The sequence below is a fragment of the Passer montanus genome, unplaced genomic scaffold (assembly GCF_014805655.1).
Source record: "Passer montanus isolate IOZ18808 unplaced genomic scaffold, ASM1480565v1 scaffold36, whole genome shotgun sequence".
In the NCBI taxonomy this organism is placed as follows: Eukaryota; Metazoa; Chordata; class Aves; order Passeriformes; family Passeridae; genus Passer; species Passer montanus.
Genome location: NW_024368374.1, coordinates 6,286,388 through 6,574,745, shown reverse-complemented (window position 1 = coordinate 6,574,745; position 288,358 = coordinate 6,286,388). Strand labels below are relative to the sequence as shown.

General features: G+C 38.7%; 3 protein-coding genes and 1 long non-coding RNA gene across 15 annotated transcripts; 2 read left to right on the top strand and 2 right to left on the bottom strand.

Moving 5' to 3' along the window:
* Positions 1–43,090: 43,090 nt before the first annotated feature.
* On the bottom strand, positions 43,091–102,633 carry LOC120505839. The gene is made up of 3 exons (XR_005628355.1): positions 102,529–102,633; positions 98,713–98,903; positions 43,091–43,182 (listed from the first exon to the last, which is right to left on the bottom strand). It is a non-coding gene; the product is annotated as an uncharacterized LOC120505839 (long non-coding RNA).
* Positions 102,615–129,553, top strand: HTR2A (5-hydroxytryptamine receptor 2A). Of its 3 annotated transcripts, none has more exons than XM_039716764.1 (4): positions 102,615–104,153; positions 108,063–108,263; positions 124,393–125,192; positions 125,786–129,553. In XM_039716764.1, the coding sequence occupies exons 1-4, from the start codon at positions 103,754–103,756 to the stop codon at positions 125,786–125,788; spliced, it is 1,404 nt and encodes a 467-aa protein (XP_039572698.1). In that variant the 5' UTR covers positions 102,615–103,753; the 3' UTR covers positions 125,789–129,553. The 3 variants fall into 3 exon arrangements, with proteins under 3 accessions (XP_039572698.1, XP_039572697.1, XP_039572696.1); XM_039716763.1 differs by having other exon boundaries at positions 102,620–103,027; positions 103,515–104,153; positions 124,393–129,553; XM_039716762.1 differs by having other exon boundaries at positions 102,620–104,153; positions 124,393–129,553.
* Positions 129,554–138,698: 9,145 nt separating this feature from the next.
* On the top strand, positions 138,699–149,601 carry ESD (esterase D). 3 transcript variants are annotated; one of them, XM_039716576.1, is made up of 9 exons: positions 138,699–138,742; positions 140,290–140,365; positions 141,300–141,388; positions 142,883–142,981; positions 145,529–145,653; positions 145,980–146,099; positions 146,275–146,373; positions 148,142–148,309; positions 149,372–149,601. In XM_039716576.1, the coding sequence occupies exons 2-9, from the start codon at positions 140,298–140,300 to the stop codon at positions 149,450–149,452; spliced, it is 849 nt and encodes a 282-aa protein (XP_039572510.1). In that variant the 5' UTR covers positions 138,699–138,742; positions 140,290–140,297; the 3' UTR covers positions 149,453–149,601. The 3 variants fall into 3 exon arrangements, with proteins under 3 accessions (XP_039572510.1, XP_039572511.1, XP_039572512.1); XM_039716577.1 differs by lacking the exon at positions 138,699–138,742 and adding an exon at positions 138,756–138,814; XM_039716578.1 differs by lacking the exon at positions 138,699–138,742 and adding an exon at positions 138,778–138,798.
* Positions 149,602–153,300: 3,699 nt separating this feature from the next.
* Positions 153,301–268,410, bottom strand: LRCH1 (leucine rich repeats and calponin homology domain containing 1). 8 transcript variants are annotated; one of them, XR_005628290.1, is made up of 21 exons: positions 268,050–268,410; positions 214,222–214,366; positions 211,162–211,288; positions 205,766–205,871; positions 205,148–205,284; positions 203,795–203,922; positions 201,788–201,872; positions 197,279–197,384; positions 196,040–196,152; positions 194,505–194,572; positions 193,370–193,456; positions 190,448–190,484; positions 189,613–189,726; positions 188,188–188,235; positions 186,904–186,976; positions 180,994–181,101; positions 176,721–176,830; positions 173,114–173,251; positions 171,542–171,619; positions 163,705–163,962; positions 153,301–154,300 (listed from the first exon to the last, which is right to left on the bottom strand). XR_005628290.1 is itself a non-coding variant. In XM_039716573.1 (20 exons), exons 1-20 carry the CDS (start codon positions 268,300–268,302, stop codon positions 154,187–154,189), a joined length of 2,175 nt encoding a protein of 724 aa, XP_039572507.1. In that variant the 5' UTR covers positions 268,303–268,410; the 3' UTR covers positions 153,301–154,186. The 8 variants fall into 8 exon arrangements, 3 of the variants coding, with proteins under 3 accessions (XP_039572507.1, XP_039572508.1, XP_039572509.1); XR_005628291.1 differs by having other exon boundaries at positions 180,994–181,098; XR_005628293.1 differs by lacking the exon at positions 180,994–181,101.
* Positions 268,411–288,358: the final 19,948 nt, after the last annotated feature.

Below are 288,358 nucleotides of genomic sequence, written 5' to 3'. Positions count from 1 at the left end.
CAAAACAAATATTTCCTTAAAAAAAAAGGAAAAATAGGTTAAAATCAACAATATAAGATATCCTTGACAAAGTATATTGTACAGCTAAACATAATGCAGAAAGTGTAATAAAGTAGATTAAAAAAATAATTTTGACCAAGTAAAAGTTTTTTGAGATTCTTCTAAAGTGTTCTGCTCTTCTTTACACTTTGCTCTATTATCTTCAACAGGGTAGAACATAGCTGTCATGCAACTCAAAGGAAGTGGGTTAATAACAGCAATTATACAGAATGTTTGAAATAGCAGCATGGGGAACGTTCATCTCTTTGTTTCCAAAGTGCCTGACTTGTGATAGAGCTCAGATCTATCCTCTGAAATAGGCAGGAAGTGGGACAAAGCTTTGTGAGGAATCAGCCAAAGTGTGTGAAGGAAGTAGGACTTACAACTATCTTCAAAACAATACATTCCTACAAGTCCTTTTTGTTTGCTTACACAGCAAAGATGCTGAAAGAACAGGATCTTATTCATCCAGTTCCTGGAAAGTAGGAAGAGCAGTAGAACAGAGTAGAGCAGTGGGAAGCATTACTGTATGTTCTTAGAAGTGTTGCTGAGATCAGAGTACAGTCTGATTCAGAGCAGAAAATAAATTTTCTGTTATTTAACTGAACAAACCGCCTTCACAAGCTCTTCTCATTAGATTTTTCTTTGCTGGCATACAGAAAAGTAGTTTCTGCATTTTTTTGTCTTTTCTCTTTCCTTCTGATTGTTTTATTTAATTCATTGTCGAACACAGACACTCTAAATCTCTTTCCTCTGACATGTAAAGCAGCAAAATCACTTGGTGCCCTATACATTCTGATGCCATTATGGATCTGCTGTGTCCAATAACAGTAACATGTTTCCTCAGAGTTCAAGCTGTATTCCAACTGGTTGGCAAACTCTGTGTCCAAAATTATTTAGGCACATAAATAGCAATAATTATATTAATATTACTGTACTGGGATCCAATTCTTGAGTGTTGTAGATCAGTAAAGCTCTAGTGATGACAAATCAGAGAAATTATGCTGATTTATTCCTTAAGCATCAGGTTGTATTTAAAATGATGAAAAACTCTAACACACATTAGCCATTTCCCTGTGGTATATACCATGGAGCACTCTCTTGATGCAATGATGATGTCTGAGCTGTATCATTGCTCATCCTTCAGTGGATTTTACCCATAAGAGAATTAATTTTAATCAGAATAGTCCCTACATTAGCAGTTCTACCATGTTCATCATGAAATACTGCCTATGCAGGAACCCTACAGGAAAATGGCATTATCATTGATACTTTTGCCAAGCCTACAACAATATTTGAGAAACTCACACAGGCTAATGAAATCTATTTGGCCAAAACACCAGCAATGAGTCAACACCTGTCCTTAAAGAATTCCACTGGGAAAACATTATGGATTAATTTGTCTCCATATGTCTCTGCATTGCTTGTGCATATAATACAGTTTCATTTTTTTGGGAAGGTTGTTTTATTAGACACCTGACCCATGCAATCTACAGGTATTGAAACCCATCATCTGTCCTCTTTGGTAAAGAAACAAATGTTTCTTATATTTAGACATGATCGAACATTCTCTCTGAAAACAGGGACACAACAGTGCAGCTGGATCCTCTCAGGCTGTATGTTTGAGTGTCCCTTGTCCCTTGGCTTGCATTGCCATTTGCCAACATGAGCTACCTTTAGGAATGAGTTTCCTAGCACCTGGCATGCAGATCTGGAAATACCATACAAGGGCCACTTGGGAGCATCCAGGCATCTAGAGATGGGACCCAGAGGGATTGCAGGGACAGTTGCACCACACTACAGCTTCTGCCTAGGGTGTACCCAAGTTCCTTTTCCAGGGAAACGAGGGTGCAGGAAGGTAGGGCTGGCTGTCACTCAGACCTCTGCCATTCAGCTGGGGCTGACATTTGCACTGATGAGGCTGCACCAAAGGCAGCACAGACCCCGAGACTGGAGGGACCACCTTTAGAAGGCTAATTTGCAGACAGGGATGTGAAATTCCTGTCTTTGACAGAATAGCCTGCTCTTACACTCAGTGGAAGAGAAGACATCTCCAGAGAGTGAAACATCTGACCTTTTCCTTATGCACCCTCTTGGCATCCAGTTAAAGGATGGTTCTGTCAGTCAGTGAGCAAAAAAAGGCTGAACATTTGAGACCCAATTGAAGATTTCTCAGGGGACTTGTCTTATTGAGAAGCTGACAAGGAGGTCTTTGTCTGAAGCACCCACTTTGGCTTCAGCCTAAGGACTACTGTGGGTGGCCAAACCTTTTTGGGTGGAAGCAGTAATGTGGAGACCTAGGCCATCCTTGCTGAGGGCAAGTTCCTTTTCTTTACTCCCAGCCTGTTTCCTCCAAACCAAGATCAATGTACAAAAGGGAAAAAATTGGGACAATTTTTTGTTGGAGCAGTATCTCCACCTCAAACTACCGTGTTTTTTAAAGAATTCAGGTGATAACAAAAGGCACTCTTGTCAGATTATATTATTGAACTAGACTGGTTCATGGTTTGATTTTTTTTTTTGTAGGGCTGTTTGGTTGTTTTTTAATAGGATTCAATTTTATTAGCATTGAGCACCTTAAACGTAATCTACAAGGCACAAAATAAATAGTAAAACTGACTGGTTGTAAAATTAAGTTAGTTTGAGTGTTGTTCAGCAGCATGTAAAATTTTTATTACTAGAGAACTCAACATCAATACAGAGGCAAATAATCATTTAATAGGCATTTAAGCATTTAAGAATCCATAGGCCAGTTCCATCTTTGGTAGGATCAGTAAAATCACTTGTACTGCATATGGCTTCCTCCATGCAGCAATTCACATGAAGTACTCAGCAGTGGGGCAGTTCTCCAGTGTGTCTGGTTTTAAATGCTCCTATTCCTCTTGCCTGCCCAGGCAAAGAAATTGGAAAATAAAGGAAGGTAATTGAACAGTAAGAGTTATGACTCTGTAATTTAGAGTAGTTAACAGGTAGTGGAAAGGATGGCAATAAACACAAATATTGAATGAATACACATCTGTAGAGTTGTAGGGCAAAACAGTGCTGTGGTAGGACATGAAATGATGCTGCTGTTATCCTGGGCTCTCCAATGAGGCACGGGATGAAATCCTACCTGGAGCTGAGTGAGGTTCCTCTGCCTTAATTAGTATTCTTCTTTGGTACAGAAAAGTACTATGCAAAGAAAACGTAATTATATTATCCTATGGTCTTCCCCTGATTTCTCTAAACCTCACTCAATCTTATGCTATTTTCATTATCAATTATCTGATAGCTGGTAGGGAAATGTAATCTGCCCCTTACAATAAAAGGGAAGTAAAAACTAGTTACCAGTAAAAGCTGTCTCTTTAAAAGACATTGAGCATTACAGCTCTGAGATTTCCCTTGGCAACTGTTGAGGCAGGCTGCCTAGTGTTATCCACACTCCTGGATGAGGGTTATGGGATGCCTGTGTGGTGCACAGGGGCCATGCAGAGAGGACATCTAAGCTGGTAAGAGATTCTATGGCATTAACGTCACTGATGCCTCTCAAGATCAGATGTGCTAATGTTCTTACTGGAAAATGGTGCATGTCTCTTTTTCTTTAAGCTGAATTCACAGCTTCACAAAGCACAAGAATGAGTTTCTAAATATAATTATTTAAAGTGCTGAAATTCCCAAACCAGCTGTCTTACATGGTGGCCCTAAATGACTTTCTTTCCTTTGCTCCTCCTCCTCCTGAGCCCAGAAACAAGGGATGATCATTCTGAGCACACACAGGAGAGCCAAGCAGCACCCACAAAATACAGCCTCATATTTGAAGCAGATTCAGATAATTTCAGATGGAGAGGGGAGGTGAACCCAAGATCAGCACAGCCTCATCAGGTGTATTGACCAAGAGATGATCAGATACATTAGCAGGAAGTGAGAAAGAGAAGTCTGGCTTCTGCTAGAGCAAAGAAGCTGTACACTCTTCATAGTTGCACTCTGAAGACACCAACTGATTTAAGTCCAGGTGGAAGGGTGGAATATGTGTAGGAGTATGTGTGTGTCCTCATCAGAGACACAATTGTGTAGCTTCTTAGCACTGTACTGAGGAGTATTCTGCTCATGCCTAAAAGGAGTTGTCTAAATGTCACATGACCTTTAAAATTGAGAAAGAATTGAGAAAGACTAGGCAATAACTAAGAAAATGGGAGTTTAATTAGCACTCAGATTAGACATATTTTCTTATATCATCTTGTGCCTCCGGTGTACTAAATTTAATGACAGTTGGCATTTCTCCATTTTAAAGTTATTTTCTGAAATATGTATGTATGCACATATATATATATATATATACACACACACATTTCTTGGTACACTGAAAGTTTCATCCTCCCATTTCACATTTTCTCTCAAGTCTCCTTGCTTCTGGGTAGCCAAAATCTAGCAACTGTGACCCATGAAATCTTATCCCTTTCTCTACATCTTCTGTTGCTCTGTTTAAGATGTACACATGCAGATGCAAAGACAGCTGTTATTTTGTTCCTCCAACATTGGAGACTGTTGTGGAAAAACACTTCACAGATTTCTCTCGTTGCTACTTTCATGCTGTATTTTCTGCTTAATTTTTTTGTGCCTCAATGTTCCCTGTCCAAACAGCTTAAAATTAGAAGTACTGGTTTTTTTCTCATAAGAAAATTTAAAATTCCCACTACTGCTTAAGAGATTCCTTTTTATACATACATTTTTAGCACAGTGTAACATACTGATGCCATGAATTATTTAGTTAAAATATTGAATGTAGGGAAAACAATGTAGGCTCAGTTCTATTGCATCAAACTCTAGCATCTGAGGCACATTTCTCCTAATCTCTCTGTAGACAGAGAATACGGAAGATATGTTTACAGAGTGATGGATTTCCTCCTAAAGCCCAAATTACTCTTGGAGACGCCTACAATTCATCATGGACAGCCTCAAAGTGTGGGATGCAGTACCCTCACCTAGGTGTCTTGCATTAGAGGGAGGAATTTGGATTTCAGGTGCCCCTGCTACTCTGATACCTCAGACAGCATCGCATGTGCCTGGGGTATCTCACTGAAACAGATCGGTGGCTTGCTTGCAGACCTAGAGCCTTTGCCCATTTTTTTCTGGTAGTTATGCTACTGTAAACATAGCAATAAATGGAAATAAACAAATAAATGCAGGAACACAGCAGACTTTCTCTCTGTTGGACAGCTAGCCAAATTTTGTTCTCACTGGTGTTAATACAAATAACTCGTTTCTATTGACAGAAATTGCCCTCGATTCAGCTTGATATAATTATAAAAGGATCTGTACTGTTCTCTAGGGTCTCTTCAGACTCAGAGATTTCTAAGAAATCAAGAGCTGCCATTATAATTTTTTATATAATTTTCAACTTGATATGCTATGTCAATCTAATGAAACACTGCACCAGTGTAGTAGTCAGTAACAACACGACAAAATTATTTCTTATATAATGCTACAAATGACTGATTACTCTTATTTTTGGCATTTAAAATTATAAAAAAGACAAGTGTCTAAATTTTACAAGGAAATTAAATAGAAACTAGACAGGTATAATTATTTTATATTCCTGAAAGGAATACAAAATCTCTATAGTGGAGAGCTCAATATACAGAAGAATGGACTTAAAATAATAAACAAATCTCTTTTTTAACCTAGTATCAGCTGATGTCCTGCAATTATCCTCTACTCATTGGAGTCTGTGAATGTTGCAGCCTGCTTATAGATAGTTCTGTTGTTGTAGAATTTGCATTCTTATTTTAGCATACTTTTTTTAATATAGCAGAAGCAAGGTGTGAGCTCAGACTCCAAAGCCAAGTGTTGATGCTGGTGTGTGCAGGAACATGAGCATCACAAAAAAAACACTGCTGGTTTTTCCAACAAACATTCAGCCTATTCAGACTGTTTGAAGACACAGGGCTCAGATCCAGAAAAGCTGGATACAATCCTTCAGATTCTTACATATTGTTGGGAAACTTTGCCCAAAATAGAGGTAGGGCAGTTTTAGGGCATAATTGTAAGGACCACTTCCAAATTTAGGCACTTAATATGTCTATAAAATTCATCCATGCGGTGGAGTACATTTACAGCAAGAGCCAGTGTTGTTTGCACAGACAAAAGTCAGGTATAGTGTTTTTGTGACCCTCCAAATATGTGTCTAAAATGGATACATAAGCCCTCCCTCCTGAGGCGTCTGGGTCTCCTGCTATGGAGGAAATTGATAATGTAGGTATTTACTTAAAGAAAAAACCTCCTGGTATTTTGGGTACACACCAAGGTCCTAAGCTAGGAGCAAACAGCATCCCCCCAGGTGTGCTCAGTGTCCGGGGCAGCAGTCACAGGCAGCTTGTGCCAGAATCTCTTCCTAGAGATGGTTGCCTCCATTCTGTTTTTGACAGCTAAATTCAGCACACATCTGAGATTTGAGCCCCCCTGAAGTTTGGGTTTCCCAATGTACAGCAATGCCAACACAAAATAATTGTTCATTTCAGTTTTGCTCTTCAGTAGGGAGAGTTAAAAATGAGCATAGGAAGGCTTTTGATAACTTTAAAATACTTATTTTATTCATAGCAACAGAGGCCAATGAAGAGTGTGGTGTCAGCCTGGAACACCATGTGGTGTTCCTTGTTTTTTTGGTAGACTAGGGGAAGACAAAGATTAGTCTGGGCTGTGACACTCTCTCGTGAGTGCTGCAGTAGTAGTTCCTATGCTCAAACCCTATTTGTTTATTTTAGCACCTAAAAGAAGACCAGAACAGACTTTAAGGGTATTTCTTCTACAACAAGAAAGGGAAGATGTGGCAAAACTGCAACCTTCTACTTTATGTTTATCTAATCATGTACTGTATTTCATACACAAGAAGAGGGAAAAAGACCTCTTTGAAGGTAAACTTTTGTTTAGCAATTTCAACACAAAAGAAGAGCTACTTCAGAGTGTCCAGGACACTCATAGGTATCTGGCACATATTACAAATGCCACTGGAGAGCTGTGCCATTTGCAGGAACAGCTGTAGAGGATGCAAAGGAATGTATCAAAAAACACCAGTAAGATAACCTGTCCTTTCCTGGTCACCATCATCCAGCAATTCCTCCTTCAGTGAAAATCAAAACTAGATTGTTCTGTTTGAGTTCTGTGACCTGCAAGAGAGCTTTCTGAGAAAAGAGTCCAAAATGTGGCACTACTGAGGGCTGGGGAGCAGCCATTCAAGGGTATACTTAGGAAGATTTGCTGCAATTCACCTCTTCAGAAATAGTATAAATGCTATGTCAGTGACACTTAGGTGTCATTCAGACCTTTTCATACCTTGCTTAGTATGTTGCAGGGCTGGAGGATGGTTCAGTAATACAGTACTCTGTCAGATACCTGCTTGCATAGTAATGTTGAATTCACTGAGGTCCTGAATTTGCATTTCCCGTTGTGTTTATACTAGCCACCCATCAAGAGCACTAATTAGAGGGAAAATATAACTTATACCAATCATTCATTTTTCTATAACACCTCTAGGCACAAAACTACTAATGCCCTTTTCTCTCATTAAAATCCAATCAACTAAACGTATTTTTTATTAAGTGGCCCAGGAAATAACTTTTAAAATTTTAGAACAAAAGGATTTGAAGGCTATGGCCTGTTTGAAATATTTGCCAGCAGTGTACCTGGAGAAAGAAGAGGTATGTGTATCTTCAGCTCACAGGAGAGATATTGGGAAAATAGCCTCCAGAAAGGAAGTTTCAGAGCCTCGGTACCTGCTGTTCAATCCCACCACGCATCCTTCACATTGATGTTTGCCGCTTTGGAAGAAGAAAGTGAAAACAAAAGACCAAAGCAATGACAAGGAGGAGAAGCACATTAAAAAAGTGAGAACAAGAAAACAAGCTAAAATGAGTCTTTGCTGATGCCGTGTGCAGGGGCAAAGTAATTGTTTCAGAAAATGCTCCTGTCATAAAAACTCTTTGCCACATAGGCAAGGAGAGTGGGGAGACAACTCCAGCACTGGCTGGAATATTTGCATTCTTAGTTGTGAAATAGTCTCATATGAATAGTCTTCATTTAAATTGAAATCCTGCTTGGAAATGTGCAATACATCATCAGCTGGAAGCTGTCATAGGACTTGGCTTGTCATTGCTGACACATATCTCAGTGCTTCAAAGAGGTTTATTGTCACTTGTGTGGTCACAGAGTGAAGAGGACAGACACACTGAGACATTTCCTATGCCTTCCCCCAAACCTATCCCCATAAATGCCAGCCTGTTTCCTTAAATCCCATTTGAAGCACTGACTGAAATCTAAAAAGAGTCTTAATTTTTTTTTTAAGAGATTGAAAGAATTTTTCTGTGCAAATGAGGATTTTCATGTGCCTGCTTGTGGGATCAAAGCCACCCTTGTTCTGGACTGGGTGAGTTTGCTTTTCCTTCATGCAGGTTACTTTTCAGAACATTATGGGCTTCTGACTGGTTTAGCTGTCACGTGGTGGTGTTGATGGAGAAGAGAAGTCACTTGGAACTCCAGTTCTTGGGTTGTCTTTCAGCAAACAGCAGATAAGGTTGGTGCTGGCTGGCTCAGGAAGGAGAATACAGCTGGGACAAAATGCCTGTCTGTGAAGCCACACCTGCCAGGCAGCATGACAAACAAGGTCCATTATTAAAACAAGAAAAATACATGGAGACAAAGCCTGTCCTGCTCACTGGGCATCATGTCTAACTAGCTGTACTTGCAGAGAAACCCCTCTAAGGATGAACAACTTCCCAGAGATAGGCACCCCTCTCTCAGATATGTTGCTGGACATCTGGCACATCAGTAGGAGCAGATGGTTAAATGACACTCAGAACCTGCTTTCACTCCAGATTATGAGCATGGAGAAAAAGAAAGGAGGAGAGTTTAATTTTGCTTTTATTAGATGCTTGCCTTTTTTTTCTTTTCTTTTTTTTGCCAGGTTTTTAAAGGCAAGAGCCTTAGAGCAAAAGAGGGAAAGAGTCACAGCAATAGCTTCCCATTAAACTAATGACAAGACATATAAACAGAGGGACCTCACTTGGCCAATGTTCCTGCTGTCCACAACACTAAGGCATAAGAAATTAAACCCCAAAAAAGTCATGTAGTGTGCCTCAGACTGGGTGTTCAATTAAGCTTAAACTGGAAATGCTAACATTTGATTTGAAAACAAGTTATGCATTTGCAGCAGGTGCCCTGTAGGTGGATAGGGTAAAAAAGCAGTAAAATCAAGTCTCAAGCTCTGCAGTTTGCACCTTTGCATGTATATGCACTGGGCAGCAGCACCTCATTTGAACTACATTTCCAAAGGCAAGGAGTTTGTCACTGTTCTCATTCCTCTGTTTTTAATACCAAGGCAATTACACAGGCACCTCCCTGGGTTATGGTAGGTGCTGAACACTTCTGAAAAATACCCTCTCAGTAAAAGCCATTATTTGCCAGCCTGACTCCATAAAAATCAACCTGCCAGAAAAAAATGAATTCTGAAGGGTCCTGTGCTAAATCCTGTCTCCAGAGAATACTCCCTGTTGGGTATAGAACATACATGAATGATCCTCATCCAAAGAGATTAAAAAGGAAATAAGATGTTAATCTGCAGAAAGGATCTTATTGCAAAATTGTTATAGGTCTACAGTGTCAACCACAGATTGCAGGGAGAATAAGGTCTTTGGAACTGAGAAAATAATACTGAAATTGTTTTTAGAACTGCAAGCACTCAGCAGTGTTCAAACCAAACTCATTTTCAGCAGTGTTTCCTAGCCAATATTTACAAGCTTTTCAAATTGAAATTTTTAATTGAAAGGAATTAAAGCAGCAAGCATTACTTTGAAACATTTTGGTAACATTTTATTTTAGATGCAGACTTGCGGTTCCTGCTATGCTTGACAAAACTGTGGAGGAAGCAGTATAAATGGCAACTAGTTTTAAGGGAAAGACTTGAAGAACAAGTTTTTCTAAAAACAACTGCATGTAATTGAGTAAGATCTCTATCCTCTCTGCCTGATAATTTTAAGTGTTGGAGCAATTCATGTTGAAGCCAGCTTTGGCAAAAGCCTCTAGCTACAACATACCTTTTTGTCTCATAAATACCTTAAAACCAGCTGAAGCTCCTTCAGCTCCATGGTTAATGTAAAGGAAATGAGGAAAAATGTTCCATTCATTTCCACTTCTTTGTGTAAAGGCCAAGGTTTAACAGACAAAGAAGAATAATTTAGAATTCTACCTATTTTTGTAACAGGCAATCAGGAGAGCTCGTCTATATAAGGAATCTTAACAACAGAAAACAAAAAGAACAGAATGTTAAAAGCACCAAAATCTGTCAGGAAATATAAGGCTGACACAAAAAACTGCCCAACAGATTAAATTACCCAAATATGTGGTCTGTCCATTAAATTTATCCACTACATAAATGGACAGCATTTTTATGTGATAAAACATGACAGTTGAGCAATCATTTACTCCTGGCACTTGCTCAGTGTGCAGTAGAAGTGCAAGTAGAAAAGTTATTTTTTCACTGTGTAACCTTTGCTAATAAACAAGGCTATAACCTGGCAACGAAAAAATTAATTGCAAAGAGTGAAGATGGGTGGGGGGCTGGGTAGGAGGCTGCCAGTAGACTGTAATGGAGATATTTTGGAGCCTACAGGTATAAGTAATTTTCTCTACTGTTTTTTTGAGAGACATGTTTCAAAAGTAGCAGCTAAAAATAAAAGGACATCATTATTATCAAACACCATCAAGCTGACAGAGACTTCTGTATTAAGATGCAAATAAAATCTTCATGTCACAGATGATGACTCCTGTTATTTTCAGTTCTTTGCCAAACTTGAATGTTTTAGGCCAACAGTTATCACAAGAAGAAAGTTCCCTAGTTTGAACACGTTTGTTTAAGCTCTCATAATGCCATTTGGCCTTTTCAAAGGGAGGGATTAAGGAGAAGTAATCTCTTTGTTTTTCTCATCACAAGTTTTACAATGCTTTTTAAACAAGAAGTCCTGGCATTGCCACATGACATGTCCAAGATGACATTCATCTCTACTGACCTGGTACCAAAATTATTCTTTGTGCAATTCCCACGCAAGTTCATTGCCATCTTGGCTTCAGTTCCAGCCAAGGCTGATGTGTTCAACACCTTCTTTGTCTCTGTCTTCACAATATATATCTCCCACATCTCTGTGCTTAGTGGAAGGCTTGAAGTGGCGGAGAGAACAGCAATGCAGATGAGATGGAGACTATTTGAGAAACATGAGTAATAAAAGACTTTTCTCTATTGTATTTGAAAGGCTGTGCAAGCTGGGGAAAGCCTTTGACATCTGAAAAACTGCATCTTCTCACCAGAGAGTGGAAGTCTGCATCAAAATACAGACATGCAATGTTGTACAAACAGTCAAAAGTCTGGTATTTTCTAAGTGTGTTTGCCATTACACTCACCACTTTTTATGATATTGTCTTTGTAGGTTGGATTGGTGAAATCTTGCAGCAAGCATTGTGCCTTACCTAACTCTCAGAAAGGCATCCAAGTGAATAGGGAATCTGCCTGGAAAAGTTTGATACACTATCAGCTGGAACTGAAACAGCAGTAAAGTTCAACTAGTGGTGTCAAAAAGATAATCACCTTCTAAAGGAATTTTAGATTCAGGTGGTTTAATATGAAAGAAATTTTTTAAAGAAATTATGCTGTTATTGCTAAAAGCCCACAGCTTTGCTCTCTTAAATACTAGGAGAAAAAGGAATGTTCACCTCCTTTCCCCAGGCTCAAATTCTTCACAGCCGTACAGACCTTCTTCCCCAAAGGAAAGGAGGTTGACCATCTGGTATCATTCTAAAGAACATGAGACAGGCCAATGCTAAAGATTAAAAAAACACCACAGCTCATTATGCAGTGGGAAAGAACAGAAAGATGGATCTGCAGAAAATAAATGTGGAAAACTGTCCTGCCCTGAAGACCTACTTGTGATTAATCCCAATTTCACAACCTTCTGAATTTTAAGTCCAAGAATACATTTGAACACTTTGTAAATCTGGGCTTTGTCAACCAAAAGATCTGATCTATGCAAGTAATTTGTTCACAAGAGACAAAAAGAATTGATGCTATGCAATGAGTAATGATGCTACTCACAGTTCTTATTATCCAGTGTCCCAAGCAGGAGAAAGTATGAAAGTACTTGATGAAAATCAAGTCGTTTTGGATGCAAATATCAAGGCAATTGATGAAAAAGAAATTTATGATCAATAACTGCAAATACTGGACGTAGCTCAAGAAGAAACGCTCCTTACAATTCTGAATTTTAGTAGCAGTGAAAACATCAAAGAGACTGAGAAAACCTTTCTTCTACCAGTAAACAGATGTAAAAATAAATTACTAATAGATGTTGAATTGAGTAATAATTGCAGTTAAGTAGTCTAATATGACTAAAGACAATGTGTTCTTCAACAGAAGAATTACCTACTTATGCAGTATTGTGAAAAGACAATTTAGACATAAAAGCTTTTCTCAACATCAGTAGTATTTAACTAAATAGGAAAAGTGACTAAACTCAAAATGGCACTAATAATTATATGCTTCTGTAAAGGAATTCCACACAGGAATTCCATTTAAAATGCACCAGGCTTTTAAATTCTGGACATGTTACCTAGTGTGAATTTGTAGATGAACTGAATAAAATCCCACCATGTTAAACACATTCTTGATTATTCATTATACTTTTTTAGTGCTCTTAATAAATGTGATGGCCTAGGTTGAGACAATTTGCTCACTGGCCTTATATTTAATCTCCCTTTATTTATTAATGGTTTTTCTTGCTCCTTAAGCTTTTCAGGAAATGAAAGTCTGGGATTGGAAATCTCCAGAAGTGGCTTGACAAAAAAAACCCAAAACCCAAACAAACAAACAAAAAAACCAACCACAACAACAACAAAAACCAAAACAATAAAAAAAACCAAACCACAAAAAACCCCAAAAAAACCCCAAACACCACAAAACCAAAACAAAACAAAAAACCAAAAACCAAAACCAAAACAAAACAGAAAAACTCCAGCCAAAACTGTGTTACAAAACATACCAGTTTTGTGTATGAATCTCTATACTGAATCACTATATTGGCTCCTCAGTCAAAACATATCTAATGGATTTGCAGACCTGAGATGGCTCTTTGTTGAAACTTTGTTGAAACCCACACCACGTATGGGTTTTAAGAAGAAAAAGTACAATCAAGGTAATTATTCAAACCTCTGTGATGCAGTGTATAAGGAAAATAGGCCAGTACCATAACTGGATTTCGCATTAAACTGGCCTGGTGTAAATCCCACCAGCGTAATTACAGAGAAGCCAGAAGATCACCAAGTGAGGCAGTTCATCACTCAACACTCACTCATGACCATATTTGAATTCTGCAAGTAGCTATTTTCTTGTTATACAGGGCAAGAAGCTATTTTATAATTTTCTTGCTTTTAAAATATTTCAGATTCCTCTACCAAACTGGGACAAAACCCAAGAACCTCAAAGACAGCAAAATTAAACAACTTCCCCCCACAAAAAATATAGATTTAGAGTAGTTGAAATGCTTAGTTTTACATGCTGATCTTTTTCATTTTAAAAAAAATCTTACTTTTCTCTGAAATTACATTTCAGAAGGAACATATTTCTGAAATTAAAAAGCAGAGCACTTCTTTTTGAAGATACTGGAACAAGATATTAAACAAATGTCAATTTTTTTTACTTGGAATAAAATACTGAAAGCAATCCTTTGTCATAAAAAAGTATGGTTTTGACAAATTGGCATTTTCAAACTAAAAAAAAAAAAAAAAAGAGATGTGTCTTGAAAATCACTTTCAGCTCTACACACCTCTAGGATGCATTGCAATGAGCTGATTCTTACGTGATTGTGTATATGCATTAGGAACAAATTCGTCCATGGGCTGAAAAACAGATGATCTTTAGACTTCTAAATGTAAAAAATAAACAAAATTAAGATAATCAAAAGGATATCCCATCCTACAAGATGTTTTTCTTCTTGATTCTGTCTGGAATACTACAAGATGACTACCAGAATATGTCCCTTGTTAAATAAATTAATTTCCTGCACCATCCCCATTACTTTTTTGATATATATTCAACTACACATCTATTACTAGGTGTGTTTCAATTACAGAGGATGATACCACAACTTGAAGAACTATGAACTGAGAGCTCAATCAGCCAACTAAGTACCTGCAAATATGATTTGTAAGTATAATGAGTTAATTTTTTCTCCACACTTACAGCTTCATGCCCCCAGTAATTGCAGTGCTCAACTGGAAATGGGAGTTGCATGTGGCCCTGTATCCCAGCAGCAGCCAGCGGGTCACAGCAGATTGCACAAGTGCCTGGGTAGGTTATCTCAGAGAGAGCTGGCCTCTTCTTCCCCATGATCTTTGGTAAAACATTGAACATCTGAGCCAAACAGCAGCTGGGTTTTTCTTGAACAGGAAACCTGGGGCAAAAAGTCTGCTAATTTTCTACTCTTCTCACTTTGGAACTCCGGGGAAGAGGTCAAAATATCCCAAACAAAATTTAGGGTACTCCAAATGTAATGTTGATGAGGTGGTTTCACAGTGACCACTGAGCTCTGGTGCATTCCAGGGCAGAACCTCAATCTTGGCAGGGATGGGAAGGAGCTGGCATAAGACAAGCTGTGCCCAGAACACCCTGTCCTCCCTCGAGCCACGGAGCACTTGGCTCTTTGCCACTCTTTTTCTATACATGCAGTTTACAGAATTCAGCTGTGCAGGAAAATCTGATGTCATTGGCCATTGCACTCTTATTTTCCTCTTTCTGCTGATGGAAATTTCTTATCAGTCTGACACAGAAAATGGCAGGTGGGGTAGCATGCTATCAGAGCTGGCAGGCTGGAGGAGCTGAGGATGTCTTGTCATATGTCATTTTGGACAAGGGAGAAATGGCACAAAGCAGCACGGTTAAAAGGCAATTTTCACACAAAGGACTCAGGAAAGGAAACCTGGCTGACAACAAATGGATTGGAGGTCAGAGGGGACACCAGTCAGTCACCACAGACACATATTATTTTCCAGAGAAATACAGCTGAAGAGAAGGAGGGGGTGGAGGACCAGAGTTTGCTGACAGCAGAGCAGATGGCTCAGGCAGTGAGAGAGCTGTGCCACCCAGTCAGCAATAGGACAATTTGCAAGGTAATTTTAGAGTATGTCTCCACATTTACTCGTCCCAGTCATGTGATAAAAAAGGAATAAACTTCTTTATAAATGATGCTTTGTTGTCATTTATCTATTTGCTTATACAAATATGTTTATAGCTCCATAAACATTGTGCTGTGACTAGTGATAAAGATGTAAAATATGGGCCAAAGCAAGAAGTGAATGATATTTTTAAAGCCACTAAATATTTTCTGTTGAGTTTTAATTTGGAACAGATTTCTTGTCATTATCATTGTTATTATTTCTTTATGCTGTACATCATTATTGTATCTGTATGACTGTGATGCATAGATCTTGTCACAGAATAAAATTATGTCCCTTACCTCACAGAAGGTCACTATTTAAATTTAAGACAAAGATTATCAACAGCATCAGAGACATGAAGAGGCTTCTTTAAGGAAGCATGTGCTAATTGGCAAGATGGAAGGGAATTTCAGATTGCCAGAAAGAGAAGCTTTTCCACAGCTTTTTATAGATATTAGGTAAAGGAAAATTAGAAGTGTTCTGAATGACAGCAAGATAAAGTAGATGCTTATAGCATTATGTCCACAGCAGGGAAGAGAATGGAAGAAAGCTATCACAAATGTGTTCAGAATTTAGCAAGCAGGATATTGGAAGCAGTAGAGCAATCAAAGAAAACAGTGGTCCTTGAAGAACTGAATGACAGGTGACAGGCAGAGTAGGGCCTGGCCATGACAGGCTTTGAAAACAGACACATCACTTGAAAGAAGTGAGATAAGAGAAACAAAATGCAAGACATGGAAAATAATAGGTTGGGGGAACACTCTGAACAGGTAAGGGGAAAAATATGTTTATCAATGCTGGAGAAAAAATGCATTGTAACAAGTAAGACAAGCTGATAATGGGAGCTGTAAAAAAGATTTAGCCATGTGGATGGAGATTGCAAGCACGAAATTGATGTAATTGCTTCTCATGGTAAAGTTCAGAATGTCAGGGGATACAGAGAAGTCACAAATGAAGTTGATCATCAGGCTAGGGACTCAGAAATGGGTACTACATGAAGGAATTAATAATACAAGAAGGGAGTGATAAATCACCCTGGTAAGTATAGGTGAAAGCTGCACGTCCATGAGGAGGTGTCAGAGAAACAGGCTGAGGTCTTGGTGTCTATCAATAGCAGAAGGCTGGTTAGAGACATCTGTCTTGTTGGAGACTGAAGGAAGATCCAAGGGAAGACAGTCAGAGCAACCAGAAGAAGACAATGTGTTTGGAGGAATAAGTCAGGTAAAAGATGACAAGAAGTCAGGAAAGACACTCCTGTAGCAAAAATGCCAAGCTCCTCTTTGATGAGTCACTGAGTAAGAGCTTAAGGACACAGTGTAAAAGACAGAAACCATCTCCTCGAGCAGATACAAACAAAATTTAGGAATAAGGCTCTTTCCAATGGGCAGAGCAAGAGACAAGAGTTGGAGGAGGCAAGTAAATTTGAAAGAAAAGTTTTGAGATGGATGTAATGGGGAGTTTTCTGTATGTTGAGAAAAGACGTCCAGGGAAGTGTGAGAAGAAAGGATAAGTGTAAATGAAAGGATAAGAAAAGTTCTGGAGTCACCAGCAAGGACTTGGCAGGAGAAGTGAATTTTAGCATTGTCTTAGGCACTCTCTTCTGCCTTAGTGACTTATGACTCATGGGTTTGTGAGCTGCTTAACTTGATTAGTTTCCCCCCTCCAGAGCAGAAAGAATCATTAAAGTTTTTTTAAAAGTAAATCAAGGGTTTTGTTAACTCTCATTCTGATTCAAAGTCAAAGGGCAGACAAAGGAAGAAGACTGTAGAGGATCACAGAAGTAGTATATTTGATTGCTTGTCACAATTTAAAGGTCAGTCATGATGCTGGATTGTCAGAAGATTAGATCCTGTACAGGAGAAATTGAAATTATAAAATTACTTTTTAAACTCCACACAATGAAAGTGACAGTGTCTTCCGTGAGCTGAGTGCCATCATTTTGCTGTTGGCTTAATAAAACTTTCTTTCTTGGAGAAAGAAATTAGGAGAGCTTGGATCAATGACTATGGCTCCAAAATCATATAAGGGCATAGATGTTTTGCTCTTGAAGACCAAGAGATGCAATGATAAAATCAGTGGGTGGTATACTACTGATTTCAAAAAATAAAAATCCTCTATGATTTAAGACAATGTCTGCATTATACCAGATGATCTAGTAGATAGAGAGATCCAAACAATACTAATTAATCTCTTTTAAGTTGCGGTGAGTTTCTACTCCATGATGACTTCTGTATCACCATCTCTTGGTCCTTGACCATTGACTGATGAAGTAGTACATCACATCTTTTGAACTGCTTTGAAGCCAGGACAGAAAGAGAAAGATTCAGATGGGAATTGGAAGAGGAAATACTAGATTTCACTAAATACTAAAGGTCAAACTTTTAGATGTCTGAATTACAGCAGTTGTATCATACAATTTGGGTGTGAATCCCTAACCTAAATATGAATATGTTTTGCTATTTGAGATACCTTAAGTATAAGTCTGTTACTTTGCTGTTGGTATTGAGGGCATGGGCTTCCCTTTGGTATGGTGCAACATTTGCCAGTCCTGATGGAGGTAGCCAGTCCTGATGGAGGTCTCTGATGTTCTGTGAAGCCTCAAAACTCTCCAGGGGATATGTGTGGACTACTGAGCAGAGTCCATTCTGTCTGCAAAAGGAGGGGAATATGGAACTTTCGTTCTGGGACAAAAAAACCCCAAATCATATTTTGAAATCAGAATTTTTCTTTCTCTGTTCCTTTTCTCTGTCTTTTTCCAGAAAGAAATTGGAGATTTCTTTTTGGTTTTTTTTGGATACTGTAGTAGTTTACTCTGAAATAAAATGGTCATCAGGATTTAAAGTTAATGGCTAAACCAGTACATGCTGTTTGTCCTTTCAATGCAGTTTTATTCTCACATTTTAGACACCTAGTTGGCACTTCTGAAATGTGAGTTATCCTCAGCCTGGCCCATTCACTAGGTACTTCTCTAGTAGTGCCTTTTCCTGTTGTTGGACGATAAGAGGAGCCTACATAGACACCCATCTTACAGATGATTATTTTGGAGCAGAAGAATTAAATCAACGGCTTAGATTCCTTTTTTCTCCAACGACAAATATCTATGGCAGAGATATTTATTTCTGAATTAATTACATTAGACTCCATTTGTGCTCACCGGGGAGAAATAAGGACACAATTAATTTGACCTATTTTGCTCTAATCTCATTTGAGTAAGATAAATTTTGTCCTAGAGGTGCCTATTAAGGAAGCTTATGGTGACAAGAGCAGATACAAATGCCCCTGCTCTGGATATCTTAAAGTGTCACATTTTAAATGTGTAAATAAATCTGCCTGTAGCCAGATTCCAGAGATTCCAGGTGATTGCTAAGATCCAATTAACTCCTGGCTTCCCCTTGTGACTCCCTATGGCACGTCTGGCTCAGCACAGGGGACATAGGTGGGCAGAGGGCACAGTGTCCACAGTCAGGGACAGCTGCTGAAGAAAGGTAAACCTGTAGGTGACCATGTCCCTGACCACAAAGGGTTTGGTTAGCATGGGAAGGGTTCTCACCATTCGCTCCCACAGTTCCTACAAATCCAATGGGAAGTGCTGTCTCCTCATGGGTGGCAATGAATGCGCCTGGGACAGTGAGGTAACGGAAGGCCTCTGGCTTGTGAGAGAGGAGAAAGGAAGCAGGCATTCCTAACGTGGATCTGATGACTGTGAGAAACCCACTCCAGAAGACCCTTAGTTTGTCCCCAGATCCTTCTCCTTTCATGGGCTGTGCTGGAGATGCCTTGTCAAATCTCCTGGCTCTGTGTGTGTGTAACTGCCAAAGACCAGAACCTCCAACAGGGCAGCAGAAGTAATCATCCTTCACTGTTTTTTTTTTTTTTCCTTAATCAATTACCTTATTTGTGCCTACAAGACAAAATTAACGACTCCAGCTGCCAGTGGATGCAAGCTGGAGAAAGTGATGAGCACATTAAACCTTTTAGACCTAAAGCTGGAAATAGAGAATTTAGCCAGTCTTAAAAGACCTTTGCCTCATATGGAATACAGAAATTAATGATTTGGGTCTCCTTTCTGTGTCTTTGCTCCTTTTGTATTTGCAGGCCTTCTTACTAACAGAACACAAGAGAAAACCTGTATGGAAGAACTTGTCTGGACCATGAGGAAACACTTGGGGAAAAAAATTGGGTTTTAGAGACCTGCATTTGTCATGGAATTGCCCAGGGAACTGCTCATTACTTGAAGTAAATTTAAGTAAAGTGTACACTCTCAGTGGTATATCTGTATAGATACAGAAGGGACTAGTACTTAATTACTTAATGTGTTTAAAGGGGAGCTGCTAACAATGAGCAAATGCCCCTGTGATCAAGCTCTTTCCACTTTGAGATAAGCCAAGCCAATAGGGAAACGCATTCCTGTGTAATATTTTTGCACTCCATCACCTCTATCTATCAATCAGAGATTTCAGATTAATTTCTTCAAATTCACACTTAGCAGAGAGCCTGCTTTGTTTCCAGCTGGATCAGTCCCCTGCACTGGGTCACTGTTGATGCTCAGGAGCAAGGCAAGAACAAGACCTGGGCTTCAGCTGAGAAGGGGAGACATCTTCTTTTTGGCAACTGCTAATTGTCAGGGTTAATTAAACTGTTAATTAAGGGTGGGTTGCCCTCTGCAGCCCCTGCCATATTTTTGTAAGTATGTGTCCCTGAAACTGCTCACTAGGCTGTGATTTGCAGGAGTACCTGTTCTGGTGGGTAGGAATTGACTGGGGCAGGGAGCAAAGGGAGACCACGGCAAATGTGTGGACATTAGCCCAGAGCCATAGAACCTCTAAGGCTGGAAAAGACCATGAAGATCATTGAGTTCAATCATTATATATAGTGTTTCAAACCAGGTTTTCTTATACGATAATTAGAAATATTATTAGAGATTTAAAAACCCTGAAATTCCAAAGGCAGTTAATGTGGCTATTCCCATTTATAATTCTCAAGTTTTCTAATTATTTTAAAAATAATGGTCCAACTGTTAACAAAGTAAATGGAAGTTTGTTTATCCTCCCCTTCTCAAGGCTCTCATTAACTCCTAGTTCTACTCCTCTAATCTTCTCTCTTTCTCTCCCAAATTGCTTAATGTGTTAGCAGTGAAATGTGCAGACACCACTGGGAATGTTTCCTAGGCCAGCCTGGGGGTTTACATGCACAGGGGAGTTTTGTGGGCTGCAGACTGCCATGCTGTAACAGCGTTGGAGATTAAAATAAATTTACTTATAAAATATTAGAAATTGTATAGGTTACAATTTGATTGTAACTTGCTTACAGCTTAGCATGAGTGGGCCCTGATCGAAACTTAATGTAGATGAACTTTACATGAATTTTTGTTAAATGAATGTTTGTTAGCAGGAACAGTTGAGCAGAAGCATAAACAGAGAAAGAAGGATATCTCCAGATAAAGGCTGAGACACTGTAGGGCCTCAAGGCTGGCCCAAGCTGGAAAATAAGAACAATTAATGGCTTGCCCATGTGGACATGGAGAAATAATCCAATGCAGTGTTAGGAGACCCCTGACCAAACATCTTCATTGGTCCAAGAGGCACATGCAGGGCACAAAAAGAGCACATGAAGATTGGGTGCACAGACAGTATAAAGGCCCAGAGATTTCCTTGTTTGGGATCCCTCTCCAGGACAAACACCTTGAGGTGAATTTAACCAACTCACAAAACCTAAGGGCTGACCTCTTCCTTAACAACAAGAGTACACTGAGTGGGAAGACGACTAAGGGTAAAATTAGAGAAAAAAATGGGAAATTATATTCTAACAGAAGTTTTAAAAGTACAGAAATTATAGGATGAAAAGCACTTCCTGCACTCTGGCTGGAATGCAGCTGGCATGCTCAAAACCTCTTCCAAAATGACTCCCTACACTCACAGTGTGCAACCTTAAGCAGATGTTAAGGGGGATGAAATGGGCATGGAGTGGAATGGAGTGGAGACACTGCTGCCAGGCTGTGTTGAAATCCTTGCAGGAATGGGAACTTGATGGTACCAAGTAGCTGATAAACCACATAGCAGCTGGCAGCCAACAGAGATAGGAGAAGATGCCTTGCTGCTGAACCAGGAATTGTGGTGAAATCACTCTCCTTGGATGAACTTGGCTCATTATAATCTAATTGAAACACCAACACACACACCTCCATCCCAAAATGACTCACCTCAAGATATGACCACCCCTCACTGGGCAGGCACTCCATATTTTATTGACAATCTCTCTAAGAGAAAAGCAAGAGAATTTTACACCAAATAGAAACAAAGGTATGTGTGACTAGAGTCACTCAAGGTCCACCTAAATTTTAGTCAAGAATAGGGAGAAGTTAGGGAAGACTTCATTGTAACTTCCGGGATCAGTCTAATAGGCTGAACCTATCTTTTCCCCCATAGGGATGACTCTCAGGTAAGAACCCTATTCTGTGTGTGCTGAATACTTACCTTGAGTTATTTTTATTGGTTTTTACAGCTTGTCTGTGTATTGCTTTGAATGTGTTTTTGCAGTCAGTTACAGTCAATGGCAATTTTGACCCTTAACCTGTCACAATTTCAGCGTGTGAGTTAATTAACAGTGCTACTCTGTAAACTGTCGGGGTGAGCCCTTCAAGGGTGCTGCCAGTCGCTGGCAGGGGACAAGGCACTCAGTTCAAAATGTGGAGACACGGGAGGGGGTTTCTCTTATGCTGTTGGCATGTGTCCCAACCCCCCTTTCATGTGACACCTCGCTGGCCTGGGTTAGTTAGCTCAGGTACTGTGGACGGTGTAAGAGCACTGCAGAAGACAAACTGCTTGCTCTGGTCACATGTCCACATTGTTGCAGTCCACTGCTAAAAGCTGTAGTTAATGGTACTAACTTTTGTGTATCCTTCAAAGAGTTTTGGGAGTGAGGGATAGGAAGGTTGCAGGAAGGGTCTGTAGGTGCAGCTAGAAAAACTTCTGGAGACTGCCTGGGAGGAAAGGCTTGGTGGATTTTGCAGCTGGCTCCCCTGAGCTCTTGGTTCATTGCCTTAGAAGTAAACTCAGATAGAAAATGGATTTTCCAGTTCAATGCCTGCTTTGGAGAAGGTGAACATGACTTTTCACTCTCATTTTAGTTCCCAAAGAACACAGAAGAGAGAAAGAGGAGCCTAAGGGTTACCACGGGAAGAGATGACAAATTACTCCCCTGTAGCCAGGGCAAGTTCAAAGCTGAAGGAAAGAAAACTCAAAACAACTCACATAAATTATTCCTATACATTTGTCCCTCAGCGAATCTTATCATTTTAGCTGATTTTTTTTATCTTTCCGTACCCATGAAGTTTAGGATCCAAGTAGATCTTTTTTAAATAAGCTTATCTGAAAGTGGATTTAGTGCACAAGAAGTTGATTTGGATTCTGCGAGCATGTAGGAAACCTAACAGGAAAGCTCTGTGCCAGAGAAATGAAAGACAATGAGCAGGACTAAGAGTACTGCCCAGGCAGGTATACATAGGTCTTCTTTCTTTACTTTATTCATAAGGAGCATTTTCTCTCTCCCTGGTGGCAAAGTATTTGCAGACGTTTAAATAAAATGTTCTTGTAGGCTGATTTCATTCGTGAAGCTGTAAGCAAACGAGGTGGTGGGTACATTTAGCACTCTGCCAGTGCATTTCCTTGAGGCACAGAGTGCTTGGCTAAAGATACAGTGTACCCCTCTCTTTGAAATGACTGTATCCCAATGTGCATGCATTGCAAATCTTGCCATTACTACATTACTGAATCACTGCATTATATAAGACAAAAATTTCTTCGTCTGTATACCTGAATGGAAAAAGGGTTAGATTACTTAAGTTATCTTTGCTATGTCTGATCCTGAAGGAAGAGTGCCAGAAAAACATAGGATCATCACAGTTTTTTAAAGGGTTTATAATATCTGTTTCACTTAACTATTTGGGATTTAGTAAAATGAAGTCAGCTGAAGACTCCACTCTGTAGCACAGCACTCTGCACCAGGTGGAACACAGTGTAGGTAAATGGCACCATAAGAAGGACGTAACTGCCCATTTATGAAGCTCAACCTGCATTTTGGAGGGGTCTTCAAGAAAGATGGAATCTGATTAATTCAGATTGCCATGCTTGCCAGCAGTTTAGGTTATTTATGTCCATTTACATTTAAAAAATACAGAGATTGCAACAGGGTAGCCACACAGCTTCCAAATTCAAGTTGAAAATTTTTTCGGAGAGGCAATGCCATTGCACCAGCTTAAGAGGCTGGAAAGGACAGTCTTTCAGATGTATGGGCTTTTATTCAAGCAAACTGCAAAACTTGTACCCAAAAGCCTTTCTGAGTTTTACAACTCGTATTGATGGGTCTGAGATATTATCACACCTTACAAACCAGGGAACAAAAGAACAGGCAGCTTTTCTGGAAGGCATGTGGGTGTACAAGTACTTGTGGTCTCTTCCTTCAGGAACAAAGCTGATACTTTGGCCAGGGAACCAGAAAAACATAACCCTCAAATATTCCCATTAGAAAACTTTCTTATCAAGGTGGAAAGGTTAATATAAGTGCCAGGGAGAGGTCTTGAGAGCACCAGAAATACCCTTGAGGAGATAATTCTCATCTTTGCCTCCACCTTGCCCTTAAAAGCTTTCAGCTTTGATGGATTATCAACATCCCACAAGATGGGGGACAAAGACACACAATGCTTTCTGGCAGCTGCAGGACAAACCAATTAACTTTTTCTCATTCAAGCTGGAAGTGTATGACTTCCTCTTGTAAGAACAAAATCCTGCAGAGGGAATAGCAGCAAAAGTTGATGGGAAATGGGGCAGTTAAGGAAATGCTGAAATTCAGGACAGTCACAGAACGTTCAGTGTAGAGCTCTTCTTACGAAAAGAATAGTACAAACAACTGGATGCTTGGAAAATTGCAGACAAAACAAGCATTGTTTTTCAACAGAACGAGCTTGTTTTCCAACTTGATAATTTTAAAGAGCAGGTAGTCGAGAGTGCTCAAAGCAATGGAGACCGGTGGCCAGCTCTCATTATCTCCCTTTGAAACTCAGCAGGTTTCAGCTCTCGGACAACAAACTCAGTACAACTGTGTTATATTTCATATCCCTAATCACTCGCAAATCTCTGGAAATTTTGTTATAATGGACTGCCAAAGACTACGTTAAGAGCACTTGGTAATGAGCCCTGAAAGCACTGGGACACAAATTTAGCAAGCCCAAGGCTGGTTAACCCTAGAGGATCACCTAACAGGCCTGGTGCTGTCCAAAAAAACACGTCCCATTTTGTGGGGGTGATAAGATAGGGAAGTGGATGGGGAAATTGATGTGGATTTCTCCTCACATGGGAAAAGGCAAATTCATTTGTGGGACTGTTTGCTCAAGCAAAGGTATGGGTCTACTTGGTGGGTAATGTGGAGGGCTGGGGAGACCCAGTGTATGCCTCAAGGAGATTTAACTGTGGGGAAAATATGATTTATGGTGTTAAGTTGCACTGGAGTGACAGTGACCTGGGCTGGGCTGGTGTTGGTGCCCAATGAGCAAGTGTTCTCCTTCTCCTGTCCTGAGCACCTGTCTTGATGGAATGGGACCCATGTCATGCAAGGACTGGTTTTGAACATGTGGAGGGGTGGAGGAAACTCATGAAGTGGGAAAATAATATCTATCTATGGAAGGAGGAGGGACAGTAGTTAATGAAAATGGATTACTATGTATGTTGGGTACAAAGATGGTTTAAAAAAGTAATTTTAATTGTATGTGTGGGTAAGAAGGAATTTCAGTAATGAGAAAATAAATACAATGGAATTGGTAGAAATGACATAAAATTACATGGGGTCTAAGCATGACACAAATGATAAGAAGTGTGTCTTGGGTCTGGCTGAGATGGAGTTCATTTTCCCTTAGCAGCCCTCACAGTGCTGTGTTTTGCTTTGGTGGCTGGAAAGGTGGTGATAACACACCAGTGCTTTGGCTGCTGCTGATCAGGGCTGGCACAGCATCACTGCAGTGTTCCCAACATTCCCTCAGCATGAGGGTGGGGGTGGGCAAGATGCTGGGAGGGGACACATCTAGGCCAACTGACCCAAATTAACCAAGGCAATTCCAATTCCATATCCATGACGTCAGATCAGATATAAAACCTAAGAAAAGGAGGAGGAAGTGGGTGGTGACATTTTTCATTTACAGTGTTTGTATTCCAGAACAACCATCACATGTACTGAAGCCCTGCTTCATGGGAAATGGCCTGATCTTGCTTGCTGATGGGAAGCTGAGAATAAAATTGTTGCTATTTTCATTGCTGGAGCATGTGCAAACTTTCACTTTTGTTTAATAAACTGCCTTATTTCAACTCACGAGTTGTTCTCCATGATATTTTCTTTCCCCTGTCCAGCTGGGAAGGGGCAGTGATAGAGAGGTTTTGTAGACCCCTCCAGTCAAGGTCAACTCGCCACACTGACTGATGAACCTGTAAACAAAATTATAAAGCTATAAAAAAAAAAAAGCACTAACTTTGAGTTTGTTCCTTCATAATTTTCTTATCTTTGGAGAAAGCAGCAACTTTTAAAGAATATTGGAAGACAAAGACATGGATAATTAATTCCTACAGTATATTAATCTCTCCTGACTCCCCAGCAGGTACAGTGATTTAAATACTGATCTAGCCATTGTGATCACTGAAACTGTGAGTGGGAAAAGGGACAGCTATGAACTGACAGAAATGTTGCTCTTATCCTTGAAGTCATGGCTTCACTTGGTTTGTTCAGCCAGGAAGTTTTTGCACACTGGCCTTTCACAGTGGGGTTGTTTATTGCAAGGCACATGGGTGCAGCTGCAGCTGCAGAGCACCAGCCTCCTGGCCTCGCAGGGCTGCTTTCCTAAATGCTCACTCTGCTCCCTGGGCTTACACACGCCCTGCTCATTTCTGCTGCTGAAGCACCACTTTGCTGCTTTGGATTGTCTGCAAGCACACAGCATGGCACCCTGGCTTCACTCCCTGCTGCTGCTTGTCCATGTCTGCAGATACCTGCACCTCATCCCCCTGAGGCTTGTCACTGTGAAGTTCCAAAAGTTAAAGCTTCCTAGCTGCTCCCAGTGCTCACCCTCATCACTGTCACTGTCAGCATTGGGTGTGTGTGGTTCCTATTCACGTGACGAATTTCCGATCTGGAGACTGAGCAAAATAAAGAACAGGCCCCCACTCCCTGGCAGAGGAAGGGCAGATAGGTAAAGAAAGGAAGGAGCTGAGGGAAGTGAGATAAGGCCTGTGCAGCTAGAGCAAAATACACAGTCCTGTGAGTGGTAGAACAAATTAAAACTGAGCTCATTGAGGATTTACATTTTCAGGAAAGTATTCCTCTGTGGATGCTCTGGTTTCTAATCAGAGCTGAACTAACCCACCAGCCCTTCTCTTTCTGAAATATCTATAAGTACTTCTTGGCTCCCTATTTTCATAAGATACAGGGAGAATTAGTATTCTTAGGAACTTCACTCCTCTTTCCCATGTGGCTGAAATTAGCCAATTCCTTCAAAACATTACCAGGAAAAAACAGAAATATATTAACAACATCATTATGTACACCACATTTCCCATGGAAATTGTGCTAAAAACTAGTGGATCTTTGTTGTGTTTGGATATTTTTCTGTAAGATGTCTGACCCATGATATTTCAGAGGTCTCCTCTTGCCCAAAGACAAGGTTGTGCAAAGGAACATGCAAGTTTTTCAAAGGCTTAATACAACAGCTTCTAGGTTTGTGGTGTGGGAAGTGCCCTACAGAGTCAATGCTCAAGGAGGGACCACACCAACTATCCAAGCTCCTTTTTTACCTCACAGATCTGTGCCACTACTCACACCTAGTCTCTTTGTATTGCCCATGGAGAATACACTCTTATCTTGTAGTTATGAAATATGAACAGTGACCTTCCTCCCACATAACTGTGGTTAGTAAAACTCATTTGGGTATTTATGCTCCCATTTAACTCATAAATATCCCATCTCACTGTGATAGTGATGCAGAAATGGAAGAACTGGCATACTCTTACTTCACAGAAACACAGAATTGGTTAGGTTGAAAAAGACCTCTGAGATCAAGTCCAACCTGTGACCAAACCCCACCATGTCAGCCAGACCATGGCACTGAGTGCCACATCCAGTCTTTCCTTAAACACCTCCTGGCATGTTGTCTCCACCACCTCCCTGGGTAGCCCATTCCAATGTTTAATCATTCTTTCTGAGAAGAAATTCCTCCTAATGTCCAACCTTAACCTCCCCTGGCACAGACTGAGGCTTTGTCCTCCTGTTCTGTCACAAGTTGCCTAGAAGAAGAGAGCAGCCCTGACCTAGCTACACCTTCCTTTCAGGGAGTTGCAGAGAGCAATAAGGTACCCCCAGAGCCTTCTCTTTGCCAGGCTGAACATCCCCATCTCCCTCAGCTGCTCCCCATAGGACTTGTGCTCCAAACCCTTCCCCAACTCTGTTGCCCTTCTCTGGACACCAGCACCTCAGCGTCCCTGAAATGAGGGGCCCAGAACTGAACACAGCACTCGGGATGTGGCCTCACCAGTGCCACGTACAGGGGACAGTCACTGCTGTCCACAATTTTTCTGCTACTTTTTGAGCATTTGTAGCAGAGCACTGGTAGGGATTCTTTCTGTAAAGAATAGTAAAAAGCCCCACAGCATGCTGGAGCATACTTAGTTTCATGAATCTTGGGAACCCCAATTATGATTGGGGAATTTTAAGAAATTATTTCTTTTAAAAACTCGCTGAAAACTTATTCCAAGATAAAGACTTCAAAGGTTTTATTCCAGGAATAAACTCCTCAGTCATATCCAGTACAGGAAGCTGACTCCTCTTAGAAACTATCATGACACTATTGGTCAGAGAAAGCCAGTAAGGCTCTTGTGCCCATCCTAAAGTCCTCTCTGGTGTTAAACAAGAGTATTTTGATTTCTGAGAAGTCACATTTTTGGGACTTCTCCTTTGTATTTAAACTCACAAATTAGAGTTTCCAAAAAACTCCAAGGGATATTTGGAGCAAAGTGGAAATCTGCTTTATTTTGTTTGAGTAAGGATGCCATTCCCTACTAGTAATGTGAATCATACTGTGTGTGCAGAAGTATGCATAGCCTGGACTGTGATCTTGCTGGTATGTGCCAACCTCAGAGAGTTACTGGCAAGAGACAAAATTATTGGGAGAGGAAAAAAACGTGGGCAGCGAGTGGCGGGAAAAGGGAGTGAGAAAGAATTTTGAAAGTGTTTCCCTTCATTCTTCACATGGGAAATATGCCATTTCCACATCCCATCTGCTTTTGCCGGGAATGCATAAACTGTGTTTGATAGCAGCAAATACCTAGTAGTCATGTTTTTGTTTCAGCACAGCAATAATAGGCATTTCTAAATATTTCACTGTACAGAGCTGGCATTGCAGAAAATGGTTACTAACATCAGTCAAGCATGTTTGCATTCACTCTCATGTCAGAAGAAATCACAGTGGATATGTCGGCACTGCAGGCAACTGCTCTGGAGCATGGAGGTATTTCAGCTCAAGTCAAGTCCAGTTGAGACAGCAGTCCAGCATGACTGCAAAGAGCTCAGCGAAAAAAAGAAGTCATTAATCACACAGCTTCTCACTCTGAAGGGTGAATTGAGTTCAAAGTAGTGGAATAAAACCACTGTGATTTCTCCAAAAGGCATTGCAGTGGAATCAGTATGGGTTCTTGGCAGATATAAACCACAGAGCTTGAAACATTGGGCACTCCCAAGGTGGATTCAGGGTATTTTAGGGTTGGCTTTGGCTCATTTAATGTTAAATCATTAACAGTGCAGTGTTTAGATTCAGGTAATTGTCTGTGGCATGATTCACTTGCCTACATATAATCATAAGTTCTACGTTAAAACTGCAAAGGTATCCTCCTGCAACCACTTTTAGGGAGTGTGAATCATCTGTGCAGATACAGTGCATCCCTCCAGTCACTATAGGCAGAAAGACACCTCTGATGTGGAGGAATCCCTTGGTCTGGGTGTCTGAGGCACGAGTCAGGCATGTGAACACAAACATCCAGTGCTACCTGAGATGCATTAGAGTAAACCTGCATTCTCACGTACTCAGGTGCTCCAGGAAATCTCCAGTTTCCTAGAGAAATTAATTGTGTCCATTCATGAGAGGAATGGGACAATTTTTTGCCCCCAGATGCCTATTCTCTCACCAGCTGGAAAGGGAGACTAAACAAATTGTTTAGATGGGGTTCAGCTGTCTAAAGTTGGGTGAGATGAATCCCCATGCATATGGTAATGCAGAGCTCAAGCGCAGAGTAGTGTCAGTGCCTGAAACTCCACACATTGTGTGTGCCACCATGGCAAACCACATCCTCAGCTCCACAGCTGCCTTTAGCCTTTGAACCCCTCATTTAGAACAAGATACTGGCCAAAGAAGACTCCTCACCCAGTGGGTCCAATATAAGGGACAGCACTCTTGCCTTCAGTTACACATGCAAACATGGGGACAACTCACCAAGATCAAGGTGTAAAGAAAGGGAGAATTGGGCTGGAAAAGATCCAGACACTTCACTTATGAGGCTATTCCTCCATTAGCTGCATTAAGTCCTGTCAGGATTCAGTTGTCAGGAGCAGAACTGGAGCTGAGGGATTGTGTGGGACACAGAAACTGCCAGCAAGTGAAATTACAATTGGACCCATCTGGGCTCTGAAACCCTTCCCCATCAAACCATGCCACCAGCTGACCTATGGGGGACAACTTCACACCCAAATTACTCAAATAGTAATGAGTCCTAGACTTCCCCTGCTACAGTTCTTAGGAGTATATGCACAATAATTACTCACTTTTTATAATAATTCTGTTTATTTTATTGCTACCATACTAACACCTACCAGTTTGCCTGATATCTGTAATATGTTCCTTCCTCCTGAAATATGGTTATTAGTGCAGACCTGAGTGAAGTTTAAGGGTGAGATTCCAGCACTGTGCAACACAAAACTCCCTTTTTGCTGCCCTGTCCATGAACTTTGGAGAGATTTGATGGTGGAAGGACTAGTGAAGAAAATGCCAATGACTCAGATTTCCCATGTTACCAGCAGAGTCAAGAGAAAAGAAATAAAGGAAAGGCAAGGAAGCTTGGCAGTAAAAAAATGTGTATTTCTCTATGAAACCAGATTGGACTGACTGGCATGTTGGACATCAGTAAAACACTGATGGTAGTGCTAATGGTAGTTCTAATGGTAGTTTTGTTCAAGTGGAGCAGGAAGCTCCCATCCTGAGTGTTTCGTGTCTCTCCACTCTGGAGGCTGTCTGTCAATATAGCAGTCCAGTGCTCTAAGTATCACAGTAAATACATTTTGACCAGTGTCAAGTAGATGCAATAGTTGCATTAGTTCCCAGCTTAAGCATCTTTTTTGTATTTCAGTGTGCCACTCAGCACCATAGTATTCCTCATTCAGAAATAGGGAAGACTCCTGCCTTTGTCTGCCCACGCCTAGAGTACATTAAAGTTCCTTTGGGATAAAGATCCTGCTGAAAGCCACTATGTTTTCATTATTTCATTACATATTCATCATGCCTAGTTATCCACAGTGCTTTGATGTATGTCAGGAGGCTGCATGGTATGTCCCTGAGATGGTACCTGTCAGAAACATCCAGTTCACAGCTGTCACATGGTATATGCCATCTGCTTAGACAGCTGGGCACTGAGCTGAACAAGAGCAAAGAAAAGGACAAGAAGAAGGAAAACCAGCAGGATTTGGAGGAGAGACTGAGCTTATAAGAATTTTCCCTTCTATACATGTACATGATACAGGAATACAAAAATATAATTTTAGTCTCTCTGCCAAAACAGCAGGTTATCCTTTCCTGTCTTAAAATATTTAATGTGTGCTCATATCCACATCTCTTCAGAACCTTGACATTTACTGCAAGAAGTTCATTTACTCTTTATAAGTAGATCCAATCAAGGGACTACTTCAATTTGCCTTTCAGTGATAGGACTAAAGCAGTGGCACAAAAAAACACCTTAGAGAAAAGGTGTTGGCTGAAAGAAAGAGTTAAGCATAAAATGCAGATTTCTTATGGCTTTGGTTACAAAATGGTCTTTGGAAGGGACTCAGCAAGTGTCAGGTGTATACAGAAAAGAAAGGTCAGAGCACTCAGGCAGTTTTCCATGACAGCCAGCTTTAGCATATTCCATTGGGATCAACAGCAAGGCAGGAAGAGGATCCACAGAGTGTTGCATGTTGCTTATCCAAAGTGCTTCTCACTCATTGTACAGATTTAACGGGAGGAAACTTGAGGAGGTTTTAAAATGAAGATTTTTTTTTTAGAAGCAGGATTGGGTTGGAAATATTTTCTCCCTTCTGCTAGAAATCAATTAAAATGAAATCAATACAAAGAAAAAGTGCCCTGACAAAAATCTGAGAGATCACAACCTTTATTTTCATTTAAAAAATGACTTAATTATTATTACTAATATCATTACTGCAATTTGTTGAACTTCTGACAAAAATAAGTATTTTTGATTTTTTTTAATGACAGAAATACATGACATGGGAACCACATAAAATCTTCCTGAACAATGACACTTTTGCCAAATCAGAATTTTCAGGAAAAAAAAAAAAAAAAAGAGATACTTTTTTAATTAGCTTTACAAGGAACTTTTAAGGAACTAGCAACTCTGTATAGAAAAGAGGCCTCCAGTTTAACCAGATCATAAACAACATCTGGCACAGAGAACTGTCAAAACGTAGTTCACCTCAGGGGAAAACTGTCCAGATGCAGAGATATGTTTGACTGTATAATGACATCTGTTGTGCAAACCAGGATTACAAACTTAGATCTGTATCTGTTAATGGGTAAGACAAAAATTAAGCTGAACTAAATGATAAGGCACAATTTAAGATTGCAGATTTAATTAAACTGGAGATAAATGGTTTTACTCCTGAACAATTGATTAAAAAATGGGATCTGATCAGAACAAAAAAGAAATGTAAACACATCAACATAAAGGATTTGGGGAAAAAGGGCAATTGCAGCCCAAAAGCCAGCTGTGTCCTGGGCTGCATCAAAGGCAGTGTGGCCAGCAGGATGAGGGAGGAGATTCTGCCCTTCTGCTCTGCTCTGGTGAGACCCCAGCTGCAGTGCTGCATCCAGCTCTGGGGTCCCAGCACAGGAAGGACATGGACCTGCTGGAGTGAGTCCAGAGGACAGTCACAAATATGGTCAGGGGGCTCGAGCACCTCACCTACAAAGACAGGCTGAAACAGCTGGTGGTGTTCAGCTTGGAGAAGAGAAGGCTCCAGGAAGGTCTTAGAGCACCTTCAAGTACCCAAAATGGGACAACAGGGGAGTCCTAAATTGAGAGAGGCTAGATTTATGTTAGATATTAGTAAGAAATTCTTCACTGTGAGAGTGGTGATGTGCTCGAACAGGTTGCCCCGAGAAGTTGTGGATGCCCCATTCCTGGAAGCATTCAAAGCCAGGTCAGATGAGGCTTTGAGGAACCTGGCCTAGCAGACAGTGGGCGTTTGGAACTAGAGGATTAAGGTCCTTTCCAACCAAAACCATTCCATAATCCTGTGATCCCTTGATTCTATGAAACATTAAATGGCTCAAGCGAAAGGCATCATCGGTGCAATGTGGGTGGATCAGCGTGGATGTACCCTGATAGAGCTCAATGGCACTGTGATATTTGCCTGAAGATTTGTGGACTAGCTCATACAAATGAAGGCTGTAAGCACTACATGAAATTTTTGCTAGCGGCTAAGACAAATAACTACACTTTTCAAAGCTGTAAGTTAAAAATCATAGCAATAAAAATCTTCTGCTAGATCAGTCTATGGAAAAAAGAAAACATTAAACCTGGAAGGATCCATGCAGAGAGTGCAAATTTGAGACAGAAGAAAACTAGGCTTATTTATATGACTTATTTTCCCTAGTCTTTAATAATGGAGCAGATGAGAGGATGGTTAATAGGAATGAATATTCAAAAAGGAAAATTCCAACAGGCAAGGATGAAGAAAGACATTGAAGTTCAGTGTGCTGAAACTTTTGGAACAGGTTAATCATGAAGTGCTAGATTGTGAAATTGCAAGTCCCGCAGCAAAGCTTTTCTAAATGATCCTATTAATCTCTGGCTAGGGCATTAGCATTAGAAATTGGCAGACATGGTGCTTGTATTTTGAATAGAGAAGAAGGACCCACGAAGTTACAGGACTATTAGCCATGGTTCCAAGATATTGGAATGAATTTTAAAAGAAAGACCACTTAACAAATCGGAGATAAGCAGAAAATGTGATACAATATAACCTGAATTGACAGCAATAGATTTTGGCAGATGAACTTGTATCTTTCTGTGATATATTGGACTATGTTCAATTGAAGGAATGTGATAAATAAACCAAATCGACCTCCTGCTAAGGCTCACATACATTTCAAGGACAAATTTTTAGTGCTTAAGGCAAAGACATGGGAAATTATTACATTTAGTTTTAGAAAAAGATCTGGCTCCAGAGTAGGTAACAACTAATACTGAAGGAAGATGAAGGCAGCAAAAGGCTGATTCTGAGTGCAATGTGATCACGATCAGCCATTATGTCAACTGTTCACAATAACAGAGCACACAAATAAATAATAATAATAATTAACGACACAAATCTGGGAGATGATGCTAACAGAGAGGAAGGTTAGAATGCCATATAGGAGACAGCTGATAATCTTGAGCAATGAAGCAATAAAAATCAGATTAAATTTAACATCCCGAGATGCTAGGTCAGGCACAGAGACACTAATAAAAGGATTTGCTGTAAGCTGGAGGCTGAACTGTGCTAATGTGAGGAAAGGAGAAAGCCCAGACTGGAAATAATCATTCACAGTATGGCCATGAGTCATCAACATGATTCAGCCACACAAAGGTTGATGCAATTGTGTGCACATCAGGAATGATGTCTCCAGTACAGGGACAGATGAGAACAGTAAATCAATAAGGATTATACCTGGAGCATGACACAGACCCAGCCACTTACACTCTATATGGTCAGCCACCCTAAATATCGATGGGGTAAGAGCATCTAAACAGACCTTGTTAGCCAAAGGAGAAAGAGGCAAAAGGGGACCTGGAAATTCAGGCTGGAAATGAGAAATGCTCAAAGATGGTAAGATACTAAAGAGTCTTGCAAAAATCTGTCTGCTGCTTTTTGCAAAACAAGTCTATAAGGCACTACCTGCAAGGGAAACTCCTAGAGGCAGAGTGCCAGGTAACAGGGAGGGGTAGAATAAGACGTGCTGATTTTTGCTTGAAAGTGGATAGGATCTAGATTTTGAAGCTCTAATTCTCATCTCAGACACGTTTCTGTGAACTTTCTCAGGGAGGGCATTATTTGGTCAGTTATTTGGTCTTTTTAAATCCAGTAGAAATGAGTGGTTCAAGAATCATAGCTCAAAGTGGCTTTATGACATACGAGGGAGTTTTAAAGTTTTTAATTCTTATTCCAGGAAAGCCAGGTACCTCTCTTGCTTATGCTTTGAGGATTAAACACTTCTCTTCTATGACCTGGCTCAGTCTAACTAAATACTCTTGCATCAGCCAGAGGCAGGGACAAACTGGTCATTGGAGCTAACAGGGCAGCTTTTCCTGGTTTGAGGAAGGTTTTTACTCCCAAATTTTCCTACAGATGCCATGCCCCTCCCCCCAGCTTCTCAGCAGAAAGTTTGACATGAAGCTGCCACTAAATTGCCAATAATTAATTTTATGTTGTGTTCCCTGGACTCATTTTTACTGATTTTGCTTCGCAATGAGTTCATTTTGAGGCTTATGAGTGACAATTCTTGTCACAAGGAGCAGATTTCTGATTAATTCTTTCTGCTCTAGATTAATTTGCGTGACAATCATTTGTGACAAAGATTAATCTTTCAAACAATTACTGTGACAATTTTCTCCACAGAGACAAGCCATCACACTGGTGCTGCTTTACTTTGACCTTGTTTTGTGACTTTGGCAAAGTTATTGTTCTCTTAAGGTTTGTTTTACCTATCTAGAAATCTATATAAGTCATCTGCAGAGTTTACTACATATCTCAGGACATGGGAACTTAATAAACTGTGAAATGATCAAAGGGAAAAAGATGATTGGAATACAATCTGGAATCTTTGACTAAAAAAAAAGGTAATAGCTGTAACTTCACAAATATTATCATGAAAAGCAAAACAAAACATAAAATAAAATAAAAAAACTGCCTGAATTTTTTTCTGGAAGATTTTCATTGCTGTGCTTCTAAGAACTTCATTAGCAATTTTACAAATTTTCATGAAATCCACATGTAAAATTTCATTAAAAGAGTTAGTGAAGTGATCAAAGCTCTACTCTAGCAAATAAACAATATTAATTATGCTGAGCAAAGTTAATCTGCTTTTTTTGGCAGAACTGCAATGCTGACTATTCAAATAATACTTTGAAAAAACATTAAGTTTCAAAAAACATTTTAATTTCTTTTTTTTTAACATCTCATAAACATCGGCCCACAGAGTCATTTTTGAAGCCTGCAGAATCTCTTCTTTACATAAAAAGAAACCCACTATATAGAGAGACAGGGTTATTCTTAGCAGAACACAGAGAGGGCGTGAGCAGCAAGATGGAGAAAGCCATGTTTTCTGTCAACAGGTTCTTGCTCTCTCCTCTGTTCATATTTGAATAAAAACATGCTGTGCAGTTACCTTTCCTGTTCAAATGTTGGTGCCTAGAGGGGTATCCAACTGCCTGCAACAGGTGTTGGCTCCAAAATGCACTTCTCAGAACAGCAAAGTATATGGGATTCTTCTCTAAAAATGACATCCACAGTGTTAAGGACTCTCCAGTGAGGACTGTCTCTTGCAGGCGAGGAACTTTCCGCAGATTCTCTATGTCTGAGATTCCAAAGTATTTTCTGTCTTATAAGAGGTAGATTTTACTAAACTGCAGGGTAGGGGCAGCAAGTCCTAAGCTCAGATCAAAACAAACTGAGAACAACCTGAAGGAATGTTGCCCAGCCCCAAGCACAGGATCTTTGCTTCTCTCACTGACAAGTCATATCCAAGGTGAGAGCTGGAGGGGTGATGCCTGCCCTGACCTTCAGGAGGCCCTGCTGGTGTTGTGCACCCTGAGTGGGCAGGGCTAAGCCACATTTTCTTTGGGGAGGAAACTCCCATGCAAGACCCTCATGGTCAAGGCTGTCTTTAACCCCAGGGAGGAATTTAACCCTAGATCCAGATTTCCTGTGTGACACACGCACCAGGTAGGGCTGATGACACCTCCACTGCAGACCACTGCTGGAAGGCTTGAGCTGCAGCTGGCTTCAGGTCCAGCCCTAAGTACCTCAGGGCTCCTAGTCCTGGATGGGGAGAAGGGTCCTAAATCAAATCAGTATCCATCCCACTGGCACCTGAAGAGAAGCACCTGAATGCAGATGTTGCACATGCCTCTCTGTGAATCCCAGTAGCTTCAGAGTTTACCTGAAACATTTAATGAAGATGAGAGTCTTCTCTGGAAGCATGGACTTAGGGATTAGTGCTCCATCCCCACAGGCACTTGTTAGCACTGCTTTCCTGCAGGTTTTAACTGGAAGAAGGTTATTACTCCCAGCAGTGCAGTGTCACAAAGCTGGACAGGTACAGCAGTAGAGCACACTCTGAACAGCTCCAAAATGTGTGGTCAGTTTTGTGTTAGCTGGTTGGACAGTGTCTTCCTAGCTTAAATATGCTCCTGCAGCTAATGGGACTGTGATGAAGTCAGAAAAATAATGCCCAGTTACAAACCATGCAAATGGTATAATAATAACAGAAAATGCTGTGATCTGTATGATAGATCTGACACAAAAAAAAAATCCCATGTTTTCAACAAATCAGAGGCTACAATCTGAAGAAAGCTATTTCTGTATTTTGGCTGAAAGTTAATGAGCTTGATGCAAAGTGTGAGTAAAGAAGCATGGTGGGAAATTAAAATCTTTCAAGAATCATTAAGAGCAGACATCTGGGTTTTCCAAAGTTCATTTACACTAAAATTAATTTTCCAATGTAAAGCCTTGGCAACCACTTTAAGCAGTAAAACATTTGATGTTGCTGATGTAACCAAGGCACTCTAAATGAAAACTTTTCCTCTGAAATATTGTCTTAGCCCTTAATTCAGTTAAAAAAAACCCAAGCAATATATCTCACGTGTTTGAAATTCTGTAAAGCATTGTAAACTGCATTTAAACAGGAGATTGCAGATTAAATAATGGTTTGACAGGAAGCAGCTATGTGGGACATGATGGGAAGGAAGGAGGAATTTCCTTCAAGAGGAAATTTTGATGGTATGAGGTTACTGATGGAGCTCAAGAAGCAGACAGAGTTAGCAGTGATCAGAGCACCGTGTCCAGGTCCAGGGTGATTTTCAGGCTCTTTGTGAGGCAGCCACTGAAAGACAACTTCAAAGCTAAGCTGAATTGAAGTGAGATGATTCCATAGATAGGGGATTATCACTTCCACAGTTTTAGGTAACAGTGGTAGGTAACACCTCTTGAATCTTGTATATGATCAGAACTTCCATGCTTAAGACAACCAAAGCAGAACAGATGCCAGAAACTCTCCACTGAAAATCTTTTCAGGAAAGGTGCTAAAGGACAATTAAACCATTTGTATGATCATGTCCTCCCACAAGCAGTGTCTACATGAGCTGTAGTTCATGTAGGCTAGGTGCTGAATTAAGACTGGTCACACTGCACCACTTAACATAGACTCAGTGTTCTCACCTGCAGAAGAGAAAGGTCAGTCATGCCGTGGCTGACATCAGAGCTTAGGTCCAGGGGCTCCTTCCCAGAAGGTGCTGATCCCAATTGCCAAGGAGTGTTAGAGTTTGTATATGAAGCTTAACAACATACACCCTGTATTGTCACAGTGAGTGAGCAAAGCCTGGGGCAAGGAACACACTTTGTTTTAGCTGTACTTCAAGCACTGTTTTTAAATCTGGCATATTTAGTTTTTCAAAACAAAGGCTATTTGCCTTTATAAAGGAGAATACTTAAAATATAAAGAGAAAGCTGAGACCGGCCAGACCTTTTAGCCTACCAATAAAACCTAGAGATCTTCAGTGACCAGAAAAGAGAAGTTTAACTTAACTGTCATCTAGAAGATAGGCAGAGCAAAAGTCAGGCCTTTGTCATGCCATGCAGACTTTCTTGCAGCCTGTCTGCTTTCACTTTACAGCAGTTAAAATGCCCTGTCAGTGATTGTACAGAGAAATAATTCCAGTCCCCTTGCAGTCTCTCAACACCAGACTATCACTTAGAAAATCAATTACTTCAAGGAAAAAGCTGTGGCTGTCATAAAATACAAAAAAACAATGACAATGCTATGCCAGCCAGGCAAAATTTGCACAGCCCTGGTTTGCCTTGCTAAGCTGCTGGATGTGCAGTTTCTTGGGTTGCTCTTTAATTCCTTGACATTCTGAGGCTTTGCAAAGATATATGCCAAATTCAGAAATAATATAATATTTGCTACCTTTTCATCAAAGTCTATGAGAATAAGTCAAGATCACTGATTATTAGGCTGGGTAATATCCCCCTGAAGAAGGACCACTGCAGAAGCCAATACCTTTAGTGGATTTGTCCCATGGCAAATGCAGTTCCATTATGGCAGGACTTAGGACATGTTTAAAGTTGCCCCTAATGCAATGTCTAACCATTTGTTCTCCAAAGCAGCTGTGCTTGATTTCTGCCTGCAGTGTCCCAGGAACTTATCTGTGCCTGGTAGACCCTGGGCAGCAAATCCACCAGCACTGGCCCCCATATTGGCTGTTCCTGGCCCTCTGACCTCCTTTCTTTTCTCTAGCATGCCTAAATAAATAAAGACAAGCCCTGGGGGAAAGAGAAGCAAGGCAGAGCCTGCTGAGCAGGTTGACTCTACTTCAAAGGTAGTAAGGGAAAGCAGAATAGTCCTTTGTGACCTTAAAAGACACCATCGTTCCTTCTCACATTTCTCTTTCCTGCCTCCTCCATTGTCCACACTGATTTTCTGAGGATCTGAATGCTCCAAATGTAACCAAGGCAATATTCTGGCCAATAGAAAGATTAAAATAGAAGAAGACTGATGGTTTTATTGTTGGTAGTGGTTTTTTTGGCCATTTGCTGTTTGGCTCATTTTGCTGACACTGTCTACAGCACAGCCCCCATGCAATGCTGCTGTGAAGAGGTTGGGGTTGATCTGTAGCAAACAAATTTGCCAGCAGACAAATATTCATGCAACTTTACCTTGAAGTTGTCTAAGCAATTAACATAATTAAGATAAATTAGAACAGTAGGCCCTTACCTGCAAAAAGTTAAACTTCTTTTTTTCCTTTTCAAATCCTAGAAAAGGAAGCATACGCAAGAAAAGCTTCTAGGTTTTTATTTTTTTCCCAGCTATTTTTTTTCCTTTTTATTAAGTCTAATAAAAAGATAAAAAAGATGAAATAACTACAAAGCCATCTCAGGAATCCTAATATTCAGAAAATCTTAAGGCTCATTTCAGACCTATATACTCATATTACTCAGTGGGCTTTGTAAGAAACTACTGTAACTGAATTCTGCAAGAAATCTTAATAAAATAAATGTGATTTTGCAATACATAAATCCCTTAGCAAGTCACTTTTACACATTTTACACATTCCCTCTCAATCTCCCACAGGTTTCCTTCACACACTTTCCTCTGTACTCATGAGTACCAAGACACCTGTGCCCAAGCAGTTCTGGACCATTTGTATGCAACAGGGAGGACAAAGGACATCAGCAGCTATGGCCTCAACATGCATCTTGGGTTTTTTAATTGTCATTTGTATCTTCTAGGAGTGGATGCTGTGTTGGATTGCATGCCTTGTGATTTTGACTCACCCTCTGTAAATGTTTGTCAAAATTCCTGAATTTCACAACTTTTATTTTCCTTGCTTGATAAGCTGTAGTTCTGTTCTTTATCCACTGGTCAGCTTTAACTTTAGTTCAGTTTGTTCACATGAAACAGCAGATAATGAGCTCCATGGTGATTAACACATTCCTATCCTTTTAAACTTTTCTCTTTCCTCTGGTGCTTTTGTATACGTTTCTGTTCTTACTCCCTTCATACCACACTTTTAAATGTTTTTATTTTTTATTACAAATTTCTACAGTGCTAATGGAATCGCTCCTAACTTTGGACATTAGAATGGACAATTAATTACCATCCCCCAGGATGACCAAATTCATGTGGTGAGAACTGGGCAGAAGCCCACAGCATTTTTGTTCAACAACTACTAAAAAAATGTGTTGGACATGATGAAATGAAAAGATGAAGCTCATGCCTCACGTAGCACATATTTTTAAAATGTGCTATTCAGATAATTTACTCTTGGTTCCTGCTGTGAGTGCTGTTGTAGACTCTTGAAAATGCATCCACACTTTCTGTATGGGATTTTCTAGTTCAGGCACACTGCAGTCCTGCTCAGTTCCAGTGAAGGCAGATCACTGCTGAAGCACTTCTGCACTCTGTGATTCAGCCCTTTTCTCTGTGACATACAAGCAGGAGTCTCAAACAGCTCTTCTTAATCTCTGGCAAAAATGCTTTCTCCTAACAGCAGGCTCATAAGAAAACAACAAAATGTCATTGTCAAAATGATTATAGTGGGATGACAGAATGCATCTCCATAGTAACAAGTGGGGCTAATGCCACCACTTGCAGCATCACAGGCAGCCACACAAAAGTTTCTTTTCTATTCTGAAAGAAAAATTCATGAAGGATCTCAGTGGCTGCTCAGTCCTGGGAGGTGGAGAGCCAGTAAATGCCTCTTATGGCTCCTTAATGCCTGCCTGGAGTGGGTAGTCAGATATCGTCACAGCTATGAGCAGCACCTGATGCTCCTTAAAATTGCTTTAAAGGAAGTAGCAGGATATAATTGTTCCCTCCATGGGCCCTCTTCTGTTCATCCTCCACAGAGCAAACAGTCACATACCCTGCAAAGCACACTTTGTATTTGCAGGCAGTTAATTTTAAATAATTCTGTGTTTCATTTTGGAAGTGAAATGTATTGAGTAGTCAGATGAGGATGTGGACAAGGAGCTTTTCTTATCTCCCTAACTACACGCTTTGTAATTATCAACATTTTGACAATTGCAGATGTACTATGCTTCAGTAGCATTGAGTACCGATAACAATTAGTTCCTTGAAATTCAGGCAACAGGAAGAGGCTAAAGTTTCAATCCTTAGTTTAGCTGAGGTTAGAATTTTGCTCTTTTGGTGCTGTTTAAATCTCTTGTTCATCTCCAAGTTAGACTTTCAGCTAGCATAAACCAGAGTTGCTGTAATGATTTCAGTACATCTGTGCCATTTTCTCCCCTCAGTACCTTGTCCTACTGCCTGTCTTGTTAGCTTTGTCTCAAGGCTCCTACTTCTACAAATGCTCCTTGCAGTTCCCATGACAAAGCTGAGAAATACATGCATGCATTTAGGAGGAAACATATCCCCAGCATGCATAATTCTCCCCCCTGAACAGCACTACCAGCCTCCAGGTGGATATTCTGATCCTAACACATACAAACAATTTCCATAAATGTCACTGCTAGGTACCTGACTCATCCCCCCCAAGGAACAAAGCAGGCTTTCCAAAGTAAAGCCAGGGTGATGCTGAAGACTGGCACAAATTTTCTGCTAAGTACTTTTCTTTGTGCTTTTCTGTCATTATACATGAAAGAAAGTTGCTGCCTTGAGACTTGATTCTGGCTGGCTTTGGTAGATACCTGCTGGGGCTAATTCATGTGAAACCATGGCATTATGTACCTTGAAAAGATGGTGTGCTCAGGTCTCCTTAGGCTCCCAGCTTTTCTGGAGAGTGTGTGAGGTAAAAGGATTAATGGGAGTCTGTGAGCTCTTAATACAACTCACATTCACAGTTTATGGCTTCTCCCCTGCAATATATTACTTCCTCCATTTCCATGCAGTTTTTCAGGCAGAGAAGCCATGTGAAGAAGATTTACTCTTCTTTTAACGTGAACTTTGCAGAAGTAAAAGCCAATCACCTGCTTTGCATTTGCAGAAATGTTTTCTGATATACATCAGACATTGATATAAAAAATAATAAAAGATATCTGAAAAATAAAATGTACAAGCAACACCATGTCGACATGGAATTTGGTGACTAGACCACTAACAAATGTCTGATATTCCTAATCTGTATTTAAAACAATGATATTATAAGGAGATAGTAAAATATCTATATAGAGATTTTTTTTAAAATGTGGTCTAAATTGATAACAGGCAGGTTTATTTGCTAGGCAATGATTTTCACCTTAATAATGGTCTGGCATATGGCATTTTATGACTGATAGTTTTGTGACTGCTATTATGGCACTACTTCTGGAACTTAAAGCAGAGCAGACAACTGGCTTTCACTTTTACCTGGTGTTCATTCCTTCACACCACGGAGTGCAGCTCATCATTTTCACTAGGAAAGCCGTGATCTTAAAGATGAACCCTTTTACATTGCTTCTACCCCAATTTCCTGACAGAAAAATTATATATGCTTAGCTTGATTCTCTGCTTCTGTTTCTGCCAGTTCACACTTATTGAAGCCACTGTCCAATTTCTACCTAATTTGACAGGAAGTTTGACATGTACAAGTATAAAGCTTTTCAGATCTTCTTGGACACTGATGTCTGGATATGTGAGAGTCACCACTTAGCAATGTCTCAGGGTACAAGATGGAGAATTCACATGTGGCCCCTTCTGCCTGGAACCAACACACCCACCCACCCGTGCATGGTACCTCCAGCAGCATCACTGCAGTCATTGACTTTATACTCACCTCTCCAGAAATCCAGGAACAGGCAAACTTGAAGAAGTTTATGGGGTAAATGAAGTGGGGACTGGAGGAAATACAGGTGGCTCTGGGAGAGCTGAAACACAAAGGAAAAACAGAAAGGACATGAAAGTGAACAGAGAAGTAGGAATATAGAAACATTGTAGAGGCTGGCTGGAAGTTGGAAAGACGAGAATGATGAGATCTGTGGTTCTGGGTTTGGTTAAGGATTTGGGAGAGACAGGATATTCTTGGGCAAAGGCACTTATAAAATGAAGCTAGAAACTTTATTGCATCCTTACTCATGTTACTAATCTGATTCTTCCCTCAAGTCTGCCTTTCCAGGAGGCAAAGTTTGACAATATGTGGAACAGATCCTGAAATCTTCCTTTCAAAAAACCCCATTCTATCTAAAGCATTATATTTCCTTTTTAAAGCTGTGATTCAACTGCACACTCAGGCTAGCTCCCGTGACTGATCTAAGAATGTCAACTTTTTAGTATTGTAGTGCTGTGTTGGATTTTGTACTTGTGAGTCAATCAACCAGCAATTTATCATCTGCTATTGTTAACACATATTAGTATACAAAGAAGAAAGAATGAAAACTTTTTCAAGAGAAGGAAGAGAGCATATTGTGAAAGTAAAATAGAAAATTGCAGCCGGGCTAGCCCTTGCTTGTGAGACTCTCCAAGGAAGCCTTTTATGCAAGCATGAAGTGTTCCCAGAGTAATGCATCAGAAGCTTTTTAGGTGCTCTGAGTGATGGAGTTACAGTGACATTTAAAAAACAGATGCATGGCAGATCTTCTTTATACTGTTGACTAAGGAACTAAAAAGCTTCCCAGAAAAGGTCCTGAACCAGAAAGGCTCAGAAAATTACTGGGAAAAAATTTGTAGAACTAATAGAGTATGAAAAAAAACATATTGAGTAAATGTAGAAGACAGAAACAATAATTTAGACTAACTATAATCTGTCACACCCATTATTAGTGCCTATACTCCCATTTTAGTAATTTAACCACAATTCCTGAATAAAATTGTTTCTCCTAAGCAGACACTTCATGTGGATCCACGTAATTCTGTCATCTAATTATAACTTTAGCTTCTCCAGGATCTTTTATTTGGGAATCTGTTCACTGGTGGTAGTGGGAACCAAGATACAGCTTATAGAAACATACTGAAAGAGAAGTAAAGGAAAGGCACAGAAAGATTTCTTTCCTCAGTGGTACAAAAAAAAATGAAGTGATGGAATCTGCTAGCAGGCAACAACCTACGCCTGGCTTCTCAAACCTAGACCTTTAAATTATTCCCATCTGAAGTTGCTTCAAATAAATAAAATTTGAAGGACATGCTCTCAAGAAATACAGCCTTTACTTCTCAGTGATCTCTGTGGTGTTTATTGGCCAGTGCCCTTGGGGAGTTCTGGAGCAAGGCTGGAATGATACCAGCTCATTCCCGCCAGCCTGGGAAAAAGCTGCCCAAGACCTGCCTTCCTAGAACTGTCTCCCCCAATTCTGGAAGAAGGATTTGAATATCTCTGAGCTTAACCCAATTTTCCTGACAGGCTGACAAAACAGAGAGGGCTTTGAGCCCTATGTTGATGCACTTGGGACCAGACTAAATTCAGTCCCACTTTTGGGTTTAGTTGCAATTTTGGCTATTTTCTGTGTGCTTTTCCAGTCTCCCTTGATCTCCCTTCACCATTCCTAGGAGTTCTCTGTACCTCAGAGGGCCCAGATTTGGCCCTATCTGACCTTAGGGGGTCTATGAACCTAATATCAAGTAAAATTTTTATTTTATGTACCTCACTGAGAGGTACTTGCTGCTTTTTTATTTGTTTTTATTTTTGTTTGTGTTTTGTTTTTGTTGGGGGGTTTGGGATATTTATTGGTTGTTTTGTTCTGGGTTTTGCTTTTTGGCTTTTTTGTTTGGTTGGTTGATTGGTTTTATTTTTTGTTTGTTTGGGTTTTTTGTTTGATTTGAGGGTTTTTTTCTTTTGTTTTGGGGTCTTTAGTTTGGGTTTGGTTTTTTTTATTAAAATTTTTGTTTTTATTCTCAATGAAAAAGAGAAGAGCTGGATACACAAGCAGGTACTGAAGCACAGAAGAGTGGGGGGGAAAAAATAATTGCAGATTGTTCTTGAGCACTCTTTAAATCCTATTTTGCATGTTAAAGTGCAAAATAAATGCTTTGTGCTGCTCCTCAGCACCAGGAAGTTTCACCTGTATTTTTGTGATCTGCACAAACATCTTAAAGTGTCTTAGGAATGGTCAGAAACATCTTCTGGATGGAAAGAAAAATAGTTGTTTCCTGGTATTAGGAAAATAGCCTCTCCATTTTTACAGTGTCTGTTTTGTACAGAAGTCAAAATGACCCTGTGCTGTGACAAACCTGGAACAGACAATTAAAGATTAAAGTTTGATGGTACTGCTGGACCTAATTCCCCTCCAGATTTTGCAAATGTGAAAAGCTGGCCCCTATTCAGCTTGAGGAATGTGGACTGCTAAGCTACCTCTCCCACTTCTTTCTCACTTTGACTTTCCATCAAGAGAAAACTTTCCTTATTATACCAGAGATATTCTGTGTAACAACCTTCAAACGTTCACCTCATATATGTCCTGCAGCAAGTGCTTAGCAAGCTGTACTTGAACCCCTTCAATGGCATGTAATATTAAGCCTGTATTTTTTCAGAATTTCAGCATACAGGTTTTCCCTCTTTACTTCTTCCTAATTTACCTCTGAGCATGATCAAAAAAGGCTCCAAAACAGCTGACCCATTTGGCTTCAGAATTTGCTATTTATCATGAGACCCTTTAGACCATGCAAAGAGAGGATTTGTCACCAACCTACCTTACAATTTTTTCTGTGCTCTGAAAATAATTTTTGAGGCATGGCTTCCTTGCTCAGACAGAAAGAAGAAAATGTGGATGTTCTTCTGAACTTGAATTCACATTCAATGTGATAGATACACTTTGTGCTGGCATTATGCCGTTTTAACATGTGGGATGCAAGTACTTTGCTGCTTATGCAGACCACTGTGAGGAGGCTGATTCCCAGCCAGGGACACAGGAAAGCTGGTCTCAAAGGCTGTGTGCCTATACTTGGTGATGAATAGGAAATGAGATTCTCTAATCCATCCATCTCTGATTTGGGTTACTTTCCATATTTCTAGTCACCTCGGGCATGTTTGAAGAGTGTTCATTATACTGAAATGTCCCACTTGCACTGACAAGTATTACTTTGCAGTAGAATTACAAGGGTTAAGGGTGCCTGGGTATGCTCCTTAACAAATCTTCTCAGCCCATCTGAGTTTCTGCAAGCTGATCCACTGGTCTGAAGGTCATATACATCAGTCTGTGGCACAGCTTGTAGAGGGGCAGCAGCAGTAACTGTCAAATACTGAGATTATAGAAGTTTGTGGAGCATTAGGGGATATTTTTTTTTTCCCAAAGAGAGAAGGAAAAAAAGCCTCCTAATCTCCTGCTTCTAATGCAGGCTGGTGCTGGTACTCACTATTGAAGTGAGTTAGAGACCCTCAGCAAATGCCTCATGTAAATAAGTGAAATAAAGCTTCCTCCTGGCCCCATAGCCTGCCCAAATACACATCTGCAAAAAGTGACCTACAGAGCTGCTGGAAGAAAGGGACCAGGTATCTCTAACAGGAAAGTCTGTTGAGTTAGTAAAACCTCTGGTTAGGATAAAACTGTGAGCCCTTGGTTATTTTTCTCTTGAAGATTCATGAGGAGACCTTCCATATATAATAAATGTGGGGTTTTTTTAATAAAAGATATTGTAAATATTAAATATATTTGCACAGTAAAAGAAATAACGGCAAGCCGCCAATACACATCATCTATCAATCTTGATTGCTCACCTATCTGAAGTGTTTTCTTTTTCTTATCCTGCCTTTGGTGCTAACATGGCTTTGTGCATTATTTCAGGTGACAGAGAATTACTATAATTCCAAAAATAATTTATTATCTCCCAAGAGCAAAGGTCATTTTAATTTGGAACAAATAAATGTCAAATCGTGGATGATGTACAGGATAATAATTCATGGGCAGCCAGCCAGAGGAGATAGCTGTAATTACATTCAAGTTCAGGAAGACATAGAGAGCCAAAAGATGAAAATCTGAATGTTCTTAGGCAAGTTATCAGAGTTCATTTAGCTGCAGGATGTGCTGCTATCTGATCCCCTCATCCTGCCTGTGCCCTGAGCTGATTTCATAAAAGGAAACCTACAGGAAGAGGGGTCCTACAGAAGTCCCTCTTATCTAAGAGTCCAGCAAGGACCAGGCTGACTTTCTGGAAGGCATTTGCTGGTACTGGTGAATCATTTCCAGTGGACCCAAAGTAGGTTCCAGCAGAAAAGAAGCTTCTCATGTCTGTGGAAGCAAAATTGTTAAGGAGAGAAGCATGAAGTGCTCAAGAGGACCAGAACTCTTCCCAGAACAAAACTTGCTGGATGGTGTGGGACACATAAACACACCTTTTACTTCCCTTGCTGTGCTTGTTTTTAATTTGCAGCTTTAATCAGTTTACTAATTTCATTAAGACACCCAGCTGCAGTTTTGATAGACAGGTATTCAAGAGTTAGTGGAGAGCAAGGCTTCCATGCTGCTTTGGTCAAGCCAGATAATTCTCTTGGATTCGTTGACTGCTTATGGATTCATTGACCATGTGCTCCATGCATGAGTCTAAACCCAGGGATTTTCAGTGGCACCTGGGATAACCCCAAGTATCTGAGACACCTTGCTGGACTTGTCTTCCTGTGACAGATACAGTAGAAGACCTTCATACCTTTGAATTTACTTTTGAAAAGCATGACTGATGTCAGGAAAAAGGCTCTCAGTACCCAGGGCATAAAAAGCTTTAAAAAAAAATTAATTTTTTACTGGTGTACTATTCTCCTTTCTCCCTACTGCTGGCACAAGTATCTAATATTTATTAGTGCCACAGACAGTGTCCAGAATGAGACAGCTGATTTGCCCAATTCAAAAAGGCAAATGTCATGTCCTGTACTATAGCCCTGTTACTACATCTGTAATAAATGCATAAATGTTATTATTAGAGCTGTAGAAGGTGATGAACTGGAAAATGCAGGCTAAAATAGGGCTTGCTCAGACATTCTGAGGCTTTTAGATTTGGGAAAAATGAGCAGTTGTTTACTACATTACCTCACTATACAGAGAAATGCTGTTTGTGAGACTTATCTAAACATCCATGATTTCTCTATTCTTTCAACTATTTAAGGATGTTCTAAACTAGATTTTCATTCAGCCCATTTATAGCCACAATTTGAGTGTGTGTAAACCTATTAATTTTAGGGAGTAATTAACAGAAAATAAACAGTAAAAGACCCCCCAGTCATCTGTACACATGTAATAACTGGAGATAATTATTTAGTCACACAAGAAGATTTTCAGTACATCTGACAACAAGCTCACTTCCAAATTGTAGAGGAAAAATAAAAATTTATGGCTTAAGTGAAGCAAAATCCAACTTTCTGAGAACTTAGTAAACACATTTTTTCCCTTTTATTAGAAGTCTGTATATTGCATATTTGAACTATTCCCAGGACAACAGAATTCTGCACATGAATAAGTAGAAAACTGCAAATTGCAAAGCAGATGTTCTGCTGACCTCTTCCCACTGGAATCTGCTAGCTGAGCTGCTTGGCTTATTCTCTCTTTCAGCTATCAACAAATCAGCACATCAAGTAGGTGGCAACAAAGGAAATTTTAACTAAGAAGGGAGAAATTTAATTGCAGAATTCCCAACAAAGTTGGGATAGCTAAATGGAACCACAGGTATTGCAACTTGATCCCTAGCAAGTTTTTGTAATGTTCATCACAATTTCCTTGGCATTCAGCACTTGATAATATGACGCTAGAAAAAAAGGATTTAGAATAAGCAGGGAACAGGTATCTTAATTGTGAAGTTTATTAGGCTGAGGAAAAATGTCCTAGATAAATAGCAAAAATTTTATTATTTAGTGATAAAGAAACTGTCTAGAACAGAACACGGGAAAAAGCAGACAATAATTGTGAGCTCCTTACCCTGGCACACCAAAAGAATAAGAAATTTTTCACACGTGTGAACATGATAATCTAGTAAATTATTTTAATCCCTAAATCCTATGATACTCTTGTCAAGTAAAACAGTTGTCAGCTAACCATGTGGCTAAAAGTTGTGTTGGAGATATTTCATCTGATGCCATGAATATTCACTGTGTAGCCCTAGAAAGGATCACAATCTATCCTGCTTCTCTTCACTAATATTAAATAAACCTTGCAGTATTGTGAATGTGGAGGGGTTTTTACTGCTTTGAGATTCATGTTAATTTGTGTCACACTATTAACCCAGACCATATTAGCAAGAAACCTTTTAAATGTGCCCTGAGGTAACTAACCTGCTTTTGCATTGTACCTTGGGTCGCACAGCCCCGAAAGCGTTAAAAGCACAAAACCACCACAGTGAGATTCGGGGCTGCAGGAGAAAGAGATTTTGTAGTCTGAAGCAAAGTTGGCCAAGGCTTCTAATCATGAAGGCAGTGCTGAGGATGTATCACCTTGCACACAAGCAGTCCTTAGGGGGTATATTTAACAGGTATCACATTTGCAGACTCGTCAGATGTTGCCCTTCTGCTTTGCTCATTGAGCTTCAGCTGACTCAGCACATCTGCTTTTCTTCTCACTGAGCATTTTATCCAACAGGGTGTCAAAGCTTGTGTTGCTGAGGAAGACTCAGTGGGAATATTTGCAAGGTGCTGAAACTTAATAAAATGTTTTTGAGAGTACTGTCAGTTGGTTGTTAATTCAGGAAGTTTTTATTATGAGCAAACAAATTAAAAATTGAAATTTGCTTTTTCAGTGTTAGATATTCTAGATTGAGACTGTGTGCTGGAGGACTGTAAAGACTGTCAGACCACCATATTCAAAAGGGTTTTCTTTCTCAGAAAAAGAATATCTTTATTTGCTTCAAGGGGGCAAAGCATGCCTGTGACTCATCTGTGTCTCCTTCTCCTTCTATCCAAGGAATTCAGACACCTCATTAAGTGGAGAGGAAGAATTCTCATGCTGAGCAGAAGGGGATTTCAGAGCTAGGAAATTTACTCTAAAAGTTGTTTTCTTGTCAATCTTTTATCTTCTTCACCAATTACAGGGTATGGAAATAGCTCAGGACAGCACAGCCTGATGTTGCTGTAGCTGCACAGAAGCCATCACTTTATGCAAACATTCCCTTTCAGTGGATTGAACTGTGTAAAGAGACAAGTACGTGGAATGTTGGTAAAAATGTCAGAACTTGACCTAGAATTAATTCCTGTATTATTGGCCATGAGATAATATAAAGAACTGTGGAATTCTCTTGCAATGAATTGCTAGATAACTGTCACGACAAAATTAACATCTTTCTTTTGTTCTTGCCAATTTTTCAAATCTGAATGTTTATATTACTGACTTCAGGCTTGCAAAGCCTGTTTCCTGAGGCATAGGGAAAGGAACAAATTGTTAATAAAAAGGCAATAAATCCTCGGTGCTGGATGAACACTGTCTTTCTGTATATCCCTGAGATGCAACAGCAAGTACCTTTCTCCCCTTTTGTACCGAGCTCAGTATTTAACTAGCAGCCTGCTACAGACCTTTCTGTGGTGTGACATGAACTGGGGGGCACTGAGAAGTGGTCAAACCTCTGTCGTGTCCTGTCTGCCTGTGCCCCTCTTTCCCCAGGAGAAGCACCCAGGTGAATTGTTCCTCCATCCTTTGCTAAGGGGATGTGTTAACCCCACTGCTAACAGCACTGAAGTGAACCTCATCATGGTTTATGGAGCAAATCATGCAAGGATTAAGCATAGGGTTGGACTAGTACTGGAAGATGTACTCCTGAGACTTACAGCGATGAAGGTTGGAAGACACCACCTTATCCAACTTGATCTGTTTCCCGAGCCAGGAGCTTTGATACTGTTACCTCCATAATAAGCTGGATCCCTGGGGTCTGACTAAACACAGTCTTTGAGAAGGGCATCAAAAAACGGCTGCAAAAAATGGAGTGACAGAGAATTTATCATCTCCTTCATACCCAGTGGCTTATTACCTTCCCTCTTAGAAATTTGTGTCTCATTTCTGCTTTGAATTTGGCTTCACTTCCAGCCACTAGTTCTTGATGTGCCTTTTTCTGCTACATTAAAGAGCCATTCAGTAACTGGTATTTACTCCCCATGAAGATTCTTACATGCTATAATCAAGCTGTCTTCTGATCTGTCTGATAAGATAAACAGATTGAGCTCTCACTGTTCTCTCTTTTATTTCCCCTTCCAGACATCAAAACATATCTGTGGCTTATTTCTATATCCTTTGTAGTATTTCAACATCCCTTTTAAAATGTTGACATCAGGACTGTATACATTATTCCACATCAGTCCCAATAATGTCACACAGAAAGGAAAGTCAATTTCCTCCTCCTACTCACTATTCTGTTGTTTATAATGACAGGAATTGAATTAGCACTTTTTGCCTCTGTATCACACAGGAGCTCCTGCTACTCCATTTCCTCTTAGAAGCCAAAGCTATTTTCAGTCAGTGCTTTCCAGGGTACAGAACACCTTTCTGCAAGAATGGTTTGCATTGCCTGCTTTGAAATGAATGATTTGGTTTGCCTAGGGTTTACCCAACCATACCAGTAGGTGAACTTCTTCCTGGTTTTAACAGTCCTGTTATTCTTGCCAGTATTTAGTACTGCATCACTAGGGATTTTGTATTAGATTCCTAAAAAGGTGAGACAATTAAACACCATGAAATTTCTCACCAAATTATACAGAAGTTCCTAGAAATAACCCTGTCTGATAAAGACCTCCAATGACAATTTTTTCGACACCTTTGAGACAGACATACATTATTTATTTTGTTGATACCCTAGATACCCTAGATACCCTAGATACCTGGATACCTTTGTTCTTCACCATATTGGTCAATACTAATCTGAACAATTTGTGGAAGTCTCAGTAATACCACACCTGTTTAATTGCCACTGCCAGCAGAACTTGTAAATCATAAAAAAAATGAGAACAGGGTTGTCTGAAAACAGCTAGATCCTTAAGGTATATTGACTGTCATTAATTGCTTACATGCACTGTGTACTTATTCTTAGGTCAGCTGGTGTGCTACTTTGCCTGCAGCAGATGTACTTAAATGTCTGTGGAACTTTAGGCAGTCCCACTGCATATTTAAATATTGTCACAGGAGAAGCACTTTCAGGGTCTTGTACACTTCAACTTATATTGCAAGATTTAGTGGGAAATTACTCTGATTACAAATGTAAAATATATTTATCATCTCTTGATTGAAAGTAGTGCAGGACTGACAGTTACAGGAATGGAGGTAATCTACTCCATTAATGTCCTGATTTCAGATGGGATAGAGTAAATTTTCTTCCTAATACCTGTGTTTTGGATTTAGCATGAGAACAATGTTGACACCACACTGATCACTGAGTATTGCTTACACTAAGCCAAGGACGTTTTTGTGTCTCATGCCCTGGCAGCCAGCAGGAGCACAAGGAGCTGTGACGAAACACGGCCAGGACAGCTGACCTAAACTAGCCAAAGGGATATTCCATGCCATAGAACACCATGACCAGAATACAAACTGGGGGCAGTCGTTCCCCAGGGGCTGATCACTGCTGCAGAAGGGGCTCGGCATTGGTCACTGGGTAGTAAGAAATTGTATTGTATCCCTTGTTTCTCTGGGGTTTTATTCTTTCTCTGTTTCCTTTCCATTAGTGGTACTGGTGTGGTTATTAATAACATTCATATATTTCACCCTATTTCAATTAATAAACTGTTCTTACTTCAATGCACCGGTGTTACCTTTTTCTGATTCTCTTCTCCATCCCATTGGGCAGGGAGGGAGAGTGAGTGAGCAGCTGTGTGACACTTAATTGCTGGCTGGGGTTAAATCACAACAATTAAACAAGACAGTGCAACATCCTGCAGCAACATAATTCTATGACCTCACTCTGTACTTTCTGAACGGAGTCTGTAAAACCTTTTTTAGTATCTTTGCATTTTCTGCACCATTATTTAAATTCCCATCTAGTACGTAATCTATACCAGTGCCAGGGCATCTTTTGTTCCAAAAATATCAGATCCTTGATACTGTCCTCTAACTCGGAGAGATACAGACTTTCCCCAATGCCTACCACTGTCTATTGGTTGCATATTCTTACAAGGTATTTCCTGGTTTGGCAGTGACATGCATGAAGCAAATTTCAGGTCCCCACAGAACCTCTCAACCTTGGACCTGCTTTTTGAAGAAGGTGATGAATGACAGCACATCACCTTCAAATACATACTAAAATTATCAGACAAGCACTGAAATCTCATACCTCTGTATGTTTTGTGCAAAGAAGCACAACAAATGCTGAGTATTTAACTCAGTTTACCATCTTGTGACAGAGACGTTATCTAACCTGCAACACATTGCCACACAGTTTTTAGCACACAGCAGGAGCTTAGACAAGTGATGTAGGTGTAGATACCTGAATTAAGGAGTTTTGGGCATGCACACCTAAATTAATGTGTCTTGATTTTGAACTGAATCCCACCCTTCTGGTTCCTTCATGACCACCTGGAACTGAGCCTTTTTATTTTCTCCTTTATTTCCTTGTTGGAACTGAGCCTTTTTATTCTCTCCTTTATTTCCTTATATTTATTTTAGAATGTTGTAATCTCATACTGAGTTAATTGACAAGATGGGCTGATCCTCTGAGGCAAAAGTGATCTCTGTAGTCCCTTAAAACTTTTCAGTCTCATAGTGATGGTGTGGTTTTTTCTCCTTTTAGGCAAACTGCTCATTCTCACCATGTTTTGAAGCATTTTAGTTCCTTACTTTTACCCTCAAGAGTAAAGCAGTGTTAATTTTACCCTTTTTCATATATACTCAGCCATGCAGTAGCATTGCAGATGTTGAGGCAAAGTCCTATTCTTTAAAAATTCAGTTCTGCTTTTGTACCACAGCATCAGATGTAACTCAGAAAAAAACATTTGTTATTAAAAGAGTAGTTTGGCCTTCAGTCCATAAGGCCACTGAATTAGTACAGCTTTCTTCAACACAGTCTGACAATTCTTCAATTTTCAAACCAAAATTTTCAAATTATCTCATATAACAACATGATTGAAGAAGGGTTAAATCTATTTGATCCATTTGATCTTCTTGATGCTGAAAACATCTTTTCAGTTTCTCATACCAAGCCTCAATCTTATGTGTGAGAATCTAATAACTCATTAGACAGTGTTCTTTTTCACCCATTAGACCTCCTTTTTTTTGTGCTGTTTGTTCCCATTAGCAAGACAAGAACAAAGAGTTGAGCTTTGTACTTGGAATGGCATGAAGTGTCCTGTGCAGCCACTTGTATTTCCTGCAGATTTTGATCCCTGTGCCTTGAGACTGCCTTTATCCTCTTAATTCCCAAACAAGTTATGCCTTCTGTATGATGGGATACCTTGACCTAGACACCTCTGTGAGCTACGAGAGTGGAGATACCCATTTAAACCTTTTGTTTGGGTCTTTTGTGTTTGGGTCCCCCTCAGCCCACAGGACTGAGCTCTTGGAAAGCTGGGATGTGCAGCTGAAATTAAAGTGGTACAAAGCATAAGTTGGGAATATGACAACATGGGTTTTAAGCAAGACCTTCTTTTGCAGTTAGTGTCACTGTTGAGGGTTGAAGGTTTTGTGATCAACCAAAACCTGTTGCAATACTGGGTTGCCATGCAGCACAGCTGTGTGTAAAAGGCAAGCTGTCACCACCCAGATGAAAAGTACACCCTGTTGTCTTACTGCATTTTCATAAAACAAGGTGTAACATTAACTTTTAATTTACAAGCAGATTGATTGGTCATGTACATTGAATATGCCATGTGCACAGGAAAAATGTCAGCATAAGGCCCTGTAAGATGGCACCTGTTTTGAGCTCTTTCACCTAAACTCTCTGCCTCTGGAAAATACATTTTACCACTATAACTTCTATTTTGGTCTTAAGGAAAAACCGGGTTTATTTATTATTCCCTTATCCTGCATTTCTCAGAATCAAAGGGACCAGGGATTGGCAGATTTTAATCCATAATTTTGTGTTTATATTTCAGTTATGCAGTTCTGAAATGGTATTTAAATTCAATGCCATATCCATCAAGTAATTCTGTAGTAAACTGCAGGTAAATCTCTACTGAGGGCTATTTCCAATGAATCTCACTAACCCAAATATTTATACAGCAAGTTCCTCTTGACTCTAATGTAGAAAAGTCTCTGTTTCTCTGTCCCTAAGAGACAAAGTACAAGTCAGAAAATGCATTTGAGGCAAATAAAATTATTTGATCGTAATCATTAAAGGATTGGTTAAATAGACATATTTGACCATTTGCTCTTCATTTCTGTTTTACTATCTCTATAGTCATAAAAGAAAAGTTGCCAGTGTAGTCACCTAACCTTCCTTGTTACATTGACAGAAATGGTGATTCTGAGGCTTCAGTTGGGTCCACACTTGATACCAAACTTGTACAATTTATATGAGGTTTGTCCAAAAGGGCAAATTTACTTCATAATTAGAAGTGCTCTAAAATCCCCTTATCTTTATGATTACAAAATAGGTTCTACATTCCCCATAGAAATGGATGCTAATTAGGAGAACTTTTAACATCCCAATTACTCAGAATCAAAGTTTACAGGCTTGCTGGAGGAAACATGCCCACGTGAGAAGACACTGATTAACATAACTCTCTGTCAAGCATTTTCAATCTTTTATTCATTGTTTGCAGGACTCTGCTAAATCAGACCTTACAATTTTCACTTTACTTTCCAAGGGAAAAAGCAGATTTATTCTCTGTATTTCTCACTGAGATTGAGAATAGTACTGATTTTTTCTCACTTTAGTTATAACATTCCTTGAAGATTAAAAAATTAATGAAATTCTGATTGCTAGTATTTATACATGTCTACAAGTGAGCCTCATCACAAGTATTTTTCACAGATTTAAGGTTAATAATGAATGATTCAAAGGTAATAGTTATGACTTCTTACACCCTAGCCATGGTGCCTAGGAGAAGAAAGGGACTTATCCTTGTGTTCTGCCCATTCTTCATCTTTCCTTCTTTTCTTCTGTGCTGGGAAAACTGTTTGCTGTTGTTTCTCTTTAAGTCACCCCCTGCTCATTTTTTGTTATTTGCACTTACTTGTCTCTTTCTATCCTTCACCCAGACCTGCTGGTGTAACGCTTCTCAGGCAACATGAAATTGTGAAAAATGGATTCATGCTGTTTCACACCTTTCAGCACAGTTTTTAAACAAGAGAAAATCAAAACAAAAGCTCTTTTTCAAGTGAAAAAAAAAAGCTGAGTAAACCAATTATATTTCTTTCTTATCTTTTTATTGTTTGTGCAGGTTCTTTCTCCTCTCTTAACTCACTCTCTTGAATTTCTCCTTTCTATCTATAATAACTTATATTTAAAACTTAGGAAGACAAATTGCCCAAACTGTTGGGCTTGTTCATAGGAACGACTTTGCCAAAATAAACTATTTTTCAGCCTTTTCAGAATATAAATTATTCAAGCCACATTTCAAGGCCTGGCCAAAATCCAGCAGGTTGTTTCTACAAAAGTAGCCAGACAGATCCTCTCTTCTAAGTAAACTCCAGTAAAAGAGAAAAAGAGAAGTAAAAGAGACATTTGAAAAAAGGTGCCTCCAGCAGCATCTCTATCACCCTGCCTGAGATGATTTTCTTATGCCACCCCCTTCCCAGAGACTTATGGACAGAAGACTTTCCCTTTCCAAACCCTTGAAGGTGGAAATACTGAAAAATACTCCACAATGATGTATTAGGTTAATCATGGTACAGTGATAAACTGTGGCAGACACAAGCTCTTTGTCATAGTCATAGTCCACTGCCACGTTACAATATTTTCAATTTATTCTTAGGCTTCCTTGTGCTACTGACACATTTTATTATAAACTCTTCATATTGTTAAGATTTATACTGCGCTTCTGGCCTGTATCATGGTGAGTGACACATGGTTCCAGGCTCTAACCTAAGAGAGTTCATGGTCTATGAAAGAGTTCATACTCCAAGTCAAATATTTCAGTTTGAAATTCTGCCTCAGCATCCTTCAAGCACCACTTCGACACACAACTGTGTTCTCACCACCACTGTCCTCTGATTTCTTCGTACTGGAACCTTTTGAACAGAGTAGAGAGTTGTGACAAGCCACAGCTTCTTATAAGGAAATAGCTGATCCTGTTGGATGGAATGAAATCTCTGCACCCTGCTGTCCTTTTTGGGAGATTTTTCCAGCAAAATTAAAACCTCTTATAAATTGCATAGGTTTGGCATGAAGAAAAAAAAAATCTAGAAATTTAGCTTTCCTGCTGCTTCCCTGAAGTGCTGAATGATTAGCTTTTCCTGTGGTGGTGAAAATAATGTGTAGGAACTGGCTAAACTGTCTCAGGGGAATCCCTGAGCTGCTGAAAGAATCAAAGGAACCCTATACAATCCAGAAAGAAAGCCATGAGCTCTGCAAGCTCTTTCCAAAGGTAACAGGAAAGCACCCCAGTGCTCACCAGAGAAAGGATATTGCTGTGAGAATGCTCACAGTAGCTTTGACCAACCTCACTGCAGTCAGTGAACAAACCTCACTGAAAACTGTTGTGGCTGACAAAGACAGTAAGGGCTGAGGAATGAGTAACCAGGTTCTGCCCTAGCAAAGAGCACAGGGTCCTTGCCCCATCTCCCAGCATCTGAGAAGATGAAGCACTTTGAGCACCCTTAGCAGGCAGAGTCCCTCCACTCACAAGCTTTTGAAGCCTTCTGCAAACATTTGAAAGATGGCACAGACAAAACTAAGGAAAGTGTAAAAGAGTGTGCTGTGTAAACTGCAATTTTATCCTGGTCCTTTGAGAAGGCTTAGGAAAAGTCCATCTCGTTCCTTTCACCTCTAGCTTACTGACGTCTACGAGGCAATGGTCCATGGGTTGTTTTGTGTTTTCCCTTCACTCATAGTTTTGATCAATTGTAGCAACTACCCACATCCCTCTAAAGAGCTGACCAGGACTACAAGAATCCTCTTCCCTGCTCCAGCATGAAAACACCATTTTTAGAACACTTCTGTAATTCACGGCTTTAATTTAAAGCTTATCTAGCTCTTGTCCAGTGATCTGCATCCTCCTCAATCCCTCTCAGATCACAGAGAAGGTCTGAAGCCAGGAACCTTTGCCACAGAATAAAAACCTTTCTCTCTGTCCTTCTGGGCATCTCTCATATGTCTGAAATATAACAATGACTACAGAGATTCTGAGTACAGAGCCTAAGCTGAAAAACCTCTTTACAGGAGTTTTCTTCCCTTTCAATCATGTGGGGAAGTGCCACAGTGCTTGTAAAGCAAATATTCAATTTGCATTGCCATCCACAATGCCAGTAATTAACTCACTGGCTAATTTGTTTTTAGCTGCAACTAATGGATTCAAGATGAAACATGTTCTTGTTTTATAATGAGCTGGTCTTTGGTATACTTCCTTCTTGCACAGAATCTGAATAATTTTACACAAATGCCCATGTTTATAAATTACTTAAAGGGCAAAATTAAAATGTTGCATGCAGAGATATTCCCACCTTTCATAAGATCTGACGTGTTTCTACTGCAGCTCAGTTTTCAACTTTCAAGCTATGGATCCTCTTTTCCTATTCCAGCAGAAAATTCTGAATGGCTTTGAAATACAGAAAGCAATGAAAGGCAATTCAGTTGCCATGAACAACTCAGAATTCGTCTCCTCTTGTTAAACAGCAAAAGTGGGCAGCAATATGAATTTTAGAGGTCAGTAATACTCACGGTCAGGAAGGGGCAAGACCTTCTGAACTTACATGAGGAGGCTCTTGATCCCACATTTCACAGGGTGACATTTACTGGAGCATTTATTTCCTCCTCTTTCCTATACACCCCTAGGATAATTTTACAAACAGCCACATAATTTGAGCTGTATCAGCAATCTCCCCTCTGCCTAAGGTCAGAAGGAGTCCAAGGGAGGGCTGAGTGAGTTCAACCAGAATTATTCCCAACAGTGTATGGATCCAGTGGTTCAGATGTGCTGAGAAAACACAAAGAGCAATTACATTGTGCCAAAGTCTCACATCCCATTGCAAGAGCCTGCCATGAGATGTTTTGCCTTTAAATGCCACTTGTGCCTTACAATTAATTAACAGAGGAATTTGCTTGCACTTCAGTTGTTCCCTTCTTTACGTAAGTGACCTTAGAAGGTTGCATAACCCAGCACAACACTGTGATTCACTGCAACGCTCTACCATATTTAGTCTTATTAGCAGCTATTTGAGAAACGCTGCTGCTCACTCTGGAGAGACATCATTTATAGTGCTATATAAAGGTCTCTATATTTTTCCCTCATGAAAAGGATTGCTGCAGCATTCTTATCTGTAATGCAATCCAGAATAGGAAAGATTCATTGATTTTTGAGGAGGCGTTTTCAATATGGTGACCTGTTCCATACTTTCATTTGAAGTGTAATTATAGAACAAAAGACTAGGATGGGAAGTGCATGTTGTAGAGGAAAAAAATCAAATGCACATTTTTTCTTGACATTTACTGAGAAAGGAACCTTGCCTGTTTTCTAAATGTTAATGAACAGCGCAACACAAGAAGAACCAGGGCATTTCTTCCCAGAGTTAAATACCTACCACGCTTACACCAATTGCAGTGTCAGTATTCTGAAAAATAGCGTGAAGGCTGAATTTTTGCTTCTAATGTTAGATTTTTTTTACAGGAGAGGAATAACCAGAAGATAGATCTGCACTGCGTGAGCATTTTAACATCAAAGTCAAGGAATAAATCCCTTGTCACTTTGTCCTCCTGCACTATGACAGTCATTTCCTGGATTTTGACAGAGCTAGTCCTAGTCTTGTTGGTGCAAGTGGAAGAGGACAAGAAAACTTGGTGCTAGTGTTAGTCCGTTTGACAGAAAACCCATGTTTGCAGCTTTAATCTGAGCATTTTATAATTCCTTTTATCTCCCAAACCTTGAGAAAATTCAAGGATTTGATAATCTGCCAATTTTAACAGGAAATTATTTTTCTTGGAAAAACCTTTGATTCCGGTTAATCTTGATTTTTTGTTTATGGGGAATGTCCATTTCCTGCCCCATCAGAGCAAACCTCAACCAGGTCTTACAGACTTTATCAGAAGCAATATAATCTTCAAGCTGTGAAACATTAGGAAAATTCTGAGAAGTGAAGAGAAAATTCCATATACAGCATCTTCTACCAAAAGTAATATTCAAGGGCATTTCCAGGAAGAAGCCAGCATCTTTGGATATTTGGATCTTTATAACTTTTTCCTTTTTCCATGGACAAAATGGAAAATGAGGTGCCTATATTGCATATTGCTATCCAATACACTGCATATTGCTATCCAATATATTGCCTACATCGGATTCTTTTAAAATAAGTATTTTTATTCTTTATGATCAAGTTATGCCTTTTCTTCTGCTATATATGGTGCACATAAAACCTAAAAAGCCACCAGAATTGCTTGGTAGTTTTATGAAACTTTTAAAACACAATATTTATACTTCACAATTATTAACTTTTTTGTACCATTTCCAGCATCACTGTTGTTTGTCTGAGACTTGTGGAAAAAAGAGAAAGAAGCTAAAAGAAAGGGGATTTTTTTTTATGTATGTGGTAATGGATAAAAGAGGTGGATCAATTCCTAACCATTTAAACTTTAGATTCATGTGTGGCAAAGACTTCAACAGTATTGTCAATACCATGAAGACCAATGATGTCATTGTGTGATATGATAGAGAGATGTCAAATACTGCTGGAGGACACACGTATGAATATATCTTGCCTTTTTTAGCTACTCCATCTTCAAGGGGAATATGCTTCTCAAAACCAGATATTCTCAAATCAGCAGGGCAACAGGGTTGTCACTGTCCTGATCACAGCTTTGCAGCCACCTCCACTGCAGCTATCACTCAGGAGATGTTGCCACGTGTTTCTACCCATCAGACAACTACCAGATCTCATCTTCAGAGTGTCAGGAGCTTCCTGCAGTCAGAAGATTACAGTGTGATAGCAGGTCTAGATGAGTCAGCCCGGGGGCTAGAGAGATGACAGATAGGATGGAGCAGTGCTCAATCACGACCTTTCAGAGCAGAGTCCTGTGAAGCAACTTGCATTTGTTATAACAGCTGCCATCTCTGAACATGTTGAACCCAACAACCCCCTCCATCACAGTTTCCTTGTCCTGTCTGAAGTGGAGACAGGAGCACCAGGGTACCAAGCAAACAGGACTGGACATCTTTTATTATATAGGAAATATTTTATTACTCAGAAAGTATCACAGAGCTGGAACAGATCCCCGAGGCAATTGTACAAACCCCATCCTTGAACGTTTTTGGGAGTTGTCTGGATGAAGCCAGAAGTGCTAATTCTGAATTGGTGTCCATTCTTTTTTGAGTGGAAGGCAGGGCTATATGACCTCCTGAGGTCATTTTCATTTTTAAGCTTTTGTGAAATGCACCTTAGGTGTCCTGTAGGTAGCCAACATCTCTTTTCACACTAATTTATAATGGAATTGAAGCTACTCCAAGCACTGATCACATGTTGCTCATCCAAACCTCACAACACTGGGCTAATGTTTCCAGGTAGCACTAGGTATCACAGTTCTGATGACTGCCATGATTTCAGTGATGAACTTTTCTTTGCCCAGTTCTGTGACTACTTTACTTAGCCGGAATTTAAAACTGCCTTTTTTTTTTATTTTTTCTTTTTTTTTTTCTTTTTTTCTTTTTTTCTGCAGGTCTGCTGATTTAGCAAAAACTTCTGTTGAAATTCACTGTTAATCCAGTCCCCCATCCCACTGTCCCTTAGACCTGCATATCAAACAGAGCAATCTATAACGACAGTGGAAGAGAAAACGTCTGTGCGGTAGTAAAGAAAAGGTAGCTACAATTGCAAGTTGTAAACATGCACATTTAAGCAGAGTTGAAAGAGTAGTTAGTGTCTTTTTGTCACACTGAAAGAGATGGAGCCCTGCAGAAACCTGCTGTGACCCCACTGATGATGTCTTTTTTGTGGACTGTTATTGAACTGAAAATACATATAAATTTGCAGATAACATGAAGGAGAAGAGTATGTAAGCACTCTGTAGGACAGGTTCAAAACTAAAATTAATCTGGATAAACTGAAAAAAAACCCGAAAAAAACAAAGCAAGAAATCTTAAGGGTAGCATTCTGCAAAGAAAATAGCAAAGTGGTCCACTAAGGAGATCCTGAATGAATGAGTCTAAAATGGGAAATGGTGTAGCAGGGAAAAGTACTACAGAGCATAATGGATAAGTGAGAAAATAAGAGTCAACTATGTGAACCTGCAGGGTAGAAAAGACAGCTCTATGTCTCTATTAACAGAGGTGTTACACATAAGGCACAGGAAGTAATTATTCTGCTCTCTTTGTAATGGAGTAAGCCACAGCTGGAATAGTGGGTCCACTTGTGATCCTTGCACTCTGAAGAAATATAAAATTATTGGAGCTTACAAGAAGGATAAGAAACTTATAAAATATGATTTAGGAGGAAAGAATTTGGTTTGTTGTAGGATTTTTTGGTTATGCAAAGGATTGCTGTAGATGATGATCCACTTTACTGTTTGTGATGTCTCCAGAAAACAGCTACTAGAAAAAATTTAAAATCTGATTCCTCCCAAAACAGATGGATAGACTGCATGATATCTTTGATGTCCTCCTCTACTGTTCCAGGACACCATGAGGTGGATGCAACTGCTTTGTGTTCTAAGGAGTTATCTTGTTAATCCTCTCACAAATCCCTTAGCCAGTTTTGTGGATAATTCTGTGAGAGCAGTGTGAACTAAGCAATTAAAACTGAGGACCAGAGGGCAAAGAAATACTGCCAGAAACTCCTGCTCAGATTAATGCTACTGGCTATATTTAAATCCTGCTTCATCTGACACCTTGCACCAGTATCCTACGTCATCCCCAGGACACATATGTATTTCTGGGAATTGCTTCATTCAGGCTCTCCAACTCCCTTCTCCTCACACAAGCAGCACATCCTGCCACGCACACTCTGATATCCCCCCTACAGAATTCTTTTGCAGAATCTAAAGTGGCCTCAGAAAATTGGCATGTTGTAGGCAAAAGGTTTTCACCTTTCTGAATAACACTTTATTGCTGGGTAGCCATGGGAACGTGGCTTCCTGCAACTCCAAGTCTGTATAAATGTACATCTCATTGTTCTAGTTCACGAGCAATGAGTTATGATTTGAGAGGTAGCACAGAGGGTGAGAAACCTCAGGAAAAAGCTCTTTACAGAAAAGATGCAATCTTAATGCTTGCAAAAACCTCATTGCTGTGGTTTTTCAGCAACTCAGGGATTTTATTATACTTTATATTTTCAGTACTTGTCTTAAAATTTCCCCACCCCATGAGGAAGGAAAGCATTATATTTTTCTGTGGATTGGGATGAGGGTTGGAAAACCAAGCAATGTCCATGACTGAGATAATGGTAGCAAGTCTCTCCATCTGCAATGCTCTGCCAGCATGTCCTACCCTTCCAGGGCATACTGGTGATGTACAGCACTTCCACTGCAGTGTGTGATTCTGATCCCATGTTAAACTTATTTCATGACATATTCTGTACAGTCTGCAAAACCAAAAATTGATCTGTGAGAAAGTGTTATTGTCTAATGGCTGTCCCAGTGAAAAATAGAGAATAGCATCATCTATTGGCTGCTCCAGGTGTTGGAATCCTACATCCTTTTATATCCATCCCTGTGATATAATTCTGACTTGCTATTGCCCAAAATGGAGCCCTTTTTCTCTGAGTATTCCCCCTGCATGAACTATTCTGTGAGATTTCCTGAATAAGTTGGACTGTCACTGGGGAAACCAGACTGACTCCAAACATTATGATGTGCATAATTTTTGAAGTGTAACTTTTCCATTGATTTTGTGGTTCTGCTCCTGGGAACAGTTTGGTGAGTGTTGTACTGGTAGTAGCTATGCATATATCTAATAAATAATGATTGTAGCTGCTGCTTACAAGCTACAGTTTCATAGTAGCCTGTGATATTTAAATATACACAGGCTACTATGTTATATGTCAAATATAACATATAAATGTTAATATTAATTACTGTTACTATTGGTAGATATATACATATACTTACTTTTCTGGCACAACCTTTGAATAACTTTATAAGTACATTTGCCTTATTAGGAGTAAGTATACTTGATATTATTATAATAATAATAATAACAACAACAATAATATAATAATAATAATAATAATAATAATAATAATAATAATAATAATTTACAGCAATCAGTGATACAGATATTTGAAAATGAATCTTACATTTCCTTGTATGTTATGAAATCATAACAGCATCACAAACTTGAGCCCAGTGACACAGAAACGCTTTAAGTCACAACTGCTGCCAAAGAGGAGGTCTATAGAAATTACTATCAAAACCAAGGCTTATAATTTTGACCTTTCTTACTTTATTTTCTAACATGCATTAGAAAACCATGAATGACAGCAGTGGAAAAAGTAAAGCATCAAAAGAATACAGAGTACAGACTGGTTACTGTATCTACCAGTGGCTGTAACTCTCCTGATGAGTGTGACCATTTGATGCAGTGTAAACATTACAGGACTGGTCCCAAGGCAGGATTTGAAGGGAAAATAGTAGAAGAAATGTAAGTTGAGGGATGGAGAGAATTTTTCTGCAAAGTCTAGCAGTTCTGGTAGAAAGCAGCCAAATACTGTAGTTTCAAAACAGGAAGCAGCAGAGGATAGCAAACTGAGGCAAACATGAGAGATGGGAGAAAGCAGAAATTAAATAGCAACCATTCAAAGGCACATGGGTAGGGAGAGAAAGGACCTTCAGACTAAAGTACCAAGAAGTAGGATGGGCTGTTGTGATCATAGGCAGGAGGATCATTGCTGGTAGGGGGACTGGGAAAATGCTGTCCTTTAGTCTTCCTCTTCCCATCATCATTCTAGCCTGGGAACACAGCAAAAAAGTCTGAACCTCTAGGCCAGTGACTCATTTCATTGCACACAGCAATGCTGGTCATTTGGTGGAAAGACCTCTCCTCCTGGATCTCCACATCTATCTGGAGTGGAGATTTGCATCAATTTTGCAGAACATGACACACAAGAATCTTGTACAGCTCTGGAGCTGATGTCAAATAGCTGATTTCATCACTGTTAGATACACACAGAGACTAGCTGTTCCATCAATAGGGAGCAGCTTTTCTTCCTGGACACTTTGGCTTCTTTCCCTGTCTGTAGTGACACATTTGCACATGCTGGAGTTCATTATACTGCTTGTGGGTTTTGATGTAGTTTGGCAGATAGATAACTGCAATTCAGCATTTGTGCCCATTTGTTCAGAATCACTGTCTCACCAACAATGCAGAGTAAGGGATTGCAAAAATGAAGGAAGTTGGTAAAACAGGCTTTTATTTCCAAGTTCTTCTGTCTGGATGAGAGGAGTTTAAGTACACCCAACTCCACTCATTCATGTATTCTGGATCCAACAGCACTATAGCCCTGTCTGCCAGCATGTCCCAGGCTTTCCTCATTTGCAGTGGCTAGTCCCAGTGTACCATCACAGTGAACCAGAGACTTCACAGCCCATGACAGACAGAATATCACTCTTCTTGCCATCAGAAAGGTAGTGATAGACTTTTCAGTCACACAAATTTCCTTTCATTGATAAGAGCTCATTTTAATTCCCACTGATCTGATGCATAACCTAAGCACTTCCTGCAGCCCAGGCTAGTCTAGACAGAATGATATTTCCCCATGCTTTAAATGAGCTCTCCTGGAAGAGCTCATAATAAGGAAAAATACACTGAGTTGCATTCACTGAGAGCCTTCAGCTGCTCTTTCTTCAAATTATTTCATCAAAACTAATGAAAAGTTGATCCAATTTCTCCTAGCTTCACCTCACTTCACTTCATCCCTGAATAGTACTAAATCACCAGCAGAAATTGGTTTAAGTATTAATGTTTCTGGAGGGAAAAACTGTTTTGCAAAGTTGTCACATTGTATTTGTGAGGGTAGGCATGAATGATGTGTGCATGCCTGTCACAGGACTGCGTTCCTGGCTCCTCCTCCTGCTCTGTGAGGTCCTGTCCCCTCCTCACTCACCCACGACAGGACTTCATAGTCACCACATACTCCAGAATGTTAATCCAAGAAAAAAGCTTCTTTCTGTCCACAATCATGTCTCCCTATACACTCAGCAAGGGATGTTTGTTGGGGCCCAAAGCAAGACACAAAATCCCAAAGATGTGATCATAACAACATAACACCATCAACTTCTCTCCAGTCTTGCACTGTCAGAGTTTCCAGTTCTGCAGCCCTGGGGAAAAAAAAATGGAGTAATAGGTCTCTTGGGCTTAGATTTGGGAGTAGGCAGCTATGTTTGGTATTGTCAATACAGCTGTGGCTGTCAGAGCAGTCACAAAATGGTTGTTTCTAAAAGGCAAGAACCAGTGTTCCGAGATAAGCCTTATGATAGGAAATTGTCTGGTTAAATTTTCCTCTATGCACAGGGGAGGCTGATGGAGGGCGCAAGCAGAAAATTTTCTGCTTTAAGGGTTTTTTAAGGATGCCATATTGAAATGCTAGCAGCACATACATTTGCAAAAACCACAAGTGCATAACTTGATTTTTGTGGACAAATTATGCAACTGTCTGCATTCTTGCTCAAACAGAGACTTCAATCATATACCTAAGCCCTGCTTTAAATTATTTGCATATGTATTTGTCTTTACAGGCAGCCATACCACTGTGAAAGAGAATATAAATGATGTTTTTAGTTTTTATGGATTCCAGTTTCATTCAAATTGGACTTAGCTGCCTGCTCACATCTCAGCAGATATAAATTTTGCTGGCAGGAATAAACGCAGCTTAAAATTGCGTGATGTGAATTTGGCTTCTGCTTATTTTTGCTCCTTGATTTTTAAAAAACAACAACTCACAGGGTGATCATTAGACATACATTAGTTATTAGCTTCAGCTTTGAAGTTATCTACAAGGACTCTCAGGTACATAACAAACCTTTTACCCACATTACAGCTATCTACACAATATTCCTCATTAAATTGGAGACGTAATACAGCTTTTTTGAGGATGCCTTTTCCCTTTTTCTGGACAGCAGAGGAGCTGGGAGAGGCATGGAAAGGTGGGTGACTGGTGCTGGTAGTCTCCTTGTGCTAAATACTACCATGGGGAGGTAAGTTCAGCAGACCTGGCAGAGGAAGGCAGTGAAGGAAAGGATGGCCCATGCTCTGTCCCTCAGTGCATGGACTGCGTGAGACTGGTCTGGATGGGTGAGGAAAACCAAGAGCCCACCTGCAGGTCACTGAGCCTGATCCTGTTCTAGCCCTAGGGAGGAAGAGGGGGTCTCCTTCCCTAGACAGAATAGGATTGCGGCTCAGGGGAGGACATCTTATCTGATTTTGTGAGCTTGAAAGAGACAAAAGTTTTTGTCCATGTAAATACTTTTCCTTTCAACCCTAGCAAAGGGTGAATGCCCAATAATAGGAGAAAATAAATTATGGCAGGAGAGTAGAGGGAAGATTCAATTCTTAACGTGGTTCTTGTTTTTCCTTCCCTGGAAAGCTCCTACAGCTGGGATGTGAGTGACATACTGCACTTCCATTTACACTGCCATGTCTTTGCTAAGGATGCTTTGTATCACCACTGTGCAGCAGTGGAGCCTCAATCTCTCCATTAAACCCAAGCCCGTGTGTTTCTGGTACACAAGCAAGATTCCTAAAAGCTGAAGAACTGACACTCATTAAGATGACTAGTCCCTAAAATAAGGTTGTGAAAACAGGTTTACCACTCAGCTCTGGGTATATTAGCCCAAGGAACTATTAAAATTTATTTACTATTGTTGAATCCCTCTGAGAAAATTAGGTTATCACTTCATACAGATTAATCAATTACTTTGCTTCAACCTACACATGTCAGATTTCATTTCATTCTCATATACTTTCATCAGTGATTATTTGAAGGAGGAAAGCACCAAAGATAAAAGAGGAAGAAGTGTATGTTGCTGTGTGCAATGAAATTTTATACTGAATACCACGATATTATTATCATGAAACTGAAAGATCAGTATTACATTGCCTTCCTTTTTTATAAAAACAAAAACTTAAATATAAATACACTTAAAATTTAGTACAAAAGGTGACCGCTGGGAAAGGAAAGCAGAAAAAAAAAGAAAAATATCTACAAGATTTTATAAATGCTGCTAAATCTCTAAATGATATTTGTCTGAACCATGGTCAGTCAATATCACAGCAGATGGTGCCTGACAATTTCAATCCTGTTATGAACAGTATCACCAAAACCATTCAGTCTTCTGTATTTTGCAAAATCTAGCACACAGGGATAGTTGCTGCCAAATCCTTAGTTATCATCTCACTTTTGTCACATATATTATTTTTGAAACCAGGGGGCAGAAATTAGCAACAGAAGTTCATGGTCTTCCTATACTATGAAACAAAGTAATTTTATTGAATGTTTGCCCACAGTAAAGGACCATAATGATTCTGAAAGCAACACCATAAATAACAGAGAGGTGGTAAAATAGTGTCAAGAGGGTTTCATTTTAGCCAAAAGTAGATCAATGTACTTAGAACTTTAATATTGATCAAAAGATAAGTTGAGACATCAGATTTCACTGGTTTTAGCAGGTCAGAAGAGTAGAGTGTTCAAATTATTAGCTAGATAAAAGAGGTACACTTTGTAACATTGCAAACCACGGGAAAGTAGATACTGATCTTCATATTAGCACTGAATGAACACAGCTTTCCTGAGCCACTGTGTGGGCAAGCAGCTCACATCTCCAAGGAATGCTGTCTCCTCATGTAGCTGAGGAAGACTCAGGCATATTCCCAGTTAGCTTATTGCTAACAAGAGGTTAAAGAGATCCTGCTAACCTTGTGCATCACCTTAAAACTGGAAGTAGATAATTAGCAGCTGATAACCTAATAGAGATTCCTGAGCAGTGCCTGGAAGTTCTCTAGGAGGAAGGCTCAGCTTACAGGTCATCCTGTCAATCACTTTTACCCTAAAATGAAGAACCAACCAGACTAAATAACCATGTGGAATGGGCATAATGGCACTGATTTCATAAACTCAAATATCTCACAAAAAAGCTACTAAATATATTTATGGAATTCTATGAGATGGGAGATATTATAGCACTCTCTTAATACCGAAAATCCTTTCATACACACTTGTTCAGAAAAGGATATTCAAAGGTAAATGAAACCTCCCTAAGACAAGCCTTTTTATTGCTGGAAATCTAGTGTCATTAATATACTCTAAGCAAACAAAATGAGAAATTATTAAACCTTCAATGAAGCACTGTCAGATATATAATAATTACATGAAAGCAATACCATGCAAGATGAATTGTTAAACAGCTGAGAGAAACAGGGGATAAAGGGAAATTATTTAATATAGAGTATTATGAAATTACAGATGTTTCAGTCAAGAGTAATATACCATGCACGAGATGGTCAGATGCTTTCCTCTCACTGATAAGTGCTGTTTTCATTTTCATATTACACACCTGAGGTAATGCCAACAGACCACAGACGGCCCTTAAAATGACTACAGACCACTTTGCAAGAGGGTTTTCCTGCCCCCATAAGACAAGATGACACATCCCATTCCTGCTAGACTCTTTTTGCTTTTTAAAACTACTCTAATTTATCTCTGCAGTTTGCAGAGAAAATTCAGCAGACAGAAAACCCTCAGGCTAAAAAAAATACTTTCTCCCATCAAATTCCATTTAACATTGTTTGAGTTATAAACTGTTAAAAACCACAAGATCCCCATTAAAGCTTGAAAACCTGAAGAAAAATTATTTTCAGCAAAGTGACAGAACAAGTTTAAAAAGAGGGAGGGAAGAGGATTTATTGATTTATTGCACTGTCAAAAAGCACCAGTGGGTTCTGGGAGACACCAAAGCATGGGAGCCTGAATCAGGTCTGGTTGCTCTGGTCACACCTCTCCTTAGAGTCTCCTCTGGCCAACAGCTGGCACAGCAGCTGGAGCACTGCACCACTGCGCCAGCAAGGTTGAGTCCCACTTGACAACCTGCTCCTGAGGAGGTAAAAGTTAAGGTCACAAATATTTCTTTCAAGTTTTTTCTTAAAAAAAAAAAAAGCTAAATTTATAACCACCTGAATATTCTTGGTTCTCTAATTAATTCTCCACATCCATCATGATAGTCTACTTTTATTCCTCTGTGCTATTTTTTCCCTTGTTGTGATCCAATTCATCCCACGTAGTGTAATGATATTCCTTGCAGAGGGGAAAGAATAGTGATAGCACATGAAGCCATGATGTGATTATTCCTTCATTTACTGTGGCCTTGTAATGCAAGGCTGATCAGGTCATTTCCCCCCCCCACTAAAACATACAAGAAATATTGGTGAAGCATTATGCATTTGGTGAATTTTCTTTTATAATTTCTGAGCATTTTCCCCTAACTACTTGTTTTTGATGTGTTACAGAGTGTTTTGTTTAATTTAGTTTTGTCTACAAACTTCCCTACAGTCAGAAAACCTATTGTGTCATTTAATCAATGCTCCTAGCACCATAAAAAATTTATTATTATTACATTTTTCTCATTACTAACATATTTTAAAATGTTTCCGCTATCTTAAGTGATGAGCTAACAGAACTTTTATTGTGAGATTACTTCCTCTTTGAGATTTTACTGATGGAAATTTTTGCCTCACAAAAATAGTTTCTTAATTTTTTTTTCTTAAATTCACATTTCTGCCTTATAATTCCATGCTTTTGTTTCTATGTCTTTTTTTAAGCACCTTCATTGCTTATATTACTCAAAACTTGGCAGGCAGTGAAGTTTTCAGTCAATCAGCATATACACAAATTAAAGTTTTAATTTAAGTTTAAAGCTTTTAATTTAGCTCCTCAAATATTTTCTCCCAAGTACCAGGCATTTTGACAGTGATGCTGCAGGGGCTCAGACACTGCTAAATTCTAATGAACAATTAATCTGAGGAGCATAATTGAGCTTCAGAGCATTCAAAAATCAAAATTCAACTACAACTGAGTAAGACTGCAACCACTGGTAGAAAAGTAAAGGCAGACAGAAGATTATTACAGGCAATTTTAAGATAGATAGTGAGCTCTTATTTTAAGGATTTTTTAACCCTTTCCTTTCTTGTATCAGTGAAAGGAAGCTGAATCAATCATGAAACCTGGCCAGAACAACAGAGAGCCATGTAGCTCTTAGATATGCAGTGGTTCAGCATAGAATTCATCATCATAAAACGTGCTTTTAAATAAAAATTTTAAAAAAGATTGTGGAATCCCCCTCACTGGGGGGAAGAACCATTTGTGTGCAAGCCTGGCTAACATCCTTTAGGATGAGCAAAGAGGTTGGACCAGGTGACCCACTGTGATCCCTTCCCACCTGACCCATTCTGTGGGCACAACCACAGGACCTCCAAAAAAGAAACATCTGTTGTTCTAACACCTCTGAAATGCATACTTGAAATTAAGAAATCATAGACAAGGGTTCATGTTTGAACCTTTAGAGAACTTTTAGACCATTGTATGTCATTTATATGCAAAACACCCCTTCACTTACAGGTCAGGCAGATTGCACACAAGTGAGAAACTCCTAAAAAGACTAATGAAGAGCAACAGCTACCCTACATGGATTTCAGACATTTTACTGCAAAAGTTTAGTACACAGTGTTTGAACCTAGGAATAAGCCCTTTTACTGGTAGAAGTGAAAGGTCTTTGGCAGATGTCTTACCAGAAACTTGGTATTTCTGTCCAATTTATTCAGCTTATGAGGACAGAAGGAATCCAGCCCCATCAAGCTCAGTACAGAGTGTCAGCCTGTCCTTGGTTGATGAAGAAGCTGGAGCCAGGAGAAGTGGCTTCACATTCAACCTCCAGGCAAAGCATTTTAGAGACAACTGGGGTGGAAGATGACATGAAGAAGAAAAATTTGAAAACTGCCTCACAATTTTGCTGTCAAATCAAAAAACCCATCAAAAAGTTAGGAAGAGCTGAGGGAATTATAACTCCATGGGGACTTTTTGTACAACTGGAGTAGAAGTGTCTGTTCCTGAAGATGGCTCTCATTCCTCCAAACCACACAGGTATCTGAGGGGAGGGCCTGTGGGCAGGATCTCAAACACCAGTTTAAATCTATAGAGGACACTTAAAACCAAAGGATGTAGCACTTCCTTATAAATTGTTTACAAAATCATTCCACCTGCCATAGCAATGCAAAAAGCAAAGAACTGCAGCTGAATTTATATCACGCATGCAGCTTTTGTTATCTGAAAAGTTCTTTATGCACAATGTTCATCAAAATCAGAGTTAACTACTGTCTGTATCACAAAAGGTATTTATGAGCCCCACATACTGTGGACTGAGTATATCGAAGCAGGAATCTGCACATTGATTTAGGAGTAGTTGATGGCACTGTGATGGCACTACTTTGTCATGTGGCTGATGACACAGTAGAGATCGTGATAGCAACACTTTATCAATTAATCAAGATATAGTCCTTAAGCTGAATCAGAGGAACGAGCATTCCTGGAATTAGTATAGAAATGACTTTGCATGGTTCAGTAGAGAAAGCAATAGCTCCTATAAGACTTAATGTACTTAACAGAAACACATTTTCTTAATTGCTTGTAGGCATGTACATGATAATAATAAATTCCTAACATGAGACAAAAGAAAACTTTTGAAACACTTAGCCAAAGAAAAGAAAACAGCCACCACAGATCTCTACCATATATTGCATACATTTTTTTTTTAAGCAGATCACTCTAATTTTACAAGGGAATGAATAATATTATTTCAAGCCTTCCATATTTTATCTTCATAAGACAACAGTTTCAGGCATCCTTCACAAAATATTAACTTGCCATTCAATTGAGAAAGATTTTAAAGCCAATGTAGAAAATGGAAAACCTTTTTCTACGGCCACTGATGATGCAAACCATGGATATACAAAAATGTTTATGATAAATTGTTTGTAACTGCATGATCAACATGGGAATATTCCATGATGTTCAGGACACTGACAGAACTGAAAGAAATGCTTGAAAATGTGAAGTGGGTACTGCACTCCACTAGCTTCAATTTGGTCATAAATCACCTGTGACAACATTATGACTCTACTGCTAATGATGACTTTGGGATACACCTTTCTGCCCACAGATAAATGGAGAAGGATAACAAATGGCTTCTTACCAATTGCCCTCACCTATACAACACAGCAATGCATTCAAAAGATAAATCAACAGACACAATTTGGACTGCATAGCAATGATCTTGACTTTTTTTTCCTGGAATTCCAAGTTTCAAAACCACTGGAGATCCTAAATTTGGTCAGCCTGAAGCAGTGAGGTAAGGTAGCCTGCACTGTGGATCTTTCCATGTCTTGTGATTTACAAAATATTAAAATGATTTTCTGTTAAATGTAGTTCCTACAGAATGGTGTGAATTTCCACCTTGAATCTTTTAAGTTATTTAAAAATAGCACATTTTGGGAAGAAGCAGACATATTTTTGGTGGTTTTTATTTCTCTCAAAAACTGAATACTGCTTACAACCCTTCCAAAATTAGAATACTCCATATGTGTTGAAGTTTATGAACTCATATAAAAGTAAAATATAATAGCAAAAACATCAGGTCAAGAATGCCATTCTTATTTAAAAGCATGACATGACAAAACAGGTAAAAGTGGAAGTGAAACATTATTTAGAGACGTAAAATCCATAAAATTTCTCTTTTAATTGAGGAACAACAGTATATCACTTTAATCTATTCACTTCCTTAAAAATGCAACCACTTTTTAAGGAAAACATAAAGGTTTTCCTGAAAGGTTGAAACCTGACAAAAAGCTAGATCATATACATATAAAAATATTTGTGTACTTAACTATTCAGTAAGATATTTATATATATTTCAGGAATTTTACATTAGAAAATAGGTAATATTCAACCTTAAAATCTTGTTGTTTCAGTTTATTAAATCATATGGGTTAAGAACCACTTTATTATGTCCAGCTTAAGCTATACCCAGACTAGTTCTTCCAGTTTTGAGGGGATTGTTTCAGTGAGCTAGTTTCTTTCTAATTCTTAGATATCCATTCCATAAAGCTGTCTGTTCTATTCTGTTTTTCATTTTTGTCATCAGTAAATGTTTCACTAAGACATTTTCTCAAGCAGAAACATCATCTGTAGAGTCAATAACTTTTTTAAAAAATCCCATTTATTTACATCTCTCTATAATGTGTATCCATGTTAGCTTTTCATTGCATATGGGGAAAACGAGGAACTTTTGTGTTGACAGATTCCATGCAATGTACTGATATTAATGGAACCTGAAACATGTGGGCATAAAAGCAAATTAAATGAAAATGGCTCTTAAGATGTGTGTTTACTTTGCCAGCACATGGTTTGAGAAAATGTGCATTCATTTCAAATAGCTGTACAAAATCATCTGGTTTTGTGCAACAAGTTTTAATCCTTGTTGACAGATATTCAGCTTTACATTTGCCAGTAACACTACAGTATAGTTACTGTTAACACTGTAATGGACACACAGCTGCAGCACGGAGAGGATAAAGGAGTGGCTTTTGTTGTAGAAAATAAGATAACTAAAATTATCCTATTTAGTGGTTTTTTTCTCACTCCCACTGCTTACTTTTCCTTTCATACATGTTAGCACACTTCTTGTATATAAACATGAAGACAAATGTATATGTTCATTTGAAATAAAAACAAATAAATGAAAGAACCTGGAGTTCAAATTTTAGTTCCTCCAAAGATGTTCACAAACTCCACTGACATAAAAGCTCCATCTCTGACTGCTCGGGACAGAGCCCAGTGCTGTGTGCCAGGTGCAAGCGGCATGGTCAGGTTGGTGTGGGAAGGCTTTTCTGTGGTTCTGCCCACCTCTCTGCAGATGCCACAGGACTGGCAAAAGGGGCAAGAACAGGTACTCCCTGTAGTCATCCTTTATGAGGGACTTGGTGGCAGACCCATGGCAACAGATTTTCCATCATGCCTTTTATGCAGCAAAACAGCTCTGGTATTAAACCTCTTACAGCTGGGCTTAACTTTGTGAGAACTCCGACAGGGAGCAAAATCATCCTCCTAACAAGATCCCAAGGAGAACTCGAGTACATGCATGGAGAGAAGTGACTAGAATTCATATTTCAAAGCTCTCTACGTAAGGAGTGAGGGATTATCTCTTTGTAGCTGCATGCTTGTTTCCCCCCCTCACTGCAGAAAAAGGAAATATGAAATACATTCCCAAAGCCTGATAGTAACTACATTTTGAACTTACTCAGGTTTACAGAGGGGCAGGTAGCAGATCTGGGACTTCAAGTTAAGGCCAAGTTGTCTCCAATGTTTTCCTGTGCAGCTGTGATTTGGAAAAACAATACCTCTTAAAACTTTCAATGCCAGTTGTTGTTCCTTGTGCATGTTCACTGAGATTTATTTGACCAGAATTAGCTCTTTAATCTAAAGGTTTCTAGCTAGTTGTACCCCAAATGTATCCCATTATAATTTAGGAAATTCTGATCAGCTGAAGAAGTAATAGGTAGGATGAAGGACAACAAACATTCAGGGGAGTGATGGGGTAGGTTAAGAGCTTGAAGCAGGTATGAGAAGCCCAGTTAGCACCCAACAAAAGGAAAAAACTATACTTAAGCCTACACTCAAAAGAAAAAAGAAGAGTACTTGCAACAGTGTGATTTACCATTCTCTAAGACAAAAAATAAAAAAAATAATATAAAAGTTGGCAGAGGAAAAGCTGTTGCTGAGGTAAGCACTCCCAGACTCAAAGGAAAAACTGGAAAAATAATAAAAGTGGTCAGAACAAAGAAACTGTGACACCTGGACCAGAAAACTGAATGCACACACAGCCTGTGGCTTGGTACTCATTGGCACTCCATGCACCCAAGTACCCATTATCCCTTGACAACAGAGAAGTCAGGTGATATTAGAAAGGAGTACTTATCACGGCTTAATTTTGTGCAATTTTGTTTGTTCCCAGGAAGTTTCTCCATTAGATTTGTATTATCTTTACCTTCATTACCAACTGTTTGACTACTTGATGTCTGGATTTATCCCTTCTGCCACAGCCATGACAGTGAAGCAGAGAACAAAGGGTGAGGGACCAAAAGAGAAACAGCTTAGGTGAGGGCAGAGTTTCTTTCTAAAAGGAAAAGTTGTAGGTGAGAAAATAGTAATTGTAGGACAATGTTCAGTCAGTGGAGAGAAGTTTTAAGTGCAAATTAAAGCTCAGAGGAAAGTGTAACTCTGAAAGTGGGGTTGATGCCAATTAAACAGAAATGCAGCCTGAAACTCTCTGCAGAAGAAACAACAGTTCCACGGCTCTGTCACTAAAGTCTGTTTCCTTCACTAGAAGATGCCTTTCTCATTAAAAAAAGCCACACTGCCTTGTTCTCATCTCAAAATAACTCAAAATTTTCTTCCTTTGGTTATGACTGTTCAGTTCTTTGTCGTGGCAGGAAACCGAGTTAAACTGAGTTGCTGTCATAATTTTCTGGAGTCAATTTGAGGTTCATGCAAGTACATCAGGGAGAAATATATAGAGCTCCATGGGGTATTAGCATGGACTCTGTGTGTAATATCCCCTCTTCTCCACATCTATCCCAAAATAGTGCCAGAAACAAGCTAAGAACACTACCAGTACTTACTACTATTGAACTTATAACTTCGATTTCTCAAGTAATTTACAGATTATTGAAATGCTGGTAATGGCTCCAAAATCCAGCCTTCAAAATTATCACTGCCACTTTTGACCATATGTGTCCTAAATATAACTTGTTTTCTTCTATGAAAATTATGATTAGGAGATTCAGTGAGCCCTATATTTTTTAAATTACTCCACAATTATTTCCTTCTGTTTGCTAGTTTGCAGCCCTTACGGCTTTCTGTGGCATGAATCTCCATTCCCTGTCAAAGGACTTTGTCATAGCTTTGCCTTATAAGAGCCTGCCTGGAGATTGCACCACGATATACAGCCAGGTAGAACCAGGGATCAGCTTGTAAACAGACCACTTGATGGTCTGTTTATCACTCTGTCACTGTCTCTGTTAACAAAGGAAGGACATTACAGAAAAAAAATATTGGGAGGTTATAGTAGGTTAGAAACTAACTATGAATCAGGAACATACTGCTGCAAGAAACTTCAATCCAATTGTGTGATGTACAAACAGAAGCTTCATAAGTGGCAAAGGATGAAATTTTTCTCATCCACATAGTACTGTTGAGAACCTGTCTGGAGTACAAATTTGTAAACATATCATGAAGATCACAGAAGAAAGTAACACTGGTTCTGAGAGCTTTAGAAAATAGACTCATAAGAAATTGTTTTCAAGAATTTTGTTGTTTCTATCTAGAAGAGAGAGACTTAAAGAAAACAGAGGTCAAATGTTTTCCACATCTTCCAAAATAAACAGTTTTCATAAAGGATTCCAATCAATGGTTTCATTTTGCACCAGGCACGGAATGGAAGGTTCTTTGCCACAGAAGATAAACAATCAAATATAAGAGAAAAACACCTTCCAAACACAGTGATATGGCAAAACATGGATACCAGGAATATATGGCACTTCCAAAGCAATGCCAAGAACATGCACTTAATCTTCCCCACAGAAGGGAGGCGGATAAAAGGACTTCTTCAAGACCCTTATAGGATTAATATTTCTTTAGTTTGTGCACAACATAAATTCTATACACCAAACTTTCAAAGTATCCCACCCAAGCTGCCCCCACAGCCAATTCAAAAATGTCGCTGTCATCACCAGAAGCTCCTAGACAGATTTCATTCATCAAATATCTGTTGGTATTAGCTGCCAAGTAGACATCTGTCTCAGTAAAGTCCTCCCTTTCGTGGTTCTTCCTCTTTTGCTGGTAATGTTTCGTACTAGTCTAGTTCATATTGTATATAATCACTTTTTTCTCCTCATTTCTGCTTATAGAAATTTGCTGTCTTCATAGAACTCAAGCACCTTTTGCTTTATTTTATACTGTATATAATATAAATATGTTATCTCTATAAACCACGTTAAGCTGACTTTTACAATGGAACAGCTGCCTTGGATTTGGTGGGATGGTTCAAAGAGCTCTCAAGAGCACTTACTCTAAAATCACTGGAGCAGGTTTGTATTCCTCTGACAGAGCCTCCGGTGAATGCTCAACAAGCACATACCTACTCATGCTGTGATATGAACCAGGTGTTAAGAGGAAAACAGGATGGACATTTGAGTGGGCAGGTGTTGTTTCAGTGACTGATAATGAAAAGGAATTATTTTTAAGCAGGAGGTGCTGATTGCTGCTTTAGTCTCAGCCTAGATTTTAACAAAATTGTGTCACATGCACAGTATTTTTGTGCCTTAGTTTTCTGACTGAAGATTAAATGAAAAAATAATGTGTAATGTACTCCTAAGGATTTATCCTGCAAAACTGTGGTACCCAAGCTCAGCTGAGGTCTATAGTCATCATCTTAAACCCCTTATCACCTATAGTGTTCACACACAAATTATGTTCCCTGCAATCTCATAAATTCCAATTAGCTTTAACTCTGATGCTTTACAGTTTCTGATTAAGCAGATCATAGTATCTCACTTTGCTGCAGAATCCCTCAAGAAGGAAAGTAGAGCATTTGAATGATAGTCTGATATATTGTTAATAACCTACAAGCATTATGTTCAGACCTGATATCCTTAATTAAGAAAATTACAGCTGTCCCACTTGGAAGTTCCTAAGAAATACTAGGACAGATAAAAGTAAAACATTTACAAAATGAAAGCAGCTCTTGAGCAATGTGGTTTTGATGACTACCCTTAAGAAAAATTCATATCACAAATGTATTTTGTGCTAGTGAATTTTTCACCATAGAGAAATTCAGGAGCTGGAATCTGAATTATACACTTACTGGTTTTAACTGGAAAAGTACTGAAGGGTTTACTGCATTGCTGGTACGACATGTTGTCTGCAACTTGGGGAGCCCACTTTTCATTTAATTATTGTTTGGTCTTCCTTTATCTGATGCTGTCTTTTAAAGGTCCAAAAGCCAGTTGCTTCTCACATTTTACAGTTGCTGCCATTAACAGCAATGATCTGTCATATTCTGTGCTTTCTTTCCTTCTGTTCTTGGCTCCTTTTTATCCCCAGACTCTATGGCATGGCTACCTTTTTGCTTTGTATTTCTTGCTGGCAAACCTTAGTGCTTTTTTTTCACCTATGCAGATTTACTCTGTTCCTCAGGCAGGCTCTTTGAGTGTTACCTTGGAAATTCAATTTGAATTTCCCTGGGCTAAACTCAGTTTGACTGTATATTCCCAAATATTTTTTTTTTTGCAGAATTACAGCACTCTGACTATCTTTTTAACTCAAAGAGAGGCCTATCCTGTGTCAACAACAATAACATCCATTTCCACTACTGTCACTTCAAGCTAGACTGCTTGCCACATCTGTCTGCACTGAGGCAAACCCTCCAGAATGATTTAGTATGCTTGCAGACATGTAGGGTGTTATATACACAAAGAAAGATGTGCAACATCATGTGCAACATGTTGAGCTGGTTTTAAAAGTATCTTTCCCATAGCAGCTGTTGACCAAAAATTTAAGAATCTATATATTTTGCCTTATATAAAGCAAAACCTATAATTCATGGATTCTTTGCCAACACCTTCCTCACTTACTTGTTTTTCTTTACTTTCTCTCTCCTTCTTTCTGCTGGGAAAAAAAGTAGGGGAAAGAGTGAATAGGAAGCAGGGGAGTAAATGTGGCAATTTCTCAAATTTTCCTTCTTCTAAAGAGTCTCATTCTCTGTTTTCTTGATCTCCCTCAGTCTATCACAAGCACAATTTTAAAGTAGAAAGGGAGAACGTAAAGCAAATCCTGGATCTTTTTAATCTTCCCTTTCCCTTACCACTAAGAAGGGGACTAAACCAGAGATGCACATAAGAATGAAGGGATCTTCCATATTTGCAAAACAATCTACTTCCCAAATCTTCCAAAATCTTCCCAAATTCAATCAGTTTATTAAATTCTGATCATGGATATCTGTAAGGTAGAAGATACAGTTGTTTTCATTTAAGTAAAGTGAGCAACCTGAGATATTACTTTATGCCTGAAGTTTGACTTTGATATTCATTAAATAGCTTCTCCTTCCCAAGGTCACAGAGAAACAGCAGCTGTGGACAGCTTAGTTACAGCTGAATCTGCAGTAATGCCTTCTGCAGGAATCCCCCTGTCTTAAATATTCATGGGGTTTTTACCCTCTGACTGTCTCTCTTCTCAAATTCAATTTGCCCTCAGCTCTTTGCAGCATGACACATCTCCCCAAGGAATTCACCTTCGTGTTTCAGAGGGATATTTGGCTTCCCTACATGCACAGAAATTGCATCTCCTCTGCTGCATCAGAAGATGCTCAGATCTGTGTGGGGAACTGGATTTGTTGTGCATTCAGTGGTTGCTCTATGAAAGATTCCTAAGCTGTGGACGAGCAAGGATCAAGGAAGAGCTCATCTTCAGGAGAGCAGGGCAGAAATCCAACCCCATTGGTCTTGGGATGGGTGGCTAACACAGCCACCTGCTTGTGGCCACACCATAAAGCAGGGAATATTCTGGCAATGGGGCCCCACACAGCTCCTGCCATCCTTTTCCCTATGAAACCTGCATCTGTGCCAGACACCCACAACACCAGACAAGCACACAATAGAGACCTGCAGCTCAACACCACTGAGCAGTGAGCTCTGGATATGCATGGTCCCCACCGATGCAGCATCTCCAGTGCTGGGCAGTGCAGGTGTCAGGCACAGCACACAGCTCGGTGGGTGATACAGGGAGGTTTGTGTTGCCAGGCTAAAGGCAAAAGCACAGTCTGGGGTCACATCTGTACTTTGCCCCAGGACTTCCTTCCCACAGGATGGCATCTGCCAAAACACAGGCATACATTCTGTTGGCCAGTGTCAGCAAACTGTGTGGTGATGGCCACATTTCTCCTTTCAGAAGCAGAGGACTTTATCACAGTAAATGACTACAGTAGTAAAGCAAAAATCATTAATTGCTTAAACCCCTCTGAAGAGTTAGATCTGAATTTCTATTTGTAGCAAACTGTGTGGTGATGGCCACATTTCTCCTTTCAGAAGCAGAGGACTTTATCACAGTAAATGACTACAGTACTAAAGCCAAAATAATTAATTGCTTAAACCCCTCTGAAGAATTAGATCTGAATTTCTATTAGTCTTCTTTCTTGGAGAAAAAAAAAAGAAAACTAATGCTATTTCTTTAGCAGGGACAGAAAACAGCTGACAAAATTATTCTGAAAGTTGAGAGGTTTTCCTTTCTTATAACATTATAGCAAACTTTCTCAAACTGAAAATGTTACAGTGAAAATGCAATCTACTTCTGCTTGCTCTGCTATAAAGACCAGTAATTCCTCCCAGGAGAGGACAACAGCACTCCAAGAACTTTCACTGTCCTAGATACAAGGTTTCAGCTATCACCTAGCAGCAGTGATATATTCAGGAATATATTCAGGCATCTTTGCTAGAAGAGACATAAAAGAGCAAACACCTGCAACTCCCATGAGATGCTCTTGACACCTGTTGCAAGGAATTAGTAAGAAGTGGTTTGATTACACAGCTTCTATGCTCCAGTAGAGTTGTCTGTGGTTTCTAAGAACTTCTGGGACTGCATGTCTGCAGGGTCAGTTTTCTATTTACATTTATTTTCAAGTTCATAAGTCTCAAGCATTTTTTCAACAACTTGCCTTAGACCATTACCAAGGGGATTATCTTCTGCACAATAAATATGATCTGGTTTCAGCCACCAGGACACAAGACTGGGGACTAAGGCTGAGCAGGTCAGAGAGGAACAGCCACCCACAAACCCCAACACTAGTGCAGCATTTTTTGGGAGTGCAGCAGCACCAGGCAAGACTGAGGTGCTCTTGGGCCTGGTGACAGTCAGAGAAATGGCTGCAATTACCTGCCAGCTCTTCCAAGCTGCCTCTAGCACAGCTCTGAATGTCATCTGGACCTGTGATCTGACCATTCAGTGAGTGAATTCATTCCTTTATGAGTCAGAATTGATCAACTGCTCTACAGAAGCAGGTACAGAAGCAGGTATAGGTATCTTGCAGCTGAGCTTTAAAGTAAAAACTTCAATCACAGAAATAGAGATTTCATAGCATCTTCCTAAGTGTCGTGGTATTGATGAGTGTCTACATACTGCACCTCTGGTAGTTTCCTTTTGTGTGCATGAAGTCCTTACTTAGGTATCTCACAGAATGCAAGATTGGGGTCTTATCATTTTATGGTCTCTCAGGACAGAAGACTACTTCAGTTCCATAGGCAAAGGAAGAAATCTTTTACAAACAAAGGGTACAAAGTCCCCCAGTTCCAAAGTCTGGCACTGAGAAATATTTTTCGTATATATATTTATGCTGTATGTGCAAACATATACTATACACAGGATGTAATAATAGGAAGTAAGGTACTAATTTGGTATGCAAGTAAGAAATGTCAAATTAAGTTTTCAAAATTTGATCAAGCTCATTGATCTTACTCATTGATTAAATTCTAGTCCAGCCTGTTTGTCAGAATTCTGTTACTTGTTTTCTTTAAGCAAAATGTAATGATCAGAAAAAGAACCATCTCTTTTGTTTTCACTGCAATTTCCCAGCTTTACCAAAACTATCTGCTCTCAGATACTTTTCTCAGTCATATTCTATGTACCTACGCAGGTTATTTTGTAAAACTTGTTCAACAAGGAAGCATTCCCTTTACAAAAATATAAAATAAAATATAAAAACCCCAAGCCATGTGAACTCAACCTCCCTTATACCTTTTGCTTTCACCAATAAAATACCAGTGCCTTGGTTATGACCTTTGCTCTGACTCTGTGTATGATTCAAAAAGCATCCATAACAGCCCAGCTGGTGTGTAAACAACTTCTAAAAGTTAATGTAGCAAAAACTATGGAAGGATTATGTTCTGCACAGTAAACGTGCCCTTAACTAGCGTTGTACTTGCTCAGCATTATGCCAAGTGTGAATCAGCATAAAATAGGTAAGAATTATCTTTGTTTTCACCAACACTCGAAGCACTAAATTATGTTGAGTGCAGCTAATTATAGGATAGTTCTTTGCATAGGGAACAACATATTGTTGCAGAAGAGTGGCCATATTTATTATCACCTCTTGACAGAGGTTGAAAAAGTCTGCTTGCAAAATGTTTTCTAGTTTTCTGTAAAAAAATAATCTTTGTTTCTTATCAGTCTATTCCATTTCTCTCTGGCAAAAATTGTATTTATTTTCCCCAAGCTGTGTTTGTTTTACCCATCACAGTAATCAGTAAACTATTTCCCTGTCTTTATCCTGATCTATGAGATTTTCCACACAATTTTCTCTCCTGGTCCTGGTCAGGAGGGGGACAAATTGCACAGCTGGACTTGAGGAACTTGACATGTAGCCAACAGAATGTGTGCTGGAAATACTCTGTCTCCTCTTGGAAGTGTGGAAGGTGATTCTCACCATACACCTGCTCAGAAGCAATTAATCCCTGCAGGTGAGGACCAAGGTGATCATGCAAGTACTTGCAAATATAGATGAACCCATCAAGGAACTGCATGGAAATAGACAAGTTTATCATTTATTCTGAGCTGAGCACTCAATTCCCAGCTTACCTCAAAGGCAGAAACTCTGTTTCAGGTCACCCTTTATTCAATAAAAGTTATTTTGCTTTTCTGTCAAGTGCAGCAAATTATTTAAGCCTCAACTTTAGTGGAAGGGCAATTTAATTAATTCACAGAGTTATTCTTTTAATTGGATTTGGGTGAATCAACTTTTCTGAAACTCAGAAAAGGGGGTTATTGGCTTGACTTCACAGATGCTATTCTTACATTTCAGCTAGCACCAGAAGCAAGGTTATTTCTCTCTGAGGATGTCAGTCTGAGACAGTAGCATCCACTGCATTTTTATTATCTTACTAATATACAAGATAAAGAAAGCTGAATGTAAAATCAAACTCTCTCCTTTTGGATGCATTTTAAATGATGGAAAATTGAACATCAGGCTATATCCTTAACTATCAAAAAAACAAAAGTCAATTGAACGGGAAAATATTCACATTTTGGTGATGAAATATTCTTGTCAACATCATCATGCAGCTGTGGCGATTGATGCACCTGAGGTGAGGCTGGTAGATAACAGTAGACTGATGCAAAAGTGACAGTAGTCTGCAAAAGTGTTGTCAGTTGCCTTTGCTGTATTAAGTAAATTCAGTAAAACAGTGAAGAACAACCAGACTAGTCTACACTAAAATAAAGCTAAGTTCCTCCTGTATTCTGGTGGGACTAGATAGCTGAGGATGTATTACAAAACCAGGACTGAAGCAAATAAAAAACTCTCAATGACAACTTTCTAACCTAAATCTTGAGATGCAAGACTTGCAAGAGATGCACTCTACCAGCAAGAAGGGAAGGATTCCCTGCCAAGCAAAGTATTTTTCTTTATCTCTTTTTGAAGCAGTGAATTCTTGAGTCATTGGGAAACACAAATCTATTATAGTCTCATTTGCAAATATTAGGAGCTTCTGGGTGGTGCTGTAATGTAATGAAACTGTAAAGTTTCTAAGTCTGATAAGACAAGAAATACTGTAAAAAGAAACAGAATGCAAAGGGGTGAAAAAATGTCACCCTGCCTACCCACTGCCTGAGCTGCAACTCTGCTTCTCTTAAAACCATGCAAGGTGCTTTTGCACCTGCTTGTACAGGATCAGCAGCGAACAGTGTCAGAGAAAGTCCCTCACAAGGGGGACATCCACTGCTACCAAAGAGACTATGTATCTGAACTTCTTAAAAAACATAAAAACCCCAACCCCACAATAAGGTAAAATTCCTCTAACAGCAATATAAGACAAAACTGTAATTCAGATAAGACAAGGCATTCTATGGCTGCACTTGTAAACACCAAGGTAGATGTTGACATTTAATTTTCTCACATTTATATTCCTAAGAGAAATTCTACGTTCAGTTTACACAGATTTATTGCCTTAATTGCTTAGCAGCTCTTGGTATAATATTTAAAAGGTCAAAAAAAGAGTTTTGAATACATATTGTGAGGTTCTGAGTCCCCATAAATTACAGCTACAAAGCCTTCCCTCTAAAACAAAGAGCAGTCTAGATGCGAATGTGCACAAATGAAATGGCTTCAGAGGTGGGAAGAAGAAGTAAGGGCTGTTTTAAGACACATGCACCAAACGTGTGCAAAACATGCACAAAAGCACACTTGTGGAGGTAAATGCTGTCTTCTCTGGGGGTAGAAATAGGGGTACACAGCTGCATCTGAAGTCTTCAGGTGTTCTTCTAATTGCTTTTCCTAAGCAAAGCCCCTGCAAGGGAAGGGAGCTTGTGGTTCTGCTCCTAGGGAAGTCTGATAACATTACCCACTTCCAAACCCTGGGACTCAACTAATGTTTTCCATTCATAGTCTGTAGTAATGGGAAAATTAGGAGATTTATTAAACAAAAATTTTTTGCACAAAGCTTTGCTCTGTTTCAAGTACTTTCACATTCTGAGGGAAAAAAACCAAACAAAAACCTTTATTTTTCTTAATCAACTATGTATTCCTTCTTTTCCCAATGAAATGTCAATATTTTTAAAGACCATTTCTTTTCCAAACAGTTCTAGTAGATATCTTATGCCAATGACTAATTATGCAACTGATGATCACTTAGAGGTTAATATATGATCTTGTGTAGTGCAGGTTAGCTCTGCTGAAGTCCAACAAGCCACAGTCAGACAGAAAATTTTCCAAGATACTGTGAAGTCTGTAGCACTGCACCTCTTCTCTGTCCTCTCTCTGTCCATGCCAGCCTCTTAACCTGCAGTGATTAATGTACTGAGTCTTATACATCTCCTTCCCCATTCAGATCAGGGCTGCATGCACCACTGGCCACGTGAGCATGGGCAGGAGTGTATTCCTTCTTCTAAATTCCTTTGCACATTTCCCACTTGCAAAAGGCCTTATGAACAGCTTATGAGCTGCCCACTGTGGCTAGACAGGAAATTGCTTCAATCAAACAATTTCCCACTCTGAGATGATGATATGTACTGTGACTTCAGTGCAGGACTCCTGCTGCTAATTTAGCTTAATATGAACGTGCAGCATCACAAAATCATTTGGCAACAGCAGAGTTGCGATTCCAACCAGAGCTGTTGCCATGACATGAAGGGGAGTTTAATCTTCTAAACCAGGGAATGATGTTTCAGCTGGAAATGCTATTGACTGTGAAGAATTTAATCTGAAAATAAGGATGTGGAGTTTTTCAAACTACAGCACCAAACCAGTATGACATTACACTGACCATACCAAAGTTTCTACAAATCCTACCTTAATACCACAATCAGTACCTTTATTTTGAATTCAGCTTTTCATCTGATATTGATGGAAAAAGAAATGTCAGGAAATGGTATTCTCTGTGCTTCCTCAGACCAATATTGCTCTTAACAAAATTCCCTGTGACTATACAAGTAGAAAATACAGCAGCATTTAAGGTTTTGTTGTCATCTTCTAGACATTAGAGATGGATGCCTAAACACTGGAAAAAACCTCTCCAGACACTGAATCTAGTTCAATGCAAAACACTTGCTGTCATCTGCCTGTTTTCTAAAATTCTCATTCACAAAGTTCCCTGAGGTAGATTTCTCCAGAAAGGGAAGGAGGTAAGATGATGAAAGGAAATTGTCTTTTTGCTTCAACCTGTTTTTAGTCTAGCATTTTCCTTGCTTATACTTTGCTATTTTCATTTATTCTGCAGAGAGTTCTACAAATACCTCATGTTTCTATTGTCCCTTTTTGTATACCTTTACTAATAATCCAATAAATTCAATCTTTCCAGTTGAGTTAAGTCCCTACACTTGTTGGAGTTTGTTTGAGACCTGTTATGTTTGGCATCCATTGTACATTAATACTAAATTGTGTATGTCTGCAGAGGCAGACCCCATCTTTGATCCACAGAGCCTCACCAGGTAAGAATGAAAACAAACCAGGACACTCAACCAAACCTGGGTGAAAAAACTCTACCCTCAAATCCATGTATGATTTTAACTTGCTTTCATTTTCACTAAGAGGCCACTTTGGGGGACCAGCCTCTTACACAGATTAAATTAAAAATTCCATCTAGAACTTTCATTCCCAACTACTCTATGCTGGATTTCCTTAAGAAAAAAACCCAACTCTCACTGTACATTTGCATCAAATGTTCAGGAATGATAAACTAGTCAGCACCTCTCCACTCCCAGTAAGTCCTCCTCAGATTGCATCCACTGAACCTGTCCTCTCTCAGGGTGTGTTTAATGCTTTATCACTGCTATTTTTCAATGCCTCTTGTCCTCCACGTTTCTTCAACTGCAGCACTGCCATGCCTACGTGGCTTCCAGGGTGGGCCACTGCTTGGCCAATAACACTGTGAGGAGAGGCTGAGGTGGTTTCTCTCTCTCCAGCAACGCTGTAGCCAAAGCAGGTCACAGCTGAAGGCATTGCCTTTTCCTAGCCTGGCTTCTGCGTGCTCTTCTGCCATCCTTCAGACCAGACTAGCTAGAGCAAAGAGACTGGAAATTCTAAATCCTTTAGCAGACCATCTAAAGCGATAACCTTCCCTTTAAACAAGCATTCTGTTTTATTATGAGAGCTCTGTAGCTAGACCAGTTGCTGCTGCAGACAGAAGATTTATTCATCTTTAGTGAGAAAAGAGACTTGCTTTTCAAACCAAAAGAGGATTTTTAAAATTTTATTTAGGACAAAGCTTAAACTATTAAGCTGTTCCAATGTGGGTGTAAAATATAGCACCAGATCCAGTACAATATTTCGTAAATAAATCTGAGAAGCAGGGACATGGGACTCCTTGCACTTTCAAATCAGTTTTTGAAAGCAATTTCTCAAGGCACTTCTGTGGCAGGGAGTACATGCACTCAGAAAAGCAGCACAGTGAGTGAACAAAGGAGTCAAAGCTAGGGTAGCCAAATGTACAGACTTCTGCAATGAAAACACGTTCAGTAACCCATAAAACATACTGATAGGGCTGAAATCAGCAGGTGTAACAAATATAGATAACATTCCACAGGCCAGGCACCTCATGGGCATAATATGCCCTCTAAGTCTGCCCAAGCACAGGTTCTTCTTTTTTATTTTTCCAGGAGTCAAGAACAATTCAACATTTCTTGAGGTTCTGGGACATAAACAAGCTGTCAGAATTACACTTGGGGGCAGTCCTACTTTGTTTTGCTCATTTATTTTTATGTGTAGGACAAGGTAAGCACCTACAAATATTTTCCTGCCCAGAGCAGGGAGGGGGATAGTTGCTGCTTCAGCAGCTTGAATTGCTTCACAGGAAAGAACTGCCCTTGCTCCTGTGCTCAAGCAGTCATGCAGTTAACACTTATGCAAATGCCTGTCCACATACCATGGAGCCTCCAGCCGGACCCTGTGGGAAATAGGATTGCTTGCAGTGTCCCAAACCCTGCCCAAGCACACGCAGCTGGAACAGGGCATGACGACACCACTGTGACTAATGAACGCAGGCTATCAAATAATCAAGGAACTTCCGACCTCAAATGCGTTTGGGAAACCCTACTACTGTGCTTTGGGAAATTATATTCATTTTTTGTCCTGGCTGCTTATGGGTGTGCCAATGTCAAAGAATTAAAATGGGAAGGGTCAAGTTTGCTTAACCCTTAAATACTTGTTTGCTGGACACTGTTTCCAGCAGCAAAGTCTGGACTGCACATTTAAAGACAAAAAAACCTCCAGAAACATGGCTAAATCCTATGAGTAATAGAGCAGCTTAAGAAATGTGTAAAAACTGCTCAGAAACAGAACAAAACAAAACAATCATTATTTTTGCACTCTAGTCTGTTCCTAGTGGGTTGTTTGCAAACCCCAATAGGTTTCTTGATGCTTCTCTGGCTGTTACCTCCTGGGATATTCCTGTGACCATTCAGCACCACGGAGCTAAAACCAAAACCAGCTGGCATATAAAGCTTCCTTATGCTAACTACAACAGTAAGTATTTTTCAGAATATCTGTCATCCTGGAGGAACAGGCAGGATCCATGAAGATGAGGTGGTTTGTACAACTTTATCCAAATATTGTAGATCCAACTGCATTCCATGCACACTCCTGGGCTTCTCTTCCAGAGGCTTATTTCTGTGCTAGCACAATGCTCCCCTACTAGTGCGATAAACTAAGAGAGGAATCCTTGAACAGAGATTCCCCTTGAGTATGGAGTCCTCCAGCTTACCCGAGGGAGTAAGAGTGCAACAGTGCCATGTCAATTTATGTCAAGCACATGCTGGTGGAAGACCTTTCCCTCTTAATGTTCACTCTGCTCCATTTTACCATGACACATCATCCTATATCAAGCCATTGTCTCAATACAGAAGGATTTCCCAGGCGATTAACTGTCTTTCAAGTTACAAATCCAGCTTTTCCACGTACTCTGCTGTACCACAAGGATTGCTTTTCTCACCCTTCACACCCAGCAGGTGATCGAGTCAATTGAGAGTGGTACAGGATCACTTTTTTTTCCCCCACTGTCCCTTAGCTGCTGCTGATGTATCACTTCCTGCTACTGACTGCCTACTTGGCCTCCCCAGTTCAGCCTTCAAATGTAATCACTGCTATACCTTCTTCAGCACCCTCCTCAAAAGTACCTATTTCCCACTGATCCCCTGTCCTCCAAAGCATTTGTCTTGCTTTATCCCCTTCATCTGTCACAACCTCCTCCTCTCATGCCTTACTTTTCCCAAATCTTTTTAACTCAGAAAAAGTTAATGATGAAATGAAATAGATGATAACCAGGAAGTGCAAAAGCTTTCATTCACTTCCTCTTTTTTCCCCCTCCCCTGTTTTTAAGGGAAAAAGTCCAAACACAATTTAAAGGAATGAATAAAGGCTGAAATTACACTGGAGGGGACAATCTGTTCCAACTCAGAAGGTGGTGGGAAGAGAGCCCAAGCAAAAGCAAATTGTCTATCTCCTACTGTAAAATGGAAAAACAATAGTATTAATTGTCTTCCATTCTGTATGCAAGGGTTTGGCAAACTTGTCCTGGCTGCTGTAATACCATCAAAGCTGAAATGCTAAGATGTATGCCCAGTGAGAAACTGTAAAAGCAGAGCAGCAAAAAGGATGCGGGGGCTGCAGGAGGGAAGATTTGAAAGGCTAACTATGAATACAACTGGGCTTAAACACATCTGCAAAAAAAAAAGGGACAGCGATTTTCTTATCAATATTTGAAAGGTCTGCACACCAAGGGGAGTTACCTCCTCTAGGAGAAAGGATGCAATTAGTAACAGTGGATGAAATCACAAGGTGAATTTAAACTGCCCATTATCAAGGGGAAAAAACAAAACCTCTTTACAAAGGAAGATATTCTAGGAAGCAGGCATCCCATTGCTTGGAGTGCAGAGAACTGATACAACAGAAGACCGTTTCTTGTCTCAGTTCAATACAGCCAGGGGCACACAGTAGCTGACCTAATAGGGTTTTTGCACCTGTTCACTTCATGTTCTGGATTAAATGATTACAAATTCACTATTTGTATGTATTTGTTAAACTGTTTCCCATTGTACAAGACAGAGTTGGGGTTATTCAGCCTGGAGAGGAGACCTATAGCACCTTCCAGCACCTAAAGGGAGCCACAGGAGGACTGGAGAGGGATTTTTTACAGGGATATGTAGCCATAAGACAAAAGGAAAAGGCTTGAAACTGAAAGAGAGTGGCTTTAAATTAGATATTAGGAAGAAATTTCTTCCTGTGAGTGTTACGTGGCACTGGAAGAGGTTGACCGGGGAAATTGTGGGTGCCCCATCCCAGGTAGTGTTCAAGGTGGGTGAGGATGGATGAGGCTTTGAGCAACCTGGTTTAATGGAAGGTGTCCCTGCCTATGATTGTCAGTAGACAGACTTTAAGGCCCCTTCCAACCTAAACCATTCTATGGTTCTGTGGCTGACCCTCTGCTCCATGTCCCACAGCCTGGTATCACTTCACTTTCCTCTGTTGCCAGCACAAGTGCTGCTTCAATTATTAATGAAGGAGTGGGGTTTTTTTGAAGATTTTCTTATCCAAATATATTAAACCTGTCTTGGAGTTGCACTACTGTGTAATTAAATTTAATGCATTTGAGTTGGAGGCACAAATAAGGAGGATGCTGCAGTAGCAGTGTAATGATGGGATTTTTCTCCAGCTGATGATACACACCAGCATGTTTCCAGTTTTCAAATTGTGACTCTAATGGTTCATTCCTGTTCTTTAGCAGGGGCATGTGTGAGACAGAGACACAGTGTGCAAGCACCGAGTGCTTGTTTTGTAAAAGTCAGTAGCTACACAGCGTGTGTGAGCCCAGATCAATAGCTCACCCCAGAAACTGGGTGGGGGGACATTCAGAAAGCAGAATTCAGGTGGTAATTTGCTATTTAGTATGGACAGTACAGAGCTTACAGATCTCCCTTGCCAGCACACACGGACGTTATGGGAACTTGGAACAACACATCTAAACATCTAAAGAGCAGCAGGATGATGGGAAAATTAGGAGTCCTGTCCTAGACAGCTGCAGGCAGGAGGTTCACCATTCTTCAGGTTCATGTTTGCGCTTTTCTGGAGCTCAGGAAATTTTCAGTCTGGAGAGTGAGGTGGGTAGCACTGACTTACTTATTTTGGAGAACCACCTACAAGTTCCAGTAGGAACCCCCATGCCAGGAAGCACTTCGAAGAGTGCAGCCCATCAAATAGGATCTGGATCACATCTTTTCAGATTTGCTGAGATAGTTCATGCATTTTGACACAGGAACATCTGCCCCACATTTTCCAGATCACACTTTGTGGGAGCTCAGTTCTCCATTAACTTCACATTAGTGGGAACATTAATGAACAATCAGTGAATTCACTGTGAGGAAAAAGGAGTTCTTGCTCTTACAGAGTCTTCCTTTATTTGTCTTGGACCATGCCACTTTCTTTGCTCACGTACCACCAGCACAGGATAAGTCAAGCCGGATGCACCATTTCAGCAGCCTGATATTTAAGCACATATTTACAGGAAAAAGGTATTCCCTGAGCAGTTCTTGACTCAGGATTCGGACTCTGCCAGGCTGGCAGGATCCAGGGATTTCAGCCATTATACAGGGCCACAATACAAGGCTTGTCTCCTGTCAAGCGTTTGGGTGGATGCCCAATTTATTTTCAGAGGCAAATTTTTGGCTTGAATCTTGCATTTTAATGCCATGCATTAAATTAAACACTACACAGAGAACATCAAGGAAGCAATTCAGCTGTCTTGTGATGTACTGATTCTACCTACCAAGTGCCAGGTATGTCTCATTGCCTTGAAATTTTCAAACACCACAGAACATTTTGATTTCTGTTCCCCTCATGGTGGGCTTCTTGGGCACAAGCTATAAAGCACAAATGGCAGATGTGTCCTCCTTACAGCAAAAGTGTCTCTTCAAAGTCAACATGCTTTAGGCACTTCTGTCACTTTCACTCCCAAAATGCCCTTCACACAACTTCTGACTTCAGTAAACAGTATGTTGCTAAGAAGTGAATTGTGTTCATAATAACTCTATCAGGCAACCAGGAAAGGAGATACATTTTTCCCACTGCCTTTTCTCCCTTGGACTGTGCAATCCCAAAACGCCCTATAAATAAAACCAGACACATATAAACATACAGGCTCCAACCTCTGCCAAGCAGTCCATGATGAGACTTCCAGTGGCACCCGGAGCCGGTCTCTTCAACCCAAAAATCCCCGTTCTCAATTTGCTCCTCACTACAACCACTGCAACCAGTTATGACTTACCCACACAGTTTCTACTGTGCACACATGTCCACATGCACACATGTCCATTCCAAGCCTTCCTTTATAAAAGCAGGTTCTTCACTGTTTTTTCTCAGACTGTCATGAGATTTTGATTGTTCCAGGTATTAAAAGTCAGTCTCAGGAGAGTACACTGGCACAGTGCCTCGGGAAATGGCAGTAAGATCACTAAGGACCAGATTCTGGACCTGGCAAAGATAAGCTCTTTTCCTCCTGGAAATGTGTTAGAGTGAAAACAGGAGATTTTCCATCTACATTGATTTACCAGTGGTTTGAAGGACACTATGGTCCTTTGGCAAGCTCTCCTTTTCTTAGTACAAACATGGGTCTAAGTTACTTGGAGCAGTTTTTGTTCTACAGCATGCCTGACAAACACATGGAAACAAAACAGTCTAAGAAATACTGAAGAATAAATGGGCATTAAAATTAGTACTTGATAGTGTATGAAAGCCAAAAACACATTAAAATTTTAAAGAAAACCATGGAACACGAAGACTCTTTTTGAGTTTTGTTTTTTGCAAGTTTTGGCACTTGAAGTAGCAAACCAAACCATGGATGTGGGAAAGGGTCATTCCTGGGCTTACAAGGGAGTTTTTGTCAAAGACTCATCTGACTCTGCATGCCTGATACCTGACTCATGAATCTGCACATCAGATCATGATAGATCTTCCTCCCCTCCCCTTTCTTTCCTTCATCCCTCAAACATCAAATGCTTCTCTAGCTTCTCTAGCTTCCTATACACCCTTCACTTTCTGATCTGCAGGTCCTGCCATTATGCAGCAGTCCTTGTTCCTGGTATCTCTTCACCTTATCAGACTGAATGCCTACTTTCATATATGCATTTTGAAATGCCTTGCTTTTTTGCCCATGACTCTCTCACCATGTGAGAACTCTATCACAGTTAGTCACTGCCTGCATGTCCCAGGATTTGCTGTCTGGGCTTTCCAGGCTGCCTCCCACCCTTCTTGTGGCCAGCCCAAGGGTGCTCATGCACCCTCCCTGCCCTTGCACCCATGGAACTGGCAACCTTGGTGACGTCTTTCCTTGGTGGTATCTCACAAGGGACAGCTGCCAGGGCTACATGATGTGCTAACAGCCATCCTCATGAGGAATATGCATGTTTTTGGAAGTATTCTGATCCACATTAGTCCTCATGCTGTGCCCAGACACACATATCTTCCTTGCTCTGGGTTCTGCCAGCACATCTCTTAGAACTCTCTCACAGATGACCAGGGCAGAGCAGCAGCTATTTGGGATTTATTGCTGTGCATTAGCTCAGCGGCCCTGCATGTACCACAGAAAGCTGCAGTGCTCTACAATGTATTAATAGACACTATAAAAACTTGTGGCTGGAAGAGAGGGGATAACTTTCACCATTCACCACTTTCATGCTCCTAATGGTAATGACTGTTCCCTCATTCCTTTCTCTCATCAGCAGCTCTCAAGGAAGCATCATTAAGATGGCATATTCCAGTACAAGAAAGACATCAGGCTCAGTTCATTTAAAAGACATATTTCAATAAAGCTAATTTAACATTCAGATCAGAGGTGCCCTCGGGGATTCTTGTGCCTGCTCTGCATGGCTCTAGTACTCAGGTGTAGGCCACGTTTGCACAATATGGGTGTGTAAAATCTGGAGACGCCCAGTGAGTGTGGATTTTCTGAAAAGACTATTAACATGTCAGCCTTTTATTGCGCTCCACAATACAGTGGTGTTCTGACATATGCTGGAATGGTATAAATTAAATTACCTAAAGCAATCAGTTCTTCACTTGTAGTCCAATTTACAGTACTTGCTTCCCAGGTGGAAATTGAGAGTAAACTTGATATTTGGATCCTCAGTGGACTCAAAAATGAATCAGAAGAAAATTACATCTAAAATGTTTACAGAGATATCAAACTTCACTGGAAAATTATTTTATATTTTAGTATTATTCCACTTGCTTCTTTAAGTGATTCAGTGCTTTAAATAAATACTTTTGATTGCCTTAATTGTTCTAAAGAAAAACATTTGAATTCCAGTGATATTTAGGAACCAGAACACAGATAAAACAGTGTCTATTAAACTAGATAAGTAATAACAGCTCCTTTTGCAAATCAAGCTGTTGGGTTTGTGATCTCTCTAGGACCTTCGCAGGAGAATTCTGCAGACTCTGAAGAGAGTACCTGTTCACATGTCATATCTAAAAAATAAGGTGGAAAGTAGCTCCATTACTAAGTGTAAAAGATACTAAATTTCCCCCAGAACACCTTAAAATATAGTAAAACAATTCTGTGAGAAACACAGTATTTAAAACACTGGAAGTTACAGCAAAATATCAGCGCAGTTGTTCAGAGAGCACAGTGTCTAGATGTAAAAGACAATTTACATATCTGGAGGTAACATAATTCTTATACTATGTTTTGTGGATGTGTCTTGTCTTCCACTGTTTTAAGAACCAGACATTCCTATGAAGTGAGGAGTGTCTGGTTCTTAAATCAACAGCAGGACATGTGAATTGCCACCTTACATGAAATGAGTAGAGGGTGGGATCCAGCTCAGCAGCCTGCTGAAAGACTGGCCCTAAATTCACTGCCAGGGCAGCAGTGGCAGCAATCACCTTTCCATGGAAGGAGCTGTCTCTCCATGCACCTATCATTAAGGTGCACATCTATCATAAACAGGCACACTGGATCCCAACAGGTAACGCCTACCAACACTCCTGGCAAGCCATAGTCACAATGTCATCACTGACATTTAAGGGTTCCATCAGCCAGTGTTCTGTGTTACCTCTTTGCACCTCCTTGCCAGTCCACATTACCCAAACAACCTTGATTTAATGCTGGACTATTATGCATCAAGAAAACAATTTTGCTCATTTCATACAAAATTAGACCTACTAGGGAATGTCTTTTACAGAACTCCTGCTTCCATCCATTAAAGCTTTTCTAATCAGTTAAATATAACTAAACAAAGCCTGATAGCAAAAATCTTAAGTTTGCCATTGAGGAATAATTGCATATTTCTAGAAATATAGCATATATTCAGTAACATAAATTCATGCTAATTCATGCACTGCATAATGTTTTCCACTTTGATGGTTATAAATTACATACTGTAACTTAATAACTTGAAAAATGTGCTATCCCAGGAATAACATAACAGCAGTCACCTGTCAGATGTAATACAGAGCTGTAACAAATAGCAGCTACATTTATTTATGTATATATTTTTTTACATATGTAAAACTTCAGCGCTGCAGCTGTTTGATTCTGCCAAATGTATGGAAAGTAAAAATATTTTAATCATCATTCTTGTGAATCACTCTTGTGGCGCTCACCTATTTCACAGCTCTGTGTTACTGTCTGCCATACACTGGTGGACCCATGAGCCTCTGGAAACTACAAATATATTTGAGCTAATCCCTGCCACTATACAATGCTGCAAATTCAGAAGAGATGACCCACATGTTTGGATTCACAATTGATTCTTTTTCTCTTAAATGCTTCTCCATCCATCAATGTCCAAGCATAAATGTAGGAAAGTCCTTATGGATTCATTTTACTCTTGAGTTTCTGTTTACATGCTATTAGAGAAATAAGAGTAAAAAAGTAGCTCAGAGAAATATGGCCAAATCATAGACTGGAACACACACACAAAAAAAAGAAATTGCTTTTGTCTTCCTTTTGTTTTCCCTTTCCTTTGTACTGATCATCAAAATGATGGAAGCTTTTTGAAGAGGGGAAGGAAAGAAAGAAAAGATGAAGTGCCCCCACCTTCTTCGGCAGTGTCTACCACCTGATAAAATACTTCTTAGCTGTAAGGTTCCCCAGGGATTATGTTGTCTTGGCAGAAAGTTCCCACAAAGCCACCTTTGCAATATGGTGTATTGGTTTTGATCACCCCATTAAAAAGATGCTATTTCAGCTGACAGGAGACAGGCTTTGGATGATGACCACTGTTAATTGTGGTCAGCAAGTAAGCAGAAGCAAATCAAGTGGAAAAGGCTCACTACTGCTGGGAAGTTTAAACTGAGGAAAAAGATTGTGGAAGATATTCAGGTATTAATGCATGGAATATGGAGCTTTATATAACAGAATTTGCAGTGATGTGGGTCAGGATGCAGTAAAATTTTACCTACAGAAAAACTGGCCAAATTACATCTCAGCTGACCAGAATACAACATAATATTGTCTTAGAGCAAGCCAACCATCAGCTAGCATAACTGAAATGAAAATATTCAAAGCAAAACAAGTTTTAGTAAATCAAATGTCTGCAGGTGCCTCTTGTGGTACGAAAGGTCATTGTCAGGTATATAAATAGTTAATATTTACAGCTGAGAGCAAGATATGGAGAAGAACCTTTTCCTTCAGGTTTCACTAAAATAAAGCACAGATTTTTAGAGAGGTTTCTTTAAAAAAGGCAGAGTTCCTCTTTAAAGCATCAGAGACCTTTCATTGCTTCAGCACAAATGCTTAGGGACATTCCCCAACAGTTCAGCCTCTGGTGGGAAATAAAGTTTCCACAAAATCAACTTTCTATTCAAGGAAAAAATCAAATCACTTTTGCCCAAAGCATTCAGGTTTCCTTTGGGAAAATAAAAACAAAATATTTTCTTCACTATATGGGCTTGACCCAAACCAAATATTTCAGTTTATTTTTTAGCTGAACAAGAATATTTTATTCCAACTCAGTTCAACTTGAAACTGCCTCTGGGTGTGCTATCATGGTGGATATAAATTGCCCAGGAGAATCTGGGAATAAGACAATTTGCATCACAGCTGGTTAGCTGGCTCATAAGAAAATATTATTAATACAACAATAATAAACTATCAAATTTAGAACAACAAGACTGAAGCAATATATCTGGATACTTTCAAATCAAAGTCCTTCATAACTTTTCCTCCCACTAAAAAATTTTGATACAGGGAAAGAAATGCTTAAACGGGTAAAATGGCGCATGAGAGAAAGAAATAATTCTGACTCTAATTTCCAGTCAACTAATCATTCCATCAGTTTTATGTCACAGTAATTCCATTGAGCTCCACTGGAATGACACAACCTAAAGGAGTTGAAGGTACAGTGTCACCAATCTGACCTCCGTGCATCGGTTTAGGCAGAAAAAAAGATGTGTCTTAAGGTGCTCTGGGTTCTCTCTCACATTTAACTTCCCCTTGGAACTGTAAGTATGGAAGAGGAACTTGTAGATCCTGAAATAATAACGTGGTTAGTAAGGATGACACCCTACAAATCTTCAGGAATATGGCACATCTTCCCAAAACTCATGGATGTTTGAGACAATCAGATTTTTCAAAGCAAGTTATGAATTCAGCTTCACCTGGGATAGTACAGAGATTGAAACTAACATTAGTGTGTCAGATAGTCATAAAAAATTTAGAGAGCTTCAGATATATAGATATAGGTGTAGATATAGATATAGATGTATATTTTCTTATTACTTAGAAATGATAGTTAGACTGAGTTATTCCATCTTTCCCTTCAGCCTCAACTTCTAATACTCAGTTGTCATTCAAAAGCAATCCAAAGCAAATTAATACAGACATCCTTTTTCACAGCAAAGACCCCTACAACAACACACCAGTTACTCACCTCAGATTTACAGTCACCAGCCCATAAAGGGCTCTGGTGCTGTAACCCAGCTTGCTCAGGATCATCACCTGTGAACAGCAAAGCTGACGGATGCTGTTCCAGCATGATTTTCAGAAGGCTCATGTCAAGCTGTTCTCACCTCACTACAATGGCATAGGTCTACAAGGCTGAGAGGTCCAGAATGAGCTCAACTGCGTCAAAAAGAGAGGAGGGTTTTTAGTTATTAGTCCTGGTTTGTAATAACTAGCCTCTGATTCACATCCAACAGCCCCTGATGAATGCAAACAGAGACACTAAACTGTAGTAGTCTCAACAGCAACACAAATTATTCACATTTCTCTTGCCTCACTTTTAGATATCAGAGTGATTGATTAACATCCTCAGTTGCTACTACATTTACTGATTACAAAATCTATTCAGAATACCAGAGAGCAATGGCAAACTCAGAATTCAGGGAGTTTTACAACTGAAACAATCCTGTTCGGAGAAATTCTGAGAACACCAAATCTGAATTATGTAAACTAGGTTTTTAACTTCTCCTCTTTCAGATGAAAATTGTTGAAAAGCAGCATTTCTAGGAAGTGTTTATGTGCACCATGCCAAGCATAAAAACCCTACCGAAGAGAACAGAATAATGTCCTACAAAAAATTTCCAAGCGGAACTAGGGAACAGGGCTGTCATGAATTTGTTACGTTGGTGCCTTCCAGAAATTAAAAAGCAATATGCAGTCTGTTCCCATGCCAGCTGTGTTTCTAGAGACTGCTTTCTGTCTACCACAACCACATTATTGCCATTTTAAGCTAAGATTTCACTTAATTTACATAGGCTGGGACAGAGCGCAGCTGCCTGCTCTTAGCGCAGACGCGCTGCCTGGGACTGCAGGTCGCAGCGTGCGAGGCTCTGCTGCTATCGACTTGCAAGCTCCTTCGTTTAAAATAGAAGATTGTGGAACCTACAGTTTTCCAGAGCTTTCCACCTTTAGAAAAAGCAGTGGTCAAGGGTGGTTTGGACATGACTGATCACCTAGGAGTTTTTCCACACTGAACCCTCAAGGTAGAGCTCACGCTTGGTTTGGCAGATGGATGCGAGCCCTGGTACCCTCTTTTTGTTGGGCTGCACAAATGAAGACTGGACACTTCCTTTGCTTGATACTTGCAGTGATACTATATGGAAGGAAAACAATTTTCAGGTTCTTGGGAGGAGTAATTTTGCAGTAAAAATAAAATAAAAATCCTGAGATAAATAATACAATAAACTCATGATCAGTTGTATATCCAACACACTTGTTAGAAGACATAAGATCACAGATTTTTTTCTGATATGTCAACCTGCACAAAACTGGTTTCTGATTTATGAATGCTTCATGTGAAAACCTAAAAAGAATATTAATATGCCTGTGCCTCAGTTTCACATATGCCAAACTGCTTTCTGTCAGGAAAGCTAAGATTTCAGAAGGTACTCAGACCTTGTGGTAGATACTCATGTGTCTACAGCTACACCAAACTAAATAGTGCAGTCCTTAAATGAAAAGCTTGCAACTGTGGATGCAAAGGTCTTAGGCAAGGCAACATTTAGGTGGCTTGCACTTCACTTTTATGTTCTTGATGTCCTGAGTAGAGCTGCAGTTTTAAATGAGTCATCGTACACCCCCAACCATACTGTTTGTCAAGGTCCAACTCAGGCCAAGTTTGGAAGAAATTAACTTCTGCAGCTGGTATGCAAATATGACTAGAAGTCAATTACCTTACTTCATAAATAGTGAACAGCCAGGGCTCATTGATCTCTCCTGCAGAGCAGTGGACTGTTTGCCAGGGTCTTTGCTTTGAGTAGTAGCTCTCAAGGTCACTCCTTGGAGTTGAGAGATCCCTTGACTCAAGAGATTCTCAGTAAATGAATAATAGCATGCTAAACTCTGAAATCTTAGCTAAGTGACACAAAAGATTTATTATGCACATATAATCCTTGAGACATAAACTGTTGACTAAGTCTAAGTTTGGAATTAGGCACACAAACTCCCTTCTAAGAAGAAGCTTAGAACACAAGAAGGTCTTTTCTGAACCTCACAATTCAACAGAAGTGTCTCTCTCCCTGCCTTTTTTGTCTGACCCTGCCCTTTATGCCATAAATAATCAAGAACACCTTGTCATCAGATCTTATTAAACCCTTCTCACATTTCCCATGAAGCTTGGCAAAATCACTGAGTTATATCAATAAACATATTGCTACTTCTTCCTTAGGAGTGACATCCATGACACCCACGACTGCTGTGCTATAGTTGTCAGAGCCCAGAGCCAGCCTTCTAAGAAAACAGCAGGACACCTGGGCTCCTCACAAAGGTCATAGATAGCCCTAGCCAAGGGTCCTGTGCCCTGTGCTGCACAGTGGCTGCATTCAGCAGAAGTGGAGCCTACCCTCTGTATCAGATACGCACTCCCATGTTCATGGGGATGGCCACCAAACCCTCTGGAGCATGGATATCAAATTCACTCGGTGAACACAGTAACCTATTTGGTTATTGTATGAAAGGGGAGAGGAAACTTCCTCTCCTGGCTTCTGGGTGAGACTGCCGGGGCTGAAACATTTCTTGCTAAGTTCAGCATTCCCACCTTTTTTTACCAGTTTATGTTATCTGATAGTTTTCTGGCCTCACCTATGGGACTGGGAAACTTTAGTACTGCCATGACACATTTCCAAGTCCTACATGGGCATTAGTGGGAGCTGCTGCCTCGTCTGCCCCACCCTGCTGGGTTCACCTGTGAGTAAAACGGGCTCCAATAAACTTTATTGTGAAAGGCTTTCTGTAGCTGTGCCCCACTGATCTGAATGTGCTGCAGTGTGTGCTCTGAGACTCACTTTGGTACGGTTTGGGTCTATGAAGAGATTAGCCCATGTCAGTGAGCTGTAGAAACGCTCAATGTGTTTGAAGTTCCCTAGGATTTGCAGCAGGGTTAAGAGTGCTGCAGAGCCTGCAGCTCCCAAGGGCCTGCCAGTACCCACGGGTGCCCAGTGACACTGGCACCTCTCGGAGCTCTCACTGTAAACTGCCTGAGCCTGCCTGCTTAAAGCCATTGCCCTCAGCATGAGGGAAGTCTGCAATATATTTCAGGATGTGCAGGTGAGCAGCACAGCAAAACATTTGACAACTGTAAGTCTCACAAAGTCGGGAGCTGGGGTATTTTAGGTGGCAAATTGAAGACTTGGCTATTTCTTCATGTGTGTCCTGGCAGCAGAGGTACAAGGCAGAAGCAGTGTCAGGCTGTTTTGTTTCCCCTTTGCTCTATACACACTTTGCTTTACAGAACTACTTTTTTTTTGGATGCCTGCTTGGGACAGGCTGCTGGAGTTAGCCGTTACATCCATCTCCTCCCTTTGCTCTATACACACTTTGCTTTACAGAACTACTTTTTTTTTGGGATGCCTGCTTGGGACAGACTGCTGGAGTTAGCTGTTACATCCATCTCCGGACAAATGAGTATGACATCAGAGCGACTCAATTTTTATAAATATCTGTTGCTAATTTGATTCACATGTCAGCACAGACCTGGAGTTAAAACTGAAGGGGACTGAATATTATGCCTGCCTTTTAAGGCTGGTGGAATTTCCCCTCTTTATGGAGAAAACTTCTCACATACATATTTCACTCATATCTACGATCACAAGCCTTAGATTTTGTCTCTCTCAAGCCTGCATCCTGTAAATCCCTGTAATTGCACGCAGCTGTTTGTGAGCCATCCACTGCAAATTGAAAGCGTGTGTTGAAAAAGCCCCCAAGCAGAGATCCTCTAAAATAAGCACCGAAAAAACTGCTGGCTTACCGAAAAGACCCTCTCTGTTCTGCCCTCCCCTGCCCTCCTCTGCTGTTGCTACCTTGCAGTTTCTGACATCCAGAGAGTGGGAGGTCTGACAATCCGAACAAGGCAGCAAGGGAGAAATTCCATTCCTGTTGCAATCAGTAATTCCTCCGTGCAGGCTGCTTTCTCGTGAGCGTGTGCGCGCGCTTTCTTTTGTGTCACTTCAAGAAGGGCTCTGATATTATTATTACTTTAAATATAGCTTGCCCTGGGGCGGGGAAATGCACAAGGAAAGAGCCGGTGAGCAGCCTATCTCTCAGAAGAAAAGAGCAAGCCTCGCAGCACAGGAACTGGCTTCACTCAAGTGTGCAGTTTAGAAGTCAAAAAACTCTTTGAAATACCACCATTGTGGAAGAGGCTGAAGAAAAAAGACACAGAACTGGCTAAACACAGCGAAGAATATGGTAAACCAGGGTGCAAAGTGCATCTATTTGCAGTTTGAAAGTGGGCTCTGAAGTGCAATGTAAGTCTTCCTTAAATTGTATTCTTTTATAACAGTACCTAGTTGTTTAATTTCCATTCTGAAGCCATGCTGGGCCAAAAGGTACAATTAGCTACAAAAATCAGCATGGAGCAGAACGTGTAGTCTCTGATATGAGGCTGAAAATGATTCTGAAATACAAGAGAAGACAGAGACTATCAGCCATATTATGGAAGATGCACTATAAATAAAAGCATATTTAATTATTTCAAGAGAAATATGCTGGATGGAATCATTAATCAACTTTCTTAATAGAGAAGCAAGAGCTTTGCTATTTAATACAGAAAGATATTTTAATACTGCTGTGTTTAAAATTGTGTGATAACAGTTACCAATAGCAATAAGATGTAGCTCCAGAGAGGAGTCCTAGTGGTTGCAAAAGTTTTATGTCTTTTATTTCTCCAACATTTTTGCTCTCTGAAGCCTCAAGTCCACATTCTGTATCCGACAGCCTGGTTTTACTTTTCAGCTGGATTTTCAATATATGCTAACACTGGACTTCCTATGGAACTGAAAACAAAAGATTTCAGCTTTTGGAATAATTCTGGTATGTTTTCTACATCGTACTAGTGGCAAAAATACAGTCGACAAAAGATTGTGCTCCCTCAACTTCTGGCATGGAGACCTGAGGAATATAATGCCCAATGGTGACAAAGGGTGATAATTTCCTGTTTTTCACAATTTATCTCTGTGGTTTTGGACTTAGCAATGGATATTCTTTGTGATGGAGAGAGCTCTGTGAACCCAACTGCAAACTCCTTCATACAAATAAATCATGAGAGAAGATTCTACAGAAATGTTTATGGAGCTGGAGAAATTAATATATCACATCTCTGCAACTTGACTGTGAACTCTGACAACCTAACCAATCTTTCGTGCGAAAGTAACATGAGCCCACCGTGCTGCCCTTCACAGAAAAACTGGCCGGCTTTGCTGACAGTGATAGTGATTGTTTTAACCATTGCTGGAAATATTCTTGTCATCATGGCTGTTTCACTGGAGAAAAAACTACAGAATGCCACTAACTATTTTCTAATGTCACTTGCAATAGCTGATATGCTGCTGGGTTTCCTTGTCATGCCTGTGTCCATGTTAACCATACTGTATGGTGAGTATTAGCTGTTTAACCTACTGCATCTACTGACAACCTTAAACATTGCATGCAATCACATCTTGTTGTCATCATGATTTAATTCTCTTACCACAGAAAATTGTTATCACTCCATAGAAATTGAGGTATATGTCACTGGTTAATGGGTGGAACAGGCAAAGTACTTGAATCTTTTCCTACTTTATATTTCTAGCTACAGGCATTTTAAACACAGTCCATAACATCAGTTTATTACTCAGTTGTCAGATGAATTGTCTCAAAGTGTATGTGAATATGCTTTGTTCTTTCTATTGCTTTCAGGTTTTTTCCCTGGCTCATAATTTTTACGTTCCCAATGAGAATGTAGGGTCCTGCCAGTTACTTTGCTCTGCAAATATGCACTGAAACACTAATGACTACTTTTAGATTCAAAGTAGGCAGCCCCCTCAATTATTTTTAACCAAGTAATACAAATGTAAATAATTTTCTTATCACCAATACTCTGCTTAGACATCAGCTTACTAGCAAATACTGGAATAAATATTACAGAAGTTAAGAAATGGATGGGCATTAATTCTGCCTGTTTAGTAACATTTACAAATGCAAAACTATTATTTCTTAAGAGAAGTTATTTAAGTTAATAATGACTCACAGTTCATGCCCTTGCAGGTGATTAATAGCAGATCTTTCTTCTCATTTTCACCAAAATAATTTGCAGCACAGCTTCCTATGTGTTCAGCACTAATTTTGTCAGGCTGTTGCTGTCGTTAAACTTCAGAAATGAGCCTTCCAAAGCTACTGAATTGCTGCAGTTCAAAGAGAAGCTACACGTTGTCGGGAGGAAAGTAGATTGTTTGGAAAGATTTCTATTACTTCACTACTTTTGGATTTAAGGTCCAAACATGAGCCTGTTCTTAAGGGAGATCGAATCCAGAAAGTTAGAAGTTTATTTTCCATTTTCAGTATCTCTGCACAGATCGCCCCCAGCAGCATTTGCCGGCTGCATTTGGCACCGGTCACGGTGCCACACCGTGATTTACCGTATTAGCGTGCGATTATCTTTGGCGGGAGAAACAGCGTGAAGCAGGAATTGTCCGATGGGCGAGATTTAAGCCGTGCGTGATTCCCTGAGACAAGCAACAGGGACTCCTGCTGGCCGGGCTCGGCTGCCGAGGGAAGAGGGATGCGAGGTGGGGCCCGGATGCCTTTCCGCCCGGGCCCGGGAGCTGCAGGGCGCCCGAAGGCACCCGGGAGGGGCTGCGGGGCTTTGCCAGCTCTCCCCGCTTCTTCCCTTGCTAGATCAGGAAGGCAAGCAGCATAATTTGGGGTGAAAAATCATCTGGTGGCACGCACTAGTACCGGGAGAACCATCCTGGTGTGAGGCACCATCAGCCTCCAGGATGATCTGTGATGGCACGGAGGGAAACCTCCCCTCCCACAGGAGCATTTTCTTGGCCACGGCTGCGCAGCTTCAGCCACATCACCTATGCTGGGAGTCTTGAGCTCAAACTGGAGGCCTTTGCACACACCTGCTCTGCCAGGACACCTCCAAGGCTGCGGAACAAGAGTGTCCCACCACCCCTTCTGCAGCCCCCTCAAGGGGTAGGGTGATTGCTTTGCCCAGAGATGATTTTCTTGAGAGGTTTATAGCTACTATAGCTAGTGGGCAATTCTGGTTTGGGTGCCCAGCCATGGTCCTGTGCCACTCTCCACCCTTTGGGCTGGAGAGGGTTCTCCATCCACCCAGCAGCCCCAGACTCTGCTGGAAAAGGCATCACCCAGTAAGCCCTGCCAAGGTGGATGTGACTACAGAGCAGAAAACTTCCTGGAGGATGTTATGTACACCCTTACTAAGGGGGCACTTTATTGCATCCAGAGTTTTCTCCTCTCATATGCTTTCTTGAATCTGTAGTCTCTAAGGAAGTTTATCTGGCAGATGCTGCCAGCCCTGCCCCATTGTGGTTTCTTGCAAATACAAGAAGTCTAGAAGAATATGACAAATGTGTTCCCAAAGGTCACTGAAGCAAGAGAAGATGTATGTTGTCAGGTGTAAAAATACTTTAATGGTTTTCCCTGTGTAAACTGGCCTGGCCTGACAGAGAGATGCTACTGGAAAGTCATGCCCCTGAAAGCCAGCCATCACATAACACACTCTAGGGACCAGATTTTCCCACAGAAGACCAGAAAACATGATAAAATACATCCATAAATGCTGTATGGCTTGTCAGAGTCAGCTTGTATTACAGCAACCCAAGAACACCAAGAAATAGGTCTCCTCAGTACTCACTGAGACTAAACATAATTAGGCACACACCTACCTCTTCCACCTCTCCTTCCATTCCTGCTGTTGCAAATCTTGTACTGTATCTCCAAATGAGACAGGCAGTTCCCAAAATACTTACATATTCTCACAATATGAGCTTTGGCTTTGTCCCATGCCACACTACCTTGGCCAGCATAGGTAATATCCTCTGAATTAAATCACTACAAGATAACTACAAAACTTGCTCCAAGGAGAGCTAGTAGTGGTTCCCTGCAGGAATAGAAGGGATTTTGAATGGGGGTCCTGCAGAGATCTGCTTAGCCTGGGTCTGCTCAGTACTGCTCTGAACAACATGTATAGTGTGTGGAGTGAAAGCTTACACAGCTTTCCAAAAGCACCAAGCTGGGAGAGGTTACGAGCACTCAGAGGGACAGGATGAGAATCATCAACAAGAATCTGGACCCCTGAAGAGAAAGTCTGAAAGCAACAAACAACATTCAGTGAGGATAAGTGCAAAGCTAAAGAAGCAAACCAGCTTTTACTGCTGAAATTTGTCTGGCCTTCAAGAATGCTGAACAAGATCTGGCTGTCAAAATCTATCGTTAGCTAAATATGCTTCACTAGCATGATATTTTCACATAAAAGACACTTACCATTCAATTTACTTGTATAAAGTAAAGACATTCCCTTCAAGATCCATGAAGAAGTCTTGTATTTCACTTAGCAGTCAGGAGGCCTTTGCAAGAGTAACAAGTCCTCTTTAATGACTGAATGATATACAAGATGCAGACAAATTAAATGCATTCCAAGGAAGAAAAAGAAGAAGGAAAAAAGTTTTAAAAACATGATCTGTAAGAAAAAGATAAAGTACTAGGCTTTTCTTAGACTGGAAGACAGAAAAATAAACACAAAACTAGGAAAGCCATGATAGCCATCTCCCAACAGCTTTGAGAAAGTACAGTAATCAATTAATCTTCATAGGTACTAGGAAAAACAAGGAAAAAGTAAGAGCTTAATTTGCAGTAAACAAGCTGTAGGTTGGATATTGGTAAACACTAATGCATCTGCTTTGGATTGCTTTCCCTGGAGGAGCCTATCAATATTCATTGACAGAGGGAATATCCTTATTTAGGTATATGGTAGAGGCCTAAAGACAGATGAGATAAATATCACTGGTATGCAACAAAACAATTTTTCTTCTTTAGTTTCCATTAAATCCAAAGTTTTACTTTCAGAATTAAGGCAGCTTTGCATATCAGCAGGTGTTGATAATGCAGTAATTACATGGATAGAAAGTCCTAAAGCAAAATTGAGAGCTTGCAGATTTACAATGACAAAATTGCTTCTCTTTTCATAGATTTGCTGCCAAAAATGTTTAATCATAGCACCAAGCACTAGCATTATGCAAACAGAATTAAAAAGAAAAAACATATGCTGCCTGTAGCCTGGGAAAGAAGCAGAGTTAACCCCAAACGCTACAGTTAGAAGGCTGCAAACAAATGAAAATATTTTCTTAAAACAGTGTCAGGCAGCTTCTAAATGTATCACTTACTACTACATAGTACTTACTACTATCCTCTTAGAAGAATATATGCACTAAGACACGTGTCACAACAAGAGATATATGCCACATCTTTAGCTGATGCCAACTTTCTCTTGTGCAGGATACGAATGGCCTCTACCTAGAAAGCTCTGTGCCATTTGGATCTACCTGGACGTGCTCTTCTCCACGGCGTCCATCATGCACCTCTGTGCCATCTCCCTGGATCGCTACATTGCCATCCGGAACCCCATCCACCACAGCCGCTTCAACTCCAGAACTAAGGCTTTTGCCAAAATAATTGCTGTTTGGACCATATCAGTTGGTAAGTGAAGCAACATTTCAGCATGTAATTGCAGATTTCCAGCTTTTGAGAGGATTTGATGTATATACTGCAGTCTAAAACTTTATTCTCTGCCTGCAGTATTTTGCTTTCCACTTCTACGAAGTGCTGCAATGTAGTAATTATGCAAAGGAAATCTCCTCCATTTCAATGGGAAATGGAGGAGAACTGAGCAGTACTGAAAGAATATGCATCAGTGATAGCAGGACCACATTCAAGTTTATTTTAAAGTTATGTTGATTTCCCATACTGATGATCCATCATTACCTAAATATCTGAAGAGAAAAAAAATATCAACTGAAAAAAGTATTTCCCTGTTATATGTAAGTCAGTTGTTCCCAATTTCTTATTTGAGTAATTTGCTTAGAGATTTTTCTCATGGGCAGATCTTCTCTGCCTTTCTCAGTGTGTATGGTGGGGAATTTATGTATACTATTAAGGAGACAACTGATACTGTGTGCAGTGAGACTGAGAGGAGTCTCTCCAGAGGACAGCTCAGAGTTACAGTCCAGAATAGCTCTGGCAAAACCCAGAGCCTCAAAACTAGGCAAGGGAACACTGATCTTTTATTCCCCTGGAGGTGGCATTTCCAGGGCAGTCTTATGGCCCGGAAGTTGGAAAAGTTTGGTGTCTGATGCCATCAGGAATTTCCTCACACAGCTGGGGTGGAGGTTCTCAAATGCTTTGAAAACACAGTTCCCTTTCGGTGCTTGTAGACCCTTGAGCATTGGCAGCTCACTATTCAGAGTCAGGAAAAATTCACTCTTTTTCCCTGGAAGAGATGTGAGCTGTCAGCAATCAAAGGAAATTAGCTCTTTCCCTGGCTAATACAAATTATTGCAAGTGGTAACTGTGATCCCTTACCACTCTTCCCAGAGGAGGGAAAGGAGATGATGCTTGACATGCTGCCAGCCTGGCACTCTAAGTCATCTCCTGATCACTCTCTTGATCCTAGCCCCCAGTCTGAGAAAAAGCAGTCTAGGATTGTTAAGATTTAAAATACTGTTATCTTCTACTGCACAAGAAATCATGGGAGCTTTCACTCAACAGGAGGACAGTTCTGCATTCTACATGACCTGATGAGGTTCAACAGCATCTGGCTCTGGGGTGGATTCACCTGATCAGATGTAGATGTCTAGCACAGGCCAGGTGAACTCCACCCTAAAAATCCTAAAAATACCTAGTTCTCAACTATAAAGGAAGCCTATAGCAACTCAGATGTAGATGTCTTCATTTATGTTAAATGAATCATATCTTGTCTCTTCTACAGTCACATTTTTTAAATCCAGCAGAAAATATATTACCTACTCTGTCCAGTTTTTTCCAGTTTTTGAAACTGCTAAGTGCAAGTATTTCAGTGCATTTCTCTATATACAGCATAAATAAGTCAAGCATTCCCTAAAATTGTGCATACTGTGTTTATCTGCACTTGTGTGTGGTGCCTTGTGCTGTGTGAAATTACTGTCCTTTTTAAGCACAAATTCACAGAATGCTCAGAATGACCATTCCAGGGGCAAACCAGTGGTCACTCTGCTCAACATCTTTTCTCAGACAGGGGCTTACTGACAGAGTATTTGAATTAGCTCACTATTAAAAGGAATCCAGAAAAAAAGTATTTTTTTAGCCCTATTAGTTAGAGCATAGTTTATGTCCTGCAGCAGGAGGGTTTATTTCTTTGACAGCTTGATATTTTGCTTCAAAATTTATGCCTTTCCTTTGCAGTAATAACTAGTAACATATCCATTGTAAAAATAACTTTTTGCTCTCTGGAGAAACTGTCTTTAACAGTGATGAGTCACAGATGTTACTGGTTATTATTATAGCAAGTGATAGCAGTGTGGTCCCTATTTACACAACTCTGAAAAATACAACTCCTTATTTTATTGGAAACCACTCAAGTGTGGCATGAGTGAAGGGGACGGAGTCCTGCTTTACTGCAGCTGGATAAAGACGTGTAAAGGAACAGTGGATGTCAGGAAAATACGAAGTGTTATAGGATAACATCATCTCATTCACACGTTTTGTGTCACCAAAACAGTGAGAAGGTTAAATAGGTACAAGTTAATGTAGGCAAGCACACTTAGGTGAGCAGGAATGGAGTGATGCTCAGCTGGTTTTTAGTCTCATGGAAGCAAGGGGCATTGGGAGAGCAGCTGCAGGAAGACTGGTCGGTTTCCAGCCTGGCAACAAGCTATGGCAAATGGGATGTGTTCCAGAGGACAGATAAGAAAGCAAACACATAGGAAGGAGCTATAGGAAACTGATGAGCCAGTCACTGCCAGGCTGGAATAAGTTTGCACTGTGCCATATTGCTATATTAATAGAATAAAGAAAAATGCCAGTATTGTAAGGAATCTTGATAGATCCCAGATCACCCATGCAACCTGCTGTCAGTCAGACATCAACCCTTATCCTCCTGAACAGCCACCATCCAGCTAAGAATATGTAGGACATGGGTTTCTGAAGGTGCTTTCTATATCACTTACTAACAGGAAATAGTTTCTGAACAAAGAGGTGCCCCATGTATCATTTACCAGTCTCCAGGATCCCAGTGCTACTTAGAGTGACAGGGCTATAAATGATTTAACTCTTTGCATTTTCACACAGCTATGGCTGAGAACTCTCACTGGGATGAGTGAGGTGAGGATGGTGAGATACTGGCATAGATTGCTCAGAAAAGCTGTGGATGCTCCATCCCTGGAAGTGCTCAAGGCCGGGTTGAATGGGGCTCTGAGCAACCTGGTTTAGTGGAAGGTGTCCCTAGCTGTGGCAGGGGATTTGGAATGAGAGTATCTTGAAAGTTCTTTTCAACTCAAACCATTCTATGATATCTGGCACAGGCAGAGCTGGTGTTGGGCACAACACATCCTCCACAGCACCTGGTGTGGCTACCATCTCACTTACAGATCAAGATCCAAGGTTTTGCTCTCCAGCCTCAGACAGACACCCTTTGACTTCCCTGAATTCCTACAGTTTGCAGTTCAGCTGGTGACCTGTGAACTCTTGTGAAGTATGAGGTGGAGGGTAAAAAGCAAGAGAAAGAAATGAAAGATGAGACGAATGGTGAGACACTGGCAGAATGTCTCACCTCCCCTGTGCAGAGGTTCATTTTAGCAGAGGAAGAAGGGGGAAATAGTCAAGAGTTGTGTGCTGGCAGCACATTTCATCAGTTCCACTGACCATGCAAACAGCTCAGGCTGAACTGAACAGCACTGGTGAACATACGGGGCTGTCAGATGCTGCCTTCTACCACCCTCAAAGTGGAAACAAACCATTTAATTCTGCCACTTGCCTTTCAACTTTCTGTCTTTCAACCCATTCTTTTTCTACAAGAGGATCTTTCTTCTATTGCCATTAGGATTCAATTTCACTAACAGCCTTTGACAAAAAGTATTGTCAGGGATTTCTGGAAATCCAGGAACATTATAACAGCTGGATTACCCTTATCCACCTGCTCACTGACTCCTGCAAATACTTCTATCTCATTTGTTGGGCCTGAACCCAACTCACCTGGATTATAACTTCTAGTGTACCCAATTAATTACACTTTTGTTCACTAAATTTGTAATTTTCCTTTTATTCACTAAGTACGCAAATATATTCAGTCAATTTTAACCAAAGACAATCAGTGATCTTCCTCCCATTGGCTTTAGTGACATATGAAGCATTTAAAAAACAGCAGAAAAAAAGCACAGATAGTTTAGTTTACTTGACTTTTGAAATCTTGATTTTATCAGTTTTAAAAAAGTAAATTGTGGTAACATTTGTTTTTGTGTTTAGTAGAAGAAGAGCATTTAGCCAGAAGCCTTTGTTTCACTAGACCATGTAATGCCACCGGCAATTGGTTTAAAATAGATTCTAATTACTGTAACAGATTCTAATTGTGTCTTTAATTCTTAAATCATCCAGTGTGCACAGTGGTTAGATAATTAGATTATTTGTAGCTGTTGAAGGCAAAAGCTCATTAAACCCTGAAAATTATTCCATTTGTTTTAAAGCACAGAGGTCATTATTCAGAACAGGTGTAAAAAGCCAAAGGAAAAAAAAAGTAGAATTTTTAATAGAACTGGAATCTGTAGAATTGTAAATAGAGCTTCTACTGAAAAATACAAGTAAAGTAACTTTGAGTCCTAAATGGGCCTAACAAAGGTGTTGCTCTGCAAGAGGTCAACAGCGCATCATGCCCTCCTTGAAAGGGTAACATAAAAGAATTACAGGCATGAATGTTAAGTCCTTATATACAACATTCCTTAGTTCTTATTTCTCTCTATTCCTCTGTTAATGGTCTAAGTAATGTGAAGTCTGATGAAGCCCAAGCACTCTAAGCTGAGTTTTCTCTTATCATTTCTCACTCAGCCTACACATCTGTTCACTGCCTTCAGGCAGTCTCTGCACTCCCCAGTCACTAACAACTTAGATTTATTCAGTACTTTTCATGCACAAAAAAAGCCCAACATGGATCTGGATGAATCTGGTAAAATACCTCCCACCACATAACTCTAAAATTTTGCCTTTGCTTTTGAGGTTTAGAAAATGAGAAATACTGTAGCATGTGAAGCAACTTTCTCCAAAAGTGCAGGGTGAAGTTAGCTCCAGGTCCTACACATCTGTTCACTGCCTTCAGGCAGTCTCTGCACTCCCCAGTCACTAACAACTTAGATTTATTCAGTACTTTTCATGCACAAAAAAAGCCCAACATGGATCTGGATGAATCTGGTAAAATACCTCCCACCACATAACTCTAAAATTTTGCCTTTGCTTTTGAGGTTTCGAAAATAAGAAGTACTGTAGCATGTAAAGCAACTTTCTCCAAAGTGCAGAGTGAAGTTAGCTCCAGGTGTACAAATCAAGCCCAGTGCAACTGAGCCCCCAGCTAATTTGGCAGTGTGACATTTTATACTGATACAGAGGCTTACACCTCCTTCATAGCCAGCCTGCAATTTCTCTGCATGGCTTCTTGCTGCCTTGCAGCATTTGAAGGGCCAGGGAAGCAGCAGGGACTGGGAGAGTTCAACCACAGCTTTGGCCTCCTTAGGCTCAGTCTTCTTTCTGTCAAGGATAGCTTTCATTTGAAAATCCCTTCACAGGTTTCAAAAGGCAGAAACATCAAAATAAACTGCAGGCTGGGAATCCCTGTCCTGAATCTACTACACATCCATTTCTTCCAGGTGACATAATTTGCCATTTTAATCAAGTCTAATTTACAGATGCCTTGGCATAGGAAAAGATCATTTGTTAAAACATGGAATATACTGCCAAAATATATAAAATTGCAAATAATTACATACTGAACAGTACTCTGGCAATATAGATTTAAAGCTTAGCACCTAAATTTGGAAGTGCTGGAGCTAAACTTAAAATATCTACTACACTATCATTTCCCTAGGGAACATTTATTTTATTTTTATCATACGCATGAAACCATCTCTCAGAGAGTGAAAATACTGTTTGCTCACTCCACCTGCAGGATCTCAGGGGCAAACATTGCAGGTTTTATGTTTGGGCAGCCCTGGGACCTTTACGATTTGTGGATGTAGATGATGCCATAAAAATAAAAAGAAGTTGAAAAAAATTGTTGCAAAACATACAGAGAAATTTGCGAAAATTATAATGAAGGGTGTTGGCATGAAATTTCATGAATAAAGTATTAGAGCTTCAGAGCCATCTCAGAAATAGAATCTTCACTGTATTTCTTCATATAGACACAATGTATGAGACTCAGTAGTCAGCAGCAACTACGTCAGTAGAAAGTTCATTGCCATACTAATGTCTCCTACAGAAGTGACAACTAATGAGAACAAGCCCTTCATGTACAGGTTGTCTGGGATTCAGTTCCATGGAAAAGGAACATTCAGTGCTGTGATGCACATTTCTGAGTTGATTGGCACACGTATTCTGGTCATGAGGCATTACTTAAGATGGTTCTGAGAAAGACATATAAATACCCTATTTACTTTGATATAAATTATCCCCATGTTTCCCATGTAACAGAACTCTTTCCTTGATTTGTTCTTCCCAGAAGAGTGAATACATCCACCACACTATCAGCTTACCACACATATCTCCCTCCCATAACTGTGCAGGTTTAAAAAACTTGCATTTTGAATTTGTATATGTTTGTTCATCTGACAAGGAGGTGTTACTAACATTTTACTTGTCTTTATGGAAAAAAAGTACTTAAAGGAGTGTTAATGATTGAAGTGCTTTCTAAATTCTCCAAATATGGAAACATAAAGATATGAGACATAGGCATGTGTTCATAGGGACACATTTGCAAACCAAAGACACTGAGCAATCCAGCATTCATCTGCATGGGGGAGAATATATTATACCAGTAAATATGTGTCATCAAAGGAAGAATAATTATTATGCATATATTTACCATGTTCTTTGGGTAATTACATCAGGATGAGATTAAGGGTTTTGTCTATGAAAAAGGCACACATTATTTTGTGAGCAGTCCTTTTGCAAGAAGCAATCTGCCTTTCAGGTTAAAAAAATAATGAGGGGTGGTCATAACAGTATTGTGTGGCATTTTTTTCTGCTTTGATTTTATTTTTAAAGGCAAGTTATAAACAGTAGAGCTGTATTTTTAGAAATAGAAAAGAGCCTGCTTAGTCAAGGTGCTGATGAAAGAATTAGTTGGTTTTTTTTAAAAAAAACTTGTCTTTGTTTTGAAGACCATAAGGACCATGTTTTTCTTCCTCTTGAAGCTACCAGCAAGAAGCATAAAGTTCATTTGGACCAGACCTGTTCTGTTATGAGGCTTTTTTGAATGAATAAGTTGGTGGGTGCCAATATGACCTACAATCAGCCAGTCTCTCTTTGTAGTGTATATCAGAGTAAATGGAACATTTTAAGAAAAAAGGCAGCATCTCTAGTCAGAGGAGCTGGATTTCTGCATAGAAAATACCACATACAACACCAATGATAACAAAAGAACAAGGTACAAAGAATTATGTTGGGAATCATTAATTCTGTTGTCTGTATGCTGTGGCTGCATTTAATCACCTTCTAAATTAAAAATGTTGCTGCATATTAGCACAAGTAGCACAGTGTTGCATAAAAGAAAATGTCAAGAAAAGAGAAAATTTCATTCATTTTAAAATTATACAGAACAGTTTCACATCTAGCTTAAGCCAAATATAATAAAAAAAGTTCCTTTTTTTATTATATTTGGCTTAAGCTAGATGTTGTGGTTTATGACATTAAAAAAGGTTTATGTATCACAGAATTGTCTACAATTAAGGGCTTACATTTATCTTTACCAGCAGGAACATTGCGAACTATTGAACACTCAGGCTGCAATTAACTTTCCCCACACATTACCTGGTCTGTGCTATTGGCATCACTTCTAAGCAGAAGCCCAGCTAATAAAAGTCAAGGGTTTTGTCAGAACTGCAACAACATATTTCTAATTACCTGAGACAAATTTAGAAACACCTGTCAGGTGATTATGCCTATGATGTCCTCCAGGGTCATTGATGGAAAATAGCTTGTAGAGCTCCTGTGATGTCCTGAAATCAGGCTGTAGCGTTGTGATAAAGGCTTTCTTTTCTGCCTGATCAAAATTGGAATCTGTATATTTCACAGTATTCAATCCTGCCTTTATGTTGGAAATAAATCACACCCACTGGGAAGACTTATTTCCTTTTGGCAAAACATAGCCCTTGTTACGACTTCTTGTATTTGATCTGAGTTTTGAAATGTCAAATTGACCACTATTGCCAGAATCACAGACTGTACTGAACCGTGTGTATCCTGTGAGAAAAACTGTGTGATTTTAGGTCCAAGGTGCACTGAGTGAGCAGTGTAAATTTCCCCTCACAAGCACAGCAGTACTCAGAAGTTTTAGACTGAGAGTTCCCCAGTTAAATCCAGTCCTGCCTTGTATACTACTGCAGGACATGAAGAGGTCACTCCAGCATTTTTGTTGCAAGAACAGTTCATGTATTTATTTTTCATTTCCAAGGTGCTTTGTGACATTTAACAGAAAGATGAGCCTAGGGATCATGCTGTAGCACCCACACAGACACCAGTAGATGGTGGAAATATGGGCAGATACAATCCCTTCAGATATGCTTCCTTTTTCTCTCTTCTTCAACCCTGTTATCTTGCAAATGTGACCAGGGCTGGTCTAACAGAGCTCAGTCAGGGTGAAGGGCATTAGCTGCAGGGTGGACAGTGAAACATAAAGCACAGGATCCTGACTCATCATCTTCAGACCTGTGCAGGTCTCTAAGCTGCTTCTCATTCTGTTTTTCCTTCCAAATTATCCATCATGTCAGGACATCTATCCCAATAACTGTCCAGCCACTGCTGCAGTCTCCCTGTATAACTAGTAAGAAGCTGACAGTTTGCTTATTGAGCAGCTTCTGCAAGCAACCACAAAAGGAGGCATGGAGAAACAACTGGGACTTGGTCTGAGGTCTAGAAAATCCAGAAGAATTACAGTTTTTGTTATCTGTGCCCTTCAAATGGAGTGTGAAATTATTGCAAAAAATTAATAATAATGATTTTAAAATTTATCTGATAGCTACATTCAGTGCCCTTTTAAACTACACAATGAGGCCAAGTAGCACTGCTGAAGAAATCTCAGAGATACTAACAGAAATCTCTGTTCAGTTCAGTGGAAGATTAGGGCAGAGTTAAGTAAATTTTCAGCATTCAACAAATCACACTATGTAATAATTAAAAGACATAGATATAAAACCTGGAATATCAGAGGATCTTGTCACTTAGACTGCTCTAGGAGGCATCACATTATTTGCTTATGGTAGTGAAATATCTAAGATATTTCCATAATTTTTGGCTTGTTGCTGCTACAAGTATTTTTTTAAGCATTAGTGCATATGTAGCATGTATAGCATGTAAAAATTAGCCCAAGGATCCTTTAGAAGCTTTATAGGTAAAAAGACAAACTGATAACATCTGATCTAGGAAGATCCTGTAAAAAAGGTATGGTATTTCCTTCTTCTCAAAGCAGTATTATACCCAAAACTGCTCTCCTAGGGGCCTGAACAGTGAATGCTGCGAGGCCATCTGACATGGAGTACAGAAAGGTCATATGCTAAACAGAGAGGGTATCACAGGTGGCTGGAGTTGATCCTACACAACGTTCTTTTCCTTTGCAAATTAACATGTTTACCTAGGCCAGTGCCAACCATAAATTTGTAACTTCTTTTGAGTAGAAATTAAACCGTTGCTACCAGGTACTTAAAAACACCAATGCATTATAAACAATATTAATTGAGTACACAGAAAGAAAAAGGGTGCTTTACCTGCTCTGCTCATTTTGCTGAGCTACAGAAGTGGCAGCCCTAAAGAGCAGGAGAGGAACCTTGTCCCTCTGTGCAGAGAAAGGCTGGAGACATGTGGAACCCCTTGCAAATTTTCAGCTTAAATATTAAGTGCTATATTGTAAGGCCAGTTACTTTTCATCACTTCTAATCACCATGAATGAAGGGGTTATACAGTTGTCATTAGCCTATGTCCCCTGGAGGAGCACATCAAGCCCAGCTCCCTTCCAGCTCCCAAATGGCAGCAGAATTGTAGCTGCTGTTCACCTTGGACTTGGGCTCTACTCAGCCAGCATCACCCAGGCAAGTTGTTTCTTCACCCTCCTTTATTTATTTCTAGATGCCCTTTAGTGACTGGGTAACCACCTTAGACAGAGATAACAAGTTCTCTCAAATGGAGATCTCTGTGAGAAGCCAAAAAACACCTTGGAAGAAGCCTCTGCCCAAATCAAAAATAATGTCTCCTGTTGAAAAGCACAGATTGTACTGGGGAGTAGAATCCACTGGAAACTGCTAGGCAAAAGGTTGTAGCTCCCTCAAATACTCAGAAGGCCTGAAAAATCCAGCAAGAAAATTAGGGGAACCTGACTGTAAACAAATCCTGCAGCATAACTAGCAAAGAGAATTTGAGGAGTGCATAGGCAGGAAAAGCGCTTAAAGCCAAAAGCAAAGAAACTGTTTCCTGCTGTTGTATTCTTGCTGCCTTTAGGAAATAGGGTTGTGTGCACATTTTGAGCATTATATCAAAGCAGAAAGCGACTCCATCAGCGGCTTCCTCTCTCATAACTCAGCTCACTCTGAAGGCCAGGGTTTCTGAACAGCTGGGTCAAAAAGGGGCACTTGTCCTTAATGTCTTGCACTTTCCTTCCTGTAATTCTCCTCTAATCCTGTTAATAGTTATTTTATTATCACAGTTCTACGAATTAATTTAGAGATACATATCTCTGTTCTTGTTAAGAAATAGGCTTCAGGACTGAGGACATAAATGAGAAACATACTAGGAAACACAGACTTCTCTGATTTTGTTTTTCTAAAGTGAAATAGATAATTTATGGTATAAATTATCATTCACCATACTTTTCTCACATAAAAAGAATTGAATGTATCTCCTGCTAGGCTAAATAATATGTTTCCTTTAGAGATTTTCTGAGCTGTCAAGAACAAAGGCATTTCAAAATTAATAGAATAATCGAACTGTTACCTGGCACCTGTTCTATGTGATGTTAAATTTGTTTTCCTTTCACTTGTATTAACTAGAACATGTCTGACCAAATGAAGTGTTCCATGGGAAAGATACAGAAAACCAGCTCCATGTGTGCCCTTGAATAAAAAACTAAATTTGGTTTATCAGCAGTTATAGGGAAAATGCTTGGACTCGTTCTGATTCTATTCCTATGAGTATAGCCTCTTGGGATGCACAAAGGAGACGATGCTCCCCAGCATTGTGACTCACTTAGCTCTTGAGGAAATCCACCTGAAAGCAAATATTATGTGGGGATTTGTGTGAGAACGCTCCTCATCCACTTCTGCTTCCACCAACACATGTACCTACCACCAGGGAAGAATTCTGTGCTGGTCTCACACGTGACAAGAAATTCTAGCCCAGGCCTTTGGGGACATTGTCACACTGACTAGGGAAGGTGGAAGCTTTTTAACATTCATGCTAACTAGATGCAGCCTTAGATGGTGATTCCCAATGCATACCGAGGTTTTCAACATCTCCTTTTCCCAGGTGGAGATCTCTGCTTCTGCACTGCCACCCATCAGCAACCTGCATGCATGGGAAATATGGCTGGCACTACTCTGGCAGCAACAAAATTATCACAGTGAAGGGTTTGTCATGACTGGAAAGGAGTCAGTGGGGGAATAACATTGTCAGGTGCATGCAGAGAGCAGCTAAGCATTTGCAGGTCTGGGGAAACAATGCTGTAATGACAAAACAATGAACTGAAGTGATGTACCAACTATAACTGTGAGTGTCACACGCCAAGCAGAGACACAAAGCCAGACTGAGCAGCTCCTCTGTGGATGGTTAAGTGGAAGTAACTGTCACTGAACTCCAGCTCCTCATATAAGATCCAGACACATTGTCATCCTTAATACTCGAGGAGGACATGATCCATGGACTCCCTGCCACAAGTGGCTCACTGTAGCTCACTGTCCTCCTTGAGCAACATCCACACAGGGCACCATGGTAGCCCAAAGGAACAAATATTCTTTTGTGTGGTTAATTAAGTCAAAAATATTGAAAATAATGTGATGACAGTCCACAACAAGATTTTTATGCAACATGAAACTGAGAGTATGCATTGCATGCCTTGGGATGTAGCAGGTGAGCTATACATGGACATCTGTTTGCTGTTTGAATGTCTAGATGTACCAACAGAAGATATTTTCTGAGTACAGACAGGTGCCAGATACTAGCATGGGCTTTTCTAAAGAAATTACACAATAAGGTTACGTTGAGCTGCTTGAAGGAGACACTGGCCTCCTCAAGCAGAAATCCTTTCAGAGGCCCCCAGTGTCACAGCACATCTTTGTGCAGTGGCCCATGAGCTGGCCCGTGACCTGGTATGTCTGAGTCAATGTGACTGCTAAAGCCTGACATGGGGAGAGCTTTTTGTGTTTCATGAGAAGGTGAACAAAGGTGACACAGTTTTTGAAAAACTAGTGACATTTCTAAAAGGTAGTTCCTAACCCTTGGACATTTATTGAGGCACAGAATAATGCTCATTTGTATTAAACAAAATTGAAATAGATATATGCAAGGTGAAAGCATGTGACTGACAGTTTCTGCTTAAAGGAGACTTCACTGAAAGAACCTTAACCTTATCAATTCACTTCCCCCTCCTTATCTTCACCCCAAGTAACCCAAGTGTGCCACCCTACACGCACATTGTAAATTATGGCTTTGATTTATTGATAATCTCAGCAGCTCAAGGCAGCAAACCCAGTTCAGCTGTCCAGTTAAAGGGATTTTATAGCTGCTGCATACCTCTGAAGGCAGCAGTGTGTGCCACTATATCAACCTTTGTCAATTTCACCAGGCTTTTTGAGAGAACAAAAAGGATGCCATTGCTTTACTCTTAACCTTTGGTGTTTTCAAGAGCCTTTTGTAATTCTGAAACTGTGCCCAAATTCTTTAGGTTTAATGCAGAATTTATTACCCATCTTCATTGTTTGGGATCTATTGTGCATTTTATTAAAATCCACAGTTTGAAACAGCCACGTGTGTATAAATCAAACCATATAAATAAACCACCTTGTACCAGACGAACATAATATTTAGGGTTTGTTGACAAGGGAAAATGTTCCAAATGGGAATGTCAACTGGAAATGGAGTGGCTAATATACCTTTAGTGCTTGAATGAATTCTCCTATTCTGTGCTGAATGCTTCCTTGTGCCTCAGTTTAGTTCTTTTGAAAGCCAAGAAAGATAAATCATATAAAAGCCCTCAGGGGATACAAAGATTTTTTCCAGACTGACCTTGAGCTAGTGGGAGCATGGAATAGGCAGGGTGTGGAATAGCTGTTCTGTTACAGCCCTTCCAGGTTGTTTCCTCCAGATTTACTGTTGGCACATGCTTCACTTCCCAAACACCTGTTTGTCCCTACCTGGTAGCTCTGCGTGATCCTTTCTTGTGAAACTGATTTTCTTCTATGACATTGAATGCACAGGCACCACCTGTGTCTCCTTAAACATCCAGTCACCAAGAGCAGGGAGCTAAAAAGCAAGGACAAGTAAACCGGCGAGTATACATCTGAATCATCCAGGTGAAACAGATAATTCGTACTCAACTTTTAAAGAATTAATTCAGTCAGTTGCAATAATGCTAATGCAACTTTAGATTAGGACATTTTGTTATAGGTTTACAGGACAAGCTTGATCTTGACCAAACGTGACGTGGGTGATATTCTTGGCCATATGTGATGATTCCTAAAAATTCCATCAAAATAGTGGATGTGAGTTGCACATGGAAGCTCCTTTATTGCCAATTTAAATATGACTGCCTTTAAATTTGGTCTCTGTGTTCTCATGGAATTTGCCATACTTATGCTGCAGAAGCCAACTGTCAAGGGGGAACAAACCCTGTTCCTTTCAGGAGGAAAACAGTAAATTTAGTCCCTGTAGAGATATGAAAAGAGAAAATTGGGCTGGACATTCGCTTTTTCCGTGCAGGAATGCCACAGTATCATTTGAGGGATGCCCTGCATCAACTGAACTGGGGTTACACAAAAAACAGTTTACAGCTGTCAGTGTTCTCTGCCACCAAAGCTGCTTTCAGACTGTATACAAACCACTTCCCTGTGTCTGTAGGGGAAAGATGCCTTGAATGGTCACTCAGAAAAACTTATGTGACTAGCAGTGCCTGCTACAGCTCTGCTGCTACAGCACTTTCGTGCTTGTTAAAGGAATGGCAAAGAAATGCAGGAACTTCTGCTATGTGCTGAAGCCCATTTCCATTTTTTAAAGCCAGAAATCTGGATTTAGACGCCAGTCTCCAGAAGCTGCTAAGAACAAAACAAAGCAGTTGGGGAATTGCTCCTCTTGTTTCAGGCGAGAAGTTGTAGCAGACTTTGGCTCTTTACTTGAAAAAGCATGAAAATTATGCTAAAATTTTCCTCTTTCTAGTGCTGCAGCCTCTGCTCCCATGCCTCCTCATGCAGCTGAACCATAAGGTAGTAATGAAAAGCATCTTTTTACTCTGTCAATACCATTGTTTATTTTATCTCTGCAGCTCACACGAGGTCTTTGAATTAAATGAGAAAAGAGCCTCGCTGTTATCAGCACAGGGCAGAAGCAGATGGGAAACTTGTGGTATTGCTCTGACTAATGCTGTGTCTTTGTGCAGCTGGAGTATGATGCGGGGAGGTGCTGGATGCCTTCATCACCCCTTCAACTCATCCAAAAAAAGAAAACTAACTTCAAAGCATTCCTCATTTCCCTGGAGTTGTTCAGCACTCCAGATTACTCGGCCATGGCTGGACAGTCTGGCTTCTGATGGTGACCTTTGCCTCCATGCTTTCAGTGAGATGGACTTGGACATTTTAGCCAGTAGCTAAAAACACTGGAGATTTCTGTCGGCTCAGCTCAGCAGCTGCCACAGACGCATGAGTTTGCATCTCACTCACTGGCTTCTCCTAGCCCAAGTTCAAGCATTTAGAGCTTGAGCAGGAGAAACAGAAAGGGTAATACCACAGGCTCTCCACCAGCTTCTGCCCTGGCAGATAAGAAAAGCACTTTTCTAAAGTGGTCTGAGGCAATGTCATGACTCAGTTCAAAGCTGCAAAGCCAAAATAAGCTACAGCATTCCTAGAAAAAAAAGTCTTTATAGAACCTCCATAAGAACAAAAATAATTAAGCACTTGAACATAATAATAATCTAATATTATTATTACTACAGTGACTATTGTTGTTTGGTATTGAGCCTGTACTCCACAGACTTCCTCTAGGACTGGAGCTGTTATGCTGGGCACTGGATATGTGTGAAATGAAGAGACAGGCTATGCTTTTAAAAGGCTCCCAGTTTAAGCAGCAGAGTGGAAAGAAGGGGGAAAAAAAAGAGATAGAGGAAGGTACCAATGAAATGCAGATCTTTCAGGACTCATGTGTGAATGAGTAAGGACACTCCTGGGCATCCACTGAACAAAGTAGGGCACAGCATCCTCACATCATAAGAAATTCTTCTCTAGTCAATGTTTTTATTTCTCATAAGCCAAATATAGCAACTGGGATTTCTGACCCAAAATGCAAACGGGACTGTAGCTCACAGATTATGCTAACTTTCCACAGGAATCAGAATCCTGGTTGCTTTTATCCAAACAGGGCTGCATTATCACTCCCTGCTTCACTCCACTTTTGCTATCTTTGCAGCACATAATTTCTTTCATTGTCTGAACATTGCCTCTCTTGGAGAGACAGCATCCATTTGGAGGGGAAGAGACAAATGCTGAAAAAACCCCCAAAACCAACAACCAGAGAAACAGCAGCTGTTTGTTTTTACCTAGACTCTAGCAGCATTTGCAGAAATCCCTGCAGAAATGGCTGAGTAGGCTTGAAACAGACAGAGCAGTCCAAGGAGAATGGACTTTGTCACCTTGTCTTGCCATTTATGACAAGCCAAGGATGCATGCTCCAGGGGAAGACAAATTTTGCATGGCTGTGCACAGAGAAGGCAGCCTCTAGTAGCTAGAATTACAGTGAAAGGACTTTTGCAGTCTTGCAGGATAAACTACATCTCATACTGCTTCATACAGTGTCTCAGTGCTTAATTTGTTCCCGTTGTTCGTCTGGCCACTGCCACATGGGAAGCTGGGTTTTGTTAGCATTTAACATTTAACTATATGGAGATTACAGCAAGAAAAGAGAAAGACTCAATGAAAGATTACTCTTAGAGCTATGACAAAAAATTATTTTTCCTCCTAAAATTAGTATTTCTCAGCCTATTTAGAAGCCAGAACACTTTTAATCCTCTAATGAAAACCAGTCCAAAATCACTCTTATAGCACACCAGAAAAGAAATACATAGTGTCATCTTGGTCATAGTTCATAAAATCCTTTGCAAGGTGGCAGGGACCAACGAGCAAGTCTGGAGATCATTATGAGGGGCCCAAGATCCAAAACCATGCTTTTCTGGCTACCAGGTGTCACAGACAGCTGGAAGGAAGCAAATGTGTTCTACCTGTGGCTGAGGTAATGTGTATTGCTGCAATCACCAGGCAGAACACATGTAGATGTTTGTTTTTTCTTGGAGGCTGGAAGTGTTTTTCATTTTTGTTTTTAAACTCTTCTTTCTCTCATCCACCTTCAGGTATCTCCATGCCTGTACCCGTCTTTGGACTACAAGATGACTCCAAAGTATTTAAGAAAGACATGTTTAAGAAAGACATCTGCTTACTTGCAGATGAAAATTTTGTTCTAGTAGGCTCTTTTGTGGCATTCTTCATCCCTTTAACCATCATGGTAGTCACTTACTTTTTAACTATCAAGTCGCTGCAGAAGGAAGCAATGCTATGTGTGAATGACATTGGCCCTAAGACCAAGTTTACTTCATTCAGCTTCCTCCCTCAGAGTTCCCTGTCATCAGAGAAACTCTTTCAGCGCTCCTTGAACAGAGACACGGGGACTTCAGGGAGGAGAACCATGCAATCCATCAGTAATGAGCAGAAGGCTTCCAAGGTCCTTGGCATTGTCTTCTTTCTCTTTGTTGTGATGTGGTGCCCGTTTTTCATCACCAATGTGATGGCTGTTATTTGCAAGGAGTCATGCAAAGAAGAGGTCCTTGGAGGACTCCTTAACATATTTGTTTGGATTGGCTACCTTTCTTCAGCTGTCAACCCACTCGTGTATACGTTGTTCAACAAAACCTACCGCTCAGCTTTCTCTCGCTACATCCAGTGTCGCTACAAGGAGGAGAAGAAACCTTTCCAGCTGATTTTAGTGAACACTATCCCAGCACTTGCATATGACTCCAGACAGCTCCAGCTAGCACAAATGAAGAGTTTGAAAAAAGAGGCGAAAATGATGGCCAAGGATTACTCGACGGTCACGATAGGAACGCATCGTTTAGATGGTACGGCCAAGGGAAATACTGGCCCAGGGAACGAGAAGGTTAGTGGTGTGTGATGGTCAGCAGCTGCCATGACAACCACCCCGTGTGTGCTGAAAATTCCACCTGCTGTGAGAAACTCTGATAGCTTAGGAAAATCAGCTGTGTTCAAGAGCCCTTCCAACAACATCATATACTCCTCACATTATCCTGTGGATGAAAAGCAGGGTTGAAAGGGTATCAAAATGTGCAATTTTTTTTCATACAGTACGTTGGCTGTTTTAAGCACAGGCTTTATTAAACTTATTTTTTTAATATTCTAAAGGATATATTTCTTAAAGAAAAAAATGCAATTTCTGGTATTATAACATGGGCTGTGAAAAAACCTACGCATTTCTTTTCTCTTTGCAAATGAAAGCTAAGCTGTCCTTTGATGTTCTTGCAGAATAGGCTCCAGCTAGTTTGTCTTGCTACAATTGAGTTCTGTTATCATTAACTGAATGAGCACTTTACAGAATTTTAAATAAAATGATGATTCATTTGCTAATATATATTTAAAATAAATCTAAAAGTATTTAAAAATCTATTAAAACTGCTATAGATTAATTATATGAACATTTTGTTAACTGTTTTTATGCTATTTTTTCTTCCTTAGTAACCATCCTGAAATGTCCCTGGACTTTTCTGCCATTTGTTCTGTATTTCAAATAAGCAATCTTCAAAGGTAAATTATACTTGAATAATCCTCTGTTTCCACCACCACTTGTAATCTTTATTTCAGGACTTGTATTTTATTTGCATTCAAAAATTTCATGTGTTCAGCTTAAAAATGGAAAGTAATGTTTTCAAAATGATTGGTCTTAATTCCCTGCTCCCTCCCACCGGTGTTGACAGGAAGGTGAAGTGAGAGAAAAGTGGAAAACCAGGCACAACATTGCCAAATAATTTCAGCACCACTTCCAGATTCATTACTCTGTTCAATTCCAACAAAGTCTGATTTAACTAATGTCAGAGGAAACTCTGCATGAGTAAAGTCTTCAGTAAAAGGTTGAAGTAGATCTGCTCTCATCATTTCTCTTCGGTTAAAAAAGGCCATTTTGAAGAATGTTCTAGTTTTGGTTTAGGGCTTGTAAAGCCAGAATTTTTAGAAAACTGTTAGTTGCTAAAAACTGTTTCTCCTTGTTTCACTGTATTGCTGTTAAGGCAGATTGCTCAGGAATGGTCAGAAGATTGCACTACTAGGACTCAGCCTTAATGAAATATGTATGGGCAAATGGGGCTCACTTGAAAAATAACAGGACCTGTAAACAACACTGCATTTCACCTGCATGGATGCAAGGGCAGAATACATTGCATAAAGAACACAAAATACATTGCTTGACAGACATGCCTAGTCATGAAACTCTTTTCATGACATCATAACCGATGTCACTGAGGGCAGTGGGACTTTGCTGAAGAGGGGAAATATAAATGCTGCACTCACATGCAAAGTTTAAATCAAATAATTTGATTCATTCCATGAATTTTCCAGCCATAATCTCATCAAAATCAGGATGTATTCCAGTTTTTGTGGAAAAAAACCACTGTCCATCCAGAAGCAAAACTCCAATGCCTTCATCTGTCCTTCTATTGAAGTTGTTCAGTTTTTACAGAGCAATTAAATTTCCACTAAGTCAAAGAAGGGGAGAGACAGAGAGAGAAAGTGAACCTTTTTCTAGCTTACCAGGTGGGAGTCTTTGGAAGAAGAAGGCCTTTAGCTTAAGATACTGATCTATGGCAGACAAGCACTTAAAAGCTGGCTGGGTATTTGGCTGATTTCCAAGAAACTGCTTTATTGTCATATACATGGTATAACTAAATCTGCTAGTTTTATGAGCCCTTTCCTCTGACATGGGATAGGTAGGAGCCACTGTGCACCGGTCACACAGAAGCTCTGCATGTACATGATGACACTGACTCACCCCACAGACCTCAACCTCCATGTCTGGGACAAAGTGTCATGCTGTAGCCCCATTCGCAGTGATGATGCCATGCACGTCATCTATAACCTCACAGACATTCATGGGCTTCCCCCCAAAACTGGTCATTTAGGATGAAATGATAAATCAAGTGGAATAAATGCTGTGCTCACCAGGTGCTTTATATGGTCTCTCTGTCTCTGGGTACATTTGATCACCTCAGTCAAACTGAACAGCTTCAGCAGAAGCAAAAATGAACTCACTGCTTCTACCTCCCTATGTACACATCCCACTCCTACCCAGCACTGTGTGAGGGGTGCCACTGGCAAAGAAGGCGTTCCAGGGGAATTGCTAAATGCAGCTGAGTATGAGGACTACCATAGTAGTAGCTGGGAGCAGTGACTTTCCACTCCTTCCTGTCAAATTTGATATTGACCCTAAACAATGCCCATCTTGTAGCCCACAGGCCAGATGTCTCCACTCCACAACTGGGGTGATGGTTTTGAGGATTTGCCCTTGGAAAAAGGTATCTCAGGGAATAAGCAGGCAGTAATAAAAGCAAAGGTGTTTTTGAGAAGAGGTCTGAGGCTCTAGATCTGCTACCAAACCAGATTGCCTTCATATGATGAATATTGACAGGGGAATGGAGGTCTCTAAACCTGCATGTGAGGGGAAAGAAAACAAAGAGACTTCCACCAGGGGAGGGAATCACCTTTTTTTTTTTTGCCATTTATGACCTGATGCAAGTTTCTCTGGCCTTGCAGACGAAAACAGTAGGTGGCACAGACAGCTTGGATCTTATTGCCCATTTGTGCCAGGGAGCAGAGCCCACCTGCATCCTGTATGTTGTATATGGCACCCTGCACTTCTCCGGAGCTCTCAATTCCTCCCAAATCTCCTGAAGGTCCAATTGCTGCTCTGCACAGTCTCCTTCACCAGCTCACAGCTGATAAACTGTTACTGAAGATTTCACATTCAGTGCTTATGCTCTCCACTTACCATCTGCATTTTGCCCACGTGGCAGAGCAGATCAGCCCTCTGTTTCTCTTTAATTTCCCTTCCTGTTCTTCATTCACAATGTCAAATTGCTCAGGTTGCAAGTACTGACAGGGAATGTTTCACTACAATCACAGAGGGTTTCAATTACTGGCTTGAAGTTTTGTTACAAGGTGACTCTGAACATTTTTTTTTCCAGCTTATTTTAAAATAAAACCTATGTTTTGGACATAAGAGACTTAACAGCATTTCATTAATTGACAGCTGGAGCGAACATAACACTGAGTTTTTGCTTAGAAGCAGGGAAAACTGATGCCTGACATTTTGATTCTGTAGCATTCAGGTGATTTTATTGAGTGATCAGCAGCTTTTGCCTAAGTAGCCTCTCAAGGCCAAGAATGAACAGCAAAGACCAATATCTCCAGCTCTTTATGGACATTTTTGACAGCTTAGAAAGGTCTGATTCTGCCACCCTGCATCAAAATATTAATAGATTTTTGTGCAGTTTGCCTTAGTGAGGATGACAGAGTCAGGATATGAATTTGTTCTAGCCACCATGCCAAATCTGCTAGGGTTGTTCATCAGTAGATAGCAATTAATGGTCTCATTACACTGCAGACGGATTACAAAGTTTGGCTGTTTTAAGCTAGGATTTACAGCACTTGGGCCATGCTTGAAATGAACACCACAGTTTACTATGACCAGCTTCAGAGCAGCATCTCCATCTTCCAAAAAACTGTGTTTTCATTATGCATCAGAATGGAATGGAATTTTTTGGAATCTTTCAGGTTAAAAAAAAAAAGAAAAGACATTCATACAGACTGGTTCAGAGGTTAGGGCCTTCCCCTACTTCACAGGAAAAGCATGCTGAGTCAGTCTGTCATATCTGCATCCAAAAAAACCACTTCCTCTGAAAAAACTTTTCAGCATCAGTTTTTCAAGTAGATTGACATTTTATTCCTGTTAAGACTGCATCTGAAAAATGTCCAAAGACATGAAGCTCACCATGTATCTCCTAAGCTGGTGTGCATCCTTTTTACACTTCAGGGTAAAAATTCCTATGTATCTATCCCATCCAGTCAACCATGCACTGTACTTATGTAATTATTGCCAGATGGTGAGATGCATTCTATTTTGAATACCTAAATGTTTGCTTATGTAAATACATAGAGAAAAAAATTTGTTGTATTTTGTAATGTTAATGTAAAATGGTGTTTCAATGCTTTACCGTTTTGTCTGATCGCACTGCTAGTAAAGCAGATTAAAATATTCAAATGCAATCAGTTGTTTTATAAACTGGAGGTTTGTCTTAAATAGCTAATTTGGTTTGGTTTTATTTCTCCCATAAATATTCGTACAATGTCTGCTTAAGGCTAAAGTAATTTTAAATATTTTGCTGGAGAAAAAGAAAGAGCATGCTGCAGAATTTAACTATCTCAGTAAACTGGTGCAAAATAAGCCATTGTAATAATTCGCTTTTTCTAAGGACAGCAATCCTTCTACTGAAGAGGTACTCTTTGGGTAAGTACATACAGCTTAGTAATTTTCAGTCTCAGAAACAGTGTATTTGCAATAGTAGAAAGCCTGTTACATTAATTTCACTAAGAAGTAGAACTATAAGATTAAAATTAATAAGCTATATTGGTTAGCTTGGTAAGGTTTCACAAGTGAGGAAGCTACAGGAGTGGGTTGTGTTTGTGACCCACAATGGAGCAGTTCGTGAAGAACTGCAGCCCGAGGAAGGGATGCATGTTGGAGATGTTCATGGACGACTGTCTTCAGAGGGAGACAGTCAAGCTGCAGCAGGGGAAGAGTGTGAGGAATCCTCTCCCTGAGGCGGAAGGAACAGCACAAACCATGTGTAATCACTGTCCACAGTTCCCATTCCCCATCCCTCTGTGCCACTGTGGGGGGAGAGGTAGAGAAAAATCAAGAGTGAAGTTCAGCCCAGGAAGAAGGGAGAGGGGTGGAGGGGTGAAGCTGTTTTAAGATTTAGCTTTTATATCTCATTAGACTACTCTGATTTAATTGACAATAAATTAAACTAATTTCCCTAAGCCAAGTCTGTTTTGCCCATGACAGTAATTGGTGAGTGATGTTTTCCTCCCCTTATCTCGACCCACGAAGTTTTCCTTGTGTTTCCTCTGCCCTGCCTGGCTGAGGAGAGCAGGGGGAGTGTGGTGGGCACCTGGTGCCAGAGCAGCACAAACAGCATGGCACCGCTACAGAGACAGAAACAACCCGCGGGTCACAGAGTCACAGTGCCATCTATTGTCGGTATTTTCTTTCACAGAGAGCACTGAAATAAGAACCCCAAGTGGATTTTAATAGTTTTCATTTTCCCTGTCTTAAAACCAAAATAAATTTATTCCTCCAACTGATCTTACAGCACACAAGCTCTTGTTTGCAATGCCAATGCATATCAAAGTAGTATAGCTGTTAATAAGTTACCCCTTCAAAACCTTGCTCTAATCTTAAGATTTCATTGAGCTTATAGTGTGTAGAAAAAACACACAAAGCTATATTTTTCAGAAGCTAACAGACACAGGGAATCAGATTGTTTTAGCTGCAAATATGTGACATACTACATATGATGGTATAGTGAAATGTAGCAGATAAGATCCCTGAACTGCACATCCATGCAGTTTTACCTCAGTACTACTCAGTACATTTACTCACACCTCTCTATGTAGGCTCTAGCATATCATATTTTTTTATGTTCTTTGGAAAACTCCCTGCCAGATTTACCTGTTTCTACATCATTTTCACTGATCACTGAAAGAGAATACATTTAGTTTATCAATATGGCACTTCAAGACAAAAAAGCAAAGATGTTTGGAAAAGAAGACACTGAGTTCCATCTACTCTCTGAAGGGAGTCAGCATTGCATATGCATCAACATAGTCCCTTATGAAAGGCTCAAAAAAACCCAGAAGTTAGGACAGTTTCTTGTATTATCATCAGCTGTCACCATGAAGGCAGGACACCTGCCCTTCCATAAACATTTCTGCTAGTGCCTTTGCAATTGACATTTGAAAAAAAATCTCAAAGAGTTTATTTGCAAATTCTTAGGTCACAATTCACTGACAATACAAATATTAGCATTTTGTGAGTTTGCTTTTATTCTTCCTGTTACATGGTAAGTATCCTGTAGCAGCAGAAGAGCTTGTGAGTCTAAGAATCCTTAAACACTTCTTCACAGCTCTCAGGAACCCAGCAGTAAAAATTGTATTCCTGCAACCACACAACCTGCAGGAAATGGAAGCAAAGAAATCAGTAGACAAAATGATGGTTGCTGAGTTTCCAATCAAATTTACAACATGCTTGTTTTGTAAAGTCTCGGCTGCTGAATAATTTGAAATTACAAAGATGTCTGGGTGGCACATGTCTCTTTGCAGAAAAAACAAAACGTGCAAGTGAAAAAAAATGAATAACTTATTTTTTCATGGAGTCACTTAGATTGGGAACTGCTGGTGACTCCTAGTTAATTGTCCAGGCCTAAGCCAGTTGAGCCAGATCCTAGATGCAATAGAGAAAGAGAGGCAGCCTAAAATCAGCATTTTAAGCAAGTAGAAAGAATTACCCTTTGGAATTGCCTACTGAAGAACATCCCAGTCTTCAAATCCCACACGTATAAAATATCTCCATTCCCAACTAACAGCAGATGTAATGTGGCCATATAACTTTGCTTTTCAAAACTAAATTCTTGGGGCTTATGGGCCTAAGGCTAAGCCTGGAGAGAGGTCTAGGGAATATTTTTCCCCCTGTAAAGGGACTATTAACAGTCACATTGGGGATCCTTGAGGGGAAAGAGCTTCTTTGCTGCATGGGTCTTTTAAGGAACAACTATCTGGGACAAGGTGAAAAGATTCTGATTCAGATTCTTCTGATTTGCCCAAGAAGCCAGTGGCTGATGAAAGAGGAGCACACGTATCAAGTGAGGTTTCACCTTACAGATCTACACCTAAGGGTAAAAATGAAGCATGTTAAACAGATTACTGCAGTCACTGTCAGACTACATCCACTTTTATTTATTCTTACAACTGTTTTCAGGAAGAGACAACTGTTGCTTGGGATTTATTTGCTGATGGGCAACTGAGGTTCAGTGAGATAAAATCAGCAAAAGAAGCCACGAGGTAAGCTAGGAACAGAACCCAGAACTTAAAAGACATGGACAAAGCTCCCCTTCTTACAAAGCTCTACTTTTCAATGATGGTGAAAATAGATTTCAAAAGCACATCTGGAAATCTGCAGTTCTTATTGACCCATTTAAAAATTCTAGCAATGCACAGTTATTGCAATTGAGATTTATGTCTGAAGTGAGTCAGATTTACTTACTTTAGGTTTCTAGAACCAGCAAAAATATGGATCAAAAGTAGTTTATAAAGACACTTCCCAAGATGAAGCACAGCAGTTGTGAGACCCTGAATGACTCAAAGAAAGACAGATTATCCTAAAATTCCTCTTTGATACTTCCCATGGGAAAAAAAATCACAGCCATTTGGGAAGAAGCACACAGGACCTGAAAATCCATCCAAGGCAGGATACCTGCTTCAGAAATTTTTTTGAAAGAGATGGAATTATTCAGGGCCAAAGAAAGGCAGAAAATCAGGATTCAGAAGCAGACTAGTCCAACAGTTACTCCACCAAAATATTTGGAATTGCTGCCTATAACTATTCATAAAATAAAGACCGAAGTTTCCACACAAGCATAATCATCATGGCTGCATTCTGGAAGTCAATATTTCTGTTCTCCACATGAGAAGTGTAGAAATTATTTTTCCCCCTTCCTGTCTTTTGGACAGTGAACCCTTCAAGTGAGAAGATTTGCTTCAATAGGTTTTTCTACAGTGTTTTGCACTGTGGACCTGGTCACTGTCAATAGCAATAAGCTCTTTCCTTTTCTTTCAATAAGCTGTATTATCAATAGTGACCTATATTATCAATAGTCCCTTCCTCTACTGCAGCTTAGATTTTTTTTTCCCAGAACTCCAGAATATATTTCTGAAGTCTCTTCCCAAAGATTTATTATCCTTCTCTCTTTATCTTTGTTACTGCAGGAAGTAACATAAACTGGCTTTTTCTCACCTACATATCTCAGACGGCCCTCCATTTCATCACCCAGGTCACTAATAAAGACACTAAACAGTCCTGTCCATTGTATCAATCCCTGAGGGGTGTCACTCTGGCAGCTGGACTCTGGACTGCTGATCAATACTCCCTGACCCCAGCAATGAAGCCAATTTTCCACCCACCTTATTTCTCCAATCTTGTTTGAGGAGGCAAGGAGAACTATTAGAAGTTTTCCAAGCCCTTGCTAATGTATGCAACTTCCACTGCTCCTGCTTTGTCCCTTGATGCAGAATTCTCTTCAGTTGGTAGTGAGACAGGTCAGGTGTGTTGTGCTCTCAGTAAATCCATGTTGGCTATTCCTATTCACCTTCTTGTTCTCTGTATACCTGGAAATGGCTCCCAGGAGGAATTGTCCCATTACTTTCCTGAGAGTCGTGGTAAGGCTGACTTGCCCTTAGTTTTCTTGATCTTTTAGACTCTAATTTTGACACTTTTAGACACTAACAAACTAATCCCTATATTAGTGATTGAAAACTTGTTCACTTCAAGGTTTATTCCTTTTTTTTTAACTTTCAGACTTATCTTTCTTAAAATCAGATCAATCAAGCTTTTTGCCAATTGTCTTTGGGCAATATAAGCATCTACTTTTACTTTTTCATCTTAAATGATGTTTGGAATCTTCTGACCTTTTCATTGCCTGTACTCCCTCTAGGAATCATCTATATTATTGAAATATATTCTCTCTGCTGGGGATCAGGCCAGTTGTTCCAAAAGCCACGTAGGCATGTTACCATAGTCATCTTTGACAGCAATAAATCACTGTCTTTTCCTCAGTTTTTCTAAAAGCCATGCTCTTTAAAGTAATCTTTTATTGTAATTTTGCATGACTCTCTGTCTTACCTCATTATAGATAACAGATTTAAATAATCCTCACAGGAAGAATTTATGATACACATAAAAGCTTCATCTGCTACTTTGACCCTGGTTTTGATAAATGACTTCATGTCTGTGGCCTGAACTGTCCATCAGGACCAAGAAAGAAAGTCTACTGTACATGTATTACTTCAAGGCTCATGTAGGGATCAAGGCACGCCAGCTAGTGTTGCTCATCTTAACTTATTCCATAAGACCTAAACAAAAACCTGTCTCCCTTGGAATGACAACCACAAGCTTAAACAAATGGCCTCCACCTCTCCTTGCAGCTCCCATTAATAAGACAAGCCCTAATGTTCTACTGTATTATTTATTGGCTTAAATTGAATTTAAATTTGTCCTTTGGCATTTGATAAATCAGATCTTCATGATTACATTTCTGTCAGCCAATATCTTTCCTTAGCTGCAACTATACAGCAAAGTTTACTTGAATATCTGAATTCAAAATACCAGCCTCAAGGGTTCAGTAAATACATGAGATATTTAAAACTGTATGTGGAAAAATTTCTCAAACAGGCATACTCTTCATAGGTTCAAAATTAATCTGTACTAGAAATAAATAGAAAACAAAAGACATAATACAAATATGTGCAATTAATTTGCTATGAAAAAAGAAGACTTCTTCATTTTTAATTGTAACACATTAAGAGGAAAATACTTTCTGTTGGAATTACTAGCAGCATTTTCCTCATTGGATTTAATATCAGTTGTAATGTGCTTAATTTTCCATTTTTCTGAAGTGATAATAAAATATTATTAATGTTTCTTACATTACTGTAATAAAAGAAGCATGATTGGGTGGCGTTTTTTCTTTGGAAAAGTTGTAAGAGCTTTAACTGCTCCAGGGACAAAGAATTTTTCAAAAAACATTATTTTTTCTATTTTCTTATCACAAATTACTTGTTTCTGCAACTGCAAATCTTCCGTGTTTATGCTCTCCACAGCCTCTCTGCAAAGATGATTTATGAACGTTCTCAGCCTCACAGCAGCTCAGAGCTATTGAGGCCATTCCTGACCCCCAGTGCAGTGCTGCAGGAGCACCCATCCAAGATAAAGCCAAGTGAAAGAGGAGCCAGAGGAGCTATGTAACTGGGATTAGAGAGCAAGCATGACCAAAGGACAATGCTGTGTCCCCAAAAGACCTAGGGACTCAAATGACACACTAATGAACAGAAAGGAAATAATGAAATCAAGAATTAGAACAACGCAGAAAAAGGCCCTCAATGTACACAGATAAAGAAAGTGAGGATGTGTAGGAAAGAAAGAAAAGAAGCTCAGACCTAACTTCCATCTAGGAATAAAAGGTAAAAGATAGATGGATGTAGAAGGAAGGGGAACTAATCAATAAATATATCAATAAAAATACAGTTGTACAGAAAACTTTCCCTTTCCTTGTGCAAACCTTCTCCCATGAAAAGCTAAAGACTTGAAACAGCTTGCACCAATACAGCCACCATGAAATATACTGAGGGATGATCCTGTTGCCAGCATATATGTTTCTTGAAAATGACTGATAGCATGGCATAAAACAGTTTAAAATAACTTAGATAAATATCACATTAGAATTCTAAAAGAATTATAATCAATTGCTATAAAGAACATCAGATAAGTTCTTTACAGAAAAGAATAGCAAACAAATAATCTCTTGGCAAAGTCAACAGTGCAGTGTGAATTCAGAGCTCTGAATAACCAGTGATGATGTGATCACATACAAAAAATTGAGAAAAAATTACTGAAAAGCAGGAAGGAGGAAGTTAGTAACCATCATTCTTAATTCAGACTACCACAAAAAGTATTAGAACATTAGAAAAGTGAGTATCTTTTGTCAGATGCATGGCTGAGGGAAAGACTGTACTTACTGCAAAGAAAATGGGAAAGGAAAAATTTGGTGCCATAAGCTTAAAGACATACAGGTTGTTTGGCTGCAATGTAGAAGTTTCTTGCTGGAAGCTTCACAAAAAAATGTGTTTTGAGTGTTGAAGCTAGTGTAATGTTTCCCCAAGTACAGAATAGATGGTGAAAAGGCAAAAAACTTTCTGACAGAATGCAAAGGCTTTCTTACTGATACCAAGAGAAATTCTAGGTGATGATGTGAAATCATATCTCACCACTGGATGAGATCATCCAGTGATCTGAGTGGTCAGATGGTAAAAAACATTGATTGTGTACGGAGAACAGAGAGATAGTATGTTGGAACAGTATGTGCTGTACTGGAGTATAACAAAGCAAGAGTACATAAGCCAAAAGATTTCCCAAAGTGAGTATCTGTCATTCTTTTATTTTAATATCCCTATTTCTACTGGTTGCCCTGCTGTACCATAGCAGAAGCCTTTTAATGATGAAGGAAAGGAAGCCTGTTTCACATCCGGTATTTTTTAGAAAATCTGAAATGCAAACAAAATTAATTGAGAAGTGAGAAATGCAGGCACATCTGAAAGGATACAGAAATGGAATTAAGGTTAAACAAATGTCCACAACCAAAGATACTAGAAAGATCTACACTACAGCACAGAAGAGACTGCACCAGCTTGGCTCCCTCTGCCTTACACTGTTCTTAACACTATCCTGGTGTGTCAGCTCTGTGCCATGAAAACAGCTCTCTGAAGGGCTGAGACACAGTCCTCACATAATTCACCTATGCATTTCTGTTCAGCCATTTTTGATCGGAAAAGACATAAAAATAATGCAGACATCTTGACATGGAGATGTGGGGAGGCAAGGGAAACTCATCAGCAGGCTCTCAGGTGAACCCTTCTGAATATTCACTCTGAAATGGGAGCAAATAGGGCAGAGGTTATATAATGGACTTGGACAGCAAGAGCACAAGCACATCAAAATCTGATCAGTATCACTGCCTGAGTTAGGCAGATTTCATACTGACAAGAGATAAAGAGAGAAAAACAATTGCGATATCAGGGAAAATGAGATGTGTGTAACAACAGCTGTCTAGATATAGAAGAGAGAAAACAGACTGGCTACAGTTCAGTTCAAATAACTAACTGGGCATTATCTTGCTAGTGAGAGACATTTAGGGAGCTACAAAATGCACACATGTGGCATTCACATTCTCTGAACAGAGAGAGATATAATTCTCTCTCCCAGGTTTTTTCCTGGAGAAGCACAGAGAGGAGAAAACAATGCTTATCTCTACTTGCTGGTCCTGTTGTTTTTGCACATATGGAATGTGTTAGGGTTTACCTGAAGGGATTTGGTAATTGGGTTCTGCTGAGGATTGTTTTGTTTCCTTGGCCAATCACTTGAAGCTGTGTCCTGACTGTCGGGAGACAGTCATGAGTTTTCTTTAGTATGCAATATAGTATAGTGTCTCTTTATTATAGTTATAATATAGTATTAATGTAATATAATATAGTTTTAATAAAGCAATTGTTCAGCATTCTGAATCAATGGAGTTAGATGCCAATTGTTCCTTTGTTGGGGCTGCCCTGTATTTTACTATAAACAGAGATGGAAGGAACAACCTGAAGAGTACTTAAGTACATAATTTAATTTGATTGATTGCAATTTAAACACAGCTTGAAAAAGGAAAGCTAAAACAAGGAGGTTTAAACAGCTCAGAGACAGACTATCTGTACCAACTACATCCAAGCACAGAGGCAGAATTCAAAAATATAAAATGAATTGGAAAAGTCAAGACTGAAAAGTATTATAGGCAAAAATAGTTACTGCCAAAGCAGTACATGACACAAGACTACAAAGTAGGAAAGAGCTTTGCTGAGGATATTTTTTGACAACTGATAGACATGTTTAGCTGTAAATTAATAAATAATAAAAGCCCAGCACAAAGAGGGATCATTTGGGTTATGGATAAGATGGAAGCACTACCAAGTATCTTCATTACTTCGTGGTCTTGTAGGTGAGGTGTAAAATACCTACACTAGAATTTGGATTTGTTATAAAATCAGCAGCTTGTATGATGGCACCTGCTATGAAGCACTCTGAAATCCTGAAGGGAAATAAAACATTTGCAATGGAACAATGTAGTGGTCCCAGCTCAGACTACTTCAGCAACTTTTTTCTCCCTTAAAATAGTCAAGGGACCATAACACAAACACAAAGGCTGCTTTGAATAGTTCACTATTATGGATTCCCTGGTGCATTTCTTGAGTCAGTGGGTTGTGAGTCGATGGTCAGGACCTCCCCATCAGAATTATCTTCTACCCAATTAGAGCTGATTTCAGCACAGTTAATGAGTTTTCTTTGTTATTTTCTTCCCTATCCTAGGAGTTCTGCCAAAAGTCCTTGTGGCCAGTAAATTCTGCCTTCTTTGTGCCCACTGTCAGCAGCACATCCCTGTCCCGGAGCTTTGCCAACCTCTCCCTAGGTCTCAGAGCCCTGAAACACGTCAAGCCCTAAAATTTACCAAGGCAATTCTACCTACAAGCAATTTGTCCTTCTAGCACCTGGGCATCAATTAGAGCTTGTTCACTGCTGTTTCACGGATTAAATCCCCTTTCTTGATTAGACTTCAAAGTATATAAAGACGGAACATGACAGAGCAGCGTTTTTTAAGAACATGTTTACACGCGTTGCGCGGGCAGCGCCATGGCGGGCGGGGGCGGCGCGGGCCGGCCCGGGCCGGGAGGAGGAGCCGCCTCCGCGCTGGGGCCGCCCCTTCCCGCCGCTCCGCCGCGGTAAGGCAGCGGGAACGGCAGCGGGATTAGCAGCGGGAACGGGCCGGGAGGCGACGGTGGCAGCGTCTGGCCGTGCGGGCCTGGCCGGAGGCGGGAGGGTGGCAATGGAGGCGCGGGGAGCGCTGTGGAGCAGCGGGCAGGGCTGGGGAAAGGGGCGTCCCGAGCCGGGCCGGGCCTTGGCGGCGCTGCCGTGCCATGGCGGTGCTGCAAGGCGCTGCTGGGCACACTGCCCTCGGCCCCAGCCCCGCGGGGCACGGCGATGAGCCCCCCAGGGCTCCCCGTGCTGCGTGGTTCTTCCTGCCCGGGCTCCCGTAGGAGCGCGCAGCTGTGAGGGGTGGGATGCTTTCCTTTTGGCGTTTGTTACCTGGTCTGATGTTACTTGGGTTCCCCTCAGGATTTTCTGGTGTGCCGGTGACAGGACCCAGGGGAATGGCCTGAAGTTGTGTCAGAGCAGATTTAGGCTGGATATCACGAAAAGGTGCTTCACCCAGAGGGTGGCTGGGCACTGGAACAGCTCCCCAGGGCAGTGGTCACAGCACCAAGGCTGACAGAGCTCGAGGAGCATTTCCACAATGCTCTCTGGCACCAGGGTGTGACTCTTGGGGATGGTCCTGTGCAGGGCCAGGAGCTGGACACAATGATCCCTGGGCGTCCCTCCCGACTCGAATGTTCTGTGATTCTGTGACCCTGCCGTCTGTTCACCCTTCAGCTCCCTGCTTGGCCTTACTGCCCTGTGCAAGCTGACAGTGTCAGCCTTCCCTTGTTTCCTTAGCACACTTGCACTACAGCTGTTCTAAAACTCCCATGGCTCTCCTTTGCTTGTGTTTTTCATACCGTTCGCATCTGTTCACCCTTCAGCTCCCTGCTTGGCCTTACTGCCCTGTGCAAGCTGACAGTGTCCACTTTTGTGTCAGCCTTCCCTTGTTTCCTTAGCACACTTATACTACCAGCTGTTCTAAAACTGCCATGGCTCTCCTTTGCTTGTGCTTTCATACCATTTGCCGTGGAAATAAGCCTTCTGCTCCTCTGTTTCTGCTGTCCCACAGACTGTTAGAATGTGGTAATTAACTTCCATCCAAGATGAGAATAAGGCTCAGTATTGTGGTAGCTAGTGGCAAGATACTGTCACACACAAGAGAAGGAAAGGTGGGACAGGTATTTTTTTCCTGTATGGTAATTGTGGAAGTAATAGCCTGGCACAGGGAGCTCCAGGTTAACCACAGCACATGGGAATGCTTGTTTGGTAGGCAAAGAGCAAGCCACAGTTAGTGCTGAGGAAAAGGTCATTGGACGTGTGGGTCTGTAGGAAAGCAGGTAGGCTTTGCCCATTCTGCTCACAAGAGTGCAGCTTCCCCTGTCCCTTTTTTATGGGGAAATAGAAAGTTAATCAAAGATCAGAAAGTGTGTGCAGGAAAGTCTTCTGATAAATGGTAACATTAAGGAAAGATACTACAAGTTGTAGTCAACTCTTCTGTTCCCAAAAAGTCTAAGACTGGGGTTGTTTTATTATGAAATATAACTTTCTCCTTTTTTTTTCCTTTCCCCAGTTAAAATCATGGCACTGAAACAGGTTTCCAGCAATAAATGCTTTGAAGGTTTCCAGAAGGTGTTTGAACATGACAGGTAAACACCACTAAAGCAACAAAGATGTTTAGCTTGGCGCAGTGAATCCATTGCTGTCAGTGTTTTGAGTCTGCAGGAAAACAGCATGCTCTCACTAATATCCATATTTCAGGAACAGTGTCTACTCCTGCTTTGGCTGTGCTCTTGAATTTCTGTGTTAATGTTTAACACAATCTAGTACACTTAGTGCTGCAGAGCTGAGGTGGGAAGCTAGTACTTTTACCTTTGAAAATGGAGCTTCATTACTTTGGGTTGTCTTGTTTGCAGCACAGAGAACCACTGTGTTTGCAAAGCTCCACTTGCTTCTGTGCACTCTGGAAAAGTGCTGTGAGCAGTGGCTCAGTGAAGAGATTGTTGTTTAATGAAGGTGTACAAAAAACCCAAGCTTTCCAAAAAAATTTTGATCCAAATAAAAATTAAATCATCAGTTGTGCTTGGATAAGAGTTTATTGATAGTTTTAGGCTTTAGCATTAATTGAGCAACTAATTTGTCTTAGACTTGGTAGACTTAGTAGATTGAAAACCTCCCCTGCTGGCACATGCTGTGCATTTTATGTTGTGCAACTCATGTGGATGTGTTCTTCAGTAAAAATTGCTTTGCAATTTGATAGCTAAAGCTCAAGCTCAATATTGCTGGGATTCAAACTTCGATCTTCAACCTGTTCTGGGTTAGCAACACTGTGAAAATGTGGCTTATTTGTAAGTCTCTGTTTTAAGTATATTCAGAACAATGTTGAAAAGTTAGCTGTTGCCAAATCTAGAGTCTAAGGCAGAGTTTAAAAATTGATTTTCCCTTCCTTTAACTTAGTTGCTGCAATTCACTGACCAGGTCTCCCTTTCAATGAAATGCACTGATCCACTGATTCCTGTTTTTAATGGTAGTGACTTTGTTAATTAAGTAGTGGTGATAACAAGGAATATTTTATTAATGCAGTGCAGAGCTGAAATGCAAAATGAAGTTTGGAATCTACTTGCCTCCAAAAGCAGAAACTGGAAAGTGTCCTGTGCTGTACTGGCTGTCAGGTAAGTGACATGACTCTTAGTAACTAAAAAATACAATTTTAAACATTTTTAAACTACTGCACTACAGTTACTAGAAACTTAATGTAGAGGTACTGCAGTGGCAGCTCTTGGATTCTACAGAAACTCACCTTATGGAAGGCACACTTAGTTTGAGTGTAAGGTGATAAATCAGAATGCAGCTTGGGGGTAGCCTACCAGATTGTGTTCTAAAATGCTCAGTGTTCTACCCTTTTGTTCTAAAATGTTCATGCCTTTAGTTCCAAAGGGTATATATAAAGGTTCTCCTGTAAGACCTTCCTGTTGGAACAACTCCTGCTTTAGTTTGTTTTTAAAAACTGCTTCAGCTGACAGAGCAGGGATGTGAAAAGAGCCCATGGAAGCCAGCACATTTGTCCTGTGGACTCTACCTTGTTCCAAGTACAACTTTGTAGGAAGCAACTGGTGAACTTGAAAAGAAAGGTGCTGTCAGCTGCCTTAGCCAGGCATGTCTGGTGTGAAGTAAACCTGTGGGATCAGAAAGTGCCAGGGCCTGAAGAGGCAGCAGGAGTGAAGTTGTCTCATCAAAAATTAGTTAATTAAATCCTTTTTTCTTTTATTCAAAATAAAAAGCAGAAGCTCTGTTCTGTAATTTGAGGAGTTGCTTTATTGAGACTTGTGTTTAGAAAGTTGGAGACCAGGACTGTTAGTGTGGAGACTTGTGTTCCTTGTCACAAAATAGCTGGTGGGTCTGATTTGTGTCATGACAGTGGACTGGGTAAAAATATTTATACTTGAAGTTAGGAACATCAAAATTGTCTGAAGAGCTCTAAGCCATGCAGCACATTTATTTTATTGAATGTAAACTGTATTGTCTTGGGCAATATATCAGTCAAATTAGGTTACTGGCAACTTGTCCTCAGAGAAAACTAGAATCATTAACTCCTCTCAATTTGCATAGTGAAGCAAAATTGAAATATTGGTGTGAAATGTAGTTTATTTGTAACTGGACTTTATTTGGACCTGCTCTGTAGAAAAGGCATGTATTGCTGTGGGTTTTGGAGCCAGGGTGCTTACAGGCCCTTTATCCTGTCTAAAGCATGTAGAATTTGTCAGACCACATGTGTGATTCTGTAATGGACACAGCTGAGGTTACAGTACAAAGCAAAATGTAGCTGCAGGATGAGGGGTCAGAAAGTAGCAGTGCCAGCCTTAGCCAAGGCCTGTGGTCAGTGGGTTTAAATGCCCAGTACCTGAAGGCACCAAGGACTGCATGAGTGGGTGCTGGAGGGGATGCAGGGTGCACGTGGATCTGCTTTTGATCTCCTGCTAGTGGGACTGGGTGGGACAGTGCAGCTCTCTTTCTGTGGCTGTCAAGTATTGTTGAGCTTCATGAAAACATTTTCCATGTTTATGGAGATAGGAATCCTTGTTTTTCAAAACCTTTTCTATCAAAAAGAGTTTTGAAACCAGTATGCCACGAGCAATGGGTAATCAATGATATTTTTATTTCCCTAGGGCTGACCTGCACAGAACAGAATTTTATAACAAAAGCCGCGTTTCAACAAGCGGCAGCCGAGCACGGCCTGATTGTGGTGGCACCAGACACGAGCCCACGTGAGTTCCACAAGAGACATGGTGACAGTCAGTGCACTCAAGTGCACTCTCTGTCCTCAGAGAATGGGGTCCTGCTGTGTGCTGAAATGTGTGTTGCTCATCTGAGTAAAAATTTGACCTCTGCTCACCTGCGTTGTTCACTAGATTACATTGTATATGTTCTTAATAATGGGGTAGTAAGGGTTTGGCATTGGAATTTATTGTTGTGGCACTAAAACTAGAACAAAGGGGCTCTAGAGTTCAGCACAGACAAGGAGAGAGAAGAAAATTGAAACAACAAATATGTCTTACTAGAATTGTTGCTGATATTTTGTGTGCTGAGACCCTATAAAACCTGCAGAACTGTGTTGCCACACAAAGATGCAATGCTTGCTCTTAATTGTATTCTGTCTTCTAAAACAAATTAAATATATGCCTTCAGAGGATTACAATACTTGAAAAGCAAACAAGAAACCCTTTTCCCTTGCAGCTACAACAGACTACTGATGAACAGATTTTTTAAATTATGTGCTGTTATTTGTATAAGGCTGAGCTTATAGTATGGGAAATCTGAAAATGGTGGATCTGCGGTTATTGGGAACACTAGGGATTCACTGTTTTATGTTTTGTATTTGTTGGATTCTGCTGCAGTCTCATGAGTGCTGTAAACAAAGGTGTCAGTCTTATGATATTTCCCAAACTTTAGTGGGTTACATCTGACTACAGGCAGTATGGAAAAGAAGCAATGTTCTTTCCATGAAGTATTTTTTACATCTAGGTTTTGAAGTTGTGTCAGGTCAAAGAATGTAAATACATGTTTCTAACGAAGAAGAGGGACAGAAGAGCAAAACTTGTGAATGAATGAACTTCACACTTTGTTGTTGCTATTTGCTGCAGGCTAGAGATGGGCAACGAACCTTTGCTTTATTCATATTGGGTAGTTGGACTGGAACTTGGTTTTGGTAGTATCTGTGAAAATTGTCTCTATCAATGTGTAACTGCCTTTGCATAGGTCATTGCTTTGTCCAATTTCTTTTAAGTCCCTCGTGGCAGCTTCTCTCTTGCCTTTTAGCCTAATTACTGATAAGGGTTGCTCTGCTATTTAAATGAGTTTTGGAATGAGCTTCATATTATACTCTTAAAATTTAGCTCAGAGACCCCAGGTGTTCTTAAGTCTGTTTGAGCTGTCTGGAAAAAAAAGTGAAAAGCAATTAAAATATAATCATGAGCTGAGAGGTATTGAAAATGCTTACATATGCATTTTAATTATGTAGTGTATGAGAATTATCTTGCATTATTATATGTTCCAGGAGATGTGTCTGGATGGGGAAAAAGACTGCATGAAATCATTAAATACTTGTCATTGCAGACCCTCTGTCAGGCCTTGATAGACTTCACTTTTCCTGCTTTGGAGGGGTTTGTTTTTCCAGACAGGTATACTGAGCAATATTGTGCAGATTCCTTTTCAAATTTCTTTTTTTCAAGGCTTCCTGAAAGTTTTTTTAGCATAATGAGCATTGCCTGACAGGAATTTCTGAGTTTCTGTTCATCTCTGAGGTACTGAAGACAGACTTTTTACATCCAACATGTCTGAGCAGCCCAGTCCCTGTGATTGCTGGACTGCTAAGTTACAGAATCACTCGGTGTTCAAGGCCATGTCACTGGAGCAAAGTCAGCTTTGATCCGTGTACAAACCTGATTTCACACTGTGCATGCAGCCATCTCTGCACAAATTGTGAGGGACTGTTGAGTTACACATGGGTTTGCAGCGTAATCTGACTGTGGTAAAATAATAGGCAGGAAATAATGGCCTCTCTTTCTTCAAAACATTCCTATCACATATACCTTGAAATATTCCATTAGGTTCTGCAGACCAGGCTGGTAAATCACAGACTAATCAAAGGGGAGGACTGGGTGGGATGCACTGAGTCTTTCAAGAATACATCTGCAAATTTAATTTGAAAGTGTGGCCTTGGAAAAGAGGATACAATCCTGCAGTTATTCAAAGAAGAAATTATTTAAGTTTCATGGAAATCATAGGTGGGAGCAATGAGATGAATGGCAGAAGAAGTAGACTTGTGAAATTATAGGAATAGTGAATTATTCTTCTGGAGAATCTTAAAAAGGCACTATTTAAAGCACATAAATTGGCTTGGTCACACCATTTGGTGATATGTGGTTCTGTCATTCTGGGGAAAAAGAAATTTTCTTCTGTCACACAGGTCTAATGGCTGAAATAAGCTGGTAGCATCAATTAATACATGCCAACTTTTGATTAAGTTTCTGAGTAAATGGGACAAAGCAGAAATAATTTAGAAGACAGGTATATGCTATATTTATTTATGGAGATATTTACACTGTTCAAAAATTGGATATATCTGCAGGTATTATGTAATTTTGAAAGTGTTGAAATAGCACTTGAAAACATTGTACTAATGAATTAAAATCGGAATTGTTTTAGTGTTGAAGGGGTAGAGATGTGATTGAGAAACTTGTGTCTCGAGTCTGATTTGTATGGGAGGTTCTTCAATTCTGAACATGTACTAAAGGAAAGATTTGTCATGCTAGGTGGCTGCAATATTGAAGGAGAAGATGAAAGCTGGGATTTTGGCACCGGTGCTGGTTTTTATGTGGATGCCACTGAAGATCCTTGGAAAACAAACTACAGGATGTATTCCTACATAAAGGATGAGGTAACTTGGCTGTTGGGTTCTCCTGGTGTTGCTGGGTAGGATAAAGGGGTGTGGGTCAGTGATAGGAAATTCCCACATCTTGTGTGACAAAGTTACGGGAGATTTCTACAGAGATACTTTGAGTTACTTAATATCTGCTGAACTGTTTCCTTTTGATTTCACATTCCCGTTCAAGTTGCTTTCAGGCCATGATCACAAATGTCATGATAGAACCAGAGATGTGCCTGTGGTTTCAGTGGCATTAAAAGTTGGTTAGTTCTGTGCTTTTTTCTTAAACACACTCAAGTTGCTTTAACATTTTTATTATGCTTTTGTTTCCTGTACAGCTGCCTAAACTAATAAATGCCAATTTTCCAACTGACCCTGAACGGATGTCTATTTTTGGGCATTCCATGGGAGGTCATGGAGCTCTTATTCTTGCTCTGAAGAATCCTGGAAAGTACAAAGTAAGATGAAGTATAGTTTATATGAGGTATATTAATGCCTTTATAGATTTCTGTAAATGTAATGAAAGAAAACATAATACTGAGTTCTTTGGGGGCATTAAATGTATAAATAGTTTCATTTGCTGCAGTTCATTGTTACATAATTTGGGTTTTTTGCTGCTGTCTTTCTGAACAGTCTGTGTCAGCATTTGCTCCTATCTGCAACCCAATTCAGTGCCAGTGGGGGAAGAAAGCCCTCGGTGGATATCTGGGACCAGATGCAAGCAAATGGGAGGTATGTGTTGCAGCTGCAGTTCTTTAATGTCAGATGAATGGTGATCTGTAAATACATCACAGCAGGAGCCTGGAAAACAACTCTGGATTGCCCATGAGCTGGTCCTGTTGTTTTGCTACACCCCTAAGCACAGAAAAGCATTGTTTGTTTCTGGCAGGAGACACTTGCTGTTGCCTTGTGGTGCCTATGGAAATGTAATGAGATACAGGCCTCTCATCAAATCAACTACATTCCTCTCAGTTTTATGAAGGTTTAAAAGTCTGGGCTGAGAACAATTATGAGCAGGGTATTTTTGTAGTGGCCTGAAGAGAGGGACTGCTGCAAACTGTTCAGACTGATGAGCCTTATGACATCTTGCAGGGGCAGCCTGTGGGAGGCCTCCAAGAGAGGCCTGTCAGATACTTGGAAATTGGTATCCTGCAGAACAGCATTAAAGTAGACAAAGTTTGCTTTTAGCTCCAGGACCTTAATTTTGAGCTATCAGTAGTTGTATATGAATAGCTAAAATGCAGAAATGTTTGTCTGCATGGTTGCTGCATTATTTGGGCAGCCCTTCAGTATTTTTAATCTCAACTTAAACATTGTGCTGTATTTTTATAATTAAGTTAGAAGGGATTGTCGTGACCATGTACTCAGATTTCCTTGTAATAAGCACAAGCTGCAGTTCAGTCCCCTGTAAATTGGATTAAATTATATCTTAGGAAGACTTCCAGGTCTGATTAAAACTTTACAGGATTGGAGAGTGTTCTCTGCTTTTCTCATTGTTAACAGGGTAGTTTGTGTACTTAGAAACCACCAGTTAAACTTGCTTAGAGTTAGTGTAATGGATTTGTTGTGAAACAAAACAACTGCCCAAAAACCTCTCCTGCTTTCTGTCCCCTTAGTTTGTTTTGGAGCACTTCTGCAAACCTAGTCCAATAGATCAACAGCAATCATCAGGAACAAACTTAGGTCTGCTTTTGAAACAGATATACAACCTCTGATCTCTCTATTTTGGCTTAAAATTGCCATGTAAATATGTTCTGGATAACTTGATACCATGGCCACAGTGCTGGGCTGAGCCCAACCTCCCATTTCCATCATAGTGTCATTTCTGGATCTGGTGGCATCCTAGAAGAAATGGCTCTCATGCCTTGGTGTAGGACTTTGGATTTTGCTGTACATTGGTGATTGGTCTTCTCCACAGTATTTAAACACTTTGCTGTCTTTTTAAAGGAGTTATTTATTCTGAGCATATAATAAGCACAGTAACGTGTTCCCCATCATAATTACATTTTGATACATGTATATTTAGAGTTTTTGTTTCTCAGTCAAACCAAATTTTTGTGGTCAAATGATCATGGTAACCTTCAGGTTAAATGCCTGCCCATGAGCTTAGTGGTGCCACACTGGTGTTTTGAGTTTTAGCTGCCAGAATAAATACACCAAGATACCAAGTTTCTTCAGCAGGATCTAGTTTCAGCACAAGGGTGTGAATTAGTACTGACTGTATTGCTGTTCTTCCATTCTGTAGGAAGTCAGCCCTGGGCTGGATGTGCTGTTTGGTTAAACTGCCAAGTTGGTAATTCTCTAGCTCACACATTTGCCCTTTTTAAAGCAATGGGTATTACTTTTTCTGAATTTTTCCTGTTTTTCATTCTTCCACAATGCAGCTTGGTTTCCTGAGCAACACTGCCCAGGACTCTGTCTGTGCCATTCTTTTCCTGTGGTCAACAAACTGAAACAGTTGAACACATGTAACTGAATGCCAGTTCTCTTATTTCTGCAGGCCTATGATGCTACACAGCTTGTCAAGTCCTACTCGGGTGCTCGCCTCGACATCTTGATTGACCAAGGCAAAGATGACCAGTTCCTGTCTGCAGGCCAGCTGCTGCCTGATAACTTCATCGCTGCCTGCACCGAGCGGAAAATCCCGGTGGTCTTCAGGCTGCAGCAGGCAAGTGGCTTCTGCAGTCCTTGGTTGTCGGACTCTTGTTTGTGATTTTTGGGTCTATACAGCAGGCAGTGAAGAGTGTCTGTAGGGGGGCAGGCATGCTCTCACTGTGGGCCTGTCCCTGGCCACTTGAGGAGGAGGGTGAGAAGTGACACTTTGCAGTCGCAAGGTGTGCATCCCCCACCCGATTCAGCCGCGCTTCGCCACTAGGTGCCGTCGTGCTTCCAGCCTGGACAGGCTGATCCCGGCATGGGGACTCGGGCTGCCTGCGCTTGGCTGAAGACAGCAGTAATCATTTTTAATGAGTATCGCAGTCACTGTACAGCCAAAGTGACACATGGCCTTCTGCTGCATCCCTTATCTGTGCTGTGGGTTTCGTGTTTACCGTAAAACTGCGTGATTTACTTTGCATGTGTTTGTGTAAATTAGGGAAGGGGTGGAACTGCTTGACATCCTAGATTGATGTTAAGACCCAAGTGGAAGGATGACTCTTACCTGTAGTGCAGTGATCCAGAACAAGACTGTCCTGAGAGCACTGGAGTCTTTGTAAGCCACTGGCAACTTCCACCCAGACCCAGTGAGGAGCTCAGTTGTGGAGAGTGAAGGATTGTCCTCTCTGGTTTATCCTAAACCTTGCACCTGAAGATAGAGCTAGTGCTGATGAAGGGCTGTGGGTGACATTTCAGCACAGTGATGGAGCAATAACTCAGGCCTGGGCTGTGTTCTCCTTATCCCCCCTGTGTTTTACCGGAAGAAAAATGCTGTGAGGGCAACTGTTCTCTCAGATTGCATCTCACTCTGCAGCTGAGCCTTGCTGTTACCCATCTCCAGCTTACAGGCCCAGATCTGGGCAGGTTAAGGGACTTCCTGTTTGTTCAGCTTCCTAGTGCTCATCTGTACTTAGCCTGTTACGTATCCCTTGCCATGTTTATATATATTCCAGGTATTTCTCAAAATGGAAAAAACCAGGAGGGTCATTACATTTCCTTTAAGAGAGCTTAGCATGATTGCTTTATCATGAGCTGTATGTTCTCTGCTGATTTCTTTATTGTTATTCTTTTCTAGGGTTATGATCACAGCTATTATTTCATTGCTTCATTTATTAATGACCACATCAAACACCATGCAAAATACCTCAATGCTTGAACCATTTGGATGTGAGTGCTGCCTGGACAAGATGAATCAAGGGATAGTGGTGAACTAAACAAGAATCATTTGCTGAAGTGATGTTTGTAAAATGGAGCTCTTCTAATTGATTGTACTTCTAAGAAAAATAAAAGTCCCACTTAATTTGATATGCGTGGTTTAGAGTAAGTACTGGAAATGTTCTTGCATGCTTGGAAAACTCTTGATGCCATGAAGTTACATCTGCTGCATTTGGGTCAAAATGCAAGCCAGCAGATGAGTGACTTTCAGGCCGTGGGTGTGGACGTGGCACCCACAGACAGCTTCTAGTGCAACTGTGCAAAGACTGTGATTAACAACAGTGTGCCCATTCAGCCAATTAATTACTGGGGCTTACTTCAACCTGTAATGGAGAAGGATGTTGTTACTGGCACAGCTAATCAAGCTCCTTAATTAATCTGAAGTGGTAGGTGTGTTTTTCCTTGGCCTGTGTAAATACCTTCCAGTTTGGTGGAGAATCCAGACAAAAGCCTGCTGTGCACAGTGGTTTACTGTCCTGTGTGTTATCAGGCAAATGACCTGGAGTATTCCATGGATGATACTTACAGAAAAGACCTTAAAAAACAGGTGAAGGAAGCAGTCTGTACTAAAATGGATTTTTTTCCCACTTGCCTTTGATTCTTAGGAGTGTGAAAGACTTGTAGTGTGTATCTTAGATTTGACAGGACTGAGAAGAAACTGCTAAATAGATCTGAAAAAAGCAATTGCGATCTAGATGATCTAATATCTCATTGCTGAAATAAAGTATGCTTATTTTACAAAAGGGGGCAAAATTTAGTCCTGACAGTTATAGATCTAAAATAGCTCTTGGTGGTGTAATTCTGCCAGCTACCTTGGACAAGAACACAGATTGTTCCAGTAAGCTGCAGTAATCACCTGTAAAATCAGCTTTTCTCATGGCTCAGCTGGACCTGAATCACTGCTCAAACCTTGACTCACTCTTGCCAGAGGAAATGCCACCATAGATGTAGGATGGGTTTCCTTTTTTAGGCAATGCTGAATGCTCTCCTGTGTCTCTGGCTCCTGCTAGATTCTAGGTTACAGAGAGGCTGGTGCTAGTCTTAAATTATGCATCAGCTTGTATCAGTCTTATCAGTCTTGCATCTAATAGTTTATGATTAAGCTCTGAAGGCTGGGAAGATACAACTGTGTGCATTGCAAGAGCTCTCCAGAAGGAAATTATTGCAGGGAGATCTTCTGCTTCCAAAATCCCCTATCAAATGTGAAAAAGTACAGCCCATAAAGTCACCTGTTCACTAAGGTAGAGACACTCCATTAGAGAAATTGAAATCTGGGAGAATCTGTACGTGGATGACTTCAGAAACCTGCATGGGCAAGAGAAGGCTGGATGCTGTGACCTGCTCCTTGTTTCTGCAGCCAGGGGCAGAGCAAAGCAGCTGAGCACAGCCCTGGCCCACTGGGTTATCCCCAGGGCCAAAGGCATTACTGTGTTTGCTGCTCGGATTCAGTACTCTCCAGCAATCTTCACGTTTTGTTTGCTGCAGAACAATCTCTGCATTTCAGAAGAAAAGGCTGCCCTGTAGAGAGAGGTGTTAGCAGTAAAATGAACTAGAAACCTGCATGGGCAAGAGAAGGCTGGATGCTGTGACCTGCTCCTTGTTTCTGCAGCCAGGGGCAGAGCAAAGCAGCTGAGCACAGCCCTCACCCACTGGGTTATGCCCAGGGCCAAAGGCATTACTGTGTTTGCTGCTCGGATTCAGTACTCTCCAGCAATCTTCACGTTTTGTTTGCTGAAGCAGAAGGCTGAAGAACAATCTCTGCATTTCAAAAGAAAAGGCTGCCCTGTAGAGAGAAGTGTTAGCAATAAAATGAACAACTCTCATACACCAATGTGAGCAGGAGCAAAGTGAAGGAGGGCAGTCTCCACTCTCCCTGAGCCCAGCCCAGCCCTGGCAGCAGAAGCAGGTAATTCACTGCCACTACCAGACTGGCAGGAGGCCTTCACAACAGCAGCAGCAAAGCTGCAGGGAGAACATTCCAGGTACCCAACAGCTACCAGCTGGATCTTATGCCTCCTTAGCTGCAAAATTCATTTATTTGCATCACGTCATCATCATCCCCATCCCCAAACCCATCATTTCCAGTGCTCCACTCTCCAACTGCCATGTCTTTTACAAGAAATGATCAGTCACAGAGATAGGCATTAAAGGGTTTCTGCAAATAATATAGTTTAATTGTAACTACAGTAAAGATTTTCTATATACATTATGTTCACTGCAGAGAGTATTACAGATTTGCCATGCATGTTTTATTGCACATATAAATATTGTACAAAGGATCATGAAGAGTCTCTTTTTAGCCATACAGGTTAAGACTGCATAAAAAAAAGCTGTATTACAAAATACTTAGAGCTATTTATTTACAGCCAACTTCAAGCAAATAGTGAAAGACACTATCAGGAGAAAAACAAAATTTTAATTATGAAAAAACAAGATTTGTCAAAATAATAATAATTACAAAGCTTCATGTTGCCATATATACATTGTAAAAAAATACTCAGGAAACCTGCATTTTTACCCTCAAGATGCAGAAATCAATATTCCTATTTTTATACTTGATCCTTGAATGCTTCTAAAATTTGATAAACTCTGACTTGAAAACTTATTTTCTTTACATTGCTCGTGCTTTTTGACAAAACAGATATTTGTGCAGCTCTGTAAAATAGTAAAATACATTTTCATTTAGTGTTAAAGTGCACAGTACATTTTATAGGAAACAATATGCTAGCTGCCAATCAAATTACAATTTAAGTCTATGTTCCCTCTATAAAATAAATGTTTTTGCTTTGGTTGAAGTAACTGGATATTCCATGCATACTGCCTGCCTCATTGTCTGCGAGTCCACTTTCCTCCTCCTCCTCCCCACACGCTGCTGTCACTGCCCCCAGCCCCACAGCCAGCGGTGGTGCTGCAGTGAGTGCTCTGCCTTCAGCAGCGGCTGGAGCTCAGCACATCTGCTGCTGAGCATGGGCATGGTGCTGCAGTGAGTGCTCTGCCTTCAGCAGCTGCTGAGCATGGGCGGCTCTAAAGGCAGTGCCTCGAGAGGGGGCAGTGACAGGTATGCATCACTCTGCCCAAAAGCCTTCATACAGTAACTCTCTCCACATCCTCTTGCTTAAATATTTAGTCCTCACACCCCCTTACCTCTTTTTTTTTGCCACTCTACATTTCAAACTCCCTGCTTCCCTTTTCACCACATGCAGCTGCCCCGTCCTGCTTGCCCAAGTCCCATCACTGGCTTCTTGTGTGAATGAAAATAGGATGTTCCAGAGAGAAGAAGAATCACTGTGCTGGAACTTTCTGATCTAAAATGCGTGATGTCTTAATAATAAAGTATACTTTTAAAAACCTCTTTGCAAATGTAAAGTGGTAAGAAGGAGAAGAACTTTTATTTCCTATTGCTGACGTGGAAGTAGAGGTCTGATGCTGCAAATGTGCACTACAGAACATTGTGCTTAATTCTGTGGATATTTTTAAAGAGAAGCATTGCACCCAGGCAAGTTGGATCTGGAAGACTGGGTCTTTGAGACTGCCTTTGGCAACTTCAGTAATTTTGTCTCCTCTTGAAGGAATCACTGAAGAAAACAAGTTAATTTTTAGGCTACCTGTTAATCTTGTTAACATTCTTGTGCTATTTTTTACTATTTGTTCTGTAGTGCTGTAATCTTTAAAATAAATCAAGTTACAGTGCAAAATTACATTTCAAGACACATGATCCTAATGCACATAAATAATTTTGTTGTGGCAAAAGTTAAATGTCTTGTGCATAGTAAAATAAGCAATCAAAAATATTTTTTCACATTTGTTTTTCAAGTTTACATATTTCCTTTTGTCTTTAAACATCTATATACAAATAAAATGGGTGTGCTCTCACTTTCAGCCAATTTAGTCTATCTAGTGAGGGGAGAGGTGTTACTGGAATGTAGGAAACTCAATGGAATGCAGACAATTTTTTACCAATGTTCCACAGATTCAAGAAATAAAGAATGCCATTCCAGCTAGCTGTTCTTTTAATAGAAGCACCTATTTTGTTTGCTTTTTATCTTACATATTAGAAAATACCATTTACGGAGATCTAGAGCTACTGCACACCAAGTAGAATAAAAAATAACAAAGTATTTATATTAAAATAAAGTGTTTAACCACAAAAAAAGCAGTAATAAAATACAGTTTCCTAATTTACATTTTGCATCCAAAGGATGAATAACAACTCACTAATAAATAATATTTATATAAATATTTAATGTCTGGATATTTTTAAAAGGCAATAGCCTGAAGCAACTGCAGAAAAACCTAAGGTGGTAGCAGTCTGATTTACTCTCCCTTCTCCCTCCCCCCAGGTGATTACAGTGACTCTTAGTTTAGTAATACAAAGTATCTTGCTGCAAGACAGCTGTGTACTCCACACGATTTTAAGTGGCAGAGAGGTGTTGTTTTAGTAAGTACTGTACAAAGTGAGCTATAAAAGCAGTGAAGTGCCAACTTCCTCTAGAAAATGTTTCTGTTCAGTTTCTGCTTTGTAGTTCGACACATATGTACAGTCTGAAACATAGGTTTAAAATGCTAAGAATACTCTTGGAGTACTGGAGTTGTCTTCAATGCAGTTTGAAAAAATGGGCAGTTTTTGATTCGTTCATGGCACAGTGTAGCTGGTAACAGCAGAGAGAGGGTAGTTTCATGTGAATAAAGCTTGTTTCACTGTGGTTACATCTAGCAATGCTTGAACTGTTATGCTCACTTTTACCAAGCCCTTTTCTTCTAGGATGTGATGTGGTAGGCAGAGCTTCTCCTAGAAAAAGACAAAAAAAGGAGTAAAAATTAGAATATTCAATACTTACTCCAGAACCTCACTTCACATGATCACATTTGGAACACAAATTCCAGCAAGCAGGAATCATTTCCTATTTTTAATTAAAAAGAACTTCCTGTGATTTTGACAGAAAGTCTCTGATTTTGCTCCTGCTACACCTAAGAGTTAGTGAGAGATCTGTTAATATTCGGGGCCCCAGAAGCCAAGTTGTTCTGCAGTCATTATAGCATGTAAAGAGCTAAGAGTGGGGGCCAGCAAGCACGCACCAAACTTTCACCTACAAAGCAGGGTAACACCGCATTTGACCGGTCATGACATATGTGTGAGATGGGGGATGGAAGGCTGACTTTACAAAAAAGCAAACCAAAAAACCCCCACTCTCCCACTGAGCTCTAGACAGGGCCCAGGATATGCACCTTGAAATCCACACACTAGCACATCCAGGGAAGTGTGTGCAATGTTGTGCATTCAGGGGGCAAAGTGTTTCATTCTGAGTATTGGCACCTTATTTGAAACACCCAGGAATCAACTTTATTCACCATAAGGACACAGCAGTCATGGCCAGGATGGAGCTCACTAGCTGTCCACAGAGGTTGTTATAGCAGGAGACAGTCAAGCAGTAAATATTGTATCTCCTACAGGCCAAGCAAGACACCCACCCATGAATAATTAGAGAAAGTGTTAGAGGGGCAGCCTTGTGTGATGACTGGCCCTCTCTTTAGAAAATTTTTCTCAATGTTACTGGGTATTCTTGTTCAGAAATGAAATTAAGAAATTGGGCAGCAGGTCTATAATAGATGGAAAAGCCAGACTACATCACATAAACCATAATTACAACTGTGAGACTCACTGCCACAACACAGAAGCCAAAAGCGTAAGTGGGATGACAAAAATATACAGGTAAGAGAAAAATCCAAACAGAGTTATTAAACACAAACACATGGAAACAGTGCCTGGCTCATGAAGTCCTTCAGCTCTATGGCATTGCTTTAAGCATGAAAAGGGCACCATCTGTGTGGTCCAACCCTTCCTTCCAAAAACATCCATACCTAACCAGCAGCAGACTTGGAATACCGATTTTTTTGCAGAGAGGGTGGTTTTGACATCCTCACAAGTGAATATCTTAGTTATTGAATAAGCTTTCAGCTTTTAAAACTACTGACGCATTTAAGATTCCATTTTAATTAAATGCCTGTCTTCTACTGAATATTCCTCTTGCGTCTGTAATGCTAACTAAGGGTCCCTTATTTTATCTTTGTACAATTCATGGTCCTTTTCCACACTTCCTCATACTGATTAATTCCTCAATCTAAACCTCACTGATCTCTTCAAGCTCTCTTCTCATGACACATTTTTTCAGTTCTAGTCCCTTCCTTGATTCCTGTGGACCCTTACAACTCAGTACAATGGAACTGGTACACACAAGAACAATTTGTACAGTCTTTGTTACATCATGCACCTAATTTCTTTTATGTCCTTCCACTTTAGTCCAGTCCTTGCTCAGGACACCTCCTCCAGTGGGCCACAGCTCCAGAAAAGTATCAGTACCAAACAGCTGTTCCACTGCTTCTGATGTTTATTACTTTCTTTTGTTAATGAATATCTCCCTTATGCATAACCAACATTTAGCTTGCTTAAATTTCTTGTGAAGTTCCTCACAGCCCACTCCAGCCTCAATGAGAGGAAAAACTACAAAACATACCTATTAATTACTGAACCTGAAGAGAAGAGCCAAACTTCATTCACAATCACAGCATCTGATACTGGTAACTGTAATTTATCTGTATTTTGTTTACATTTTATACTTACTACTGAAGTTGTTTTAGTATTTATTATTTTATGTTTGAAAGATTTATTTAAGACCCAAGAAACAACTTCAAAGAGATAATTTTCAAGGAGCTTGGCTGAGTAGGTCTGCAGGAGATGGACAACATACATTTCCCCACATGGAAGAACGTACATATAGTAATATTCTTGCTAATGCTGAGTTACTACTTCCACTGAGTTAGTGGATTCTGATTCACATTGACCAGACTATTGTGGCAACAGCCTCCTGCTCCTGCCAGCCACCCTGCCTCTCTCTGCTGCAACTACTTGTCCAGTCAGGCCAAGGAACTTCCCCCATCTTGCAGCCATTCCAGGTCATCAGCCACATTTCCATTCCAAACCTACCCATCATAAACTGATCATTTAAGTTAAGACAGTGAGTCTGCAGTTCATTCTTCTGACTGAAATATTGACCTGCAAGCTTTCAGAGATTGTTTCCTCCCAACTTTTATTCATCTGAAAAAAAAGCACCTTTTCTAGAAAATCACATAGTTTAGGATGCAAACTCCGAAACTGATGCTGATTAGCTCTGGAGTAGCTACACAAGAAGGTAGATACAGTGATATCAAATAAAAGGGTGAAAAAACCCACCCAATACTCTTCTACTTCAAAGGTGTGCTTTCTACCTAGACATTTTGCCAATCTACTGTCCTGGGAGCCAGTTCATCTAAAAATCCACAATGCTCTGATTTTGATTTTTTTTTTTTTTAAAGAACCACATTAATCTTATTTGAGAATACAAATCAGACACCTGAAGTGAAATGCTGTTCTTTCCACACTCTTCTACTTCTTTCCAGTGTCCTTGCACAGTAGCCTCTTGTTTCACAGATTTGGTGGCCCTTAGCATGCCAGTATTTCATTATTCTTCCATGCTAGACAAAAGGCATTTAATAAGAAGGCCTACTGAATCCAGTAGATGAAAACCAAGGGACTGGCATTACAGGGCTGAAGGGTATGGACTGAACCCAAAACCCCAATGCTAAGAAAACCTACCTTGCTAGATATTTATGTTTGAAAATATTCTGCATTTTGCTATTGAAGTCAGATTTACTTAAACCACCACAGTTAAGAATGTTTACTTTAGAATTTAAATTCCAAACCCACCATTTTTGTGGCACCTTGTAGCACCTACTGAGCTGTTCTGTCATGCTCTCGTGCTAGGATTTTTGCAGCTGCTTGTGAGCACATTTGCACTTAAAGCATAAGGGAGTGCATGCCCCATTTCCTATAAAAAACCCTTCCAATATGTTTTTTTTCCTGTTTTTAAAGGCAAGCATTATCAAATTATTTTAAATACAGCATAGTAATTTAGTTTGTATGAAGCAACCTCTCTCTACCTGCTGAATTTACAAGATGCATACTCCAATCAGGAAAGCTGTTCTAGGAGGTCTGTAAAAAAAATAGGACCATACAACTGTGTTGTAGGAGTGAAAAATTTCCCACCACCTAAGTTTTTTATGTACCATTCTATGTTTCATGGTCAAAACATACATACTTGGCAGCCTTCTCTTGTGAAGCACACTTGGCTAGTATTTTATAATTCTGCAGCTAAACACATGGCTACAATGAACTTTTCAAACTTGACAATGAGACCAATGCCATCTCCTACAAATGACAAGCTTCTCTTAATGTGTCACAAATCAGTTCTGATATGTAAGCTGTAAACACTATCTTAAAAGCTTTGTAAATGGCTTTCATCAACTCTGACTCCCATACTTTTCAAATCACAGTTTTTGAGTCACATTTTTACTTCTCAGACTAGGAAAAGGCAAATCTTGCCAAGGACAGAATCCAAAGCACAAACAACAGTTTTCCATAACAGCAGCACCATCCCAGTTGTCTCTGTACTTAAGTTCAGCTACTGTCCCTGCTTTCCATGCTCTGCCTAGTTCCCTCACCAGATACAGCTGCTCTCTGGAAACCACCAACAGCAAAGCTGCAAGCCATGAAGATTTCAAAGCTTTCCTTAAATCCTAGCATTTTGAAGCAAAGGTCTGACCAACCAAGAGAACTCACCTCTGACTGTGAGGAGACTCAACTTCACTCACTTCTCCCCGCATTAAATAAAATTTCTGTCCCAATTACAACAGATGTAAACACATAACATTTCTGTATAGAGGTGTTAATTCTCTCTCTAAAAACACCCCTGTTGAAACCACCACAGAACAAACCCCGAAAGAACAGATGGAAGAAATGGATACTAACTCTACAGACCAGCCTAAAACAATTGTGGTGGGAAGGGCTGTCACTCCTCTCAGAGCAGCACCAATCTCTCTATTCTCTATCTACTGCACAAATGAAGATCTAATATATTTTTACTGCCTTTTTTCTCTCTAAAGACAAAAAGGAACTTAAATTACTTGTTGCAAGCAAACCACCTTCTACAGACACATAGCCATTTTGAATGGATAAAGATGTTTTCAAACGCATAATGAAGCAAAAGAACTCTTCCTGAAGGAAAAAAAACATTAAGTGCACAAAAAGGAGGCAGCAGCAGGAGGCTGAATCACAAAGCAGCACAAAGAGACAGTACCACATATGTACCCACAAATGTGCAAGTGTGCATGTGCTTGCCAGAGCAAGCTTCTAATCCTGGAACCAAATGTCTGATTTAGGATAGAAGAAAGTTAGGAATACACAATGACACTAATCCCTCAAGAACACGTGACACACTTTCACACACATATCTATTTTTATTCAACACTAGATGACTTCAAAGACAAGACAACTGTTTGAATTAGTTTATGGCAGGGCAAGCAGCTTGGCATACTTCAGATACAGTAAGTATTTATAAAAAAGACATTGCTGCCATAATATCAGATTGGTAAGTGGTAAAATGACCACATCATGATAAGAGCAAAGCCCAACTGTCTGTATTTGTTAGTAAAAACACTAACAAATTAGAGGAATGGAACCCCATGATTCAGAGAGTCTTTTTTTTCCTTGTATTTGTAGAATATGAGATTTCAGATCTACAGGGGAAAAATATTAACAAAACAATGAGTATTGGAATGTGCAATTCCTCAAAGCACAAATTAAAAAACCTAAGTCCATGTAATGCCCATCATTTCATGTTTGAAGCCAACTATTTTGAAGAAGGAAGTCAATAAAAGAAACTTCAGGACATTACAATCAAGCAAACTTAATGTCCAATATACTCAACTTCTGCATTTTTTTTAGGACAAAACCAATTTTCTTTCTAAAGGTCAGAAAAGAAAGCTATAGCAAATATTTACTCTCTCATATATCTAAGGCAATTTAAAATTATGTCCTTTTATATATTTTTTCCTTTTCCACTATTACTGTTGATGTTTGTATATGCCCAGATGCCCTGAACTACCATTTCAACTACAAATGAAAAGAGATAGAAAAAAGCACAGTAATTCAGGCTATACTGCAGCTGCAAAATCATGTATTTGCAGTCACAGCCAGTTAGACACCTAGATAGGTGCATCGTCTGCACATTCAATAAATTGGAAATATTTGCAAAACTGTAATTGCCTATGTAGCCCAATCCAATGATGGGCTTTGGATTCTTCAATAAATTATGACATTGAACCATAAAGTTTAAAAATAGAGCATATATTTTATAAAATCCCTCATAGTTTTATTCTAACAAGCTTAGAAAACTGTGACCTGAAACTTCAAGGAACAAAAATCTTAGTAAAGACAAGACACACATGAAACAGTAAGAGAAAACACAGTCTTACAAGGGAAATACCAATTATACCATAAAGTTACATATTAAATTCTGAGAAAGTGATGAGGGTTTGTATCATCAAAACAGAATACGTCATTACCTTACAGTGTTTTTCTACTGCTCTTTCTGCATAATACAGTTTGTTGTTCTAGAAATTAAGGAAATGGCAAAGGTTCCCAAAACCAGCTGTACCATATTTTTTTCCTAACTTGCATGTATGACTGGGATTTTTGTTGGTTTTGTTTGTTTTTTTTGGTAACAGCAGAAAAATTTTTGTGAAAAACAAGGACATGGCAATTCTTTGGCAACTTATTAATGTATACTGAGTAGAAAACCCTATTGAATATTTGCTCACATCTAATTCAGTCCTCATTCACATAATGTTCAACTTTCAGAACACTTATTAAGAGCACAATGGGATCTATATACAGCTTTTAGCTATAAAAACTTGTTACTATACAAAAGGCATTTGAAGTACTACTACACTGCATTACACTGCACTTGAAAATATTTTTTTTTGTATCAAGGAAAAAGAAAGCCAAATCCTGAATTCAAAATGCCACTTGTGATCCAGTGCAAACACCTTTTGCCTGCAAGAATATCCACTACAAGCTGTATTTATTATTTTATTGCAGTATGAGTGAGATGACCTCCACAGGACATGAGAGTACGATGGGCACAGTACAGATTGGAAACCCATTTATTAGGATATCATGTTTGAAAATCTCTGACGATCACTGCAATGCAAAAAAAATGAATGGGGAAAGAAACAGAGGAGCAAATATAATTAATGTTATTAATTAATAATTAATGTTATTAATGAATATGGGGTGAACTACGGTGCACTTTTTTTAAAAAACTCAAGGCGATCAACTTAATTATGTGACTGGCTATGAGAAGCAAGTACCAATTATATCTAACTGGACAGCTCAATATTGACATCTCCTCAAAGGTGAGGAACCATCAAAGAGTTGAACTGTTTGGTTAACAAGTACTAAAGCCACAGAACAGCAGCACAGAAGTGGGACTCTGAATTTAGCAAAGAACCCATTAGCGTAGATTAATGATGTTTTAGTTTCCAGTTCTCCATTTAGTGTAATAATTACTGACTTCAGAGATGGAAAGACAGATATTTTTCATATTTGCATTACGTTTGAAATAGATTTTGAGAAACTTTTTTATATTCAGACTTAGAAAAGGTAAGGGTAATTTTACTACTTCTTTCCCTGTAAAATTTATAGATATTTGAAAGTGTAATCAATAACAACCCCCAAAAAATACCAAACTGGCTAAGTTTCATGCATGGCAGCACAGCTGTGCTCGTCATGAACCAGGTATGTTTGGTGTTTTTCACCATTTGTTTCAAGATGGCTTCACATCTCTAACTACCAGAAAGATAATGCTACACTTTAAATACCAGATATTGTCACAGCTGAGAACACACAGAAAATGGTCCCTGAGTGATGAGTCTGTTTGCAAGGTAAGCATATACAAAGTTAGGACTGCGGTCAAATTTGAGAGTTAAGTGTCACTGTGACTGGGGGATGTTCACTTGGTCTACACTGGCACAACAGCAGTTCATGTCTACTCTGACAAAGCATTCAAAACCACTGGAGACATGAACTTCCATTTCTGCACACTGAAAATGCAAAACACACTGATTACTCCTCTTACCACCCTCCAGGCTATTGGATACAGTGGATAACCAGATGTGCTATTAGACAAAGACACAGATGAGTATTATAGGATGGTAGCACAATCTTTCTCCACACGATTTTCTAATTTGAAAAGATGTACTCATACATTGCAGTTCAGCACTATATAAGGAGGGCACAACACAAACTATTGACAGGAGACCTGTTTACCATTTACGGGAGCAATAGCAAAATCCCAATCCTATAGAAGACATTACTTCTGTCTCAAATGCCAACACTGGATTATAAACAAACATATTAGTAGATTCTGAACTGATTCAAGCCATATATCACTCAGTTTCATCAGAAAAGCAAAATACTTAGAACAAGACAACAAAAAAATCAAAACAAAGATCTGCTCAAAGTGGAAGCTTAAATGTCAAGCTGTGATTGAATAAACAAGTGCCTGGTGTTGGAATTGCTAAAATTAGGCACACAGAGGACAGGCCTGTGCAGGATGAGGGCACAAGTCTACAGTTACACACCAAATAAAAAGCTTAGATGTACTCACTGAACTCTTGCTTTGTCACAGATGACACTCTTTACAATGAAGCTGTTGTATGTATGCACTGAGAGGTGCCAGACACCAAACCCTTTAAAGATTTTTATTTATCCCTCATCAGAAATTAATTTTTCCATTGTAAAATATGTATCTAATAACACACTACTTTTTATGAATATCTGTCTATATATATATCTATATCTATGTATTTAAGCCACAGAAACCAGGAATAGAGCTGCATTTAAAAGTTTTTAAATAAAATTTTACAAGTATCTGTGGAGTGGAGATATTTATAGAGCAGCATTAAATAATAACTGTATGGCCAGAATAATTAGTAACATACAAACTTTTATCCTAGTTATACTCTAGAAGTCGACACCTTATTTTATTATATACTAGATGGGTGGAAATGAATGCACGTATTTCCAAGACACAAAACTGAGGTCCTTTGGTTAGCTAGCCTGAGTTACAAATTTAGGCAGCAGCATCTAGGCCAATATTGCAATGTTGATACAGGTTTACACTCGAGGGTTTGTATTTTTCAATCAATTTTCTTTTGTATCTTTCATGTTAGTAAGGAGAAAACCCAAAAATTCTCTTATTTTAAGTTTAGAGTAGATGAACAGAACCCAGAACTGGAAGGGAAATGGAAGTCATCTGTCCAGCAGTCTAACCAGAGGCAGAATTCAAACATACCAAAATAGTTGCTGCCTAATGTATGTCTAAACTGCTCTTTAAAACTTCCTAGGATGGAAAAGCTAAAGTCTTCCCAGAGGATCTGTTTTCCTAGCTACAATGTCTTTGCTCCATTGGTTACACAAACAAACAAACGAACAAACAGTATCTGCATTTGCACAGGTGATGAAACAGAGAAGATCATGATGGGACTTGCTTGATGCCACACTAAAGAATGGCAGATTAAGGAATCTAATAGCTTATTCCCAAACTGTGTCACTGTACTGCATGGCCTTCATCCTGAAACATTCTAAAGTCCCTTGGATTCTACTGCTTGCTCATACCCACTGTAATTTACAGTCACCTTTGGGGTCTAATGTAGCAAGTGTTTAAAAGGAGTCCAACACTGGTTTGTGTTACAGAAGAAAAAGATTATTCTACCATAGGAAAATCTAACTACTCCAGTATGGAATTTAATCAGAACATAATCTTTCAAGTTACAGTACTCTTGTTAATATATAAGACTTTAAAAAAAAAACCACAGTAATTTGAAAGATAGTTCTCTAAGTGCTGTTAACACAGTATGTGCAGAGATAATTGGCACCCACTCGGAAAATACTATCACCTGCTGGAAGTGCCACCTGAAGCTGCTTCAGTATCTGCAGCATTCTTGGATTTTCACAAAAAGTAAGAGGCTCAGCTCTATTTAGCATGTGATACACATCTAGCCTACACGCAAATATGGAATAAGAGGAGCTTCACTGCTTTAACACATTTAGTGAGTAGTCTAGGCAACATGAAAGAAAAGCTATAAATAAAGAGATACATAAGTTCTTAAACTACAGCTAGAGGGGAGAGAAGACATAGGACTTGCCTTCAAGATGCTACTCCTTTCTTCTAGTTCAAGAGATTAATAAAGATATTACAAGGAAGGGAAGCAAGGGAAAGGGAGAAGTTTGAAAGGCAAAGGAAGGAAATTAAGTACCTGTAATTTTTCAGAGACAAAGCAGAAAGTTTGTGCGCACATGCGAACAGGTTATGCTGTTAGCAAATTCCAGTGATAAGTTATATACATCAAGACTATAAAAAGTATATGGAAAAGACAAAAGCCTATTAGATCCCAGGAGCGAAAAGTAGAAGTTGATTGTGGGGGTTTCTCCCCGAGGGCGAGCAGAGTGTCAACAGTCTTTCGAATGTGACGAATATCCGACTGCAGGATGTCATACGGAGAGCAGAGGTCAGCCTATCCCGAAGGGCAGCCATTAGAACAGAAAAAGAGTGCAAAAAATTAAAAATACAAAAATAGAAAGATTTGATAAATAAATTATCACAATATTCTAGCATAAACATGTAGGAATAGTTTCTTCCTAGTATTGCCTTAGTCACTAGACATCCCAGCTTTCTTTTATTTCCTCTAAATACTGAAGCTATCATATAACATCAGAATGTTAAGACAGAAGAGCTCAAGCCTTCTAATCCTTCCAAAATTGTGCCCAAGTTCACAAGGGTGAGGAAGTGCGTGTGATCCGCTCGTTTCAATGAGGTCTGCACACCTTTGTCCATCTGGGCCTTATTCAAATGCTTAAATGGAACCAACTGAAACAACTAACTTTAAAATAGCAAACAGTGGGTTAGAAAGCTGTTAAAAGCACAAGAAGCAGCAATATGAAGTACAAAGAAAAAGTACTTACAGAAATCATTAGAAGTATGCAAAATTCTCTAATATAGTAATCTAAAACTTGGTATTCAAATATCACCTCAAATGGTACCCAGGAACAGAAACTCAAAAAGGCATTGTAGCACTAACTATACTTAATTTTAATAAAGTTTCTAAACTGAAGCATTGGACACTAAATTTCTTATGTAGCATTTTTTAAATTATTAGCAGGTTAGATCCCCATACCTTTTTTGAAAAGTATCAATGACTTGATGTGGCAACTTACTCTGGACTAGCTATACAATATGAAGTGCAATATGTAATAGTAGTAATATATTCACACAATATTTAACATTTAAATCAAACCAAGCAACACTAGTACTTGCAAAATGCAATCTAAGATACACCATTTTACATTGTAAATAAGGCCTTACTGAGATAATGAATACTTACTGAACAAAATTATATGCAGTAAGAGTTTGAGACAACACTGCTCCTGTGGAAGCTTTTCAGTCTCACTTACTTAATAAACTGAGAGTACACCAAATAAACCAAGACATGGAAGTTCAATGTCTGTTTTCTGTTAGTGCAGTTTCAAGCTCCAGTTTTAAATAAATTAAACTTTAAAATATTTTAAATGTCTTTCTACCCTGAAAAGTGGCTAGTGAAACTGGAAGTCAAAACTGTCATTCATACACAAATTAAATAGTGACACTTTTTTGTTTTACTTATGCTTACCATGAGTGGTTCTAGCTTTACCAGCAGTCAAAAGCTGCAAAATTTTCTTACTTAGGCCAGCAGATACAGAGCAGGGAACCAACCTGCCTAGCAAGAGCACTTTTCTGCAGTCCTTTTCCAGAATTTTTTAACTCAAAACTCTAATGTGATAATAAACTTCAGTGCAATTCTGTTATTTTTTAAGAGTATGAAAACTCACAGACAGCACAAAACATGCTGATCTTGTTTAAAAATGGGATAGATTTAGTACTCTATTTGAGAACACCTACATCCACAAGCTGCTTACCACAGAAACAAGTTTTAGTGCAAACTATTCATGACTACCAACTACATAATATAATGAATTTATACCAAAGAAGCCAATAAACTCAGTAAATGGTGAATTCATTTTGGAACAACATCCAAGACTCAATTCCTAGTTACTGCAAATACATACCAAAAGTAAATATCTAAGATACATTCAATTTATACTTTAAAAATAAAATGCCAGACCTTTATAACAAGGACTTTTAAAATTTTTTTGTCCAAAAAACCCTAAAAACAATGCCAACAGTCCCTATTGCAGTCAAATGGAGAAGGGAGTAATTTCAGACTTTAGAGACTGAGAGCTGGTAATAGGTTGACTTTTTACAGATACTGATAAAGTTGCTAATCCAAGATTAACATCCTAAGCAGCATAAGGAGAAGCCAAAGCATACAAAAACAGCCAACACATGCAAAAAGAACTTTCTACAGAAACTGCCATGATGTGTTTTAGTTAAATTCAGTGAAGCTTGGGAAAGCCTTGGGAAAATCCACTTTTGTGTGTTCTGTGATGATGGATAACTTAGTATTATATTCACACCATATAATGTAAAATATTTATATTTGATGTATTTTAGATTTCTGTAATGTAACTGTAGATGAAAAATATAAATCTTTTCTAAAACAGCAGAAGTATTTCCACTTATTGCACTGATATTGTGCAATAAAAATACAAAACTAAAACATAACATCATGAAATAGTGAAAAAGCACATGACCTCCATAAAAGTTATCACCCATCAACCCATCTATGACAAACACTGCCCCTCTCATTTAGGGAACTGAAATTATTGCTAGTAAGAATGACAAAGATACACCTATTTAATAATTACTTTTATGGACTGACATGTTACGTCTATGAAGCTGTATGATTAAATCATAGAGCTGTCAATCATGCACACATAATAAACACAGTAAGACAGAAATGTGACAGCAAAAGTATAACCAGCTGTTTGTGTGCACAAACCACCCTCATTCTGCATGCCCCTGCAGTGACTGAAAACAGAGAGCATTTCAGAACTGACCTCCTCGGACGTACACTCTGGTAAAAAAAGTCAAAAGTTTGCAGAAGTGCATTAAAGAAAGAAATCTATAGCACATATGCACTATACCCAAAACATAAATGAAAGTAACCTCAGAACTCTGCTTTCAGGGCTGTAATTGAGAGTGTATTGAACCACTTAACTCCATACCGTAGACCAAACAGTATCCATTACTGAGTCCGGAGGGACAAGGTGGAGAAATGAGTCATACCTGATAAAACTCACTGCAACTTCATGGGTATCTCATGATGAAACTATGGAGAAGTAACTGATTATGTGAAGTGATTAGAAAACAAGCATAAGTGGCAATGATAATATACCTTGCATTAAACTGAAAAGCATGACTAGCATGACTACCAGTTGAACTAACAGGTGGATAGAAGGTAAAACACTTTACAGTCACTGCCTGGCTGCCTCCTTTACTTTGTTTTGCTACTTTTAGAATACAAAAGTCTCCTGTTTTGTTTTCTCTATTATTGTTTTACTTAATTTGCAATTCCTACATGAACTCAAGTCACACTGATTTTTAGAATAATCCTGTCTGACATTGCCACATAGTAGATCTCATTATCAGAGTAGAGGCTGACACGCAGTATTAGGTCACATTTGCAGGACTCTAAAGTCACTCAGAAGGGGCACAAATAAACCTTTCATAGTCTGCATCTTTGTACGATGATATGAGATCCAAAAAGCCATTCCTTATCATCATCCTCTTTTTTGCTCAATATGTTTACACAATGTAAATGACTGAACATTTAAGCGATATGGCTGAAGTGTCCCATTCCTACCCAAGGTATTATTTGTCACACTAAATCATGCTGCATCATTGCTGACGTGCTGGAACACAGACACTGGAATGTTTGGCTGTGAAAGATTTCATTTTATCACTACCATTTACAAATAGAAATTACCATTCTAGTAGTAATCACGATAACTTCAGTCTACCCTTTTTTTAAACTTTATGACAATCAATACAGTATGTTACGTGGGGAAAGTCTTTCTTTTTCTTTTCAAAAAGATAAATTGTATTTCTCTGATCTGACCCCATAAAGGGTCAAAATACACTCAAGTGCCTAAACTGTTAAGAGATTACATTAGTGTAAGCTGAATACCATAAAAATTAATTCGTGTCTTTGTATAAAGCTAATTTCACAGACATTGAAAAGATTTAATTTTCTTTTTCAAAAAATGCCTAGAAGATCCTATTTCTGGTACCCTTATTTGTTCATAACTGAGAACCAGAAAAAATGCAGACCAAAACTTGTAACTTTTGTCTTTCAAACATATTGCATGTACAGCTTTGTTTTGGTCTAAATCTTACTTATAGTAAAGTATCATTCAACCCACCACAAATCAAGTATTTTTAACTTTTGAAAGGAGTAGTACTGGTTAACACTACTGAAATTGCATAATACCCTGTAATATGGATTACAGGAGTAACACCTACCAAGAATAAAAACTCAAGTTTAATTAACTTATTAATTTTCAGGTTGAAATAGGAAAGTCTACATCCTTGCTCCCAGTATGAATGCTGATTTGCCAATGACAAGTTGAAGAAATCTGCATGAATATTTTTGTCTTTATTTACATATATTGTTACTGGTTTCTGAAAGAGCAGTTGTAAATAAAATACTTCCATAACTTCACATACAAGGTAATGTGATGATAATTCACTCTTCTGACAATTTTTAATATCTCTGGCATGAGATGTCACTAGAAAGAGAAAAACAGCAATAGAACCATTACATTTGACTCTTTGGGGGGCCACACTTCCACGCAAAAGAGAAGTAAAAAATCCAGGTTTATTTTTCAAACCCACAAAGTATGAGAGGGTGGGTGCAACATGGATGAACTGAGTAAGCAGTTAGGGTGGTATTACTGGTGGGTTCATGTGACATTAACAATGCAAATCCAGTGAATGGCACAATCCAAGTACTGTATGTCACTGAAAAATGCAGCAGGACCTCAGCCCTGCTGAGGTAAATTAGGTAATGTGATGGGTTTTAGTTAACAATGTAAAATAAAGTATTCTTTAGCAATTTTCTAAGAGACAAAGATTGAACCTTTTCCTTATACAACTCCTGAGGGGCACAGCAGACATTTTCTGAATCTTCATGCTTTCAGATACTTACCTGCCAACATCCCTTTCTCACATCAAACAGAAAACTTGTTTTGTCTCAAAAAGTGGTTTAAGAGGTTCACTGATAAGGTGCTACAGCAAAGCCTAGTGGCAAAACTGGACACAACTTGATTGTTCTGCAATTCTCACACTTTTGATAGCCTCCTGCTGCAGCCAGAGCATTGCTCTTTAGTTTCTTATTAAGGGTCAGACCTCAAACCTCCCTTTTGGCCTGTGATCCAGCACATTCCTTCGGCACACAACCAGAAGCATCATGTGGCTGTTAACAGAAATCGATTTCAATGTGTTCCCCACAGTATTGTAATTCTCACCTGGCAGATAATTGCTTTCAGAGTCTTCTACATACCAGTCATTATAAAGAGACACTGATGTTCCTCAATTTTGGCTTTTCAATTCGTTGGTTAAGATGCCAACTCCTGACACTCAGTGTGACACATTTAGATAGCAGCTGCATTGTTCTACATTTGTATGAAATTTCCCAGGATCATTCTGGGAAAGTAATTTTGATCCAAAAATTGAATGCTGAAAACCACAGAAGGAAGAGACCATGCACATCAGCACAACAGAGCAATTACTTAGCTATTTTCTTATTTTCATTTTACATGACTAAACAGGAAATTTTTCCAAACCTGTGGAGTTCAAGAAACAGCATGTACTCTATTCCTTAAATAACTGAAAACAAACCAACACAAATTAAGACCATTTAAAATCCTTTCCAAACCCATGCAGCAGAATTTCAAGTCAATTCTCAAGAACTAGACATAGGCTCAAGTACCACAGAAAAGCCCAATACCTACAGGTATGTAAGGACCCAAAAGTAGAACCCATCACTTTGCCACATAAGGTGCTTGTTTTAAAAAAGAAGCCATTCACTGCACTGCTTTTCCTGGTTTCTCCAGAGATAGTTAGGCACTGCACAGCTCATCAATCTGAAGCAGCATGAGCACGCCATCTGTAGTTCCTTAAAAACTTTGACAGCTGACTGTCACACTCACTATTACACAACTTTGCATTCTTAATCCACGTCCCTGCAACACACAGCAAAGTTCTAGCATCTACCAGCTAGTTCCACAATGTGATGTGTTTTCACAAAATATAGCAAATTTTGCAAATATACATTTGCAAATTACCAATGGCTAATCAAACAAAATATGCTCAGAGTTCTTAAAAGCTACTGTAAGTTTAGAATTGCAAGCAATTCATTTAATGTTTAAGTACATGAGTTTTCCCCTCAAAAGAAGCTAATGCTTATTTAGATACACAAAGATGGTTAGTTTACCAATCAGACTCATAAGATGCGGCTTTGTGCCCAAGCCTCCATGCAACTCTTCAGCAAATAAACTTTAATAATTTTTTTTTAAATCCTAAAGAGTTCAACAGCAATTTTGATGAAAGGATTAAAAAGGAGGGGTAATAAATGTACAAAAAAAATATTTCTCCAGAGGGCTTACTTATAGAAATCCAAAATCAAAAAGAATGAAAGATTTCTGAAAGATCTCACAATATCAGTGAAAACAGATCTTAGCCTTTTCTTTCCCAAAAGGCTACAGCCAGGAAAATCTGACCTGTATTCTATTCACTAATAATTTATGATGCATCAGAAAAATTATGACGTGGCTTAACAAATTGTCCATGTCTAGAAGTCCACAACAATGAAATTTTCATCTTCTTGGAAGTGAAATTTTACCTTTAATATTAAATCATTCTAACATAATAAATTACATAACTACAAGAACTAAATGAACCATTACAGCTTCAGAGACCCAGCCATTACACTGAATTGTCAAATTAAATTTCTGATGAACCATTCACTGGAACTGTAAGAAAGTCTCCCCCTCAAAATTCCTACAAATAGCAAAAATGATTTGTCACTTTTGCTATCCTCCAAATCAAGTGCTAAAATATAGATAAAACAAAGAATTGAAACTAGAATTCTTTCCCAATATGAAATCTTGCATTACCATCTGCTCTCCAAGGGGATGGTGATGGAAATCACACAAAATATCTTTACATTTCAGCATTCTTGAAACAGATGAAAAAGAACTCAGCCTTCATTATACTGTCATATGTAGGCACCAATGTGAAAATACATAATGCAATTCTCCCGTGTTCAGTTTAAAAGACCTTATGTAACACTTTACCTTCTTTTGAGGGTCACATATTTGAAATTTAACCTTTCCTTAATAGGTTCTTATAAACCATAAGGGAGTCTTTGAAATAATCCCAATGCAACTGCAGTATTCATTACATTAGTTATGAAGATGAGAATAAATTACATGATGAGTGATACCATTCTTAAATGAAAATCAGTAAACACCAAGCACTGCAATTTCCCTGTTTCCAACTACTTATAACTACATGATAGAATCTTACACATACGTGCTTTCCATACTTAACATACAATGCTTTTCTTCAAATCAATGCAGAAATATTTCAATACAAGAGATGAGGCTGTTATTAGTCACCAATGCATAGAGTAAAAAATTGTAACATTGTAAAAACATTGTACACATTGTAAAAATTAACATTGTAAAAAATGAAAATGTTGCAAAAAAGATAAAATTAAAAAGGATGAAGTTCATATTCTAAAGGCATAAGGTAAAAATGCAGTTATGTTGTGCAATGAAAAAAATTACCAAGCTTTTGGCAACTTATAGAATACATTATCATAATTCCTTATTTATTTTCCATAGCAAAAAAAGAGATAATTAGAGATAATAGCGAATTACTCTTTTGAGACAACACCTGCAATTTTTAAGTACTATGAAATAAGCCATTTAAATTCACTAAAGTAGTAATAAATCACATTATTTAGCTCAGTTTTTAAATTCTGTGTCTTTATTGCTAAAAACCTGTAGTTCATAAAATTATCCTTCAGCCTTCATGTAATTAATGTATTTTCACTTTTGAACATCTAGAAATTATGGACTTAATTAAATTACCTCTGGTATTCCCAGTTTTCTACATGCATCCAAAAAGTTTTCCACGTTTCTCCTGCATTTGGCCATGCTAAGTTTAGGCTGTAGAACAGAAAAAAAAAATCATTTATGGCAAAAGAAGTCATGAAGAACAGACTTAACTGTAATTAAGAGGCTCACACCTTTTAAATAGTTTATGTACTCACAAATTTATACTAGCTATACGCAATATTAACTTCTGTGAAGAATCAATGTCCTATTTCTTTAGAATCTCAAACATTTCTACAATTTGTCTAAACTCAGGACTATTCACCAAATACTTACAGAAGTATCATGTTACTAAAAAGAAAAACCAAAACCCGAACTCCTCACTATTTTAGTTTCTCAATATCAGATGTGAAATAACTGTAATTCCTGAATATTCACTTAAACCAAGAATTCACTGTAGTAGCAAGGAATTCAAAGAACTAATTTGCCAGGCTAAACTAATTTGAAGGCTGTTTCAAGGAAGAGAAAATCAATATAAAGTTGAAATAAATTAAAAAAAAAATTAAAATATGTGCATTTTGTTACAGAAAACACCAGGAGATATTTATTTTTAAAAATCAGCATGAGAAGTTTTTTTCCCTTGAAATTTGAAGAATTTCAAGTTTGTATATTTTGGCAATGTCATATTTTTACCAAAGACAGAAATTATTTTAAGTCAAGGAAGAGCAAAAGAAATTCCAATGGAGTATCTGAAAAAAGTATCTTTTTCTTAAATCTGTCTTCTTGAAAGTTCTTACAGATTGCCTCCAAAATCCACCACGGTATTCTCAGAATCAAGTATCAGAGTGTACATGGCAAACTGTTACCAAAATGTACATTAAAGAGAAAAAAGGCAAATAGTCTGAAAACACACAAAACCTCTTCAGAACCAGACTGTTACCAGAAACCTGGAACAATTATCTATAAAAGAAATAATCAGAGAAAACACAATAGTGTTTTTTTAAGTTTTAGTAAGTGCACACAGTTTATGTCCTGTAATCTTCAGGTCCTTAGATTTAGGTAAGCCAATATTAAATCACAACAGTGCAGGTTTCTGTTCTGTCTGCAGGTAAAAGGAATCACCTCTACAATAACCCAACAGGACAAATATACTAATAACTGTTTTAAGCGATTTAGTAGCATGACATCTGCTAAGCCATACACCGCTGAAGCCAACCTTACTTTTTTTCAATCAACAGAGGACAGGCTAGTTTTCTTTTTTAAGGGTGTACTAGAATGAAAACTTGTAATCAAAGCATTTCATACTGTTCTGAACAGAAATGCCATTATGAAAATACCTGATCTTGTTGCTAGATCAGGGACAAGGCAGGATAATTTTGTTCATTTATAAATGTCCTTGTATATATGCACACATATATCCAGACAATACATAAAAATGTATCATATATTAAAGGTAATGAACATTTGCATTTGCTATCATACAAATGTAGCCCTTAACAGCAAAGATCTTTCATTGAACAGTAACATGGTTTATGTACCCAAATATCATTTGGGAATGAAACAGTAATCAGTAAAACATTTCCGTGTAGCAAGAAACATGCAACTTACTACTGCTGGTGAGGGTACATGAATGCTCCCGACAGACCGAGGGCGCACGTGATTGACTAAATGGCACAGAACGACACCATCCATCAGAGCCGAGCCCAGGTCTTCGGGCAAACAGATCTTCAGTCTCGTTTCTATGTTCTGCAAAGGAACAATGCAGGCACACTTTGACACAGAAATGCATGAATGGGACAAAAAGGGAATAAATACCCTCATCTCCCATGCTGTAAGCACATAGCCAGATTTGGAGTTTTTATTACTAAAAAACCACAATTCCTTTATATAACTAATTCTTTAGAAACTAAACCACAACCTCCTTTATGCCGGTCATTCAGCTACATAAACTTCCTTAAATGAACTCAACACTGCAATGCTGCTGGCACAATATGCAACTATTTTTATACAGAGAGGTATAAAAACACATCTTCATGCAATTAGTCATGTGACTGAACTGTATGTGACTCCTTCCTTTTACCATTCCCCCAAGTCTTCTACTTATCCATCTTAAATTTTCTTTATCAGCTGAAAATTGAAACAGAACTACATTGTGTTAATGACTGAACAAGCAAAGAACAAAAGGCAATCTTTCCCTAGTATCCTAAAAATTACTCAGGAAGCTTTAGAGTAATCAGAAAAATAGGTAAGAGAAGGCAAAACATTCAGATGTAAAAGAGAAATTCTGGATAGACATTAAGAAAAACAGAAGTCTCAACAAACAGAATTTGATATTGCAAAATAAAATACTTTTGAAAATACTTAAGTATTAAAAAAACCCCAAACCAAATAGATTGTTATGTACGATGAGTTTCCTGAACTGTGCACCAATCTTGAAAACATTCCAACTCTACACTTAGAGATAATTACTCCCCAATATCTTTAAACAGATATTGCTTAGTTGAACCTCTAAATGTCATTACTCTCTATTAATATCTTACCTCAACCTATATTGGTTGAATATGAAAATCTATGAATAGATAATTCTTTTTAGAATAAAGGAAGTAGGTTGGAAGAGATTTTTGGAGGTCACAGTCTAACAAATTTGAAGTGACACCCAAGCCCTGGTTAGTTAAGTTTTAGATATCTGCAAGGACAGAGAGCCCTCAAAATCTCCAAGCAACTTTATTCAGTGTTTCATTGCCCTTATGGCAAAGAATTTTCTCCTTATAACTATTTGAAACATCTTTCTCTGCAATTTATGCCACTGTTTTTCATGGGTTCACTGTAAATCTTTGAAAAGCCTGGCTTTACACCTTCTCTTTTACTATCCTTCAGGCAGCTGAAGATGGTCACATGATATTCTCAGCACTCTAAAGCAAGAAATCTAATCTAAAGAAATCTAGCTCTTCACTTCTTCCTCATACATCCTTTATTTGGGTAGCCTCACCATGAAATAGCCTCCACTGAAGCACTCTGGGGTTTCATTATATTTTCCCATTTTTTTCTTTTGCTAGACACACTACTCAAGTACTTGCATGCAGGCTTCACAAGTGCAAACAAGTGAGTGCATCATGTTCACTAATACAATGTTTCATTTTCACCTTGGTTTAATTCACAAATCAGAAAATTTTAGTAAATAAGTACATAAAAGAATACATTTTGTTTTTCCAAAACCTGTTACAAAAAGATTATATAAAGTTAATGAAATAAAAATGTATTTGTTAGAACACTAATTTGTCTGCTGGAAGACTACTCAGCATAGACCAGGGTATGCTTTTTATAGGAGCACAGTGCATCTACAATACTAACTCAAGGCCATTTCATGCTAGAGTTCATGGCTCTGTGGAATCTCACTACATGCTAACTTACTACTAAACAATTCAAAAGCAAAATTTACTAATATATGTATTTATTGAATAAAGTACAAACTTAATAATTTATATGTTCTGGGCTATTTTCTTGTGCAATACATAATCAAATGCTCTGGTGGTAACTAATGTCACTAAAGGACTCAGTATATCTAAATAAGTTTTATTAATTTGAAAATCTCACTTTGTGTTTTCAAACACAGTCAGTCTTCTAGCTGATTGACTTGTAATCAAACTGCTCACAAGAAACAAAATAATTTGCATTCCAGGACATGATATTTCAGGGTGAGAGTGAAGAAGGACAGTGAGTGGAGCTAAAATGTAACACATTAAAGCAGCATTACTGGTAAGACCCAATACTGTGTAGAGACATCCTTATTACTTCTCCACAATCACACCTGACACAGTGAATAACCTTGTTCTACTTTTCATTATGAGGATTAATTGAACTAATGCACAAGGCAAGAATCTTGTGGAAATTATCTGTGATCATTTTTAGGAATTTGGGGGCTTGCTATACACTTGTGGTAACCCTTCTTTAACTCATTCAAAGAAATGTTAAAAAGCTGCGCTGGTGCTGCTGAACAGACTAGGCTCAGAAACTACCAACTACTGCAGTTTGTTACTGCTACTTCCCCATTACCGCATTTTCTTCCCCACTGCCAATATGTCTGTCTCATCTAATTCCTGCATCTTGTCCTTTTGGCATCATTCAGGTTTAAAATTGATACTACACTACATTCTATCAACTATGCCAAATCTTTAACAAGACCTGTTCCACTAAAAAAAAAAGAAAAATCAGCAGGGCAAAGTTAGGTTAATTCATACTTAGAACAGGTGAGTGCCTGAGGTAAGACAATGCAAATCTAGAAGTCTGCATAGTTCTACATTAAAAATCCCACCTTTTAAACACTTTTTGGTAAAGAGAAGAACACTGTTGCTTTAAAATTAAATAATAGAAGATGTTATTTAAAACAAACTGATAATTATTCAATTAGCCATTCCATGAAGCTAATGAGGCAAGAACAAATAATCTTGTAATTCAGATGAGAAGCGAAAACCACCTACCATGTTCAGGATTTGCAGTTATGTTAACATCTGTCCCTCTGTCCTGTTAATGAGATGTACCTGGAAACCTTGACAGGTTCAGGCTTGTGACATTCCTCACAGCAAAGGCTGTCATCTCTTTTTTGTCAACACAACCAGGTGTCACACAAACATTGCTACGCAGGTATTAGTTGTGTAACACAAATCCTATGCACCAATTTTTCCATCAGGTTCTAGCTCTTACATTCAAGACAATATATCAGGAAACCACCTTCTGTATCAGATTTTCCACTGATGAAATGCTGATTTAATTTCTAAGAAAGCTGCTTCAAGCATTAGTTATCTACTTTCAGCTTGAACTAATAAATTTCACTGTGCCTTTTAGATGCAAAACTGAAGATTTCTCCAGCTGCTTGGAAATAGTTCCTAGACCTCTCTCTCTGTCTCTCAAGTGCTCACTTCATCCTTTCTGATTAAATTAAACAAATAGTTAATTCCATCAGTGCAAGGCATGTTGATTAACTGGATGTCATTCAAGTAGCTCCCATTATTATTTCTCATTTTCACAAAGTCTTTCCTGAAATACAGACATCTGATTGTGATGAAGAACTTCAGCAATAGTCTCATCAATGTGATTTGCAGAAGTAATATTGCCTCATTTAACCTTTCTTCTATTTTTCTTCTTAGGCAACTTTCCCAAAGAAAAACTAAAAAAGACATTCCATCAGCATAAATTAATTCTACCAACACTCACATACCTCACGTAGCTGTTCCACAAGCTCTCTCTCTTCTCTCATCTGCTCCATTTTCCTTCGAATTGTGAACTGTGGATCTATTGATTCCAAATTTCTTTGTGGTCTTAAGAACACTGTGATTGTTAAAAAGAGAGATTTTAGTTTAAGAACAAACACTCTGATTTATTTATTTCTAAATTAAGCAAAATCCTTAGGCAGTGCCTCCAGCAAAAACAGTTAGAAAATTTTTTTGTCCTCAGGAGGACAGAAAAATCTGATCTTGGATTACAGTTAGGAATGGCTGCTTTTTGGATATTGCTCTGAACAGTGCCCCTGAACAGGGGCAGCAATGGTGCAGATAATTTATCATCCAAATCCTAATCTGAACGGGCAAGTTTTGTCAGATGATTAAGCACCAGCAGTGTCCCTTAGAGAGTGTGATCTGTACAACACTTTGTATTTAACATAGCAGGAGAAACCTCTTACTCTTAAGTAGACCTCTCTCCTAACAAGATACTGAATTGCGTAAAAAGCCGTGAAGCCTCCTACACAGAACAAAATGCTTACTAGACAAGGTTATGCTAAAAAAATGAAAAACAAAAACAAACCCACCACAGAAAGACAAATGTAGGAAGACTCAGCCATTCAGTAAGTGCCTACACTAAAAAGTCATGTTGCAAATGTAGCATAGTACATGCCCTTGGAGGTTGTCCTTCCTACCAGTCCTGTCAACTCTATCATTTTGCCCAAAATACAGTTCCTTGAAATTATTACATGACATTTCTGCAAATGTGCACCTCTACCCTTCCATTTCTGCGAGCAGTGACTGCTTTGAATGGGTTGGAAGAAAAGATGATGTACAGCCAAAATGCAACTGTCCCTGTTTGTGACTCTGTTTGCCACCTCATACAAGTGTAGTCATGAGGAATCTCACACAACTGTTTGCAGGTTCACCTGTATTCAGACTGTTTAAGTAATGAGATGATTGATCTAAGTTACTTCTCTAGCCAAAGGGACAGACAGACAGCACCTATGGCACTTCAGCCAAAAGGCAAAGTTCTTTCCCCTAGCTAATATAAACACCTTAAGGCAACAAACTCCTTGTATATCTTTAGGCTATTCATCTTAGGCATCAAGACAGAATAAACCATAGCCAATTACCAAACTTGCTTCCTTCCACTACTTGACTCATACAGTCCGAATTTAACTTTTCTCAGTGAACTGAAATTTGTTGCATTGCTGTAATTTCAGTAAAATCAGTGATTTCTGGAATGCCATATTAATGCTATTTGTTAAACAGAACTGCTTTTAAATAGAACAACTAATACTACAGTTCTATATTAGCAAACTACTTTCTTTGTAATGTCACCAGAAATCCCAGAGATAGAGTGGGAGAGCATCCTGTAGAGAATGTGCAGGACTGAGAACTACAGAGAGTGACTGCAGCTCAAATCCCTTCTCTGGGTGGACAACATATTTTCATCAGTGTCACCACTCAAAAGGCTCTACACAGAGGTGCACACATCATAAAGAAAAACATTCCTCATGCTGACCTGCCACAAAATGCATCAGAGTAGCAGAGCCATGCCTTCAGATGCAAAGGGCCCACAGTTTTACTGATATTTAATCTTCTGCTTTGTAGGAGGCAAACTCAACATTTGAAATTTAATTCTAAATCCAAAGCAGGGTGTATGAACAGATCCATACTTCCTAACATTTTGCAGAAAGGTGACATATGACTATGACTGTTCATGCCCAAAAACACAGAACCTATTAGAACATTGATATATGGTGAAAAATACATAAAATGTTATTTATAAATTATATCATTTAAGATGGCTACAACAACAAAAAAATCTAACCCCAAGTTTTTCAAGAGTAGAAATCCTTATCAAGGATTTCTATTAACTCCGGAACTGTACTGTATTAAAATTTCTGCATTAGCAACTCTGTAATAACTTACTGGAGGCTGTTTCTAAGTTTTTAAGAGGTGAAATAAAAATCTCCTATCATGTTAATTAAAAATAGCAGCTGCAATTAATAAGATTTTTTGGTTCATTGTACAAGTCTAATAATTGAGATTTGCTGCCTCTCACAGATGAAATACCTAGATAAAAAACGTTCTTGAAGAGTAGAACCATGGTATTTAAAAGCCACTGTAGTTTTATTAGCAGTAGCAACATTTCAAATAATTATCAGTAAAAACTAGTACCAAATAATGTTCAATTTTCATAGAATTAGAGTATTACTATGGTCTTTATTCAGTTTGGCCACAGCTATCCTTTTTTAGGCCTCTGTGAAGTCAAAGTTCCAAGATTTACTTCCTTCCAATTTCAGATTACAAACGTACCTTACTGAAAGGTATTAGCATTACTTTGTCAATTCCACTACAAGAAAAAGGCAGGCTAATCTTACGCAGTGTGAAACTACAATTAGAAGCTTTTCAAGAAAACAAGTTAATTGATTAAAAAAACAAAATTAAAAAACCTTCACACGCTAAAGCATTAACTATAAAAGTTTTAGTTATGTACTGAATTTTTTTGTAAGTGTTGCCATAGAGGATGTTTTGGCAGTCCTAAATGTTGCTTGCTTCTCAGCATTACACACAACCTCCAGCAAGGGGAGCCCATACCTCACACACACCTGAATGTCTACTTTTCGCTCTTTCAAAGAATTAGTTTCTGCTTTTTAAATCCATACTCAAGGCAGGTTATTAAGTAGTACTTGTTCAAATTTATTTTTTTTTTAAAGATTCTGCATAAGTGTCAACAAGTTAGATGAGTAATAGTTAATAACATAGTTAATAATCTACTCAACATACCACTGTCAAGGACAAACTTCCTGGCAAAAATTTTCAATTCTGCACTGAATTTCAATGCACTATTAATTGTGCATCAATTTCTGCACTATTAATTGTACATCAAGAAATTCAGTGTACTGAGTACTTAGTGTGATAATGTCATCCTTCAGGCAAACCACAAAATTATTTAACCTGACTCTAAATACAACAGACAAAAAGAAGGTTGGACTCTGACAAGCAGAGCTGAAGTCAGGCTGAAAGTTCATAGTAACTTTTCTCTTTGATTGACTTATTCAGTCTAAATTTAAGTAACAGAAATGTAACAACCCCAATTTAAAAAATATGCAGTTGTAAAAGCAGTTTCTGCTATAACACTCCAAGAGAAATGCTAACATTTAGAAGATTAAAACACAAAAAATACAGGTAAACACAGATCAAATTCTGCACTGATAGTAGAAGCAACTCTAGGTTTCTCTGTTGAACAATTCATCAGTGAAATGTTAACTTAGCTTCAGACCACCATGAACTAAATTCAATTTTTTCAAGTTACCAGGATCAGATTTCTTGTATTCCACACTCGCTTCCCTTATGCAGCTGATTCCTTACATATGCTGTATTTTATGGTTTTATAATCAAGAGCACTGAGGCAAATAGGAAATATTCTCAACTGAAGACCTGAACTAAGAACAAAACGCCCTTTTGTGAAGAGGCTTCAGTAATGAAGTATTGGGTGGTACAAGTGTGACTTCCAGAGTGGCACCTGAATAGTCAGACAGGAAAGTTTCCTTAACCATAAGCTAAATGTTAGCATTTATCAGTCAATATTTATGGTCTTGGTTTCAATCTGATGCTTTTGACAGTTTCGCAACCTTTTAATATCGAAACACCTTTCTACTTTAGGGCAGCTGGCAAAACATGACCCACTTTGCATCAGTGCCTCAGTGTATTATGACAACAAAACCCTGGAGAAAACCAAAACAAAAGCAGCAGTAAAAGTCCACTAATGTATCTGACCTTCACTGTGAACAGGTTATTAACAACAGTTTCTATTGAACAGAAATCACTATTTTTGCTTAGCTGATTGTTTCAGCTTTGTTTCTTTATGGATTCTTCTATTATGGTAGTTATGTACCTGCACCAATAAATGCAGATGGAAGCAGGATATTTTAATAGTTAGTAACTTTCAAAAAATAATAAATAAAAGCAGCAGAAGAGAGAGGAGCAAAATTAACTGCTGTTTGAGTACAACTTTTACAACTCTTGAAAATAAAGCCAGTAAATAAACCCACAAAGTTGTTTCACCGGAGTAAAAAAAAAAGACTGAAACTTCACTCTTTTGACACTACATATTCCACAGCAAATTAAAGTGCATCTTCTGGGGAATTTAGTCTTATAAACATCCCCTGGAGAATATTGTCCTTAGCCACGTGGGGCATTCACCACATACTCATGTTTCTGAAAACACAAAATTAAGTAAATTATATATGGAACACCTACCATTGTCACTGTCTCCTTCAGATGGGATACTGTAGCTAAAGTTGTCCCATGTTTGTGCCTGTGTAAGTGTGTTGAAGGAGATAGGAGGAAAACTGAGGGATGGGTCTGCTGGAGGGGAGTGATAACCAGTCCAACCATGGTGGCAATAAGGACCAGAGTGGGGATAAAAGTGGGCAGCAGCATTTAATATATGGCATTAGGATTGTATGGTAATGGCAAAGATGTAATTCAAAGGTGATTAATACAAAATGCATAAATTTTGAGAAAAGAATGAAAGATGGTGCAGAATAAAAAGAACGAAGAGTTAAATGTTAGTACTTGCAAATCATACATTTTATGTGCAGTTAAGGCTGTCAAGCTTAGCAAGAACACTGTAACCATAGCGCTTCACACAACTTTTTACAACCAAGTTTTAAGAAAAAGTACCCATAGATTTTACATTATAGCCTGATAAAATCCCTGACTCTGAGTCAGAAGGTAAATATACCAGCTGTGAAGTTTCAAGGAGGAAACTTTAACAGAATCAGGATTTTTATATATTTGTGTAACTACATAAAAAGAACACTTCTCACAAAGAAAAATTACACATCCATATGAAAATATTATTACAATTTTCCAGCTGATTTTGGAAGTAGCAACTACGTTATCACTTGGATTCTCATTTTGTTGAAGGACATTCAGTAAGTACATGTACCACAGATGTTTTCCTTTCATTTTAATTCGCTTAATAATAAATGAAGTGCTACCTTTTTTTTTTTTGCTAACTTCCCTGGCAACAAATTCAAATCTACAACGGGTCCACCATGCTATGTAAGTACTGGTCCTCCACAACTTTTAGAGGCTTCCCAGGGACAAGAATAGGCATAGAATACCCCCAAAGGCTGATCCTGAATTTGCACAAGCTTCGGCAAACTTGCACCATAGGCAGTCTTCTAACAAACACAACATCATTAATTATTTGACTGGAATCTCTGAAGTACACAAAACTGTACATTTCCACAGAAGCTGCAAAAGTCTGCAGACTATTCACCATATGACTGTAAAAGCAAGTTGTACCTACAGTTCATGACCACCCATGAACTCGTTATGGAGCTAAACTGGGGCAGCAATACAGCTCCCGTTCTCCCTATCCATTCTGCCTTCTCTCCCTTTAACTGTCACCACACCACCTCTTACTGATCCTCAGATCCTTCTGCAGTTTTTTTTCCTTTCCCACCACATCTGCTCTGTGCTTCTGTCTCTTGTCTCAATTGTGGCAAGGATTTCTGCCCAAGCTTTCCTCAAACCTCGATTCTATAGTGTTTCAGAACTGGATACTGACACCCTTAAAATATCTCCTTCCTGAATCTCTTCAGCATATCATCCATCCTTTCAAAGCTTCACACTGGTTTCCTATTTTCTGACAGAGATTTAAATCTTTTCTGCCTTTCACAGTGATGTTGCTCCTTAATGAACTCTTTCTGTATTTGATCACAATGTTCCTTATCACTTCAGAAAAAAAAAAAAATTAATTCACTCATTTCTTATTTTTCTACATGTATCTTCACATTTATCTACTGAATCCTACACACAAGCGACATCCATGTTCCTCAGACCAAACTAGAGACTAAACTACCTCTGCTCTAAATGCTAAACCATAAACACAAATCAATTCAAGATTGCTGTGCAGATCTAAAAGCAACTAAAACCACTCAAATATTAGAATAAAGTCCAAAGTAAAGTTTCAGTAGGCACAGAAAGTCCCTCTTTTCTAACACACCAAACTAACATTCAGAAGGAACTTATTCATGTAGGATTTCTCCTACCCGCAATTTTGGAATCAAAGTATTAACGTGATAGTAATTGAGATTGTGTCACATAAAATTTCACCTTAAACTTCTTTTCAGAGTTTCACAGCTCTCTCTCTTTAAACTTTCCCGAGGCTGGGTCACTGCTTCTGGCTATTGGGACACCAGCTGAAATTCAGAGTCAGCACAACTTAAACTCTGAGTCAACACTGAGTAACAGTACACAGATTTATGGCAAAAGGTAAACAGTCTGACTCTGGTAGCAATTGGGATTCTCAACTATTTTCCAAAGTACACAGACAGTGCAGTTAGGGAACAAAACAAATGGAAGGAATAAATATCCAGAGAGAGAAAGACAGTAATGAGCACTCAAATGAGAGAAAAATACTGTCAAGTTCCATTGATCATTATATGTTCCAACTAACTTGAAATACAAGCATGTCTACCATGGATACTAACATTATGCTTCAAGTTCTCTACAAGTCACCCAAACTGAAGGCACTAGATTCATGTTATGCTGCATAACAATGTTATGTTATGAACAGTTGCAAGGGAACAACTTCTCACTTCAGAATACAAAGCGCTTTGTGACTTAAATTTTGTCAGTGATTGCTTCAGCCTCTGACAGTAGAAATTTTTTTGTCTGTGTTGCTGTCACTTTGTTCAGTAGAAACTAAGAAACACAGTGACCTAGAAATGGCACAACACAAAAGGAAAAACAACTCTTGATTGCAAGATGTATTAGAAGTTGTTCAGACTTGATGGTCTGGTGTATTAAAGATAGCACAAGACCTTGGCAACTCTCAATTTCAACAACTAGCACCACTTTGAACATTTTAATCAATTCATGGATGAAGGATGGAGAATTAAATTTATTTGCTATTTTCCACAATTCCTTTTCAGAGTGCTAATGCACTTCCCAAGAGGAAAACTACAGCTCTAAGAAAATGTTTCTGTTCAATGGAATTTTTAAGGTTTTCAAAATTAATGTGAATTTGAAAAGTCCATACTCTCTGAAAATATTTAAAATACAGAAGGAAATAATCTGAGAAATTAAAAAATCCTTTTTACATTCAAATAAACTTCTGACTCTTGGAAAAAATCTTTCAAGAAATGTAAATATATTCATTACCTTTCAAAATATTTTCTTTTGCTACTTTGGGTTCTGTCAGCCATCAGATATGAATTTCCCCAATGTTTTTCCTACCTTAAAAATGAAGGTATAAAAGGACTTTCAGTGCTGAACACATATCAGTATGTACTAACACAGAAGTTTAAGCCACTGTGGTTTATCCTCTGGAAGCACTTATATTTGTGTGTGTACTTCAAAAAACTGGAATCTTTACCACAAGTCTAGAACAGTTTACTTTCACCTTTCCAAGAGACATAAACCATTATGAAATGATGAGGAGAACAGAAAGTCAAATAGAAAGCAACATTCATTTCAAATAGATGAAAATAAACAGTGAAAATAAATGCTCAAATTTCAGAAAAAATGTGGTTGCATATATTTTCATTGAAAATTTGCCACTGTTTTTTCCACAGAGCATGGTGGACACATTTTATTTAGAACACTTCAATGTCCTTTTAATGTTGCACTTGGATTTAAGAGATTTATAGAGCCAATTAATTCAAAAGTAAGCTCTAACAAAGTTAAAGTCATTAGGACTCTCTAACTTCTCTAACCTCATTTGAGCTTACATTTCCAGTAAGTTTTAACATTTCCATGATGGCCATTAAGAACTGAAATGAAAATTACCTACAAAATACACCACAAACTAAGCTGAAAAGCTTTCCTGGGTCACAGAAATGCTGGACCTCTTCACTAGCTCAGGTCTATGATAATAAAGCAGTATTAAATCAACAAGTATGAATTCCAACCAGTAATGGGATGGTTCAAATGCACAAAACTTGTACAAAGTTTTAAAGGAAATAAAATGAAGAAACTACAGACCTGCCAAGCAAACCAGCTTTCAAAGGACAAACATGCAGGCTTCACAAACATGCCAGTATTCTCTGCCATGTACTACTCCTATCTGTAAGTATTTCTGGTATGCTAGCAAAACAGCAGAAGATGAAACGTGCAGCTTTACAATGCCTTTGCAAGGTTTCATTTTGAACATGGTGCTACATAGCTAATACACTGTATTTTTATCTGAAACTGGACATCAAGTTTTACTATTGCCAAGTTCCCCTATCTTACATGGTATAAATTTAAGGTAAGATGACTGAAGCTAGACATGATCAAGTGAGAAACTGTGCAGTAATGGGTCTTAGTGCCTGCAGTGTCTCATATGGAAAAGAAAATAAATTCACATTATCGAGTTTAACACAACCATAACATGACCAAAAGACACTCCAGTATTGGCATGCTCAAAGATTTTAGAATATATGAACTTCAATTAGTACAGTGCAGAAAATCAGCATGTTCTAACCAACTGACTTTGGTATTCAATGAGGCTATACACAGCTGCAATATATAAAAAGGGGACAAAGTGTAGGACTTGTGCACATCTGGTCTTGAATCATGTGACTTGGAGGTTTTGTTGCAAACATTGCAACCCAGCCTTTCCAGAAATTCTCTCAAAAATAGAGTCACTAGGCTATTTCACCTGTACCAATTCTAGTCATTAAGTATAAGACACTTGGGCATGATATGCCAAGATTCAAAAGTGCATGTTAAACTAAGACTTGAACAAGAACTCAGTCTTGCATATTCTTCCACAAAGCAACTTCCAACCCCCAGCAGCAGATTTCACTGTGGGCTCAGAACACAGCCCATATCCTGTGAAAGCAGCAACATGGCCTGGGCTCCTTCACTTTTTTCTCCTAACAGCGATATTGCAATATCACCACTGGACTATGCAATATTACTCCATGTTTTATTTTCAACAGATCCTGAAAGGACCCATTTGCTCACCATTTAACCTGTATTTTAAACTTATGTAGAAATATCAATATTTCTAAATCATCAGGAACAAGACAGACTGAGATCGCATTCCAACAACCAAAGAAATGCAGTGGAACAGATCTGTCTAACTATATATGACAACTACTTGAGAAACTTCAAGTATATTCCTTCATAAAAATAGCTTTCTAATACTTTAAAAAAAACACAAACAAAAACCAACTAAATCTATGGGTACAATTTCATAAACATTTTCACAATGTTTCACCAGCAGTTTCACGAACTGCTGCCATTATTACTAAGTATTTTGTAATGGAAACTACAAGCTTGTAGGGGTTTACCATCACTTTAAAAGCATTTGTGGTGAATGAGAGAAAACATAACTATGGTCTTAGTATGCTGAATCATACTGGAAACTACAGCCACTCATCAGAGGAGATATGGCATGACTTAATATTGACTACCTCTGCACAGAGAAGACAAAAACTGAATTAAAATGTGTAGCTAATCCAGTTTTTAAAGGAAGCTGTTATCCAAGCCCTCAAATACATCTCTGTGTTTGGGAGGTTTTTTGTTGATACTTGTTTTTAGGTTTAGTTTGTTTCTTTGTTTTCAAATAAACTGCTGCTTGTTAAAAGACTGGTGGTTACATAGATACAGTGCATTGCAAATTCACTGAACTCAGTTGCTGGCTGAAGTAAAGATGTAACCTTTCCATAACGCTTGATCTTTACTCAAGCCTAACTACTGACAGACTCAATAAAGTGAAAAATTTTCAGAGCAACAAGTGTTTTCCAAAATAGTCTAATTATTCACATATATTTTTGAACAAAATATGAACTGTATCACCACATACTAATCAAGCAAAAAATCTTATTTCAATTAGTATGTCAGCACAGATGATAAATATATATATGCATATAAAATGTGTAGTTATATCCAGACACATTTTTATATACATATAATTTTATAAAATACCAAATTTACTAGAAATGGATGAAAATTGATCCATATATAATGTGCAAATAAATACTTCTTACAAATTCAATCTTGATTCAAAACTAGAGAACCTTTAAATGTTCCAAGCTTCTTCTAACTGTTGTACAGAAAATGTTACATTGCTTACTTCTTCATGGGGAAAAATAGAGATGTCTAATCATAATAGAGATGCAAAAAAACCCAAACCAGTACACACAAACTGTCTGCTCACATTACCTGATCGTGGCTTCAGGCCAAAAGGAATTGTGGTGTTTGTAATAGGAGACATTGTTGGACTTTTATCCTTATTCTGTGTAATTCAAGAACATACGTCAAAGTTAGAATAAAACCCAGAATATATCTCAGCATATCTGATCATGCAATATGCAAAAGTTAACACTACTGCATGCTATAACTATTCCCATAATCTGATCACAATAAAGTCCCAAACCTATGAAAATCTTCCTTTTTTATTGCACCTTATTTCTCTGTTAGAAAATACGAGTTTCTGATAAAAGACAGCAAGATATTCCCCCTAGTTATAAATAAGCTCAATTATTTATCAGTTTTCTCCTATGTCATCATTTGGCTCCATCAGACATACATTTTGTGGCAGAGTACATTTCAAAAACCAAAGCAAAGGCATGTCTTTTCCTTAGCACGTTTGTTTCTTTCACAGGGTTAATTACTACTCTGCATGGTATTTTCCATTCAACACCAAATTTCTGCATTAAAAAACAGAAAAGTGGAAATTAAGCTTGTGCCTCAGAGCAGGATCTCCCCTGACCCTGAATTAGGCTAAGAGTCGTAGCAGGAAGAATCGAACAGCATCATAGCACCAATGGCAACGCCAAAAGAGTCCCATAATGGGAACCACATAATGGGAATTCCACTTAACAAGTGATTCCACTGGGAACTACAGAATTCCCATCACCAAGAATGGTGGATGGTGGCTGTGTGTTCACAAATTTGCAATATGCTTATGCCCAATGCAATATAGAGAGAGAAGCCCTACTTCTGCACAAAAAAAAAAAAAAAGGTAAATAATCTCCATATGGAGCTCCATATTGTTTTTGCCTTTTGCCTTTTTGATCTTCCAATGAGATTTACAAGAGAAAGCTACAGGATCAATAAAATTAGATGCCTCTCTGAAAACTAATCAAGGACATGACACAACTGTGCAAAAAGAAACAGCACTGAAATCAATAGAAAATCTTGTTGAACCAGGAAGAAGGAAGAATTAAAAAAAGAAAAATTTTAAAAGTGTGTCTGAATGGAGAAAATGTAAAAAATTTAAATGTTTTATACTAAACTGCATAACTCTGAAGCAAACTGATCAGAAGGCATATTTTTATACCCTAGTAAATCTCAGAGATGACAAGATTAAACTACATGCCAAGCAAACCACATCCATTTCTGATGCAAATCTCAGTCATATGTTCTGTGGAATTCAGTGTTGTTTCATTTAGTCTATGAAACATTCATATAAAACATATAAGAGACAAACAAATGACATCTCACCTCATTGTGAGAGGTTTGCCCGCTTGTGTTCCAAACAATTAGGTCATTCTGCATGAAAGTAAAAAAATAAAAAAGACAAAAAACATTTCAGAACCTGAAAATATTTCAGATACACTGCAATGGGAAATTTTACTAATTACAGTCAGATACACATTTTATTTTTTTTTCCACTGAAATGAATAATTTGCATGAATCAAATATTTCTATTGCTAGCTGAATAACTCTTTTTTTAAAAAGCATGTGGAAACAATTCACACAGATTTGTAATTTACTTTTTTGCTTCAATACTAAGGGATTATAAGTGTATTTATAAGATTTTAATGTTTATTGCTTAAAATGCAGCGTATTTCTTTTAATTAAACTATCATGAAGATTTAATTTTAAAATATACATTTTCAATACAGATTTGAAGAAAGGTATTCTGTAAACAATTACATTTATAATTGCAATATAACATACCTTTTGTTACCACTTCTGTAATAGTTACATTGGAAACATGTACACCACATTGATAAATATGAAACAAAATCATTAATTGAGCAGCAATCATAACTCAGCAGAAAGACAACTGGCATAAGTAAATTATAATTCAATTCAAAACAATTTCCCCAGGGTCAATTTTTTTTTAATTGACAAAAAATGGAAACAAAAGAGAGCACTTGGAACATTAGGTCCCAACAGTCACAGAGCTTTATCACAGTAGTATCTGATATGATGATGATTATACATACGAACATTTGAAAAACATCAAGAAAAACAAAACCAAAAAAACCAAACAAAAAAACCCACTATTTCTGGATAGCACAGACAATATTAAGGTACTGCCAATATAGACAGCATCTTCTGTAATTTTGTTCTCACAATCTCCTTGCCAAGTGCAGTCACAAAATCCCTATATAGCAAGTTCTGAAGCAATAACATACACCCCAAATATTTATGTTTTTTTTGTAGCTCTACATTTCTGGATCATTACAATATAGAAATCTTAAAATATTTTTGGAACTTCAAAAAATATCACCTCAACCTATATACAGTCTGCTTGCAATATTAAATACAATAAAAAACCTGTGGCTAACAAACTTAGAAACTTGTATAACTACAAAAGAATATTAGGGGTAAGGTGAGAAAAAGAGACAGGTGCTTCATTTTCTTGAAGATCTAACTTGGAGACATTTTTTCCCAGGGGAACGCAACCCCTGCAACTACTATGCTTTTATTGGATGTATTTATTATATTAGTTCTTTCCAAAGGGATAGGACTTAATCAACTTCCCATTTGCAGTCAAATCTTGAGATTCATGCTAAGGCAAAAAAAAGCCCAATTCCCACACTGGTTCTAAACCCATCATGTCTGCACACAAATTGACAGAATGCAATGATCCATTCCAAATGTTTCCACATTTATTGTATCTGGACACTTCCATACCTGGCTCAATGACCATTTTTCACCCTGTTCACAAGTTCTTGCTTCAGGCTTTGCTTTCTCCATAATCAACTCCCTCCTCCTCTGGAATTCCAGTTCCTCTTCAGCATTTTCTCTCTGTAAGATATATAACTCTTCTGTCTGTACTACTGGAAACAGAACTCTTTTTTTTTTTTTTCTGCATAGCATTACTTTGGAGTATTTCTTACAAATACTGGGATATAAAGCAGACACGGAAACAAGTAGATACTATGCAAGTGCAGTTCCAGCACTAACAGGTGGATAATGTAAATCTAAACCAACTACTTCATTAAAAAAATTATTTCATCAGACAGGATACAGAACAAATAATAAGAAACATATATCACACTGTAAAACTCAAACTCCATACTTTAACTATACTCTGTAACTATACTGAAAGTACTCTGGAAAAACACTGATTTTTATTTTACAAATTATTTTGGGCTCATCCTTAATGAATATAGTTTCCCTACACCAGAAGGTGGAGATGGGGTGGGGATGGGGGGCACAGGGCAAGTGGGTCAAATGGTAGATGATGAAGCATAGCTGAACTGACATATAGGGATACAGGGTGGGGAAACTAAAATGAAAGAGTAACAGATAAACACCGAAAAATTTTACATCTACAGACACACACAGAGACAAAAACAAACAAGCCCCACAATTCCATAAATATGTTAAAGAAGAATTATTTATGCCCTTCAGCGTACTTACTTTTTACCTTTCCTACTTGGCAAATTACTAATTGATGAAATTGTGGGTTCATTTTCTGTCTTTCCCCCCAGATTATTTTGCAATTATACACTTATTAACATACCTGACCAAGAGAAGACATGTCCATCAGTAATTGACCACTATATATAAAGACAAAGACAAATATGTAATTCATCATGTAGCAACTTGAACATGATACACTTAACAATTTTTTTTCTAAAGAAGGTATATAAACACACTTTACTGTAGAGTCTTGAAATTATAAAACTGTTGCTGGTTCTGTGGGATACAGATTCACAGCACTACTCTCTGAAATATCCATGCTTAATCTGCAAGGTTTGAAATATAGCCCAGTACAATGTTTTTAACTTTAGTAACAATTCTATTCAATATTTAATTTCAAACAAATATATACATGAACTATTTTTATAGTTATCATTTTAAACTGTTCAGTGTAATCTCTTAAGAGCTTTTGGAAATGCCTCCTGATGCTTCAGTTCAGTCTGAAGCACCATTCATGGTTTCATTTGCAAAGTACCACCCCGAGCTATGGCTTCTTTCAAAACAAACGGACCTGTTTACTACCAACAACTGTATTGCTATCTAGAAGCCTGCAGATTTCTGTATCTAACCTCTAGAACCCAGTGATCAAATGGAAGCCACAGCTTTGCCTAATATTTCCACTTAATTTACAGTGGCTGAAAATAAAGCGGTAAAATAGAAAACGAAAGAAAGTAGGAAATACAGGAAAGCAAATATAGAAATACAATGCAAACACTGAAAATATTGAAAAAAGTTGAATTTGAAATCTCTTCCCAGAAACAAAATTCTGCCTGTGTGTAACAGGGTATGCAGATTTTAAACTCTGCAGAACACTAAACCAACAGTAACTGGACAAGCGTTTCATAAGTTTAAAAATCACACCCACTAGCAAAAACAGCTTGAAAGAATTCCAGTCAGAGCACGTTAGGTGCACCAGCATCACCAACTGCTCCAGCCCCTACAGTGTTTTCTCCTAAAGGGCTTTCAGTGTGAGATAAGGATGGTCCTGGACTGAGTTAATTATTTCAACCAGGTTACCCTGACTAGGCCACCAGCGTTATATGGATGCACAAAGGAAACTGGAAAAAGTCACAGTGGTTGACATGCTCTAAGTTTAAGTTAAAAGCAAATGCCAGTTTTGTGCATCTTAAAGTAAGCATTTACACTCCTTTCTGGATCTGGATACACACAAAACCTCTTGAGTATGAAACCAAAAAATTTCTCACAGTGCTTTATATAAATCAAGTATATAACAAAATGCCATAAAATCCAGTAATTATTGGGGAAAAAAAAAAAAAAGAAGGAACCCATGGAGAAGGAACCCATGATCCAGAGGACTGAAAGTCTATAGCATCATTTGACAAGTACTTGGTACTCAAATGTATCTTGCTCCTTAGGTCTGGATGCTAATATACAGGAGGTGTATATTGAAAAGCCAATATGGCACTCAGAAAATAAAATATAAATGTTCATATTTTAAGGTGAGAAAAAAAACTGCAGTCACAAATCCCCCAAATGCTGTAAAAATAACAGTAGAGAAATACAGACATACATGACATGATCAGCCACTTCTACAAGTAATTATTAAATTTACTAAAACTATCTCTGTGTGTAAACAAAAGCCAGATTTCCTGTATTTTATTGACCTTCTCAATTTAATAGAAGTGCCTAAATATGTAGGAAATATTAGGACAATGTTGGGAAACAAAAAAGCAAATTAGCAAAATTTATCAGGATAACAACTGAAGTATTTTGCTGGTGTATTTTTCTGAAACAAACACTTTCCTTTTTTAACTACAACACTCTTCTGACAAAGTAATAAGCCTCATATGAGACGCAGAAACAATGGTACCAGGAAGCTAAAGGAACTAAAGAGATTTCCTAATTGTCTATTTCCTAATTTTACAACATTTTATTAAGAAAATATATTTTTATTCAAGTATTTAGTGTATGATTCAAAAATCCAAGTATTCTTTCTACGATGCAAAATAAAACCAGCTGTCTCTCTAGAAATACTAGCAGGAATCAATTTCTGTCCTAAAAGTAAAAAAGTCTGCTAGGTGAAAAAGCAGTTCAAAATAGGCATTTAAAGTAAAGAACAGTGTAGTCACAAAAGCAAGTAGCTATAAAGGGAGGAAAGAGAACCAAGCATACTTAAGGCTGAAGTGACAAGGAGGTTTCTAATCTTCAGAGAAATGAAGCTGCAAATCAGCTACTTCATAGAAGTAAGAATTAAAATGAGTTTTGAAATGAACTTAATTTCTGAAGGTGATTACACTAAGAAAAGCAATAGCAAGCATACAGACAGACAGAACAGACAGAACTACAGGCACCACCACATACCTTTCCAGTAGGCCAATCACTTGCTTTCTTTTAAATATCTATTCTTTTGTTTAGCTGCAGTTCCAGAGCCATTCTTTGTGACTTCGGCCACTTAAAATGGGCATCTAAATCATAAAAGCTTGTCTTCTGTAGTCAGGGGAAATCTAAGTAACTTTCTTTGCCTCTTCCTCCTTTGGATTTCGGAAAACTAAAGAAACTCCCCCACTAATTCAGGCACCTCCTTTATGTGCTTCACTGAATTGGTATGAAGATGGGCCAGAAGCCCTTCTCATTCCAACGATAAATACCAAGCATGAGTAAGAGGAAAATTTGTAGTCCCTAAAAGAAATGTGACAATCCTAGACAAAACTGCAGATAAGCACAGTGGTGCACGTGAGATGAATGGTTAAGGGGTGTCCTCACCTCTGGTTTTAGGTTTCTTTTATGCCTTAATTTACTGGGAATCTTGTTTAGATATTCAAGAGAGAATTTGAGTTTCCTTAACTACCTAGAACACACTGGTATGCTAACAAAGCACTTGGCAACTCCAGAGAGCTTTCAGTTGACATTTAAAAGAGAATTCTAATGTAATTCACAAAAAAATTTTAAATATATTACATTATATTATTATACTATTATATATTGGCTACTGTAAGCATACCTGTTGGAATCTTGTAATAAATCTACAGCTTCTCTTAGTTGTTCTATCATTGCTATATCAATAGTTTGTTCTTCTGATAAATTTATTCTATAACAAAAAACAAAAACATTAAAAAAAGTACAACAGCAATTACTAAGGGTAGTGTGAATTTCGATATGAGAGGTCTACTTTCCAACTGGCATGCAAACACTGTAGGGGGAAAACCAGCCTCTCTGCACACTGGGATATGCTGAATTTATGGAAAAAGCTTCTTCTGAAAAAACTCTCCAACACTTCGTCCTTAACAAAGCCCCCCAGCCTAATACATACATAAATTAATGTGATGAAGTAAAACTTTAAGCATTCAACTGAACAGAATGACTTCTAAAACTGAACATTTATTCAACAATATCTGACTCTTAAAGGCACTCATCCCATGTATTGTTTAGCACAAATAGTAAATTGAATGAGTTTTTACAAAGGCCAGCTTGCTTTCTTTTGCTTTTCAACATTTATAGTTATTTCTGGGGATTAGAAATATAACCTCCCATTAGTTCTGCCATAAGGCACTTTCAGAAAGAAATTCTTTCCTCCCTTCAGGTTTGGGTCTTTTTTTAATATCATATAGGACTACACTGTTCTGATGAGTGACAACTTCACAGTACAGTCATGCTGAATTTCCTTTCCTTATGCACTTAGCAACTGATGTTCACTTGTTCCACTCTGGAAGTAATATATATTAAAAAAATGATTGCTTCAAGGTTAAAATTATAACAAGTAAGAAAAAGAATAAGATATGTTTTCTAACCAAACTGATTTTTAAAATGTACATTAAATTTAGATCTTACAAGTTTGGATGATCCCTTTAAAGGGAATACCTTTAATAAACAAAGTATCAAAGTACCTAATTAAAAAAGATTGCAATCTACACAGATAAAAAGTTATTGGGACATAGAAATTAATTAGTTGTAATATAACATCCACTCTATTCAGCAAAAAAAATGTAAAACACTGAGCAACACACACAAAGTGCAAGGTTATACTATTGTCATGCCTCCAAATCTTCAAAATTATTAAACAGCAAAGTCATACCACTCCTGGTCAAACTAATTAAATAACATAGCTAATTATTAATAGATACATAAAAAATACTCACATTTCGTCTGCTTGCCATTGCATGTCCTCTTCTATTCTCAATAATTCATCACACTCTGCTGCTCTGCTCTGTACGGAGACAAAAGTGATAATGAGAACTGAACTTTGCAATTAAGTAGGCAGATAAATTTTGCTTTCCAACTCAGTATTGACCTAATTTCTTTAACATCTTAGGCTGGCTGGCTGAAACAATCCAACACTTCTGCTCCATTCCTCACTCCTAAGATACTGATTACAAGACCTTCTATTCAGATTTTATTGAGGTCAACAGCCCTTACCCTCCCTTAACTGTGAGAAGGAAGTCAAGCAGCATAAGAATTCTTTGTTCTATGTCCCAGATTGCACTTGTGACTTTCTGGCATATAGAAACAATGCTTCAATTAAGCACGATCCCAAGTCTCCTTCTCCTTGCTCTCCTACTGCAGCCAGATTTGTTTACAAAGCAAGGAAATTCCAAACATGCAAATAGTGTCAATTACACACTTCATGCATAACTATTAACAGGATTCATATTTGACAATTTTGACAGCCATGAATCATTTCTTTTTTAAAAGGAACAAATTGGAACAAAAGTTGCATCCAGGAATTCACATCAGTCAGCCAGTTTGGGTTCAACATAGTCAAATTAATCCCCCACACAAACATGAAGTGCTACTTATTTGAAAACCTGAATCTCTTTAATGCTTCCACTTGGTGTTTTGCTACTCTTTCATCTCAGACAGGCAAGAACACTGAAGTAGTTCAGCTGCCAGTAAAGACAGAAGCTCTCTGAATGAATATGTATTTGTACTTCTAGAGAAGAAACAGCAATCCTCTTTTGTGTCATGTGTTTGGCATGTCGGTTGCATCATCCTGTATCAATAAATTCTACCCAATTCTGATGTATGTGACACTGAAGAGTGTACCAGCTTCTCTAACACTCTCCAATGATGGCTCATTTCCCAGTGACAATCCCTAGCAGAATGAATAAAGCCATTCTTTTTCATGTTTGTTCACCTTACAGGAATAATGACCATGATGCTGTCCTATAACAAGGGTACATATCATAGGACAACAAAAATGTAGTACTTATTCTAGAAGGTAATTTAAATTGTCTTTAAGGATCTCTCAACTGCTATTATAATGTTTAAAAAAATTGAGAAAATGCATTTTAGTACCATAACATTACTTCAAAAATTAGCCACCACAGCTAGCACAAAGTTATCCCACATTTTAGCAATGTAACAAACAGAATAAATCACTCTACTCAAAATATAAAGCAAATAGCACAGAAAAAACTGCCATTTTTCTTAAAGCCTTAAACATAGTTAAAGGATAACTCTCACATATCCTAAAGAGAGTTCCGGGTAAATTGTCCTAGATCCGTTGTAATAATTTTAAACATATCTGCTTATTTTTGCTTTCTGCATATTTTTAAAACAATTAATATTAGCTGCAGTCTCTTATTAAAATATCTGCTATTTAACATTTCTATTTACTCTGCACTTACAAAAGTAGCAGAAATATTTTTCCCACTTAACATTGTCACAAACTTGCCTTAATGTAGCTCATAAATTCAGTAGTAAGAGTATCCTGTTCATCAAACTGGTTTTCTGTTTCTCGTGACTTATCATTGACAAACGTATGAGAAGATCCTTGATGGAATTCCACTAGGAACAGCAATGAAAAAAAAAAAAAAAGAAGAATGATCTCAAAAATTAAGTTTAAATTCATATTAAAAATTTTAAACAGGTTAAGAGCCTGTCTTTGCAAACAGTGATGCCAAATCATTTCTGAATTGCAATAAGTCCATTTTCTGGGTATATACAGCTGTATATCAAAAGCACTACAGCAAGCACTGAAGGAGCCAGTTTTGAACTGCATCAAGTCTGTCTTGCCAGTCCCAATACAAGAACACAGCTGAAACAACTGTGCAGTGTTTAACTGTGCAGTGTTTAAGAAATTCAGATGTCTTAGGCAGTGACTTGCAATTGAATGCAATTTCAGAGTTACTGTGCTGTAATAAACCATCAAGTAGCCAGCAAAATTATTTAGAGCCTGCCCTAATCTTTTGTCTACACAGACTATCTCCAAGGATATGATCCTATGATTTACCCTCTCCAGTTTGCTAATAAACACCGTAGGATAAAATCCTGCTATCTCTCTTCATATTCTACCAAATTCTGATGAGTTCTCCATGGAAGTTCACTAAAGTGGGTAATGCTGAGGATGTGCCGTCTCCTATTCATGTGGTTTCCATATGCAACTTGCTGACTTCATCCTGCTATTCATTATTAGTACGTGCAGAACTTGGAGAACTATTATCACTACGTAGTGTAATTTAAAAAATACAATTGACTTTTTAAAAAATGGATAAAATTAGATCTCTCACAAAATATGAAGACATTTACTCGTTTCCAGAGGTGATGCTGACTGACTAAAAAAGCTTCATATATACACTAAGTGCAGCTATAGAAATAGCAGGACTCCATTACTGCAGTTTGCTAAATTACTGATCATTGATATTAATTGAAGGATAACACGGCTCAAACCAACTTTAACTTTTCTTCCCCCAGTCAGAATCAGATCTTATTAACTCTTGAGACAAGGTGCAGCAAGTATTTTGGAAATGCTGTTGAAAATTACTAGACAGTAAACAATTCAGTATAGTAAAGATTTTCTAAGTAGCATACTTCTTCCATTTTTACACAACTGCATATGCATGCCCAAAGCCCTCTGGGTAAGCAGGCAGGCATGGAATCAACAACAGAATTTCCCTGTTTTTTACATTCCAACCTTTTCTTGAGTTAGCATGGTGACCCGAATCATCCTTTATAATATGATCTTCTTCCACAATGTCCGACATTGGAACATTGAAGCTGATAGTATCTTCATCAGATGGCTAGGAAAAAATAAGAGAAACACTAGTCCCAGGTCAAACCAAGAATGACAAAAATGTACATGTTAACAAGATTGCCCACTAAAGAGCTGCAAATTAACATGGGAGAGGTTACCAGAGCCTCTAACACGACCACATCCTGTTGTAAGAAGTTGTAATCACGCTGAATATATCCTCACATGAGGTTTGCCAAGTAGAACAATTCACATGTCCTCCTTTCCTGTCTTACTCATTGGCACTAGTCCTCTCGTTGCACTGACACCACTGCACTGTGCTGCTGTCTGTGCTTCCCTGGGGCAGCTGAAAACAGAGCCTCCTTGTAGCCACTAAAGGCTGTAGAAACACTGAGCCTCATATGATGGCCCCTTTTTTTCCCTCCACAACTCTTCTTCCCTGCTTTACCATGCAGCTTCTGAACTGAATGCCTACAGCAAGCAAGATCAACACCAAGCAAGGCAATATCTAATTATGTTAACTGACAGAGCTGAAAGAAAAAAGGCATAGACTCTCAAGTACACTAGCTTTTCCTGACTTAAAAGCTCACCCATTTTTTGAGCTCTATTAGCTGGTACACTAAAACACCTGACTTGTATCTACCAAACCTATCCTGTCTATGACTTTACAGATAGCAGCTGCACAACAAAGCACAGACACAATTGTGTCCCAGGCCACTATGGCTCTGTTTCTTTGCAAGGCCAGCAATCACCTGCTCAAGACAGACCTGCTCACATCCCCTCCTGAGGTGAGCTACAGCAGAACCACAGTTTGCAGAAGAGGCCAAGTTTCTATTCTTGCTCCCCTGAGACAGAGAACTTACCACTACAACAGTTTCAGAACTTTGCAAATGTATTTTCCAGATAGCCCATGAATGTTGCTCATTATTTAAATGCTCTGTGTTTCTGTAACTTGTTACACTGTGCATACATTATCCATACATGTATTCTGTAATTATAACTGCTATATAGCGCAAATAGCACTTTGCTCCGTAGCCTTGAAAAAAGAAACTTTAAAGGAAATTATATTCCCCATTGTTTCAGTTCAGACAACTGTATCAAAAAAGATCTGTAATGAAATGTGTTACATATAATCAGTTATTTAATTCTAGCTAGCTTCTAGTAGAAGTTTGCCATTCTTGCTAATTTAGATGTTCATAAACTATGTTGAAAGTATTTTTTTAACTCCTGAAGCTACAGGAAGCTACAGTTTGTGATAAAGGATGGAGCAAATCCAACTTGCTCTTAAAAACCCTATCAAAGATAAATGTGGTTATTCCTATTTTCCAAGAATACCCTGGACTCAAAACATGTTGTAAATGTGGACCATGATGAATGTTCTTTCTGATGAAGAAACTGCATGTTATTAACTCTATGAATTCACTGGCTGTATTTTTCGGCTTAAGGAGAAAAAAATTAAGGAGGAAAAAAAGGGTGTTCAGGGGTGTCATAAAGCCTTTTCAAAATAAATTTTAAATTTTAAAATTAGTGATATTTTAAAATTAAACCAAATAGTATCTCCAACAGAAAATAAATTGCACTCCAAGTACCCTAAACACAGAAGTCTTTTAGATCAGAAGCAATGACAATCCAACAGCTTAAAAAGACAAGAACAATATAAATTCACTCAGACAACCAGGGTTACAGTGAAGTTCCTTCTCTTTCAGGCTGTATCTCACATGACATTTAAGTACTAAATTTGATTATTCTAGATCAAAGTTCATGCTGTGTTAATTTTTCAACTATCCTTTGAAAATAGTACAGTAAAATGTCCCTACACACATTATTCAAAGTTCTGGATCCGAAACAGTTACAATTTTTTCTTTTTCCGTTCAGCAGCGTAACATGCACTTGGAAGAAAATATTTTGGAGTGTTGGTATAAAAAAAGGAACAGACAATTTGGAAACAAAAGATATTCCTTTAACAGGTAATGCCTCACTTTCAGGACCTACAGAATTCTGCAACTAATTTTCCAGGTGTTTCCTGCCACTATACTGTGAAACAAAACCTATCTAAAGCAGCCTTGGATAATACAAAAGTATCACTCCTTCGCAGGTGAAATACTGTATCCAACTTCCTTCTTCTACAGTTCTAGTTTTATTGAGACAGCAAGAGAAGACAATAGACAAACCAGAATCAAAAACACCTAACATTATTCTAAGACAGAATTGAGATGATGCACTTTGAAAGATTCTTCATATATATTCCCGCTGGTACTAATGCATCATTCATACAGGTAATAAAGCACAGACACCATTCTAATTTCATTCTAATAAATTTTAACAAAAGGAAAAATAAGGCCAAATGGAGAAAAATAATAAAAATGCTGTATTTTTCCTAAAATATGAGGTAAATGGTAGACTGCCTTAAGGCAGAATTTACCTTCACGTTGCAATGAACAATTTTACAGAAACACTACAAATTATCTTTCACTTGAAATGCCCAGGATGGGAAAACTGCCTCTATACCTGGGAAAACTGGTGCTTTAAGGACCCTACAAAGTCCAAGAGAGATATAGAAGCAGTTCATGTCAACAAGTACTCCCCTCTTCTGTGTATTCATCCAAAGTCAATTAGCAAGCTTTGTAAAAATTACATTAGTGTTCAAACAAGTGATTCATTTATGTTATTAAGTTACATATGAAAAATGACATTGTAGTATTTTCTGTAAAAGAACAGAAACTCAATAGCCACTACCCTACACACTAAACAGTAATTTATATTTAATTAAAAAAACTTCCAGGATCATGTTTTAATGATTATGACTGATGATTTAATGTTTATCCAAAGTTTGGTATGTAACTTTCTGACTGTAATTAACAACACATGTGAGCACGTATTTGCATCATGCTAGTATTTTTTGCACAATTCCCATGTGTTACACAGGTATGAAAGGTCACATCAGAAGGAAAGTGCATGGTAAATTTACTACCAAATGCATTTGGGATTACTGATCTCAGCATCTATTTCTCCTTAAAAGTAGAGCAGCAATCAGGTGGTGATAGAATGAGCAAATTGTTCTTATATAAAAAAAGTTTTGTGCTAGTTAAAATTATTGGTTCATTGTTAGTAGTTTTCAAAATATTTTTTGCAGCATTTCAATTGCTATCTTTTGATTACAGGTAACATGATCCATTTTCTTAAGGTGATATTTATAGCTAAAGAGGAAATCAGGAAATCCTGGGATAAAAGTTTCATTAACAAGCCAGCTGAGCTTCAGGAAGAGGAAGACTGGCAAAATAGTTTGTACGTGTCTCTCAACAGACTGAATGCTCTTACAGCTAGAGGTAAACCATTAGAGATTTGGCTAGAATTCGTAACCATTCTACTTCACTTCCATCTACCAAGAAACTTGCCCAAACACTTGGAAATTCACATGGTGTTTTTTTTTATGTACTATTATATTTAGAAGACCAATCAATGAGTAAGTAGACTCATGTTCATTATTTGCTTTTGAGTAACTATAAATTCAGTACCTAAGTTTGATTCTTCATACATTTGTTCCAAAAGAAACAAAATCCCTTTTCCTCAAAGGACGACAAAAACTCTAAAGAATCAGTGTAAAACTATTTTAAGTAGCAAGAAGGTCATCCTTTTAATGTGAGGCCTTTCCCATTAGGTCAGACTACAAATGCCGTTACTGTATATTTCAGAAAGATCATCATCACTAATTATTTACTTATTTATCATTATCTATTCAGTTCAACTTCACACATGTTTAGTGCCTTGTTCAGCTACAGAGTGCCACGGAAAAAAACCCTCTGTGAATCAGTTCTAACTGCTTAGGACAACACTAGTCCCACAAAGCTACCCTTTCTCTCTGCTCAGTCAGACAGCAAAGTTCAGGAAAGGAGTTGAAGGTTTATTTTCAGCACAGCCTAGGTGCCAGAGTATTTAAACACATTAAAATCTGCAAAGTTTCTGAAGTTTCTACACTATAACAATCTTCCATAACCACATTACAGAACATACTGAGACTGGGCACTCTAAGTTCCCAAGAGGAAAGAGTAATCAGGCAAAGAGAAAAATATGCCATAAGTCATCAGCTTGTAACCTGTTACCATGTTTACTTTGTTGAAAACAACAGAATTCTGGTTTGTTTCTCATTCTCTAGATTATGTAAACTGTCAGAAAACTGTAGAGAATTTTGACTATTGGTAAGTCTGTAACCATTTGGAAGCAAGTATCTCATGCCCACTCCAGACAGTGCACAGACAAAAAAAAATTTAAATCAAAAACACCCACAGTCTCCTTTTACCTTTGTTTTATATATTTCTTAGTGTAAACTTCATGTCAAGGATATGGTTACAGAGGTTTAAGTCTAAAAGTCTTTTCACATTACTACCAAACTTAAAATACAGTCAAAATATGAGTGCTGGGAGAGGAATTTGACACAAAAGGCAGGTAACTTACCTCTGTTGCTGACAAACGTTTATCACCATTATCACTACCAACACCTGAATCTGAATCCTTTTTACTTGGGTAGATGTCATCAATGCTAGATGTGAATATAGAAAACTAAAAATCAATAAAAAGCTATCATAGCATTTACATTCAAATTCTGTTCTGGTTTCACTTAACTCTGAGCAAGTTTCAAACTATTCTTAATGGTAGAAGGTGAAATAGCCTAGTACACTAAAATACCAAACATTTAATCTGGTGATGGTAAAATAGATCAGACTGAATGGACTAATGAAGGATTATAATAAACCTAAGGATTAATGAAGCAACAGAAATAATCTGCTCCTACCTTGCTTTTGTCTATACACTATGCAAAACTGCTTAGTTACTAGCTAAGCAGCACAGGACTGAAGCAATTTAGCCATGGACAAAGAAACCAAAATAGTAAAACTCAAAGTGGAGTCAACTGATACAATTGCAACCATTGATCCATTAAAACAGAACATGTATCTCCCTCAGGCTTGAAATAATTATTAACACAGAAACCTTCTTTTGGTGCCTTAAAATAGACCTTGGAATTTAGGTTTTTGAGAAAAATCACTGTAATAACGGCAAAGGTTCTCTATTCTGGTTTCATTACCCAATATGACCTCTACTCATTTTAAAATGCACTATTAGATGCAGTACTCTCATCACCTAATTTTTTTTTTAAATATACCTTATATCCCTTTTTTTTGCTATCCTGAAAGCTGCGACACTAAATTCAGATTCACATCACAATTTAAGAAAGGAGCTTTATCAGCCTTCATGCGAATAAAGTATCTGATTCATTACTCCTAATCTTAAATTACCTCTTATCAGTAAACACTGAAGATTGTTTTGCAAAAACTGCCTTTGGAAATCTACTCTGTACCATTCCCTTACCCTAAACCTGTATTCTCCAATGTGACCAAAATACCATACAGGACATGACATTCCTGTATACAATTTTCTTGTATACTAAAAGAACAAAATAGAAAACCGGTAAGTGTTTCCCAAATGAAACACCTACTCTTCATCCTGGATTCTTCTTACTTGTGGCATTTATTTGACAGAAATTCACAAAGGGGTCTCCAAAGGTACGTGGACAGAAACAATTGATTTAAATCTTATTAAGATGACTGAAAGGGAGATTCTGTAACAGCGCTTGGATGTTTTTCCTCCCAGGATTTTAGCAGTAATATCTCTACTATCACTAATATCAACACTTTGTTTTCATTGAGTACTTCTCTTCAAAGATATCATACTTTCTCTGATTGGTTATAGTACACTGCCCTTGTTAGCAAAGAAAGACTGGGCTAAAAGCTGATTTCCAACCAGCTATGGAGATTCTCATAGAAAGGAGCTGCTTTGTATCTGGTTTCTGTCCTTAAACCATGGTACAAGATGCCATTTCCTACAAGACTGATACCAGATAGAAGATTTTGCCTCATTTTGCTAACAAATCAGCACACTGCATTTTAAAAGCATCTCGACATTCATGCAGTTCTCTTTGTCTGACAGATGATTTTGGATAAATTTAAAAAGATTAAAATGTCACAAAAGTGCAAACATATAAATCACATATAAATCATAAAACACATCACAAAAATCACAAAACATGTAAAATTAAAATTGCTTTAATGTGTAGATAGATCAAGCCAACACCTAATGTAACTACCATCTGATTATTTTCAACGTGTTCCAGGAGTCCACTAGAAAGAAGTTAGATTTAAACTAAGGTTCACTTTTAAACTCTTAACTAATGTGCTGTTAACTTTAATCAGAACTGATTTTTAATTTTCTGAACTCTTACAGGGATTGAATTAGAATAAAAGTAAATGAAATCTCTGTGCAAAAAAAGTACACTTTGAATAGCATCTAAACAAACAAAACTGTGGAACCTAAAGATAAATACTATTTAATTTAGTATTTAATTGTTTGTAATTTAATTGTTTGTAAATGTTACATGAAAAAAATAAGTGAGGTTTTCATACATACCTCTCTTCCACAGGCTGTGGCAAATGCTGTGGTTCAATGGCATTAAGATACAGCGAGTCTGCTGTTTTAATCTGACAGGCTTGTACAGTCAGATATTTGAATATATGCACCTTACCCTTTGTACAAATCTGTGGGACAAGGAAAAAAATAGGTTTAAAATTAGAATAAAAAAGGCAATTTATTCCAATTGTCACTTAGTACAAACCTCCCTGAAATTCAACTAATATTATAAATTTCACTTAAAGGAAAATTGATTTTTTTTAAAATTACTAAGTACTTCAATTATATACTCAATTATTTCTGTCTACCAATATAAATACCCTCAGAGCCTAAGAGAGAAAACAACAAAATAATGTATTCTTTAAGAAAATCCAAATGAGCGTCTAACTCGAAAATAAAAGACATTCAAACATATGGTATGGCCTATTAGTAACATAAATTGGGTAATTAATTATTTTCAAAATTAGTGTATCATGACATTTAATTAACTGGTGTTCTCTTTATATTCTTGGTCACATGGTTATTAATAGTGTCCAAGAATACTTATGATGCAATTCATTGTCATTTCATAACTTTCTTTTTCTTTAAGTGCACACCTCTTGCTTTGTATTTTTTAGTTTAAAGGCAGTATCACTATTGATTATGAAAAGCATTTCTCCAATGTAATAAAAATTCTTAAGTATTTCAAAAACTGTTGAGCCAGAACACTTGTGGCTTTCAGAGATGCAGTTTGAATTTACTGTCCAGTAAGTTAACAACAATAAAAAAGAATATAAATAGTCCTTAAGCAGCAAACACAGGCTGCATTCACTTATCTTTATTACTAAGAGTGGCCTACAGCTCCAAAGAGGAGTTTTATTTCTTTGTGCATCACAATCTATGAACTTACAATATAAATTGAAATAAACTTCACATGGATTGTGTTTTAGACTATTTAGGCATATTTTTTAAGTTAAAGTTAGCAAATCACTGTATAACCTCCTAGAACTGGATTCATTTTACCAGAAAGAAAAAATACCCAGGAAGTATATCACTACTTCTTTTAAAATTATATACACATTCCAATGTTAATTTTCATATGCAGATAGAAATCATAAAAATTAACAGCTAACAGAATCAACATCTTCTAGATGTGTGTATTGGTTTAAGTGCTGTACAAATTCATATTGAGAACAGAGGATATTTTTAACGTCTTATTTAGATACATCCTATGTCTTATTTAAATATCAACAACTATCAACAGTCTGTGATGACTGAAATTCAGAAGCCTGCAATTGCAGAAGGTGACATTTTACACTCTAAAATGTGTTAGCAGCCATCCAATATTAAGACACAACTTCAATTATTACTTACTTGTGCTGGTGGAGATTGCAAAGGATTATTCTCAAGCAGTAATACTTGTAACTGCGTCATCTTTCTAAAACAAATTGGAATCACAAGCACTTTATTGCAGGAAAAGTCAAACTTTACCAAGGGAAGCTGTACTAGTTCTAAAAGTAATAAAAAGGAGAGAAGGTGTTATATCAGTTTTTATTTTTAGCATAAAATAATACAATGTTCTTAATAACCCTTCTTTTGCATTCAGGAAAAATACAAACTCAGGGAGGAATAATATCAACATTTACTCCATTTTATACTGTGAAATAAAAGAGTGCTGTTACACAAGTGACAAGAAATTCTAAAACAAATACTTTGAAATTTTTATTTTCCCTGAAAATCAGCTGACACTTCCCATACTACATTCAGACACTTGTTTAACTTAAAAGTTGCCTAGAATCATGAGGATACATTGAAGAAACCTCACACGCTGTTCTTCAGTGGATACCATTGAATGTTATATTCTGCAGACCCAAATGGAATAAATTTGAACACAAATACCTACTTTTTAGCAATAACTACTTATATGATTAAAAATACTGTCAAAATTATAACAAGAGCTACTGTGAAGACTTTTTGTTCATTTGCTTTTACCTTGGGGTAAAACTTCGAGGTAATTTCTTCTGACATTCAGTTCTTTTAAAGATTTCAGCTGGCCTATCTGCTGTGGCAAAGCTGTGATTTCATTACAGCTGACATCCTACAGTGAAACAGTAATAATAAAAAATGATGAACTTCCAGCTCCTACATGTTCCATAATACAAACATAACTAAAATGCTGTTATCATTGTGACATTTTATTAACCTGAAAAAGTGCAACCATCTATGTCCTGTAGTCACAACAAAATATCATGGGAAAATGTCTGTACATTCATTAAAAGCAGAGCAAATTGTTATTTGGAGAACAAGTTGATTTTGAAAATTAATTTAATCTCTATGGAAATATTTAAAACTACTTACTTAACAAGTTATATTTTTCTGCTCTTTTCTTCATCTGAAGAATTCAGTATAGTGATTATATAACCAAATATGTTAGGATGAAATGTAAAAATCCTAGTGTGTGGATCTGAGTTTTTAAAAAGCTTCTCGTTCTTCTAGATGGAATATTTAATCAAAATATATAATAACAAAAATAATACTAGTAATACAGCAATAACATTCTGTAATGATGGTTAGTAAAGGCATATATTTTATCATCATGGCACACAGCAGACCATAATGAAAAGGGACAGAGCTTATTTGGCATTACTTAACTATTTCAAGCTAGAAACTGCTATGAATGTGCTTGAAAGATCAACTCTTTGGATTAAGTCAGTCTGTGATGAGGCAATTGTTAAATACTAGCTATCATTTTTTTCTGCCAAATGGACGTTGAAACCTCTGCTCACATCCCAGGCAACCTGCAAATTTCACTAATGTCCCAATTATGCTGTCATTTCAGTACTGAAAGAAGGATATAGTATCTCACAGCATGAAAGCTAAATGGGGTAATGCCCCATTTTCCTGAAAAGCCAACTGAATACTCCCACTCTCTCAACTGTTTCAAATGTATTTATAAAGTATCTAGAACTCCTAGACAAAAGTTGGAGAAGCCAGATTTCCAAGTCATGTCTTTGAAGATGCCTGCTTTAACGCCAGTCAAAAGCATTATATTAACTCCCTATCTTTGAGCCTAAAATCTATTTAACAAAAAAATGATACTAAAACCAAATTGTGATCTAGCAATGCTATACCCTGTAGCCAACAAGTTTCTTCTTGTAATAGAATCTTGTTGCTGCCAAGACTTCCTTCCCTTCTCAAAACACAGTCAGGAAATTACTGTAGCTTTTAGACAAGGAAATTAAAAATCCCAGCTAATGAGTGCATTTTTGCCCAAGTTGTCACAACGTTTGGTTAATTGCACTGTTCCCTGATCATTTATTTTTAAAGCTTTGCTGTCCTATTTTTAATTTACAGTCTCTAAATTACTTCATAATTAGATACTTGATTTTTAGGGCACAGAATCTCAAGTCACCTTGTGCCAAAGAAACTCTAGACCAAGTGCACTTAGGCACACATACCCGAACAAGTCAGGGTAAGAGACAGAGAATAGTAGTGGAAGCATCAAAAAAAGAAAAAGAAAGCTGGCAGTGTGTAACCTCACAAACAAAGTCCACTTCCACTTACAGCCTTTCAAAACATCCTCAATAAGACTGATCTGTTGTGACAGCATGTCAGCATTCACAAGATCTCTAGAGACAGCAGTATCCTTTAGCCTACTAAACACTGTCGTTCAACTTGCATTTTTTTATTACTTTGTTTGAATAGCCATGGAAAACAAAGGCCTGCAATGCTTATAATTATGCTCTTGACTATTATTAGACTTGATGAGTGTGTTTGTGACAGAGACAGTGTTAAACTTTCTCATTACTTTGCCAACAATGGAAGCAATACTATCAAACACCTATGGTTTCCAAGCCAGTAATTTTTTAAGGAATTAGGAAACCAGCAGTTTGGAACTCGGCTTCAGGGACATTTGCAGGTAACTGAAGTGCAAACACTCAAGTTCCATGGGGAACTAGTATTTGCTGAGGTCATACTTCTGGTATTAATTCTATTTTGTTCTCACCAGATAGACCATGTCCTGCCATGACAAGGCAATTTGTCAAAATCAGAGAAATGTAAGGGTTTTGTTTAACATTTAATAAATTAAGGAAATTTAATATTAATTTCTGTGTCATGAAGCTCAGTGGCATGAAAGCAAAATCATCAACTGTTTCCCTTTGTTTATGGTAATGTTTAAATGGCCTTAAACCAATCCAGTTCAGCATGTATGTTCAGCAAGATAAACAGAAAAAACAATAAGGTACTCTGACTCCACATTAACATATTTATTCATACACACACAGAAGTTTATCCAAACCATTCAAATTGAGGTGAACTTCCTCCTTTCATAACTTTAAACTCAGCACTCCTGACTGAGCCATTGTTTCTAAAAAGCACCTGCATTCAGTCAGAGCTTGTGACACAGAAGCTGTACTGAAGAGTAAAAAGAAGTTACACAGTTTGTGAACACACGGACCCTTGTAGCAAACAGCAGGCAGCAAGTCCCACATGGTCAGGCTGCTGTCTCTGATTAGATGAATGAGGAAAAGGACATAAATCCCAGGTGAGAAATTTGAAGGCTTCCAACATGAGATAGGAGCATCCCAGAGATAGAGAGAGCTGTTATCTGAAGAAGGCAGAAGTGCAACACTGCCTGATAGAATGGAGAATGGAATTTTATTGTACATATGATAGTTTTGGGTACAATTACTGAGCCATCTCTGCCCAATTACTTTTCCTTGGCAGAAAGTAAGTTTCAGATTATCTTCACACTAATTTTGCACTCTCCTGGCTGACAGTAGAGGCATGATTGAGTCAAAGGATTTTTTGCAGCAAATAAAAGTAAACTTCCCAACCAAATTTTTTGCCAAATAATTACAATGCATTCTGCAGGGATAAAAACTTATGCTACAAGCACCAAAATAAGTTAGCTGTCAAAACCCTAAATTTAAAAGAATACCTGAAAGGTTTCTGCATGTAATATCAAAGTTATTCTACGCTACAGGTATGAAATTCATAAAAATATGTACCTGTAATAGAAAAACATTACCTAGCCCATTTTGGAGGATAGAAAGGAAAATGCAGAGTTTATTGGAAAGATCTAATTTGCAGCAAACTATGTTTGCATCATTCTACAATGACTATATAAATTTTGTATTAAAAAAGTAGATAAAAAGAATCCTTTGCTATGTACATACAGATCTCACTGCATGCAGCTTGTGAAACACCTGGGGAACCTGAGATTTCTCAGAAATGTCTTATGGATATGGGAACTGCACAGAGCCAGGTGGCATCTCAGGGTTTATCCCCTGGCCCAGACAGCACCAGCACTGTGTACACACCAAAACAACACCATTCAGACTCTGGCATTGCTCTTCACAGCTGAACTTTTTGTGCAACAACTGCAACATGACTTCATGTGTTTTGTTTGTTTCTTTTATGTGTTTTAGAACAATGATCACCTTTATTATCTAAACTGCTTTACAGTTTACATGCCAACACAGATTCCCCACTCTCAATCCTACCACTATTTGCTTCTCCCAATACATCACAGTTATTTCATTTCCAGTTAAATAGTGCAACTCATTTCACTAGAAATGCACCAAACAAACACGGTGGCATCAAACTGTGTAATCAGGTCATCTGAACAGACTCATGCTCAATTTAACAAAAACTTGTTTTTCATTCAGCCCCCCCCTCCCCCCACCACCAATGCCTTCTGAGTCAAAAAGAACAAGCATCAGACCTTTTTCAGTTTTCATGCATCTTCTAGGCTACCAAAGTGACATGTAGCCAGAGCTTTCATATGACATACTTTTAGAGCAAAAATTGTTTTGCTCTTCATGACAAACAGTAACACAAACTATACCATAACTGGAAAGCAATATGAAAATCCAGAATTCCAGAATTTAAACAAATTATATGCTTGAACAAAACAAACCCAATCTGCTTTGGGTATAATCAACATTGATTTCAAGCTTTTCCTTTTTACTAAACTTTTTACTAAATTTAACTTAAATTATTTATAAAACTGGAACCATCACCTTCTATTGTGTCTATTTAAGCACAACAAAAACAGTGCTATTACCTAACATATTTTTAAGAATAATTAAATCAGAACCATCTGTGTAAATCTCACTAAACCCACCACACACACATAAAAATTTAAAACATTTGATAAAATAAATTAATAATGCTCACCAAAGAAAATAAACTTGATAGTCTTGAACTCAGTCATAACTCAGAAACGAAAGAAAAGGTAACTACCCCTCACCATTCTCATCAACAGCCACATCAATTGTAATATATAACACCAGCCTGATACCACAGGATGCTGCTCAAGAACACCAGAAGGAAAAAGCCCCACAGCTGCCACTTCATACTACATATGAAGAATCAATAGCAGCATTGGGGCCTTAAGCAATGTTACTAATTTCTGTAACATAATTTATTGGAGAAAATACTATCATAAAAACAAGAATATTATAAGAAGGCACTTTCAGGCACAGAAAAGCAATGCAGGGTAAATGCTGTCAATGGAGATACCAGCAGCTAGAAGGAAGTTCAAATCTGATTGTTTTACTAAGCATAAATTAGCAGTGTCAAAATACATTTTGTCAATTTCTACCTCAAAAGGTCAAAATGAATAGAAATAAATAGAAGACTTATGCCATAAAGAATTCAGTCTCAGCCTACAATATATAGCAGAGGAAGAGAAAGGGAGAGAAAGGGAGGCATTCTCATATATACTTTCCACAAACAAGAGCAATTAAATTAATACCCAATAAGTTTTGCTTTTTCAGACTGTCATTGACTGGACAATATATTCTAAATGATCTACTGCTTGTAGAAACAGTACTTGTGTAGACAGCTTTGAAAACAAGGAGTATAATCATTTTGTAGATCTGTTTAGATGGGTGTTCCAGGAAAGGAAGGTTGCATGACAAATGCAGTGAAATAAAATGAAAATAGACTGATAAGACCAGTAGCTCGAGTGGAATGCAGTGTGGTAAGCAGATAGTAAAAACACAGAAAGGAAGCAGGAGGGAAGGGTTCTACAGGGGGTGCAACCTTGTAGAGCCTGATGCCAGAACTTAAGGACCTGATACAGTGAAACAGGGAGCCGGGGCAAGCAGGGAGCAACACTGGTAAAGATGAGGAACTTTGAAACTGAGTTTTGAATGAACCAAGGGCAGTGATACTGTTTAAAAGAGTCCTGAAGAACATAAAGCAAACTCCTATTGTGTTACTACCCAACACACTTGAGAAGTTAAAAACTTAAGTTGTGCAAACTACATTATAGTATTAAGCACTTGTTCAAATATATGTGAAAAGTGAATTTTACTGTTTCTATTTAAATTCAAAAGAAGTCAAAATAAAAAGTGAAAAAAAGATCAGTAACATACCAATTCCATTAACTGTTTTAGCTGACCTATCTCTTCTGGAAGGGAACCTAGCTTATTGTTACTTGCAATTAAGACTTTTAGAGGAAGACCACACAGGCAAGCTGGCAAAGAAGAAAGCTGATTTCGACTGCAACAAAACAAAACAAAAAATATTAAAACTGTTGGTGATGTTCTACTGTATACTCACAAACTCTGAGAGCTGCAAAATACCTTCATTTTCGTGGGTCATATTTTATGCAGATAAAATTGGAATTTTCAAAAGGCAAGGCAATAAATAAGAAGACAGTTGCACATTAGAAACACCTGATTATTGACTAACAATATTGCAGAATTTACCACTGTGGAAAAAATGCATTGTATCAGTTTAACAACATGGTAAAAAGTCTGTTTGTCACAAAGAACAGCTGTTTCCCTTCTTAATGAATACAGGAAAGTCAACTGAGACAGTATTTTGCAAATATTTAAACATTCCCGTGGTTTTATGTGCCATTAAAATGGATGTCTTTTGTTCCAGCTGAAAGACAAATACATAAATCACAGACAAATGGTTATTTTCTCAATTAATTTAAAGCACATTTATAGTTGAAGATTACTTGGTAAGTCTCGGTCTATGGCTCTGTCCTATTAACCCAGGTAAACACAGCAAATATTTCTGGGACTATCAGTGGTTCATTTCTTCCCAAGATTCATAAGGTAGAGCTTAAAGATGACAAATATCATGACCCTTTGTGATGTCCACAAGATTAAAAATAGTAATTCGTGGCTCAATTCTCAGAAGAAACTTTATGCTTATCAGAATAACATAGTTAAGTTTCTTCTGGACTATTTAAAAACTTCCTTAAAATATAACATTTTCTTTCTTGTGATTATTAACATGTAATAAAACAATGAACAGTAACTTGAAGTGCTACCCCAGTATAAACCCTTTTTATTAGTTCCTGCCTACACGTTAAGGCTTCAGAAAGTAAAAATCTATGACCACACTCTGGAACACATGGCAAAAACTGTCCTGTGTAATTTCAGTAGGAGTTGCAATATTGACAAGAAACAAAGACAGGCAAAAATCAAAATTCCACAAGTTGCATTCCACAAGTTGCAAGTCCACAAAGCATTTCTTCAAGAGCCAGACCAGCAGCGTGCTACAAAGCTGCATATCGAGATGCATATTCATGCTCTACAAAACAGTCTCAAAACGTTGTACAAAGCAAACTGCCATCTTATCTCTGTTGTGCATGCCAGGATACAGACAGATCTCAAGTAACAAACCCAAAGTAAATAAAAATGAGAACTCCAACTGCTAACCAGCAGAAGCTGAAAAAAAGTATGAATGCTTATTGTAGAGCCAGGTTTCTTAATTCTAATGTCCTTACAGAAGGCCAAGACATAACTTTTATGAAAAATTACCTGGAAGTATTGTTTCAAGTTCTAAAGAACTCAAATAGAGGAAGCTTAGAGTCTAAAACAGTAACTCCTGTACCGCAGATCAGACACAGATAAAAAATAAGTAAAACCAATTTTTAAGCTCCACAGAACTCAGATGCAATCCAGTAAGAGATAAGGAACAGAACATAGCCAGGGCAAGTGAGTAATAAATCATCATTAGTTTCAAAGGAATTTCTTTAAATAAAACATGAACAGTATCCACCAAGGCCCAAAAACTATATATAGATCTCTTGGCATCACTTTCTAATGCTATTCAGCATATGGGCTCTGCTGGCAACAGGCAGAAAAATATGCATTTTAAATCTATTATGTATTTCTTGCCAAGAAGCAACGTGGTTAGAAAGTCAAGGATGTATTTCTTTCTTCAGACCCTTCAACATGTTCAACTAATATGGGGAAGGGCACATCCAGGTAAACAGGGTATTTTAAACTGAGAGAAATGTCTTTATTTAGTCAAATAAAAAATCACTTTTATTTTGCTCAATTTAGTTTCATAGTGATATAAAATCTACTCTAGTTTTGTGATGATTCAGACAAATTATATCACTACACAGAGTTCTAATTCACTGTTTCATGACATTGAATTCTTACCAAGTTAATTCTAATTCCTAAATCTACCAAGATGTTTTATGCATATTTAATAACTTAATCCAGTTTTAAATTCTTCATGTATATCTAACAAACACTAATTCAAAATCTCAATTCCTGTTTCTTGTATGTGTGCAAAATTCTCAGGACACACTACTACACTTAAATTTTTAAGACAAAATAGTGTTCCACAGTGGCCAAAACTGCAGCATAGTAATAATGTAGACTTGAGAAAATAAGACATGAGAAAGATCTTTAGTGTTGATAAAACTGATGATCAGGACTTCATTCCCTGAATTTCACAGGCTGAGAGACACTTCACCTTCTACTCAGACCTCATTCTCACAAAGATCAGACTGATATATCTTCACTATTACAGTTTTTACACATTAAACTACAAAGAAAACTCCACACCTTGACCCAGCTGAAAAAGGGCTCACTTGCCCTCCATCAAGAGCACATGTGCATTCACATGCACTTTAACTAGCAGCAATTCTCTGTACTGATTATTATTCACACAGATTTTTCCTGGAAAGGAGGCAAAGATGTCTAATGCTTTGCCATTTTCTCCTCAAAAAGGCAGCAGCTATATTTCTTTCATAATATGACTATGCTAGTGATAGATATAGTATCTCAGTCTTCCATTCTATTCCCCATGGTGAAAAATATAAGTCCTCTGTCCCTCCATCTTTTGAACTGCAAAATGTTCTTCAAGCTTTACAAAATTAGTCATCAGAAGTGAATTAAAAGAATACAACTGTACGGATGTGATTAGCATTCTGGATTTGTTAGAAGATTACGGGACAGAACTGGATTAACTTTCTTGGTTTTCTTTTAATAATTATTTTTACATTTTGGCATTTATGATGCCTTCATACAGAGCTGTCTCTGCAGCCAGTGAGCTTTTGTGTTACCCTTTTCAGTAACATGAAAAAATGCAGTCAGTTGTTCCAGAACTTTACAAAGCACAGACAAAAAAGTTTTACATATTTGCAAATAAACAAAAAAACGTGGCAAAGATAAACTTACCTCAAATTTAAGTAAGTTAGCATTTGTAAGTTTACTATAGCATCTGGTATAACTTTGATACAATTGTGGTATAGATTTAGTGTTTCCAGTGACACAAAATGGCACAATTCCGTAGGAACTTCAGTCAACCTATTCTTGGATAAATCTGAAAACAAGAAAAAGAGAAAAGGTACATTTTTTTAATCATTAGAAAGATGTACTTTGAAAAGCTGCACTATATTAAAGTGAATAAATATAATTTACAGGGAAGCAGCAAACTAGGTCTTTATTATGCAAAGTAAAACTAGAGCAAACTTTTACAATTTTGAAATGGAACAGGCTGCATATAAAAGAGCAAACATTCAATTAGGATTTATTTGGTCTAATAAAAAGTAATTATTTGCAGGACTCAATATACTGAGGAAATAGTTGCAAAGAGATTCTAAAGCTCATATAATATACCCAAAGACCTAGCCAATACACAGTTAGACATCTGCAAATAACGACAACATTAAGAGAAAACAAGCAGGATTATATCTTTAATCCATTTAAACAGAAAAATAAATCAGGTAATTCTTCAAACTGGCCTGTATTTCCTGAGTGTAAACCATTTATAAATGAATGCTACCCAAAGAAATAGTGGTGGTCTTCAAGAATGGATTTTATATAAGTACATACAAGACAACAGTGATGGATTCCAATCCCCCAAGACACTGCTTGTACCCACAGAACAAAAGCTTTTGACTTTTTATCAATTATTCATTCTTCATTTGCCATTCTAAGCACACAGACACAAGGAAAAATAAGGAGGAAAAAATGTTACTGAGCTTTGTTACTTAACTACCACTGTATGAAGAATGGGTATCACAATACTGATGTGAGCTCAAGTCATAAAATAATAATTCATGGCAGCATTCAACTGAATCAACTGGGTTCAAATCATTGCTTAAGTAGTGTTGCAGAAGAAATCTTATCCTCAGAAAGTAGACAAATGCTACCTACCCATGTCGCTAGCCTGATAACTTGACCTGAAGAACAGTCACCTGTGAAGTGGAAGGAAGAGGAATGCACCTATGCAAAAAGTGAAATGTCTGATGGTAAGGAAAAAAATAGAACTTCATTATCTCCTCACTTCACTGCTGCTATTTTAAGCCTAGTGCCTGATCCTTCAAAGCTTATTCCAAAGCTTACTTAAAATAAATTTTAAAAAAAGCAGCCAAAATATGGATTATTTCCATGGCCCGGTCCTCAGGACCGTAAATCATATTTTTGCTTTTTGTGAACAAACAGGTAGAAGTCTGAAGAATTTTTTAACTTCCTTTGAAGCTGGCTGTGCTGAAGCACAGCTTGAATTCAAACCTATCACCAGCCAGGACTTATAAGTTTTGTTCTTGTCTCCTGCAACGTGAGCTGAAATTCAGCACACTCTAGTCTCGTCAGCCTCCACTTGGTTTCACTTCGTTGCTTCCAACAAGAAGTTGGTTTCATTAGTCCATCCCCTACCAAGGCAATTGTGATGTTCTGCAGGCACAGTAACTGAGAGCAGCTCTGCTGACCCTAACAGCAGCATGATCAAATTGAGCACCTCAACCAAAATTATTCACTTCTAAGTTACTATACAACAGCAACTCTAATTGCTCTGCTTTCTCTTACCAGAATCTGATGGTGGTTAGACACAGCATTACCTCACCTTCTGCTTCCCTTCATTTCTGACATCAAACTAAAGCATTTCCTGTTGAGTGACCCTTACTACTGTTTCAAAGCAGGAGAAAGCTCTTCATTATTCCTCTAGTTTAGTGCTTTAATTCTCTACTGTTTTCTATTTATCCTGAGAGCACTTGTTTATCAGCATGGCATTCCAAAAGAATTCTGCTGCCTTTCTAGCTATGTTTATTATCAGATATTAACAGAAGACTGCCATGCTGTAACTTTTTGCATCATGCAGGGGCTATTCATATTTTACAATTCAAGTGCAAAGAAAACCTCACTTTTTTAAAATCATGCTTTTCTGGGGTGACATTGCCAGGAATATCCTGCTCACTTTCTCCTTTAAAGTGGAAGGAGCAGCAAAATCCAGACGAGTGAACTCTCCTGTCTGGGTTGAAAACAACCTGTATGGCACTAGATGGAGAGGAACAACTCATCCTTCACCTGATCCTGCTCCAGTGATACACAGATCAAAACCTGGGAAAACTAAAATGTTGCTTCTTCTCAAGCTCCTAAAACTGCAGCCTGCCACCTAAGCTCTCTCTTCATGCCTGCTCTCATTTATCTTCACATCAAATAAAATACTCTTGCCGCAATATATGACTCACTCTTAAAAAATTCTAGTATCTCAAAAAAGCAAAATAGCAACTAGATTGACACCACTCCTAAAACAGGCATTACTAAAACAGTTAAATGCCTTTTTTCCCTATTATTTATTGCTATTTTTTGTTCTCAAGGTTTTAACTCTGTCAAAGTGATGAAAGAAAAACAAAAGCCACACAGATCATCACAGACAAATCCCTTCCTGTCATCCACAGCACCATGGGTTATAGGTCACACTACATGCACAACAAAGGAAGTCAATTATTTGTTGCTGTGTAGTCATCACAGTAAAATAATTTCAACACTTATATCTACTGTTGCTTCCTAAATAATGATAATGATGATAATAAAAATGATCTTTAAAAATCTAACCTATTCACATTATAGGGCAGGGTAATAAAAGCTGCACATTATATTTACATTGTTGTAACATAACTTAATAGAAAAAGCAGAAGTTTGTCACTATAATTTATCGATGGAAGGTATCATTAACAGGAAAGCTGAATGTCTTCCATTCCACATAGTACTGGAATGGAATCTGACATACAGAATGTCCATTGCATTTTTAACTTGTGATATAACTTTGCCAAAAAATAGACTTCCCTGATCATATGGAAGTTAAAGAAGAAAACAGATTGCTTTTGTACAATCCTAGAATGAATGCAAGCCTCTGAACATGATGCAGCTGTGAAGAAAGCTTAGCAGCTTTCTGAAAATTCCACAGAGGAAAGCATATGTTGAAAGAAACTAAAGGGAAAACAGCCTGCATAACAGTTTTATACTGTACCTAATAAGCCCATAAAACATGTAGAGAAACCTCTGAAGTTCACACAATTATTGATACTACTTTATATGAAGATAAGATGCAGAAATTTGAGGAAAAAGTAAGTCTGTATAAAACTCAGAGTTAACCTGAAATACAAGTTCTAGCATAAAATACAAAGGATAAGACTTCAGGAAACTGCAGAATCATTTGAGCATATCGAGAAAAACAGCATACCTGTACCTTGGTTTTGTACCTTGGTCACCATTCATAAACTTTCTGAAATTTTTTTGCTAAGGCACTCTTAGGTTATTTAGGGAAAAGGAAGAATGCAGAAACTACATTTTAAACCACTTGTGACAATATTTTTGAAGTACAGAAACAACTAGTTGGCAAACCTTTAGTTTCTTCCTGCAAGTCTTTACACTTCCCAAATTGCTAAGCTGCACACCCCCTTATATCACTAATTTGAAAAATAACATTTCACGGTAATAACTAATAATGAAGTTACTGTACAGACTGGCTTTTGCTACAGAAATGGAAATTAACAGAGGGGTGGAATTTGCTGGTGTTTAAAAGAATTTTAAACAATTTGCTTAGACTATGCAACACAAGGGAGATCTAATTCCTGAATCTATAATAGCAGAAGAACATTTCATGGTTGCCAAGACAGTACAGGTAGGTTTCACCTGAGGTCACTACTTCCTGTAACTTCCATTATGAAATAGGTGACACAAATACCACACAATGGGGCAAGGGAGTCCACGCAATGGAGTGAGCTTCCTGTTTTAAATGAAATATACCATTCGTTCATGATTTGTGACACCAAGACATTCTCAAACTACATCTGGCTTCACTTCATCTTTCCCTGCCAAGAAGAAGTTTGTTAAAACTCCAAAATAAAGTAACAGAACACAAAAAAATAAGCAAGCCAGTTTAGAAAAATATTAGATGGACTCTTGATCTTTAAAAGAGTCAGCAGAACTCTGGCGCAATGACACGGCTTTTGTATGAGAAGTGTTACTATGCTGGAAGCCAGACAGGAACTACACAAAATAAGAACTTCCTTAGCTGGGAGTGAACAATAAAAAGCAAAAAAGTTCACAGTGGTAAAAAAGCATTTAACAAGAGACTCCAAGCCTTGTTTGGTAACTGGCACACTGCATGGCCAGGAACCACGCTGCCATTACAGCAGCAATTACTGGCCCCCATCCCTGCGGCAAAACCTTTTCATTCCTACAGCTCTGAAAACCCCCACCACAATGAAGTGCTGCCACTGAGTAGGACCCTCCTGACTTCACAATTTACAGCCAGACAAACAAGTGCCACTATATGTGTGTATATGCTATATATGCATGGTATAAAAACCTGCACTGCAGAAATCAAAATGGTTTTGTCAAAAAAACCAAAATAGTATTAGAAGTCAGATAGTTACATTTCTTTCACTAAAGCTACTCAAGAGCTCCAATTTTACTACTTTCCAGTGATTAATATATTATTAAATATCAGTTATTAGTATATTATTAAATTAAACACACACGATTAATGAGAGAGCTAAACAACTTAAAACCTTAAATTGTAAAAGTAATTCCTTAAACAAATACACACATGCACTACTACATCATAAATATTGACAAAGAACTTTAAAGAAAGCAGTTTCTTAAAAGGAAGTGATTTACACATTTCAGATGTTAGACACATTGACTCTAAGTTTATGTTTCTAGCACATAAACCTGCAATAGACAAAAACTGAAATTGTGCTATAAGCATCTATCCACCATTGAACAAGAAAAAAAATTATATATATATATGAAATATCTGTATTTGCTATCAAGTTCCTGAAATCAAGACATTGCAAGGGAAAGAAGTCGCCCAAGCAACCTTAATTCCAGCCACTAAGTTGCTTTTTTTTCTGTAGGATTCAGAACTTAATGAGTAACAGACAGGAATAATTTTGAAGAAGTTATTTGCATTTGCACTAAGATACCATTCAAGGTATTCAAATGAGATGTCTGAAATGCATTTGACAAGGAAGTCAAACAATTCACTGTAAAAGCCTAAAAAAAATAGTTCAACCCTACTCTCATAATGCAAATAAGAACGTTAGAAAATACATAAAGAAGTCTGTAAAGGCACAACGACTCGGAACTCTTCCTTTTATACTGTAATGTCCCCATAGTTTTATCAGGCTTTGAGGAAGCCTGTATTTCCTCATTAGCAAGGTACATCTTCATTGGGAACTGAAGCCACAAATGACAGCATCGTATCTTGGACACTTTTTGGAATATCTTCTTAAAGTGCACTTCAGATCTTTGGAAATGCTGTCTCCCACTTTGGCAAAGAAGGCAAGTCATCCACTATCAATATAATTGCACCTATGAGGATCAATCAAATGTCAATGCTTTCTAATGAAGCAATTACTTTGCCTTCTCCCCCAAATGGTAAAAAGGAAAATCCACCATTCTAGAGACAAATGCTATCCATCAGTCTTGAAAACACTAATGGAACTATCAAGTGCTACATACTTTTAAGACATGCCCTACATGTCATTATCTCCATACTCATGGCAGGATACCTACTCGTCCTCCGCCAGAATTTATGAATAATATCTTGGGTGTACAGCCAGCTTTTACTGCAGAAAACAACTTCTAGGACAGTGGTGCCACACAAGTGAAAAAGAAGCAGCAAAGACCTCCACTGCCTCTGGCATCAAATGCATTCTGCTTTGCTCATGACAGTTACACCAAAAAAATGCATGGCATTTCTTCACTAGGAGACATTTCTATCTCAGTTACTTAGCAAACAGAGTAACAAATAACAGAAGACAAAGAACATCCAGCAAAGTAAAAACAGTTCTGCTCCCTAATAGAAAAAAAAGTGACACAGTAATGCATAGGCTCAAAGTTTTTCCTTCTGAAAGTACAACTTGTATCAGATTGAAAAAAGGGTAGCTCTAAAGATGATTCCTAGCAAAATCATCATTATTGATCCATCATTATTGCTCCCTAATAGAAAAAAAAGTGACACAGTAATGCATAGGCTCAAAGTTTTTCCTTCTGAAAGTACAACTTGTATCAGATCGAAAAAAGGGTAGCTCTAAAGATGATTCCAGCAAAGTCATCATTATTGTATGCAACAATAGCATCTGAACATTGATCAATCCCGAATCCAAAGGTACAGCTGCTGACTCAAAACAGAGAAGTGCATCTGTCTCAGGCAGAAAGGCAAAAACATACAGACCTTGGAAGACAAGTATTTTAAAGAGATTATGAAGCAACTCTGCCATCTCATACACTTGGTAAGCACTACTTTTGAGCACTCTCAGCATGTTGTATGTTTCCATCTGTCTCCCATTCATTAAGAACCAACATTAAAAATGTCCACCTCAAAGCCATAGTTAAATTAAGATGTAGGAAATTTCAAAGTGATCATATGTCTACCTTTGTATCAATTTTTCTTCTAATCACTAGATTTAATATATCAAAATTTTCTTCTTTACCACTGTGTGTAATACGTGGACAGTTTAAAGGGCTAATACAGAGAGGAACTAAATGGGGGATTTAGAAAAAAAGGAAAAAATCCCGGACTGAATAAAAACAGGCTGAGATCAGGAAATCGTGGAGCCTGGCAGAGATGTCACCACTAGAGGGGGTCCCGATCTCACAGACTTGGCCAACAGTCTGCACGGGTGTTTCTCCTTCTGCTTCTTTCAGAGCCCATCCCCAGCGGATGCAGGGGGCAGGAACAGGAAGGTTCACTTTAAAACCCCCCTGGGCACTTCTGTGAACCTGTCATCCACAGAAGTTTTCAAAATATTACAAATGTGGCTGATCAGTTGCAACCATTACTGCAGGAAGCAAATATATACACTGATTTCCAACAGGGCCAGCTTAAAAAGAAAGTCTGTTCTGAAATAGTCACAATTGAAGTACTTTTCCCCAACCTTCACGTAACATGATGCAAAAATACAAGGCATCCTTGAACCCTCTGTTGTACAACAACAGCAACGTCTGGACAAAATGATGATACATTTGACAAAGACCCTCTTTGCATCCAACCCCAGCAATTCTTATTTACTCTATTCCATCCATTACTCCACAATGTAATACACAGCTTACTTTTCCACAGTAACCTGAAGTAAAGCATGGCCAAATGTAAGAAACATGCAACTCTATGTTTTTTCTCAGGTAGTGCACTAACTAGCCTGCAGCAATCCAGCAGATTAAACTGGCTCTCCCAGTGATCCCAAAATTTTGTGCAAACATCACTTCAGGTTTTTTTTTTTCCTCTGTATGAAATAAGAGGGGAAGGAGGGAGCAAAAGGCTAGCATATTAGCTCAATGGCACACTCTAGTTCCAAGGACACGAAACATTCAAAAGAGCACCACAAGTGTGAAGGAATAAAAAAAAGGAAGGTTACTATAATAGTCTGCTTCATTATTGTACCTGCTTTTAGGTGACAACATACAACCTTTACATTTCTCCTTTAGCTTCTATTTCTTTCTCTTTAGGATAAATTTGGTTTGGGGTTAACCTTATCAGTTTAAAAAAAAAAAAAAAACAAAAAAAAAAACCACCCCAAACAACTGTTGGGAGATGAATCTGATGTGAAAGTGCATAAGACTCCCTAAAAACATACAGTAAGACAACAGGATTACTCCTGCAGACCTCCATGTGGGTACAAACAGATGTGGACCAAGGTGGACCAGCTGGCCAACAGGTGCCCACCCAGTGGCTCTATCACTCCCATCCTCAGCAGGACAGAGGGAAAAAACACAAAGCAAAAGCTAATAGATCAAGATAAAGACAGGAGAGATCACTCACCAATCAGTGTCATGGGCAAAAAAAAACAGATTCAGCTTGAGGAATCTAATTTACTGCCAATTAATAAGAGAGTAGGGTAATGAGAAACGATAGCAACTAAAATCCCCTTTCCCTTATACTCCTTACAAAACCTCTCTAATGATTCTCTTATTTCTCTTCCAGCCTCCATGTCCCTCCGTGGCAGGGGAACAGGGAATGGGAGCTGTGGTCAGTCCATAAACACCTCATTTCTGCCACTCCTTCCTCCTCTTTCTCTTCCCCTACTTGAGGACAGGTTCATCCCATGGGTTACAGTCCTTCATTAACTTCTCCAGCACAGGTCCTTCCCACAGACTGTAGTACTTCAAGAAGTGCTCCTGTATGGGTCCTCTTGCCACATATAGGCACCCAAACACTTGTATCATGTGATGGAAAAAAAGTATCTGGCAACAAATACTTTCCATCAACACAAGAAACATTTGGTATGAAACCCACTTCATGGTTCATGAAGAATTCCTTCTTCCACGCCTTCCGCACAAGAGGGAGGATACAAGTCATTAATTTTCACTCCTCAATAAACAACCAGCCCTAAGAAGGATCAATGGATTGTATCATGCCAGTACTGCACGAATCAGTCTGAGCAGGACAAATATTTCAGGTGTTTTTTCAGACACAGTAGCAGTAAGAAGAAATCTTAATTCAATTCTAGAAACTTTAAAAACTGCCATCTATCTCCCATTTTTAGCCTTTATAGTAGGTTGACTCAGAGCACTGGGGAAAATAACAGAAGTGTTTACATCATACTCTGTCCAGCTGAATCCCTCCTCTATTGTATGGAACTACATTTCCCTCATCTGCTTGAACTGCTCCTATTGGCACATGAAAGAAAATTTCACAGTAAACACCCACAAATGAGGGCAGGGCTTTCCCTGCCTTCTCTGTGAAAACAAAAAGTATATCTTGATACGGAAAAGTCCTCAAAATTAGCTTCAGCCACCACAGATACACTTTAATTATTGGCATGGAATGATGAGAGATCAGGTAAAACTGTAGGCTATAAGGGGACTTCCACATATATTAGAGATGTCTAACAAAACTAAGAAATTATGAAATTCTTTTCTGAAAGAAGAACAGAGACCACTACTTTCATCAGATTCAAAAGAATAGCTGAAAAATATGTCAATTTCATTTGCATGTATATAAATGTGCAGGCACACAAGCTTATTTCATTCAAGCAACTTCTACCTATTGAAGAATTGGAAAACATGTGAAATAAAACCAGGAATTACATTCTATCCCAAAGAAGATCCACTGTGCAGTGGATCCCTGCACAGACATACTCTTCCAATACCTTGTAGCACAAATCTCTTGTTTTAGCCATAGAGATCATCCTTCTTAAAGCTGTCTACTTTGGAAGTCAACACCTTCCACCTCCATTGGGGAATTCCACCTGATGTCCTCAAAAACAGCAGAATGTAATGTAAGGTCTAGAACCTTTTCCAGCCCACAGACATCAGTAGTAAGAAGAAACAAGCTGAATGCAATGTCCAGGTTTGTTTTTCACTCCATTCTCTCTTTTAATAGCTATTATTTATTTTTTTCCTCTCAAGCTGTGAAGAGAAGACACTGCTTATGCTATGCATTATCTGCCTCAGTGACCTGCTCAAAGAGGAGTTACCTCACATTTACCATCTGGTGCAAGTAGCACATAAACCAATTTCTGTGAAGCAGCTCACTTGCCCGAACTTTGAGGATAACTACTTTTCACACCTGATAGACTTAAATGCTACATTTGCTTATTTTAAATTCATTTTACACATGAACAGTCTCACTGTTCTGTAAGAAAATTTGCTACAATCATGGAAATGAGCAAAAGTTTTTTGATCTTTAAGTACATCAAAGGCATGAGGGCAAAGACGTGAGAAAACTACCTGATGCTAATTTGCAGTGGCACGGAAAGCAGAGTATTACTCATCTAATCACTTCCCTTTCTGTCTGCCCATCTCCCACAGATGTCAGGGTTAATCTCCCATACCTACATAATTCAAGTTCTTCTTCCCCCACGGTTCCTGAAGTCAGCACAACATAATTGTAACAACTTATCAATACAAATTTGTTTTGTGCCATGAAAGCTGACTTACACTATCAAGCACAACCTTAATAAAGTAATTATGTGGCTGTTACACAGGAGGTACAACATCTGAAAGAATGGCTAAGAAGTATTTCAGACTTCCAAACAGAACAAAAATCCATGAAAACATTATCAAAAAGGTACCAAGAAAGAAAAATCCTGGAATAAACAAATTATGTTGTAATAATTAATCAAAAATCAGATACCTATTCCTAGACAGAGGGGGAAAACAAAAGGAAAATATAATAAAAATACTTCCTTGAACTGAAATCAAAATGAGCACAGTACATATTTTATCCATCCTTTAAAAAACCCCAAACAAACTAAAAACCACGTAGCTGGAACCACTGGAACTACAGACCTGTAATTTTTGTACTGAGATCTCTATCCTATGTAACTGTTCCCATGGCTCTTCCTTAAGTTTAAGACAATGTTTCTCAACCTTCTAATTTTTCTTTCCTTCATAATCAAAGAACCTTGCCTTCTTTGGGGAAAACAAAACCAAAATAGATATCCAGTATGCTGCTTGTAGGTCAGGGAGGGGTTGGATGGGTAACATGTGCAACTTCTTTTTTTAACTTGTTTTAACGAGTCATAGTTTACAACAGGATTTTAATCTAACATCTTTACAAGATGAGACACATCAGATACACAGACTCCAAAAAGACTTGGGAGGGGGAAGTAAAATTCACACACACAACCTCTACTTATAAACAACCCAGGGTCTGTGACTAGGCAGGTACAAACCACCTAATATTTGCCATAATTTTTGCTGGGGGATACAAGTGGGAATAAGCCAATAGACCCCAATGGCATTTGTGGGCAGCCTGAAATCACAGGTATCAGTGCGATTGCTGCCTAACAACTGCATGGCAATGTGCATTTTGAAGTGACAAAAGTAAGTGTCCTTCTGGTCTAATTTCTTCCATTTGGTATGTCTTGTGTTTTTTTTTGGAGGGTATACTTCACAGACAGTCTTCTAAAATGCACAAAATAATTTAACACTCATCAGTATAGCCTACTAAGCCTGGCCTAAATTTCTGCTTCTGGTGTAGATTCATTTCTACTTCCTTGTTCATTTTCCTTTTAAACTACCCTTCATGAGGTCCAAGTTGTACCTTACAGTCTAAGTATTACCATGATATTTTTCTATAAGAATGATTTTGGGCTGAGTACTCTTTCTGAAGGAATTCTGTTGTGCTTTTGCTTTTATTCTTATCTTACCTTGTACATTCCTCTTAGGCTGGTGGCTTGTGTGCTCTCGCTGTGGTAACACTGGCTTGTCACAGACAGAACAGGTTGCATAGAAAGCAGGGAAGGGACAGGAAAGTGTTAATTCACAATGCCATCCCTATCAATAATTAAAATAAAATGTAATGAACTACAGACTCAGAATTCTTATTCTGAGGAGGCTACATCAGCTCATTTATTTATGCCCAAATGAGACCCCTGCAGGTGCATAATGAGGAGTCCTGTGAAGAGCTGATGGACAGCATCATTTCCCTTCAGTTATCATAGCCTGATGGGTACACAGCAAAGTCTAAGCAAGATTTAATTAATCTCAGATTTAAGAGGTCCAGTAACTGCAATGTTATAACACTGTTGTTATATAAAAATTTTAAAAAAACAAAAAAACAAACAAACAAAACAACAACAAAAAAAACCCCCACACACTAAAACCCCAACCTTTTACTCCTTTTACTCTTTTTACTCAATTCTCTTTCTTCCTGTTGATAAATATAATGCTTTAATGTAATTCATCTCAGATTTAAGAGGTCCAGTAACTGCAATGTTATAACAGTGTTGTTATATAAAATTTAAAAAAAAAACAACAAACAAAAACCAAAAAAAAACCAAAAAAAGAAGAAAAAAAAAACCACTAAAACCCCAACATTTTACTCAATTCTCTTTCTTCCTGCTGATAAATGTAATGCTTTAATTAAACAGTTGGGGTTAAATTGCCCTTGTCAGAAGACAAATGTCTCCCTTGTACAAGGGAACCTGCTCAAATCAGTGACAATAACATTTTGATACACATATTGCTGCAAATCCAGGTCAGGTCTTCCTGTTGATAAATATAATGCTTTAATGAAACAGTTGGGGTTAAATTGCCCTTGTCAGAAGAAAAATGTCTTCCTTGTACAAGCTGGGAACCTGCTCAAATCAGTGACAAGTAACATTTTGATACACATACTGCTGCAAATCCAGGTCAGATTTTGTGAAAAACAGATAAGGCTAAAAGCTTCAGGCCTAGAACGTGAAATTTTTGGGGGATACACATTAAACTGTGGCAGCAGAAAGTGCAAAAGATTTTTTGGGTGGGAGGTTAAGAACTTTTTGGCTTTATTTGTTTATCCAGCATACACATTTTAAAATCTTTACTATGAGATGAACTGCTAACTTTAAAGTTTGCCACCAGAGGAGGTGCTGAACCTGGTTGTTCAGAACGCTGAACCTGCTAACCTTACACTACCACTAGTATTACTCAAAGACTAAACTTCTACTGATATTATTAATCATTTCATACTGATATTGTTCCAAAAGTGCAATTTTGATTAAACTCAATTTTTAAGTCATTAATGCACTGCAAAAATCACTGATTTAATAACATACTTTTAACTGTACCCTCTAAACACTCTGACTCAATAACTGGTATTTCAAATGTACCTCCAACAAGTTTATTAATATACAGGTAAAAAGTTCCACTGGTGATTTAGATGATTTTGTGACTTTTCAGACAACACTAAAAGTCATCCTGTCAGGACTTTGAGTTCTACCAAATCAATTCTCATTACTTACTACTATCTCAATATCAAGTAGTTCAGTCATGCCTAGGAAGAAGACGTTACAACTACCTAGAAAACTGTGGTTTTAATTGAAAAAATGCCTGGAATTCTCACATTGTAATTTATTTTCTGCATTCAAAAACCAACAGTCTCACATTTTTATGTAACTCACTCCCAATTCAGCCTCTTTTTACCTGGAATAGAGCTCACTAGAGGCTCTAAAATTTTTTTTTGGACTTTTCCAAAACTGGGTAATCCTTGTGACTGACACATACTCTCCTCAGCTCACATCCTCTCTTCCCTCTGCGTCATCAAAACATTTAGATAGGAAATTCATTATTTTTGGAAGAACTTCTACTGAGATTCACCAGCAAATGTACAATTATAAATGCATTTTCATTCAGAAAAAAAAAGCTCCAATTATGCAGATACTATGAATCATTTCAACCAGCAGTTTTTTCTCTGCAGAGATGACAATATCACATACCCCCCATGTGTTTCCTATGCTTGCTTAATGAAAGTCTCATCTCTGAAGTTTGTTTATTACAGATTAGCAGATAACAGAAAAGCAACTCTAACACAAAAAGCTTCTAATGTGGCTTGTGCTGAGCTCCCTGCCAGCACACCTGCAGATATACTGAAGGTGTTATTTGAGACTATTATCCCAGAGTTATACACTCTGTGCAAGACAGGAGACAACTGTTGTGCTATAAACTGTCAGTTGCTCTGTTTTCTGTACACAACAGGATTTGATTTCACAGAAACCTAATTTTAACTCTTGACTGAGGACAGAAATATCTGTTTTATACCATGGTCTTGTAACAAGTGGAAAAGGTTAAAAGGTTCTAAAACTTTGTTAAAAGGTTAATTTGTGCTTTCAAATCAAACATCTGAAGATTTTAAATGCCAGGAAGTTTAAGACATATTCTGTCAAGGTCTGCTATATCATCTGAAATCTTTTGCCAGAAGCATTTGTGAATAACAAATTCTCCTACAGCTTTTTCCAATGCCTGACATGCAGGAGGCTTTTTTCTTGATTCTACAGCTCAGCTGCTACACAACCACCCACATGGATATGTAACACTAAGGACAAAGACTGTCCTTTTAACAATTCCTCCCCCTACTTTTTCCCAGTGATATTCATGAGAACATTATTTTCTCACAGTAATTCTTCTAAAAGACCAATAAGCAAGCTGGCTTCTTCTAGTTTCCTCTTGCCACAGTTTTCCTGATCATTCAAGTCTTTCTGCACCTGTTCCAGTCTCAAGTAATCTTGCTTGAACATAAATGGGACAGAAACCACCACCGAAGGTTGATGTTACACCATTGCCATGCATAAAATCATGAAGAATTTCTAACCTGCATTGAAACACATCTTCTGATAAAGTCTCAAGACAAAATCAGATGGTTACAATTTGTCATACTGGTGGCCTGTGACCATATTTCCAAGTATCATATCCAGGCTTTCTTCCTTTACTAATTATCAGTGATGAAATCATAACTTAGAGCAGCCGCTTCACTTTGTGACCCTTTAAATTTCCTTCTGGAGCATTCTTCACAGAACAATGAATGTTTCCAGTGCTAAACATACCTTGAGTGCTGTCATAAATCAGTGTTCTCACCATAAAGAAGTAAAAGTACTTAAGAAACAGAACAGGAGGTGGAAAAAAAAAATACAAACCCAAACCTTGATACTAGAAAATACTTTGTTTCTATAACAAAGTATCAGGTCACATAACTAAATTACCAACTTCAGCTGAAATTAAAGAAAAGAGAAACAACCAACCCCATAAAAATAAAGAAGGGAAGAAACATTTTTTGCTCACAAGGAAACAACCAACCCCATAAAAATAAAGAAGGGAAAACACACCACCAAACATTTTTTGCTCACAATAGACTGTAAACCACAGCATTTTCTACTACAAGTTTGTAACAACAAAGTGTTTGGCAAGTATCTGCAAGCATATCTGGCATTACAAATCTCAGTCGTAATTCCAAAGATAAAAGCTATGATCCTTTAGTAAACTATGCCAGTAGCCAAACCAGTGGTTTATCAGTAGATGATTTGAAAACATGTGTATTGCCATTTGTTACTAAGCATCACTAGGTCTGCTTTTCTCAAACATCTGAAGAGAATCTTGCCCACGTGCTTCCTTCCCACCAACACATCAGCCGTATCTTAATCACAAAACAAAAAATATGTTCTTGACATTTTCCACCAGCAAAGCCCATTTCAGAGGTTAAAAAAGAAGAAAAAAAATTTAGGCTCACTTTAAGGTTTGTTTTAGAGGGTAATAAAGGTCTAAAGCAAAGTTCATTGAAACAAATCTCTTTCACAACATAAAAACGCTACAACCAAGTATGAACAGATTTAACTTATTTTAATAAAGTATGTGTATGTTATCAAGAAATACTTTTTATATAAAGCATATATAATTTATAAATACACTTTATAATTAATAAAGAGCATTACACCCATGGGTCAGAGTGCTGATGTGAAATTACATCAGCAATTCCCCATCAACCACAACTCAGAGGTATGCACTAGCATTTCCATTTCATGCTGCATCTTCTCCAATGCGACAGAATCCATGCAAACAACCTCAGCAACTCCCATCAGGGAAGACTCATTTGTTATCCCACAATTCATTTTTCTATTGAAAAACAAGAAAAAATGCTTTAAGTAGGCAAGTAACTTACAAGTCTGGACACTGTAGCCAAATTCCAAGAACAGTATTTAAAAACTATATACACACTGGATTTACATGCAAATATTTTTCAAAGAGGAAAACAAATACTATGCACAAAGGAACGAGGGAACTTAGCTTTTCCTTCAGGCACGATGAGCAAAGCGTCTTAGAAAGTGTCTTAGAGACTGTGACACAGAATCTGGGCAATGTGGGCACACCAGCAGTTCCCTGAACAAACACAGTGACTGTCCAAGAGGACATCAGTAGGAGTAGGAAGAAGCTGGCACAGACCTGGACCAGCATCCCCCTCCTCAGGCAACTTGTAACAGAAATACAGCCTAGTCCTGCTGGAGTCCTGTTTGCATACATTGGAGACAAAATAGGAAGAGGGAATAACAGCCCCCAAGATGGAAAACCCTTATTTGCTTAGCTCCAGTGAACAAGTGATCTTCAGCACCATGTAAGACACAACACTTAAAAACATTTCAGGGCCATGAATTAAAGAATGACTCAATCAGATTTATTAACAGATCCGTGAGATCACCGCCCTTGACAGAAAGGAAGGGAAGGCAGAGCCAGGGTTCTGCTGCCTTTCAGCATGTGCATGGCCAATGTAGACTGTATTCAACTACTCACTTGCCTTCATTTTTCCAAGCACAAAAAAGCAGAGATGACTTTTCCCAAGTTAAAAGATAATAACAGAGAATGAGCATTTTCTTCTGTAACTGCAGCTCTTCTTCAGATGAGCAATGCATACCAATTACTTGCTTCTTCAACAGTTGGTTAAGAGTTTATCCTCCTTTATTACTTCATGCTACTGATAGTGAAGAGGAAAAATAAAATTTAGTCACTGCCATCTATTTATCAGCTCTTGAATGCTTAAAGACAATGCCAAAGGTGAAAGCAGAATTTTCCCTTTAGGGTAATTAATTAATAATAGGATAGTCTGGGATCACTGTGTAAAATGCATCTGGTTTAGGTAAAACCTGAACAAATTAAGATTCCAACATAGATACATGCTTTAGAGGAAATAAAATCCTTCTACAAATAAGACTGCATTATTTTAAGGAGATATAAAAAAAGTTGGACTAAGGTGTGGGAGGTTTTTCAAACATTGTAATTATTATACTTGTTCGTCAGTAGACATTATCATAGTCTAAATGTACCCAAATGGCTTTGGATTTCTTTAAAAGGAAATAAATTTCAATTCAGACATTGCATGACTGTTACAAGAACAGTTTGTCATTGACTGGAACAAGAAAATAGGGAAGGAGGAAATTTCAATCCTTGCATATGCTACACTCATAAATAAGCATGGATAAAAATCCTCTCTCAAAAGCACAAACATCACAGACATACTAACTCTTTAGACTACAATTGTCTAAGTATTATTATTACACAAGTAATATTATATGTATTTAAGTGACAGCATGAAAAAAATCTCCTTAAGCATAGAAGAAATTATGTGAAGTCTCTTAATACATATTTCATTTCTTTTTTTTTGGCACTTGAACATAAAGCAACTGATAAAAAGCGTATCACTGAGTTGCCTCAAGCTGCTTCTAGATGTAGACGGGAATTTATTGCCAGCAGGAGCAGTCTACATTTTTTAAATTGTTTCTGCATTCTCTGTATACAGATTGCCAAATTATTTGCATGTGGTAGACTCATGTAATTTCCAGCTGCTCTTTGGTCCTTACTGTTTTGCTCCAATACATAACAACTTTTAGTACAGTTTACTGAAACTTGGCCACCGAGCAACAGTATCTTCCAAAAACCACAACCAAACATGCAAAACCTCTCTCCCAGTCATTAGAAGGTACAACAAACAAGAAATATAGCCTTTCCTTAACAGCCAAAGCAAACAACTCAGTCGCTTTCATTCATGGTGTTTTAGCAGCTTTCACCGTCCAATTCTGACAGGCTAAGAGCCCCTTTTAGGCCTCGAAGTTTGCTTAAAACTAATTAAGCAGTAGTGTAAAGTGCTTTTTGAGACTTCCTTGAGTCCTTCATATATTTTCAGTAAGTCATACACTGATTTTAAGAAGTCTTACAACAAAAAACTTGTATCTAATAAATTAACTTCAATTTCTACACATAAGACTGCACGAAAAAAGCAGATGGTGAAAGTTTATCAGAACTCTTCAAAATTTATTTCCAGCCTTTCATATTAACTTTTCAGTTCCTAGAAGTTTTCTGGTCTTAAGTACTTTCAAGAAAATCCAGCTGTACAAGAAACTATGGATTCTTTACCTTCACATGGGTTTCCAGTGTTGACTTTGAAACAACTCATCATACACTGACTTACAAAAATAGTGTTCACATAACTTACATACTGACTATAAATCATAATTTTTCAGAGTCCTAAGTTCAGTGAGCTATAAAGCTCCGCTAACTCCACTGCAATGGTCAATGAAGCATAAAGTTCACTAAGAATTTAACCAAATCACTGTAACTATGAGAAGGATCACACAGACTGACAGGTAACCCATACAGTATTCAGATGGTTAATTCAATCAAAAAATTCATGAAGCAACTGAGAAAATACTCCTGATTTTAGACTCTCCTCTAAGTTACTCTCCTTACAGCATGACAGAGGTGAGCTGGTGATTATCCTCTTTGGATGAGGTAAAAAAATATTCTAATCAGCAATCTAGTACACTTTGGTCAGAAAGAAAGCATTGTTTCACATTGTCTTTCAGAATTTAAAAAAGTTTCTTAAATTCAGTTACACCATCCACAGTATGGTTCTACACAAATCCTCTCCAATTTGCTTTGGCTTCATTCCCTGGCACCCTCTTGACCGAGGCTATGTGACCCCTACTACTATCCTGCCATTGGCAAATTCCCAAATACACAGGCCAGAGACTTTGATTCCCTAAGATTTTCCTACAGCTTCCCCAACCACTATTAATATAATGAATTAACTTCATTTTAATTTCTCACGCAACTTTTGGCCTATTTTCTACAGAGAATCACCCATCCTATCAGCAAGGAAAATAGTATTTTAGCATTTTTCTTTATTGAATTATTTGAAGAATTTTTTTTTAACCAGGAGTTTTAGACATGCGCAGTTTAAAAAAAAAGCCACCAAATGACTGAAGTCGTTTGGAAAGGCAAAGGAATTGTAAAGATTAAAAGTATCCTCTTCAAACTCACTGTGTAGGTCTTACAGGATTTATTTTTTGTAATTACTTTGTAATTAAGCCTGGAACTCTGGTACGCTCTCAGAGACACAAATAAGAGCAAGAGGTCATAGGACTTCATCATGCTCTTGGTCTACACAAAATCTACATTTTGATATACACGTGACAGCAAATTACAGCACTCCACTTTGTATTTCACACCAGCACTGTTCTGAGTTCTCTTTGAGACAGTTTTTTAACTCACCAGATCTCTTCAACAGAGCAATATAATCCATTAATATTTTCCTAGAACACTGCAAATTAATCTAAGACTGAAGATCAGAACAATTGCCCCAAAAAAAAAATCAAGAAAAAATAACCAGCATCTTAAAAATAAAGCTTCGCAAACATGCTATTTTATGGCTCCAGGAATAGCTAAATCCCAGGCAGATCAAACTGGCTGTCCATATGAACATAATGTACAAAATTCTGAAGGAGTTTAAACATCTTCACTGTAGATTACTGTCACTATTGCTTGTGACTACCAGTAGACAGGAATGAAAACAAGACCATTATGATATGTAGTTTTCAAATTAACCTCCTGAGGTTATTGTCCAAATCTATTAAAAGTGGTGAGTTTATGAGGGAAAACTGTTGACTGTGCTAATATTAGTAATATTGCAAATACATTTATTCCCAGATAACTGAACTTCCCCAAATGTTGTTTTGAATGCTTAAGCATATGATCTATAGCAAACATGGCAAATCAACAACTCAACACAATAAAGAAAACAGAAGCTCCTGACAACTGCTTAAATTCAGTAGAGACTGAAAGTAAAGAACAAGAAAGCACAAAAAAGAGAAAAACCATATTCAGAACTTCATAAGACACAACAGAAGTTTAGTTTTATTTTATACTGATGTTTTCACAGTACTACAATTAATTTAGTAACGTGTACTGTGTACATCCAAAACATACTGCATTTTACTCTACACTGAACAAAGAACTTCTTAAAAAAACCTCGAATATACTACTGCTCCTCACAGAAAAAAAAAACTTCAGTGTCCCTATCCTTGCTGTCAGGAGGTGAGAAGTTGTTTAGATATAATACTCACAACAGCTAAACCCAGCTGAATGAACTCACATTACATTGACATCAAACATGCCCAACTATCTAAACTGCCTTAACTGGGAATCCCAAAAAGAATGTCTGAGCTACTATAAATGTCTATGTAAAACAAACTTAAACAGCTAAACAGAAATTAAAATTAACATCACAGAAATCTAATACAAATTCCTCTGCAGAAGTTTAAGAATCTAAATTAAGAAATAAAATAAACTTTAATGTTTATGAGAAACATTTGAGAAGAAACTGCATGTATTACTTTTTCTTAGTATTCCATCTTAGTCTGATCTTACAATTGATAAGTTCTCACCTATATGATTTTCAGCAACATCTTTTACCACTATGTCAAAGAAGTTGTTTATCCTCCATGAATTTAGTTTCACAATTTTTACAAGTTAGGACTGCTGCAACATTCCCCTTATTCAAAATCAAATACGAGGAAATTGGCAAGAGGATCTGGTGTCCATACATGCAAGCCAGTAAAAGAGCAGACCACGAGGCCTTTGGCTTTATTCCTCTAGAGCTACAAGATGAATAAAGGACATTAGAGGAAGGAATGGGAAGAAGGTATGATATAGTTATCAGGGTCAGATCAAAGCAGTTTTATAAGCTGTTATCTTTCTACACAAGTTCAGCTTTTAACATTTATTTTGCAAGCTGTAAAGTAATTCTACCCTGACTAAAGGGAGAAATTGGGAGCAGCTGCTCAAGTGTCCATACATGTATTTCTCTATCTTGCTGGTAAGTCAATAATGCTGCTTGCGTTCTATTAGTCTAACAGGGGCCTGCCAGATCATGACCTAGTTATCCATTCCAACCCTGCAGGTGATAATACTACACTTCTCATGCCTGTAAAGACAAAAGTCAAATGAAGCGCTGTCAAATAACATGAACACCGTGCAACCAGTGCTACACACTAAGATGAATGAAGCACAAAAATAATGCATATGGCAGGTGGAACATTGATTTAACGCATCAAATAATGGGATTTAAGGCATGAGAAAATAAAATCTTCATCCAATGCAGCATATTAGACTGACATAGAAAGCTGCCCAGAAAATGCAAAGTACTGACAGAGGATTTGCAGTGTTCTGGTGTGTTTAATACCTTTCCAAATCCTAGAAGGAGGCATTCAGTAAGCAAAGCTGGATGATATTTTTGCCCCCTTCTTCTTCAATGTATGTTACTTCAGAGGATAGAGATTTAGACTTATGCAGGATTATCAAAGAGCAGCACTCACCAGTTCTCATTATGAATTGTAAACGTAATTAAAACATTTGGAAAAGCAAGGAACAATGCATAAACAAACAATGCAAATGACTACGTCCCAAATAAATCCACAGAGCTATGGATCTATTTTGAAGACTGTATATGGTTCTAGCAGACTCTGTACCAAAATAATATGGCCAAAATAAAAGGGCCAAAGAAGAGAAAAAAGCAATGAAAGGATCAGAACAACTTACATAAAAAGGAAGATTAAGTTGTTTAAGATTTTCTGGAATGGAGGCAAACTGGTGGAAGAGATATGGGAGTCAAAGTCAGCAATGAAACCAACTTGGTCAGTAGGGAAGAGTAATTTAATTGTCTCTCTGTCTCTGTAATTCAAGGAAAAAGCCAAAACAAAACAAGGCATGGAACTCCTTACAAGTGTTTACTGGAATTGAAAAAGGAACAACACAAACTTTCTGAAAGAAGTAGCCGCCAAGGACTTAAAAGCGACTCTTCTGCCCCATGAAGTCTCTCAGCTACAAATTTCTGAAAATAGGCCATATGTTCTGGGGGGGTTGGAACATGTGCCTGGCTAAGGAGTTCCCTTCCCCAGGCACACAGGGTGGGCCACTGAGACGGGCTCCTGGGCTAAGCAACATCTACTGCTCCAAGCTCTGCTTTTTCATCAGCATATAAAAAGCTCAGATGAAGTTAAAGCCTGCAAAAATTCAGAGAAATGGCTTTGTTAAAATTGTCAATTGACAGTCATAATTATGATAAATGACTGCAGTTCACTGATTTACCATAGTCCCTTTGCTGCACAACAATGGACAACAAAGCTATTAAGTCTCTGTTTTATTGCCCAAATCATACTTTCGTCATTTCACTGTGCCACCTGCACTGCAAACTTGCTATACAGCACTTTTTACTTCATTATCAGTTATTTTAAGGTTAAAGCAGACATTTACTATACCTCAATATACTTCAAGACTTTCAACCCTAATTTCTCTATGTACAACTGCTTGATATTTTAAGATGAGAGACAAATGAAAATAAGACTTTTAAGGCAAAATGGTTGCAGCTCCTCTGCCACTGTAATGATGGCTTATGAGTTTGAATGGAATATATATGTACTCTCCTAAAAACAGACTGCAAAAAAGCTTCTTCACATCCCAGCAATAAGATAATTTAATTTAATAAGATAATAAACAACACTGTTTTAATGACACATCAGTATAAAAATCCCTACAACCTCCATAGGAGAGTTGTTAACTTTATACAAATAACAATCATGTTACACAAAGAACAAAATCATCTCTTTTCTAAAAAGTTGTGAAATTTAGGCATAGACAACTACACACAGAAGATGTGTAACATGCGTAAGATTACAGGCAAAGTTGTCAATAGACCTAAGCTCTACATGAACAGTGCTTGACAGTAATAATGATCCACATCATAGAGCATTTCATTCAGAATGCACCAAATTGCACCATATTACCAGCAGACAACAAGAAACATAAAGAAAGTAAATATAACCCACCTGCTGTCCTTCATAAAAACAGTCAGATCCCTGTTAGAATTATTTTTACCAACAGATGAAGGGCAAGCAACAAAAAGTGCTAAATAAGACACCTTTCTGATAGGAACTCACATCTAACAGTAAATGAATCACAGCATCAATTAGGCTGGAAAAGAACTCTGAGGTCATCAAGCCCAACCTATGTCCAAACATCACGCTGTCAACTACACCATGGCACTAAGGACCACATCCAGTCTTTCCTTACATAGCTCCAGGGATGATGTCTCCATCACCAGCAACCATGCCAATATCTCCTCACCCTTTCCATGAAGAATTTCTTTCTGATGTGCACCCTAAACCTCCCCTGGCACAGCTTCAGACTGTATCCTCTTGTCCTGTCACTGGTTGTCAGAGAGAAGAGGCCAACCTGGCTGCTCCCTCCTTTCAGGCCCTTGTAGGGAGTGATGAGGTCCCTCCTGAGCCTCCTCTCCTCCAGGCTGAACACCCCCAGCTCCCTCAGCCACTCCTCTTAAGGCTCATGAAGTTATATGCTGAAATTCCCAGCTTTGTGAGATTTCAGATTAGGAGTGAAGTTGAGACAAAAAACAACATTGCTTGAATCTCTTGGCTGGCCAGTTGAGATGCTTTGTCCAAAACTCTCCACAAATTATATGTGATAAAGCAAAACATGCTTTATTCAATTAATCCAGCAATTACATCTAAGGTGATGAACCTGGACATGCATTTCCCACCTTTGTGGGCACTGGTTTACAAGCACAATGGTGACAGTGAACTTAACACAGGAAACTGAGTTTCTATGAAGAACCAAAGCTACACTGAATTTATTAGGCTAAATATTTGACTCTCCATTATAGTATTTCACAGCAACCACATTAATAATATATTCACCATTCTGCAAACATGAGAGAGTTCAAGTGTAACTATTCCCATTTGCTTCCCCCTTTGGCTTCAACATTATGCTCTTCTGTCACATTATGCTCTTCTGTCTAAGAAAATCATGACCTAAATAAAATAAACTGGTTAGACAGAAAAACAGTTGCTTGGTAATTCTGGGCAAAATCAATCTATCCCCTGTGCAACAATTTATTTTTTTTTTCAGCAGCAGGTGACAAAAATGCAAACCTCACAATGGATCTATGAAGGGTGATGAATTTTTTTAAAGCTTTTCAAGAAAACAATGTTGGTAAAAATTTCAATTAAAATTAGAAACAGCTTTCAGCAAGCTCATCTACTGACATGATCTGAAATAATTTAAATTCAATTGTTGTAAAATCTATTTTTATGTAAACTGTTGCCTAGCTTGGACCTATAACATTAATTTTTATATAGAATTACTTAATGCAGGCTGGCAAAGTAAAAGCAATTCTACCTGGAATGGAACTTGATCAACCGGAAAAAAATAAGTACAAACTAAATGTCAAGTGATTTTTTACTCAAAAACCACATGATGTTGCCTAAGAGATGCAGAAAGAATGTATGTAATATATAAAGACTGATTTTAATAAATGACAAAACATTTAAAGATATGTGCCTAGATACTTTTAGGAGACCAAATTCTACCTTCAGTGATTTCAAAGTCTAAAATCACTAAGAAAGCTGGTGCTTAAAAAGTCCACCCACATACATAAGCATATAAGCAATTACCATATAAATAACAGTCCAAAAGGCTTTCAAATCAGAGGAAACTCAATTTAATTCAGCATGTCAGAACACTTTGCATACTAAGGCACAGGGGAAGAGAAACCCTACTAGATTACTTCAGTAATTCATTACCAAACTACAACATCGAAAAGGCAGAACAGCAGCGTGCTTGATTCAGACATTCTCAAATCTGTTTCTGTAAAAGCATTTCTAGAAAAGCACAGCAGACTAAACCATTTTAACAGAGCCAGAACCATGCCCCAGATTTTACACTACTGAAAACCTTGGATATAAAATAACTACAAGATGAGCACTTAAAACAAAGGGTCATCTTGAAAAAAAGGACAAACATTTCTACTTTGTTTATAATGGAAGAGAGGAAGAACCTCATAATGGCAATAGAGCATCACCAAAGCCTGGCCAGAGGATGAAGAAATCACCCCACATCCTTCCCTTGTATCACACCCTTGTCAATGCCTTGGGGAGCAGCCTCCCCACAGAGTGACACGGGCAGCCACACTCCAATCAGCACGGTGGCAGCTGGGAGGGCAGGAAGTGGGGGAGTCCATGGCTTGGGTGGGCTGTGTGATTTGGGATGGGGAACACACTTCACTGCCAGCCTGCAGCTTAGCAGATGGGGTGGCCCTGCTACACAGCTGGAACATCCATGCTGCCAGGAAGAGGTGTGTGCAATTAGGTGAACTCACACTCCTGGAAGAACAAGTGCTGCTTGTAACCCACGCTGCCCATGGAGCCTGTACACCAATAACTGTGTGGGGCAAGAAAGGGATTAGAACTTCTCATGGAAAAGTATCAAGAGTGTTTAGATATTTGTAGATGTTTATTAATTTTTCGAATGGTCTGACATTCTGGTTTATCTGTTGTATTCCTCATATCAATCCCAAGTATACAGTTTCCTGATTGCTGTTTACATTGCATTAATAAGTCAGTAAACTGCTTTTTGTAGTTTAAACTACATGATCTGAGCATTTTTTCCCTGCAACAGTCAGTAATATAAGTCTTTGAATATGTCAATCTTTACATTAATTTCTATTGTTTCTTAGCAGCTGTCCATAGATAATACAGACCAAATGCGCCTTTTTGTAGGAAAAAAGAAAAACCCAAACATTTCCTCAGAGATGATTCATTAGTCAGCTACATCCATTTAACTTAAGATACATCTTTCAACTAGACTTAGACCAAGGAATACAAACCAAAAGAGCATTCGGTACCTTTCTGAACTCCCCAATTCACCTCTAATAAAATTCAAGGTGGATTTCTCCATCAGTTGAGTTTTTAAAAATCTTATGCTAGCCTGTTTTCACAGCATGACATTACATCCAGCATAATCAGAAATCTCATACATATGCATGTTAGTTAAAAACAGTTCTAAAAGGAAAGGAAAAATGTTGAAAATGACTAGACAGCGACCATGAAACTTCACACTGCAGAGTAACAGCTCATATACAAACAAACAAACAAACAGGCACAGTTCAAACCACTTGCATTTTAACAACTTAATTCCAAACTGGTTTTACAGCCTCAAGTTTTCAGGTTTGTTCAACACTGCTGAGTAAGGTAGCAAAATTTTTACCTCTAGGGAACTAAACACAAGGTCAGTCTCAGAAATGCAGGTCTTGCCTCAGCAAGTTTACCTCAGTAAAACAGAAATACTTGTCCTCACTGTTTTGCCAGCACTGCCCACGCACAGTTACCATGGTTAAAAAAATTTGAGCCCATGCCACTCCCACTACTATTTTTCTCTTTTAACTGTGAAAGCAAAGCCTCAGTTTGGCCAGATGGCTTCAGGTCTCCTGAATCAAAATGTCTCTGCCCTGAAGAACTACTGCATTATACAAATAATATCAGAAGAGAACTGAACATAAAAAAGCTTGTACTTATAGAAGAAGGACATATGATACTTAAATTAACAACACCTTTACCAAATTATCACCTTCACAAATGGAAGATAGGCACTGTAAGCAAGGCAGACTGATGCACAACCCACACCCCCAGATCACACAAGGCTTTGTTACTCACAGTCATCTCCCTCAGAAGTGCCTGGCAGGAACAGAGTGAGTTTAAAATTATATGCAAAAAAACCCCAAAAATCATAACGCACAGGAATAAATCCTGATCTAAAGAAAGAGATGGCACGTGACCATGGACTTACAGAAGTCATCAATGGTTTCGGTAGTTTGTCCCATATGGCCCATCCTACAAACAAAACTAAAGCAGCAAAAAAATAAATAAGCCCAAATGTAATTTGGCTTTGCATCTTCTGGTACAAGCACAGTGCTCAACCCCACCTAACATTCCATCAGGCAGCTTCTTTGAAATGCACAACTTTTAACAAAAAGCTGTCTAATATTTCTCTGATGCAAAACTTTTAAATGGCTGAGACTTGAAAACCAACCCAACTCCCTTCTGGATTTGCTTTTTGCACTTCTAACACTACAATCCTATAAACTCGCCTGTTTCAAAATCCTTCCAGAAAAAGCTACACCTGAATTTCTAACATGAAGATCAAATGGCAGGGGGACAAAATCATTCAAGGCAGATGTAGAGAGTTATTTCCAAGTTTTACATCAGACTGCTTAAACTGAAGAAGCAAAAACAAAGTGAGCAGCTACCATAAGATACTAACAGTTTGCACATTTGTATTTTGAAATAATGACTGGAGTAAAGAATGAGTTGAAAAACCCTCACACAAAGTCATTTACACTGCACAAAAAGTGTAGCATTTAATGATATATTATATACATAACCACTTTTCAAATCCATAAGAAGCACATACAATCTAGGTGTATAATCCATTAAAACATATACACAGTATTTTATGATTTACATTTGGGGTATGAATTGCACACCTACAAATCTTTTTCTTCAGCTCTTCCCAACTAGTGCAAGTGGATCTCAACAGATTTTTTATGAACGTTTACCAAACAGTCTCAACGCCAGTGCTAACTAAAAAAACCCAGCCAAACAAAACCCATTTCTTCATGGTCAAATGGAGTTGTACAACAAAAATACAAAATACTTAAGGCTTTGAAATTCTAGGATTTGTGTGAAGTACAAGAAGTTGATGAAAGTAATGATTTAGTTTTTTTGTGTTTGACACTATTCCAAGTATAAGACTCTCATTTCCTGAGGAATGTAATTAAGTTGTGGAATTCTTGTACCACAGTAGAACAACTTCAGTTAAGAGAACTATAAACAAAACTGAATAAATTATTTTTAAAAACTATAGTGCCATAAAGATTCATCAGTATTTTAAAAACTGTTAGAAATAGAAGGATGCTAAATACTAAACAAGAATCAAATTCATTAGTGATTTACATTTTCAGCCCTGAATCTTAGAGAAGAACTGCTCCTGCCAGTTGCAGATGATAACCATTGTCAATGGAGGGGGAAAAAAAAACCCAAACACTGAAAAGCAAAACCAGAAAAATTTACTGTAAGAGAATTCCTAATAATCATTATACATGGCAAAACAAATTTCTTTTATTGTTATTCATAAAGTTATGAAATTAATTTCTTTAAAATCTAAAATTATTGGTAGTTATTATTGAAAATAATTTTTTGCAATTCCTTAAAAATTCTCTGTTTTATCGCCCCATTAGAGAGACAAGTCAAAGAATCTGTGGTATGCAACCGACATGTACAATTTACATACCAAAAAGTTAGTTTTTAGAGTGTCTTACAGGCTGCAGATGATGGATTTGGGGGTTTTTTTTGTTTTGTTTTTTTTTTTTAACTTCTCATGAAAATGTGACTTTTGATCAAATTCAATTATGCTTTTAAAATTCTGGTGCATACAAAAGTAAAACCAACTGTATTCTGGCAAAATAAAACCTTGATTTTTGTGCCAGTAAATCCTGATTCTGAAATTCCATCTGAGCCAACATATTTCTCTTTTGCTAAGTCAAAAAGATAACATGATAACAGTACGACTATTCTAAACACATGGGGAATGTTACATAATGGATGGCTGAGAGAGCAAAACTAGTCACCCATTCATCAGAATTTTAAGTGTTTTCAGAGTACAACTGAACAAGCTACCCACATAATTTATTTCTAAGAGGTCAATACAGTTGTTTGTTCTATTACTGATTGTCTTCACTAAGTATTCAATAAAGAAAACATGTTTTGATTGAATATACAGAGTATATAATAAAATGCAATATATGCAACATACCCACAGGAAATGCCAATAGGAAACAAATGGCCTAATTCTTGGAATTTTGCAACTATCTCTGCACACAATATATCAAGTCAGTAAGACAGCCTGGATAAGGAGATCCACCAATCACACTCCCTTGGTTACACCAACGGGGTTGCCTCTCTACACTAGTTCATATTCATTACCTCCAGATTTAGCTGTATAAGGTATTCAATAACCTCACAATATAAACAACATACTTAACTCAGATGATCCACAAATTTTGCATCCCATGTTCACTTTTTATCTTCTTCCATCTGATAAAACATAATACTTTACACTTTGGGGACTTCTTTTCCTGTTCTACATTTATTTTAATAATTGGAGGACCTTGGCAGGGTTTTATGGCAATGTTAGTTTTGCAATGCTGTGGACTTGCAAAAAAATGTAAATAAAGATTGATAGCACATAATAGGAGAGAGCATCACTGGAGAAAACTTAGTTTTGAAAAATTTCCAGTCTTTCTTGGCTGGAAAAGTGGCACCACATAATAAATAAAAGCAGTGTTCTCCTTTAAAACTTATATCATGCTTCTGATGTGCCTGTATTATTTTAATTTTGTTGGCTGCAATTCCAACAGGCAACTGAAAATCAAGATTACCTAATATTTGAAAAACGATGACCTATTATAACACCTTAGTGTTAAATACTACTGCTCTGAAAACAAAGGGTGACCCATCTTATTCAGAAATGAGATCAGATCTTGGGCTTTCATACCTGCTAGAAGATGAGAAATTTCAGAGGGGAAAACCTAATGCAAGGCTGTAACTCATGAGCAGAGTCCCTGAGGGACAGTGTGACTGCATGAACTACAGGAAAGCTAAATTGCAATCTCAGGTAAAAGCACGCTCTGGTGAGTGCATCCTTTAGGAAAAGAAAAGGAACAGCTTGAATTCTCCATGGCTGTCAGTGCCATAACTAACACAGCTGTGCAAGAACCTGTTCAAAACTCAAGCCCATTTTAAAAAAAAGTCGGTTTTGGGTTTTTTTTAAAATATAGCAACAGTGCCAGCTTGACTGAAATTTTTATTTCCTCATTGTCTCTTTTTGGGGCCTCTTTTTTCAGCCAGCTGGCCAGATAGCAGTCACTTCCACAGCAATACCACAGCTTGTCATCGGCCATTTCCTAATGTAAGGATTATGTTTTGGGTGCCTACAACAATCACTGCATCTACTGCTTTATTATTGAGCCTATGGCTTATAGGTCTTTTTAAGTCCTAAGAATTCTGCATCTTTTACTACTAGTAAATTTTCACACTCTTTATAAAGCAAGAGAAAGTGGTTGAACTTTTCAACCTAAAACCATCAAACAATATTTTAACAACTGCAGAAGTGATAGGTGATACAATTCCCTCACTTTGTTGTTGTTTGTTTTTGGTTTTTTGTATCTGCAGTCACATACAGTCTTTCAAAGTCTTTACTAGTACTGGGGAGTCCTTTTCACCCAGGAATCAGGACAGTATGCAATACAAACGTAGGTAAACGATCATGCTTCTTGTTGGTAAAATGCACCCAAACAATGAAGTTACACCCCATACAGAATGGCAGGAACACTGATAATTCCAATTTCTTTGCTTTAAACTGCAAGTGGCAAATTACTGTAAAATTTGCCAACCCTGCTAGAAGGAGTTGACTTAAATTAGAAGGATGCAATGAAGACATTATGTTTCTTGGCAGTCAGATACTTCTAAAACGTTTCTAGATCACAGTTACTCTCTGTCAAATCCATAACAAACTATGTTTTATGTCTTAACTAGACCTGGTAAAACTCATGTGTCTTGCCATACTACTTGGCAAAGTTGTACCACTTTGTTTATTACAGAGCATCTGAAACTAGAGGGAGCACCCTGATGCCACACATATGACCTTCATAGTATTCACCAAATGAATCTGGAGATGACAAATGAGTTAAACTCTCTTCACTACTGCATGAGAACACAACACAGTCAACTAAAGGAAAGTAAACAGTAAAGTGGAGAAGGACAGCCTTACATTCCAAGCTAGAGAAGGAACAGATGACTAAGAACTGAGTATTCTAAGAATTCAGAACCAGCTTTCTAAGAACACTGGTTGGCATAAAGCTGGCATAAAACAAACTGTTCAGGCTTCAGAGATTAAAATCATGTTATGGAAGCTCTCTACTTCAGTCATTGTGTTTATTAACATAATTGACCACAACTCTACCAGGCAGCTTTTGCTAAAATAAAACCAGAACATTATAAACAGCAAAGCTTTCTGAAGCTCCCACTACACTACTTCTAACCACACTCTGTAGTATGGAGGCAAGCTTCTCTCACGCAAGCAGTGTTCCCTATTTCCAGTTATGTTGGCAACAAAATGAACAAAAGAAAATTATACGATTGTTGCTTGTTCCTCTTCAAACCAATATTTAAAGTTGCCCCTGAAAAATCCAACCATAAAACTATGAAAGCCATTAAGAAAACTCACCTCCAAACATATCTTGCAGATTTTCTTTCCCCTGACATAGATGGTGTTTCATAAAGCAGGTCAGTCCTTTGGATGGCTGAGTTAATCACTGAGTTAATCCCTGAGTTAAGGTAACTGGATTCCTTGTGGTAAAAGGGACAACGGAACTGGGATTGAAGGAAGACAAGTATACCCAACAGAAAACTCATTTCCTGAAGTTTACACTGGAAACCCAGTTTTATATTAACAGCACTTCAGGAAACATTGCAAAACAAGGGTTAGGAATAGCAGTAATCCTAAAACACACTTAACAACTCATGTTTACACCTTGACCAGTGTTTGTCTTAAAACAGTTTTGCATCGTTTCTCATATACTTTTGCCTAAAAGTCATTAAACCTTTCCTCCCCTCTATTACTTTCTACTTGTTTCTATTAAATAATTTGATAGCAGTAACAGAGGACTACTTAAAAAAAACCAAACCAGAATACTTGGCTGATGTGCTAAAAAACACAGTGTTTAGTCACTGTTATGGAAAGAAAGTTGTTAGGACTCTGCAGACATTAAAATCCAAAAATAAGAGTACCCTAACTTCCAGAGATGATAATCACCCAAAAGACATACCAAATTCCAGCAGAGCTCAGGGCGTTAACCATTTTTTTGAATACCAGGCCTCCAACACTGAAAATTTTGTTCTGTGCTGTTAGATGCAATTCTGATACAGAAAACTTGCCTTGAGAGCAGCATGAAACCCTTCAAAGGATCCCTCACAAAAAACTAACAGTTGAAGCAAAAAGCTTGTTTCTTAGGGGTAGGCAAATAAGGCATAATGAGGGACTCAGAGAAGCCCTCCACTCCTGGCCTGGTGAATAAGAGCTATTGCTCCCTAGAACCTTTCCAAGCATAGGAAGGTGGAGCAGTAATTCCAAAGGACAGAGATAAGTTGTAGATAACACATCTCACCACATACACACAAATGAATAGAAGGGAGCAACACTACACTGAATGCCTACACAAACACAGACACCACAGTCAGATCTATCTGGGCTCCTAAGGATCAATACTAAGAGATAAAAACCCTTCACTATTTTCTCCATTAGCTTTTGTTCCTCCACTGTCTCTCCCTCATTCTACTTGCTGGCTATTCCAGCCTGAAGCCTGGTAGAAGATCATGCACACATCCCATAGACATTCACATGGCAGGGGAATGGGAAGAGAAAAACAATTTTTAAAAGAGTTTCATAGGTTAAGCCATGGTAATAGGGCAACAGGGCTTCACCAGGCAAATGTACTAGCCTGCTTTAAAATGTAACTGTCCCCTTTTATGCCTTCTTTCTCTGCCTTTCCCACACTCCTTCCTCCCCACTTCACTTTGTACAGGTCAGATATGGGTTATTTAAGGACCAGAAGTGGAAAAGGTTCAATCTCCAAATTCTTTCACCCTGTCCCCAGTGCCACTCTAATACATCTTATGCACCTTTAACAGTTACCCACTCCCTGTTTGCCTGGCATTCCAAAGAGTTTCTTCCAGTGAATCACCTCACTATGTTTTGCAACAGCAATAATAACTTTGCTCGTTTTAGGAACAGTTTAAGAGATTAAGCGGCACCTTTTTTAACAGTTACCCACTCCCTGTTTGCCTGGCATTCCAAAGAGTTTCTTCCAGTGAATCACCTCACTATGTTTTGCAACAGCGATAATGGTTTCACTTGTCAACTTTGCTCATTTTAGGAACAGTTTAAGAGATTAAGCAGCTCCATTTTTCACCTTATGACTACACCTCTGGTCATTACCTAAATATCTGAATAGCCAGAAATTAGATATCATTACACATACCTCAAAATGCAACAAGCTTTTGAGACAACTTAGTTACTATTTCACCAATATTTTAGCTTTTTTATTGTATTATCATGCTGATTTTATTTAACAACATTTAAACATGATTTAACAAATAAACATGATTCAACACATGTTTTCACACATTATTTCATATTTTCAGTGTACTGTAGTCATTGAAAAATAAGAGGCCAGAAGAAAAACTTCACGACAGCTTAATGCAGCTGCAGATTATACCAAACTGTTAAAACAGCTGCAGGTGAGGGCAGGGCTACTCTTTCCTCCTACAATACAACCCATCTTTCCCCCACTCCTCGTTCCAAACTCTTGTCCATCTTTCCCTATTCATTCCAGCACTTGTCCCTGTATCTTGCTGACACATTTTAATGAGCCCTGACATACTGGTGTATCCCTCTTTATTACACTTGCTCTCATACTTCTAGTACATAAAAATTGCTGCTATGTCTATTTTACAAGGAATTGGAGACACAGTGACTTCTTTGAAATTACCTTTTCAAAGACACCATACATCACTTGCTTCAAGAGCAGTGGGAGTTGTATTATCCATATTTATAAGTAACACAAGCCAGCAAAGCCAGACTAATAGAGAAAAGACAGATTTGTCTGTCTTGCCCTAGATGTATGTTCTAAGATGACATCTTATTTCCCTAAAGGAAAATTATCAGGCACATAGGTAGTAAAAGGATTTAGAGGAGGAAAAAAACTGCACAGTAATATTGGTGAAAGCAGCAGAGAAAGAGTGAAAAAGAGAGGGACTCCATCTTTACCACATACCAGTTTTTAAAACCAGGAGAGGAAGCCAGCTATTGCCTGAAGAATCCCAGATACTTTCAGTTTATTTTTGCTGAAGACTGAAGAGTTCCATTGGCCAACATTTACTAAATGTAAATGTTAAGATTCAGCAAACATGCCTACATTGGCAAAGTTCAGGTTTCTGGGTTTGTGTGCTGATGTCGGTGCATTAACTACAGTAAGAGTGCAGACCATAAACTAATAGCAGTATCCAAGATACCTTTTGGCATGTGTAATGATATATGGCCTTAAAAGGTCTTTTTACCTATGATACTATAAAATGATAGAATAAAATTCTGTGAATTTAAGATTAGTTCCGACATTTTCACACAATTTTTAAATAAGGCACTATTTCAGATTTAAAAAGTGATTTGCAGTGCTTTATACAGAATCAAAGACTAGGCATTCATTTAAATAGCCAAATGCTTTCTTCTCTGCTGTGCTCTTACATAGCAACTATAGTCAATAATAAAAAAGGCTCAGTTCTACTGAGAATTTAGATATCACACAGTAATTGCATGTCAAAAAATGAGTCTGTGTTAGCATTTACTACCAACATAGTCCAGAAACTGTGTCTATACTGTGGTTAGTCTATTTAATTATGGCCAGCCACAGGCTACTAATTTGCTAAATTATTCCTAGGTTTTCTTATCTTTTTTGTTGTATGGTTTTATTTGCTTTTCCCCCTTTGCCCAATACTCCCATCTTCATTCACATTAATTTCAGACAATTCTGCAAGGAACACACAAGCCCTGCCAGTGTCAGGGACCTCAGCATAACCTTTAAGAACCTACATTCTTTCCTACCTCTCTTTTGTTCAAAGCCTTGCAAATTAGGCACCTCAATTATAAAGGCACAGAAGAACTCTAATAAGGCACCATAAAAAAATACATGCCAGAAGAGAATTTTAAACTTATTTCTAGTTCTCAAATAAAAAATTAATTTGGAATATTTCTAAGTACATTGTAAAAATATACTACACTTTTAAATTAACACAGGGTGGTTCTGAACTTTAGCATAAACCAGATATTTAAATCAAGGACCTTTTCTGAGTCTAGAATATTTATATCAAGTGAAAAAAAAATACCCAGAGAAATGAAGTTGTCACATCAAAAAAAATTCCTTTCTAGATTCTCTGGACTAGGTTGCTTAGCTATCCTTTAGAAAACTGCTTAACAGAGAATTCTGTTTTGTTTCTGACTATTGCTTGTATTTTCAGCAGCCACAAAGGAAAGAGGACATTCTTCAGAAAATCCTCAGGTTTCATATCAAGGATCTACAAATAGTTTTAATGAATGCCACTTTCAAGCTTTTATGTAATCAATGTTTTTCAATTTGGAAACCACTGCTCTTGAGAAACTGTCCAAAGTGAAAAATCAGTACAAGATGTCTTCTGCACTGAAAAATCAGAACAAGATCTCTTCCATCTCCAATTCCAACACTTTCAAAAACACTTTCAGAAAGTTTCTCTGACATGGAATTTTCAGCAACACAAGTTCAAAGGAAAAGGTTTTCCATACCTTTATTTCAGCAAGAAATTATAAGTCACATCTGAGTAAATTTTTACATACACTTGAATGCTACATATCTTACAGCACTGTTCAATATTTTTCCTACCTTAATTTATTCTTTCAAGTCTACATACATCATACATCTTGTTTTGACAAGGACACGGAGATGCCCTGGCTGTTACAGTGGTCCTCATTTTTGCTGCTCCAAATAATTAGGACTGTCTAAAGAGACTCCAGGCATTTACTGTCACCATAGCTAGGGACACACCTGTATCAGCATTATATTACTCTTCTCAGACCCTAAGCAATCTTGGAAATAATGATTAAAACTCCTATGGACATACCCACAGAAATCATAAAATCATGAGTGAAGAGAAGGGTAAAAAATATTGTTTCTTGCTAAACTGTAACCAGACATACTTAGGAAAAAAATTGCAAAAGGACACAAAATTAAAAAGAGTAGGATAGAATTATGAGGTGCTAACACTCTTCTACTGCTTACTTTACATTTAAAACAAGAATAGGGATTTTAAACCAATAATCAGCTTCATCCTTTACAATAACATTATATAGTTACATAACAAAGTAGCTAATGCTACATTACACCTAAACACAATAGTCTTTAGATATGAAGAAATTACTGTAAAACTAACATAGTGTGTATTGTGAGTAGCAACCAAAATCAGAATTAAAGATATATGAAATATATATATCGTTTCTTTGAATAAATTCTGCATAAATCACAAAAATTTAAAACTGATCCTGAAAAGCACCAAGGATTACACTAATTTTAAAATTATGGGCATAAAAATGTGCCTTTTTTTTCTTCCAGCAACAAGAAAATGAAAGCCAGAATTTTCAGTCTGTATGCCTGAAGTGTGTACATCTGTTTACATCACATCCCACATGTCTATAGACATGGGCTTGCATATACGTACAAATGAGAGAATACAATGCACAAAGACTGGGGTGGTTCTTTATTCAAATCCATCCTTGCTTGACAAACTGCCTCATACAAAACTCTGGTTAGCAGTAATTTCAACAGCCAGTATGATTCGAAATATTTTGCCTGCATGTACTTATGAAACTCTAAACAGATGTGTCTCTATGTGAGTAGTTACCCTAGGGAACAATCTTTAATAAGATAAAACTACAGGTAAGTCAGGAGAATGTATCTGGGAGAAAAGATATCAACCAACCTATCTTACCTACCCTACCAAGGCTCAGAGAGGCCTATACCTGATGAAGCACTACTAAAATGGAAAGTGAAATTCTTAGCAGATGCCCTTTTCAAACTGTTACACCAGGTTTTGTTTCTCTGCAAAAAGAGAAGGTGGGCTCAATCTTCTGTTCCCCGCATTTTTCCTTGGTGTCAGAGGGAGGCCAGAAAGCATCTGCACCAAGACTCAACTTTTCAGTGAACAAACTGGTTTCATCACTGTAAAATGAGGTAAAACAAAAAGAGGGAGAAAAAAAATTTCCAAGTGGTATCCTAAAATTCAGTATTGCCATCTTACTGTGACATACAGTACAGCCCTATTCATTCTGCAACTCCAAGCTAGCTCCTAAAACACTGTGCAAAACAATAAATTCATGCTACATAACTTATAAATTTTCTACACCAGCAAACCGCATGAAAATGGCTAAAAGTGTAAAGTTAGCTCAGTGTTTACATTGTAGTTTAATGAGACCAGAAGTACAAGCTTCTTTAACAGCAAAAAAAGCAAAAGCTGCAGTCTAAAAAATTACCTATGACCACAGTAGAAATCCAGCGGAAAGTCCCTTAAAAATTTATAGTTGAAACAATCAAACAATATTATATTTAAACACTAACTTCCTCCAGTTAACTTACTGCCAGGTACACTGACTGACAAGCATTTTAAACAAAAATTGAAGAACACGGAGCAGTCCCTCAAAGAAAATATGTACATGCTATTGAACTGCAGAAATACAGCATAGTGGAATATAAGCTCAGTTATTATACCCACTGTACTTCCTTTTTCTTTAAAACTTACAGCTGACTATTTTTATGCAAATAATACAAGAGGCAGTTTCAGATTGATTCAGACTCAAGTTCAAAACCACTCAATGCACCTAACACAGTAAAACCATAACTCTTACCATAAAACCATAACTATTTTGCCTAGTTGTTACTCCTTGTTTCTCTACCATTAGTTATAAAGGGTAACAGAAAGCCAAAATACCCAATAACAAATACCCAAACAACAAACAAACAAAAAAAAAGGTATTCAGAGGGCTAATAGTATTTAAACATTATTTATAAATTTGTCACTTCCCACTACACCTGCTGCCTGCTCCATTTCTCATAAATTTCACCAATTAAAATACAAAATTCTCACTAGTTGAAATTTACTATTCTGAAGGTTTATAGCCCTTGATAGTTGTTATGGAAATTAAAAATAACCCCTCAAATACTGTTAAATGTTACCTGAATGTTTTACAAGGAAGAAACATATTGGTAACCACGTTACAAAGTAGAAAATTAATAAAAGCAAAGAGTTTTGGGAGAATAACATTCTAAGACTTTATTTGATTATATGTTATCATTCTTCAAGAAAATTTGGTACAAAAAAATTAAAAAAAAAAAACAAAACCAGAAAAAACCAAACAACAAATTCCAATGTAATCAGCAGTGATGCTGAATAGCACAGGCCTCAGTGCATTTCATTACACACTAACACATGGCTGCATCATGACAGTAATATGGGATCATCTTGCCACAGATGAGTTCTCCTGCAGATTTTTATCTGATTAAATGCAGAAAACTGGATCCTTTTAATAGCTACAGTTTCTGGTAATTGTTGAAGAAACTAAAGAGAAGAAACCAAAGAGAAGAAACCTAAGAAAAACAGGTATTTGTCATGTATCATATATTCTCTTCCTCCATCTGTGTGGGAGGAGACCTTTCACATCTTAAAACCATATTTATGAAGTTATATAGTAGACAAACTGCATACAATGAAAATATATTGTCACTTAACAGAAATATCAGGAATAATTTTCTAACATTCAGATGCTGGAATATAAGAACAAACTCTCCTAATATTTTATTGTTTATATTCCTGCTGTTGTGGATTTCCCAAGACAGTTAGAAAGAAGGAAAACCAAGGCATAACATGCAAGACCATACACACTGTCTAATGAGCAAGAATAACCATATTCCAACAGCTCTAACTGCATTGTAGTCACATTATTTACCAACTGTCACAGTCATGGTGACACAGAGATACTCCAACTCCTGCTGAACTAACTAAACTCAGATGCTGAGAGCAGGCTAAGTACAGCAGTGTGACAAAAGACTTTGCCCAGAAACAAGCCTGTGCTGAGGGTTATGCAGAAGACTGGTAAACTTCCTCACACTGCTATAACCTAGTCTGAAGTATCATTTGTTTTAGAACATTAGAACAGGGAAAGTCCCACATACATCAGTCAGAAGGGATTTTGCCAATAACTTCACTCATGCCCACGTTTCATGCTACCTGCATTTGCATACCAAGTTTTCAAAACAAACAAATCCACCCACAACTTATTTTGCTTTGCTTGCATGTACAGCTTTTCCTTTGTCTATTAAATTCACTAGCCCGACCCACACTTTTAACCCTTCTGACTCATTTCTCCATTCCATTGTGGTGGAGTGAGTGAGCAGCTGTGTGGGTCTTAGCTGCCTACTGGGCTTAACCCAGTACAAATAAGTAAAATTTACTGCCATACAACTTTAAACAGTTTAGCAATTCTAAACACAGGCATTCCACAGCTGCCATCAGAACTTAAAGGAAAAAAACCACCACACACGAATCTCAAAATAAGCAAGTCTGTGTCTCTGCGTAATTTTTTACTGAGAACTCCAGTCTTGAGTGCTACAAGCTCCTCATCAATCTTTCCAATGGAGAAACCCCAAGGTACACAGAACAGGATTTAAAATTAAGACCACATCACATTGTCTTCTGAAGGGTTGTAAGAAGCACTTCCAAAATGTATTAACCTAGGTCCTCTCTTCAGTATTTCCTTAACAGACTTACAAAACTAATCTACATTTGGTAATATAGATGCAAAATGTGTCAGAATTTATGTCAATGCACAACTGGAGCAAAAGTCTACAAGGAGGTCTGTGGTAAATGCGTCAGCAAACAAAAGGTGTCTGAATAGTGTGTTTTGCATAGCTGCAAAGCAAGGCTGTAACACAAATCTAATCACCTTGGGTATTCTTTCACCACAAAAATGCTGGGAATTCATAACAGAAGGAATACCTGGGACTTCAAGATACTTGGGAATGCCTCAGCTAAATGAAATATGCTTCAGCTGACAAGAACAGATTGAACAAGTTTAGACTTGGCCCAGCTTTGCACTGGTGGTTGGACTAGATGACCTACAGGGGTCCCTTCATCAGCATCTTGGGTCCTTTCATAGTTATCCTGAGATCCTATAAAGTTTAGATACAAAGTTAGAATGAAGTTGTTATGAAATTAACTGCATATTTTAACTGATATTTACCATTTACTTACAAACAAATAGTCTGTTACAGAAGCTGTTTTTGTGAAGTTGTAATTGGATATTAACCTAAAGGTTTTAAAAGGACAACTCAAATGCCAGTGGAACCAAAATTATCACAACAGAAAAACACATATAAGAGATCCAAAACAAGTGAATAGCACAGCTCTGCCATACAAGAAAGGCAGTCAAAGGGTTATGTTTTAGTTCACAAAATTACCTGGAATCTACTTTGCAATTATTTATGGACTAGGTAAAACGGAACAGATAAAAATCCAAATCACTTACTACTCTATGTTTATTGCCTTAGATTTGATCACCTGGACATCTGTACCACCAATTCACCTTAAATAGTAAGACTGCTTAGAATGCAATTCCTTTTCTGTCACTGACACTTCTAAAGCTGGTCCTTCTGTATCCATAGCACCAGTACATAAAAAATTCTGATGTCATCTGCATTCCACCAAGGGTGGAGGCAGACAAACACTTTCTCAAAATGAGTTCCCAAGAAATCCACATTCATAAAACCAAAACATCCTGTTTCTATATATGGAATTGTCAAGCAATCCATTCGAGGACAGATACTCAGGGAGGAATTCTTAATTATAAAGCAATTTTACCTGTATTTTATTTAAAACCTTCTTCAATATTATGCATAACCTTCATTTTTATCTTCCTAATCCATAGCACAAAATATGAAAGGAGACACAAGTGAAAAATTATCACAAGAAGAAAAGTCCACTTTGATATCTTCAAAAAGACATGGTCATAAGCTAGGATTTGCACACTATTGAAACAAATAATATTCCATAGCCTCATACAAATATACTATCTACTGTAAGAGATTTTTTGTTGCTCACACCAGAATATCAGTCATTTTGATGTGGTTGTAGAATGTTAATCCAACATCTACTCAGAGAAAATTAACAATACCCTCAAGGAAATCATTAAACGTCTCACACAAGAAATTAGTTTTATTTATTTCTTCTCAACCCAGCATCAGTGAGGATTTTCAAGACCTTCCTCCCTAGAACACAAAGCCCTTGCTGATAAAATCTGCAAGTGATTGACGGTAATGGTGCTATAAGTAACAGCAAGGCCAAGTTATAGATACACAGGGACCTGGAGCACATGGTAAGTCAGACACAATTGAGGTCATATTTAACTCTGTCATATGAAAATTTAAGAATACAACAAGGAGGAATACAATCATAGAATCACAGTCTTGGCAAGTGGCAGCATAAGCCTGGAGCAAAGACAATCATGTGTTCCCACCAAGTGTAAAGGTGCAAATTACCGAAATGAAAGTTGGGTGCGCTAACAGTGACTGCTGCGAATAAGCTGAACACACCTTACCCGAAGGAAGGTATTTACAAAGCAACTCCCAAATTGCTATGTTCAGCTGTTAATAAGGAAGCAAAAGACAATAAAACTGTTAAAGCACCCAAAAACCTGGACATTTTCATGAAACGGCAAGATTTGGGATTTGAAGTCATAAGACAGAAGCAGCCTCAACTCTGTCCCCCACTGCTCTGAGGGTGGTGCTTGGGCCTCCCCAAGAACAGGCACAGCAGGCAAAAATCACATGCCAGCTCCTTAATGCCACAATTCCAAGCCTGTCCTAGGAGTTTAAATCCACCATCACAATCATTTAGATCGTCACCCCATTTACATGAGCAGTAGCTTTCAGCAGGAAGCTAGATGGACAATTGCAATGGCATCCTAAATTATTTTAATTAGAATTATCCCTCATTAATCAAATACAGAAGTTTATTAAACATAAAAGTAAAAAATAATGCGTAAACAACTGCAGAAGAGTAAATGCCTGCTACAGTGGATTAGCTGATCTAGTTAAGAAAAAAAGAATAAGCGACCAGAAGTTGAAGCTAAAATACAAAATTGCTGTGTAATCTGTTCTTTGTTTCCAAAGGAAATATATAATCAATCATACTATTATCACTGGCATACTTTAAAATTGAGACAGTACACATGAGCCATAAATTTCTGATCTAGATACACAGACTCAGGCAGGAAAATTGATGGCCAGCATTAGGCAGAGGGACACACTGTATCAACATAAAAGTCTCTTTTATTAAGACAAATCAATTGCTTCAACATGTTTCAGCAAGGATAGTCCACTACCCTCAGAATGTAAACGCAGAACAAAATAAGGTGAGACAGTCCAGAACAACAGGAGTGACTAAATACTTTTTGGGTATTAGAGAAATTCCTCTAAAAGCAAGAAGCTTCTGTTCATAAAGCAAAAAACCCTGGCAGCTTACTACCCTCTACCACTTTCATTTGTGCAAGATTGTTTCCCAATTATTTATTTACACTCCTCCACGGGAAAAAGAAGACATTTTAATTTTGGAGATTGATAGCTTTCTGAGATGCTCATGCTTTACTACCCCCAAACCAATGCCATTATTTATTTCTTCATTTTAGAACCTTAGCACCAATAACAAAATCTGATATCTGTCTTTGAAAAGCTATTCACTAGATCAATCATCTCAAATTTGTGTGATCACAAATTTGATCAGAACTCACTTTACTTTGGCCATATTTCCAGATTACTGTGCTAGCAAAGTCTTATACTGTAAAGTTGGAACACAAAAACCCAATATTGATTTATTGGATGCTTTTATAATGAGGGTTCTTTGGATGTTTATGAGCTATGTCTAGAAAAACTCTGATTCTCATGCAGAATTTGTCCATGTTGACTTCACACACAAGAAGGGAAAAAAAATAGTTTTTTTAATGAATTCTATTCCTGAAAACTTTACTTTCTTGCAGCACCATGCATTACTTCTATTTAGTCCAGTTCAAAATATTGGGGAAAAAAACTAACAGATTTGTGAGGCACATAGAAGGAAGCAACATCCAGCCTTTTTTGCACTTTTTCAGACCTTTTACCAGTATAAGACTTTTTCAGATTTAGCCAACCTGTTCACTATTCTCCTATTTCAAAGTCCATCCAGAGTATTTAGAAATCATTCAGAAATATGTATTTATAATAAGCACACATTCACATCTACTAACTGGTACATTTGTTTCTTGGGGGAGGGCAATGTTAGGGTCGGGGTAGATTTTTTTCCCCTTTTAAAGGTAAACCCTGCAACACTGGATAGAAACACAAGGAAACTTCACAGACTCCTTCTATTGCCTACATGTACAGTCTCAACTGCAATGCTTTCACTGTTCCCACAGCAATACCCTGATTTATTTCTTCATTTTAGAGCCTTTCTCTGTAGAGGCTAAACCTTACACTGTCTCTTACTTCCCTTTAACAAGTACTCGTAGAAAAGCTTCTTTTCCTTCAGGCTACCAATGCTTCATAGATAAACATGGCTTAAATTTTTCTGATAAATGGGATGCTGGAGGGATCCCAGAGCCACATCTCCCACAGCTTAACATTTAAGTGCATAACTAAAATGCTTCAGTGAGACTACCAATTACTGCAGTTCTGTTACTACCACACAGAACTGCTCAACACCAAACGGAGCTATGAAATTCCAGAAGCCATTTTTAGCCCAGGGCACTAGGCCAAAAATAACCTTTTCAGTTCTCTAGGAAGCCAAATGTACAAAGATATGAAAACTGGCAGAAGGAGTATAGCACTTCTTGCCAAAATACTGATTTTTTTTTTACTGTGTACAGTTACTAGTCTTTCATATTACCCGATTCTTAACTGATTGCAAATCTATAGTGATATTCTTTGAGACTATTTGCGAGTTGTATGTCTGTGCCAGAAGCTACTACAAAGTGAGTTTCTGCATTGTGTTAATACATTCAAAACCACTCCCTGGACTTAAGACCTTAATGGAAGCTTTAAGTCTTTACTGCAGTCCCAACATATTCCAGAACAAAACTAATTCAAATACCTCAAGATATCATACACTGACAGTTAAAAAAAACATACCAAAAAAAAATTATCAAAAAAATATCAGAGAACCAAAGTTGGATTCTATTCACAGTTTTGTCTCTGATCTGTTCTGAGATGTGGATTAAGCCATTCAAAATTCCTGCTTCTGAGCTTTTCCAATCTATACAACCAGGGATAACCTGCATTATTACAGTACAATGAAATAACTCACTGAGCAAAGTTTGCATGGTAATTTTTTTATGGAAACACAGAGCAAGATCTATGCTAGGAACAACTAAAAGCAGAAATCCTGAAGTCATTATATTAATGACTTAAAAACTTAAGCTCTTAAAGTCATTACATTAACAATCAATATAATTACATAAAAGGCTTTCAAATTACAAGAAATTCAAAAGACTACTTTCTCTAACCTTAGAAGTTCCTGACTGGTTGGCTGAATGCCAAAGTCACACACAGCACACTTCAGCAGAGCAGTAATAGCAGCAATACCATGATACAGAAGAGTCTCATGGTCTACACCATGATAGTGTCTGTCTTATCTGTAAATTCACTTACAAAAATGTCAGCAAATTGAAGTTACTGGTTATTTTAAATTAGCTCAAATTTTCCTTCAAATCATAAGATCGACTTCATTTGCATGGAAGATTTTTTTTGTGGAGAGTGCCAGATTACCTTCACTTTTTATGGTGAATTTGAGACAGCACATGGAAAAAGGAAAAAGAAAAAAAAAAGTAAGTTTGAAGATGGGGAGAAATTTGGCAATTTTTTTAAAATGAAAAACAATTATAGGCTCTGCAGTCTTTTTTGTCCTCCTTCAAATAAAAGCTCAGAAAAATAACATATAAAAACTACACATTGCCAAATTAACATAATAGTTTTCCATTGCATTTCAAAGTTCAGACAGTGAATGGAAACATCCATTGTAACATTCAGTAACAATTCAGTGAATCAGTCTTAATTTCTGCACATTATGACTAAGAAGCTACCTCATCATATTGACATTGTATAGAAACTAGAAGGAACTGGTACTGATGGGTCTCAAAATAAGACAAAACATTTCAGATGGATGGCACAAGGATGTCTTGCTCCTACATCTTCCTTCAAACACACTAGTAAGCAGGGGGAAATAAAAGACCATGTCTAGCAATCCTTTCAAGTGACAGGACATGTGTGAGTGAGGAAAAAAATCAAGTCAGTAACACAAGGCAATCTGAACGGCTGCTAACTGGAACACAAGCAAGGAGTAGGCACTCAGCCAGACTGGAATTCAAACCCTGGAAAGGGGATCACAGACAAAACTTACCGAGCAGGGAAACTACACTGTACAAAGTGGAAGGCAAAAGGACAGTTTTCTTCAACTGGAATGAACTCAAAAAACCAAACAAAACAAGCAAACAAGAAGCCCTAGCAACACAACATAAAATGAGCATGGGAAAGCCTGGGTTAAGTTATTCCCCTTGATCAATGACAGCTGTATTTAGTAACCAGGGCATCCTTGTCCTGCCCCAACTGCTGGGAAAGCTCCTTTCAGCTTTGACCAGACACCCATTCCAGAAATCTTCATAACAGTCTGCATTTTTTTAATTATATAATATATGAATGACACGATGTTCTTCCTCCTTTCCCACTGAATAGACACACAGCTTTGCTGTTATTACACTTGCCCTGCCTTAAAAAGACTGAATTGAATGAATTCAGCTAAGCCTCACTATTCTCAAAATACAGTAATGTAACAGCAGCAATAGACGGGTACTACCTCTCTATAGTTCAATAATCCCTATTTCTCTTGTCATTAAGTTGTTAAATAGTCAAAGGTTCAAACAGTACAAAAAGTCATTTTAATAATAAAAGTTTTGGTGACCATGATAACAACTTCACTGTCCTTAAAATTGGACATAAAGTTCTTACTATACATAAACTATTGCACTTGCATTTTTGGTATTTTCCCTTACCCTGTAAAGGTAACCCAAGGGTGTGTTCTGCTCCATGTCTTTCCTTGGCTTACCATCTGATTCAATTTTCTTTTCCTACCCCATTTTTTGCCCATTTTACAAAACTTCTCCATCAGTTTCAGTGATTTATCTTTGCATACACATTTTATGAACCTGTTTCTTTCTGTTCACCAACAACAGATTCAGCTTCTTACTCATGCTTTTCTCTTCACATTTAGATGTGGTGGGGTTTTTCCCCCCCATCTTACTTATTTTTAATTTTTACTTTTTGGCTGTCTAATGTAATGCTACAAAGAAGAGGTGTCACTTCAAATAGCACAACCAAAGATGCAGACTTTAGATGCTAGAAAACGTCATGTCTGTTCACATATGATAAATTGAAGTGAAAGTGTCATTTGCAGTCACTTTGCTACTTTTGAAACATACTGCTTTAGAATATAAACTAGTATTATAATAGTATTTTAGTATTATTTACAGTATAAAGAAATCAAGTCACAGGCTATGTTTAAATATACTTCCAAGATGTACTTTGCTGAATTTTACTTAATTCAAAAAATGATTTGCCTTAAGTCCTTCACACACATATTAATGCCAGCTGCTCCAGCAATGTCACTTCCTACCAGAAATAAGTATTTATCAGACTACAATAGTAGAAAACACCTAGTTTATATAGTTAAATCCAAAACCTAGAAATCAAATCTGTTACTAATCTAGTATTTTAAAGCACCATGGTCCTGAAAGGAAATGACAATATTACAACTACTGCACTTTGCACCAAGGAATAAAATCCCCCATCTACAGAAAATCGACGTAAAAACCTTCTCCACTCAGCAGCACAGGTCATTGCTAACATTGGTGCTCAGCTATGTTGCCCTGGTTCTGCTTCTCATAAAGACCAAGAACTCTATTCTGATATCTAAAACTTCCAGCTGCTTCCAGTAATTTCTCTAACCATTCCTAGAAGAACTACCTCACATAATCACCATGAACTTACAGTTAGCTTTTAACTAAATCCACACAAGCTCAGCTGAACATGAAACACTTCATGCAGCTTCAAAAGCAAGTGCAAACCTCCTCAGGCTCCAAATTAAGCACAAAACTAATCCCCACTTGGCTCTGCCACAATCATCTCACAACTTTTGACTTTTTGTTTTTTCCTTTAAGAATATTTCTCCTACAGCCTGGGATAGGAGGACAAAAGACTGTTATTGTTATTTCTATTTTTAAATAGTTAGGAGGTTTACAGGCATTAGGGTGTTCTGCACCATACAAGGAAAAAAAGAATAAAAAGCTGGCCAGCAAGACACTCTTAGAAAAAGACACTGGGGAGAAAGTGTTAGAATTTCATAAATAAACTCCTCCCACAAAGACACATCTATGCACAACATTTAGCAGAAAGGAATTATTCCTCCAGAAGCTTAACCCCTCGGTAGCATTCCAAGAACTCCTCTGACTGGTGTATAATTCCTTGCACAACATGGTCAGCAGAGAACTGTCAGAAGTCAGATGTAACACTATTTCCAGTTTTGACAGTGATCTGCTCGCTGAACACAGGGATAATGTTTCTGGCTTTTTCAGTTTTACACATCAGAGGACAATAAATGGGTGCACTTTCCATAATTCTGGTTTCTGCAGAACAAATTTAAGATATCTCTGGGTTGGGAAGTGCCATTTCAATTATTTAAATCATATTCATTTTAACAGTGAATTAGCAATCTAACCAGCTTGGAAATGTTCACAAACCCAGTAAATGCTTACTAACAGTCAGCAAGAACACAGCAGGCAGAATGATGAGCAGTCAGCCTGTGACCCACAGAAGTTACTCATCCTTCCTAGAATGGTCACTCTGATACACAAAACACCAGTCTCTCCATCTTGGCTGATCCTGTAACTCTGCAAGCAGCAAAATTACTGGGTTTTCCTTATGCAGACAAGTGGATGCTAAGCTTTCCAAACTTAAATTCAACAATTAGTATTTTAAAGCATGAATTTGAAACTATTACTTGTAGCCTAAAGTCTGTAAATGTCAAGTATCTTGGAGCCAAACAATTTTCTCCATGTTTCTCTGATTCTCTATGCACACAATTCTAATCATTATGAACATAACTGGCATTTTTCTTCAGTTTCACAGATTTCAGAGAATTATCCCATGCCATTGCACATTTCCCTTCTTTGACTTCATATATTTTTTTCAATAGTTCCTAAGTTTTCACTCTCTATGACACTTCTGCTTTCAACAGTATCATCTTTTTACCTATTTCCTTATTCAAACCTATACTGCACTGGCATTTGCCCCCTTCCTGTTCCAAGCCACAGGTCCATTGTGCAAGTATTCATCCTACTTTGTCATAGCTGACTCTGCCCCAGCCTTGTCCCCTCAAAGAAGTACTCGGTGTTTTCAAAACTCTCTGTATAATAACTGTGTTAAGATTCCTACAGTCTCTCCTGTTTAAGAGAGAGATGTCTAAACCAAGATGCCTTTTTTGCTGAAGACACAACGGAAACAGACCAGGGAAGGACTAAAAGGCAGCTCACAAACAATGGAGGGATATTTGCCTTTCACCTCCCACCAGTGATCACAGGTGAATGGATCTGCAAAACTGCTTGTCCAAAAGCATTTGGAAGGGAACCTGTAGCACCTTGACTTTCATAGCAGCACTTCTGGAGCTCTGAGTCAGTTTTTTCCAAGCAGATTGGACAAGGATGCACAAAGCAACAATATTTCTACAAAAGCCTTCAGCTTTTATTCATTTACATGCACAGCACGTCCAAACATAGGAATTCTAGGCAGAGCTGTTTAAAAAACTGCCATCCTAACGGGGATGTTCTCTTTGGGGATAAAGATTCAATCCGCAGCAGAGCCTATTCCTGCTGAAATTGAGGGGTTTCACCCTTTCTCCCATCCCCTCCCATGGTTTTTAGGCTGGCATCTCTCCTGCCTCTTAGCCCATGCACTAGTTTTGACTAGCAAGCAAGTGAAAAAGAAAAAACAAACAAACAGACACAAGGGAAACACACACACACAGTCAGCGGTAGAAAGCCATTAATCTGCTCAAGCCACATTCTGAAACAGTAACCAGACAATTGTGTTCTCATAATTTGTTCCATGCAACAAAGACAGTCTGAGCCAATTCACTTTATTTTATGCTGAGGAGTGTGCAACAGCACCTGCAAAGTCACTGGCGACATTTCAGCTATGGGAGCATAAATCTCCAGACAAAAGAGGTAACTTTCAAAAGCTCCACTGACTAGACTCTACAGCAAGAGAACTAATAGACTGTTTTCAATAGAACTCAATAGCCTGGATGTTTATAAGATCCACAAGCAAGGATACAGCCAGGCTTCAGAAAGAATAAACGGGCCAAGAGGGTTTAAATGGTATTCTGCAGTTGTAAGTTGCTATGCACATCAATGTTTCTAAAAGAATTCCTTTAGTTTGATCAAACTCTTTCCCAAAGCATTGCTTATGAGTAAAAAACCAGAAGTTAGAATATGTTGGCACAGAGATGTCCAGACAGACCACACGATGAGGTGGTTTCAGAAACTGTTAAATACATAATAATGAATACAAAATTGATTTATCTTCATGTTTTAGCCATAAGAATTACATCTCCTAAGTTTTGGCTGCAGGGTAACATTCAAGTCATTGGTGACAGTAAGCAAACATTCTCTCTCCCTGTCCTAATATACTTAAGATACTATTTGTGTAAAAAAACCCAGCAAGTAAAGTTAGAAATCTTCATATAAACACAGAAAGGCTGTAGGAAGGGACTGACTTTTGAAATTAAAAGGAAACTGAGTTCTATTACTTTTTTAGCCTTATAAAGACATTATTTATTGATATGAGTTCAAGTTAAATGACCAAAATGAGAGGCTCTCAGCCTTATCCAAAAAACACTACCATTTAATCAAAATATTAATTCAAAATTATGATTTTTTTCAAAGTAATTATCAGAGAGAATTCTTAAAAGGAGCGGGGCATATCAAATATATTTTTCTCTAGTGGCAAATAACAATCAAATTCTAAACAAGAGTCCATATAGTGGTCATATTTGATATTTGGAAGTGTGCAACAGCACAAACAAGCCAGTCTGGATGTATGACATCCTGCCCAGTACAACCTGCACTTGGAACAGGTGGAACCAACTGCACATCCACTGCTGAAATTAGGAGAATTCTCACATGTGAAGGAAGAATTACATTAATAAAGCAGGTGGAGAAAATAAGTAAGAATAAATTATGGCTATCTAATGCACACAGAATCACAGAATGGTCTAGGTTGGACTGAACCTTTAAATGTCATCTGGTTCAACTCCCCTGCACGAAGCAGCAACATCTTTGACTAGATAAGGTTGCTCTGAGCCCCATGCACACCATACCTAATTTTTAAAAAAGGTGGGGGGGGAAAGAAATACTACTGTTGATGTTATCAGCAAAGAGGAACGAAAAGAACATATTTCACCCAAACCAGCATCAACACTCACAGTGATATTATGATTTTTCAACCATCTTGAAAGCAAGTCCGTTGTTACACAGTCAAAACAACTATTTCAAAGATGCTGCCAGGCAAAGGTGTCTTCAACACAGCATTGTGAGACAAGTATAGTCCACTCAGAAAAACTTTAAAAAACAGCAGGTAGGAGCTCTTTTATCAAGAGAGCATTTTATTGCACCAAAAAAGTACTCATTCCTTCCAAAATTTCATATTGTCCAAACTAGCAACAAAATACTTCCATTTGTAATTATTTTCTAATAATCTAGCACGTAATTTAAAGAATTTATTTTCTTCTCTGCCAGGTCACTACCAGCAGCAGCAAGTAATGCCTCCTCATGTGCCTAACTCACCCAACAGAAATGGATGAAGCAGGTATTCACCAGAACAGGTTCAGAGGATCTGTCTTCAGAAATACAATCAAAGCCACAGACAGAGGCTGAAGTATTACAGTAGACAGCCATGGTTACATCTTTGGGACCTTTGCTTGCTCTTTTATCTACTAACATGCTTCCAGCATTCCCAGTGGTTTGGAGGAATATAATTGCATGCTATTACTTAAGAACTATGTGATTACTGTGCCACTGCCTTCCACATAACCCAGCCTGTAATAAAAGCGATAAGAATAGCATTTATTATTTTTGAAATTATTTTTGCATTCACACTGATGTGGTTTAAAACATCTGACTAAACTTAAGACACTTTACATAAAGGCTTTATTTTCTTCTAACAGTACTGAACACCATGAAAACTCCATTCTGTGTGCAGAGACCTGACCGGGTCTCTCAGCACTTGAGCAGAACGCTCAAAGTCTGAGGAAGAAATGTTCTATCACATTCCTATAACCACGATGGATTTAATGCAAAGAAAAGTCACAGAAGAAAAAGCATAACCAGGAGCCATAGGAATAGAAAGCAACAAGTACAGTTCAGCCTCTGTAGTTATCACAGAATGTAGCTGCAGTGAGAACTAGAAAACTCAAACTATCCCATCCCAGCTGCTAAAGGGAAACAAGCCACGTCCCTTTCATAAGTGCATCAATTGCTATATAAAATCTGACTTCTAACTTTGAGAAAAAAATAAATGCATGAACAGAGAATTTAAAGTTGATCACTTTTTTCTTCCTCAGACCTATGAAAAGCACTCAGAACCTTTCTAGAAAACAAGTTTGGTAATATTTAATTTATAAGAAGCTGAGATGATCATTTTCTGAATCAAAAATATTTTCAGTCTGCAGTACTAAAACACTGTCAAGTGCAGACATAGTTTCAGTTTTCTGGAAATTCCCTGCTTCTCAGAGCTGTAAACTTAACCCCCCCACACTCATCTCCTCTACATCAAGGAGTATCTTCATTTTACAGTGAGACTGGCAATCCTCTCCTCCCCTCAAAAATAACAGTAAAAGGCTACCCCTACCCCAAAAACCAATGTTACAGGACTTCAGAGACATGTCAGCACATCAGATCCAAAACTACAAATCACTCATTTCAAGGATCTATTCCAAGTAGTACAAAAAAGTTTTATACTATGCACATTTATGGAGAGGAAGCAGAAGAGAAAATTCCCATCAAGAGTTTGCCCCAAGAGTTTCAGAAATCTGGACTTAAGCCAAACATCTCTTCTGTTTATATATTTGTTATGTAATGTAACAAACGGAAAAAAACATGGATTTTTTGGAAATATATCAACATACAACTTTCAAGGCAGTTCCCATTAAACAGTTACAACAAGCTGTTACAAACAAAACCTTAAAGCAACCATAGATTAACACAGTGTTCTTCTAAAAAGAGACAATGATAAAAGGGCTGCTGTTGTCACAAGATTAAGACACGGGTTGATCTACACTGCTGTTTATATCAAACAAAAAGAGAATGAAAACGCAATTCTACATTCAATTTCACATTGAATGTTTCCATGTAAACTCTGACAAAAGCACAATAATGCTTAAAGATAGTGAGTATTTTTTTTCTTAGAAAAGTCAGTAGAACAAGCAAGCATGTAAGAAGCAGGTGCTACCTCTACATACTACACACAGCTCATGCCTGTACAGCACATACTTAAACAATACACAAGTACTCACATGCAATCACTACCAATCAAACCATTTTCTTCCCAGTATACAATATAGTTTTTCCAACAGTTTGGTTCGATATTAAACAAGCTGAATTTCTGGATTACCAAACTATTTATCTTGTATTGCAGCATGTCTGCTAGAACTCAACTTTGAAAAAGAAAGGAGATAAAAAACGCCTTGCTTGGGATGGCAAGCTGAAAGTCGTTCTTCTAACCACACAGAGTTCCCCTTCCATGCCTGTCCCTTTCACATCTGCTACTGAGTCAGCCAGTGGTTAGAACGGTAATTCATGCCATCAATTCATGGTAGTTTCATTCATCAAGCTTCCTTCACTTTTCTTTTATTGATATAATGATACAGGTGGTCACACAGACCAATGTGAAATCCACTCAGCAACAGCCATCAAGTAAAAAAGGTAAACAACAATAACACATGACACCTACCATACATCTGAGGCACTAAGACAGACACAACCAACACGTGTGTCTCCGTATACAGGAAGGCATAAATGCCCTCACGTGCAGGAGTAGCTGCGAATTTAGATTCATGTTATCCCATGTCTGCATGTAGGTATAGCACCTGCTGTTTTGTGGGGCAAGAACAAGTGACTACACGTCTCCTGCTCCGCTGCCACAACACCACTATCTCCAGCAGGCAAATGAGGACAGAAGGGCAGGTGGAGGCCGTACGCTGAAGACCTTAGCAATACACTAATATATTCCTCTAATGCGGGTTTGCACCCTTCTGCCCAGTGACACCATGTAAAGAAGGGATTAGGTTCCATTACCTGGGATAAACAGGAGCAGGAAAACTCACATGACCCTCTGAGGTGGGCCTGCCTCCCTAGGTGTGAAAGAAGTGTGCCCTTTTTCATGTTGGAAAAAAGGTGTGAGAGCAAGTTACCACACACTGAATACACATCCCCTCACCACTGCTGCCTGCAGGGCTGTCAGGCCTGTCCCCTCTGCAGATTTATGTAATGATGGTGTCCCCCACTGTGGAGTACATACAGTGCCTGGGAAGACAAGGATTTCTCTCTACATTTGCCCTGTAAGATTGCACAGAGCTGGCACTTGTGGCTACATGCCTGTAAGGACACTAAGGGGGCATGTCCAGGGCTGTCAGGCCTGTCCCCTCTGCAGATTTATGTAATGATGGTGTCCCCCACTGTAGAGTACATAGTGCCTGTGAAGACAAGGATTTCTCTCTACATTTGCCCTGTAAGATTACACAGAGCTGGCACTTGTGGCACTTAGTGCCTGTAAGGACACTAAGGGGGCATGTTAACCCCAGTGCTGCACAAGTGGCATTTGTGAGAGGCAGCATGCTCCCTGGGGCGTCTACACAGCAAACAGTCTTCCTATGGACATGCCTCCCCCTACGGCACGCAAATGGGTGACACTTCCAGAGGCACACGAGTATCTCAATGTGGTTACAGACGGACTGGCCTCCCGTCCGTGCCAGGTGGGTTCACCCACGAGCAGCGGGACAGACGCAGCCGGCATCCACCCTGGCACCGTGTGCGCATTCCTGCCGCGGCTGAATCAAAGGTGGGCTGGCTGCCACCGCAAACCTCAGCAGGCAGGCAAGGGTGGCACAGAGACGCACATTCCCCAGAGAAGGAAGAGGACAGGTGCGAGCAAGAATTCCCCACACATTCCCCCAGTGTGCCCTGGGAGAGGCAGCTCTGCCTCACCAAACGCCGAGCGGGGGGATGGAGGGGAGCGTGCACAGATCCAGCCATATGGAAGCAAACACCTACCTCATACACCAAGGCGGGGGGAATAAAGAACGCGCAGGGTCCACGGAGAGATGGGGGTGGGCTCGGCTTCCGTGCGGGGACGGGCCCCGGAGGAAGGCGAGCGAAAGGGTGGGGAGTGGGTGTTCGCCTCGCAGGGAGGCTGGGGGGCTCTGCGGGGGCGGCGCGGGGGTCCCGGGCGGTGGCACACACCCGCCCTCCCCGCTGCCCGGCCCCCCCTTCCTGCGCGCCCGCTCGCCCGGGCTCACCTGCCCGCACCGTGTCCGAGAGGTCGTGGCTCAGGGCGGCGGCGCTGCGCGGGAACTCCTTCAGCTTCCTGCCGCTCAGGTTGAGCCCCCCGGAGTGCGCCGCCTCCTCCAGCGCCCGTTCCAGACCGCGGGTCAGCGGCGCCTGCAGACCCAGCGCCCCGCTGCCGCCGCCGCCGCCGCCGCCGCCCACCCCGGCGGCCGCCGCCAGAGCAGCAGAGGGGAAGGGCTGCGACTCGCCTCCCAGCGTCGCCATTTTCCCTCGCCGCTGGGGCTACCCGAGAGGGCCACCGGACCTGCCTCCCTCCTTCCCTTCTTCTCTCTCTCCCTTCCTCCTCCTCCTCCTCCTCCTCCTACCGCTCGCGGCGGCGGCGGCGCGAGCAGGGGGCGGAGGCGCGCGGCCGGGGCGAGGCGCGCCCACTGCGCATGCTCCGCCCCTCCCGGCACCGCTCCCCGCCGCGGCGCCCCCTAGCGGCGGCGCGCTGCTCCCGGCGATGGTAGCGCCGGTGGGGAGGCGGAGAGGGGGCGGCTCTCCATTGTTTCCTTGCCACTGCATTCCTTGTAAAATCGGCCCGGGAGGCCTGCCCGCCGCCGGCTTGGACCCCTTCTGCGGGCAGCGGGAGGAGCTGTCCCCCAGCAGGGCCGGGGGCTGGGTGGGTGGCGGGCGGTGTGAGCCTGCAGGTGTGGCGGCGGCAGCGTGTGCGGGCTCGGCTTTCCGCGCTGGGGAGCTGAAGGCTGCAGCCGCTGTTGGCACCGAGCGAGGCCCTGGGGAGCATCTGCCCTGCAGAAGGGCTTGCTGTGCCGTGAGCTCCTGCGCACAGCCTGCCCCGGAGCCACCCTCCCAGGATCTCCAGTGGCAGACCAAGCACAGGAGCCACCACCCGTTCAGGCTCCGCTGGGATGACCTTTCCCAGCGGGTCAGGGTGATGGGTTTGGTTTATTTCGCCCTTGCTTTCTGCAGCTTGGCAAAGTTGAGCCCAGGAGATGGAGAGGAGCAAGGCCAAGTGTTCCCACAGGGGTTACAGAGTTTAAAGATAAAACAGGACTTGTACAGCATCACCCCTGACCTGTGCTTTACAGACCATTACATTTAACGCACTTACCGTGAGCCATGATCAATGGGTGACATTAAACAAAAGCCTTCCCAGCTCCAGGAAGTGAAAGCGCTGTTTGCTGCAGGAACAAGGAAGACCTAAATGGCACAAGGAAATAAGCCCAAGTTTCTGAAGAACAGGAGACATCACAGCGAGTTTAGCAGACACAACCAGAAACAGCACTGGGGAAAAAGGTGTTAAGAAAATGGGAGGAAGGGTGTTAGAGGTGGACCTTTTCACATAAAAATATCATAGCATCCATTAAAAACTTCTTTATAATTAAGATACATTCTCAGTATCAGCATTTTTCATTTATGTTTTATATGCATTGTATCACTGTAAAAGTGTCAGCAAGCAGCTTCGCAGTGTTTTTAAAGAGATGCCTTACATTAAGGAAAAAGCTGTAGGGTAGATGGGTAGAAGGGAGTTATTTTACTCTAATTACATTTATAATGCACCTAAAATTCAAACCCTGAGCTTAATCTTCAGTGCAAATTCCCCTCATACCTACTACTGCCAGTTCTTCATGTTTGATGCGGAGATCTTAGGTTTTGGCATGACTAAGTCAGCGTACTACCAGTTCAAGAAAATTTTGAATGCACCAGAGAGTAAATCTTGGCAGCATTCCTTGGAACAGCCCCTAGCCAAAGTTAACCAACAGTTACCACAACATTTGTGCCCAGATATCACATTGCTTTTGACAAAGCTTGTTGGTGGGCCATGAAGATCGTATTACCCACAAATTTCCACTAGTCACAGCATGTTATGGTTTTGTTAAAATGTTTAATTCCAGTTTGCGTGCAATCTTTGCATTGCTGCTGGAAAGCATAAAGAAAAAGATAAATAGCTACAACTTCTCAGCCATATCAAGAAAAGTGTTGATAAACAGTACCTAATAAAAACATTATTCAATTCAAGTTGAATAAACTGTGAATAAGAACAAACTGCTAGGCTCCCCCTATATTTTTAAATGCAATTTCTTAAATGCATGTTTAATGAACTAAGGACTATATTCTTAAACACTTAAATAAATCTGAAATACTGTAAATTACTTTGCATGGAAGATTTCCTGTGTATTAACTTACCCAACATAATGGAATTTTATTTGGAAATTTTAAATTTAGAACAAAACATTCAGGCAGCATAGATGAAAAATTCCTCTTCCAGCATCATGTCTTTACAGTCAGGAATCAGGCTTGTCTTCTGGTGAGGTTTGTGAAGTTTTCTCACCAGTCGAACACCATGTCCCTTCCTCCCCCGCTTCTGGTAAGACATTATTTCTAAGGCTGATTTTTATTTAAAAAAAAAAAAGGTTTTATTTTTCTCTTCATTGACTTCACACCATAACACTAATCCTGAGAATTGATTCACATCATCTTGCTGAAGGAAGATTAGCAGTGATACCTTTCTCAGCCTTATTAGAAGGACAACCTGTCCTTTGCAGGAGGTCCCCAAAGCCCAGGGGAGCCAGCAGGTTCCCTGCTTGCAGGCAGACACGGCGTGCCCACCTTGCCTGCCCTGCTGGGCTCACATGAGGAGCCTGTGGCTGGCAAAGGCAGACAAATCAGCACAGCCTTCCTCCTTGAGACATGCAGCATCAGGACAGCTAGGATTACAGAAAGGCTGGGGCTACACAGGCACTTGGCCTAGCAGGGGTTAAAGTTGTAGGTTTTGCTTTATAGCAGTGCAAGGGCACGTATCAATAATCAGGGATCAAGACTGATTTAAACTGCTTTTTGATCTGAGCAGCTGAGCTGCAATGCAGGCATGACCTGTGCTTATCACACACTAAGTTGAAACTTCTGGAAGTAACACTATGAAAACTGTCCGTGTTACCAACACTGTGGAAAGCAAAAAGAAAGAAAAAAACCTGCACAGAACTGAGGCTGTACATTGCCTTCACTTCCTCTCCGCTCTGCCTGAGCACTGCGCCAGATCTAACTCTGTTCCTATAGATACAAAGGATTAGAAACTGGAAGCACTACAGAACAATCACACCAGCACCAGTTTCCTATCTATGCAGATGCATTTGGAAGGTCATGCTTCATATTTTGACTTTGGTCAGATCACTGAGCGGGCACAACCTGGCACAGCAGCTAAACTAAGCTAGTGACAAGGTGTCACTGCAAGAGCCCTTCCATTCCTTGCCCCCACCAGTTCCTATTTGACAGTATTTGCATTTGTTTGTCTCTTCAATAAGACCTAGAACAGCTTCAAAGGAGCAGCTCTAGGAGGAAAAGAGTGGATACTCTTGAGCAAGTTGGTCGGAGTGTAGCAGAGAGAGAAGAATGCAGAAGGAAGTCTTATGGATGGTATCAGGAGACAGGTGACTGTTCTGCCTGCTGGGTCACACATAATGGTTGTGAGAAGAAAACTCATATCAGAAATGCACAGAAGGTACCACAGCTAAGGGACACATGAGCCTTAGAGTTTCAGAGTGAATTTCTATAACTCTAAATTGGCAGAAAAAAGGCAAATGGCAAGGCACATGTGTCTTGTGAAGATCAGAGTTGGGTGGGGACTTATGTGCAGGGAGTTGGTCCCTCACAAGATAGCATGGGACCTCAGTGTGGGTACCTGTCCTGTGCTAGACATGGCACTTTCACAGCATGCAGCAGGAAAGCTTTACTTTACCTCAGCATGAAGACATTCACCTCATGTGCTCTAAGATAATACTGAAGAAGGAATTGTGTGAAGTAGTACAGACATGGTCAGGGTACACCAATGCTTTCTTCACATGAATATCACAGATGGACGAGCTGTCTGGTTTGGAGAAACAACATACACATTAAGTAAGACGTCAAACAGAAAGTGTGTGGCACTCAGCCTGCAAGGCTGCCTCTGTTTGGTGCCACACAAAACAGCAGCTACAACTCAGGACACATTATACATCCTTGGTAGCTTGACAAACAGCACCAGGACAAAGAAAATTACTAGAAGAATCTCAAGAGAAAATGTATGCAGACTGAAGCATCAGGTGGCACAGAGTGAAAGATGTTCCTTTCAATTAGAGCACAGACTCCCTGCACTGCTCACAGCATTCCTGGGAAGAGCAGTTCATGGCAGACACACCAGAAGGATTAGTAGCCTACACAGAGCAGACCCACCAGGGGAATGAGTAGCCTACGCAGAGCAGACAGTACGCTGGAGCTTCCTTGCAGCAAAGCTGGTGAAAGGAGTTTGAAAGGCAAGGAAGCTATATCAGGAAATAGCTCAGAAAAATCCATCTACACCTTCCTCTCAGAATACTCAGAAAGAAAGAAAATAAAAAAGGGTTAGGGGAAGAAGAGAACAATTAATTGATAGGAGACAAGAGATCAGGGGGAAGCTTACATATAAAGCAGGAGCTCAGAAAGGAGACAAGCGGGATAGTCACTGCTGAGAAGACAAACAAGGTTCATCCTTACATAGACTCAAGCAAGCTCACTATATAAGGGAACAGAATTGTTTCACTGCTACAGAAAAAGAAGCGCTTCTTAGTGCCTGCCACTGATTGTGACAAGCATTGGGAGCTCAGGAAAGCATCTCCCTCACTGTGTCCTGAGACCTAGCAGGTGGGCAGGCTCAAAACACACCCTGAGTGATGGTTGGTGGGACTCAATTGCCACAGAATGGATCTCAAACACCCCCACATATACTGGGCAAATTGGAAAGGTTCAGTGCCACTCTTGTGGTAGGGATGCTCTGTACGGACACTGATGCAAGAGGACAGAAGCTGCAAGAGATCATGGCCACAAGCTCAGTTAACTGGTCCTCAAAATAGACCTGAATGCAAACTAAAACCCAAATGAAACTTAGTATCACTGAAACACTGGAAATTACTAAGGAGTTAAAGGCAATGCATTTCCATGTCCATACTTGAAATACTAATTTAGCTCACATTACTAGCTGTAAACTGGCAGAGTTTCTTTCAAGTTTTTCAGACATCCTTGAAATATGCCATGTGATAGAGTGATAACTGTAGCCATTCTTACCTCCTATCAACTTCAGCAGAGGTTCAAGGGATTGCAACAGTGATGGGAGCCTTGTTCTTGAAACAGGAAGAGCCGATAGGTGTTTGAACTATGGAGAGCAAAACAAGACACACCTAAGCTGGGGAAGGATTATCTTGTAGGAGTTTGCCTTTATGAATATTTGAAACAGCATCTGGTAAGGGAAGAAACCATCAGGATAAGATATAACCTGTCTTCTAACAAAAAATAAAGACAACTAATTATTGTCAATAGCAATGAGACAACATCTATATGGAGACACATTGCTGGCAGCCCCACAATACCTCCAGTGTATGCTGTTGAAAAAAGAAGTTTATATGTCTGTTGCAAAAAAAACTATGCAAACCTGATTTCCTACCCACATCAGACTATTAGCACAGACACATGAAATGAAAATTGAAATAGCGAGTCATCAGTCTATTGCAAAATTCAGAAAACGCAAAGAGATAGAAGACATCAGCCAGCTGAATTCAGGTTTCTAGGTGGAGCACACAAGGCAAAGACTTCATAAAGCCTGTGTTAATGATTATGGGAAAGACAGCAGGTAGAATGCTTCATATCCCTTTAAAGAGCAGCAAAAAACACAGGGCCAAAGAGAACTACTGCCTGGTAAACCATTGTGATGTAGAAAGGGGAAAGTGAAGGCCTAAAAGCCAAAAGCAGCAGTGGAAATGAAAGAACACCTCAAGCCTACATGCAAGCCCAAATATAATCCTTGCAAACCACCATCTCTCTGGTATAAATAAGTTCTTGAGACACCTGGGAATTCAGTAGGAGCTGTGAACTAACACAAACCTAGTAGTTACAAACCACTCAGCTGACTTAAGTCACATAAGTGATTTTAGTTGACCAGCACTGTGTTTAGGCCTTGTCCTCACTCATTCCAACCATGTTGCTGATACCAGTCAACTGGCAGCAATAAATTTGGAGGTGAAATTGCAAAGAGGGTACCTGCCACTGGGAAAAAAAAATACACCATGTGTGCAGCAGAATGGGGAATTGTGCCCAAAAACAAGTTAGTAGCCAGATATGCTCTGATAATGTGCACAAATATGGATTCATTGTGACCACCAGCATCTCTCTGTCCAGAAGGTGTTCCACCCCTAAGAGGTATCTTTGTTTTCCAAATATGTATCCAGGGCCACTGAAACAAGGGTTATTTGCAATAACAGCACCATCAGAATAAGACTTTTACTAGCAAAGAGCAGCCTTCTCCTTGGTTGTCCTAATAGCCCCCAAATATCAATAAGGAAGGCAAGATGAAATATTTTATGAAGAATAAGTCATGTACTCTCAGGTTTAATCATTTAGTTTAAATCACTTTCATGGAAGTGAAGCTGTATGTGTTTTATAGACAGATTTTGGCCCATATGGGGATGTTGCCTTGGTACCTGGCCATGGGAAGTGCTGGCCTAGCAGGGGATACTCAGTATACTTTGTATTTCAAGAAATGTGGCTGCATGGCTACAGAGAAAACGCATGTCTTAGAGCAACCTTTATTCTTTTCTATTTCATATAGAGTGCCAGGGCAGCTGATAGTGTCTTGCAGGTGATCAAAAATAACTTCAATCCACATTTGCTATGCTGCAAATACTGTGGAACAGGTCTTGAAAATCAGCAGCAAAGATTCAATATCAAAGTTTACCATTTAATTACAATTTATGTCCTCATCCCTTCCATAAAGATCAAGGCATTGAGCAATTCATATTAAACTTCCCAAAACCAATAATTTTGCATAACTAGCAAGAAATATATAATTTCCTGGTTTCTTTGACAGAAAAGCAGCAAGTTATCCTGTTTCATCATAACTCTCTAACACATCTAAAATAACTATAATAACTCCATACCAAGTAAGTTTGTAAGCAATATTTTACAGGCATTCTATTCACAGTTAGTTACAGAACACACCACTTAATTTTGAGCAATCTTAGTTTCTTCCAGCACATAACAAAGCCTCTAACCTGTAATCACTTGACATTAGTTCCCAGCTTGTGATCTGGATCCCTGGAGCTCAGCATGGGCTGAGCTGGGGTTCAGTGGAAGTGTGGAGGCAGGGACCTGAGGCGGTGCGACGACGCTTCTAGGTGTGACTTTGCTGCTCCACCTGTAGCAGGGAGCACTTCCCAGCACTGCATCCCAAGCTTGCATCATCTGTGAGGTGAGCAGAATCCTCACACAGCAGACTCTTGGCGCCTTCCAATGAAGTCTGGATCTTGCAATCACAGTACAGGGATATGGACTTTCCACCACTCCAAAATCTTGTGCGCTGGGTACAAGAGAGTGACCAGACACCACAGGAGATAGGTGGGAAGCACAGGCAGAACCAGTGCTCAGATGAACTGTGCTAGAGAGGTAGCACTCTCCACTTCAGCCTCACTCCAGATTCCATGTAACTTGTCCCTTGTCCCTGTCACCTTTCAAATCACACCATTGTATGAGAGCATCTCAGTCTTTGCCAAAGTTGACACTAAATGACAGATTGTTGTTTAGGGCAAGTTCCTCTTATTTTTGTTTAAAAAGTGCAAGAAGACAATTACCAGCTGTAATCTCTTGCACTATAAGAATCAAATAATATTTCATATATAGAGGCCTGCATGTTTGGTGACTGAATGCATACCATGAAGTGAGAGGCATAATACCAAGGATCTCGATGGAAACAATAGATTCCTCTTGGGAAGAAAAAGTATGCAATGTTCCTAGTAAGACTGTCTGCAAAAGAGCTCAAAAATGGTTCACATGGGGTAAGTTCAGATTCTTGAAGTGCTGGGCAGGCAACACCCCTCTCTTTACCTCCTCCTCTTTCCAGATACACACTATCAGGCTGGGAAATGCACAGCCAGCAGAATAACTTTCCTTCTCACTGCCAGGTGGAGTTACAGTCTGCTCTTGGACATGGAAAAATTAAAGCAACCCTGTTAATTGCAGGCTTTCAAATCCTGCATGTAGCAAAGGCCAGGAAAGTGCCCAGGTCTGGGTGGTGCTCTGGCTGCTTTCTCCCAGTGGTTTGGCTCCTGGGAGATGACAGAAGGTCCTCCCATGCTGCAGAAGCTGATGGGAGTGAAGGGTGCTCACCTTCCTGCAGAATCTGTCTGTAAGGGACATCCTTACACATTCTCAGTGTGCAGCCATTTAAGGACAACTACATGAATGTCCTTTTCTGTTCTCTCCCAGTTTTGTTTCAGCCATCTCCTTTACCTTCAAGTGCTTTCAAGTGCTTTCTTAATGTCTCACACTCTGTTTTTAACAATAAGAGCTGAACACTGAGACAGCAGAGCTAAGTGAAATGTATGTAGAGAGAAGGGGAAGGAAAAGCAATTCTTCACCCATCCCCCATCTGTGATCAGTACGTCTCTGTTAATGTGTAAAACACAGAACAGCCTGCACAGCCTACATTACATGCAGCAGTTCAAGTAGGGATGTTTTTTCCATGTGTTGCCTATGGCACTGAATACACTGCTATTACTACAACATCCAAGCAGCAATGCAGATTACTGGTCTTCAGTGATTCTAACACTGAAAGAGAAATAGCAGAATTCCCTGGAAAGAAAATTTTCAGAGATCTTGCTGCCTTTCCCTGAACTCATTTGGGCATATATTTGGGCAAGGGTATATCCTTTATCTGATCCATGAGAGCCTAGACAGCTGTTTAGAAAGAATGAAAATCACTAACAAAGTGAAACAAATGTTCTTAGTACTCTGAAGAAAAATAAAAGTAAGAAGGAAAGTGCTAATCAGGGAAAACATCCATTTAAAGCTTACCATGATAGGTAGGGGATAGAGATTATTTTTAGAGAAAAAGAATGGAAATAGGAACTAGATGTTGAGACCAGTGTTTTACTGGTTGGTTGGTTGGTTGTCGTTTTGTTTGGTTATTTGTCCACAAAAAAAATCTGAATTCTCCATCCTTGCAAAGAAACAATTGATTTTTCCCAAGATACTAAGATGGGAAATTATTAGTATGGTTGCTACTATAATGCTTCTATATTGTAGAAGCTTCTACAATGCTACTATAATATCTTGTGCTCTGATGAGATACCATTCGTTGTAACAATTTCAGAAGTTTTTCAGTAACTTTTTCAGAAGTAACAAAAACAGAAGTTTTATTCTAAACTTATAAATTGCCTTTCTATTTGTACATACAACACAGTTCAAGTTCACACAAACCAGCAGCAAGCTCCTTACATCTTTCATCTATGGCCACTTCCTTGTTTTCAGGCCAGCAAGTCCTTCTGCAGCAGCATCTCTTACAGGACAAGTCACAGGGCTCCACATCTCTCTCAGCAAGCACTGCCCACCACCACTGGAGCATGGAGAGCTTTTGGTCCAGTCTTTGAGTGAGTTTGGCTTGTTCACAGCAAACTTCTAAATCTGCAGAACCTCTTCAAATTGCCTTTGTGTGGACATTTGTGCCAAGTGTGCCTAATCCTGGACACTGCAGTTTGTTAAAACTAGGATTTGGGATAGTCACATGAAACTCATAAAATATCTCCTGAGCTCTGTTGGAGGTACATACCCTAGGCACTTACTCATAGCAACACTGCACCTTTCATTCACAGACAGTGTCTCCAAGTTACCTGACTCTTGTCAGGTCATGGATATTTAACCAGAGAAGTGAGGAAGACTGATTTCAAGACAAGCATATATTTAAAGGCTAATTACGAGGTGTGCCTCATATTTGCAACATATCTGCAATAAAACCTCTGAAAATTGGCCAGCACTCATGTTTTTAACAGAACACCACCCAATGTTAAGTCAAAAGCCTTAATAAATCTAAATATATTACAGTATTTTTATCAGCTAACTATATAAATTCCTCAAGCATTAAATCAGGCTTGCTTTACAATAACTCATTTTCACTAAACCATATTGATGGCAATAATTATATTTGTATATGTCAGTTCCTTTGAAGCCCCATGTCATTTTTCTGTCATTTTGCCTACAACTGATGTAAGCTAACAAGCCTATAATTAGTGGCTTGTCACACCCTCTGAATTCTGGCACAGGCTCCCAGTCTTCTGGAATTTTCAGATTGCAGGTGTTTTCTGAACATTATCTGCTGATATGTTGGAAGTCGTGTATGATTCTGCCAGAAAACAAGCACACCCTGCTGCATTCTGAAGAATAATTTTCTGAAATATTTATGCCTGTTCTGCATCACTGATATTGGTTTTTTCTGCTTTTTCTAGTCATGGGCCTAAACCATTATCATTGTTCCTAGTAATTGAATGAGTTCATATTATCCTTGGCTGCCATTTTAAAATTTTTATTTACTTATTTTCAGCACATGATGACTTCTTCCTTTTATGAATTGTTTGTCTTTTCACTATAGATGTTGTCTTTTCAACAACTGATTTCCTTCTGCCACTGCATCATAACTGATGTTTAGTTCTTCATTGACAAAGGGGAAAATGTGACACTTTTCTATCTGAATAAATGTCTCTAAAATAAATTTCCATATTTATTTTTATTTTTGTATTTCTATTTAATTTCTCATACACTTTTTTCTTAATTTATCATGCAACAGGAATTTACTTTTCAGGATAACCAGTACACATACACAGCAGGTGGCTTGTGTGCAGCTCTTGCCCATATTAAACATAGTCAGATCATGGTCAGTGACCCTCAGGCAACCAAAGCTTTCCATGGTAGCCTTTAATTCTTTTTTATGAACAGACTGTAATGCAAATCCTGAGCCAACAGCTAAATTAAAGTCACAGAGAATTCCAGGAGTTCCTACATTTTGAATATCTGGTTTTTGCAACAAACCTGCATGTTCTCCTAATATAATGCTATGGGGAGAAGATAGGAATGCAGAGAAAATTTTTTGCCTAGTCTTCCTTTTTTTAAAGCACTTGAAAATGCACCTGGTTCTCTGCCTCCTGAATTTGCCTTCAGCAGAATGGTCAGCACCAGGGTCGGAGCTGACTGGCTCAGCAAGTGCCAGTGGAGTGTAGGACACTGCAGTGTTTTGCAGATGATTGTCTTCTCAGTGGCCTTGTCCCCAATAGAACAGGCAAAGGTCAAATCTGTCTGTGGATTAATCAAAGTCTGTGGCCCCCTCATGGATTTCCCCTCAGCTTTTCAGGGATCCTGTATAAGCAGCCACTTTTTCTTCCCAGTCCTTCTCAAATTTGACCTCTTTTGCTCCCAGCCCATCCAGACTCATCTTTTCCCACTCCCAGCTTCTCATTTCCAATCCCAGCCTCCTACATTTCCTCACCCAGCCCAAATCTCCCCTCATCATCCCATTCTGCCTGTGCTCTATCCTTGTCTGAAACTGCTCATGTGTCCAAGCTCTAGCTCTGATTTTTCCTATATTTAAACCAAACTTATCTCTCCTTACTACCACCTGCCAGAAAAAGAGGGACATTAGGAGGCCAGGAAAAACAGAACCCAAGGCCATGACAGCCCAGAGCTGCAATTACACAGTCCAGAAGGAATGGTGTCCAGCTCAGACAGACTTTTCAAGGTATTTAGCACACAGCTGCAGCAGAGATTTACGAAGCGTGCTAGCTGCATTTTTTTCTGCCCTAAAAAGTCTACAGCTTGGCCATATTTGGGTTCATTTTTCTGGAGATACTAAGTATGCAAAACTCATCTACAGTTAGTTTCATGTCCCTCCTATAAGCATAGGGACCAACTGGAGTTTCTAAATGAAAGACAGAAATTAGCATCATAAAATAAGACATATTTTCTAGCCACATTCTTGGAAGGGACTGAACTGTTTTATGTATGCACTTAAATTTCAGCTAAATGAGCAGATGCCCAGCAGGGAAGTTTTTATTCCCTATTGTTACCATTTGGCAAAGTTATAAACATAGGGAACAGGAGCTCATCATGGAAAGCATTGGACAAACAATAGATGGTGCCACCATTAATACAAATATTTTTATTTTTAGATTTCCTATAAAATCTTCATTAAGTATGTGAAGAATTTGAAATACTGTTCTTCACTGCAATTACATGAACATTTGACTGAAACCTCTGGGGAATCAATGAGAGCTAATAGCACCAATAAATTGCAAACAAACTGCTGAGAAGGATACAAGTTGAGGAGATTTTGGAGGCAGCTTTATAAGAACAAATAGTGTGTTATGAAATTGGACCTACAGGTTAAAAAATACTGGGAGCAGAGGGGAGGGAAGTGAGGGAGAAAGAGCAAAAATGTACCAGAAAACTAAGGGAAGTAAGGTCTCAATATCTATTGAGTTTATGTGTCCCTTCCCACTATAGTAACCAAGAACCTATTTTGACTGCATACAAGAAAACAAAAAACAATGAGAATACTATACAGTTATGAACAGAAAGATAAACAGGGAATAGGAGACAAGAGAAATTTGAAGAAATTGTCAGCTTGGGACAGTGCATTGTACCCTAAGATTTATGTTAATTACACAGGTGGACAGATAGCAGTAAGAAGAGAAGGGATGGAAAATCCCCTTTCTGTGGTCCAGTAATCTCTAAATAATAAGAGCATTAAGGCAGCAGATGTGCACTGATACAGTTCTCTTGTGTGCTCAAGTGCATCAGACCTGGGATTCTTCAGCCAACTGAGAATTGCACCGGGCATGGCCAAGTGCAGCCTTCACCTCATGTTGTGCAGACTTGGGTTACTCTTGTCCTCATTTTGGTTACTACATTTATCTATCTTAGAAATTCAGGTGTCTTTTGCCTACTACATTTATCTATCTTAGAAATTCAGCTACCTTTTGCCATTTGCCTCACACCATAACACATGAAGTCTTGATAGCAACACAGTGAGTTTGGAAAGTCTCATTTAATAAACAGGAATCTGGAAGAGCAAGACCAAGATATTGCAGTAGGAGGCCTTAAGCAGGAATTAGGCAATCATTTCAGTATTTTGTTCCCTCTGACCTGAAATTACTTGCCCAAAGTCACAGAATAAGTAGCAGAATCCAAGTCTAGAATGTCCAACCCTAAGGTTGTAGAAACCATCTTCCCTTCAAGCATAGGCAGTTAGTGGCATCCTGACACTGCATTTCCACAGTGAATGACAATGTTTGAGACTGTTCAGGAATATTTAGGAAGAAACCTCTCATGAGAGTGTTCATTCATCAAAACCAAAATCTTTTCTGTGGAAAAGAAAAGAGCATGGCAACAAAATTTGCAGTTTAGACCCAGCCAAGGATCAAAGTCATTTGTTGTAGGATGGCTGCTGCTGTAGCCGGGTGATTGCAGGCACCTCAGCTGTTTTTGGCACTTCAGCACTTCTGTTCAAGGTCAGTTCGGTGCATCTGCATTGCACTTATGGTTCTGAATGCAGAACAGGCACATGCTCTGAAAGTGGGTCATAGCTTTCAAAATGATGAAAGCTAAATCATATAGCAATTATGCTCAGGATCTAATCTGTTGCACTAAGACTTTCAGTGCACTTTGACTCTTAAAATAAGAACCTTTAAGTAGACTGTGCAATACTAGTTCAAAGAGATTTGTGCTTTATCTAGTCCCAGTGCAATTATTTTTATGTAAAACTTTAGGAGACCATTCAATCTGCTACTATTAGCAGGTCAAGTGTCTAGTTTGAAAAAAAAAATAATTAACTGGGGATAGTCTGTGGTGGTACTCAGTTTTGCTGAACATATCTCTACAGATCATACCCCTGCAGAGCTGTTGCTTACTTGGATTGCAAGACAAGTCCAAGTGTCAGGTTCTGCTCATCCACTACCTGGCTACGCCAGTAACACAAAGATGTGAGAGTCCACAACATCCCTCCCTGCAATGCAAACTCCTTTCTCACTGCATTTCTACCTTCAGATCTCCAAGGCAAGTGACATCCCACCTGTGCCAGCAGCGTGGACATCTGTGAGCTGAACACCTTCTGCAGAAAAGAGAGACCAGAGAGGCAGGCTTTTAACACAACAGAACTGCAGGGCACAGTTTATAACATACAAGAGGGAGACATTTAGAGACACCAGTTTAGCTCTGAGTCATTACTGCCAAAACACATGGAAACAATGTTTAACACTTCTATTTCCATAATATATAATTCCACTGTCTAGGCCTTTTAACAGTAATATAGGTTATGAATAAGATAGATTCAGAACAATAAAAATGTGAGCCTGGGTACTGATAATCTCTTGTTACTTTTTAACTAACACAAGAACAACAGCATTTAATTCCTCAATGAAAATGACTCAGAGCTTGTTTGTTTCCAACAAGGCACCTTAAAAGATGCAACAGAAATAGGTGTTCCAACACTCAGTACCTTGCAAAAGCTGGTTATGTTCATGCATCAGTATAGCTGAACGCATTAGAATCTGGAAACTATGGCAGAAATTTGTCAATTTAAAAGCAGTCATCTATGATCCTTTGAATGCTTGGATTTTTTTATTTCTTTGTAATTAGTGCTGTTATTGCCAAATTGTAAGATGTGACTGACGCATTGCTACTGATAAAACTTCCTTAAATTAAAAGGTGTCAGATGCTTTGAGAAAAATACCCAATTTTTGTTTGCCTCCAGTAGAGCTCTGGGTTAGCACAAGCAAGAAATAGAAGAAATAATGTTCATGCTGCTTGTAGAGCTCTGGGTTAGCACAAGCAAGAAATAGACAGAAGAAATAATGTTCATGCTGCTGTTGGCCAGAATTAACAATATTGCTTCCAGCTTTGAGACCTAGAACATAATTTCCATATTCCTTTTTATGCAAAAGACAACTGTGGTTCAATAACCCTCCCTAAAAAAGAATTTAATTACTTTATTTTTTTGCATAACAGCCAGTAGTATAGGAAAAGGCCATAAAAGGGTTATTTTAACTATAGCAAATTTTTCAAGGTCCAAGACATCCATAAACTTGCTTTTTGTGATGGTCTCCATTTTGCATAAAAATATTAGCTTAAAATATAAGCTAAAGGCATTCCAGAAGAAATGGTCTCTGTAGTTCATGGATCATTGAAATCTTAAGTGTAGCAAATATTCACGGTACATAAAACACCTCTGCACCAGGATCAGATGCAAGCTTTAAGGAAGGAAGTTATAAATTAAAAGAGAACTAAAGGGCTTAGGTAAGAAGTAGAATTTTGGTGAGATTCCACTGCAATACAATGCATCTGTGGAGAATTTGCCACATACCACGTGAATCAAGCAATGCCAGAAAGGACCAGAGCAGCTTCAAGTCCTTCTGCTTTCCCACACCTTGCAGTTTCACACAGCTCTCTAAATCCTTCTCTTTCTTACACCAATATCTGTGCCAGCTTTGCATGTCTCCAAAACATGACAACAGATTGGTGTTTTATTACCTTTGGGTAAGGAAAGCAGGAGACTCTGCCCTCTGCAGAGCTGAGCTTGATCCATGGTGCTCATCTTATCCCTGGGGATTAGGGTGCTCAGGACAGCTCTCAAGGCAGGAGCTACAGGACTGAAAAGCAAATAAGGTGTTCTTGGGAGGAAAGGGCCTGTCCACCTTCAGCTTTACAGCAACTATCGTAGGGTTCTATCTATACTGGGGGTGATTGGAGTTTAACGATGTTTTCCAAAATCATTACCCCAAGTATTGCTCATCTACAGCTTCTCAAGGCTCATTTGATAGCTCATGAGGAGGAAGAGAATCAAACTAACCCTTGGGGAGACATAGCATGATATGATCTGCTCCTGTATTTAATACAAGTCACAGCAAACATCACCAAGGGACAGGGGAATTCTGGTAATTTTCCAGCCTTAAAAGCCTCTAATGTTTGTTTTTAGCTGCAGTGCTGGAAAGAGCCATTACAATGACAGAGTAACTCTAAGAGCAGCTCCTTACAGTGTCAGTGACAGCTTACTAAGTCCTATTTATTCTGCCTTCCCCCTAGAGTTATCTATGCAGCCATGCAGTGAGCCATTCAGGAAAATGTATTGGATTTTATAGTTTAGGGTTTTTTTACTTTTTTTTTCTGAGGTGAGGAAGTCAGGCTGGGTGTTTGGATTGGACGAGAAGATAGGAAAATTTTTTAGGGAAGAACAAAGAGCTAGCAGGCTGGGTGAGAAGGCAGCTGCTGGCTTAACACTTCCACACAAGTGTCAATGCCACATGAGAGGTCAGCATTGCTGGCTGGAATACCTAGTAGCTCCTCTAACAGATTCATTTTATCTTCAGGGTTTGGAATTTTTTTTTTTTAATCTGGATTTTTACAGCACATTAAAATCTCCAAATGAGTGGTGAACTGCTTTATCTTAGCATTATATTTACAGGACACAAAGAAGGAGAGGAACAGTCTGTTTTGATTAACAACTAATTTGATATTTCTTGGAGCAAAGGCATTGATCTGTAGCAAACATTGCTGCATTTATAATTCATAAGCACAGGGAGTGCCAAGTCCCACTACGAGGACAGAGGTAAGATTAATTATGTGCCTTTGCTGCAAGTTTCCATATGGAACCATATTTTGTTTAGGTTGTTTTCTGGTAAGTTTATTCTTTATTCTGAATTTACTTGGTTTGCAGTGTACACTTGTGCCATAAGGAAATTACTTGTGTATTTCATCTTAGCCCTTTGTAACCTATTTGTATTCCCAACCATCACCTCAAGTGTATCCAATGCTTAGTTTTCTCTTTTGCATCAATTTCCCAAGCAATTTCCAGTTTTTATTTTCAAATAGAAACGACCCTCCTTAGAATAGCTTCAGCTGGCTGAGTTTTGGCTAAAGACCTGCCTCTGCCTGAACACTGCCCAGCAAACATTTGCTAGCACACAGGAGGAAGCATCACCTCCATTGCAGCAAGGATACCTAAGATGGACCATGAAAGGCTTTCTGAAATTTGTTCATCCTTCACTGTTTTGGTTTTTTTAAAATGCAGTAAGTAACAAACTGGTTGCTTTGTTTTACTGAAACATTTCTGAACTCTGGTAGGTTTACAAGTACACATGAGAGCTGCTGCCAGCCAGCAGCTCCAGCCTTCCCCCAGGGCCCTTTGCCTGTGGCAGGAGCAGCCCTGCAGGGGCTCCCACAGCACTCAGTGGGCTGGAGGGGGTGAGCAGTGATGCCTGGTCTCATGGCTACACTTCAGCCTCAGGGGTCTCCCTCCAGAAGATTTGTTGCCAGGCTCCAGCATGTTCCCAGCTCCAAGCACCAAGATCACTTTCAAGCACCAAGATCACTTCCATTGTCCCCTGTAGGAAATGATTAGCTGGGAAATCAAAGGTGATTTGATTCTTTGGCAGTTCCTTGGCAATGGTGAAAAGAGGATACTTCTTACACTGTATGTTTTGCGTACACACACACACATATATATATATGTTGTAATATGCTTATATATAATATATTTACCATAGCAATAAGGATTCAGAACTGAGAAACTTGAGCTGTAACTGGATCCAAATAGTTGGACTCAATGGTCTTAGATGTCTTTTTTTTCAATCAAAAAATTCTATGATAAAAAAATACCCTCAGTTTATTTCAAGCTGCATTTTGAACTTGATTTATTATTTTTTTTATTAGGTCTTTTTTGAACAAGAAATTGAAACAGGACTCAAAACCAATAGCTATATATTGATTTAAAGTCATGTTTCATTGAAGAATATTGTGGTAAGACAGATAATTTTGCCTTTTTTCTTGTCCTTTGTCCTGCCTCTTTAAGTCAGCCACAAGTTAATTCAACAAGCTGAGATGTACTGATCTGCTCATTAAATCATTATAAGCCCATGTCAAAACAATTTCAGCTACAGCTGAAGCTGTTGAATCAAGCCTTCACACCTAAATTTTGCAGGCTGCTATAGGAGAGTACCATTGTCTACTCAACAAACACACACAAAGTGAGAATGTGCTATGATATTATTATGCCTCTATGAAATGGACTATCTAGATATAAAAACCTAAAGGCCTCCCTTCACTTCCACTAAGTGAGCTCCACTGATCTCCATGAATTTACACTACCATAGATACAAACTAAAGTGGATCTAAAATCATTGTAGGCAGAGGGATCTGTTTGCTACTACAGGTCATGTCCCAGCTCAACCACTGAAAGCTGCCTTTCCAACCCTGCATTTCTCATCATTACTTCTTCACCCTCTAAAACTCTACCACTAAAATGGGCAAGTTGAAAGGCCACAGAGAACATACTCCAGTCTATAACATGCAGTGAAAAATTATATAAAGAAATGCCAGACCAAAAAATTTAAAGTCTAACTCCTTCTTTTAAATCAAAGTGCTTTACTTGGAGACTGGCTTCTTGTGTAATAAAATATTACTGAAGTTCACTCCTCAAGAGCTCTCTTCTTTTCCCTACTATTAGCTGCATATGGGCTATAGCTCAAAGATTTGGGTCTTTATTTACATTCATCAGTGGCAAAACAACACAGATCTAATATCTAATCGTAGCAAATTAAGATCTGCTTGTTGAAACCCCCCAAATTTTGCAAGCTACTGCAGAAACATATTCTTCTTAGCAAGCCCACAGAAAGTGGAAATTGGGCCCCTGATAGAGACTAGATACTGTATACAAAGGTTGGGCTATCTCATCTTGCATCATTATGTATCCAATGACAGATCCAGAGGGGTCACAAATGTCTAACACTGGCCTTTGTTACCCACTAGAGTGGCAATGCTGGAGACAACTGGTCAATTCCAACTCATCCTGGGAGGATCCCAGCCTATGAAAGAGGCTGTCTGCAATGTCTGAATTTCCTTGGCGGACTGAAGTGCTGCATCTCTACACGAGCAGCAGCAGCAACCAATGCATTTTGGCTGTGCTGAACAGGTGCTGGAGAGCACCCACCATCCTGGAGTTGGGACATCTTCTGAGCCCTGTGAGCAGCTGGGTTGGGAAGTCCTCCTTTCACTGTTGCTGGCATGAGCTTGCAGGGCAGCCTTCCATGTTAAATGTAATGAGACGCTGACTTCTTTAAAACCTGGCAGAGTGCTTCAGGACCTTCACTGAACTGGACCCTGAGTGACCATTCTCCTCACTGCACTTGCTCTCCACTTTCTCAGCCTGGTGGATATGCCAGAAAAACAGCCTATAAGATTGTTCTCTAACACAATTCAGACAAAAGTAGCTTCAGTACATTAAAAAATATCATAAATATGCTTTTGCTATTAAAGCCTGACACACTTCATCTGAAAGAGGATTGATTGGGAGTGAATGTACAAGCAAACAAACCATCTGTCGAGAGATGGCAGGGACACAGAAGCAGACAGAAGTCTCTGTTTATATCAAAAGCAAGGCAGGAGCTTTTGATGGCTCTTTGTTGCAAAACTAGGGCCTCTTCCCCTGGGAGTGTGCGACAGACTGGGGACAAATCAATGCCATCTAACCTGACACCTTTATGGAGAGATGTCTATATCTGAAATGGCTTCTCTATAAGCAAAGGAGAAAATAAGACATTTCTAAGACACAGATGATATCATTTTATATGCTGCCATCTGCTTCGTCCCAATTCTCTCTCTCTCTGTCTCTCACCATGCCTTTAGCTCTGCCTAGCAGGGTAGTCAGAGCTTCACATTTTTCCTGCTTGCATATAGGGAACAATATTGACCAGGGAAAGAACATGGAATACATCCTGAAACCACTTCCTTATACCTGCTGCCCACTAGAAAGGTCCAAGTATATATTGATAGCTTCCACCTATCCCACCTCACCATTCTTGTACTTCTACATCACTTCATCCTCCACAATTTTTTTATTTTGCTGCATTCTGCCTCTTCAGCACCTACTGATGTCTAGTGAGAGCCAACTGTGTTTTCAATAGTCTGGTTTTCATCTTTCAAGGGTGTCTGTCATCACCCTCTTTCCAGATTATACCCCCAACCCCCCCCTTTATATTGCCTATCTTGAGAAGTGAATTGATGAAATTGCAAGTAAGTGTCTTGTCTTTGCCTGTTAGGTTAGGTTCAACATATTTATTCAGGGTCACTTGTTAACAAGAAATGAGAGGAGAGGTGAGATGAGTTTGAAGACCCAGGCACTGCCAGGCTGTTCCTAAAATGGCTTGGAAAAATGCATGTGTGCACATATATTAAGGGCTTGGTATATTGCTGTCCCTATTTTGGTTCACTCTTCCACCTGCTAATTAATTTTAAGAGCCCATTAGGGAATTCACAAAGCCCAAAAAGAGCCTGATTTTCCTGTCACCTGACACACTTGACTCAAGATCTGCCCTGACCTACAAACCCTCCCCAAGCCCTAGCCCCAGTGGGGGCACCCACACACCCAGCAACTCTGCAATATTTTTACCCCAGCAAGAGCCCTACATCCTGTCAATCCTGCACCACCCAGCTCATACCCACAGCT

Bases quoted from the DNA above. Each gene is read 5' to 3' on its own strand.
- LRCH1 (XM_039716573.1), bottom strand. From the start codon at position 268,302: ATGGCGACGCTGGGAGGCGAGTCGCAGCCCTTCCCCTCTGCTGCTCTG. The intron at 205,872-211,161 runs GTATGTTACTGA...GTTTCACTGTAG, and splicing joins TAAAACAGTTAATGGAATTG to GATGTCAGCTGTAATGAAAT. The intron at 154,301-171,541 runs GTAATTTAATTA...GTCTTTTTCTAG, and splicing joins GAAAACTGGGAATACCAGAG to GAGAAGCTCTGCCTACCACA.
- ESD (XM_039716576.1), top strand. From the start codon at position 140,298: ATGGCACTGAAACAGGTTTCCAGCAATAAATGCTTTGAAGGTTTCCAG. The intron at 140,366-141,299 runs GTAAACACCACT...TTATTAATGCAG, and splicing joins AAGGTGTTTGAACATGACAG to TGCAGAGCTGAAATGCAAAA. The intron at 146,374-148,141 runs GTATGTGTTGCA...TTATTTCTGCAG, and splicing joins CAGATGCAAGCAAATGGGAG to GCCTATGATGCTACACAGCT.
- HTR2A (XM_039716763.1), top strand. From the start codon at position 103,754: ATGGATATTCTTTGTGATGGAGAGAGCTCTGTGAACCCAACTGCAAAC. The intron at 104,154-108,062 runs GTGAGTATTAGC...TCTCTTGTGCAG, and splicing joins CATGTTAACCATACTGTATG to GATACGAATGGCCTCTACCT. The intron at 108,264-124,392 runs GTAAGTGAAGCA...ATCCACCTTCAG, and splicing joins TGTTTGGACCATATCAGTTG to GTATCTCCATGCCTGTACCC.